The sequence below is a fragment of the Tamandua tetradactyla genome, chromosome 21 (assembly GCF_023851605.1).
Source record: "Tamandua tetradactyla isolate mTamTet1 chromosome 21, mTamTet1.pri, whole genome shotgun sequence".
Classification (NCBI taxonomy): Eukaryota; Metazoa; Chordata; class Mammalia; order Pilosa; family Myrmecophagidae; genus Tamandua; species Tamandua tetradactyla.
The window spans coordinates 23,660,497-23,948,854 of record NC_135347.1 but is presented as its reverse complement, the minus strand read 5'-3'; the positions used below and the strand labels follow the sequence as shown (position 1 = coordinate 23,948,854).

Here is a 288,358-nt window from a genome sequence, read left to right as displayed (position 1 = left end):
ATAACCTCCCTCTGCTCTCCCATTATCTGCCACCACTGACTTCTTTCTAATCCTCTAGTTCTCAACGCTCTTTATGTTTGCAGTTTCTTTTTCTTGGAAAATATTATACTGGATGTCAACTTTCAAGGGAATACCTTCTTTGATGACTGTCCAAAATAGCATCTGTCATTCTCCATCCTCTCACCCTACTTTATTTTCCTTTATAGCATGCATCAGTTTATTATATTATGAACTTTTTGTCTAATGTCTTCTTATTTCACTAAAATATAAGTTCCATAGAAGTAACCGCAGGATCTTTCTTGTGATATATTTCTAGTGCTAGAAAAGGTACAATTAATAATCATAAATGCTTATTAAATATTTGCTGGGAGGAAAATTAAAGAAAAATTCCTGATTTTTAAAAATATTTTGGCCAAATGGGTCCATGAGAGAGCAATTGAGAAAGTGAGCAAAAGAGAAAATGAGAAAAAAAGAGAGAAACTTTATTTCACTGCAAGCTTATAAAGCCATTCAACTTGGTATGTTTTAAGCTTAACATGGAAAGAATGATGGGTAGAAAAAAATCTGAGAAAATGGAATCATTTACAACATTTCCCTTTACAGAAACTACAAGATGATATATTTTGTATTTTCTTGATTGATTAATTTATTTATTAAAAAGAGTATCTACTAAACTCTAGGAATTAAACCAGGACCCTGAATCACAAACAAGGAAAGAGACGTAAGTGATAAGTCACAGATCCTCACAGACATGGAATAGACAGAATTCTACTTTTCTAATAAAATTTCAACAAAACTACACAGAAAAGGCTATTAGTATCCTTGGCAAAATCAACCAAAGTCATGTTTTCAATTTTTGAAATTTCTTGCTCTTTATTGTTTGCACCCCCGCCCCATACACACAATGGATAAATTCAATAATCCTCGTTCTATATCAAATCTCTATTGAAATAATCACGACTCTGTAACACTGGCTTGCAACTAAGAGATCCCAAGATACTCATTTTTTTCTCATTGGCTCAGCATATATCTTTATTCAAAGCCTGCACAGAAAGTTTCTGCATTTTTTTTCACATATCAGCTTTTTAAAATGATCACACTCACAGAGCGATTCAGAATACTAAATCTTCCCTAGTTTGGGGTTTTGGAGAGATTGTTCAACAAGAACTGAAGTATTTTCTTTTTCCAATGCTACTATCCTCACAATTCTTATTGGGTATCCTAAAATTTTTCACGTTATACCACCTTAAGACTTTCCTTAACACTCTTCATATAAGGAAGTGATCCTTAATCTGAACTATGGCTTCTCTGTGAATCCCTTGAAATAAAATGACAAATACAGAATAATGTAGTTTTATATTTAAGAACTTTGAAAAGACTTCATTTGGTTTCAGTTTTGTATCACCTGTAGTACCTAACTCAGAAGTGTGGAATATGCATCTAATGATCGAATGACTCTTTGTCATCTTATAGTGTACTCATTTGATCAGACTCTGAAAGCTTATTACATTAAAGTGGATGCTATAATGAGGTTTTACATTCGACTTCAATACTTAATCATTGCATCTCCAGCACTGATGATAATCGAACAGAAAATTCAGTTTCTATAAATTTTCCTTTGAAAGCAACAAACCTTATCTAAAAAAAAAAATGTGTTAACAGTATCTAATCATGTTAAAATTATATAGTCTTTAAATACTTTATAAGATAAAGCAACGAAATGAAATTTTAAAGGCTAATTTCATTTGAACATTTAAAAAATTTTCTCCCCAAATATATCAGATGGAATCACTTACATTATTATGTTAATTGATTTATGAAATACATCTGCTGAGGCATTCAGGGGCTTATGATCTGGAGGTAATAAAACCTTGCTACCTAATTGCATAAAGGAAAAATATCACTTGGCTTTTAGTGATTACTGGAATGCACTAGAAAAAACATGCACTAGACAAGGCATGCTTTCCTCAGCATAGTCATTGAACTTTTGTCTTGCTGTGGGTTTTCCATTCTCTCATGCAGTTAGGTAAATTCTTGTCTGTTGCTTTAAGGATTAATCAGAAAAGTGATTAATAATGATGAGAAATGTTGGGGTTTTGAATATGTGTCCCATTAGATATATGAGACTTTAAATTCTTAAAGGAAGTAAGAGAATAATACTTGACGGACATTCAGTGAGAATTTAAGTGCCATGATCTATTCCCCAGAAAAGTAATGAAAGATGGGTACATAGATTTCTACTAGAAATCTACCAAAACAACTTGAAGTTTTCTACCAAAGCAACTTGAAAGGCCAACCACGAGAGATACCAAGATAATTTAAACAGTTGTAATTCTTGAACACCACTCTCTAGCTAGGATGGTTAGCTCAGTTAATTCCAACCATGTTAAATTAACTCAGGTTTGTATATTCTGTGAATGATTTCCACAATTCCATTGCTTTATTTTTTTTCTCCCTCTGTAAAAACTGGTATATATCTTTAATAGGGAAGAAGTTTTTTTCAGCTGCTTACATTTCAGGGACACTAAAATTGTACAAGAAAATATATCAACCCAACAGACATTTATAAAAAGACATTGGCGGGCAAGGGGGTGTGCAAAGATGGTTCAGTGGTAGAATTCTCGCCTGCCATGTGGGAGACCCAGGTTCGATTCCTGGTCCATGTGCTTTCAAAAAGCAAGCAAACAAACAAAATAAAAATTCAACAAAAAGTGCTGCAATAACGGGATACTGACATGGAAAAAGTATGAAATGTGACCCCGCCATACACCATACAAAAAAAAAAAGGACATTTGGGGAAGCACAACCGGCAAAGAAGGGAACTTTTCAATAGGTAAACTGAGATCATGTAACAAAAGCCAATGATTTTAAAGTAGAATCAGCTTTTTCAGTCATCTTTTGCCTAATCAATCTGAAGTAATGTTTCAAGCCAAAATATTTATATTCTGCATTATTGAGACCCTAATAGTTGTTTATGATTGAAACCTATCTTTTACTCACTGCCTTCCCTACATTAGCTTTTGGTAGTGCTAATCTGTGAGAACTCATAAGAGCACTTTAAGCGCCCTGGGGACAGAATTTTGCAAGAATGCAATTTACCTGGCATGAGGTGGCACTGTATTCTTTGGTCTCACACTTTTCATATTTAACTTAGTGTCACAGACACTTTGCAATAGAAAGAAAATAGTTTCATGTGTGGTTAGACACAAGCTCCTAAAAACAATCCTTCAATATAATTTCAAGTAAGGCAAGAATCCAAATTACTATTTTCCTCACCAAAAATAAATAATAACTGAAGATAAAACTTGAAGTTTGTGCCTTTTTTGCTATTTCTGTTTTCTGCAGAGACAGAATTCAGCTTCAACATCACATTTTTTACTGAGCTTTCTGATTCCTCGATAGCACTTTTAACCTAATCTTATTTAACAAAATTTTTATTGTTATTAATTTTAGAAAATTCTAATTTTATTTAAATATGCTTAAATACAAAACATATTATGGAAGAAATGGCATATTCAGACTGTATATATAGCTGGCATATACATATGCAAACATACCTGAGCAAAATATAAAAACTTCTAAATATAATTTATTTTTTAGCAAAAGAGGATATTGATTAAGCAAAATCATACTCCTGTTGTTCTGGACATGAAAATGAAAAAGAACCTGATTTATTGAGAGGACGGATCACTGATAAATGGCTGGAGAAAGCTAATATACCCACAAAGCAAAAAACATGAAAAGAATTATGAGATAAAAGAAAAGAGCTAATTATATATCGGTAGAGAAGAATCACTGATATGTATTTACAGATATCTTGGAGACTAAGAAAGGTAATCTGAAGGATTTATGCTTCATGTTTTTATATATTTAGTAAAGCTTATATTGCATGTAACATTACAACACATTTTCTTATTAAATATTAATGCAGAAGTGTCTGAATGTTAATCATTTATTATATCCATAGAAGTTTATCTATTTCTTCTTCGTAAATTATTTAAAGTAAAATCTTTTTTTCAAAGAGTTCCTTTTGAAGGACTTTTAGTCAGGTAAAGTCAGAAAATATAGCATGTGGTCAGAGTCTGCAAGGAAAGAATTGTATTTCTCAATAGGGCAGTATCTTCAAAAAATGGCTCACAGAGAAGTTGTGCAAGTTACAAAAAGAAAGAGCAAAAATTAAATTCACTAGTTTCCATAACAGAAGCTTAATCAGAAAATTTTGCCAATGAATGATTACCTGATAATATGTTGTACTAGTTTAGGTAAATCCATTAATTTATGTCTACTTATTATTGTAATTTAAAACCATTTCCCCAAAAGGTTTTAAAAGAACATTAAATCAATAAATGTCAACACTTTATATAAAATGGAGATGATTTATTTCCTTACTTCATCTAAACAAATAATTGCCTAGAATCTAATGGGGAGAAACTGGATTTCAAGGTAACTAGATGAGTCAGTTATAATATTGTGTATGGTTCAAAAGGTAAAAGAAAGTGCAAAAGGCATGCATTTACTGTTGAATCTTGGTACGAATGGAATTGGCTTATAGTTATGATTTATTTTTATTCTTACTACACCTTCACAGAATGGTCTAATCCCTTCTTATTAAACAAACTAGCTTTTCACAGCTAAAGCTGGAGGAAAAACACACAAACAGAACTTCATTTCGCTTACCAGCAAAACTCTTTAAGTTTCAAAAAAACAAAGAACTCAGTCATCTTTTTTTTAGAATGGAATGAGTAGAATAATATAGATACATGCTTGACCACTTATATCTTTATGAATTAAATATTATCCTTTGTTAAACATCTATTTCCAGCCTTTTTTTTAAATCAATCTTTTTGCAAATTAGAAAGCTAAGGCTCAGAAAATTGAAATTACTCATCAAAATGTACAGACAGATCTCTTACTTCCAAGCTCAAACAAAGTATTCAAGATGGACATCAGTAGTGTTGACTAATGTAAGAGTTCTGAGTTAAAACATACGTATGTCAAATTCAGTTCAGAATGGATATAGAATAAAACCAACAGATAACTACTAGTAACATAATTCCTATTTATTTAGATGGATAGGCTAAGTGGTTGCAAATTAAATATTTGGTTCCTTTCAAAACGATAATTTGATCCGTCTAACACAGGTGGAAAAGATAAGACTCAAAGGAAGAGGTCAGCTCTCATTCAGTGTTACAATTTTGGGCCAGAGGCACATTGCAGGCTTTTACCTTCAAATTTTTATGTTTGCAAATTAACAGCAAGGGCTGCACTAAAGCCTCCTATGGATCTTTGGAAATGAGAAAAGAATGATCTTGCTGGTGATGAATTAATCTTCATGTATTCTGCCAGATCCTTCCATTTCATAGGTAACTCTTAGAGAATACATGGAGCTTAGCAAGGCAGAGATGTCTTGTTGTGGTTTTAATACTCTGTAATTGTCATTTAGCAAATAGTGCCCTAAATACCTTGAAGACAGAATTATAAATCTACAAATCTGCCTGGCTGGAGTCTTCTATTTCAACTTTTGAACTATATAGGTCATGAAACTAGGATGGCTTGATACTGTTCAAGAGTTTGATTAATTCCTACATTTCTTATCATGTTTTTCATCTTTTGGTGCATTTTCACGCTGTTATCTATCGGTTTCCTGAAAAGCCAGGGTTCTTTCTGAGCTCTTTCCACGAGTCATGTATACAAGCCAAATCACGTTTCTGCTGAATCCTCATTGCAGTGAAGAGAGGCAGAGCAGTGAATCTGTGGATCTTGCTCCCACTGGTACCCGTGCGATATCTTGCCAACAGTGCGGTAATCAGACAGGAGATGGTGCTTATCTTTTACAGGGTCTTCTGAGACAAGCAGAATTTCCCCTTAGTCCATAACTTCTCATCCTTTAAGGCTCCTAAGTGTCTCATTTCTAATGCTTACATGACATTGATCTTTGAAGTTTTATTTCTCTGCCTGAAAGAAAGCAAGGATGGGAGGGAGGAAGGAAGGAAAGAGGGAAAAGGAGGGAGAGGGAAAGAAGGACAAAGAAAGAAACAGGGTGGAAGCACACTTTATAATCATTTTCTTTGAAGGAAGCTTTGAAGCTTATTTGTTTCTTTAAGTAAAAAACCCATCTTAAAACTTTCTTCCAGATGATCATGTATAAAAAATTATAGTCTCTTTTATTTGTCATAAGCCTTTCATAAGCCTTGATGAATTCCTACAAAAGCTCTACAATGCAAAATATTAGACTAGAATTCTCCCACTATTACAGTGAAAATTTTTACTCTTTAGTAGTGTATGTTCTTTTTTTTTTCCTCAGAATCAAAATTTGTTACAATATGTTATCTAAAATGTAGTCTTCCACAAAACTTCATGTGATAGGTAAAGGAACAGATAAGTGTAACCCATACTCAGGGAAAACCAAAACAGCCAACTGAAATGGTCTTGGAGCGTCCCCAGAGGTTGTTTCGCAAAGACTTCAAAGCCGCTGTTATGTGTTCAAAGAACCAAAGAAAGCCATATATAAAGAATTAAAGGAAAACATGACAATGCTGCATCCACAAAGAGATTCACAGTATGAATATAAAATTTTTAGAAAAAGAACCAAATGGAAATTCTGGAATCAAAGGGAACAATAACTGAAGTGAAAAATTCATTAGAGTGGATGATGTTTAGTCTTATGCATCAACTTGACTAGGCTATAGTACCCAGTTTTTGTTTTATTTTCTTTTAGTTGTATGTTCTTTTAAGATGAAAGCTCTTTAAATGAACAGCCCAGATTAAAATAATGATATACAACTTTGCTATGGCTTGTCACATCCAAATTAGCAATTATCTTGCTGTTTGTGTTAATAACAGATGTGTGGTTACATAAAAAAATTACTCCCATGGAAGTAAACTTTTGAGGTTTTATGAAAATCTAAATGTAATAGTTGTCATTTAAAACAGCAATTTATATAAAATGCTGATTATCTTTGCCAGTAAATTCTGATGGCTCTTATAAAATGAGTATTTTTTTTAATTTTTGAATATTTATTCCCTTTGTTTTTAATATGAGTTTATATAATTTAATTGTAAGTTTATATAATGTAATTTTTAATAATGGCTGTGCTTAACAATGGCATGCAAAATTCCTGAAAATCTGTCATTTAGCTTTCATGACCCGGAGCAAGCTGTGTAAGTGGCCTCAGCACACCAATGAGTTTATTGAGCTAGTGCACTAGTGATACACAAGTGCACTCTTTCCAGCTTTTGGCTATTATCAATAAAATTGCCACAAACATTTCCACATAAGCCTTCGCATGGACATATGCTTTTGTTTCTGTTTTTAACGCAACTTTATTAAGGTATATTCACATACCATACAAACATCCAAAGTGTACAATCAGTGGTTCACAGCATCATCATATAGTTGTGCATTTATCACCTCAATGAATTTTTGAACATTTTCATGACTCCAAAAAACAAAAATAGAAATAAAAATAAAAAAGAACACCCAGAACGTACCCTACCCATTATTCCCCTCTATTATTTATTTATTTATTTTGCCTTATCTTCTTACTCATCTGCCCATACATTGGGATAATGGAAGTGTCATTACACGATTTTCACAATCACACAGTCACAGTGCAAAAGCTATATAGTTATACAATCCTCTTCAAGAATCAAGGCTACTAGATTACAATTCGTTTCAGGTATTTCCTTTTAACCATTCTAGTACACTAAAAACTAAAAAGAGACACCTATATAATGCATGAGATAACCTCCAGAATAGCCCCTCAACTCTATTTGAAATCCCTCAACCACTGAAACTTTATTTTGTCTCATTTTTCTTCCCCCTTTTGGTCAAGAAGGCTTTCTCAATCCCATGATATCAGGTCCAGGCTCATTCCTGGGAGTCATGTCCCATGTTGCCAGGGAGATTTATACACTTGGGAGTTATACCCCATGTAAGGGAGAGGGCATTGAGTTCAACTGCAGAGTTGACTTAGAGAGAGAGGCCACATCTGAGCAATAAAAAGGTTCTCTGGAAGTGACACTTGGGCATAATCATAAATAGCTTAACTCCTTCTTTGTAAGAGTAAGGGCAAGCCCCAAGATCGAGGCATCAGCCTCTTAAATTGATAGTCTTCAATGCTTGAAAGAATATAAGGACTTCCCCAAGTGGGGAAGCTTAATGTTTCCACATTTTTCCCCAGGCCATCAAGGGGACTTTGCAAATACTTTTCCTTCTTTGCTCAAATTACTCTGGGATGCATCAGGACGTCATACTAACCTGCACAAACCATCAAGATCTCACTTCTCATTCAAGACTTCATATAATTATGATATTTAAATAAGCTGACCATACAAGTTAAATTAAATAGTGTACTACAGAAATATAAATTTTGCACCTAATAAATATCTCTTTCTTTGGTCTCACACAGAAGTTGAAGTTTAATATACAGTCAAAATAATCCTTTACCTTTTATTCTGATTTACCTTAGCCCTACCAGATCAGTTTCATTCATATCTCTAAATGACCTTTTTTTAAACTGTTTTAACAGTTGCTATATGGGCTAATGCTGACTTTCAAAGCTATAGAACTCTCACTCTGAGTCTCATGTGTCACACAGATAACTGAAGTTCCAGTGAATGACAAGGTCATATACAAAGACCTCAGCATCTCAGAATCTAGAAATAACCATTGCAACTCAGGAATATATGTGACTGCTGTTAGAGCTTACAGTCTAGGAACCTTTACAATAAGCCTCCCCCTGATAGCCTATACTTTTTAATTCAATTCTCAGCATTACACATTATAGTTAATGCATATTAGTGAGGCATTATAATATTTGTCTTTTTGTTTCTGGCTTATCTCACTCAAAATACTGTCCTCAAGATTATTCAACTAGTTGCATGCCTCACAACTTCATTCTTTCTTGCAGCTGCTCAATATTCCATTGTTTATATACACCACATTTCCCACTTTGGTTCATCAGTCGATGTACCCTAAGACCACCTCCATCCATTGCAAATTGTGAATACTGCCACCGTAAACATCAGTGTGCAAATGTCCATTCACGTCTCTGCTTTCAGCTCTTCCAAGTACATACCTAGTAAAGTAGCTGCTGGATCATATGGCAACCCTATACTTTGCCTCCTGTGGAACACCACCCTGCACTCCAGAGGGACTGCACCATTCTATTTCTTTTCCAGTGGTGAATCTTTCCACATTTTCTCCAGCACTTGCATTTTTCATTAAGCAGCTTCATTCACACATCCATGCAATTCATCCTAAGTAAACAGTCAATGGTTCCTGGCATAATCAGATAGTTACACATTCACCACCAGAATCTGTATGAGAGCACTTCCATTTCTCCTACAAAGAAAGATGAAGAGGGAAAAAAAAGAATAAAAAATAAAATAAAATAAAAAGGAGAAACACCACCACCACCACCAAGAAACCCATACCCCTTCCTTATATCCCCCTTTTATTGATATTTAACTTTGGTATATCAACTTTATCACATTTAATGGAAGCATATTACACTACTACTGTTAAATGTAGACTATGGTTTTCATTGATTTTATTTTTTCCATATACCATCCCACAAAATGAATATTTTAATTAGATTTTAATACCAAAGTTTCTACATGAAAACCATTACCTCAACACTTTTTTCAAAACTGTTTTGTTTTTAAACTACATGCACAGGACACATGCAAAAACTTTTTTTTTGTTTAATTATAAAAAAAGAAAAAGTAGACAGAATGAATCCCCAACTCTAAAAGCAGGCAAACAAGAAAGCAGTTTTCGTATGGATCCACGCCAGCCTATTCCAGCCTTTAACAAATCAGGAGGCACTTGTGGGCTTGCTCAATAGTAGGAAGTAGCCGGAGAATAAGGATATGAGTAAGCAAATTAGTCTCATTGGGAGGAGAAACCTGATTTCTCCCTTAAAATAAACATTTGGGATGTATCTCCTTTGGTTCGTTTGTTTCAGCAGCTTTTTGAGGATGTCTGCTAAATACAGATTTCTAAATGGAATAGAGCACATAATTGGTACAGCCTGGCTTAGCTATACAAAGACTGTTGAATTCAGAAACACCCTCTTTCTAAGCTGATTGATTTATGCATTCATTCATTGTTTATTGAGCACCTGAGCTGTCTGTATATAAACTATGAAATGAATAACACACATCATCTGGACTATAGGAGTTTTCTGTTTATGAAGAAAATTGATATATCATCAATTAAGAAAATTGAAGGCAGGAGACTAAGAAATAGTAATGATTATCATCATTAATATTTTTTGTTTTATTGTAGCAACCATATTCAGCAGCTAGTATATGATAGCTATTTTACATACATTTAATGAGATGTATTGATCTCATTTAATAAAATAATTAATGGATGTGAAATCCATGATCAAGGATCTGGTTCAAAGCAAGAAATTCAATGTGTGGTAGCAAATATAATTATTAATAGCAGGTACTATTAATTTTATTATTTCCTATCTTGGGGTGAAAGAGATTTCTATCATACAAAGGTTAAGCACAGAAGCAGGTGGTAGAGACAGGATTAGAACTTAGCTCTATCTGAATGGAAAGAGTCATGTGTTTAGTCTTTATGATGCACGCACTAATTGCCTATGAAAAAACTATGCAGACATGGATGATTATTGTGTGCATATGATTCAATGAAATTGGCATTTACTTTTTTTTTTCCCTACTAGTTTGCTTGTTTGTGCCTAGAGAGTTATATGGTCATTTTAAGGACTTTATGAACAATTACATAATTAAGAAACAGTTCTGAGTGTAAAGAATGCTCAAGCCTAATGTCAAGATATGAGATGATATCTGTGCTGATTTGAAAGGATTTATGAACCCTAGAAAAGCCATGTTTTAATCCCAATCAATCTTGTGGGAGCAATAGTTTCTTCTAATCCCTATTCAGTACTATAGATTGGGAACTTGATCATGTTATCTCCATGGAGATGTGAATCAGTCAATTGTGGGTATTAAGCTTGATTAGATGAAGAAGTGTCTCCACCCATTCTGCCTGGATCTTGATTAGCTTACTGGGATCCTATAAAAGAAGAGACATTTTGGAGAGAGTTCCTTTTAGAGAATGAGGAGAGAGCCACAGAACCACAACAGAATGATGAGAGAATCACAAAGTCAACCAGCAAGTGACCCTTGAAGATGAAGAAGGAGAACGTGCCCGGGGGAACCTCATGAAACAAGAAGCCTGAAGAGAAAGCTAGCAGACTGTTGCCATGTTCACCATGAGCCTTCCCAGTTGAGAGAAAAATTCTGAACTCATCAGCCTTTCTTGAGTGAAGGTAACCTCTTGATGATGGCTTGGTTTGGACATTTTTATAGACTTGCTTTAATTTGGAGATTTTCTTGGCCTTAGAACTGTAAACTTGTCACTTATTAAATTACCCTTTTTAAAAGCCACTCCACTTCTGGCATACTGCGTTCTGGCAGCTAGCAAACTAGAACAATCCCAGACTTAGAATGAAGCTTCAGATGCCCTGTTTTTGATTAGTCATTAAAATGAGTACCTATTTGTCCAAGGCATAAAGAAATGGTGATACTGGACCTCCTGAGCTGGGAATATGGCCATCTCACTTCTAGGTTTCCTGGACTGTGTAAATGAAGGGAATCGCCGATAAGATGCCTAATTGTTAAATCTCAGTTTATGGCTACATGAGGGAGAGGATGCTGTTATCTAGAGTTGTGCTGTCCAAAATGCTAGCCACAAGCCACATGTTGCTATTAAATACTAAGTGCGGCTAGAACGAACAGCGATATCCTATAAGACTAAAAATACATACCAGGTTTCACAGCCATAGTAAGAAAAAAAAAGAATGTAAGATACTCATTCATGAATTTTTAGTGCTGATTTTGTGTTAAAATAATGAGAGCTTGGATATAAGGTTAAATAAAATCTAGATTACTTTTCCACCTATCTTTTACTATTTCTGTTGATGTGGCTACCAGAAGATTTTTAAAAATTCTTGTCTTGAATTATAGTTCTCTCAGATGACACTGATCTAGAATGTCATGTGGAGTTTTGATTATCTTGTGAGAAGATGATGGTCGGGAAGGTAGGAAGCTGCACCAAAAAAAAATTGCGTCGGTGAAACCAGACAAGACCACACAGAGATGAGGAACCGTTTCACCGGAATGTGGGGGAGAGGTCTTTCCAAAGCAGGGAGGCAGCATTGGAATCACAGCCTTTCCTCCAGCAACTCATTACAACACTTGAGTGGCCTGAGTAGCCCCAGAATAAAAATCACCATCTTCCCTTTCCTTCTCTTCATCTTCCAGTGAAATCTCCAACTTCACTTGACGAATAGTCATTGTGCTTGTTTGGAAGTGCCGTGTACACCTGAAAAGTCATGACCTTTAATCCTATTTCAATATTGTAGATTGTTTGATTAGATTGTTTGCATGAAGATTGACCCACTCAGTTGTGGATGTGGCCTTTTGATTAGATGGCTGTGCAGACGTTTGTAGATGCTCTGAGTGCTGACTAGAGAGCAGGCACCTAGACACAGACATTTGGAGAGGCAGAGTGCTGTAGACATCGCCATGTGCCTTCCCATGAGATTCTAAGCAAGCCAGAACCCAGAGTTGTGTCTCAGAGGTGAATGCCCACAGATGCTTAGAAAGGAAACCACTGGCATGAGAAGCAGGAGCGATGGGACCAGGAACAAGGACCAGCAGATGCCAGCCACATGCCTTCCCCTGTGAAAGATATTGGCCTTTCTTGAGTCAAGGTATCCTTCCCTGGCGGCCTCAGGTTCGACATTTTTATGGCCTTAGAACTGAGAATTTGTAACTTAGTAAATTCCCTTTTTAAAAGCCATTCCATCTCTGGTATATTGCATTCCAGCAGCAATTAACAAACCAGTACCCTCATGGAACAGTAGGATTGAATACTTTGTCACCCCCTGTATATTGTTAGCTGATTTCCCCTTTCTAATACATCTTGCCAGAACACTTGCAATTTGGCACCTTGGCACTATTTTACTGGGTGTTAGCTTTAGTGATGCCTTTTTTAAATTAAGGTTTTTGAATTAGGGCTCTAACGTGGGAAATGCAATACTGCTACAGGAACTTTGGACCGTCATTCTACAGAAATATTGGCTTTCATGGTTAAATATATAATATGTAATAATGGTCCTTTTCATTTCTGATAAATTAGACCTCTAATAACATCAATATCATCCATTACTCCTGGAAAAAAGATGACAGGAAAGAAAAGATATGGTAAAAGAAAGAATTTTTAGGTAAATGATAAGATACTGTTTCTAAGCAGCTTTTAGTGAAATGAGTGGTCATGTTTTCAGATGACTCATCACAACCCAGTCTCTGGTACTTACAAAAGGTGACTATGAAGAGGACTGGCAGGAAAACTGGGAATTTAAATCACTCAGATATTAGATCCCATCAAGACTGTTATCCTTTACTGCAAGCTCCAGGTGGAAATTTAAGGAGGAAAGAAGAGAGGGGTCCAATTAGGAGAGCTGAGGATTAATTTTCTTTAAGATGTGTAGTGGCTCAGCTGTTTGACATTAAATTCTTTCAGTAATGAAGCCACATCTGTCACCACTTATCTTCTCTGAATAATGGTCCATGTGAACAGAGCAGGTATTAGACTGCAAAATTTTCTAAGTAAAAAGCTGTTCTTTTGTTTTATCTCTTCCCATAAATTATTTGCCATATTCTGTCTTCCTATTTATTCTACTTCCCATTTATTACCAAAAAAAAAAATTGTGTTTCCCTTATATTAAAGTGTCCTTGGTGCCTGTCTCTCCAACGCAAGGAATTACTGAAAGAGAGAAATTCTTCTCGGTAAGGGGAAAATTGTATTTCTAAATCTGTTCAGCTTATGTTCATAGTCCTGTACATGGTTTTCTATGACTATTTTATATGTAGCCTATAAGAAATCACTCAATGTTTCTGGACAAAACAGATTTGTCATCCTGATACTGGTGAAGTTAATACATTCATTGAACCATTTGTTTGGATTGCAAACAGCAGACGAACATTATTTTTGGAGCTATCCAGAAGCTAAAACTTCATGTGACTAGAGATCTTTTCTTCTATCTTCCCAGTGTTTCCCGTGTAGACTGTCAGAACCAACAAGAAAGATGAAAAGAACTGTGAATTACAATCTTAGGTAAAAACTGGATAGCCCATACTTTCCTACTTTCAGAAGTAGTCCTTTTATTAATCTCTTTCCTGATTCTAATAAAAAGACAGCACAAAGACTTCTAGAATTCTTTTCAGGTATAGGGTTGGCACTGTCAAGCAATGTCTGGGATTAGCTGAGAAAGTGTATTTGCACGCTGAACAAACATATCCTGATGACTACTTATCACCTCCAAGCGTACCAGGCCCTGAATTGTCCCCTTGTTATCTCTTCCTACTCTTGATGTTTGGCTGCTTTAAGTAATGTTTTTTTTTTTTAAGAACAAATTATTTTCTTAAAATCTGGATATTTATGTCATTAAAGGAATATTAATTTTTAAATGGGCTAATATATTATGATTATGTTTCTAAAGGTCCATATTTACAGATGAAATTTTTAAAAAAGAATTCAATTCATTTTAATCTCCATCTACTGGAGATTAAAAGTTAAACAAAATCCTGAAAATTGACAGGTAAATCTTGAGGCTTGATCAGATTTATGGTCTGAAGCTTCATACATGATAGAGCACAATTTTGTTAAGCTAACATATGGAGACCTTGGGAAACATACTGTTGTCAATAATGATTACATTAATGATTAAAGATGATACCCTGAGTGCTGATGAGTTTCTTTCCTGAAGGGAATCACTGCAAATTACCCTGCAGCAGAAAACTCAGGGAGCACAGAAACTTCTTCTCTCTCAGGGACTAGTATTGTTGGGGTAAGGCTAAGGGTGAAGAGATGAGCCTCACACTGGGGAGACTAGAGCAGAATTTTAACAATTGAGACCTGTTGGCCAATGCATCCGAATTTGCTGCGCTACTCCTTATATTGTGTCTTGGCAATTCTTAGTCCTTGAGTAAAATTTGTTTTATCTTGTCCCTTGATAAGCTTTCATAAAATAAAGACAAACCTTTATCAACGGTGAAACAAAGTGATACTGGGCATTCCTTCTTTCCTCCATGTCTATTGCTTAAGCATTTTAATAAGCCAGATACTCTGTGAGGATCAGAAGATATGCGGATTAGTAAAAACAAACCTGGCCTCTGTATTCTCAGCATTTATGGTCAGATGAGGAAAACTTATTTTAATCAAATAATTCTCCTATTAATCTATAAGTGCTAATCGACAGAGTGATATTATATTCTATAATAATATCAATTTCAATTATTGTTTGCTTAAGACATGTAATTTCTAGATTGAGATATACACTGCTTGCTAATTCTACATAATTGTTTGAGATGAAAATTGAATTCATGGAGATATGATGTTGAAAATTATAGTTGACCTTAAAGGCCTTTGAAAATTGTTTTTGTATTGAAGTATAGCCCTCCTTTACAGAGACTTACAGTTAAACCAGAGATTTATATGAACGCTTCTTTGTAAGAATATAGTAGTTGAAATAGAAATTAATTATCTTGGTTTTAGTAACAATTTTGCATAATATAGAAGAAAATGAATTCTTTACCTGATCATACTTTTCTGTGAAGTAGTTAGAAAATATATGTTTTTATGTGTTGTCTCTTAATGTCAAATGTGATCAAATGAGAGGAGCAAGTACTGTGATACTGTGATTCGGTGTCATAGGAAACATTTTAAACTAGTATATTTTCTCTCTCATTCTTTTTTTTTTTTGAATGACTTTTACCCATGGAATTCCAGGTTTTTCTAAAATTGAGACTATTTCCAGTTAGTCTTTACCTATTGGTGTTAACAGTATTAAGATGAAAAGATATGACTTTCAAAGGAACTCACTTTGAGGCTTTTTGTTATTATATTTATAAAACCAACAATAATTATTGGAATGGTGTTTCTGAAGTGTGTTCTGAAGGTGGGCTGATTTTTGCATAACATTTCTCTTGTTCCAAGAAGAAATAAAAATAATTAAAGCTCTACAGGGCAGCAGTTAAGCAGGAAACAGTTTCTAGCTTCACAGTAAAATATTGCTCAATGAAAAGTGGTTGTAGCAGCTGGTGATAGTATTGATAAGCTATTGAATCTTTGGAATCTTAGTCCAGGAAGCAGCTTTGGACATAATGAGGTCCTTCAACCCCTATAAATTCTAAAATGATGTAACTGAATGCCACACAAATAGTAGTAACAGAGCAGGGAATGGAATTCTGAGTTCTCTAAATTTTCAACTTTATCCATTCAGAAGAATCTATATGTATAACATAACATAACATAGCATAACATAATACTCATCCCTAAGGGAGTAATAGAAAATTCACTTGACTATACTCCAGAGAAAAAAAATGAGCAAAACACATGGAAACATATGCACACAAATAAAAATCCTTTAATATCAGAACTGAAAGAGATATTAGAAGTCAAATGAATATTTAGAATATTGTTGCTCTGGATGGTTATTTATAAAAGGCACATCCTAAGAACTAGTTACAAAGGTGCTAGCTTTTCTAAAGAACGTGATGCTCTAGTTAAAAAAACAAAAACAAAAACAAAACTCTCATAAGACATTTCTGCAGAAATCAAAGTCTCTTGAATGTAAACTATTGAGATTATTTTCTAGAGGTTAAAAAGCAGGCAACTTTGATGCAAATTAGCCTTATGAGTTGTACAGGACAGGTCTTAAGTGCATCCATCATACGCTGGAATCAAGCTGTAAATGAAGTGTGAATTGAAGGCAGCTTGAAGTAGTATTAAGAGAAGGGGACTAAACTTCAGGTCACCTGGGCTCCAGGCATGCTTATTTAGCCCAGAGGATCTTTACACAACAGTCTCTCACCTGTGTAATGATCCCTCTATGAATCCCATACATTACTTGTATAAGAATATTAATTACATATGGAGAAGATACACAGTTAGTGCTCTCAAAATTTTAAAAACTTAACCTGTGGACTCTATTAAATGTTTACTTACATATTTCTATGTTTAATCCCTCAGATTGTGAGGGCTGCAAACATATGAAAAATTTCATAAATCCCATGTGAGTAATTTGTGATCAATATCTGACATCTGGCATAATAAGAAACATTCACCAAGCTTCTTTTTATGTATAATTATACTTTTAAAAAATTGAGAACTGGGCAGGCCATGGTGGCTCAGCAGGCAGAGTTCCTGCCTGCCATGCTGGAGTCCCGGGTTCGATACCCGGTGCCTGCCCATGGAAAAAAGAAAATAAAAATTGAAAACGAATGATGCAATAGGGGACATCATCCAGAAAAAGTTGCTCTTTGATGATAGGACACATTTCATTAACCCTTTTGGTTAAGTTGTGTCACTCCTTTCATAATTTCATTCTTTTGATTAGTAAACTTTAGTTTCCATGTTTTAAATTTTTATTAAATATAGATTTGTTTATTCATACAATATCAGCATGGGGCATTGCTCTCAAATCACTAATAACTGATATAGTATTTGATGCAAGTTTATATGTGTTTAATGGCAATTTTAAAATTGACTTCTATGGACACTAAACATAGAAAAACATTAGCCTGTTGTTTGAGCCAACCTATTGAGTCGTACTTGTTTTAGCAGCTGGGAAAATAACATAGTAATACTCAATTTGAGGAATATGCCACAGACAACTCATCTATTCTAATGATGGTCAGTAATTAGGTTGTTTACAGTTTTTGTTTCTATGAATAAAGCTGCTAGGTCATTCATAGATGGAATTGCTAGGTCATAAAGTTTGCAAATGATCAATTTCACTTTTCCAAAGTGGTTATGCCAATCGACACTCTTACTTTTCCAATATAGGTGAGAATCCAGGTGTGCTGGTTTGAATCTGTGGTGGGTCCCAGAAAAGTCACGTCCTTTATTCTTCATTCAATATTGCTGGCTAGGAGCCTTTTTGATTGTTCCCATGGAGATGTGGCTCACTCAATGGTGGATGATAACTTTTTTTTTAAACTTTTTTTTATTAATTAAAAAAAATTAACAACAAAAAACATCATTTAAATATCATTCCATTCTACATATACAATCAGTAATTCTTAATATCATCACATAGTTGCATATTCATCATTTCTTAGTACATTTGCATCGATTTAGAAAAAGAAACAAAAAGACAACAGAAAAAGAAATAAAATGATAATAGAGAAAAAAAAACTATATGTACCATACCCCTTACCCCTCACTTTCATTTACCACTATTTCAAACTGAATTTATTTTAACATTTGTTCCCCCTATTATTTATTTTTATTCCATATGTTCTACTCTTCTGTTGATATAGTAGCTAAAAAGAGCATCAGACATAAGGTTTTCACATTCACAGAGTCTCATTGTGAAAGCTATATCATTGTTCAATCATCATCAAGAAACATGGCTACTGGAATGCAGCAGTACATTTTCAGGCAATTCCCTCCAGCCTCTCCACTACATCTTGAACAACAAGGTGATATCTACTTAATGCATAAGAATAACCTCCAGGATAACCTCTTGACTCTGTTTGGAATCTCTCAGTCATTGACACTTAGTCTCATTTCACTCTTTCCCCTTAGGTCGAGAAGGTTTTCTCAATCCCTTGATGTTAATTCTCAGCTCATTCTAGGGTTTTTCTCAGTCCCTTGATGCTGAGTCTCAGCTCATTCCAGGATCTTTGTCCCACATTGCCAGTAAGGTCCACACCCCTGGGAGTCATGTCCCACGCAGAGAGGGGGAGGGTGTTGAGGCTGCTCATCATATTGGCTGGAGAAAGAGGCCACATCTGAGCAACAAAAGAGGCTCTCTTGGGGGTGACTCTTAGGCCTAAATTTTAAGTAGACTTGACCTATCCTTCGTGGGGTTAAGTTTCATGTGAACAAACCCCAAGACTGGGGGCTCAGCCTATAGCTTTGGTTGTCCACACTGCTTGTGAGAATATCAAGAATTCAACTTGGGGAAGTTGAATTTCTCCCTACTCTCACCATTCCCCAAAGGGGGCTTGCAAATACTTTTCCAGTCACTGATCAAATCATTCTGGGATTCATCGGGGGATCACTCTGGACAAACCAACAAAGTCTCATGTGCTACCTGAGATTCCAAGTGGTGGGTGGTAACTTTCGATTGGCTGGCTTCCATGGAGTTGGGACTCCACCCATTCCAGGTTGCTCTGCATTAGTTTACTGAAATCCTTTAAAAGAGGAAGCATTTTGCAGAGAGTCCCTTTTAGAGCCACGAGAGCCACAGATCCACAAGAGCCCAGGCTGTCAGAAGCCTTCAGAGATGAAGAAGGAAAATGCCCCTAGGGAAGCTTCATGAAACAAGAAGACTGGAGAGAAAACTAACAGGCATTATCATGTCAGCCATGTGCTTTCCAGTTGAGAGAGAAACCCTGAACTTCATCGACCTGTTTTGAGTGAAGATAACCTCTTGTTAGAGCCTTAATTTGGACCTTCTTATATGCTTGCTTTAATTGGGACATTTTCATGGCCTTAGAACAGTAAACTAGCAACTTACTAAATTCCCCTTTTTAAAAGCCATTTCATTTCTGGTATATCACATTCCGACAGCTAGCAAACTAGAATACCAGGTATTCCATATTTCATACTGTTACTTTTATTTTCTTTTAATTTAAACTATTCTTGGGGGTTTGTAATGGTATCACATTGTAGCGTATATTGATATTCCCTTGGTATAAATAACACTGAAGATTTGTTCATGTGAATATTGGTCATTGCATAGCCTGTTCAAGTTTTTTCTTTTTTTTTTTTTTGGCCCATTTTAGTCTTGTGTTTCCTAAATTTTCTATATATTTATTTATTTATAGGGATATTTTATACATTCTGATGTGACTCCCTCATCAGTTATATGTTCTGCGAATACCTTCCTTCACTCTGTGACTTTTTTTCATGCTCATATCTTTTAATGAACGTAATTTTTAAATTTTTAAGTACCCCAATTCATCAACAATCTTTTCTTTTTAGAGAAAGCTTTTTGAATGCTGATTAAGAAATGTTTACCTTCCCCAACTTCATAGAAATATTTTCCTATTTATCTTCTAGAAGTTTTATTGTATCAAGATTTACATTTAGATATATGTTCTGCCTGAATTTTATTTTTAATATTAGATGAGGTAGGAGAAAGTGACCAATTTTTTCCCTATAAATATCCAATTGACCATCAGTATTTATTGAGAAGATAGTTCCTTTCCCTCTGTTTTACAATGTTGTCTTTATTATAACTCAGGAGTCCATAAATATGCGCCTGTTTCTGGAATATATGCCATTATTTTATCTGTCTATTCTTGCACTGATACCACAGTCTTACTTTCAATTTATTTATAATAATTGTTAATATTCTATAGCATAAATCCTTTTATGTATCTGTCTTTCTAGAAAAATTAAAGCTTGGAAAACTAAGATATCTAGAAGTATATAGGTTTCTTAATATGTTTGGAGAAATGTTATCACTTTAATTTAATTATAATACGACCCATTGTTTCATAGGCCTTGTTTACTGGGCCTCAAAGATTGATTTTTTTTTTCCCATGGAAGAAAAATCCAAATAGCCACTGGGCTAAAAATGTGTGAGTGCAATTCTGTATGCTCTTCACTTTTACTTTTGTAAATGTTACCTTATATACTTAAATAACATAACAATCCTTGAAAGATGCAAATAAATGTAAAACTGCAAATATTTGCGGATCTGTAAATTCCCCCAGGACAAAGTTCCAAGACAAAATTTCCACGTATACATGTCATTTTCCTAGCAGCGGTTCTCAAAATGTGATTCCTGGACAGTAGCATAGTCATCTAGAAACTTGTTAGAAATGCAGTTTCTCGGGCCCTACACAGATTTAGTGAATGAGAATCTCTTGGGAAAAGTGCCTGTGATCTGTGTTGTCAGAACAGCCACCAGTTGATTCTGACACATAGTGAGTTTTGGAATTTCTGATCTATGTAGTTTAGATAAATAAATTAATCATCTGAAATAAAAATCTAATATTCCAAGTTCTAATTCTCTTTTGATTGTCATGAATTTTGCAGAAATATGAACTTCAAAAACAGCAAGAAAAATTGAATTTTGTATATCTCAAGCCTGATTCATAGTTCAAGGGAACTCCTAGCTTTATTCTTCGTGCCTGAAATACTATGTACTAGACAATTTTGGAATACGATTTTACTTATCTCACAGTCTCTGACATTAAGATCAGGAGAACATTTACCTTTCCAATTATCTCAATGCCATCCCTCATTTATACACATGTATATGCAAATGTAGAGGAGAAATTTAAAATTTTCCCTTCTTGCCATTTGGAGCTCAAATGAGAACTGAGGTCAGAGAGAGAACAGACAGAAAAGATTTTATTTTTTGACTTTCATGTGTATAATCATGTCCATTAAAAATTAAAGGATATAAATTTATGGTTATTTTACATCACAAGAAGAAGCAATGTAATGGATTTGTTCTTTTTAATTTTGCTGTAATTTTTTCAGAAGGGGGAAGTCTTACACATACTGGTCTGCAGCTCTTATGTATTATAATAACTTTTAATTTTCTGTTTTTGAGTCAAAATTTGCAAATTTGTCAAAGACTTCATCAAATTTAATCTTCTTTACATATTTATGGCCAATAGACAATATAGCCAGCATGTAACTCCATTTTTGGTCATAGTTGATTGAAGAACACTTTTTTTTTAAACTTTTTTATTAATTAAAAAAAATTAACAAACAAAACATTTAGAAATCATTCTATTCTACATATATAATCAGTAATTCTTAATATAATCACATAGTTGCATATTCATCATTTCTTAGTACATTTGCATCGATTTGGAAAAAGAAATAAAAAGACAACAGAAAAAGAAATAAAATGATAATAGAGAAAAAAAAAGACTATACATACCATACCCCTTACCCCTCGCTTTCATTTACCACTATTTCAAACTGAATTTATTTTAACATTTGTTCCCCCTATTATTTATTTTTATTCCATATGTTCCACTCTTCTGTTGATATAGTAGCTATAAAGAGCATCAGACATAAGGTTTTCACATTCACAGAGTCTCATTGTGAAAGCTCTATCATTGAGAAGAACACTTTTTTATTTTATTTTCCAAAAGTTTTCTTTCACATGATACAACTGATATACACAGTAAAAAATGTCTAAAATATAAGAATAAGTTGGTCAGAAAGTGATAAAAATTCCAGTAAGTATATTTCCCCTATGTCTTCATTTCTATAGGATCACTTATACCAGCTTTTAAACACAATAAAATAAATACTTCAGTGGTCACATGTTAAGGGCAGACTTGAAGCAATTGAAGTCTTCTTTCATTTTCCAATTGCTGGGTCATCATTGCTTATTTCTATCCTGCTTAAAATGAGGTCATGAACTCGACTGAAGAGAACTCAAATAATTCCAAATCTTATGAACTTGCAGTGGAAACAAATGGCACATACAGCCAAGGCTGTATCCGGCAGGAACCAACTATACACCTGAGAGTGAAATTAAATTCCATATAAAGTACTATGTTTACTAAAGGATACGTTATTTAAAAGTGCTAATTTGAAGATTACATATATATTACTAAAACTCAATATCAACTGTTGTAATTGTTTAGAATTTAAAACAAAGATTTTTTTCTCTCAAAGGAAAAAAATTATCACCAACTCAAGGCCCAGTCTTAATAAAAAGCAGACCAACTTTCAGTTGAGTTTTATAATTGCTTTTATATTCTCTATGGACAGTGAGCCCTTTAATTGCCTGTACCATGGATAGACTATTCGTACTACCCTACCCTTGACATGCCTCACCAAACACTATGATTTTCTAAGATTAAGAATAATATAAATTTTAAGCTTACTACTTTCTTTAATGGGAGTGTAGTGTGAGAGGATCATTTCTGTTTGACATGTAAAAATACTAATTTTTTTCTTCTTGAATATCCTATTGAGGGCATTAATTGGTATGAAACTTGCCTCTTGGGAAGCAGATGTGTAGTGCTTATGTCAAGATTTATGGCATGGTAGAGCCATGGTAGTTTACTCATTTTTTGTTTTTATAACCTTTTATTTGAATTTATAGCTTCTTGATGTTTATCATAGTATCATAAGATGTTCATTTTCCTCACTCAGAGTCTTCAACAAGGGTTCTGGTATTAAGAAAAATAATAATACTTTACATTTCCATGGAAACTTTATAACTTACACAAACTACAAAATGTTTTTATATACACACACATAAACACATGACACATCCACAGTTTCCTTTTATCCTCACAGTGCACTTTTTCCATTTCTCAACTGAGAAATCTATGATTCAGAAAGTTTTAACAATTTCTCTGACCTCATGCATTTATTCATTCAACAAACATTTATTTATTTCTTATTCCATGCCAAGCAATATGTGAGGAACTGGGAATACAAGGACTATGGCAAAACTCTTACTCTCAAAGAATTTCCAGAAAATGTAATTGCTAAGCTTGAACTTGACCTAAGATTTCCAGCTCTTGGCCCATTTATTGTTCTTTTCACTCCATGCTACCCCAGGCCCGTGAATCCCAATGAACAAAGGAAGCAATGTTGACAAACCCCTTCAACAGTGTGTTCAAAGCAAAGAAAGTTACTGAGATTACATGCTTTATATTTTAGCAGTCTCATGCCTCTGCCTTTTCAGTATTATACTATTGACAACAGGCTGAATACAGTACACTATATCTTCTTATCGGTCGACACAAAAGATCAGTGGGGAAAGCAAGATATAACTTTGTAAATACAGAGTATAAGAATACTTTCTAAAGTGTGCTAAGGGCTGCAGCTTGATTTCTCTTGCAAGAACCCAAAGTAAAAGGGAAAATTTTCTTTAATGGCTGTAACTATACTGCTTTTTATTTTTTTATCATTGTTGTCAGAGAACATGTAAAGCTTTTTTTTCTTAAGAAAATTCTATTCACCGTGAAATGATAGTTATATTCTACTAGCTTTTTAGAGGGAAAGAATCAGAATACAGTATTATATTTCTTATTGTAAAAAGAAAACAATGGAGTCATATTGGAGTATAATGAAATGAAAAAGAAAGTGGACACAGTATCCTTATTATATATAAGGCATTAAGAGTAAGTGGGATGTAAATGGATTTTTTGTTTGTTTGTTTTTGCTTGGTCAAAGTATTTTTCAGAGCATCTGCAAAAGCAGCTAAGGTTTATACTGTAAAGGAATTTTTTTAAAAAAAAAAAGGTAAAGGAACAAGTTTTGTAGTGTTAAGGGGATATGCCTTATAATATGAGAAAAGAAAATTTAATTAGAAAATAATGAAGAGTATAACTAATCAAGATATCACTGTTTACCAGTATTTCTCTATTAGGAAATCATGAGGTAGACGAATAATGACATTTCCAAATGACTTTATTTTTTCTTTCAAATTCTATGCTTTTTAAAGCAGATTTATTTGTCTTCTGAAATTGCTATTTATATACATTTCTTGGTATCATTAAGGATTAGTGGTACTGTAAAAAATAATATTGTGGTGTAGCAGGAACTGAATTAGATAATTTATCTAAAATTTGAGAAATTTTCCTAGCCATAAAGTCTTATTTATTGAATGGACAGTGATTCCTATCCAGTCTACTTCACAGAAACATTGGGGGAAAATACAACGTATTGAAAAACATCAGGAAAACATTGGCAAAAACCCTATCACCAACACTTTCTACATGTGCAATGGCAATACAGAATACAGTATCAATGTCTCAGGGTCTTATAGTTTTTTCTGAAAAATTTCTGCAAGCTTGTAAATACTTGGGCAATGACATTTATTGTTGTAACCAATATTATTATAAGTTCCAAGTGTGTGATGCATATGAAATAATATACACAAGTTTATTTATGTGTAATTTAGCATTGTTATTGAAAGGTACAATGTATTATATTTTTTCAATAATTTGAAGATAATCTCAATTTACTTTCTTAGCTAAGAGTAATAGAGAGGATCTCAGAGTTAGGACACAGAAATGCAAGTGCCCCAAAGTTAACATGCTAATTTAGATTCTCCAAATTCCCACAATTTTATGCTATTTGAATTTAGAGCAAATCTAGCGAAAGAATGATAATATTGCTAAAATTAAATATAGTGACAGATAATTCTGAAATGTAAAAGGACTTCAGAAAATTTACATTGATAGGTAACTATTTTAAAGGATTAAAAAAGAAATACAAATATAAAAATATTGTAGAAAGTGTACACTTGTTTCAACAGATGAACAAAAAAGAAATTTTACTAATTACTATATGTATTAAAATAATGCATTGACCTAACAACTTTCCATAAGAAGAATTCTTTTTTAACTTGGAAAAATGAAGAAATACATTTTTAAGATTTATAGGAAGAAGCTGAGGACCCTCATAGAGAAGACTGTTTTCTTTACGGGCTAACAGAATCAAGGATACTCTGCTGTCAATCAATAATCAATCAAAATCAACCAGAATCAATACTTGGATGCCAATTTTGAACATCAACCAGAATCAATACTTGGATGCCAATTTTGAACATCTCTGAAAGGTTTTTGCCACTTTCTAAGAAACATTGTGTATCCTGGGTCAGCTGATTTTTTTCTGGAGAGGTCCAGAGAAAGAATATTTTAGGTTTTTTTTTTTTTTTTTAATATTTCAGACTTTTGAGGCCATAGTTTCTGTCACAACTACTCAAATCTCTGCTGCTGTAGTACAAGACCAGCTGCAGAAAACACGTAAACAAATGGAGTGCCTGTGTTGCAATAAAACTTTATTTACCAAAACAACTGGACAGCCTGCTGTTGTTTACAGCCCTCTTCAATACCAAGAATAGAAGGCCTGAGTTTATCGATTTAACTTGCCACTGGAGCCATAGTGATGCAATGCTTGAATGAGTATTCAGTTGAGCTAAGTTATTTTTAAAAGACTAAGTTAATAACAGTTATTTTAATTAATAATAGCATCTTTCCATTATGGGTTGTCTATCTTCAAAGCATTCGAAATGATTTCTAGGCTCTACATTAGGGAAGACCAATTGTAAAGTTGCCCTGTGTTTAGCATTGCCACGCACTGGAAATCCTTGGTTCTACAAAACATTTATTGGAATCAAAATTCACTTTCTAAACCCATGTAAGGAAGAAACTCTACTGATTCAACTCCTAGTAAATGGGAAGCATAATGATTAGTGAGCAAAAACAATCTTATAATGTTCAGACAGAGAGAGAGAACAAACATTGATAGCTCAGCTGAATGACTCAAATTCCTACTGGAATCATCAAATGCTCCTTTCCTAACTAATTTCATTAATACCTTCAGATTTGCATTACCACGCTGTTGACGATGTTCCATATTTCGTGCAGTTATAAATCATACAAAGAGACCTAAGGTGGGGGTGGGGGAGGGAGTGGCAAACTAATTCAATTGGTTTAAGTTTTAAACTTCTGTAATGAGTGAAAAAATACGAAAACCAAAAAAGCAAAGACTGGATGAAGTTGGTAGAATCATTTAATATTGATATTAAACACCCAATATACCTGAAATAGTTATTAAATCATTGTCAGTTAAAAGACTGACTAAATAAACAAAGCTTTTATTTCAGCATGTCACACCAAGAAAATGTGTGTGTCTTCCTCCTCCTAAAACAATTGAAATGATAATAAAGAAATAGAAAGGAAATAAACCCTTCGCTAGAAAGAGGACCATAAGCAGTCAAAATATTTAAAGAAATTTCTAAATGATGGACAAAGAATCAAAGGATATGAAAAGAGCAGAAAGAGAAAATTTAAAATATGCAAAGGAAGGGCCCAAAGTAGAATAATGAGTTTGCTGTGGAGACTCTAAAGAGATTGATACAGATACATTGCATGAAATCTTAGTAAAAAGTGTATAAAATTTTTACAAACCAGAAATTTCGTTTGCACACCTAAAATATCTGGAGATGTCACTTATCCTATTTGCTATATTTCATCACTGAATTATGTTTCAATAGTTATTAGTAAACTTCACTTTAATTGAAATTGGAGAATTTATGACACAATTTAAACACTGCTTAATAACAAGGTTTTTTTTGGATTCAGGGTATTAAGATATAGAATGTTGTAGAACACTGTACAGGAGTATAGATTCTGGAGTGTGGTGGACATCGACACAAATCGAGCCTCTTTAATAGCTGAGGCTCGCAAAGCAGATTACAGCATTGGAAAGCTTCGGTTTCTTTTATCTATAAGGTAGAGATGAGGACAGTGCCTACTTGTGGTGCAAGTTGCCTTATGGTGCATTGTGGGAACACAGGCTCAGCCATAACAGACTTTAGGTAAAGGATGCTTTATTACTTAGACAGAACAAAGGATCCAAAAGAGCAAGGGGAGGACATCTCATCGTGGCCAGTCCTGCAGAGAGGCCACTTGATCAGGTGACTGGCAGGTCTGCATGCCCCACTTCACTTCCAGAGGGAAGAGATGCCTTTACTGCTTGAGGGTGGATATTGATACCCAAAGAGGAAGGTTTCTTTCCTACCACTGATCAAAAACCTTGTATCAAGCAAATTTAACTATCAACCTTTGTGCAGCTAAGACTGCTTGCTCCAGGTTTGGGGTTCACTGTAAATTGAGGCAATTCCATTAGAGCTAAATTCTCTCCCGGGCTGTGAAAGGGAAAGGTATTGAAACATTTGCATACAAAGGAAAGGAGGAGTGGGTGAAGGCTGGGAGATAGCTGTTAATTGTGTCCCTGACTTCTCCAGCACTACTTCATCCAGACCGTCAAATATAAAGAAATAACAAATGTAAGCCTTCTCTTAGAACAACGCCTAGCACATAATGAACACTCCAAAAATGTCAGATCTTTTATTATCTATCATTTACCACAGAAATCACCAATGTTGACCATATTTATTACAGAGTGTCAACATTTGTTTCTTTCTGCCTTCCTTGTTAGCTAATTCAGTGATGTAGATAGGTTTGATCCTCCGCATTCAGGTAGAACAGAATGTCTCTCTCTCAGCAATAGATAGAAGAAACATTTTCCACATCCTAGCTGCACATTTGTACTTTTATTCCTACTTCATCATATAATGTCTTCATAGAAAACAAGAAAAGGATTGTCAAAAGTCAAGACAATTTATGTGGGAACTGTGGGCAGCAACCAGAATTTTATACAGCAAAGGAAGTTCAGAATCCCAGATTCGATCCTCTCTTGACAAAGGGAAAGAATAAAATGCGGATTATATGTTCCATACCACTGTTTTGTTATGCAAGGAAAGTCCAATGAAAGCACAATGGGTAGAATGTTTCTTTTTTCCTTTTCTTGCTTTTTTTTTTCCTTTATTCCATTTCTTATAGGCCAATGTTATGCCTTATAGATGTGGTCTCAATGTTTCAATTTGGAGAAATCATTATTGTGAGGCAATGTCACTTTGCTATTTCACTCAGGTTGAAGATAATACTTTACGAGAAGATTATGTAAATGAAATTTCTCTACAAAATAGGAAATTGAGGTCTCTTTAGGGGAAATTTTGATTTATTCAAAGCAAGTTCATAATGGTCGCTTTGGAAAGACTCAAATCTAAGATTTTGTTAAAAGCAGCTTCCATATTTTGAAATTAATCATCTTTTTGTCATTCAAATTATTCCTTTCCATCATGTAAGATGCATATTATGTTTTATGATGAACATTTAAGTTTAGTTTGATATGCAAAAATATAGTGAATACACTTATATTTCACATTTTAAAATCCCCATATTTATTTAATATAACATTAGAGGCCAAAATACTTATGATACATAGCATTGAAGGCTACTTGCTTTAAAAAAAGGTTGTTAAAGTGAGAGGAACAAATAAGGGACTGGAAATGCAGACCATGATTGCTAAAAATTCCTTAAGTTGCCCTCCCTGGAATAAAAAGCCAGTAAATACTGTTAAAACAGGAAAGAAGAGAGGAGAAGAAAAAGGGAGAGAGCTCAGCGCAGTAGGGGTAGAAAGGTATGTGGGATTCTGCTGAAGACATGTGAAAATACAAGCACTGTGTGGCAATGAAGAATAAAAATTAAACCCATGCCTGTTCCATCCATCAAAGAAAATGGACTTTTACAAGTTCAACTCTAAGTAGCAGGTCATGCTATTTTATACAATCTTGTGACTTTTTAGAAGTACTAAAAATAAGTGAAAACATTTCAAACCATTCTCTATGTTGGCGTTAATGTTTTTACTACCTTTTTGAGTTTGCACATCTTTCTTTCTTACAGCTAAAAAAAATCACACCACCCTCCTTTATGTTTCTGCTTGATTCAACTCTTGGAAAACTTGTCAAACTGAATCCACCTGGTTCCATTCACTTGGGTTATTCTTGCATCTGTGTGTATCTTGACATGACAATAGTAGGATATACATTTCTCTATCATTTATGTTTGCAGAGATTTATTTGTGTTTAATTAACTTCCGCATTACATTGCCCTCATGGGAGAAATTTATTTTATGCCTTACTTTTAACTCCTTGTGGTATGCTTAATATTGGGCATTAATGGGCTATTAAGTTATATTCTGCTAGATTTTTGCTTAGTGGTATAATACTTGAAGATAATTAAGATTCATAAAACACTTTTAGGACTCTCAGGGAGAAAGATTTATTTCAGAACCCTCCTCATTTATAAGAAAATATAAAAATGTCTCAAAAATATTGCCTGCCTGCTTATGATAAACATAATATCGTATATTACATATTTCCTTAGAGACCCTTCAAAGTGTAGACAGATGGGAGTTGTTGAGATCCACACCAAAACATTTCACACACATTCCTTCCACTGCTATTATTTACAGATTTGTTCAACAAACATTTATTGAGCACCTGTACTGCACTGGGGACTCATTGATGGATAAGTAAAGTTTTCTTTCCTAGAGGGGCTTACAATTCAATAAGGTAGAGAGGGCTGTAAGTAAATAAGGTCAAGAATTCAGTAAAGGCATAGCTATTCCCAGGAAGTTATAGGAATACAGAAGAGAAATACTAAGTCAAGTAAATTCTTCATTTATCATATTTTCTTGAGAACCATATATCTTCAAAAGCCCTGGAATAGATTGGGGGAATTCAATAGTAAATAAACCTTCATGTTGTTTATATATTGGTGAGGGACAAAAACAAGTAAACAGTGATGTGTATGATGCAAAAAGCATGTGTAGTAGTATAGTACAGTATATTCGAACACTCAACCCAGCCTAGCCTGGGCCAAATTCCATCACCCCCACTTGTTAACTGTTGGGCATCGGGTAAATTAATTAACTTCCTTATAGCTCAGTTAGTTCATGTGTATATTATGCTTACCTCACAGCATTTTTGTAAGGATTAAAAAAATCTAGTATTTGTAAAGTACTTAGAAGAGTGTCTGCCCATGTTAAATACTGATATGTGTTTAATAGTGTTATTGTTCTATGAGATCATTTTAGAGGAATCAAATGAAGACTTCCATACTCAGAAACACTTCTATGGTGAAAATGCAACTATCCCAGTTGAATGCTGTTGGGAGGTCAGAGGATGTGGCAGGAGGAGTAGACAGTTGTATTAGCTAGGGTTCTCTAGAGAAACAGAATCAACATGAAATATCATAGATATAAAATTTAGAGAAGTGTCTCACATAACTTTTCAGAAACATAGAGTCCAAAGTCCATAGGGCAGGCTGTGAAACTAATGACTCTGATGAAGGGTCTGGATGAAATCCACAGGACAGTTTTGCCACTGAAGCAAGAAGAAGAGACTGTCTCTTCTGAATCCTTAAAAGCATTCCAGTGATTATATTAAATGTCATTCATTGCAAAAGACACTCCCCTTGGCTGATTCCAAATGCAGCCAGCTGTTTATGCAGCCGATGTGATCATGATTGAATTCTATGAAATGTCCTCATAGTAAGAGATAGGCTGGCATTTGCCCAACCAGACAAATGGGCACCACCGGGCCAAGTTGACACATGAACCTGACCATGATAAGGGGGAAGATCAGATTCAGGAGTGTGTGCAAAGGTCCAGAAGTGGAAAAGATCATGGCACTTTGGGAAACTGAAATTGCCTTAGTATTTCTAGAGTCGTGGTAGTACAGGAACTGGACAAAGCTGGGAGAGTGGAGGAAAATAAAGGTCCAGCCATAAAGTATCTGAAAGAAATGATGTCAAACTAAATTTATAAGAATGGCTAAAAATGAAATGAGTCAATGCAGCAAGCACGGAAGGACAGTCTAGGAAGACAGAGGGTATGGAGAAAGGTAGGAGTTGTGTAACATTGTAGTGTGCTCCACGAGCTCCACATATTTTGGTTTTACCAACATGCAAAGTGTGAGAAAAGGAGGAAAGGGAGATGAAGATGTTTAGTCACATAAGGTTCAGGTCTCAGGTAAAGACCAAATCAGAGACGTCTTCAACTGCGATGAAATGTCCCTTAGGCATTATTATATGGATGATGGATAATTATCCTCTGAGTAATGGAGAACAACTGAAGGATTGTGAGCAGCAGATGTGATAGTTAGTTTTGATTCTAGTCAAGGGGTGGATTTAAGTAAGTTTACCTTCTTTGGGAGCCATTGAAATAATACAGGTCTGAGCTGAACGAAGCCTGAATTTAAAGTGAATATAGCAGATATTAATAAGTAAGAACAATTCAAGAAATATTTAGGATTAACACTGATGATTGAGCTGTGAGTTGCATTATAATTCAACTAACATGATTCGTAGCCTTCTCTTTTGAGTGAGTCAGTGATCATAGAGCTATTTATTTCAATATGAAACACTGGAGAATCATATAAATAGCTTAGGTAAATTTCAGATGTGATGAATTTAGTGGTGGCACATTTAAATAATGTGTTAGGCAGATAGCTTTTATATAAGCCATCAGGAAGGATGTCACAACAGAAATGCCAGTGGTCAGTCATCTTCCTTTTATGTTTTGTAAAACAAACATGAGGATGGTTGAGATCACATTTGGCAAGTATTCAGAGGGAGCAAACACCAGTAAGCCAAGATGAAAATTTTAGTTAACACCGATAGGTCAGAGGTGGATCTACAGAGAAAACCATCAACAAATGGCCATCAATGAATGATCCTAGAATTATTCAGAGACTCAAGAGACAAAATTGATGTGGAATTCAAGGCATTTTTAAGTAGACACTTTGAAGAAGTATAAGCACTAATTAACAGAGTCAAAATAGATAAAAGCTGTTAAAATAAGAACTAGTTAATGCTTAACAATATAGAAATCACTGATAACCTTTGACAGGATAGTTTATTGGAATGATGAGAGAAAAAAACACAATAGAACAATGCACTGAGAATGGAGTTACATGAGTCAGTGAAAGAATGATTGTAGTTATGAGTGACATGAATGAAGCAAGAACTCTTTTTAGTGTAAGAACCAAGCTCATTTTATTTGGCTAAAGGGAACAAGTGAGTAGAGAAAGAGTTTTGAAATTCAATGGTTGCAAAGAAAGGGCGTCCAAATGAAGGAGAAAGATCTCAGATGAGATAGAAGAGAATTGGATCGAGAGCAATTATGGAAGAGCTGACTGAAAAAAGGAAGGAAATTATTTTTCTGACAGTAAAAAGTAGAGAGGCGATGGACAGAAAGCTTTTGCTTTTCTGATAAAAAGGAACAGACATAGCTGGTAAAGTCTCTTTCTGCTTCTCCATTCTTCCTACCTTAATTATAAATGTGAATCCTGGAAAAGGAGTCGCCATCTTGTAGCCATGACTAAAATCCAAGGGCATTACAAAAATGTTGACTATGATGCCAATGAGCTGTTGAAGCAATTTCAGCAGGCTCCTTCCTCCAAGGTGATAAAAACTTTTTTCGAAAGTTTCCATTCAAGTCATTGTATATCAAGTTATATATTACTTTCAACCTAAATACTCCTAGATGTTACATTTTTGAAAAGCCACTGAAAAATAGAAGAGGGAAATTACCTTTATAAATGTGTTGACTTATGCCTTCAAGGTTCACGATGAGTGAAACAAGCCAGACATATAAGGACAAATGTATGACCTCACTAAAATGAAATACTTAGATTATGCAAATCTATAGTCAGAAACTAGAATGCATGTTACCAGGGACCAAGGCAGGAATAGAGAATAGGGAGTTGATGCTTAATTGGTACAGAGTTTCTCTTTAGGGTGATGGAAAAATTTTGGTAATGGATGGTTGTGATGGTGGCACAACACTGTGAATGCAATGAACACCACAGAATTTTATGATAAAAATGGTTAAAACAGGAAATATTAGCTGTATATATGTTAGTAAAAAAGTTTTTTTAAATCCATAGAATAACACAACACAGCGAATACTAATTTAAATAGAATAATAACATTGTTTCATCAATTGTAACATGGTACCACACTAATGAAAAATGTTAATAATAGGGCTGTATGTAGCAATTCTTTACTTTTTGCATAACTTTTATGTAAACCTACAACTTTTCTAATAAAGAAAGGAAATATGTTGAGGTTTTATGATGCTATTATTTAGCAGGTATCTCATAAGAACACTGAGAATAGATTTGGGTTTGATCCAAGGCTAGATTGTTGCATGGTAATTGGGGGGGAAGTTTAGGGGTGCAAGTTGGGTTTCATAGACATGAACAGTGGCTGGCCTAAGGTCCAGGCTGAATCTGTGGAATTAAGTGACAACATGGAGTAAGGTGATGATCATTGGTGTTGAAAAGGTCATATATCTAGTTGGATGAGGTCTTACGTGAATACTGAACTCACCAAACCTGATGACATAAATTGGAGGGTTAAAGGAATATTATGAGCTAGGAATGATTGCAGAGACAGTCAGTAGACAACTTATCTTGTTTCATGGTTCAGATACTATTTATAGGCAGATAACTCCTATTAGTTCCAGTATTCCTTGTGCTTAATTGTCCTCAATTTTCTAGTCGTATGTTAAGCCATCTAGTTGATATCTCCATCTGGCTATCATATGGGCATCTCAGATTTATTATGTTCAAAATACTCTCTCTCCCCAAACCTGTTCCACCTTTTATCTTTTCTATACCAGCAAAAGGCACCTAAATCTACTGATGTTCTTAAGGGGAAGATGTCTCCTTTGCATATCCAATCCCTTAGTTCTCCTTGGGACTTAGTTAAAAAACATAACCAATATTTGTACTCTAGTCTCCATTCCCACTGCTGCAAGCCATCACATTTTTGGTGAGTGTTGATTACTGTAACTGATAAATGGATTCCCTGTCTCCTCTCTCCAGACCCTATAAACCACAAAGGAACTAAAGTGTTAGTGCTATCTCTTCTAAGATCTCTGTAAAACCTTCCAATGGATCCTCCATAAAAGTAGAATGAAATTCAAATTCTTCCTCTGGCTTATAAAATTATATCACATCTGATCCACTTCTTACCATTTTTCCTATCTGCCCTCTCATTAACTAAGCTTAAGTCACACTGTCCTTCTTTATGTTTTTCAAACATACCAAGCTGACTCCAGAAAATTTGCACTAATTATTCTTCTCTGTGTAAGGCTATTCTTTGCAGTTTTCACTTGGCTGGCTCTTTTATGATATTGAAATCTCAGCCTGAATGTTAGCCTTTTCATTTAGTGCCTTCTCCAAACTGCCTTCTCTTCTGCAAACTTAAGTAACCATCCTACCAACTCCTATTACTTCTCCATTTTGATTATCAATATAGTTCTTTCCACAATCTGAAGTTTTTCAGTTGAATTCTTAGTTGATTCAAAGTCTTTTATCCTCCATTTCCCAATTGTCAAAATCTTCTTGAGAAAAGAGGTTTTAAAGCCACATGTGTGGCTGTCTATTCATTGTCTACAACTGTCAGAAGCACTTAGCAGGTGTCATGGTCAGGTTTATATGTCAACTTGGCCAGGTAGTGGTGCCTAGTTGTCTGATCGGTCACCCACTGCCTGTCTGTTGCTATGAGGACATTTCATGGACTTAAATCATGATCACATTGGCTGCAACCACAGCGATTGTGTTTGTAATCAGCTAAGGGGAGTGTCTTCTGCAATAAGTGATGATTAATCTAATCACCAGAAGGCTTTTAAAGAGGATTCAAAAGAGATAGTCGCCCTTCTTGCTTCAACCAGCAAGCCCCTCCTGTGGAGTTCATCCAGACCCTTCATTGGGGTCACCAGCTTCTCAGCCTGCCCTGTGGATTTTAGACTCTTTCATTCCCATGGTTGTCCACCAGCCTCTCTGAGAGCTCACTGAGGACCTTCATCAGAGTTGCTAGCTTGCAGCCTGCACTACAGACCTTGGACTTTACATTCCCACAGTTATGTGAGATACTTTTATAAACTTTATATCTATGGATATCTCCTGCTGATTCTGTTTCTCTAGAGAACCCTAGCTAATATGATAAATAATTATTATACATTTACTGGATAAATGAAAGTAAATTAGAGTTTCAGTAGAGATTGAGAATCATATTTGGGGTTAGAGTTAGAATAGAGCAGATGATTGAAGAAAGTATGAGAGCCATGTGTAGAGGATGGCTCTTATCACACCTGTCCTGAAAACCATTCATATATTACCAGCCATTTACAAAGTTTAGTTTATCTGAATAATTTTTCTCACACAGAAGGAAAATGGAACTTAAATACATTCCAGTGAAGAAGATAAACATTCTTAGGCAGAGAGAGTCTGCTCTAAACAGATGTCATAAGAGGCCAGCCAAGGACAGCCTGAGTACCTGTGCGTCCTGGATTGGGAGAGATGAAAGAAAGAGCACAAAGACAAACTTAGATCCTCACATTGCAGTAGTGGCTGAGCCCCTGACAGTTCTATGCAGATTATCAATGGGGATCATTAAAGTTTTCAAAGTTTTTTTTTTTTTTGGAAGACTTTTTTTTATGTAGACTTCTATTTTTTTGTTTTTAATAAGAGCAACAATTTCAAAAATAACAAAGACAACAAGTTAAAGTAGATATCAGGATTAAAGTACATGTTCTCTGAATGTAAAATTTAGAAAATCAAGGCAATGTTTGGGAGCTAATCTAGATATTATAACCATTTATATTCAAGTTTTGAAGTTTTCAGTACGTTGATACACAAAATCACCAACTAATTATTGCACTACTATATAACTGAATACTTCAAATCATTAAAATAGTACTTGTGGGGAGATTTTATGACTTGGTAAAATGCTTAGGCTAAAATATGAAGCCAAACAAGCAGAATTCAAAGTAATAAACAGAACATATACTATAATAAAAAAGTGGAGAAAAATCATGTATTAACATATCAAAATTTTAACAATTTGTCTATCTGAGTAATAAAGTTATGGATGACTACTTTTTTTTCTCTAAATCTTGACGTATCTTCCAAATTAACTTGTTACAATTGCATTAAGAGAATAATTTTTTAATAAGGAAAATACCCTTGTAAATGGATAAATTATTCACAACGTAGACAAATGAGAAACACACCACTACTTGCTACAGTATTAATTCTCCAGAGATTTGTGGTACACTTTCAGAACTTCTATGTTTTTTAGGGGGAAGAGTTGAAGAGAAATAACTAATTTCCCCATCCCAAAGAGGCTCTAATTTCAAATCTTAATTCATTGACAATCTGGTCAGAACATTTATTATATCATGGTTTGCTGGCCAGAGGCTTCCCTTTGCCAAGGAATTTTGGCAGGCTGACCAGTCTGAGTGAACAACGTACTGCGTTGTGTCTTGAAAAGATGGAAACCACCTTGCTTTTTTGTAGCCAAATGTGAGGTCTTAGAAAAACCTCAGAATGACAAAAATAGTTAATTTTAAGGTTTTCCATCTCTGACAACTGTTTTTTGTCCTTTCCTTCTATTTTAGCATTTGATAAATATGAAGAAAACAAAGAAAATCATTTTGGGCTTTGTCTAAGCACAAGTTTGCGTAGGGAATGGACACTGATTAAAACATTTCAGTAGACATTTTCAGCCTATCCACTGCTGACTGGCCTGGGAGATAAATGTGGAATTATTACTTTCAGATCAATTATTATACTGTCATGGATTTTGCATGGCACTGTACACTTCAGACATTTTATTGATTATATTCAATGCATCTGTGTGCACACAATTAATTATATATTATTTAAATAAATTCAAATTACTTAACAGTCAGTCTAGGCATATGTTAAACAATCCACAACTATATTAAATCTCGAAGAAATTTCTTCAACCAATGCGAAGTAGTTCAGATTTCATTTGATTATACAGCATGTAACATGTCTGAAAATTCAGAGTGCAAATTTTATGTTGTAAATCCAAGATAAAATAAACATAGCATAATTTCTTGCCAGTAATGAAATCTCTCTCCCTTATGATAAACAATGCCAAATAAACAATTTATATTTTAAAAGTTACAGATGATTTATTACTTTCAATAAGACAGTTTTATTCTCAATTATCAGAGATTCTTATAGTGCTTTGGGTCAATACATTTCATGGTTGGAAAATTTTTCATGTTATTTAAAATAAATTTTGTGTTTCCATACTTCACTTTGCTTTTTTCAGCTGAACTAAGCAAGTCACTTATTTCTTATAAGCTGTAGATTTCAAATCATGAATTCTTCAATTTAAAGTACAAAAAGAAAGAGAGATGATCAGTATGTATAAGCCTGTCCTGAATGTTCCACTTTAACTTTACCTAGCAGATTGTGTCCATCTTAAGAACTGACGATAGAAAAGTTTTAAATTAAATAAAATGTGTCTTCCTGGCCTCGTCTTCATCTTTCAGTAATGTTCATACTCACCACAGAGTCTGTGGCCCGATGTCATAGAGCTTCCTTTCTTCTCATGATTATTTCTCTTCCAGCTTGCCCTAAGCTGTTCTCAAGGTATAATCGCTTTAATGCGATGTCACCCAGGGAAAGAGAGATGGCACATACTTGGACTCTTCTTCGACAATCATCATGCTTGGGTAAGTGCTACTATCCTGAGAGTTGGGGTCCTATGGGCCTCAAGTGTTTATATCAGGGGTCAGCAAACAATGGCCTGTGTCCCAAATCCAGCCTGCCTCCTGCTTATGAGGAGCACATAACCTTAGAATATGTTTCACCGTTTAGAAGGTTTAAAAGGAGCAGAATAATATTTCATGACACATAAAAATTACATAGCATTCAATTTTCAGTGTCTAAAAGTAGAGTTTTATTGGAACATAGCGATGATCATTAATGTATATATTGGCTATGACTGCTTTCATGCTATGACAGCAGAAGTGAGTCATTCAAACAGAGATGGGATGGCCTACAAAGGCTGGGATATTTATACCCTGTTCTTTTATGGAAAACTTTGTTGACCCTTGATTTATACCTAAAGTTCTTTCATTACTCACATCTTCACCCCATTGACTGGAGATATTAAGGCTAACTGCGTGAGTCCCATAATGGCACACGAGCTTCAGACAAAGCACTTTAGTATAACTTATGCATGCTAGAGTGATAAATAGAGTTACAGACCCATTAAGAAGGAAACCTGCCCCTAAATATATCTTGGCTCCTTTTAATCCATATGCTGAAAAGGAATAGTTAACATTGGAATGAGTTTTAAAATTTGTAGAAATGTTAGAAAATGATGAAATTTGAAGAACATTCTCCTGAATATATAAAGTGTTGTGAAGATTTAGCTATAAACCCTTCTATAGGATATATCACAAAATAGACAACGCTTTAAATGCATCTTTATTTCTATTTAAGCTTTTAAAGTTAATTCAAGGGTCACCATTAAAAGTAGAATAAAGTAGCAAAGAGAAGTTTGTATCATCAAATGAAAAAAACAAAAACAAAAATACTGCCCTAGGAAAAGTATTTTCATTACTACTTCAGATCCTTTCTCTGAAATCATCAACATTTCCATAAAGGATAATTTTATCATATTTATTAATCATCTTTCTGTCAGGCAGTAATCTAAAATCAAGGGTTATCATCCAATTTCATGACCAAGTTAACAATAACTAGTCGCTTTTCATCAGAGTGTGCTTTCTTGATGCTATACATTTTCCAAGTTTTACAACATGAAAACTAAAATTTCTCTAGGAGAAAATAAACAAGTCTCCCATAATGATGTATAATATCTCCATTGCTTCTGTTTTAGAGGGAAAAAATGAACAAACAAAAATATGAATCTGTTTTAAAAACTAAAACTTCATTTAATAGCTTCATTTGAAGAAATATGCCTATTAATAGCAAGCAAAGGAAAGAATACTTTATAATTCATTCTAAGCAGACTATTTAAGCAGATCTTTAAGAAAAAACAATTAGAAATCTGTTTCACTTTGCTAAAGTTGCTGAAATGCAATCTACTAGAAATGGACTGGCTTTTAACAATGGGGATTTATTAGCTTACAAGTTACAATTCTAAGACCATGTAAATGTCCAAATTAAGGCATTTATAGGAGGTTACCTTCATGGAAGAAAGGCTGCTGGCATCTGGAACACCTCTGTCACATGAGAAGGCATATGATTGGTGTCTGCTGGCCCTTCTCTCCTGGGTTTCATTGCTTTCAGCTTCTGGTTTCAATATTTCTTCTTTCGGCTCCTGCAGAGGCTTTGTCTATATGAGCTTCTCTTAATTTAATCTCTTGCTTCTCTGGACTTTTTCTGTCTTTTATCCTCTCATAAAAGACTCCAGTAAAAGGATTAAAACTCACTTTGAATGAGGTGGGTCATATGTAAATTTAAATAACCTAAGCAAAAGGTCCCACCCACAATAAGTATGCACCCACAGGAATGGATTAAAAGTATATGATCTTCCTGCATTTCCCAAGCAAACAGACAAACAAGCAAACAAAAATTCAACAAATGGTGCAGTAAGGGGTTATTCACATGGAAAAAGAATGAAATAAGATGATTGCCATACAGCATACAAAAAAAAAAGAAAAGAAAATGGCCTTTTCTAGGGTACAAGAGAGCTCCAAATTTTCACAAAGTCTTATAATATCCATTTTTAAACTGCAGTGAGCCTCTGTCCAAAGCTGTGTAATTAGCTTTATAACTATGTTTCACCAAATCCAAATTTTAAAGAATTAACCCCTCTGAATATTTTTAAAGCTATAAACCTAATGATTACACAGATTTATTTTTTAATGATTACATAGATTTATTTTTTAATGTAAGAAATGTGGTTATATTAAACACATCCTGACTAAAGTTGATGTGTAGGTTTTGTTGTTATTTTGCTTTTGTTTGTTTAGCTTAATACAACACAATTTATTTTCTCACAGTTCTGGAGTTCTGGAGGCCAGCAGTCTAAACTAACTATCACTGTACAGTAGGGGCACACTCAAGGTGTGTGTGGCTCTAAAGAGAGGAAGCCACTCCTTACATCTGGTGTCGCAGGATTGCTGTCATCCCTTGGCTTGTAACAGAACTACTCCAATCACTGACTCCATTGTGTCATTGCCTTCTCCTCTTCTGTCTGGGTCAAATCTCTCTATCTCTATCTTCCTCAGAGAAGCTGTGGATTTACAGGAAAATTATGAACAAGGGTTTTAGTTTGTAAAAGCTGCCAGAATGTGATAGCTTTTAAAAGAGGGGTTTTATTAAGTTGCAAGTTTACAGTTCCATGGCTGTGAAAGTGTCCAAATTAAGTCACCAACAAAGATTACCTTCACTCAAGAAAGACCAATGAAGTTTGGGCTTTCTCTCTCAGCTAGGAGGGCACATGGTGACATCTGCTAGCTTTCTTTCCCAGCTTCTTGTTTCATGAAGCTTCCCCAGGGGCACCTTCCTTCATCTCCAGACATCTCTGACTGTGTGGGCTCTGTTGACCCTAAAATCTTTTCCAAAATGGTTGCTTCTTAAAAGGCTCCTGTAAACAACCTTACCTTGATTAGGTGGAGACACATCTTCATGTATACAATCTAATCAAAAGTTACCACCCACAATTCGCTAGGTCATGTCACCACGGAAACAATAAAAAAATTTCATCCAGCAATATTGAATGAGGATTAAATTACATGGCTTTTCTGGAGTACATATTTGCTTCAAGCCAGCACAACAAGATACTATAAAAAACATATGGTTGTTTGAAGCTGAAAAGTACCCCAGAAAAAGATATTCCTAAATTTAATAAATTCCTCTGTGTGTGTGTGTGTATACCTTTTAATGAGGCTACTTCAGTTAAAGTGTGACCCACCTCATTCAGGATATGTCTTAATTCTTTTACTGGAGTCATTTATAAATGGAATAAATACAAAGAGAGAGAGAGGGAAAAAAAGTTATGGAAGCAAGAAACTGAAATTTTAAAAAAAACTTCAGAGAAAGGAGATACCAGCAGATATCACCACGTGCCTTGCCATGTGGCAGAGGAGCCAAGAACAGCCAGCAGCCAGTCTTCTGGAAGAAAGCATTGTCTTGATGATGCCTTGATTTGGATATTTTTCTGGATTCTAGCCATAAGAAAATAAATTCCCATTGCTTAAGCCAAACCATTTCATGTTGCTGCTTTAAGTAGCTTAGGAAATTAAACACCATCCTAAAATGACAACTTGCATTGGTTTGACACATTCGTTAAAATTGGTGAAAGCATATTTTTATAATTGTACTGTTCATTATAGTTTTTGAAGAAATATCCATTCAAGTCTTCTCTCCCTTTCAAAAATTGCATTGTTTGTATTTTTGTTGTTGAGCTGAAAGATTTGTTTTAAATGACCTAGTTATTAAATCTTTATCAGGATATGACTTCTTTCAGGGAGACTGGACTTGAAGGCAAGTAAGTTGGTCATAATGACAAGTGAAGAAATTAATGAAGACGATCCAGTGGAAATTCATGAGTATTTCTCAACATTCAGGAACTCCACGGGTGCTGTGGATGAGGTGCTCACAACCATGACATCTGTTTTTAGAAATGAGTTGTTGCAGAAGTTGGACTCACTTGAACAAGCAAAAGTGGATTTAGTTTCTGCATCCGCATTAAATTCAATGTTTTGGGTTTATTTGGCAACTCAAGAAGTTAATCCTAAGGAACATCCAGTAAAGCAGGAATTGGAAAGAATCAGAGTAATCATGAACAGAGTCAAAGAAATAACAGACAAGACTAAAGCTGGCAAGTTGGACAGAGGTACAGCTTCAAAATTCGTAAAAAATGCCCTCTGGGAATCAAATCCAAAAATGCATCAAAACTTGCCAATAAAGGGAAAAGTAAAAATTAACTTTTTGATTTTGAGGAACGTATATTCAACAGCTTTCTTATTTTTTGTTGTTTTTCACAAACTAGAGGATGACTGTGTGGCAATGCAAGTTTAAGAATATTTCTTTTTGAATTAATATATACAGTTTACATTTTAAATTTCTAATGCTAAATACTTTTCTCCAGAAAGATTAAGTTATCTTTATTGATTTTCCTATAGAGAGTTATGAAGCTTTTAGCATTGTGGTATATTCTATTTTCATAATTTACTTTTTTTTATGAAACATTTTCTTATATAAGTCATTCTTTCAAGTATTATTTTATAAACAACCATGAAATTTTAAGTTTAAAATTCTTTGTAAAACATTTTGTATTATTTTAAATGGTAATGATCTTATGAAATATGCCATCTGAAGGCTGAAGTTATAAGTACATCAGTTATCGCTATAATATTAAGAATGAAATAAACGTCCTTTTTTTCGCAGTGTGGTTATGTCATCACGTTTTCATGATTTTAAAAATTATTGCTTTTTTGTATTCAGAGTGTGAAATTAAAACTGTTAGGTTATACTTTAATTCTTGGCACTTTGCCTCTGTGTTCCATTTAAAATAAAATATATTCTATTCTCATTTTCTTTTAGATAGGAAACTAGGTTGTATGTAGATGGCTCAGTTTTAGCATAATGGCTACACTCTGTTAATAAAGGCTATAAATGTTGTGTAGATAAGCTGTTTATTTTTCTTTTTTGAGTAAATTTGTCCACTAAATTGCAAAGATAGATTTTAGAAGCTGTTACCAATAAAGAAATGCATGAGTTTTTGTACTGGGTACGTATTGCTTTAGAAAACTGCCAGCAAGTCTGTTGGTCTCATTTTTTTTAGTTTTTTAAATCTTATTTCTTAGAGGTTATGTCAAGTATATATAAGTGTTTTGGATGTATCTAATACTATGTAAGTAAGGATTTGGATGTATATAAATTTACATAAGTACAAGGAGAAATCCGAAGGTGACTCCATTGTGTTTGTATTATGATTTATCTTTGGGGAGTATTTGTTATAGAGAATTGTACATATTAAACATTTTTAATGTCTAAAAAGTAAATAAATAAATAAATTCATATCAGATATATGATTTCCAAATATTTTCTATAATTGCATAGGTTGTCATTTTAATTTCAGAATAAAGTACTTTGAGGTGTGAAAATTTTCAATTTTGATGAAGTCTCTGATCCTATTTGTTTATTTCTTTTCTTTTTTCCATTTTTGCTTTGAATATAAAATCTAAGAAGCCATTGACTAACACAAGGCCCTGAAGATGCTTCTCTAAATTTATTTCTGGGAGTTTTATCATTCTGGTCCTTATATTTAGGTTTTTGATTAATAATGAATTGATTTTTGAATATCAAATGAGGCAAGGGTACGCTTTAGCAAATGGAGATCCAATTTTTCCTGCTCTATTTATTGAAGAAACTATTCTTTCCCAATTGATTGGTCTTTACTCTTATAAAAAATCAGTTGGCCATAAATGTGATGAGCTCGCAATTCAATACCATTTGTTTCCATATTTGTTCTTGTCCCAGTTCGATGATGCTGTGATTACTATGAGTTTATAATAAGTTTAAAGCTGGCAAGCATGAGTCCTCCAACTTTCACCTTTTTCAAGAAAGCCTTGATTATTCAGGGATCCTTATTTTTCCTTATTAAATTTGATGATTGGCTTTTCCAGGCCTGCAAAAAACTTGTTGGAATTTTTGGGAGGATTTTATTGAATCTATAAATTGCTTTGGGTAGAATTCACATCTTCACATGTTTTGTCTCCCAATCCATGAATATGGAATGCCCTTCCATTTATATAGGTCATCTTGGATTTTTTTTAGCAATGTTTTGTAGTTTTCTGTGTACAAATCCTTTACATCCTTGCTTCATTTTAACCATAGATGACTGATTCTTTTACTTGCTATTTTAAGTGGAATTTTCTTCTTAATTTATTCTTGAGACTGTTCATTGCTTGTGTATAGAACCACTTTTGAGTTTTGAGTTTTGATTTTCTACTCCACCACTTTACTGAATTAGCATTAGCCCTAAGAGATTTGTTGTCTATTTTTCAGGATTTTCTGTATATAAGGTCATGTCATCTACAAATAGTGAAAAGTTCTACTTCTTCCTTTATAATTTGGGTGCCTTTGTTTCTCTTTCTTGTCCATGTACTCTGTATAGAATTCCCAGTGTAATGGTGAAAAGCAGCAGTGACACTGGGCATCTGAATTTTCAGGAAAAATTTTCAGTCTTCTACCATTAAGTATCATGTGAGCTATATGTTTTTTGTAGATGCCATTAATCATGCTAAGAATGTTTCCTTCTACCTCTAATTTTCTATGTGTATTTATCGGTAAGTGGTGCTGAGCTATTTTTTTTTCAAATTCCTTTTCTGCATCAATTTAGATGACCATGTTTTTTGTTTTGTTTTGTTTTTTCTTTTTTTTCATTCTGTATATGTGTGGTGTTTCATTTATTGATTTTTTAAACATTTCTGTTTAACCACTTTGCATACCTGGGATAAATCCCACTTGAACATGGTGCATAATTCTTTTAATATATTTTTGTATTTGGTTTGTTAGTATGTAGTTGAGAATTTTTGCTTCTGTCTTCCTAGGGATATTGCTCTATACTTCTCTTTTCTTGTGACATCTTTAACTGCCTTTAATATGAGGGCGATGTTGACCTCACAGAAGAAAATAGGAAATGTTCCAACCTCTTCAACTTTTGGAACAGTTGAACAGGCTCAGGGTTGGTTCTTCTTGGAAAGTTTGGTAAAATTATCCAGTGAAGCCATCCAGTCCAGGTCTTTTCTTTTGGGGGAGGTATTTTAGTTTGCTAAAGCTTCCAGAATGCAACACACCAGAGATGGAATGCTGTTGTTTTTTTTTATATTGGCTTTTAATAAGGGAATTTATTTATTTACAAACTTACAGTTCCCCAGAGAAAAAGCAGCTCTTTCATCTTGGTTTTTCTGGGAAGGCACATGGTGACATCTGCTGGGCTTCTCTCCTGGCTTCTGAATTCCAACAGATTTCCCCAGGGCGTGTCCTTTCTGCATTTCCATACATCTAGGTCTGAGCTGCTGAGCTCTATTCTGACTCTCTTTTAATCTTCCAGCTAATTAAACTAAACATCACTCATTGCAGAAGGCACTCCCCCAAGCCAACTGCAGATGCAGTCAGCCATAGATGAATTTCACATGCTGACGATTTAAGTCCACAGCAACAGAACAGCTGGACACCCACAACTGGCCAAGTTGACACCTGAACCTAAATATTATTGGTGGTTTTTGATTACCTATTCAATTTCTTTACTAGATATTGGTTTGTTTAAATCTTCTATTGCTTCTTGAGTCAGTATAGGTAGTTCTTGTGTTTCTATTAATTCATTCATTTTAACTAGGTTATTTAATTTGTGGATATACAGTTATGGTATCCTCTCATAGTCCTTTTATTTGAGTGGCATTGGTAGTAGCATCTTCCTTTTCATTTCTGATTTTTTTACTTGTGTCTCTCTTCTTTACTTTGTCAATCTAAGTAAATATTTGTCAATACTGATGATCTTTTCAGAGAACCAGTTTTTGGTTTTGTTGATTCTTTCTATTGTTTTTGTATTTCTATTTTATCTCTACTCTTATTTTTGCTATTTCCTTCCTTTTGCTTAATTTGAGTTTAATTTGTTCTTTTTTTTCCTAGTTTTCTCAGTTCTGGGTTTAAGTCTCTGATTTGAAATCTTCCTTCTTTTTTAATACAAGAATTCAGAGCTATGAATTTCCCTTTCAGCACAGCCTTTGCTGCATCCCACTATTTTCTGGTATGTTGTCTGTTCATTTTTATTCATTAAGATATTTCCTAATTTTGTTTCTGATTTCCTTTTAACCACCAGTTGTTTGAGAGTATGTTGTTCAATTTCCACATATTTGTGAAGTTTCCATTTCTGCCTAGCTCCATTCCATACTGATCAGAAAAGATACATAATATGATTTCAGTACTTTTCTAATTTATTGAGAATGTTTTTGTGACCTAACATATGATCTATCCTGGAGAATAATCCATGTGCACTCAAGAAAAAATGTGTATTCTATTGCTGTTGGGTGAAGTGTTCTATCTGCATTTATTAGATGGTTGGATTAGATTATCAGCCATATCTTCTGTTTCCTTTTTGATGTGTTGTCTAGACGTTTGTTCCAACCCAACTTAGCTCCAAGACCAAAAACACACCTGGCATGGAGTTACCCACAAGTTTAATTAGGGACTTACAAACAGGAGAAGGGTCTTCCCAATGGTTGCTGGTCAGGAAATGGAAGTCAGTATTTCACATAAAGAAGAGAGAAAGAGGAATGCCATGGGAATCCTTCTAAAGGTTTAGGTCTCTGATTTGAAATAGTCTGACAACAGAGTGTGAAAATGGAGTTTCAGCAGGGTCTCATAAGATCTGATTAGGGGAGGGGAGTTTTAATGTCATTCTTTCTCCCTGAGGAAAAATTTATGTCTGTCCCAGTCATGTAGGTAGCTGCATGCAGTGACTTGTTTTCATAATGGAAGAGGGACAAGGCCTGGGCCCTAAGTCCTCAGAATCCACCCCCACACAGCAGGCTATGTTGGCCACAGGCCAGACATTCCATCCATAGGCCCCACACAGAGATAACAAGCCTACAAAGTGATGAAAACCTGTGATTTCAGCCTTAAATGAGATTCTTTTCCAGGTTTTCCAATATATTGAATTCAGCAAGGTGTTCCAAGCAGCCCAATTTGCAGGGGTCACAGTCCAAAGCAGGCTGGTGGCACCTGACAAGGACACTCCAGTGTACACTCAACATTGAGATTTATTGTGAACATAGCTTACTTGCAGAAAGGTGTTTGCTTGATCCTGAGGTTGAAAAGACAGAAGTTTATGGGGAACAGTGAGAGGCAAATTTGTTGTTACGAGAGAATACAAGCTAAATTTTCATTAGTAGATAGAGTTATTCCTGGAGAAAAATATTAAGAAGTTTAGATACTACACATTTTCCCCTACAATTTCAAGGATACTTCTTGAGTCAAATCCACAGTTAGCCTGAGCATAATAAGCTTCCACAGAGTCAAATATACTGTGTCTTGGGGTATGGGGGTCCTGGGTTTGGTTACATATACAACTTTTGTCACTTTGAGTATAAATTGTGGTCAAATACCTAAATTTTAGGTGACACTTATACACCATAGGCATAGGATTCCCCATCAACACAACTGCATCCACCAGGGCCATTGTCAATTGCCCTTATTCTCCCAATCTCTAGTGCTTGTGGGGCAAGCAAGAACAAGTTATTTTCATTACCTTGTTGTGGATATAGTGTTCCTGGTCCTTTTACCTGAATTTGCAGCACTGGCATGGTCCCTGTCCTTACCAGTTCAACAGAAGAGGGAGCAGGTGCTTGAGCCATGATTTGGGACTGGTGAAAACCAGATACAACTGGCATGTCAACTGCAGCAGAGACTGCATGTCATCTTTTAGCTGTTCTTTTAAAATCTCATTCATCTTTTCAATTAACCACACTATTGTGGGGTTGTAAGGCAAATGAAATGCCCATAAGACACCATGTTCAGTATCTCAAGCTTGGGTTATTTGTCTGGTAAAGGGGGTGCCCCTATCACTGTCTACATGTGTGGAGACCCTCAAGAATTCACCTAGCTTTACTAAGCTACATGTTGTATCTCTTTGGTTAGGTTTACCTATTGAGAAGGCCAGAAATAGTCTGTCTAGTGGCTACATCTATGTCTGTAAAGACACATTTTGTACCTCTGGATAAGGGAAGGGGTCAATAAAATCTACCCACCACCAGGTGACTGGAGTCTGTTCATGACCTATGTGACCAAGTTGATAAGGAAGCATCCTTGGGTGTCACAGTGAATGTGAGGGGCAAGTATCTGCAAAAGCCTTTAGCTGTTGTCTAGTGATGGGCAGCTGATATTGCTGTGCCAGTCTCCACAGAGTTTGACACCCTCCATGTCCTGTTTTCCTATGCAACCATTCAGCAGCCTTGTGCAATGTTGGCTCTAGGCTCTGAATTCTTGCCATAATATCTGCTTCAGTACTGTCAGGTAAACAACAGTATTATGTGTACTTTGGGCACACTTTTTGCTTGTGACAAGGAATCCAGGTGTCTTTTCACATTTTTTTTTCCCACTGAGGGGCAGCCAACAGCAATCCATTGCTCTTGCTTCCACTACCAGAGTGAGGCTTAGTGGCAGTGTCCTATATCCAAACCTGTAAGGGGATTGGCTGTTCTTAATTTCACAGGGCATTTCTGCGCTAGTCCTTCAACTTGCAGTAAGGCATTATAGGCAGCACACAGTTGTTTTTCTAAGGGGGTCTATCAGAGTTCAGATCCTTTCCAAAGCCCAAAAGCCAATGGGAACTTGCTTTGCCTGTTGTCTTTGCTGCAAGCACCACTCAAAGCCAATGTTGGTATTCGCCATGTCTAACTTGCAAGGCACATTTGAGTCCACCCCCTGTAAAGCTTGAACCTGTGCAATAGCCCACTTGGCTATTTCAAAAGCAGCCTGCTATGAAACATCCCATTCCCATGCTTTTTTCTTTTCTAATTGGGGCATTCAAAGGTTTTAGAATCTGCTAAATGGGATATAAATGGTCTCCAATAACTCAACAAACCAAGGAAAGCCATGAGCTGTTTAGGAGTAGGTGGAGTGAGGTAATTTTATACTTTATCAACAACATCAGAGGGAGTAGTCTTAGTCTTACCTGGCCAGCTTACCAACTCCTAAGAATTCGACAGAGCATTCAGGCCATTGTAATTGATCCTGAGTTATTGCCCATCCTTGGTCCTTGAGGTAGGCTCTGCTTTCCAGTTCTGCAAGAGAGTTACTTGTTAACAAAACATCATCTATATAACGAAAAAGACTGACCTCTGCTGGAGTTTTCCACACTTTGAATCTTGAGATACCAAACCATGGCAGATAGTGGGACTATGAAGATATCCTTGTGGTAGCACAATAAATGTTCCACTGTTGTCCTTCCCACATGAAAGCAAGTGCAGGCTGGCTGGAGGGATCTAAAGAAATGCTAAAACAGGCATTAGCAAGATCCAACACAAAATGAAATTGGCCTAATTGAGTACTTATGTCCTATAATAAAGTAGCTATGCTTGGTACAGCTGCAAATAAAAGAGGAGTTGATTGTTAAGTTCTCTGTAATCAACAGTAATCCACTAGGCACCATCAGACTTCTTCACTGGCCAGAGTGGACTATTAAATGGATTGTGAGTGGGGATTAAAACACCACTCTTTCCAATTCCTTAAGGGTAGCAGTAATTTCTGGGTGGCCCCCTGGTAACTTATATTGATACAACCACCATCACGCATCTGGGGGAGGGTAACTTTATCTGTGACCACTTGACATGTCCCCTTTGGATGGTTTTGACCTCCTGGCACCAGAAGCATAATTCACCTATAGTAGTTTGCAAGATGATATTTTGGAAAATATCAATCCCCAATATATATTCTGAAATAAGAGACCCAAACTGCATTAGTAATTATTGTTGTATTGTTTTAATACTTTGGCCCTTGCACCTGGAAATGGCTAATATAGGCCTACTAGGTCAGGACCATTTTTCATATACTAATGTACATTATGCTCCAGGGTCCGTATGTGCCCAAATTATTAGGAGACCAAAAGATTGTAAACTCAATATGTAAACCTCCAATCTTCAGTTTCCCCTTATATAGTTCTTATTTGGGGATCTTGGACAGTCCTCTATGCAAGGGGGAAAGGAGCTTGCCAGATATCCTGAGCAGGAGCAGTGGAGGACTCCATAGACTATAAGGGCTGGGTCTTTATACTCGGCCCAAATTTCTCTCCCCATTTACTGATCTGTTTTCAAGTTTAGTACATCTTTGTTTTTTGAGTAATTTACTCCAGAGCCTGACAACTACTGCATTTTGCTGTCCATCAGTAATTTCGATTTTAATGCTACCGGCTATTAGGTTGGCCCACATCTGTATGTGTGATACATGGCTTGGAATGTCATATCCCCTTGTGGCACGACATCTTACTCTGGCCCCTCTACACCTTGAGAATTCTGATCCCCCTAAATCAGCCACAATTTGTGTGGCCTTTGAAATGGGTTTTCCTACTATCAGGCTAAGAATGGGTTCAGGTTCCTCATATCACTGATTGGGAGCATTGTGCAGGATGATTTCTTTTAGGACTTTTGTGAAAATTTCACTATCTAGTCCAACAAAATTAACAGCATAAATGGCATGCTTCATTCCTAGTCACCACAGTACATCTCATAATTCATCTACCATATTCCAGTGAGGCGCAGTATGTGATATATCTCCCACATTAGGCCAAGTTTCTCTACATTGAATTATAAGTCAATTTAGCAATGAACTGGATTCTGGCCTGGCAGCAGAAGTATATATATGTTGGTGGAGGGAGGGATGCATAGTAATTGAGGCTAATTTGCCTGTTTCTTTTCCTCAAAGTAACACTCCCTCTGCACTAGTTTCCCAAAGATGTAGTAGCCAATTTGACAGGACTTCTTTAGGCTTTTGTCTGTATTGATTCCCAATTTCACATAATTAAGATCTTTTGGTCAGAAAGGGGTGCTGAGCTCTCCTCAGCACCACACTACCCTGCTGGTCGTTGAGGGGGCTAAATATCTTCTGACAGAACATTTTGTTGGACCAGAGGAAAAACAAGCTTCCTTTCATCATTTTCAATATCCCAGGAAGACTGGGGCTCGTCATCATGTGAAGGGATCTCAACTGGATCCCACATTTTAGGGTTGCAGTCAAGATATACCTCACTTACCCCTTGGGCAGTCTATATCCTCTTACGGTAGCATATCAGCATGCGAATATTTCTAAACCCTCACCTACATTGTGTAGCCTTTCATTCGATGCATCCTTCAGTATTCTTGGACTACACACAAGTCCCTTTCTAACTGAAGTTCTTCTTTGAGGTGGTGAACTAAAGCTTTACCACACAGGGCTTCTTCCATGGCCAAACATGCAATTCCTAACAAGGGCCATGTGATGGCCATGGTGGCCTGGTGGCTCTCCCTTTTCTTTATGTAATCCTCACTGTCCTGCAGCCTGCTGCAGGATTATTAACAGTCTAGCTGGGGAGTCTTGGGCATCCCTATATGCCCTCAGTGGTCCCCATATGTCTAGGGTATAGCCGTCCTTCCCTACATAGATGTTGCAGATCATCCTGTGATTTCCCCTGGGGAATCTCCATTCCCAATATTCATGCCTTTTGAGGTCAGCAGTTCCTTGGTCTCCTGGCTGGCTCACCAAATGTTCCAACCCAACTTAGCCCCAAGACCAAAGAACACAGTTGGCATGGAGTTACCCATGAGTTTAATTATGGACTTACAAACAGGAGAAGATTCTTCCTGATGGTGACCAGTCAGGAAATGGACCTCTGTGTTCCATGCAAAAAAAAGAGAGAGGAGTGTCGTGGGAGAAGCTTATAAATGTTTAGGTCGACAGAATGTGACAATGGAGTTTCAGCAGGGTCTCATGAGATTTGATTAGGGGAGGGGAGTTTAATGTCATTCTTTCCCCCTAAGAGACCTTTAAAGTCTGTCCCAGTCATGCAGGCAGCTGCATGCAGTGCCTTGTTCTCATAATGGAAAGAGGGCAGAGCCTGGGCTTTGGGTCCTCACAGTGTTCTATCCATTAACAAGAGACTTTTTAAATCACCTACTATTAATATAGTGCTGTCTTTTTCTCCCTTCAAGTATGTCAATATTTGCTTCATATATTTTGTGGATCTCCTGTTAGGTGCATATGCATTTATAATTGCTAAGGTTTCCTGTTGAATCAACCTCTTTATCATAAATAATGCCTGCATTTATACCTTGTAATTTTTTTTTTTTTTTTTTACTTAAAATCTATTTTTCCTGGTGTTAATATAGCTACTCCAGCTCTTATTTGATTGCCCCTGGCATGGTATATGTTTCCATCTTTTCACTTTCAATCTATTTATATCTTTGAATTTGAGATGCGTGTCTTAAAAACAGTATATGGCTGGGTCAATCTTTTTTATCCACTTTGCCAATCTCTGGAGAGATTGGAAAATTTGACTGGAGAATTCTATCCATTTACATTTAAAATCACTACTGATAATGCAAAACTTTCTTCTTCCATTTTACTATTTAGTCTTCATAATTCATATACTTTATTTTTCCCTCTATTCTTCTGTTAATGCCTACTTTTCATAATTATTTTATTTTTTGAATTATGTGCCATGTCAGGTCCCCTGTTACTTTTATCTGGATACATCTTTTGTGTATTTTTTTCATGGTTACAATTGTGTCAAAATTTAACATCCTGAATATATAACCGTCATTTTTTATTTGATACCAACATGCCCCTCTTTCCTTCCACTTTTCATCGTATGTGCTAAAAATTATATTTTTGTATACTCTATGTCCAAAACCACAGATTTATCAATACTTGCATGCATTTGCATTTTAGAACCTATAGGGAGTAAGAAGTGGATTTACTTATCAAAAATACAACACAACAGTTCTGGCATTTGTAATTAAGAAAGTGTTTACCTTTACCAAAGGTCTTATTCTGTATGGTGCTTTGAACCACAGTCTAGTGTTCTTTCCTTTCAGTCTGAACAACTCCTTTTCACATTGCTTGTAAGACAGACTAGTGGGAGTGAACTCCCTCAGCTTTTGATTATCTGGGAATATCTTACTCTCTCTTTCATTTTTGAAAGAAAGTCTCACCTGATATAAAATTATGGGTTGGCAATTGTTTTCTCTCACCATTTTAAGTATTTCAGCCCACTGCCTTTTTACTTTCATGATTTCTGATGGGAAATTTGAACTTAATGTAATTGTGACTCCTTTGTACATTTTTCTTGAAGCTTTTCTCCCAGCTTTCAGAAGTCTCTGTTTCTTCTTTACATTTGACAGTTTGATCAGTATGTGATGGAGTGCATTTTTCTTCATGTTTGTCTTGTTTGGTGTTCTTTAGGTTTCTAAAGAACAGTGCATTTTCATGCCTGTTGCTAAGTCTGAGAAGTTTTCTGTCTTTATTTCTTTGAATATTCCTTCTGCCGCTTTCTTTCCCCTCCTCCTCCTCTCCCTCCTTCTTCTTCTTCTTCAACGCTGTAATGCATATATAGATATGTTTGATGGCGTCCCAAAGGTCTCTCAGGCTACTTTCACTTTGTATAATTTTATTTACTTTTTGTTCCTAGTCTAACTCATTTCAACTCTGTTATCTTTGAGTTCACTGATTCTTTTGTCTGCCAGCTCCAATCTACTCTTGAAATTCTCCTGGGCATTTTTCATTTCATTAATTGTGGTCTTCAACTCCAGTAGTTCCATTTGATCCTTTAAAAAATTCTATGTGATTATCATTTTGTTCATCCATTGTTTCCCTGATACCCTTTACTTCTTTCTTTGTATTTTTCTTCACCTCCTTGAGCATACTAAAGTTAATTTTGTAAAAATCTTTGTCTGGTATGCCCAATGTCTGATCTTCTTTGTTTTTTTTTTTTTTTCCTGGATTTTAATCCTCTTCCTTTGGATGAGCCATCATTTCCTGTTTCTTTGTCTTATACTCATGTTGCTGTACAATTTAAACATTTTAAAATACTAACTCTGGAAATTATTCCCTGAGATGTCTGTTTCGTGAGTTTGTTATATATATGACAGAGATATTATTGAATATCAAGAACTAGCAAATAGAAAATACAAGCAAAAAACATTTTTCAATATCTTTGCAAACTGCCTTTGTGTTGGCCTGTACTCTCCAATACAGTTCAGCCTTCCTATCAGGAAGGCTATCAGCGTAAGACAAATGCTGTCTTTTCGAGGACTGTGTCTTTCCCTGGGCTTGTGCTTGCGAATGGCCTTAGGAATTCCCATATTTATAAGAGTTTGAATGACCCCTTTACTTCCTACAAAACAGGTTTTCTCCTCCTTGGAACTCTTTCTTGTAGGACTTATAGCAGATAAGCCTTTAACCTAGGCTGTCTGCCGCAGTTGTTTCTTATACTGCTTTCCTTCTCTATAGCTGCTTTTGCCTAGAGGGCGAATTCTGGGAGTCAGACAGGCAGGAGAAGTTTCTCAAGTCAGTCCTTTCCAGCTAGAAAAAGGTCATAAATCCACAAATTAAACATAGGTAGTCTCTGAACTGCCCTGGGAAAGGGGTAAGGGAGGGGCCAAGCAGGGGACCAGGAACTTCTCTCAAAGCTCCCCAAAGCTATGCTTTCTTTAGGCAGCCCCTTCTGAGTCAATGCAGCCCTTCAACTTCCCTCTGAGGGAGAGTATCACCTTTAATTCTCCTCCACCATCTTGGTCCAGAGTGGGTTGGAACATTGGCCACCATCAGAGCTGGGCCCACAGTGGTCTAAAGTAGCTAATCAAAAGTAGTGGTCAACAATCACTCCCTGGACCTGGAGGAAGTGCAAAAAAATTTCTGTCTCTTTCTGGCACCAGCATGCTATGCCAGGGGTTGAACCCCATTGCTGCCTGCGGTAAGAGCGGGGGATGGGAGCTGGTAGCCTTTGCGTGGTTTACTATAATTTACTAGCCTTCTCCTCCCATTCTTCTCTGGATGTGTACGGTGTTCTACTGGACTTTGGAGTTTTGAAATAGTTGATCCAGACAGTTCCTACCTTTTTAATAGTTGTTCTGGGGAAAGGACTGATTTTTGGAGCTTCTTACTCTGCCCTCTTCCCACAATTTCTGTTTCCTTAAGGCATTCGACATTTGCTCTTCTAGATAATTTCTTAGAATTGCTGCTCATCAGAATTACATTGGATGCACCAATCACTGCAAAAGCACATCACTGAATCAGGTTATGAATACATTTTGATATCTTCTTTTAGTAAAATTGAAACCCAAGCTAAGATTTCCCTATTAAATTTATTTCTTGGATGTTTCTTAATCACAAAGAAATAAGCATTGTAAAACAAGATTAAAGTTAAAATTCTTTTCCAATTTATGATTATTTATTCAAAGAATCACCTGAAAGTCTACTAGAAATATGAATTGAGTAATGTTCCATGTATGGAATAAATATAATAGCAATGACTACCCAAAAAAAGGAGAACAAAGTGACTCATTCACAGCAAAATGCAAGATACATATTTAAAATGAGAGCAAATTAACAGAGAATGAATAAAGCTGTGAAACATTACCAATGATGGCAAAGAAGGGAAGAGTTGTCATATATTGAGATGAGAGTCCTTACCAGGTTTGGGACAAAAAGTATGATATTTGGTTTTGATTATATTCAGTTTTTGACATACCCCTTAGACATGCAAATAATGATGCCAAGTTACATTTATATATTAATGTGAAATAGAAGGGAGAGTTCTGGAATGAAGATATATATTTGATATTCTTTTCCATATAGAGGACATTTCTATAGATGATTCTGGATGAAATTATCAAAAAATATTGGAGGTAGTAACAGAAGAAAAAAGATATAAGGGCTGAGCCACAGAAAACTCAAACATTTAGGAGTACTAGAGACGAAAAGAAACAAAGGAGCCTGGAAAAAAGTATTTGGTAATGTCTAAGAAAGGAAGGAGGAGGAATTAAATGAGTCAAATGTTATTTAGATTTACCAAAGTGAACAGGGTTGATGGATGACCTTGAAAGATCAATCAAAGTCTTATTGGAAGATGGCATGAATTGGAAGACAGAAATTAGAGCCACCAAGTTCAGACAACTCTCTTGAGGTGGCTTTTATATTTGTTGAATCAACAGTGTTAGGTCTTAGCAAAATAATAGTAAGAAAAGAAAAGAAAGAAGGAAGGAAGGAAAGAAAACAAAACTAGATCTCTTTTTCACAGAATGTACAAATTAATACTTAGAAAGATTAAGACTTAAACATAAACATATAATCATATTTACATCATATATATATTTATACTTATAATTATATATACAATTACATACAGAGAATGAATGCATTTTTTTTTTTTTAACATGGCCTGGCTCCAGGAGTCGAACCCGGGTCTCCAGCATGGCAGGCAAGAACTCTGCCACTGAGTCACCATTGCCCACCCAAGAATGTATTTTTAATTAAAATACTAATGATAAAAAGAAACACAAGAAATGAACAATTAAATAACAAAAATACAAAACATCTGAATGTTCAGGAGACATAAAATTAAAGTGTAAATGAACAGCATGGGCAAACGGTTTACCAGTTGTGTTTTGGTTCTACATTGGTCATTACCTCACATACACTACTTGGTACTGCTCTACTTGGGCTCTTTAAACTGCTTTTCCTAGACCCCCTAACGAGCTGGCTTTGGATTAAGTTTGCCAGTGGGTGACCATGGATAGGTTAGAAGAAGGGAAGAAGGAAGAAGCATGCTCGTCTGTGCATGGCTCTGAGTGTGGCAGTGATTACTGGCCTTGGCTCTACTGGCGGTGGTGGGGAAATACCGCAGCCTCTAGCAGAGCCACAGCACCAGCCCAGGCAGTGACCTCCCGCGGTGTGAGAGCAGATCTGGAGGCTGAGCTGCTGCAGCGCCCCCTGTGACACGCAGCAGGTGGTGCGGGCTCTTGGCTGCAGCCCTAGGGTATTTGCAGCTTTTTGATCTCAGGGTAACATCCTGTTGTTATTTTTGCTGCTTGATCGTTCCTCTCTCCTTTTTTGTTCCTTCGGAACTTCCAAAACTTTTATACCCTATCCCGTGTATTAAAGTCTGTTTGAAATAAACAATGTGGTTTCTGTTTTCTTGACTGGATAATGACTGATACAGATGGACAATGTTTTCATATCCTTAATATTTAACCACAAATTTTAAAAAAGTACCAGTAGAAAATGGGGAAGTAAATTAACAATTTTCCAAAAAGTAAATACAAATGCCTAGTATACACACAAACACATCTCTATGTGATTTCAAATTCATTAGTAATAAAAAGCTGAAAGCCTGAATGAGATTTAATTTTTACTGATCAACAGAGACAAACTAAAGAAATTATATTTTTGTTATTGTCAAGTGTAAATTAGTGTATAAAAACACTACTGCTAAGACAAACTTTCCAAAGGACAGTTTAGCAATATATTCTAAAACTCTTAACAATGTGCATACATTTGACTCAGTAAATCTTTACAAGAATTTATCCTGAGGAAATAGCATGAATGTTCCATGACGAATTTATGTTTGAAGTACTTTGTTACAATAGTAGCAATGTTGAAAAAAAAATAGGCTGTTTGTCCAAAATACGAAATGTTTTATACAAAATATGGTGTAGTCATAGAAAAGAATAATGTAAAGTTTTTAAAATTTTATGGAAGAAAGATATTTATCTGCATGGGCAAATGGTCATAATATATTTTAAGGAACTAAAGACAAAAAAGTAGATATAAAAACCTTATTTATAAGCACAACTGTTACATACACATGTATCTATGCAACATGATAATATCAAGGGATCATAATACAATTGATGTTGCATGCAAAATGACAAACTAAAAATGCAAATTTTCAAAATAAATGTTTGACGGAGGTGTCACTGTCATGGAATGAAAGACTTTCACCTGAGGACTCTTGACCCAGATGTGAAGCAGAAATAGATCCAGAGAGTGAAAGCAATGTTTTTGTGAACAAAGTTGAGTTTTGCTTTGCTTTCTCTTTTGGACAGTGCTTTTCTTGAGCTGTGACTCCCAACACGCCCCCTGCATGTCCACTGCCTCCAAACAATCACAGGTGCTCCAGGGACCCAGCAGGTAGTAGAGAGGCAACCCCTGGGTTTAAGGGGACACTGAGCTGTTGTTTGGAACATCTGAGGAAGACGCCATGGCTCTTGGCCTCAAGCAGCCGGGTAGAAAGAAGATAGCAACATCTGGGAAGTAAACCTTCCTGGCCCAGGCTCGAGAATGTGAGTTTAGGGGCCACAGAAAAAGTGTCTAAAGATATTGTAAAAATTTCCCAAGGAGATTAACTGGAAGGTTCTGTGAGGTGTGGACTGCAGGAAAAACTAGGCTTGCTGGAGAGTCACCTGGAAGAAAATGTGCCTAAGAGCTCTGCAGGAGCTGCAATGGGAAGGGCAGGTGAGAGGGGCTTCTGAAGTACCCATGAAGGCACCCATGAGAGACACAGGCAGAAATCAAATGCACTCATTTCCACAGAAGAATGGGCCCACCTCCTTAGTTTCGTCTTCCTGAGATTAAATCTGATGGGTCAGAACTACAATCACCGAGCAGTGGGGAGGACATACTCTAAACAGAGAAAGAGAAGAGAGAAGCTGCCCACCTCCAGTGGCCCTCACTGTGGGGAGGGTAGAGGAAACCAATGTTAAAGTAAGTTCACACTTTTAATAATTTTCTGGGACTATATAATTATTTGAACCACTAAACGAGACAGTGTTTACAATACAAAGCGACTGAAAGTTTTTTAATATCTAAGAGTGAGCCGAAAGGATTTGTAGGCTACAAGAGTCCCCAGTTTCATCAAGGGATAAGGGAAAATCTAAGTACAAAAGTTACATTATTATTATATACCACAAGAGAGAATGGTTTTATATGCCATGCATATTAGATTTATATATATGTATCTAATAATACAATATATAGGTAAATGAGTGTGTTCACTGTGATAATTATGACTGCATTATTTTTGTTTTGGTATGTATAAAATACCCCTATAAGGTGCTTATTAAAAGTAGAAACTTGTTAACCACCATTTCATCTAATTCAGCTCACATGAGAAATCCTGCACAGTCAGTGTGAAGTGGTTTAAAAGTTAGAATTTTAGAGAAACAGATTATGTTATCATTCAAGTTTGGTCCAAGTGGATGAATGCTGACATGTAGGAGAATTTCTTTCCAGTAAGCCCAATTTGTTTTGAGAGCGAGAAGTAGTTAAAACATATTTAGGACACACTTCGCACCACAAATACTACCTACAAGCACACAATATATCAAATTCAAGTACACTGGCTGCTCCTGTCAGTTAATACGGTCCTTTGGAAAACCAGCCAGAAGGATAATTGCCTCTGAAAACCCAATTCCCTAATGAGCTCATTCCCTGAGGGATGGAAGCAAAAGCTCAAATCAGTAACAGCTATTTGCTGAATAAAGGCAACCTTTGGTGTTGGCCGAGTTCATCCTGTCTTCTTGCAGTGACTAAAGCTGGGTACTTGGGTATAAAGGGATTAGAAAAAAATTGCCTGTTTGAAAATCTTGGAGGCATAAATTTGCTAATAATAATTACTAACTAAATGGCTAAAAAATAAGATTAGAACCAATTCTTTTTAAAGAAATCAACCTTAATTGTTAATATTTATTTGTTTGCAGAACTGGTATGTGCTTAGGAACAGTTGATCGAGTATTTTGCTATGTGTGCTTCTCTCCAATCCCATTAAGTTGCATATCAACTCAGATACCCTATCTTTTTAGATTTCTTAAATATAATTGGCTCAAACTCCACGCCAACTCCAGTGGAATCCCAGGACCCAGGCAATCTCTCCAGGGATTCTGAAGAATGAGGAATAAGGAGGATGTAATGAGCATTATGGTCCATAATGAGCAAATACAGCTAGCAATGATTATGAAAAATGCTCATTACACCCTCCTTATTTCCTGATTCTGCAGAATCCCTGGAGAGATTGTCTGGGTCCTGGGATTCCACTGCTGTTGGCGTGGAGTTTGAGCATTCTTACATTGCTGACCTAGTGTTCTATCACATTAACCCTGTGGAATTCATCTGCTCTTCCCTGACTCCATCCCAAACATCACCCAAGGCATAGAGGTATGCAACCAAAACACCAATTTAGTGTGAGAGAGGGATTTTGCATCACCATGTGGTTTCACTCTTGCCTCTGCCTCAAGGTCCCTTCCTTCCCTTTCAGGTTTTCCTCCTTATCCTCAGGCAATTTCTAAATCTTTTTGCCATATTCAAAGCCTTTTTAATACCTCTACCAAAAGGAAAGGACCAATAACTCCAAACCCCACAGTTTAGCAAACAGAACAGCAACCTTTCTGTTATCTCTCTCCATCATTTTCCAGGAAAGTGGGAGAAAAAGCAAATAAATTGATTTCCCCTTTAATTTGAATTAGGCGAACTTCTTTTCAAAAGCTGGTTGGCAATAGGGTGGTGCAACAGTGGCTCAGTGGCAGAGTTCTTGCCTGCCATGCCAGACACCTGGGTTCGATTCCCAGAGACCGGGGCGGGGGGGGGGGGGGGGGTGTAGGGGGAGAAAGAAATAGGAAAAAAAAAGTCAATTGGCTGAAGTTAGCTGTGGTTAAAATTTAAAAAATATATTTCTTTTCTTATTTTCACCATATACCTTACTGCATATTGCAGTCTTTTTCGTCACACTGGAATAGGTACAGAACACAATTGCAAGTACATTGGCATACTTGCCAAATATTTCATTTTCTCTCTGTCTTTAGCTCAATCTTGCCTTTATGTGATCCCCCTGTTAATTTTTTTTCCTTTTCCTGATTCATGTTCTTGCATCAACTTCTTTGTGTCTTCTTTGCTTCTTCTTATGCCTTTCTTCTGTCCTCCATCTTCATCTCTATCTCTTACATGTCAAAGTTAAAAAATTTTTATTTGAACACAAGCCGTTCTTAAATTCACTGACCAACTTCTCTATTTTCTCAAACTGACTATACATATGTACTGAAACCAATTACCGTTTCAGCAACTCTTACCATGTATTAAGATGCTTAAATTTATCATTACAGAATTGATATTTTACATGCAATGTTAAATATATTTAAATATTATATTATTGCAATAAGAAATCTCAATTGATTTCTGTTTAGATATATCTGTTTAAAATTTTTATTTAAATAAAAACTCATCCTTATATAGGAAATATTTTGTTTATATTTTATCTCTATAGTCATAATGAAGTGAACTTCTTCATTATTTGATCCATGAATAGATTTATATATTCTCATATTATATTAATAATTCATTTAGCAGGTATCCCAGTGTACTTGCAATGTGTTCTGTACCTATTCTAGTGTGAAGAAAAAGACATTGCAATATAAGAATTAAATAGAGCTATGGGCAAGATATTTAGGAATGATGGAGAAAGAAACAGCTTGCATATAATAATAATGACAATAATTAACATATTAAAGACTTCCAGGAAATTAATATACTATTTATTCTGTTTTATAGATGAGGGGAAAATGTTCTCTGTGGCTTAAATGATTTATGTAGATTTATATATTGAGAATATTGTATAAAAGCAAGATTTGAAAACTTGCCTGACTGCAAAATCCACTAACTTAGAAGCATATTATATTGCGTTTATTTAAAAATTGCACCTTTATATAGAATATGAGAATGTATTCATTTGAATTGCAGGCATAAATCAGTTTAATTCAATAAAAGCAATTACAAAGGAAATATTCACCTGAACAATATATTTCAATCCCTTCTGATTGAAAGAAACCTCTTCTTTGCTTGGTGTATACCACATAATCATTGACAACTTCTGCTTTTGGGTCAGATGAAATTTCTTCTAGACGATTCCTTTTGAAATATATTTGGTGCTTATTTCAATTATGGAATATAAAAATAGAATGCATATCTTCCTTAACTATGAACAACAATGCCATACAGTGGAAGTGCTAAACATACAAACACAGTAGTATTCAAAGGGGGTTTCCAAGCAGTCTAGGATAATATTTAGACAACTCTTTACAAGAGAATTATAGAAAGTCTTAAGTAGACAATTCACTGTCTTTATATCCTGGTTAATTTAAAAATCACTCAGGATACATCACCACTTCTTTACACTTTAGCCCATTCTAGCACTGAACTGGGAAATAGTCATCAATAAATCAATGGGCTATGGATTAAAAATTTATTTTATGTGATTGATGCTTGTTATAAAGTTATTTAATAATTGAAATTGATAACATTTAAAGTTGTTCAACCAGAAACTTACTGTCACTTATTAAGAATTGAACCACCTAAATGTATGATCTAAAAATTTATGTACCTTAGGTAGAGACCATAAAACCAATACTATCGCTTATGTCATGCAAAAGTAACCACACTGAAAGAGGGGAAGTGACATCACCAAGAAGGCAGTGTAAGATATTCTAATAAATGCCACCCTTAAGAAATAGCAAATAAAAGGCAGTGACAATTGTCTTAAAACTCGGAATGACAATGGAATGCTGAATTGAAAAAAAAAAACAAACCTAAAAATGATAGGAAAGTAACAGGACAAATGTACTGGTCTGGATCCTATTCCAGCTCTGATCTATGTGGCAGTTTGAATCAAGGCAGAGATTCCCCAGCCTGGGCACTTTCTAACATAAGTTTCTGATGATGAATCCACTTCCATCCATGACAGGGACTTGGCAGCCTTCAAATATTCAAACACATGTTCCTGAGGCCCCTACGCCAGTGAAATATTTTGACAGTCTGTTCATGTTCACTGCAGTTCCCTGAAGCCAGATTGACCCACACTGGCGCTTTGGTGATACATATTCTCAGACTGGGTCCCAGGATCTGATTAAGCATGGAATTAAACAGAAATAGTGGGTAACATTATACATGGGCTATATCTGGGTCTATGGATGATAGACTCAGGATGCAGATCTGAGACTGCTAACCTAAAAGTTACCAGGGGCAGAAAAACTCTGTAGAAAAGAAGATGGAATCACTGAACAGTAGTACTGGCCCAGGGCTCAACGTTGATGTGAAAAGGTAGATGAGAGAGTGGAACTAGAGCTCAACTGACCACAGCTGCCAGGGAGGAAAAACTGTATCAAAACCAAAAACATATCTCAAGGCTCTGAGAGGAGGAGCTGAGGTGAGGAAATCCTCTTCTGAAGGGGAAACAGGCACACATTGTGGGATTTCTTGAAAGTTACTGTGCGCACCCATGGCAAAATGCAGACTCAGAGAACTCCAAGAAAAATCAAACTGTTAAACATGGGTGGTCTAAAGTTTCTGTATAAATTCACCTATGCATTCAAAAGATCCTTAACACGTAGCCAATCCGCACTAAAACCTTAGGTAAGAGGAAGAAACTGACTTCCATCAAAATTATCAAGTGCCCAGACATAAAAAAAAAGATTACAACTCATACAAAGAAACAAGAAGAACTCAAAGAAGCAAATTAAAACCACAAAAGTAGACAGATATTGGAACAACCAATCAAAGACATTCAGTCAACTTTCCCAAATAAATTTCAGCAAAGTAAAGGAATACATGGACATAGCACTAAAGGAAATCAAGACCACAGTGAATTATCAAAAGATGGACTTAGAAATTTAAATAAAGAACCAAGCAGAATTTCTGGGGATGAGAAATAAAATAACAGATCTTAAAAACAGATCAGAGGAATTCAATAACAGACTTGAACAGGCAAAAGAAAGAATCAGTCAACTAGAAAACAATAAACAAATGAAATCATACAGTCTGAAGAGTAGACAGAGATAAGAATGAAAAATAGCGATCAAAGCCTAACAGATTGGTAGGACTATATGAAGCATTCCAATATATGCATTATGGGAGTCTCAGAAGATGAGAAAAAATAGAGGTCAAAAAGAATATTTGAGAAATAATGGCCAGAAACATTCCAAAATTGATAAAAAAAAAACATAATTATGCACAATCAGGAAGACCAAACTAGATATATTCTAAGACATGTCGTAATCAAAACGTCAAATATCAAAAACCAAGAGAGAATTCTGAAAGCAGCAAGAGAGAAATGATTCATCACATACAAGTAATCCTCAGTAAGATTGTGTTAAGTTTTCATAGGACCATGCAGATTAGAGGTTAGTGGTAAGATATATTTAAGATACTGAAAAAGAAAATTTGCCAGCCAAGAAATCTGGAACTGGCAAAATTGTCCTTCAGTAATGAGAGAGAATGTAAGGCATTCAATTAAGGCCCAGACTTAAGTTTAAGACAGTCACTTCTGGAGTTCATCACCAAGAGATCTGCCATACAAGAAATGATAAAAGAAGTTGTTCAGGCTGAAAGGAAAGGACAGCAGATAGTAGTTTGGAACTGCACAAAGAAATAAAGATCTCCGGTAAAGGTAACTATATGGGTAAATACAAATCCCAGTATTATGTAGTAGTATATGGTATGCAACTCTACTTTTTATTTCATATAAGATTTAGAATACATTGCATAATAAATAATCATATTTCTATATTATGCTGAATTGGAAAAAGTATAAAGAGCTAATGTATGATGGAAACAACATAAAGAAGGGGATTAGAAGGATATAGGAGCAGAGACTGTTTTTGCTACTGAAGTAAAGTTGGCATAATTTCAAACTCAATGTTTATAGATTTAGAATTTTAAATACAAACTTTAAGGTAACCACAAATAAAATATTTAAAATATTTATAGAAATGGCTTTAGTAGGAGGGTGATGTTGGTCTCACAGAATGAATTAGAGAGCATATTCTTCAACTCTGGGGAAGAGTTTGAACAAAATTGAACTTAAGTCTTCTCAGAATGTTTGGTAGAATTCCCCTGTGAAGCCATCTGGTCTTGGGCTTTTCTTTTTTGCGAGGTCCTTTATTAGGAATTCAATCTCTTTATTAGTAATTGCTTTGTTGAGATTTTCTATTCCTTCTTTTTTTTTTTCTTGAGTCTATATTTGTAGTTTGACTGTTTCTAGGAATTTGTCTCTTTCATGTAGTTTATATCTAATGTATTGGCATACAGTTGTTCATAGTGTCCTCTTGTAGTTCTTTTTTTTTTCTTTTGCATGCACAGGCCCAGGAAATCAAACTCTTTTTTTTTTATTATTTGTCAGTACAGCTAAAGGTTTGTCAATTTTATTGATCTTTAGAAAGAATTAGTTATTGGTTTTTGCTGATCCTCTAAATCACATTTTTTTCTCTATTTCATTTATTTCCAACCTAATCTTTGTTATTTCCTTTCTTCTGCTTACTTTGAGTTTAACTTGCTCTTCTTTTTCTAGTTCTTCCAGTTTTGAAGTTAGGTCTCTGATTTGGAGTCCTTATTCTTTTTAACGTATGCATTTAGAGCTATAAATTTCCCTCTCAGCCCTACCTTTGCTGCATCCCATAAATTTTGGTAAAGGTTGTATTTTCTTTTCCATTTGCCTCAAAACATTTCCTAATTTCACTTCTGATAAACTCTTTAATACATTGGTTATTTGACTTCTATGTATTTGTGAATATTCCATTTCTTCCTGTTATAGATTTCCAGCTTCATTCTAATATGGTCAGAGAATATACACTGTATGATTTCCATATTTTTAAATGTATCAGTACTTATTTGGTGACCTAACACATGATCTATCTTGGAGAATGATCCTGGTTGTTCTAGTTTGCTAGTTGCTGGAATGCAATATACCAGAAATGGAATGCCTTTTAAAAAGGGGAATTCAATAATTTGCTAGTTTACAGTTATAAGGCCGAGAAAATGTTCCAATTAAAACAAGTTTATAGAAATGCCCAATCTAAGGCATCCAGGGAAAGGTACCTTGGTTCAAGAAGGCCAATGAAGTTCAGGGTTTCTCTCTCAAGTGGAAGGGCACATGGTGAATACAGTCAGGGTTTCTCTTTCATCTGGAAAGGCATGTGGCAAATATGGCATGATCTGCTAGCTTCCTCGTCTAGCTTCCTATTTCATGAAGCTCCCCAGGAGGCATTTTCCTTCTTCATCTCCAAAGGTCGCTGGCTAGTAGACTCTGCTTCTCGTGGCTATGTCATTCTTCTCTGCTATCTCTGAATCTCTCACATTCTCCAAACTGTTTCCTCTTTTATAAGATTCCAGTAAACTAATCAAGACCCACTCAAGTGGAATCACTCTTGACTGAGTCACATCTCCAGGGAGATGATCTAATTACAGTTTCAAATATACAGTACTGGAGAGGTATTAGAAAAAGCAGCTGCCTTTACAAAATGGGATTAGAATGAAAACATGGCTCTGCTAGGGCACATACATCCTTTCAAACCAGCACATTCCACCCTCTGGACCCTAAAAAAAAAGACACGTTTTCCCCATATACAAAACACATTAATTCCATCACAATATCAGAAATCCTTAAGCCATTTCATTAGCAATGAAAATGAAATACAAAGTTAGATACAGTACAGACTCCTATCAAAGTTAGCTACAGACATGGTCTGTTCTAAGGAAAAAAATATTCACTGGCTCTGGACCTGTAATACTCAAATGAGTTGTTTACTTTAGAAATTGGCAGTCCCAGCCTTTCCAAGGGCCTACACAGAGGCCTGCCTCTCTCTGAGTGCAAACTTGGGGGACATTGGGGAAACCACCTTTTTCTCAGCCCCAACCTCTTCAAACATTGGGGCCACACCCAGGCTCTCTGCCATCTTCGGGGCCCACACTCAACCACACCATATGGTGGCAGCCAGGCTCTCCCCAAACCCCAAGGAATGTGCTTCACCCTCTTCAAGAACTGAGGCAGCATGAATTTTCCACTGCAACAAGGTAGAAGGCCTATTCTCTACCTTTGGGGCAAACTCAATCTCTCCAGTGCTTAGGTGGGTCTCCTGTCCTAGCCCGAGACTTCTTGACTTCAGACCTCAGTCTCCATGGCTTTGCCTCTGAAGTTATTTTCCTCTAAGGTATCCCTCCTCTGAGACCCCAGTACACACTGGCAGCAGCTCTGCTTATACATGTCCCACAGCACTGTCTTTGGCTTTCTATGCAGTAACCTTGGGTCATGCCCATCAGACATAAGCAGTTTCCACAAATCCTTCCTGGACAACTCCATGTCCAATTCTGGCTTCCTCTGAAATGTCTGGCTGGTTCCACATTTGGTCAAACACTCGTGTGGGGCACTATTCTCTGGGGTCTCCCTTACGGAAAGCAAAGAATTTTCCAGAACATCAAGTTTCTGGTTTCTTTTTACCCAAGAGTTCATTTCTCAGCTTATCTCTGCCCTGTCGCATTTCACTATAAGCTATGAGGAGAAACCAGGCTGCACTTTCCACATTTAATTTGGAGATCTCTTCTGCTAAATATCCAAGTTCATGGCTTTTAAAATCTGCCTTCCAGCCAAAGTCATTCGTCAATTTTGCCAGATTATCTGCTATTTTAAAACAAGGATCACCTTCCTTCTAGTTTGCAATAACATGTGCCTCATTTCTGTCTAAGGCCTCATCAGCGATATCTTTAGAGTCCACATTTCTATCAACAGTCTCTTCAAAGCATTCTATGACTTCTCTATCAAGCTCCTCACAACATTTCCAGAATCTTCCTCTTATCCATTTAAAAAGCTGTTCCAACATTTTTGGTATTTGCAAACTACAACAACACCCTATCCTCCAGTACCAAAATCTGTTCTAGTTTGCTAGCTGCTGGAAGGCAATATAGCAGAAATGGAGCGGCTTTTAAAAAGGAGAATTTAGTAAGTTGCAAGTTTACAGTTCTAAGACCAAGAAAATGTCCGAATTAGAACAAGTCTATAGAAACATCCAATCTAAGGCATCCAAGGAAAGATACCTTGGTTCAAGAAGGCTGATGAAGTTCAGGGTTTCTCTCTCAAGTGGAAAGGCACATGGTGAACACAGTCAGAGTTCCTCTCTTATCTGGAAAGGCACATGATGAACACGGTCAGGGTTTCTCTCTCATCTGGAAAGGCACGTGGCAAATATGGCATCATCTGCTAGCTTGCTCTCCTGGCTTCCTACTTTATGAAGCTCCCCGGGAGGCATTTTCCTTCTTCATTTCCAAAGGTTGCTGACTGGTGGACGCTCTGCTTCTCGTGGCTATGTCATTCTTCTTTGCTCTCTCTGAATCTCTCACATTCTCTAAAATGTTTCCTCTTTTATAGGATTCCAGTAAGCTAATCAAGACCTGCCTAAGTGGGTGGAGACACATTTCCACCCAATTCAGCTTAACAACTGCTCTTGATTAAGTCACATTTCCAGGGAGATGATCTAATTACAGTTTCAAATATAAAGTTCTGAATAGGGATTAGAAGAAACAGCTGCTCTTACAAAATGGGATTAGGATTAAAATATGGCTCTTCTAGGGTACATATATCTTTTCAAACTGATTTGCTTTAGCAAATCAGTACATCCCCTGGTACCTGGTATGCAGCTATTGATCTGGCAAATGCTTTTTTCTCAGTAGCTGTTAGCAAGGACCACCAGAAACAGTTTGCTTTCAGCTGGCAAGGTCAGCAATATACTTTCACAATCCTACTTCAGGGGTATATCAATTTTCCACCCTTGTGTCACAATCTTGTCCACAGGGAACTTGATCATTTCTTCCTCCCACAAGACATCACACTGGTCCATTATATTGATGATATCATGTTGAATGGACCTAGTGAGCAAGACGTAGAACTACTCTAGACTTACTGGTAAGGCATTTGCGTGTCAGAGGATGGAAGATAAATCCAACAAAAATACGTGGGCCTTCCACCTTAGTGAAGTTTCTAGATGTCCAACGGTGTGGGGCATGTTGAGATATCCCTTCTAAGGTGAAGAATAAGTTACTGCATCTGGCCCCTCCTACAACCAAAAAAGGGGCACAATGCCTAGTTGGTCTCTTTGGATTTTGGTGACAACATATTCCTTATTTGGGCGTGCTACTCCAGCCCACTTATCAAGTGACCAGAAAAGCTGCTAATTTTGAGTGGGGACCTGAATAAGAGGGAACTCTACAACAGGTCCAGGCTGTTGTACAAGCTGCTCTGCTACTTGGACCACATGTTCCAGAAGATCCAATGATGCGGAAAATGTCAGTAAATGTCAGAGATGCTGTTTGGAGCCTTTGGCAGGCCTCTATAAGAGAATCACAACACAAACCATTAGGGTTTTGGAGCAAAGCCTTACCATCTGCTGCAGATAACTACTCTCCTTTTGAGAAACAGCTTTTGGTCTGCTACTTGGCCTTCGTAGAGACTGAAGGCTAAACCCTGGGCCACCAAGTTACCATGAGACCTGAATTGCCTATTATGAGCTGGGTGTTTTCTGACCCACCAATTCATAAAGTTGGGCATGTGCAGCAGCACTCCATCAAAAAATGGAAATGGTATATACGAGATAGGTTCAGAGCGGGTCCTGAAAGCACAAGTAAGTTGCATGAGGAAGTGGCCCAAATGCCCATGGTCTCAATTCCTGCCACATTACCTTCTGTTTCCCAGACCAGAGCTATGGCCTCTTGTGGAGTTCCTTACAGTGAACTGACTAAGGAAGAGAAAACTCAGACCTGGATTACAGATGGTTCAGCACGATATGCAGGTACTACCTGAAAGTGGATATCTGCAACACTATAACCCCTTTCTGTGGTGTCCTTGAAGGACAGTGGTGAGGGGAAATCCTCCCAGTAGGCAGGACTTTGAGCAGTGCACCTGGTTGTTCATTTTGCTTGGAAGGAGAACTGGCCAATGGTGCATTTGTATACTCACTCATGGGCTCTTGCTAATGGTTTGGCTAGATGGTTGGGGAACTTGGAAAGACCATAATTGGAAAATTGGTAACAAGGAGGTCTGGGAAAGAGGTATGTGGATAAACTTTCTAAGTCAGCTAAAAACACGAAGATATGTGTGTCCCATGTGAATGCGCACCCTAGGCTGCCTTCAGCAGAGGAAGGATTTAATAACTAAGTGGATAAGATGATCTGTTCTGTGGATACCAGTCAGCCTCTTTCCCCAGTAACTCCTGTCATTGTCCAATGGGCACATGAACAAAGTGGTGATGGTGGTAGGGTTGGAGGTTATGCTTGGGCTCAGCAACATGGACTTCCACTCACCAAGGCTGACCTGGGTATAACCACTGCTGAGTGTCCAATTTGCCAGCACAAAAGCCCACACTCAGCCCCCAATATGGCACCATTCCCAGAGGTGACCAGCCGGCTACATGGTGGCAGGTTGATTACATTGGACCACTCCCTTCATGGAATGGGCAGCGATTTGTTCTAACTGGAATAGACACATACTCTGGATATGGGTTTGCTTTCCCTGCATGCAATACTTCTGCCAAAACTACCATTTGTGGGCTTACAGAATGCCTTATAAAATGTCATGGTATTCCACACAGCATTTCTTCTGATCAGAGAACACATTTTACAGCAAATGAAGTGCAGAAATGGGCACTTTCTCATGGACTTCTCTAGTCTTACCATGTTCCCCATCATCCAGAAGCAGCTGGACTGATAGAAAGGTGGAATTGCCTTTTGAAAACTCAATTACAGTGCCAACTAGGTGGCAGTACCTTGAAGGCCTGGGGTAATGTTTTCCAGGAAGCTGTGTATGCTCTGAATCAGTGTCTGCTCTATGGTGTTGTTTCTCCCATAGCCAGGATCCATGAGTCCAGGAACCAAGGGGTGAAAATGGGAGTGGCACCACTAATTATTACCCCTAGTGATCCACTAGGAAAATTTTGCTTCCTGTCCCTGTGACCCTGAGCTCTGCTGGTCTTCAGGTTTTAGTTCCAAAATGGGGAGTACTTCCACCAGGAGAAACAATGATTCCATTGAACTGGAATCTAAGACTGCCACCTAGTCACTTTGGGCTACTCATGACCCTGGATCAACAAGCCAAGAAGGGGATTACATTACTGGTTGGGGTGATTGACCTTCACTATCAGGGGGAAATATGACTACAACTACACAATGGAGGTAAAGAAAAGTTTTCCCGAAGTATAGGAGATCCCCTAGGGCATCTTTTAGTACTACCATGCCCTGTGGTTAAAATCAATGGAAAACTGCAGCAACCCAATCCAGGAAGGGCTACCAATGCTTCTGAAACTTCAGGAATGAAGACTGAGGTCACCCCACTAGGCAAAGAACCATGACCAGCTGAAGTGCTTCCTGAGGGTAAAGGGAACATGGAATGAGTGGTGGAAGAAGGTAATGATAAATATGAACTATGACCACATGATCATTTACAGAAAGGAGGACTACAATGCTGTTTTGTTCACGTTAAACTATTTAAGTTGTAAGATATCAAGTTTAAGAATGAATATTACCCAAGGACTTGCACCCTATTCTGAAGAAATTTAATGTGTTTCTGGTTATATGCAGGACAGTTTAGTATTGTTAGGTGAGGGGAAAAACGTGTCTTTTATTGTTTTCTATTTAGAAATTAGCTATGGTTTAAGGTGATGAGTATAGCTGCCAAGTTGACAAGGGTTGGGCTATCATGGTCAGGTTCATGTGTCAACTTGGCCAGGTGGTGGTACCTGTTTGTCTGGCTGGGCAAGTGCTGGCCTGTCTTTTTCTATGAAGACATTTCATAGAATTAAATTATAATCACGTTGGCTACATCCACAGTTGATTCCATTTGTAATCAGCCAAGGGGAGTGTCTTCTTTAATGAGTGACACTTAATCCAATCACCGGGAGCCTTTTAAGGGGGATTCAGAAGAGACAGGCTGTCTTCCTGCCTTGGCCAGCAAGCCTCTCCTGTGCAGCTTGTCCAAACCCTCTGTTGGAATTATCAATTTCACAGCCTGCCCTACAGATTTAGGACCCAATTTTCCCATGGTTACATGAATAAATTTTATAAATTTTATATTTATGAATGTTTCCTGTTGATCCTGTTTCTCTAGAGAGCTCTAACTAATACCCTGGTGCATGCAAGAAGAATGTGTATTCTCTTTTTCTTGATTGGAGTGTAAAACACATGTTTGTTAGGTCTTGTTGGTTTGGAGGTTCAACCAAATCTTGAATTTTCTTTTTGACCTTCTGAGTAGATGTTCTATCCATTATTGAGAGTGGTGTGTATTAAAGTCTCATGCTCCATTCAAATATGTCAGTATTTGCTTCATATATTTTGGGGTTCTGCTGTTAGGTGTATTTGTGTGCATGGATATATATATAATTGTTACATCTTCTTGTGGAATTATCCCCTTAATCAGTATAGAATGACAAATATTTGTCCCTCATAACTGTTTTTAACTTGAAGTCTATTTTATTCAATGCAGATATAGCTACCCCAGCTCTCTTTTTGTTCCTACTTGCACAATGATAATTTCTACCATTTTTTCACCTTCCAGCTACTTGTGTCTTTTAATTGAAGGAGAGGCTCTTACAGAGAGCATATAGTTGGGGCATGCATTTTTATCCACTCTGACAGCCTCTACTACTTCAGGACTGGTGAATCTAATCATTTATATTAAATCATTACTACTAATAGTAGTAGCCATTTTACTATTTACCTTTTGTGTGTCATAGCTTTTTTTGTCTCTCACTTCCTTTAATGCCTGCTTTTATATTTATTTGAGTTTAGTGTTGTATCATATTGTGTCTTCTCATTTTTCTCTTGATATCTTATCTCCTTTTTTATTACCATAGGATTAAAATCTAGCACCCTAAATATATAACAATCATATTTAGTTTGATGCCAGCTTAACTTCACTAGCAGGTACATATATGTTTCCTATTCCCTGCTGTTCCCCCTTTCTTTTTGTGCTTGTTACCACTTATACCTTTCTACATTGTAAGTAAAAAAACAAACATAGATTTGTAATCACTTTTTATTCATTTGCATTTCAAAACCTGTAGGAAGTAAGAAGTGGAGTGACATACCAAAAGTACCCTACAATAATACTGGCATTTATAATTACCCAAATGGTTACTGTTACCAGGTCTTTTTTGTTTTATGCTGCTTTGGACTGCTGTCTGGAATATTTTCCTTTCAGTCTGAAGAACTCCCTTCACCATTGCTTGTAGGGCAGGTCTAGCAGTGATGAACTCAGCTTTTGTTTATCTGAGAATCTCGTAATCTCCTCCTCCCCTCATTTTTGAAAGAAAGTCTCACTGGATAAAAAATTTTTGGCTTGCAATTGTTTTCTTTCAGCACTTTAAGTATTTGAACCCACTACCTTTTTTGCCTCCCTGGTTTCTACTCTGAACTTAATGTAATTGGGACTCCCTTGTATATTTCGGTTGCAGCCTTTCTCTTTCAGCCTTCAGAACTCTTTCTTTGACCCTTACATTCAATAGTGTGATCAATATATGATTGGGGATACTTTTCTTCATGTTTATCCTGTTTGGTGTTCTCTGGGCTTCTTGGATGTGTATATTCATGCCTTTTGCTAAGTGTGAAGTTTTCTGTCATTATTTCTTTGAATATTCATTCTGCCCTTTCCTTTCTTTTCCTTCTGGGACTCCCATAATGTACACATTGGTACACTTGATGGTGTCCCAGAAGCTTCAGGGTAGTTTTGCTTTTAATATTTCTTTTTTGTTGCTGCTCCTCAGCCTCACTCATTTCAAATCTCTTGTCTTCGAGGGCACTGACTCTTTTTTTTTCTTCCCACTCCAATCTGCTCTTGAAACCCACCTGGCATTTTTCTTTTGACTTATTGTGGTCTTCAACTCCAGAAGTTCTATTTGGTTTCTTTTTAAAATTTGTATCTCTTTACTAAAACTCTCATATTGCTTATTCATTGCTTTCCTGATATCCTTTGCTTCTTTCTCTTTATTTTCCTTCACCTCCTTGAGAATTTTCAAGATCGTTTTTTTGTATGCTGTATGGTGAGGGTTGTATTTTATTCTTTTTCCATGTGAATATCCCATTGTTATAGCACAAATTTGTTGAATTTTGGGGGTGGGGTGGGGTGGGGAGTGCACAAGTTGGCATTGAACCTGGATATCCTGCGTGATAGGTGAGAACTCTACCACTGAACTACCCTTGCACCCCTAAGATCATTTGTTAAAGGCTTTTTCCTGAATATCCACTTTTTCACTTTCTTCACTGGTGTTTTCTGGATTTGTTTCCTGAGATGTCTGTTTCATGATGTTGTGCCAAGCCGGTGATTTGACAGAGATTACCTCACGCTTCAGCCCTCCTGCCACTTGCCCAAGGCAAATGTGATGTGCAGGGTTTGTCCTGTTTTTTTGAGCCTCTATCTTGACCTGGGCTTTTGCCTGTTCTTTGTTTTGGAGTTACCCTGTTATAGAATTTGAGTTATCCCCTCTGTTTCCCACAAGACAAACCTCTCTCCCCTGGGTGTTTGAAGCTGACAGACCTTTACCTCAGACTGTTTGAAATTATAGTTTCTTGTTCTCCTTTTGTTGTCTCAAGCTGCTTTTGCCTGGAAGGTGAATTCTGGGAGGAGGGGCCCACTGGATCGAAATTTCCTGAGTCAGTCTTTCACAGCCCAAACAGGGCCAGGGACCCTCAAAGGAGCACAGACTAGCTCCAAAATGCCCCAGGGAGGGAGATCAGGAAAAGCTCCAAGAACTTCTCCAATGGCTTCCCAAAGCTAAGCTTTCCTTCCTTAATCAGAAAATGTGGCCCTTCAGCTCCCTTCCCCCTCCAGCCTTGAGAAAGCACTTCCTCTTTAAGTCTCCAGCACCACCATCCTTGTCCAAGGTGAATTGAAACAGTGGCTCCCGCTGCCGTAGTCTGGGTGGGTTGAAGCCATGACTGCCCTCAGAGCTAAGTCCCAAGCCAAATTTGGTTAGCATCCAAATTTGCTAACCCAAATCCATGATCAACGATCAGCCATGTCCACCCTTGGTCTTGAGGACAGGGATTTTTACATCCCTTCTGTCTTCAGTGAGTTAGCCAGGGGCTGGGCCCGAAGGAAATGTGCCACAAGATTGGGTGATGGGTGGTGTTAGCTGCCACACAGAGAGAACAATTTATAGTTCTTTACCATAATTGATCAGCCTCTTTCTCTTGTTCTTCCCTGGATACTGTACAATATTCTTCTGGCCTCCCAAATTTCAAAATAGTTGTTTTGTGCAGTTCCTTCCTGTTTAACTGTTGTTTTGGTGGAAGGATTGAGTCCTAGAGCTCTCTACTCTACCATCTTCCCACCATCTTTTCAGCTTATTTTTTTAATCTGGTGTCTGTATGGTATAGTAAAAAGAGAAGCAGCCTAGGGTCTGGCCTGCTGAGTTTCTTTCATGATTCAGTCACTGGATAAATATGAGACTGCAAGCAAGGTACAAAACCTTCTAGACATAATTTCTTTATATGTAGATGGAAAATATTAACATTGATGATCTTTGTGGTATTCCATGAAAATTCTAATTTCTTTAAGAGAAGAGTTTAGCGTTTAATTGGTATTTAAGTCTGTGTCTATTTATTTACTTAAGAAAATTAGATACAAAGAAAGTTCTCAGCTCTACCCATCCATACACTTGGGTAAGTGAAATTAAGTCTCATAGAGCCTATGCTTATAAATGTCTATTAATTACAGCTATAAAGGTCAATGAAGGAGGGCGGGCCATGATGGCTCAGCAGGCAGCATTCTCACTTGCCATGTCAGAGACCTGAGTTCAATTCCTGGTGCCTGCCCATGCAAAAAAAAAAAAGACAATGAAGGAAACAGTGGTACCAAAAAACAGTCCCCTCTGTCAGCTATCATTGACCCAGTAAGAACCTTCAAAGACCAGGCATTTCCTCCAAGAATAGAAGAAACAGATGGTTTTGGAATCTTGGGCCAAAGTTGCCTGATATCAAAACCCAATTTCAGATTCTGTATAGTAAGGTACTTAAGGACCTAAACTTAGATGCCAGATTTCCTGATTCTTGGCCACATACTCACTGTCTGTATAATCGTTGCTTATCATCCTTATGCTTCAGTTTCTTTATTGTTTTATATTAATATTCCTACCTCATATGTTTGCTGTGATGATTTATTTAGTTAACAAAAGCAAAATATTCAGGAACTGGTTGTCCCATTTAATCATTCAATAATATGACAATATTATTTAAGAACATAAACTAAGGATTATAGCTGATTACCAAACTATTGGCCTGTGACCAAAGGATTCTTCCTATAGACCTTTTCCACCTTCTTCTATCATCAGAGGAAGATCCTTTTTATCCGTCTATCTGCAAGGATTGCACTCCAGGTATACTGACTCTTGTGATTTCCCCAAATGTGGAAAACTCTACTGCATAATTTGTGGTGGGGGGTGGGGGGACAGCTACATCAGCATCAAAGCCTGATTTCTTAATTTTCATAATTTCATCTTGAGCTTGAAATATTGGACAAAGAAATCTACTTTCTGATTCTAAAATTGTATTATTGAGGGGTGCAAGGGTAGGTCATGGTAAAATTCTCTACTGCCATGTGGGAGACCTGGTTTTTTTCCCAGTCTGTGCACTTCCCAAAGCAAACAAACAAACAAACAAAAAAACCAAACAAACAAAAATTCAACAAAATGTTACTGCAATAATGGGATACTCACCTGGAAAAAGAATGAAATGTGAACCTTGCCATACAGCATACAAAAAAATTGTCTTTTTAAAAAAATTGTGACAAAGAAATTTTACTCTAAGATTGCCTTAAACATCTGTTCTTATCAGTTCTCTTTTTTTTTTTTTTTTTTTAAGAGAGAGGGAGGAAGGGAAGGAAAGACAGAGAAGGAAGGAAGGATGGAAGAAAGGGAAACATTTTTTTAAACATTTTCTTGTTTTATTATATTTTGTTTGTTTGTTTGTTTTTTACATGGGCTAGGGCCGGGAATCGAACCGGGGTCCTCCGGCACGGCAGGCAAGCACTCTTGCCCGCTGAGCCACCGCGGCCCGCCCTTATCAGTTCTCTTTTACTCAAGATAACACATTCATAGTAATATTCCTCCCACCAAATAAAATTGTGTGACTATTTACATGTGTAAAGGCAATCCAAAATTGTTAGAGTTTCAGATTTGAATCAGATTACTTCTAGAAAGTTTAATAGAGTAAGTGAACTTTGAGAAAATAATCAAGGAAATGATAAAGATAAATGGAGAGATACTTACCTGGCAGGGGTAACCATCATGAAGATGGTTTTCCCAGGGCAAGTCTCACCCATTGCACTCCAGGTATACCGACCCTTGTGATTTCCCCAAATGTGGAAAACTCTACTGCATAATTTGTGGTAGTGAGGGGCAACATTCATGCTGTCCCCTGGGGAAAAAAAGAAAGAAATGGAGAAAGTATTTCAGATGGGATTTATGACTTGATAAAAGACAGAATTAAGAGTGAGTTTGTGAAACAATGCATGAAAACAGTATACAATATTCAGCCCATCTAAATATGGAAACAAATCAATTTTTTTTTGTCTGTTTAATTTCTGGAAACCAATTTTTCTTGCATTGCTTGGAGCAAAACTCTAATCTTGGCAAGCTGATTGATTTCAAATATGGTGGATCTGTAAAAAAAAGATAATCTAGTTGGCAGCACATAAAGAATAGACAGGTAGGTAGTAAAAATCTGCTAGACAAATGGAACTACAAATATTTTTAAGTCGGCCTAAGTTGAGACAAAAGCTAAATTCTCGTAATGAACTGCAATAATTTCAGAGTAATCTGCTACTCAAGAAATAAAACCAACCTGGATCTATCAAAATACAAAGGCAGGCAGTGCAAAAAATAGCCCTCAGCCAAAGTGAAAAATAAACTGAGAAATACCACACCAGGAAGCTTTCTGCAACACCCAGTTTCAAACTCCAGAGAAGAGAAATATTTTTTGGAAAGCTTTTGAGGTGCAATCACTTAAACTTTGTTTATAGTGGCACAATGAAGTCTTTTCTGTTCTTACCTTGCCAAAAGTAAAACCCTAATGGATTAGGAATATCAACAAGCAGCATACAGAAAACGTTAAGGTAGAAGGATGTCAAGAAGTATGGAATGTTTCTAAGTCTATTATTTCCTTCTTTGTGTTAGCAGCTGGACTCTACATTACTTGCTTTCAACTTTGTCCATGTTCCTTTTTTATAAAAGTCACTTCTGTCACTTGATTTCAGGCTTTCCTCTTTGCACTGAATTAATAGTATTATTGATTATGCTGTCAGCAGTTTCTTGCACTTTTATTCTCACTTCCATCGTTTACCTAATGTTCCTAAAATATATAGTATTTAGCATTTTCACTAACAAACTTTATAGTATGGAGCTGCCTTACAAATTTTTTTTTGCATGTTCTCTGCATTAAAATAATTAAGTTTATAATTCTACTTGACATGTAAACATTAACCATGATCTACTTTACATCTTATTTTGAATAGCAAATGGTACGGTTTGGCATGTTCCTATTTCTTCCTGTGAAAATAACCATCATTTCTTATGAACAAACTGTTTCAAATGAGTACACATTTTGTATTGATGTATCTATCTTTGATCAATGCCAAAATACTTAGGTTGGCTGCTTTACTCCTTCTTTTGTATGTCCCTGCTATTAACAAATAATTACATATGACGGTTCTTTGCTCACAAACTGATTTACACATGGTGAAATCTGAATAATGATCCTGGCAGACCCCAGTACTTCACTCAGCTGCTTTTAATGACCATACCATGTTGGCAAACAGCTTTTATTTGTCTCAGAACCTCTCCTTATAAATAACAGTAACTCTTTCAATCCACCTGGTTATCCTAGTACTGCACTATCCTCATTTCTAATCTACAAGCTTAAAATCTCTTTTCCTTAAGAAATGACTCTTATCTGCTCCCTTTCTCATACCTGACCCGACTAAGTGATCTGACTGCATGTGTTTTTTGTTTTGTTTTGTTTTTATTTAATCTCCTCCTATCATCTTAGTTTCCACTCCCTCCACCCAGCTCCTTTTCCTCGAGGTCAGGCCACCCTGGTTTCCCAATTATGAAAATTCCAAATGCCACAGAGGAATCCAAGTTTTACCACTTTAGATCCATATATTTTATTGTTGCATTTTACTAAGCACCAGACATAAAACATCCTGTCATGTAAGCATTCTTGAGCTACTTTCTTAGAAGTGAAATTTAATTATTCTGATCTGGCATTTATAAATATGTGTGACCAAACGTCATTTATCAAAACAGCACATTATTTCACATTGTTGGCTGATTTATAAGCAAAGCATCAAAGCTCAAAAGAAGACAACTAATACTGTCAAAATAGCTGTTTATCAAACTTTATGTTTCTCAAACTTTTAACCCAATTTTTTTGCCCAATAACTTGACAAAAGTGGTACTGTTATTAAGCATTGGCATTCCTCATTACCAAGTAGATTTCATTCCATGTTCTGATGCCTTAAATTATATTATAAATCAAGAATGGGGTCTGAACTAGTCACACATGAATTTTTTATGGTTAAAATAATCCTGACTTAAATTTGAAAATATATTAAGGTATGTATAAAAATACAATTTAATTAATCTCTAATACCGTTGATATCCACAGTAAAGATTTTAATATATTTCCTTCAAATATATTTGTAGTATTCTTTATTGTGAAGAGTAGCATATGCTGAATATAGAACATCAAAAAATATAGAAAATTTGAAAACAATCATAGACTCTCATAATTCTTACACCTGGAAATAACTATGACAATAACTTGATTATACCCTTTCAACCATTATACGAATAGGGGCAATTATATATCTAACAATAAAACATAATAAGGGACATATTTTACACAGCTTTAACTTATTTTTCCTACTAAAAAATATCCGTGAACTCTTATTAAGTATTATTCTGAATAGTGCTATCTAAATGCAGGTTCACAATTTCCCAACCATTCAATACCTGTTACTACTTTCTAGATTTCAGACAACTTGCAATATTATTAATTATTGTTTTGAAGTTACATGTTTTCAGTTTTAATATTCGTATTAGTTAGAGTTTTCTAGAGAAACAGAATCAACAAGGAACACTCACAAATATAAAATTTATAAAGTGTCTCACATGACTGCAGGAACACAGAGTCCAAAATCCGCAGGGCAGGCTGTGAAGCCAAAGATTCCGATAGAGGGTCTGGACGAACAAGACAGGAGAGGCTCGCCAGCCGAAGCAGGAAGAAGAGACTGTCTCTTCTGAATCCTCCTTAAAAGGCTTCCAGTGATTACATTAAGCATCACTCATTGCAGAAGACACTCCCCTTTGGTGATTACAAATCAGCTGTGGATGTAGCTGACATGATCATGATTTAATTCATGTCCTCATTGCAACAGACAAACCAGCACTTGCCCAATCAGACAAACAGGTACCACCACTTGGCCAAGTTGACATATGAACCTAACCATGACAATATTATATTATTCTCATTCAGTTTTAACCTGATTTGAAACATTTATTTTATTTTGCCATTTCTTTTATATTAAAAGTTTTCTATTTGAAAATACTCAATTTACCTTCTTTTTCATTAATTTAGGTTTTTTTTAAATGAACTCAAAAAGTTATATTTTTTGAACAGCCGCATATTTGAATGTCTATTTGTTGACTTGTACATATGTAAAATAAGTTAATTGGGTATAAAATATTAAGTATAAATTTTCATTCTCATAACTTTTCTCTTTTAATTTTATCATTGAAGAGGAAAAGTCTGTTGCCACAGCGGTTGCTTTATTTCATATCCAAATATCTTTCAACATGACTATTTTTAAGATTGTTTTTCTTACGTGTGTGTGTGTGTGTGTGTATGTGTGTGTGATTCAGAACCTCAGCACATATCAAGATGTTTGTCACTTTTAAAAATCAACTTATGCAATCTGTAATCAGAATGAGCAAACCTGGTAATTTTATCACTAGAAAAACTTCTTAAGTTTTATCTTTAATTGCTTTTGAAAACATTTGCTCTGACTTACTGTTATCTTGCATGTTTAAGAGCATATTCTCATAGCTGTAATATTCCCATTTCCCCTCAGAAAGCTGATCATTATCACACATGTTAAAATATGAGAAAGACAGAAAATCTGTTTTCTCTTCCTAATTAACACTGGAATAAATTATTATATATTTATATTTAACATTGGGTAGATGTATGTGGTCATGTATGTAAGAAGATTCCACTTTATCTCATGCTCTAACCCAGATATTAGTAAACTTTTTCTGTAAGAACCCTGTAGTAAATATTCAAGGCTTGGCAGTCTCTACAGTCTCTGCCACAATTACTCAGCTTTTTCATTTCACCAAATACAATATGTAAACAAATAAAAAATAATGTTTATTTACAAAATATTATTTTTAAAAAACAGGCAGCAGGTTGAATTTGGCTGGAGAGGTATTGTTTGCCAACCTCTAATCTAAGCAAATTGCTAGTTGGTCCTCTCCTCTTAACTGTAACTGAAGGACAGCTTGATGTACACAGTTTCCAACATAATTACCTGTCTATAGCAGGCAATGATCACCGAATGCAGGTCTTTTCTTTTAACCCAGGAAGTTCTCTACTTCCAAAGTCTTGCTAAAATATCTGTACTGAAATATGCTTGCAACTCTTCAAACTCTAGCAAATACTGCCATCACAGATCTTCAACTCAGTTTTCTGCCCTGGCAATAGCACCCTACTTGTGGGGACTATTTATCTAACTTGTAGACAAGTAAGGCTGTGCAATTTTCTGTTGCCGACTCTTTTAGTTACCTATGGCTAAATAACAAATTACCCAAAACTTAGCAACTTTAAAAAACACATATTTATTAGATTCCAGTTTCCATGCATCAGAAATCTGGGCATAGATTACCTCTGTCCTCTTCTAAGAACCTTATAAGACAGCCATCAAGGTATCAGCTAAGCTGTCTTCTCACGTGAAACTTAGCTGGGGAAGAATATACTTCCTGTAAAACAGGTCACTGGAAGAATTTATTTTGTTGTGATTGTAGGAATGAGGGCACCTGCTTCTTGCTGCCTATTCATTAGATGCCACCCTCAGCAACTTGAGGCTTCCTGAAATTCCTTGCCATACACACTTCCCCAACTTGATTCTTTTTTTTTTTTTTTTTTCACATGGACAGGCACAGGGAATCGAACCCGGGTCCTCTGGCATCACAGGCAAGCATTCCTGCCTGCTGAGCCACTGTGGCCCACCCACCAACTTGATTCTTATTCCAAGCCAACAGGGATAGTCTTTAGAATTAGTTTTCTAGCAAAAGGGATTCCTATATAAGTTAATTTCATCATGAGAGTGGCATGCTATTTATCACCTTTGTTATATTCTGTTGGTTAATAGAGAATTGGGGATCTCTGAACGCCACCTTAGAATCTGTCTATCACACCATTGAATTTAAGCCTCTAATTTAGGAAGTAAAGAACAAGAAAGGTATAAACTATTTTCTGTCTTTTGAACGTTAGTATGTTTTATGGAAAGCAGATGTACAGCCTAATTGTATATTGAAGAGTTGTAGAGATAATTCCCTGATTTGGTAAACAGGTTGTTTACAAGTAATCCTTTGGGGTATTATGAGTTTTCATATCTTTTCTACTCTCAAAATTATTAGTACTGGAAGTTGTTAAAGATTGCGTCAGAAGCTTTTAAGCCAGGTGGCATTTTAGCGCAGAGAACTCCTGTTGCAGTCAATTCTAAATGTAGTATTTCATTTCCAACGTCTTATGAAAAGGACAGAACTTTCCAGAGTCGGTTTAATAGAAGTAAATTAATTTTAGGCAGCAACTGCTCAAGCATGATAGTTTGAATCCAAAGGTATCATGAAGATCTTGTAACAGAATCGCATGACAAAATGACCTGTGCTTACCAAGGTTTGCCAAAGAATACTCACGTTTAAAAGTTACCTTGGCAAGGAAAGTTCACGTATGCTCATATTTCAGGCTATTGTAGCTCTGATACTTACTAAAAACGCAAAGGACAACAACATAAGTCAGAAGGACTTGGCTGAATTGAGTTCAAGGTTAGGTAACAGGCTGTTATATAAACTTGAATTAGGTCTCTACTGATCTCATGTTCACATTCTTTAAGCTTCCTAGCTTACCAGTCATTGACAAAATAGCAATTTCCTGAAGTATGTTAACATATGCAATTTTTTGCTCCCTCGGTCTAAAAATTTAAAACAGAAAGGTACATGGCATCTGCAGATCCAGATTCACATAACATCCTATTTGTCTTTATATCAGCTTTAATAAAAATAGGTTAAATCTGTAATTATAAATTATATTCCTAAGCTTTCACCCAAATGCGTGTATTCCTTTAGAAATTAGAATAGATTCTCCACAATTGTTATCCTACTATCTTTCTGTATTTATGGTATTATTTTTTAAAAAAAGCTTTTGTTTAAAAATTTGACTTTATCATGCACATATTTTATTCTCAACATCTTCTCTTTTTAAATTTCATTAAATTGGTGAAGTGAGTCTTTCATATAACATGGTTATTCAATACTAAATCTCCTCTTATTTGAATGCTGCTTTTTAAATGTATAATGAAATATATCAGACCCATAAAGATTAAAAAGTCCAATAAAAAAACCTGTGCGCATTTGATCCTGTCTATCCATAAAGTTGAAACTATCTATGTAGCCCTCATATCTCCTTCCCCTTCTTCTTCCACAACATTAACCACTTTTCAAAAATCAGGTGTTGTCATGCCCATCTATTTCTTCACAGTTGTTTCCTACAAAGCCCATATTTACAAAATTTATATATAATATAATTTAACACAAATATCATTTATGAAAGTGTATGCTAATACATGTATCATTTGGCAGCTTTCTTTTTTTCTTCTCAATATTACATTTCTGGGAATCATTTTTATTACCATGCATGAACAATACCTAACTGATTTTCTCTTCTCTGTATAAGTTTGTTCTATGAATAATTTCAGTGTATGTACTCATTCTCCTGTTGTTGGACATGTAAGTTGTTATCACTGTTTTTGACTATTAAAAACAATTCCATGAGGGCCAATGTCTCTCTCCCAGGACAATGGATTGAGATTTTCTCTGCTATATCTCCAGACGGAATTATTGTGACACAGAGTGAGTGCATCTTCCAATTTGGTAAATATTGTGGCGTTGTTCTCCAATATACACCTATTTAGTGAATTTAAACAATTTTTTATGGTCTGTGTTTTGGATTTGGGTTTTGAAATCTTTCTGTTCCAAAACAGTATAAAGATATCCTTAAATAGTTTTTATTAACTCTCAAAGTTTATTGTTTATGATAATGAGTTTGAAATTTTATTGTTTTTATTATGAACAAATCATCAACAAAATGATTTTTTAGCCTAAGACACTATTATCTTATTTACTAGAGCTTTTTAATACAACTCAGTGTTTGGTAAATTAAGCCTCATTAAATTATTCTTTTTCAAAATTTTCTTGGCTGTTCTTGGCTGTTGGATATCCCAGAGAATGGTGAGAATCCACTTGCCAAGTTAAAAAAAGCCAAATAATTTTACTTGGGATTATGAGGAATTTATGGATAAATCTGGGGATAATAAACAATTTTATGATATCAAATTTTTCTCTCATGAATATTTTGCATCTTCCAATTTCATGAATATTTTCATGTATTTCACTTAAGTTTTTTGTATTTTCTATAAACATTATTGCACAGCTGATGATGTTAAAATTATTCTAAGATATATTATAATGATCATTGCTATTATAAACAGTACAGAAATAATTAAAAAGAAACATCTATATTATGTTCAGAAAATTTGCTAATCACTGCTATTAATGACATTACTTTGTTACTAGGGTCTCGTGTTTTTTTTTATTAAAGACCATAATAACTGAATAGTAAAATATTTCCTTAGGTATCCTGTTGTGTTTCAAAATCTAAATATACTTTTCTTTTTCATTGTCCACTATATAGTTCTATAATTACCATATAAAATAGAAATGGTTATAACGGCCTTCTTTTTATTTTTTGAGGGGATTGAAATACATTTACTCTACCTTGTATTTTCAATATTTCTTATCTTCTGGCTGTTTGCCTTTAAATGGCATATGGCCAGATTTTGTATTTATGTAGTCTAAATATTTCTTTTTCATGAGATGCTGACTCTACATTACATTTACATATTGCATATCACATTTGTAATCACTTTTGATGATTAAGTCAATTAGGTCAATGCTGCGTATTTTAGGGACCGTTATAAAAATACCTCACTTACAAATACCAGCTTCTCCCCATATTAGTCAAGTTAAGCTTGTTAAATAGTAGAAACAACTAACCACAATTTCTCACTGACTTAATCAAAAAAGGTTTAATTTGCTCCCAGAAAATTCTCCCACGTCCAAATAACTCTCCAGAAGTGCGCTTCTCCACAAAGTACTTCACCAATCCAGACTGCTTCAATCTTTAGTCTCACCATCTCAACACAAACCCCCCTCCACAATTGTCACAGAAGTGAAAGCAAGACATGGGGAAATAATGCATAAGTTTTTCACTGCCTTAGCCTGGAAGTGACAGGCATAACTTCCCCTCTTATTTCATTGTCCAGAGTGAGTCAATGGTCCAGCCTGCAAGGAGCTGAAAAGGGTAGTCTTCAGTGCACCTAAAGTGTCTGAAGAAGCAGGGCATGGCAAGCTGTAGTATTTTCCAATAGAATCCGGTGTGCATTTTTAGGTGTGATCACACTAAATAGTTAATTTAACCTAGGAAGAATGGGCAAAATTATAATGTTGGAACTTCCTTTCCAAGAAAATAGCTAGTCATTTCATTTGTTCAAGACTTTCTTCATGTTGTTCGGGAAAATTTTTTAATATTTTTTCAAGTATAATGTCAACATTTCTTGCAAGATTTTTTTTTTATCTAATTTATCTTATTTGGGAATATAAATGGGAAATTTTCTTTGACCACATCTCTTCTGTTTTGTTGTTGTTGGACTATATGAACATTATTGATATTTTATGTTATTAATACACCCATATTTTTGTTCCACTACCGTAAATTGTTTTACACTTGTTTCTCTTTAATTTTCCAGATAAAAAGTAAACTCATCTGCAAATAGTAATGACTAACCTCATCCAATGTTTACATCTTTTATATTTATTTTTTCTAATTTTATTGGATCATAGCTAAGAACATTTAAAAAATACTAGAATGAATAGTGGATATCCTTGTCTTTTTCCAGACTTGAGTGGTAATGCTTTTAAACATAATGTTGTGTTTCCATTATGAATAATGATGGCCTTTGTGCTGAGATGAATATATTTTGCCATGCTCAGGAAACTTTTATCATTTCCTATTTTTCATATTTTTTTTTCATATGTGAAAATAAATTTATTGTTTCTAGGATTATTCTTTGAACTTCTATTTTTTTATTAATTAAAGAAAAAAGAAATTAAGATCATGCATCTGTGTGATGATGTTAAGAATTACTGATTGCATATGTAGAATGGAATGATTCTTATTTTTTATATTTTGAGAAGGAATTTTTATAAGCCAAGATATTGAATTTATGACCAGTTGTTTCCATTTCTAGAGAAATGTCTATACGATGTTTTTTTTATTCCAAATCATGGGATAAATTATTTTAATATGCATTTATTACTCTGATAAGTGTTCCTAGATTCTACTTGCTAATATTTCTGTGACAATTGTCACATCAAAATCCTCCATTTATTTCCCATATTTTTGTGTTTTAAGAATTTTTTAATTAAAAATATAGAAGAATTAAAAATTAAAAAAAATAATTTTTAAAACAATTTAAAAATTGAGAAGAATTTAGATGTTTTCTTAATTTTCTATGCTCAGGAGCAGTTTGAATAGAATTTTATTTGCTTTAAATAACTCACAGGATTTTTCTGTGCAACAAGTGAGTTTACAGCTTTTTTAAGAGGAGGAAGGTTATTGCTTTGAAAACTTTTGCTTTTGCTTTAATGGAATTGATCTCTTTAGTTCCTATCCTCCTCAATCGATCTAATCTAATCTATCATTTAAGAAAAAGTGTGCATAAATTCTATTTCCCAAGCGTTGTTCCGTCTGCCCTACTTTTTAATTTAATAAAATAAATTTGAACCAAATAGACTTAATGATTGTTTTAATATCTTTTAATTTATTAATATTTCCTTATCATTTATTATTTCAAATATTTCTGATTTCTCCTTTCTTAAAAAGCTATATTTTGGATTTATATGATTTTCTCTCTTTTTCCTAATCTGTGGTGAGTTTTCTTTTACATTCATTAATTCATATTTAGTTTTCTCAATATTTGTTATTTAACTTTTTCTAAGTTATTATGTTGGATACTGAACAACAATTTTTATCATTTTTCTGTTCATTAAAATGAATCCTATATATTTTATCTTGAAAATATTATTATGAAAAACACTATTAAATTGACCTTGAATATCTAAAATAATTTTGAAAATGAAGAATGAAGTTGAAGGACTGAACTTCCTGATTTTAAACTTTATTACCAAGTGACAGTGATCAAACAGCATTGTACTGACACAAGGATATATAGACTAATGGTATTGAACTGAGAGTTCAGAAATAGACCATCACATCTATGGCCAACAGATTTTTATCAAGGGCACCAAGTTCCTCTTAACTGAGAAAGAATAATCTCTTTAATGAATAGTGATGGGAGAACTGGTTATCCATGTACAAAGTAATGAAAGGGAAACCCTATTCTACAACTTATAAAAAGTAACTCAAAAGGGATTGAATTCCTAAATATAAGAACCAGGACTATAGAACTCCTAGAAAAAAATATAGGGAAGCATCTTTAGGACGTCTTGTTAGACAATGGTCTCTTAGAATTTATACTGAAAGCATACATAGCCAAAAAAATAAATAAATAGGATCTCATCAAAATTAAAACTTTTGTGCATAAAAGGACTTCATCAAGAAAGTGAAAAGACAGCAGACTTGGGCAGGCAACAGTGGATCAGTGGCAAAGTTCTTGCTTGCCATACCAGAGACCCAAATTCGGTTCCCAGCGCCTGCCCATGTTAAAAAAAAAAACCTGTATAAAAAGACAGCAGAGTTAATGGAAGAAAATACTTGGATACTGAATATCTGATGAGGGTTTGATTTTCAGAATGTATAAAGAAATCCTAGAACATGCAAAATGATAAACTACCCAATTAAAAAATAATCAAAAGACTTGAATAGGTATTTGTCCAAAGATAATTAAATGGCCAAAAAACACATGAAAAGATGTTCAACATCATTACCCATCAGGGAAATGTGAACAACAACCACAGTGAGATACCACTCTACACCCACTAGAATGACTACTACGAAAAAAAGGAAACAGAAAAGAACAAGTGATGGAGAGGATGTGGAGAAATGGGAACTTCATTCATCATTGGGAGGGAATATAAGACAGTGCAGACACTATGAAAAACAATTTGTTAGTTCTTCAGAAAGTTAAGTACAGAATTACCTACCATATGACCCAACAATCCCAATTCCAGGTATATGTCCAAAATAATTGAAAGCAGCAACTTAAACAGAAGTTTGCGTACCAATATTAATAACATCATTTTCATAATTGCTAAAAGATGGAAATAGCCCAACTGTCCATCAACAGATGAATGGATAAACAAAATGTGGTATACACACATGGAATATCATGCAGCAATGAAAGGGAATGAGGTGCTGATGCAAGCGACTACATGGATGAAACTTGAAGAGCCCATGTTGAGTGAAATAAGATAAACACAAAAGGACAAATATTATATGATCTCACTGATATGAAACAAAGCATAAGCAAAGCCATAGAGTCAGAAACTAGAATACAGTTTACCAGGGGCTAGGGAAAGGGGAGGTAAAGCTTAATTGGTACAGAACTTCTGTTGCGGATGATAGAAAAATTGAATTAATGATAGTGATAGTTGTACAATATTGTGAGTATAATTAACACTGCTGAATTATATATTTGAATGTGGTTAAAGGGGGAACTTTTGTGAGTATGTTATTAAATAACAACTAAAAATAGTCATAGGTTAAATTTTTAAAAACACAAAACTATTAAATCGTAATTATGGGATATTTGATGATTCCAATAAAGGACAACCTGCTTCCCTCCCAAGTTCACTCAACTCAAACTGAGAACAATGGAGAAAAGCAAATGAGTGATTAAAACATCATTGTTATTGCTACCTCTGAGGTAAGAGTTAATTAGCTCCAGACAAATTTTTAACAAGAAAAGAAATAGGCAGCCACAAGGCCCCATGACAATTAGCTTTAGCCTAGTAGCTAAGGCACTCATTCCTAATCAATCACAAGGCTTTGACCCCAGAAACACTTCCCTGACCCCAACGTGCTGTGGAAAGGATTGGCAATTCTGAGTCATGAACCATGATTTGGTGAATCCTGCCACTACCTTGCCAAGTCACATGGTAGCAATCTAAAGGTTTGGCCTCCAACTTTATACTCTTTTAATACTTTCCCCATCAAAGCCCAGTCACAATTATTGTGCTGCAAGGATAAAGCTGAAGACAAGGTTCTGCGACATTATATTTGCTATTAAATCAAGGGCTGTTATTATAACTAGAAGAGGGGTCCACGTTTCCATAATCATGTAGCTTTAAAAATCTGTGGTGTGAATGACAAGGTCCTTCTTGAAGAATCTGACATCTAGCCCTGCCCTAGTGCTGTGTGCCACCCCATAAACATGCTACTGGTCCAGTCTCTGGGAAATTTTGAAAATGAACACTTTTAAGCAGGTTTGTGGTGTGGTGCTGGGCTATAAAACCTGTATGCATGACTCTGAGAATGTTGATAATGGAGAATGCAGTTGAAATTGGAATGTTCTAAAGAAGCTGATTTACTCATGCATTTGCAGACAACCTGAATCAAAGCATGTAGATCTTCCTAAGGTAAGGGCATGGAAGAGTAGAAAAGAATGATTGATTTCCATATGTGGGCTTGTTCCCAAGAGAAAAAAAGGAAGTATAAATAGCTTGTCCTTTCAAGCCCAATATTTCTTTCTACTATCACTTATCAAGTAGTCTCTAGAGTGCCACTGACAGAAATAAATAAGGGTGTTCGAAGAAGCAAAAAATAAATAAGGTGACAGAGAGGAGCAAAATGTGGAGTACTGTGAGGCAATCTCTGTGTGACAGGAAACATCAGGAGTGAGAAAGAAGCATCTCCACCTCTGCCACTCTCAACAATCTTCTAGATTTAATTCTCTAAATTAAACCATTGTTTAATTAAACCATTGTGATTAACATTAAGATTATGGTCAATTTAAAGATGAGCAGTCCTGCTCCCACCTTCACAAGCTCTCTTCCCTAATTGCTAGCTGCCAACAATCCTTGGGGTTCTTTTTCTAAGATGTTTTTCTCACATCACATGGCAATATTCTCTCCTTTCTCTTCTGGTTCCCTCAATTTCCTGCTTCTGGTTCCACCGATTCACAGACTTTGTGGCATTTTAACTTCCGGGTCTCTCCAGTACTTTCTTTCTCTTTCTCTCCCAGTTTCTTCTGCTTGTAAAGGCCTCCATTAATCTGGATTTAGGCCCACTCTCATCCACTTGGGTCACACCTTAACTAAAACTAACATCTTCAAGAGGTTCTATTTGCAATGGGTTCACACTCACAGAAATGTAAATTAAGAGTAAGAACATGTCTAAATTGAAGTACATTACTCAATCTACTAAATAACAGCACTCTAATATATATCTGAATGTGATCAAAGGGGGAAATGTTATATTTTATGTATGGTAACAGAATAAACATTTAAAAAAAAATCTATGAAGCTATGCTACCTGGGAACCAAAACTCAAACCATGGACAATTGCAAATCGTTATCATAGTGCAATTATAAAATGTTCTAGCAGCAACTGTAACAAATGTTCCACAGCAATGCAAGATATTAATAGGGTGGTATTGGAGTCTTGTATTTTAAGCATGATTGTTCTGTAAAAGCACAACTCCTCTCATAAAGAAACAATAACTGAGGAAAGAGCAGATATTGAGGAGAATGTGGGAGCATATTATCCTTGGTAGGCACCTAAGGGTATGCATTTTGTGAGGCCAACAGGCTTTAGTTCACAAATTTTCTGAGAGAGATTATATAGCTAAAATAGATACAAGGGGCCCAAGCCCCGCAGCAGCCGAGCCGCCCGACCTCCCTCTCCCCTCTCTTTCTCCGCCGGCCCGCCGCGCGGCGCCCAAGCCCCGCAGCAGCCGAGCCGCCCGACCTCCCTCTCCCCTCTCTTTCTCCGCCGGCCCGCCGCGCGGTGCCCAAGCCCCACAGCAGCCGAGCCGCCCGACCTCCCTCTCCCCTCTCTTTCCCCGCCGGCCCGCCGCGCGGCGCCCAAGCCCCGCAGCAGCCGAGCCGCCCGACCTCCTTCTCCCCTCTCTTCCCCCTCCTGCTCCGGCTGCTCTCCAACCACCACGGTGCCCTCTTCCCCTGCCTTCACCGTGCTCCTCCGCCACCAGCCTCGACAGCCTTGCCGCCCTCACCTTTCCTCCTCCAGAACAGCTACTGGGGGAGTGGAGATAATACAGAGCAGCTCCCGGAGCCACGACGGAGATCAAAGGGACAGCGGACCCCATCCTGGAACGGCTGACTATCTGGGAGAACCAGCTCCGGTGAGATCACCAAGGGGCACGGGCTTTCCTGGGTGGGACGGCAAGCGACCGGAGTCCCTCCCTTCCACCTTCCTGGGCCAGTTGGTAGAATTGGACAGGCGGTCCCCTTAGGCCGCGGCGGCTGGTGCCCCCACCACACGAGGCCCCCTGGAACAACTGAGATAGTTGGGTCGGAAACCCCCAGACCGCGGAGAACAGTGACCGGGGGATCCCTTCCAAACACGTGACTCCCCCGTCGGATGGGAACAGTGTACTCTCCCGGGCTGCGACAGCTGGCGCCCTCCCGCCACGCTTGGTGCCCCGCGCCGACTGGCTAATTTGGCCGGACGCTCTCCTGTGCTGCGACGGCCGGCGACCCTCCCCACGTTTGGAACCCCGGGCCGGCTGGCATTCTTCCAAGATGCTTAGGTTGCCGAACCTCCCCTACGGCGAGAGTTTTCCAGAGTTGAGGGACCCACAGCAACTTTCGCTGGTGGAACCCACAGACAGGCGTGTGCCACGAGCGCCACCTACTGGGCAGGATAGGAAGAACAGAACCCAGAGATTGCGCAGAAAAATCTTTCAAGCTGTGGGGTCGAACACCCGGGGAAATCTGACTAAATGCCCAGACGCCAGCAGAAGATAACGGATCACGCTCAGAAAATTGAACATATGGCCCAGTCAAACGAAGAAACCAATAGTTCAAATGAGATACAGGAGCTGAAAAAACTAATGCTGAATATACGAACAGAAATGGAAAACCTCTTCAAAAATGAAATCGATAAATTGAGGGAGGACATGAAGAAGACATGGGCTGAACATAAAGAAGAAATAGAAAAACTGAAAAAACAAATCACAGAACTTATGGAAGTGAAAGATAAAGTAGAAAAGATGGAAAAAACAATGGATACCTACAATGACAGATTTAAAGAAACAGAAGATAGAATTAGTGATTTGGAGGATGAAACATCTGAATTCCAAAAAGAAACAGAAACTATCCGGAAAAGAATGGAAAAATTTGAACAAGGTATCAGGGAACTCAAGGACAATGTGAACCGTACAAATATACGTGTAGTGGGTATCCCAGAAGGAGAAGAGAAGGGAAAAGGAGGAGAAAAACTAATGGAAGAAATTATCACTGAAAATTTCCCAACTCTTATGAAAGACCTAAAATTACAGATCCAAGAAGTGCAGCGCACCCCAAAGAGATTAGACACAAATAGGCGTTCCCCAAGACACTTACTAGTTAGAATGTCAGAGGTCAAAGAGAAAGAGAGGATCTTGAAGGCAGCGAGAGAAAAACAATCCGTCACATATAAGGGAAACCCAATAAGACTATGTGTAGATTTCTCAGCAGAAACCATGGAAGCTAGAAGACAGTGGGATGATATATTTAAGTTACTAAAAGAGAAAAACTGCCAGCCAAGACTCCTATATCCAGCAAAATTGTCCTTCAAAAATGAGGGAGAAATTAAAACATTCTCAGACAAAAAGTCACTAAGAGAATTTGTGACCAAGAGACCAGCTCTGCAAGAAATACTAAAGGAAGCACTAGAGTCAGATACAAAAAGACAGAAGAGAGAGACATGGAGAAAAGTGTAGAAAGAAGGAAAGTCAGATATGATATATATAATACAAAAGGCAAAATGGTAGAGGAAAATATTATCCAAACAGGAATAACTCTAAATGTCAATGGACTGAATTCCCCAATTAAAAGACATAGACTGGCAGAATGGATTAAAAAACAGGATCCTTCTATATGCTGTCTACAGGAAACACATCTTAGACCCAAAGACAAATATAGGTTGAAAGTGAAAGGTTGGGAAAAGATATTTCATGCAAACAACAACCAGAAAAGAGCAGGAGTGGCTATACTAATATCCAACAAATTAGACTTCAAATGTAAAACAGTTAAAAGAGACAAAGAAGGACACTATATACTATTAAAAGGAACAATTAAGCAAGAAGACATAACAATCATAAATATTTACGCACTGAACCAGAATGCCCCAAAATACGTGAGGAATACACTGCAAACACTGAAGAGGGAAATAGACACATATACCATAATAGTTGGAGACTTCAATTCACCACTCTCATCAATGGACAGAACATCTACACAGAGGATCAATAAAGAAATAGAGAACCTGAATATTACTATAAATGAACTTGACTTAACAGACATTTATAGGACATTACATCCCACAACAGCAGGATACACCTTTTTTTCAAGTGCTCATGGATCATTCTCAAAGATAGACCATATGCTGGGTCACAAAGCAAGTCTTAACAAATTTAAAAATATTGAAATCATACACAACACTTTCTCGGATCATAAAGGAATGAAGTTGGAAATCAATAATAGGCGGAGGGCCAGAAAATTCATAAATACATGGAGGCTCAACAACACACTCTTAAACAACAAGTGGGTCAAAAAAGAAATTGCAAGAGAAATTGGTAAATACCTAGAGGCAAATGAAAATGAAGATACAACATATCAAAACTTATGGGACGCAGCAAAGGCAGTGCTAAGAGGGAAATTTATTGCCCTAAATGCCTTTATCAGAAAAGAAGAAAAGGCAAAAATGCAGGAATTAACTGTCCACTTGGAAGAACTGGAGAAAGAACAGCAAACTAATCCCAAAGCAAGCAAAAGGAAAGAAATAACAAAGGTTAGAGCAGAAATAAATGAAATTGAAAACATGAAAACAATAGAGAAAATCAATAAGACCAGAAGTTGGTTCTATGAGAAAATCAACAAGATTGATGGGCCCTTAGCAAGATTGACAAAAAGAAGAAGAGAGAGGATGCAAATAAATAAGATTAGAAATGAAAGAGGAGACATAACTACTGACCTCACAGAAATAAAGGAGGTAATAACAGGATACTATGAACAACTTTACGCTAATAAATACAACAATTTAGAAGAAATGGACAGGTTCCTGGAAAGACATGAACAACCAACTTTGACTCAAGAAGAAATAGACGACCTCAACAAACCAATCACAAGTAAAGAGATTGAATTAGTTATTCAAAAGCTCCCTAAAAAGAAAAGTCCAGGACCAGACGGCTTCACATGTGAATTCTATCAAACATTCCAGAAAGAATTAGTACCTACTCTCCTCAAACTCTTCAACATAATCGAAGCGGAGGGAAAACTACCTAATTCATTCTATGAAGCCAACATCACCCTCATACCAAAACCAGGCAAAGATATTACAAAAAAAGAAAACTACAGACCAATCTCTCTAATGAATACAGATGCAAAAATCCTCAATAAAATTCTAGCAAATCGTATCCAACAACACATTAAAAGAATTATACATCATGACCAAGTAGGATTCATCCCAGGTATGCAAGGATGGTTCAACATAAGAAAATCAATTAATGTAATACACCATATCAACAAATCAAAGCAGAAAAATCACATGATCATCTCAATTGATGCAGAGAAGGCATTTGACAAGATTCAACATCCTTTCCTGCTGAAAACACTTCAAAAGATAGGAATACAAGGGAACTTCCTTAAAATGATAGAGGGAATATATGAAAAACCCACAGCTAATATCATCCTCAATGGGGAAAAATTGAAAACTTTCCCCCTAAGATCAGGAACAAGACAAGGATGTCCACTATCACCACTATTATTCAACATTGTGTTGGAAGTTCTAGCCAGAGCAATTAGGCAAGAAAAAGAAATACAAGGCATCAAAATAGGAAAGGAAGAAGTAAAACTATCACTGTTTGCAGACGATATGATACTATATGTAGAAAACCCAGAAAAATCCACAACAAAACTACTAGAGCTAATAAATGAGTACAGCAAAGTAGCAGGCTACAAGATCAACATTCAAAAATCTGTAGCTTTTCTATACACTAGTAATGAACAAGCTGAGGCGGAAATCAAGAAACGAATCCCATTTACAATCGCAACTAAAAGAATAAAATACCTAGGAATAAATTTAACCAAAGAGACAAAAAACCTATATAAAGAAAACTACAAAAAACTGTTAAAAGAAATCACAGAAGACCTAAATAGATGGAAGGGCATACCGTGTTCATGGATTGGAAGACTAAATATAGTTAAGATGTCAATCCTACCTAAATTGATTTACAGATTCAATGCAATACCAATCAAAATCCCAACAACTTATTTTTCAGAAATAGAAAAACCAATAAGCAAATTTATCTGGAAGGGCAGGGTGCCCCGAATTGCTAAAAACATCTTGAGGAAAAAAAACGAAGCTGGAGGTCTCGCGCTGCCTGACTTTAAGGCATACTATGAAGCCACAGTGGTCAAAACAGCATGGTATTGGCATAAAGATAGATATATCGACCAATGGAATCGAATAGAGTGCTCAGATATAGACCCTCTCATCTATGGACATTTGATCTTTGATAAGGCAGTCAAGCCAACTCACCTGGGACAGAGCAGTCTCTTCAATAAATGGTGCCTAGAGAACTGGATATCCATATGCAAAAGAATGAAAAAAGACCCATCTCTCACACCCTATACAAAAGTTAACTCAAAATGGATCAAAGATCTAAACATTAGGTCTAAGACCATAAAACAGATAGAGGAAAATGTTGGGAGATATCTTATGGATCTTACAACTGGAGGTGGTTTTATGGACCTTAAACCTAAAGCAAGAGCACTGAAGAAGGAAATAAATAAATGGGAGCGCCTCAAAATTAAACACTTTTGTGCATCAGAGAACTTCATCAAGAAAGTAGAAAGACAGCCTACACAATGGGAGACAATATTTGGAAACGACATATCAGATAAAGGTCTAGTATCCAGAATTTATAAAGAGATTATTCAACTCAACAACAAAAAGACAGCCAACCCAATTACAAAATGGGAAAAAGACTTAAACAGACACCTACCAGAAGAAGAAATACGGATGACCAAGAGGCACATGAAGAGATGCTCAATGTCCCTGGCCATTAGAGAAATGCAAATCAAAACCACAATGAGATATCATCTCACACCCACCAGAATGGCCATTATCAACAAAACAGAAAATGACAAGTGCTGGAGAGGATGCGGAGAAAGAGGCACACTTATCCACTGTTGGTGGGAATGTCAAAGGGTGCAACCACTGTGGAAGGCAGTTTGGCGGTTCCTCAAAAAGCTGAATATAGAATTGCCATACAACCCAGCAATACCATTGCTAGGTATCTACTCAAAGGACTTAAGGGCAAAGACACAAACGGACATTTGCACACCAATGTTTATAGCAGCGTTATTTACAATTGCCAAGAGATGGAAACAGCCAAAATCTCCATCAACAGAAGAGTGGCTAAACAAACTGTGGTATATACATACGATGGAATATTATGCAGCTTTAAGACAAGATAAACTTATGAACCATGTAATAACATGGATGGACCTAGAGAATATTATGCTGAGTGAATCCAGCCAAAAACTAAAGGACAAATACTGTATGGTCCCACTGATGTGAACGGACATTCGAGAATAAACTTGAAATATGTCATTGGTAACAGAGTTCAGCAGGAGTTAGAAACAGGGTAAGACAATGGGTAATTGAAGCTGAAGGGATACAGACTGTGCAACAGGACTAGATACAAAAACTCAAAAATGGACAGCACAATAATACCTAATTGTAAAGTAATCATGTTAAAATACTGAATGAAGCTGCATCTGAGCTATAGGTTTTTTTTTTGTTTTTGTTTGCTTGTTGGTTTGTTTGTTGTTGTTGTTTTTTACTATTACTACTACTTTTATTTCTTTTCTTTATATTAACATTTTATATCTTTTTCTGTTGTGTTGGTAGTTCCTCTAAACCGATGCAAATGTACTAAGAAACAATGATCATGCATCTATGTGATGATGTTAAGAATTACTGAGTGCATATGTAGAATGGTATGATTTCTAAATGTTGTGTTAATTTCTTTTTTTTTCCGTTAATAAAAAATAAAAATAAAAAAAATAAAAAAATAAAAAAATAAAAAAATAAAATAGATACAAGGGCAATGGGGGAACTTTCCAAGAAGTGGTATAGCAGATTGAACCATGTACTCCTACTGTCATTGCATCTTTTCCTTGAGCTCTTGTATTTCTACTTTTTTGTTTGATTACTTGGAAATTATTGCTTGTTACTATTAATCATATTAATATGTCAGATAACCAGGACATTACTTACCCGGAACCAATCACACAAAAGTGATTGGGCATTCTCGACCCACACTGGTGGCAAAAAATTAAAGAACATATATGCATGAGAACAAACCATACCCACTTCTTCACCTAGCATATCAGAGACAAATTTTTCCTAGAATAGGAAAGATGAATTCTATTTTGTCAACTCTACACCTCTTTGTTTCAAATATTCATCTTATTGTGGTGAGGATTTTGCTTCGTAACTCCTCAAACATTGGATAAAGTGTAAACTTTTTTTACTAACCATATTAAGAAAAGTTTGATTATAGTTGCCAATCAGCTCACCACTGTGGTTTCCAGCTCCCTGTAGGATTTTCCTCTTTTTTTTTTTTTTTATGTGATCTTAGATATACAATTAAAGAACACTCTTTACTTTGGAACTATCTTTTCTGTGTTAGAAAGTTTTTCATCATATGTCACGTTTCTAGGAATGGAAATCTCCTTTTTTAAAGACATTTCATATTTTTTCATTTAAACATTGCAGATGCAGAGAATATCATTCGTCATATCAACACATTTATAGATAGATATAGGTGCACAGATTGAATTTTATTCAAAAATTTCTAAAATATACCCACCAAGCAACGACTTTCTCTTCCTCCTCCTCTCATACCCTGGTGACCACTAATTTATATTCAATCTCAAAAAATTTCCCATTTCTAGTGTTTCATATAAGTAATATCATCCAGTATTTGTCTTTATATGTCTTACTTATATCACAGCAGATAATATTTTCAAACTCAATCCTTGTTGCAGCATGTCTCAGAACTTCATTCCTTCTTATGGCCAAATAATATTACATTGTGATATGTACGACATTTTGTTTATCCAATCATCCGTTCATGGGCACTTGGGTTGTTTTCACCTTTTGACTACTGCTGTGAATATCAAATATCTGTTTCAGCCCCCTTGTACAATTTCTTTAGGTATATACCTATGAATGGAATTGCTGGGCCATCTTGTAATTCTATCGTTAACCTTCTGAGGAACTGCCCTTCTGGTCTTCAGAGTGATGCATCATTTTATATTTCCACCAGCATGTACAAAGTTCCCAATTTCTCTGCATTTGTCCATCTTTTTAAAAATAATAGCGGTGCGACGGTGGCTCAGTGGCAGAGCTCTCGCCTACCACACCCAAGTTCGATTCCAAAGCCTGTCCATGCCATGAAAATAAAAAATAATAAATTCCCATTCTTGGGTGCACGGACGGTTCAGTCGTGGCATACTCGTCTTCCAAGCGGGAGGCCCCAGTTTGCTTCCCGGACCATGCACTTAAAAAAAATAAATATCTATTCTAGTAGGTGTGAAGCAGCATGTGATTTTAATTTATTTTTCCCTAATGAGGGATGCTAGGGCATCTTTTCTTATTCTTATTGGCATTTGTATATTTTCTTTGGGAAAATGTTTACCCACAGTCTTTGGCCATTTTCTGATAAAGTAGTTTGTCTTTTCACTGTTGAATTATGACTTCTTTATATATTCTGGATGCTATATCTTTATCAAATATATGCTGTGTTACTAGTTTCTCTCATTCTAGATTGCCATTTAATTTTCTTGATAATGTCCTTAAATATGCAAAAATTTCTAATTTTGATGAAGTTGAATTCATCTATTATTTCTTTGTTTACTTCTGCCTTTGGTGTCATACCTAAGAAAAAATTGAATCCTAGGTCATGAAGATTTTCCTCTCTTATAGTGGTTTCAGGTTTTCAAGCCTTATATTGGGTTCTTGGCCTTTTGATTTAATTTCTTATATATGGTGAGAGCTGGGAGCTGAATTTCATCATTTTGCATGTAGAAATCCAGTTTTACCAAGCATCATTTCTTGAAGAGTCTATTTTTTCCCCTTTCTTTTTTTTTTTTTTTTTTTTTTAAAGAGAGAGGAAGGAAGGGAAGGAAGGAAGGATGGAAGGAAGGAAGGGAGGAAGAAAGGGAAACATTTTCTTGTTTTATTATATTTTGTTTGTTTGTTTGTTTTTTACATGGGCTGGGGCCGGGAATCGAACCGAGGTCCTCCGGCATGGCAGGCAAGCACTCTTGCCCGCTGAGCCACCGCGGCCCGCCCCTATTTTTTCCCCTTTGCATGTACTTTGTTGACTTGTCAGAAGACAACTGGCCATAAGTCTCTAGATCTATTTCTGGATTTTCAGTTCTATTCCATTGGTCTATATGTCTATTATTATGCCAGTACTATACTGTTTTGATTACTTTGGCTTTGTAGGAAGTTTGAAACTATAGAGTGTGACTTTTCCAGCTGTTCTTTGATTCTTCGAAAATAGTTTCAGAGTACTGCAAAGTATTCTGCCTTTAATTCATTTGGTCTAATTGTAAAAGAAATGCATACAGAGCCACTTTTTAAAAGAACAAATGAATTATCTAGTGGATAAGCTACATTTTAATGGGCAACTTGACCTAATACTCCAGTGGAATGAATATCTCCTGAATTTTTATATATTTAAATTTGCTTGATTATAGCCTTCATGCTGAGAAGACAGTTTGGTTGGCTGAAGAATCCTAAATTCCTTGGTGCTTACTCCCTGCATTCTGGGGTCAAGTCTAGCTAGGAAGAAGGCTTCTCCTCAGTTGTTTTTTCATTTTATTTTACTTCTATTTTTTTTTAATTGCAGGGAACTTTAAACCAAGTTTTTCTTCATAAAATGTTTCTTTCAATATGGACATTGAATCCTTCTCTAATGTCATGAAAAGTTTATTGAATTATTGTTTTAGATATTCATTTGTTCCATTATTTTGGTTTGATTCTTCAGGGATTTCATTTAACATTTTTTTATTCACTATCTATCATCTATATAATTTCCTCTCTATCTTATATTTATTTCTCTTACTCTACTGACTTTCTGTGATAGCTGTACTTTCTATTCCTGTAATTTAGTCTTTATTTCTGAATGGAATCTCCTGAGCCATGTCTGTTTCTTCCCCTACCACCTCTCCCATGTTCTGCTAGCCTGTGTATGTATGTGTGTGTGTGAGAGAGAGTTAGAGAGAGAGAAATTTCCTGCGCTAGGTGGTGGCATGTTTCTAAAACCATGTTCAAGTTTCCTATTATCTTACAATCAAGCCATCACTTCCTGTTATTTGTCTCTTTCTTGGTCTTCTGCCTTGGGATTTTACTTTATATCCAGATGCTTCACTGAGGTTTTTTTGTTGTTGTTGTTACAATTTTAATCTGCTTTATTATGATGATAATGACATTTTCTTTGTCATTGGCATCATGTCTACAGTAGTTGTAATACATTTTTCATAAACTTTTCTTGTAATATATTCATATGGGAGTTGATTATCTTATGACTTATATTTGAATGATTTGTGTTTTTTCTGGACTAGTAGGAGATTATTGTGGCAGTGATAGTATGGTTGTGGGAGAGTTGTTTTCCAGATTTCTTGCTCAAGACTCCATTTTCTCTGGCTACAATTGTAGACTGTTGTTATAAAACATGGTAGCTGCATAGTTGTGCCTTATAGAACTTGATTTTATTGTAGGGATTTTCCCAGCAATCTTTCATCAATTTCTTTTTCAGACTACCATATCTAGGGATTATAGCACTTACCTTCTTGGGGATGCATTCATTTTGAAGAGGTATTTTGCTGGCACTGTCTGACATATGCCAACTCCAGAGCAATTTTCTTTCTACTAGACTCCTTTACTATTTCAGTATTGCTCAAAATATTTCCTTTTCAGAGTGCCCAGCCCCCACTCATTACAGGTTCTTAACAGGCTTTCTAAACAGTTCCTTTGTTCTTAGATGTATTTGGTGTTCATTTAAGGGCAATTAGAGTTCTGGGTTTTCTCAGACTCTTCATTGCACTGAGAATGTGGTCTATGGGTTTTTATTTTAACTGTTCTGCTTCCTTAGCATTGAGGCTTTTTAATTTAGTATGATCAATAACCTCCGCCCTGAACCAGAAGTTCTATAGGAGTCCTCTTAATGGTGGTGTCTCAAAATCAAAATGTTAATACTAGCTGGATTGAAAAAAAGATGATGACTTGGATTTTCGGGAAAGGTATATTGTAAAAATTGAAATGTAAGAATATTCTTTATTTCTATGAAAACTGCCCTCTGTCCTTTTCCTTAAAATGTGAAACCTCTTTATCATTTTCTGCTTTTCATTGTTCAAGGGGAAAAAAGGCAATACAGCAACCACAGTGTTATACATCAATTAAGACTTGCCTTTGGAGTCCAGGGGAAATTTAGGGGATGGTAAGGATGGTGGACAGAAACTGTGCACTGCTTCTCTATTTAGGTTGACTGTACCAGATATTCAGATGATTGATGAAAACCCGGAAATTTTTATGTGTATGTGAAATCTCCTACGTAAGTTGATGGCATGTTTCTAGAATCATGTTCAAGTCAAGCAAACATATTTGTGAGCTGCATCTGAGCCGCAGACTTCCGTTGTGTGAAGTCTTTCTGAACTCTTAAACTTTAGTGTTGTTACATTAGACATCACCTTGATGGATGTCAGATAGAGATGTCTGAAAGTGGGCACATGAATGGCATATTTCATTTTTGACATTTGTCTCCAAAAATCTCACTGGAAAGTGTGGGCTACATTTTTAAACTGATGGAAAGCACATCTACTTCTCTCTCAGTAAAACCTCCCAGCCGTTGCTCACTAAATTATATATATATTTTTTCTATTCTTTACTTTTGGATCACTTTAGATCTTGACAAATTGGACATTATTATTTTTTCCTATCACATAGTCCACATCCAATGCTTCCCTTATTACATCAACATGAAGGATGGATTAATGATTTTACTGGGGAGACAAGGACGTCCATTTACAGTATCCTCATGGGCATTACAGGACTCTATAGTGCTGTAAATAATTATGAGAACAAAGGACCAAAGGAAGCATCAGCAAATGACAGAGGAAGAACAGTGCCGTTGAATCAGATTTTTTTCATTAAACAGGATGTCTAAACTCATATATGTGTTCAGATGCATTTAGGCTAGGAGAGAGAAATCAGATCAAGAAAAAGAAAAAAAACTTCACATCTTTTGTCTTATTATTTTTTCTTTATTTTCATCCAAGTATGTCTTTCAATAAATAATCAATATATTTTACCTTCCTACCTGCCCCAAAGTGCATACCCAGCCATCTGCAACTTTTCTTTGTTACTTTGAAAACTTGATGAACTAGTTAGTAATATTTTCAATATATTTAATTATAGCCATTACCTACTGCTTATAGTAAGGTACAAAGCAAATATTTGTTGAAATAGTAAATTAATGAATGAACATAATATTATTGATGTTGATTCATTCAATCTAGCCTCATGCTAGAATTGTTACCAGTTGATGGGATGAGTTATCCTAATTTTATGACAAAAGACACCTATATTGAATCTCCACACTTAATTTCTCCATTGCGCTTAATACACTGCACCCTCAACTTGTGCAGACTGACGGAATGGGTAGCATGCAAAGTTAGGTAGCTTAAGAGACTCTTTACAATTCAGTAGCATCTGTCAAAACTTTAAAAACCTCACAGCATTTGGCCTAGTGATTTAACCACTAAAGGATTTTAGAACAGATGTTGCCCCCACTTGGACAATTATTTTTCAGAATACAAGACTTCTGCCTACTTCATATCCACCAGCAGGTGAAATTAGCACATAGTCATATAAAAGTAGAATTTGCAGTGATAAAAAGGTTAGATCTCTACTTGTTTCTATTTGAAAATAATTTTTCAGTATATAGATATATTTATATCACCTACAAATACATGCAAAAATCTATGTTCAAGTATACAAGGACTATCTCACAATTAGTTGTTTTCTCTTGGGGTGGGGTGCTGAGGGACTGGGGTCTGGGCTGAACTGTTGGTCATGGTAATAGTTACAAACATCAACAGCAAAGACAGTGACAGCTAAATATATGCCGTGAAGCTCTATACACTTCATGTAGAATTTTCATTTAAGCCATACAAAAAGGAAGATAAATAAGCCTTAGTAGCAATCCTTTTTTGCAAAACAAGATTAAAAAAAATTATCTAAAATCAATGAACCAATTATTTTTTATTCCAATGTTAACCCAAGCTAACTGACTATAGAACCTGTGTTCTAGAACATTGTATATTCTGTGTGGAGGGTTACTATTTTCAACTAAAGAATGTTTTTCTTAAAGTTGAATGTGCTTCTATTTTGAAGGCCTAAAATAGTTCTATAATGATTACTAAGAAAGACATTAATCCCCAACCCTGTAATTTTTCTCTGCTTTCAATTATTTGCTAATTTAAAAATACATATCTCCAAATCTCTAAACTGGCTTTTCAGTTTTAGGGACTAACTATTAATTTCTCACTATGAAAGATGAGGTTTTAATTCAGTAAATCTCTTCCTTCTCCCTCCCTCAATTCCACAACAAACAAACACATTTCCCTCCCAGCCTACTAATGCAGTTATATCAAAATTCGGATTAGAACATTTTTGCAGCATTTAAAATGCTGACTATGTAAATGCTATTCAATGCTGAGATATTGGAGCAGAGTACACTTTGTTTTCTTTCCTGAACAAATTCTTATATTCTTCCCCATGGATTTTATTTTGTTTCAATGTGCTGGTTTGCTTGCATATTTTCTGCTTATGTGATATAGGCTCATGTATCCAGTCATTTGTCTAAAACTCCTTTAAATGCTTTCACAATTGACAGGTTTACTATCAATTGTGTTCTCATACAATCTCAACCGACTTCTTTTCACTTACTCCAATGTGGGATGTGCCCTCTACTCACAGCAGACAACCATGATGTAGGTTTCTTGCTTCATCATAATCCTGGAGATTCCCTTTGCCTCGCCCCACTGTTAGATCCTCTTTCAATTTTTCTGGCTGCCAAAGCAAATACCGTGCAATTTGTTACTTAAGTAACAGGAATTTATGGGCTTATGGTTTTGAGGTTTGGAGAACTCTAAAATCAAGGCATCATTAAGGTGATCTTTTCTCCCAGGAGACTGTGGCTTTCTAGGGATAAATGGTGGTGATCTGCCATTCTTAACTTTTCCTTCACATGGCAGTGCATATGACCGCCTCTCCTAGCTTCTCAGTTCTGTTAATTTCCAGCCTCTGACTGCTCCCTGCGCTTTTTTTTTTTTTCCTATTTGAATTTCACTCTACTTATAAAGGACTCCAGTAATCTGGGTTGAAGCCTAAGCTTATTCATTTGGGCCTCACTTTAACTGAAATAACATCTTGAAGAGATCTTCTCTACAATGAGTCCATACCCACAGGAATGGATTAAATTTAAGAACGTATTTTTCTAGGGTGCATAGCTCCAAATCATACAGATCCCCTGTTTCCTGGGTCCCATCACATGCCTTCGTCTTTTTTTGTTTGTTAGTCCTTTAGTTTGATTGACGATCTAGTTGTCTTCATAGCTATCTGTCTGTATTTTTTTTTTTTTATAACTCTAACTTCATTCTTGTATGAGAGCTGAACTGGTGTAGAATTCGGAATTGAAAATCATTTTTCTCAATAATTTAAAGGCATTGTTCTTTTGCTTTTAAGTTTCCTTCCTTGGGGTTAAAATGTAAAATCTGTTCTTTTTTCTTAATTCTTTGTATGAGACCCTATTTTCTCTGGGGAAGCTTGTAGGGTTTTCTTGTTAGCCTTATGATTTGAAATGCAATGATGTTGCATCATCATGTGTCTCTGTTTTTATCCATAGTTCTTGATTTCAATGAGCGCTTTCAATCAGGAAACTCATCTTTTGTTCTGGGAATATTATTGAATAATTTTATTAGTGTTTTCCTCCACCCCATTTTTTATGCTGCCTCTTTTTTTAATTAATATTGATAGGTGCTGAACATGCTAGATTTGTACTTCAATATCGTTTTTTTTTGGCTTCCTGTATTTTATTGTTTTATTTTGTTCTACTTTTTGGAAGCAAAACTTAATATACAAAAATTCTGTTGAGGATTTCAATTCAGATTTCATGTTTTCAATTTTCAAGAGCCTTTTGTTTTAGTTTCTGATTTTTCTTAATTAAAAAGTAGCCTTCTCTTCTTGTTTATAGATACAACACGTCACTATGTATATGAGAGAATTAATGATCACAGTGGATTTATAGAGTTAGAAATTTCTATGGTGAAAATACTCCCACTGTGGTACATTTCAAACTAGCAACGTGAAGTCACTGAATGGAGAATTGGGAGGAGATTATTAATAATTGGTTCTTGCCTACAAACTGATAGTTTTCAATACACCACTGAATGATAGTTTAATTAAAGCTATTTTCTGATTGTGATTGTTCTTTGCTCTCCTCAGATATATGGTGAATCTTGGCTAATTGTCTCATCTTTAAGAGTAGAATGCTCAAAAGTCGATTGGAAGTTTCTGAGTATGTGGATGGGACTTATCAGCTGTTTACTTTGCTATAAAGTGATCTAGCAGGAAATCCCCCAAGTCTGTAATATTTTTTTTAGGTTACTTAAGTTTCTCAAAGAAGTATCTTCTAGTATCTTGCCTGAAGAGGAAAATTTTAGCTCTTATTGTTTTCAAAACTGAGGGGGAAACAGTTCGTCCTTGTCCAGAATGTGTTTGCTTTATTAATCCCCCTGTTTTCTATACGACAACCACTTATGATAGGCTTCAATACCCTGTTTTACCCTCTTTGAACATAGGACTTCTACATTTTGTGTTACTCAGAATATGTAGCATGAAAGTCTGAGTGCTTTGGTTGTCAACTGGTACTTAAAATATAGGTAGGATTTTATAAAAGATATGTATTATTTTAACATATATTACTGTTCAGATATGGAAGTGGCAAAATAAATATTTTCATGGTATTTTCTATACTGAGAAAACTCCATATTAGTAAGTTCTCATCAGGACAGATTTTATTTCAATTTGCATATTAGAGTAAAAAAAATTTATTAAAATTTAGCGTGTAGAGAAATTACCTGCCCCTAATTCAAGCTGAAGAATCAAGGACTTCCATATCTAATATAAGCATTGCTTAGTTCTTATGGCGCCTACCTCTAAGCAATGAGCAGGAAAATATCTGCATTTCTTTGTAATTTCATCAGTCGCTGTCATGTAAAACTTGCCAAATCCCCAGGGCAAGTTAAATATTTTTGTGCTGCAGTTTTTCTTACATTCACACATGTTATATACCTTCTTTTGTTTAACAATGTGAAGGCAGGCTTTGGACTATATTTCAACCATGATGAATTCTTCCTATTCAGTCAAGTAATTTGTTGCTTATTTCTATTTTGTTTGAGAAGTCAATATATTCTTATATTGTTTATTTGGGTGTTAAGAACTTTCTGAGAAAACATGCAAATATGTTAAATGTTTTTTAATTTAAATCCTTTTTTGATTTTAATTTACTCAATAACAATTTATATCTCAGTATACACACTTATAGAAACATCATAAATGAATAAAAATATTTTTATATTTCTAATAAAATATCTAATATAATTAGATAATATATATGCAAATGTTTAATATAAATTTAAAAACATTTGTCTAACAATGCAAATACTTTGGCAGAATCAAATGCATTTCTTACATTAATGAGAGGAGATTCCAGAGACTTTTTTTGACCCCAGAAAGAGGTGAAATAAGGTATTACTATTTTCAAATAATTATGGCAACAAAGATCTTTCCACATAGAATAAATTTCTATATCACAAGGGTGTATACATTCTAAATGCACATTTCAATGATGCAGCAGTTCTCCCACAATAAACTGTCAAAATAAATGTGATATTTATTAGTATTTTCCTGCTCCAAAGGCATAATAAAATAATTTTACACTGAATATTGTTTTTTGTTGAATATTTAAACAAAGTTCATCTGAGAAGCAGTTTTAGATAAAAAACTCTGTTACTAAATCATCACTGCATTACAGGTAGTTATGACAATGTTATTGTGAGAAAATTATGCTTCTTTCATTCTAAAGTGGTGCTAATTTTATTGTGTAAATAATCTATGAACAGTGTGATGGGAAGAAAAGATTTTCTATTATTTGAAGAATTTTCTAAGATTTAATTTAATTATAAATTGATACATAGACTACTATGTCCCCAAGTACAAGATAATAAATGCAATTTTTATTTATTTTTTCACTTTTCTGCACTTAAAGAAGTTAAATATTATATGTAGTGATGTTTTATTTCTTTTTTTTGATGCCTTTTTTCTTGAACAAAGTTGTTGCCATCGTTAAGTGTTGTCTGTTTATCATTCTAATGTGAAATCAAGACTTCGTAAATGGAAGCATAGTTTTTTTATCAATAGTCATTAACTAACCATCACTAAATTGCAAGTTGTTAGAAAATGAAGCAAAACAATAAGATAGTTAATGCATAGAGAGAGAGGGCAAGTAGATTTTTAAATGAACATCAGATTATAGATGCAAAAATTAAAGATGGATATTTTCAAATCTAGATATGTTTTTCTCATTTATTTTTTAATACATGAAAAGACCTTTTTGAGCTATGACTGATCTCACCATCAGAAAAGTGTTTGTATTGTATATTACCTTTTCATCTCTGTGCATGTGCATAAACATTTTGGCAGGTGGATTAAGGTTCACATGTATTGTGTAAGCTGCTTTTTTGCTTACAAATTACTAGTTCATGAACATTAGTGTATAGTTCCACATAAATATATGTTCTTATTTGAATGACTTAAAGTTACATTAAATTGATATGCCATAATTTATTTAATCATCTCTTTGTGGAATTTTCATTTAATATTTTCCTGGAAAATGAATATTGCTACTTGTTTTTTTTGGTAGAAATTAGTAATTTTAATTAGTCACTTTAACTGAATGAATCAAATATCAAGTATAGTTAAAACAATGGATAAAGTTACAGAATCCCATAAACTGTGAGTTCTAGTTCTTGCATTGCTGATTAAAATGTTAACTTTATTAACCCTCAAAAGGTGATAAAATACAATTTTGGTAATTGAGCTGAGTATTCTTCAATGTCTACTCCCATATTCAAAATTTTGCTGAATTTTTCTGAATGAAACATTTTTTTTCCTAAAATTCAAGTGTAAATGCATATGTTACTGTTTCTACTATAACTTAATTAATAACTTAATAATAATAGAAACAATATCTATTCTTTTATAGTTAAAAATGACCTATTATTATCAACATATAATTTATTTTACTGATTATCAGCACTATTTCATAAGATTCAGTGAAACTGTTCCCTGAATTCAAAAATAGACAAAAGTGAGTTTTTTATTTAATGTGGGATTTTTCATTCATAAAAAAGTTTACAGTTATAAAAATTAAATCCTGCTACTTAAACTTTTAAGGAATTGCCTTTACTGAATACAATTTCATGCATAAGAATTGTCCCATAAAATCTAAGGATGTCGTTACATTGTGTCTATTGCTATTATTAATACTGTCAGCTTAAAACACATTATTATACAAATTCATACAATCACAGTGATTCAGTCATTATAATAATAGCATTTTATAAATTAGGTAAAAGCTAACATTTTTTAAGCACTTACTGTCAACACTACAGGTATATACAAATTATTTTGTTTAATTTTCCTACTTGAAAATGTAACATATAGTTTTGAATTGAGGAAAATACACATCAGAGACTTTATGGAAGTTGTACAAGAGCGCAGAGCTGGTAAATGGTAAAACTGGATTTTAATCTTAACCAAACATATTCTAGAGCTTGTGTGGTTAGCCACTATACCATATTGACTCCCATAAAATTATAAAGTATTTGGTACATCAGGAAGCTTTACAATGTTTAGTGGTGATATAGCCACATATGTATATATATGTGTAGTATGCATATTTTCCTATATACATAGTTATATGTGTAAATTTTCTACATGTATATTTATTCATGCAAATAATATATTAGCATAAAATATATAAACATAAGTACAGATTCTGATGCTTTTAGCATATATGTATACATAATAGGAATATACTGAAATAAAAAATGAAAGACAACATAGCACCAATGAAAGTTAGTTTAAATAGCCTATGTGTAAAACCAATTGTCAAACAGCTGTTTTAGAGTTTGTGATTTAAAAAATGTAAAATGTAGCTCCTTGGATACATTGGCTATTCCAGCGCAGCTCAACCCTGAGCACAAAGAACACACCAGATGAGAAGCTCCCCATGAGTTTTGTTGGGACTTAGTAACAGGAGACTGCTCTTTTCTGATAGCAGCCAGTTGGGTAAGGGATATCAGTGATCTGCAAAAAACAAGAGGAAGGGGAGTGCCTTTTCTAACAGAGCTTCATGAAACCTGGCCAAAAGAAGTCTCAGCTGAGTCTCCTAGAAGTTGATTACCAATAGTGGTTAGGCTCAGTGACCTCCAATGTCTGTGTTCTGGTCATGTGAGCTGCTGCGTGCTCAAGGCTCCACCCTTTTTCCTAAGGGAGGGGGGTTCCAACCCCTGGGTTGCCACAGTCCACCCCCATGCAGCAGTGTGCATTGACCATAGGCGGATGAGGGCCAGATACAACCAGCATATCTGTCTGTATCTGTCTTGGTCAACAAGAGTCTCCAATGCTTAGGGCAAAACCTAACCTAGTTCACTAATGGCCTTCTCTCTGCAGGATTGACATTGCTCCTGTGACTGTGCAATGATGAGGGATCTGATGAGTTTTAAAATCTATAGGAAAATCAACTTCTGCTCTTTAACCCCAAATACCTGAAACATCAGGGAACAAGAATGGACCAAGGCTTACAACATTTAGATCAAGTCATGGAATCAGATGAGGGTTGTTTGGCTTCAAGTGGGTTGGTTACCATCTGTCATGGTTAGGGACAGGTGTCAACTTGGCCAAGTTGTGGTACCTGTTTATCTGATTAGGCAAGCACTGGCCTGTCTGTTGCAATGAGGACATTTCATAGGATTAGGTCATGATCATGTCAGCTACATCCACAGCTGATTCCATTTGTAATCCGCAAAAGGGGAGTGTCTTCTGCAATTAGTGATGCTAAATGCAATCATGGGAAGCCTTTTAAGGAGGACTCAGAGGAGACAGGTTCCATTCCTGCTTTGGCTGGTGAGCCTCTCCTGTGGAGTTCGTCCAGGCCATCCATTGGAGTCATCGGCTTCGCAACCTGCCCTGTGGATTTTGGACTCTGCGTTCCTACGGTCACGTGGGACACTTTCATAAATTTTATATTTGCAAGTGTTCCCTGTTGATTCTGTTTTTCTAGAGAACCCTAACTAATACACCATCCAAGGTTTCCCATTAGTGGGTAGCCCCAGGCAGGTTTTCTGCCCAACTGTGAGTACAAATGGTTAATGCATCTCCTAGTTCATTAACAATGACCATTCATACAGCCTTTAGTTCAGTTCATTGGCTGCTTTGCATAGTCCCCAATTTTCCACCATGTAGTGTCTGTACTAAGCTTCATGGCTACTGCTTCCACATAGGAAACAATGTTAGTCCTTCAACTTGCAATGCAGTTTGGCTCTTTTCTACAGCTGAGACTAAAAGCTGCTGGAAGCTCTCTTTGCCTGTTGCCTTTGCCACATGCCCCCACCCCAAGCCAGTATCGGTGCTGGCTATATCTAATTCACAAATCTGGATCCATTCCCCAACCCCCTTACTTATTCATAGTAAGTAAGTACTTTAGCCTTTAGGGCTTCCTCTATAAAGCCTGTGACAGTATGATAGTCCATTTGGCTTTTTCAAAAGTATCTTGCTAGGGGGTATCCCATTCTTCATGGATTGATTTTCCTACTCAAAACATAAACAGGTTTTAACACTTGGGCTATGTGAGGAATGAAATGTTTTCAATACCCTAACAATCCCAAGAATTTAACAGGGCAACCAAAGCACTGCAATGTATACTAATCAATTGTCCATCCTAGACTCCCAAGGCAAAACAACAATGAGCGTGAGGCTTGTTTTAGTTCTGAAAAAGAGTTACTGATTAACATAGCAATATAAAGGATTACACTTTTCCACTTATACAAATCCTTTGCTACAAGACTGTGGCAGATGATCAGGCCATAAAAATAGCTTTGTGGCACATGATGAAAATCCTTTCTTCTTCCCAAGTGAAGACAGAAACAGGCTGACTGGCCCTTTTAAAAGAATACTAAAGAATTGAATGCTAATTTCCTGTAGTAAAGAGATAACCTTTAGAATTGCCTTAATAAATCTATGCTACTTGGGCAGCTCATTCCACAGTTCAAATAATATTGCATTTGACTGTCCATCAATATCCTCAGTTTTAGCTACAGCAGCTATTATATTTGTCTATGCGACACCTGGATCGGACCATCATGTCTCCTCAGAAGATGACCTGTGACTCCAGCTCTCCTTTGTCCTAAGCGATCTGTTTCTCCCTGGTGTGCAATCTTTAGGGCAGCCCATGATAAAGGCTTTCATATAAGTAACTGAGAATGGGCACCAAAGTTCCATACCACTGATGGGAGCAGTATGTAAAATTATCTCTTTAATTCCTATGGCATAAATTATACTATCTAGTCCAATGACACCCAGCATGTAAATCACATGCCTCATCCCTAGTCCACATAATACATCTTGTAGTTCATCAAAGGTGTCCCAATAGGGGGTTTGATGGGACAAATAGCCTTTGTTGAGCCACAACTCCTTACACTGAAATATGAGCTAATTAAGTAGCAAATTTTGTTCCATTTAAGGAGCTAATAAATACAAGCATTGACATAGAGAAGGATGGGTGGTAAGAGAAGACAATTTGCCCATCTTATACCCTGAGAACAGTATACCATCTGCACCAGTATTCCACAACTGCAATAGCCAATTTGATTAAAGTTTCTTAGGTTTTTGCTTATACCCAGTCCCAATATCTTGTAATTCAGAGGCAGTAAAGTCTCTCACTGTAACATGCATTTTTTGCTCAATGGGTATGCTAGGACTGGGGTCATTTCAGCAGCAGAATCCTCATCCACCTGGGGGCCCATTGGGGCTAGGATACACTCTGATTTAATCTTACATTGGACCAGAGGGCAAACAAATTTACACTCTTCATCCTCCTTCTCCCAGTCAGACTGAGATTCCACCTTATCTGACAAAATTCACTTGGTCCCAAACCTTGGGATCCCAACCAAGGGGAAGTTGAAATATGTCTTACTTGAACTTTAGGTAACTTCCACCCCCTTACCTTAGTACAATGACATGCTAATGTTTGCAAATTTTCATCTACTTGGCATAGACTTTCATTTAAAGCATCTTTCAACTCTGTCTGGGGTACCTGCTTACTCTTCTGTAGCTTATGTTCCTCCTCTAGGCAGCTAACCACCACTTAAAGCCTTTAGGGCCTCTTCTATAGCTGATACCATGGCCTCCAAAAGCAGTCAGGCTAAGCTGTGGTGGCCTAGCTGCTTTCCTTGTTCTTACAAAATCCCAACTGTCCTGCAGCTTATTGCAGGAGGGCTATTAGTCCAGCTGGGGAGTCATAAGTATCCTTCATACCCCCTCAATGAACCTCATTCATCTAAGAGAGTAGCCACCCCTACCCCCCATGGACATTGCAGGACCTCCTGGGATACCCCCCAGAGAGTCTCCTTTCCCAGTACTCATGCCATTTACTTCCAATGGCTCTTTGGCCTCCTGGCTGGCTCACCAAATCTTTCAACCCAGTTCAACCCCAGAACCAAATAACACACCAAGCAAAAAGTTCTCTATGAGTTTAATTTGGGACTTACTAACAGGAGATGCCAATGATGACTGGTCAGGAAATGGAAATCAGTGATCCACAAAAGACCAAGAGGAAGGGGACTACCTTCTATAGCAGAGCCTCACAAGACCTGGACACAAAGAAATTTCAGTTAATTCTCATGAAAGTTGATTACCAACAGTGATTAGGCTCAGAGATCTTCAAATTCTGAGATTTGGTCACACAGACTGCTATGTACTCAAAGGCTCCAACCTTTTCCCTAAAGGAGGGGGGTTCCAACACCTGGGCTGCCACAGTGGTAAATCAAAAGAAATTTTTGAAAAAAGAAAAATATGAATACTAAAACACTATTGAATTTATAGCTACACTAAGCTATCAATTTGAGAATATAGATCAGTTTTCATTTGCTTAAGTAGATTAATAGTAATCAAGACTAAATGCAAATAGTAGTAAAGTCTGTAGTTTACTGTGATAAATAGGAGAGAAATGGTTTAATAGCAGAAGCCATAATTATCCACAGCTCTCAGTTTACAATTAATTTTCTTTGACAGTTATGGTCATAAATGCCAGCTTTAATCATGTGTTCAGGTTGAATTAGACCCTGCCAGTGTTGGAAGAGATCTAATCCGCTTTCTTTCCTATTCATAATGAAATAATAATGCAAATTCACTACATTGATGGGATGACCCATGTGAATTTATTATGGGCTTGGAGAAGTCTCTTGAAAGGGATAAATTCTTTCTGGTACAGGCTTGAGGTAATTCAAACCAGACAAGGAAAAAAATGGAGCTGTCATCAGAGGCCAGGATATGGAATGGATTTAATTTGTATGAATAGGCTTTTTAATAAGTATAACAGGGCTAAGCTCCAGCTTTAGTAGGGGAATATTACTTCTGTCAGTTTCCAAATCTGGATGCACTAACTTTATTTGGGAAGATAAAGACGACTTCCAAAACTAATTTCTTGTAACAGTGCAGGTCACTATAGCTAAAAACACGCTATGCTGTCTTGTATATGACCATGCCTTTTAGTTGGGGGAGACAAAATTGAGAGGGCAAATCATTTTTCACTAACTGACTAGGGCCAAATGCAGTTGACATATCCAACTGTTGTTTGAAGGTTTATTTTAGGCTATGCATGTCATGTCTATAGAATAGAATGCATTTTTGTAGCCTGTTTTTGAGGAAGAAGCATGTTAATTTAATTTTTTTAAAGATTAAATATTCATTTATTTAAACCAACAGAAGAAAACACCAGCAAAGCACAGTTTGAAAAACAATACTAAAACACAACTCATCACACAGGGAACTGAAGATTGACCATTATAATATTTCAGGCTGATAAAAATTCATGTTACTTGGCTTATATATATTTTTATTACCTCCTAAAGGTATATAACAGATTCAGACTTAAACTATATCAATATCAGTGAAATAGCAATATGGAAATATTATATATTTTGGACAATATTATTAACTAGTTTGGCAAGAAATGCAATAAAAGAAGAAATAAAGAGTATTCGATGCATCAAAGAAAACCAAGAAAAAATTTTAAATGTGATACTCCACGGCAAAAATATCTAGTTGCTTCAATCTATTAGTTGCATCTATTGAATATGTTGTTTTGCCTTGCATTATCCAGAATTGTATTTTATTAAATTTAAGAGCACATAGCCTCTAAGTACACATTTTTCCTGAATTACAAATATTTTCATTTTTATGAATATGATTGTCAAATATTTTTTATCTGAAATTATCGCATTAGCCCTGATGCTGTTTTTTATGCATACATTGAATAATGCGATCTTTCAATAGTGAAACATATCATTCATTTATATAACAATAGAGAATTTACAGGCATTTCATGAACACTAAAAATAAGGTCAAAAAATAGTTACTCAAAGAATAAATTACAGAGAAATTCAATATTCCTGTACAAACTATTTTGATAATGATAATAGTATCAAAAGAAAAAATTTCTATTGCTAATTTACTTCACTCATAGGAGCTGTTTGTTATGAGTTGTTTTGTTTTTCTTAATTTTTTTTTTTTAACCTGGGCAGGCACCAGGAATCGAACCTGGGTCCTCTGACATCGCAGGCAAGCATTCCTGCCTGCTGAGCCACTGTGGCCCACCCATGAGTTGGTTTGTAATGTTTCTCCACTCAGCCAACTTCCAATTCTTGTCTATGCACCTACTATGCTCAATAAGCACATTATACCCAGTGACGGTTACACTGTTCACATTACAATTATAACTGGAGTATTGTAGATAATTGTTGCACCATAAAAGAAAGAATGAATCTACATCACTACTGCAGGTTTTCAAGCAATGGCTCACCTTACAAATGACATAATACATAATACCAGGGGGAAATGTGGGGAAAGCAAAAAGTGAAAGAGAGGGCTTTTGTTCATGCAAAGGTGGCAAGATTTTCATGTTAAATGAACACATGAGTTTGATGAGGAATAGTTAAAAGTACTACATGGTGAAATTTAGTAAACTATACATCTGACAGGTTAAATGTTACTGGATAAAAATCAGTAGTAATGTGGAGGTTATATAAATTTTTTAAAAGTTAAAATGGCTCAGATATTGTTGTTTCATAAGCAACATAAACAATTAGGCTAAAACTTTAATTAGTGCAATGAATTCCTATAGAACTGGTGGGAATGATAAAGCTGAATTATTTGATTCAGGTAGTAAAACAACTGCAAATGTTTTCTAAAAATATGTGTTACAGGAGCAAATGTGACAATCATTCATCAACATGCAGATAGGATATCACATAATTTTTCTATGCTCCATATAAATAGTTGATAGTCATGCTAATATATTCCATTTTACTTGAAGGTAAAGCAGTTATTACTCAATTTCCATATATATTATTTTGAGAAAATAATCAAGATAACTTAAAACTTTGCATTGTGGCTGACATAGTATGTATTTTAGTTGAATTAGTCTAATTAATTAGTTTAATTTATTTAGTAAACACCTAACTATATTATTACTATTATTATAATTACATCTAGCAGTAATAACTGTCATGTGACTTAGAACACTTACAAAGCACCATCATTCCTTAGGGGTGTGGGAGGGTGGTTGAGAATAGAAAAGAAATATTTTACTCAAATCACATTTATAGAACTAATATAAAGCAGATGAACAAAGATTTGCACTGTTTCACATTATGTTAAAGAAAGATGGTCTAATACTAAAGTGAACGAAAATATCAATATTTAGTTCCTGGAGTATGAAAAGTAAAATGCAGTTTAGGTTGCGGTGAGACTGTTTACCTTTGTATGTGCACATAACATTTCAAGGTACTTTTCCTCCACCCATTTCATTTTACTCCCATTATACACCAAAAAGCTGGTAAGCACAAGAATCATGCACCTTATTTTATGCTTCAGGAACTGTGACACAAAGAGAGGTGATGACATACATAAGACGACTTACAAGCTAATTGTTTAATCAGAAAATTATGTTTTAAATGATAAATTTTTAGAATTTTAATAACTTTTTGAGTGTAGCTCTGCATTTGATATAATAATTTCAAAAATTTTAAGTGGTAACATATTTCAAAAATAAAATGGGGGACTATTTTTAACGCTTTTCTAAAATCCACATCTTTGGAACATCTTTTATTTTAATTCTCAGGATATTTATTTTATTACTATTACCTCAGTATTTACAAATGTATATTTCATTTAATCTCTGACAATTTAAAACGATATAAGCATGTAAAGCTCTAAGTATAAAATAAATTTGAAATTCTCATCCCATTAAAATATCCTTAAAAATTGACAAATATTTGTAAAGCACCTACATGGTGCCAGAAAATACTCTAAATGATGGAAATCCAATGATGAATAAGACAGATCACATGGCTTCTTCCCTCAAGGTGAGGGAAACAAAAATAAAGAGATCAAAATAACAAAATTTTTTGAATTTGGTAAATGCTATAAAGGCAATGAACACATAATATCAAGGTAACTGGAGGTAAGGGATTACAAATGAAAACACTCACCATGATAATTTTTTTAATTATCAGAATATTTATTTTAATGTCTGCATTAATTTTAAATAATGTCACATGTTTTGTGATCCTGGAATCAGATGGTGGTTCAAAATCTATGGCACACTGAGTAGGGAAATCATTGTGTGGAATCATTAATGGAAACAATAATACATTATTTTGTGAAGCAGTGAGAATGGGCAGGCTTTATATAATGCCACAATATGGTCTAGGCTCTGATCAAATGTTGACTTTACAGAACAGAGTTTATTGGGAAAAAAAGGTGTCCAAAACAAAAGCAAGTGTTTTATTATTCTTATAATTCCATCTTACTCAGGTGATAACTGTTTAACTGGTAGTTGTTATAATGTGAAATAAAAAAGAGCTTGGGGTATGCAAGGGTAGTTCAGCAGTAGAATTCTCACCTGCCATGCTGGAGACCTGGGTTCGATTCCTGGCCCCTGCACTGCCCCCAAAACAATTAAATGAAGAGCAAGCAAACAAACAAGAAAATTCAACGAATGGTGCTGCAATAACGGAATTTTCACATGGAAAAAGAATGAAATATGACACCTGCCATACAGCCTACAAAAAAAAGAAAGAAAGAACTTGGTAAATATGAGCAAATCTTCTGTAGCCTTTCATATCAGCTGGTACTTTTTTTGTGAAGACATTTTAGGGATTCTTAGAAAATAAGAACTGGAAATCTGAAATAATCATACCATTCCTCATTCGTATAATATGTGTGAAGCGGCTTCAGAACATATGCTCTTACCTGGTACTGTTTAATTCTGATCTAAGTAAGGGAGGCTAAACTGCAAGATGCCAAAATGAGCTCTTAATACAGCCACTTTGAAGGGAAGTGGGAGCAGTACAAGGCAAAGATTTTTCTCCTTCGTATGCTAATTTGATTCACACCTGCCACCACTTCATAAATGGTAACACTGGAACACTGATGCTTATAGTATGGTGGTATATTAGCCAACTTCCTACATATTCGCTGTCAATCACAGTATTGGAGGCCGCTGGGAAAATGCTGTTGCTTGTGAAAAATTACTTGCAGGGAATTCGCTATTGAGGAATTGGTCCTATTAAACCGGACCCCTGAATGTGGCCAGCTCACCCTCCATTTAGTTCCTGGGACAGGATGAAAAATACTTGAAACCTTTTAGAAGTGCTATTTAATAGCACCTAGGATTTTCTACAGTCATCGTTAAGAATAAAATATGCATTGTTGATATTCTTTTTTTTGTCAAGTATTTGCATGCACAAGCATAGCAATTTAAAAAATATAACACTAAATGCAGTAAAGGATTTTTAAAATATACTCATATAACAAGAAGAAAATAATTCTGAGTATAAAATATCAACGTGTAACACCCAAATTCAGATGATGATTTTTGAAGTTGATAAATTAATCTCCATTACTTCCTGATGGAAGAGGATTACAACTATAAAGTATATTTTAATTTAAAGTTAAATACAATGTCCTTAGAAACACAATGAAAAACTGAAGCAATAATCTGGCCAGTTCAAAGGGAAAAAAGTACACAGTTCATATGAAAGTTTCTTTGACTACCATGGCCACTTTATTTTGTATTTCCTATAATACAAAATATTTGCCTAACTTTTATCTAACCATAGTGGGCATAATCAACTTAGACTTTCAATAGGAGTTCTATAATCAATTTTCCCAACTGATATTCATTGGCATCAGTATAAAGAGGAATGCATGATAACTGTGGCCTCATATCCCTACCAACCAGTATAATTATTCCTGAGTTTCCCCATTATATAACAAGGCACAGTTCTTACTAAACATTGTATTTCCCTTTTTAAAAATTTAGACAGAATGATATATTCATCAACCTTTAAGATATTTTCAAAAATCTCATCTCTTACTTGAACACTGTGTGGGCATTCGGGAATAATTGTTATTGAAAATATGAACATAGATTTCTTCATGTACTTTTTCTCCATCACTTTAGTCCTATTTGAAAAAACAAACAAACAAACAAAAAACTGATCCATTATTCCAGATCTTTGAATTGTTGCATTGAGAAAGGTTATGTATCAAATATTTTTCTGCAGTTCCTCTATGGCTTAATTTTTAATGTTAACTTTTTATTGCACAAAGCAGTGCAACATAATTATGAGTGTATCCAAAACCAAAAATAACTTCTACACTTTGGAGGGGGGGGGAGAAGAGAGGGTTGTAAGGAGACCTGGAAGAATGATAACTCCGCTGATTATTAGTTGCATGATCATAAACTTATTTAAATTGTGGTTTTCTCATCTCACATACTTTTCATAGAAAGTCTCTGAAGTGATAATATAAAGTTCACAGAAAACTATCTGATGTATAGCTTGTGCACAATTTTGACAGTCATTCCAAACTTTAATGTCTGCCTACAAACATATTCCTCAGAATTGATCATATTATAATAATGTTCTGTATCCTGAATTTTAAAAATTTACTAATATATTCAGAAAACATTTCCATGTAAATAAACTTTTCTCATCATCTTCAACAACTCTACAGTATTTTATTACACACATCAACCCGCTCCAATAAAGAAAGTGCTACATCTACCCCACTTTAATTGCTTTCATCAGGTCACCAATTACCTCCATCTAACTAATTCAAATGGCTCCTTTTCAAGCCCCATCTTGCTTGGCATCTCTGTATCATCTGACATTACTGAATGCTCACCCAAAACAGTCTCTGATCCTCTTGATTTTTACAACACTGGATGTTCTTTCTTGGGTTAATTATGGTTTCTTCTATTTTACCCCCTTAAATCTTGATTTAAGTCTTCTGATTTCACTCTAAACACTTGGCTAAATTTTCTCATGCATTCCCGTGTTTCGCTCATCACCATTAGATTCACGACTACTATAATGCACGTACAAACAAGGCCAGGAGTGCTACATGTGTTTATCCAAATGTCACCTAGTTTTCTTCAACAGAATGACTTTGCGTCACTTCAAACACAGTATGAGCATAACCAAAATTCTGTTGAATGCATCATTGCTCCCTCACTGATCTAAAACAAAACTGCTTCTCCTCTAGTCCTACATATTTCATAAATGTTACAAATATTCTCATGTGTTCAATTCAAGAACAAGGAAGTCATTCTTTCTTGCACCTCACCTCCAGTTAACAAATCCTTTTGATTCTCCTTAAATGACTATTTCTTTACATATCCAGTACTTCCAACTAGTACAAGCCATCATGTTCCCTCTCTGGAACATTAGAACCATCCCTTAACTGATCTTCCCTCGTAGGGTAGGTTGACCCACATGATATTACTGACATTAAGCATTTTTTATGGAAATTTAATATAGTTCATCTTGATATTAATTCCCTCAAATTCATTTTATACATTACTGCTAATGTTTTAAAAACAATGAAACATGAGTATTGAATGAATATTTATTGAATAGATAAGCATGTGAGGGTATACTGTAGTTTATTTAACTCACCTATCTTTATCATAGTCTGTTTCAAAGATTTCATTGGGATGAAAAATTATGCATTGAATATTTTGCAAGCTAATCCTATTATATAATCCTCTTATATAAACAAATATATTGAGTGGAACTGTTGAATTTTTTTGAATCACTAGCAGACATTGCCAGGTCTCCCCTATGAGAGTTTTTGGTTTATACAAGTAATTCTATGCAAAAACATAGCAGAATTCAGGAGGGCACCCTTCAATAACCCTGGAAATTATTACTTTTTAAGGATCTTCCTAAAGCAAATATATAGGGTCAAATGATGTTCACTGGAGATGATTTTAATTAAAGCAGTTAATTTATGTGTTACCTTCATTTTCCATTTAAAAGTTACTTTATAACAAATGATAACTGGAATAGGGCCAATATGTTGAATTTAATTCAGATTTTAAAATATATTTAAAAATCTGTTGGAAAAATTCATAACCTCACAAATTTACTGTCAAATTATATTTAAGGAAATAGCCCTTCTTTTGCATTTTCTGAAACGTGTAGGTTTTGTTTACAGGTAGCCCTTAATGCTGCATTTTCCTGCAGTGCAATATCACATCTGCTAAAACTCTAGCAGCAGATTACAACCAAAGTCTGTATTATGACTTGCTGCACAAGTCATAATCTTGTTTTACGTGTTACCTTCATTTTTTATTTAAAAGTTACATTATAACAAATGATAACTGGAATAGGGCCAATATGTTGAAATGACAGAAAGTAGGTTAAAAAAAAATATTACTGATAAACAAAAAAATCCTAGAAAGTTTTACTGGCATGGAAATCTTTAAATTCAATACTCTGAGATTTAGGAATGGTATAATTATGCTAAAAAACGAAGTGAGACAGGAAAAATCAAGTACTCAACCTGCCAGTGTGGGATATGATACTCTATAACCACTTCTAGTATTTTAAAATTTATGACTCTGAATAGATAAAGGATTATACTTACTTTCCACCATTAGTTTTAAACTTTTGCCTTCTGTTGAAGGATGAATGCTCAGTTATCTGTGTATAATTTCTTTGATATAATTTCTTTAATGCTCATCTTTGATTATAATTCATCTATAAGCAAACTCTATCTATAGGTATTCTTAAAAACTGAACTAAATATTCTTATGCCAGAACTTGTACATATATTATCAAATCATTTCAACAACTATGTATAATACTATTAATAATAGTTTACAAATAAAGAATCTACTTTTCCATCAGGTATCATAAGAATATGATAAGAAGTGATTTCCAAACTCTGGCCAGATTTTCCTTTAAGGATTTCTCCAAGGCTTAGGTTGGGGGAATAAAGCCAAAGAACCAACCATCAGACAACCTGGCCTAAGAAAACAGGGCTGCTAAAGCAACAGGTCCGCTAGGGGAAAGAATCCCATGGAGGTAAAAGCCATAGAGATGGAGCCAAAATTTTTTTTTAATTCCCTCTACTTGTTGGCTGACACATTTACAGCACATGTGCTAGTTGGGTCCCCCCAAAACCCAGCAGTAATAACAACCAGGACACTAAGGAACTGAGGAAAGATCTGAGCAGCTATGGAATCCCCAGAGACACATTTTGGGGTTAAAATTTTGCCTAAGTGTAGGAAACCTTGTCAACATACTAGACTATTAGACAAAATGCAGAACAGTCTGTGTCCTTGGAGTTTTGGGAATGCCCAAGAAATAATAGTGATGCCATAGGAGTAAGGGCCACATTCTTAGACAAAAGTCAGAACTGAACTGACCAGTCCAAACAATACCTTAAATTAAGTCTCAACTAAATCAAGGTGATCATCAGATTACCAAATGCCTATAAAATAAAATTTTACCTTTTTTGGAAGAAACTATCACCTAGAACTTCCACAGTTTTACAGCAACAATGTTCAGCATCAATTCCAGGTGCATAAGGAGTACTAAAAAAACATACTGACATACTGGAAATCAATATTTAAAGGACCTATCTAAACAGAATCATATATAATTCAGATACTGGAATTATCAAATAGGGACATTGTGATTAACATATGAACTATCACTGATATGTGAAAGAAAAGGTGGAACATATATTAAAAGGTAAATAATTTTAATAAAGAATTTGAAACTAAAACATCTAAAAATAAGCACACATTAAATGATGTTGGGACCCAGGTCAGGTTTCTCATCAAGCAGGCCCCTGACTGACGGCAAGGGCACATCAGAGTAACTTTGGAAGCACTGCCCCTTGGTCTCCAGTGCAATGAGGTCCGGCCTGGGCTATGCCTTATCTAATCTGGCCTTAGTGTGGGAAAGTTCTGCTTCTGCAGTTTCAAGCAAACTAATTAATGTTCACTCTGTTCTCAAGAAATTCTGTATCCCTATTCATTACGTTAAGTACCTTATCATGTACTGCACTGCCTTATCTAGATTTCTGTTGTTAAACAGTATACAATAAACTTGCACTGGCTTCTCAGGGTCATTGTCTTCAGTCAGACAATGAACCACCTAGCCCCTGCTTTCTCTTAAACTCTGTATTGTTATTTCTCAATCTCTCACTACCCCGTATGACCCTGTTTGAACAGTTGCTTGAGCTGAACTCAGCAAAATGAGATTGAACACAGTAAGAAATAGAATTAGAGAACTAGAAATAGAACAATAGAATATATCCAAACTGAATCACTGAAAGAAACAATGATGGGAAAAATAAAGTAAAATAAATAATAGAATAGAATAGAACAGAACACAGTGTATAATATAATATAAAAAGTAAAATAAATAAAATGCAAGAGACATCAACAAAAGTTTTAATGATATGAAATTCAAGTCCCAAGGAGAGAGGGAAAAAAATGAGACAGAATTAATATGTGAAGAGATAGCAGCAAATCATTTTTAAAAACTGGTGAAGTTTTCTCACTGCATCTCATTCAGATGCTAATGTTTCACTGAACTGCATGCAAGGTGAATATAAAGTAAATCATATCCAATAGCATCAGAGCCACATGGTTGAAAACCAAAGATGAAGATAAAATCAGGACAGTAGTGAGAGAAATAAATGATACATTACCTTAAAAGGAAGAATTAACATGTATGGTTATCTTTTCAACAGACAATCAAAGCCAGATGTCAGTTTAATGACATATGTAAATGCTGGAAGATATTTCCAGTTTAGAATCCTATATGGAAAAATATGCTTCGAGTACAGAATGACAGAAAACACACTTACCCTTCCACCATAAACAACTATAAAACTGGGAAGATTATATGAAGCAACTTTTTTCAGACATTTGACAACATCGACCACAAGGTTATTATCTATGAGAGAAGGGAAATATATTGAGTACCCCATTCATGAAGATTTCTTCCTGGGAGAATGTTATAAACCATGGCACATGGAACATACAAGCCCAAGCAGAAATAAGCGATCTACCAGGGAAGAATAAACAGTAATTGCAATATAGGACTCTTAAAGCAAATGGAATTAGGGGAGCAGGATAGAAATGATAAAGGATATGTGCAGAGGAACAGCACCAGACATCTGCTTAAGGTTCCTTGGAGCCTTTGGCTGAGGATTAAATTGTACACGCGCAGGGAGATGTGATATGAGGTCTTGCAGAGAACAACTACTAAGGAACTGTATGCTAACGGGGATTCTAGACTTTACACACTTCTGATACACTTGTCCAGTGAGTGCAGGAAAACCTCACTAATTAATCTAGACATTAAATTGAAATGAATTGCTTGCAAGAACAAGCAATTGCTTGCAAGAACAAACACATAATTCCTTCAAAGAAGCCAACAGAATCCAGACTCTCGATAATGTAAAGTACACAGATGTCAGCACAAATTCGCAAATAATATCCGTGCACAGAAGCGGGAAACTGTGATCTGTAAGTAAAAAGAAACAGAATTCAAGAGAGTTGCCATGATGCCATTTATGTTAAAATTAGAAGACTAATAAATTAAACGATTATTATACATAAGTTCAAAGACAAATTAAAGTATAAGAATCAGGGGGCAAGAGGTAGAAAATCACAATAACAACAACAACAAAGGAAAATATAAAAAAGAGCCAAATGATTCTGCTTCCAACATTAACGGACTAAATGTTACTAGACTACCCTTTCTTTCATATGCAATTGGAAAATACTTTCAGACATTTGACAGTATGGGTCCATTGGTAGAACAGGGCTGTAATGCTGAGAGAAGAGAAATAAACAAAATGAGTCTTATGATTGTCCCACCCTGCTGAATGTCTGGAAGTACTTTCTGGACTCTAGAGTTGTAAAGGAGACAAACAAATAAAAGAAATATTCTGTGTTGAGGAGATAAAGAACAGAGTTTAAGGAAGTAGAGGCAGGTGGAATACAGAATATATAGTAGAGTACCACACTGGAGGGAGCTACACAAAGAAAGCGCTCCAGGAACCTACAGGTTAGCTTTCAGCTGAAGAATAACTTGTATCTTTATCTGATGAAGCTCCACAAGACTGGGCAATGTACAACTAACTTGGATCTGCAAACTGAGAAACTGTTAAAATGCATTTAGGGTAAGAAGGCCTTAGAGTTCAGACCAGGAAGAGAGAGAGATAGTGTTGAACACTGACATCTTTCAATAGAGACCTGTGAAAGGCAGTACATGCATTTCAAGTGGTAATTAACCATTCCTAGAGAAAAAGCTACTTCAGACACATCCTAACAATAATTGAAAAAAGCTTTCAAAGGGTCAAGCTCATCAACAAGTAATTCCATTTCATGTTGGAAAATAAAGCAAAATCCTTTAAAGGAAGGCAACAAAATCCAGACATTAAAAAAACTAACATTTCCAATATCCAGAATTGAAAAATTACTACTCTTATCAGAAAAATGTGATCCATAATCTGATAATTATTTGGAGAAAAAGATCCAGAAATCAATGACTGAAATTGGCAAAGAAAGATTTTTATGCACGTATTATAAAAGTTTTCAAGAATTTAAAGGAAAAATATAAAGATACTGAAAAGAAAAATAGGTACTATCAGGTCAATCAAAACCGGAAATCCCATTGACAGATACACAGTTCACTGGATAAGAATAAATGCAGATTGTACCCTGCAGAAAATACTAACAGTGAATCTGAAGATAGGGCAAGTGAAAACCTCTAAAGAAAAGCACAGAGAGAAAAATAAGTAGAGATACTTATTGACTAATGCAGATGTCAATATCATTTATCCTAACATAACTGTAATTTGAGACCCAGAAGTTGTAGATGGGCAGGAAAAACACGAGTATTAATGACTCCAAATTTTCCAAATTTGATATAAAACTATGCATGTACGAACAAAAGAACCTAAATAAATCCTGAGCAGAATAAAAACATGGTAAACCGCACTAAACCAAATCATAATAAATCATTTTGGTAGACTTGAAAATTACACCTTGTCATTAGATAATATTGCTTACTCTCTGTTTTCCTCCTGAACCTGCTTACTTCATCCTACAACTTTTAAATAAGGAAAACAAATTGATTTACCCAGATTATCTCTATAAATAAGAATTTACAGTGGTCATTTGTCAAAAAATGATTGTACTGCCTTTGACTAAATAATGATTTGTGCTGTACTTATTGGTTTCTTTCTTGCCTTTAGACATAAACAAGAGAATCTGAGTAGTTCCTTCTTTTATATCCTAAAAAACTGTTCATATAAATATACTAATTAATTAGTTCCCCATTAATTGATTCTTTTCATATATTCATTGGACTCACTCAGTGCATATTGTGTCAGATTCTCTGTTAGGCTGGAATCAAAAGAACGTCTTTTTTACAAAATGCAGTAAGAGAAAAATGTAGTAATAATAAAAATGCAGCAGTATTTCAATCTATATCACCTAAAGAGAGATATATGTCAACAAAGTAAAATTCTGAAAAAGGAGCTGTGATTTTTCTCTCTTTTGACGAAAGAATGCTAATGTTATGAACATAATTTTTAAAATAACGAGCACAAATTTCAATTGATTATACATAAATATACAAAAGAACTAAATTTGAAGCTTTATGGCATACACACAGAAAAAACCTAAAGAAATTCTAGGAAGAATGGTGGAATTAGTACATTTTCAAAAAAATCACTGTCATATCACTATCCAATACATCAAAAAAAAAAAAAGAAAAGGAAAAAGTAAACCCCAGAAAATACATGAAGAGTTTATAGAAAGTCGTTCATCTCATCTTAAAAGACAATTTGTATAGTATTAAAAGGGTGTATAATAAGCTGAACCAAACTTTCTGTACCCGGAACAGAATGACCTAATCAAGGTGAATACATTTCTGTCCAATCCAATTAGTATCTAGAAGTTTAGAAAAGAGAGTTCTGAAGAAGGGATGGGCTACAGTAATCCTTTTAGAATCTGTTGGCCTTATAGATAAGCTATAACAGCAGAACCTGGTAGGCTAGGTCATACTGTAATTTCAATTTTTTTTTCAATCTAGCATCCTAGAGCTGCTAGAAGCAAAGTAAACATACAGAGAAATTTGCAATATAAATTCAGTGAGTAGAAGAAGTTTCATCTAAATAAAGTGTGTCCAATGTGGAAACATCCAAATTCTGGCAAGAATAGTCATATAAAACAAATCATCAAAGAGATAAATTTCTAATTTTATGTGGCTGTCCCTGATGCAGGCTTTTTACCACATTTGAAGAAAACTACAGAGACAACACATGAAGTTATCACTGCCCATGGTGCTAGGTCCCCCAAACCAAGTCAGAAAATTGACTAGATGAAGTGATACTTCTTAAAAATAATAAGGAATTAGAATTGATGAATTAATTTCTTCATTTGAATTGGGAGGAATTACTGCTGACTTCTGCACTTTTGTGTTGTTTGTGAAATGCATATTTCAAAAACTATTTCAAAGTAAAAATGTAACTACTTCAAAGAAATATGTCTGTGTAGACACCAGATCATCAGAGACAAGAATACAAAGGAAATATTGATCTTATAAGATAACAACAGAAATAAAGTGAGTGGCAAGAAACATACTTTTTAAAATTGCTTTTCTAGGTGTGTGGGATATGGAATATTTGGATTAATGCTATGCAAAAGAACTTTCTGTGATAATGACTATCAACATACATGTCAGTTGCTACATATGGCTATTGAACATTTGAAGATGGGCTGAAAAGTTATTTTCAAAATTATTGAGTTTTAATTAATTTAATTTAAATAGCCACATGTGGTTATAAGCTACCAAATGCCCCAGCAAAATTATAGGTACAATTAAAAACACTTCCTCAGAGCGCTTGCTCTCTAGAGGCCAAAAAAGCAAAACAAAAGAAATATGTAAGTAAACGCAGAAACTAATAAGGCCATTTCATATCATGGTGAGTGTCGTGAGGAAAATAAACAGGATAATATTTCAGAAAGCAGTGTGCGTGTCTTGGCAAGTACAGGGAAAAGCATGTATAAGGAGCTGGCAGTTGTATTTCTGTCTAGAAGACAAAAATACGAATAATAAACGTGATTTCCCAGTCTCCTTTAGCCCAGGCTTTGATAATAGTCGAGGATCAGATTTTATTTATTTCTCTTGCATGGCCCAAGTTTTGCTGATCTTCTCCTGCTTGTCCTGTACTCATTATTTACAAGTGACATCTGCAACTGAGTGGGTGGCTTTTATGTACCGAGTCCCTTATAATTATCCATAATACATTCGTTCTTCTACCATCTGCAATTTTTTAGTTTGTTCTTAGAGCAGAGATTTGAATGTGGTCTTTTAAGAGTGTTTGCAATTTCTATTAAGTTCTGCTGGCTGTCAGCTGCAGCTTTCAATTTTCCCAGAGCTTCACAGCACTGGCCTTCTATGGTTCTCTGTTTTCTGTGATTGTGCTATCCTCGAAAGCAAAAAAAAAAAAAAGAAAAAATAGGGGGAAAATTTCTTTTAATCCTCAGATATAAAGAAATTTCCCATTCAATTTGGGTGCAAAAATTTTCTTTTTTGCAGAAACTGAATGTGGGAAACCATGAATTATCCCACTGGACTTTAGAGGCAAAGAGATATATTTGTGGGTCATCATTAGATATCCCATACCTTGTAGATGATTTGGTAATGATCATGGAAATATACCCAAGGAAGAACTGTGTAACAGGAAAGCAAGGAGTCTCATTCAACTTCACAGATGCAGCAGTTTTCTCAGAGGAAATAGTTAGGCTCAGATTGAGAAGAGTGCAATAAACAAATTATGTTGTAAACAATGAAAACACCAAAATAAGGTAAAGATTGGGAAACTGAAAATAGTTTGATATAACTTGTACATATAATAAAATTAGAAAAGTCTAGCATAATTACAACTTTATAGTTACTGTAATATTTCATAAAATAGGTGTCTGTAAGTTAAGTATAAACTCTTCATATGCTTATAGAAGAAAAATTCTAAAATATTAGTGTGAAAAATACCTCATTAATTCTGCTGGGGGAAATTCAAAACTGTGCATTGAATTTAGGAAAAATATGTTATTATCTTTAAGGAAATCTGCAGTATAATGAAGATTCTTATTAGTTTTACAGTTTACCTATCTGTTAACAAACCTAATAGTGACAATTTGGTCATTTGGAATTGCTTCCCTGAGATACAAGTCTGTAAATTTTTTAAAAAATAAAAATCAGTTATCTTAGATATTAGAGCTAAAAAAGAATTTAGTTTTTCTTACATTGGTAAAATTGCTTAGTCAATAATTCTATTAAATGGTTATATTCTAGTGAAGGATGAAATTGAATCAGGGCACATCATAAATGAGTATAATTTTTAATGTAATCAAATGTGTAATCAACAGAACAATTGAGTTGTTTAGCTAATCTGTTGTTTGGTAGGTTGGAGATTAACTTTGCAAGTAGTTCTTTAATAATGAATCAACACAGCTGCATTCTTTCACAGGATAGAGACAGAGGGTGTAACACAAAAATCCTTCAATTGTGCTTATTATTAGTAGCTTTATCTACTTTAGCATTTTATTTAATTTTCAAACAGTTAAATAACTAACATTCATACCAAGTAAAATCCCATATTGCCATTTAGCTAGAATACACACTAATTACAAATAAACAGCACATTTAAACAACATATCTAAAGACCTGGAGTATTTATTACTATCACAAAGCCCTTCAAAAAGTATGAGATGGAAAAGAAAAGCTAACTCAGTCCAAGCTCACAAAGAAAAATGCCTAAAATGTTCACATTAAAAAACTTTTACCAATAAAATAGTTTATGTAGTTATTTTAGTTCATTATTTAGTTATCTGGTTAATGTGTTATTAGTCACCTAATTTACCCTTGATTCATAAGACTATCAAATAAGCAAGGGATATTTGAGAAATAAAGCATCATATTCTGCTCTTAAAACACAGTTTCTTATTTCAAGAAAATGTCATCTCAGTTAAATGTCATTGGCCAGAACATTTCTTTACATACCACATAAAATTATTTGATCTAAAGTAGCACCATTTTTTTTATAACATTACACCATTTTACCATTTTGGTGAACTATGGGTTAAAATGTGTAAATATCAAAATTTAAGAAAATATCCAAATTTCAAGAATAATACTTAACAAAGACTTAAAGAAAACATTTAAGTGACAAATTTTTTTAAATGTTTTCTAATTTGTGTAAGCTTCGAAAAATAAGAAGCCTTTGTTAGTAGTGTGAGAAATAGTGTTAATTCAGATGGCAAACTGGGTTCCATATTGTTTTGTGCACTGAAGATGGCAATTAATAATCAATAACGACACTGTATTTATCTCTTAAGACCTAATGATTAATCAAAATGTTAATGGTACTGTATACTAATTTAGGGCCCTTACATGTTCTGGCATTCAGTAGTAGAAACAATATTTGTACTTTATTATCACTTGCTAATTATAAAATTGGAACATGTAGAAAAGCAGAATTGAATCTCTTTATTCTGAAACACTACTCAAAATTGTACTGCAAATTTGATCTAAATTCTATTAATCATGCTGAGAAATCTTGGCAAATATTATTTATCTATATTCAGTATAGTAAATGACAGTTTAATGCTCAATAGACATTTATTTTCTCAACCGTATATTGTATGAAGTGTTTCCCTATCAAATTAAAGAGGAAAGACTAGTTTTAATGATACGAGTAATAAATTTTGATTTCATTATCATTGAACTATTACAGGAAAAAAAGGTTTATTAAATGTGTTGTATTAGTAAATGATTTTCCTTTTTATGTATTTCAATTAAACTATTAGATTTTTAAGTGAGTATGTTTATTGTTTTCATTAGGAATGAAGTGCTATAGGTTGGAATTTAATTATACTATCTCAGCAAGCTATATTTATGGGCACAAATTACATCCCCTTCCTGCCAATTACAACATTGGCACTCTAGAATTGGTATCTGCTTACGTATCTATGCATATCCGTTTAAATTATACCTATTCTTGAGGGAGCATTGAAGGACAATTCTTTGTGTCATCTCTACATGTCCTGTTGACAACTCTTGTCTCAATACTTTTTCAAGTGTTTATGTATAAAAAGACAGCCTTGGAAGACAAGCTGGTGTCTCCCTGCTGGGCAAGGTGTAAATTTGCTCCCAAACCAGTACAAAAAAAGATCATGTATCCCTGCAGGCTAAAATTTGGGCAGATTTGTTAGCAGCCTGCTCATAATATTAAGTGTTTCCTCCATTCAGCATTTCTCAGCTCTAATAGTAGTGAATTCACAGCATCCCCTGGGGCTAACTTCTGTATCATCCCCATGGCACCTGGAGGGCAAGGGAAACTGATGAAAGCACCAAACTCGTGCTTCCTTCTGTGCAATAAATAATAAAGCCTTCTGTCTTTCACCCAGGAGTCAACCTACATCACCGATGAAATGGTGGCAGGCTAGCTTGTTAGCTTGCAGGCAGTGTAAGCTCTTCCTCTATGCGCCTCTTGAAACTAGTACATTAGTTATCTACTGCTGCATAAAATTTACCTCCAAAACTTAGTGACTTTTAAAATAGTAAACATTTAGTATATATCACAATATCTGTGTTAAGCATTTAGGAGTACACTAGCAAGGTGGTTCTAACACAAGTCTTCATATGAAGTAGCTATAAAAATATATAATAAAATGGAAGTTATCTGAAAGAATCACTAGGGCTGGAGAATTTGCTTGCAAGGTGTTACACTCAAATGGCTGGTAAGTTGGATTGATTAAAGATCTTCAGTTTATTCCACAGGAGCCTTCTCACAGGGTCCTCACAACATGGCCACTGGCTTCTCCCAGAAAGAATGATCTGAGAGATAAAGGTGGCAGTCATCCCACTACAATTTTGGTCACCCTCATTCCTATTCAGCCAGAGAGAATTACACAGGTGCATGAATGCTAGATGCCAGAGAATGGGGATGAGAGTGTGGGAGAGGCTGTGGAGACAGACTACTCAGAAGCATCATTAAGATTATCTGTTCACCTACCAAGATGGCCATGGGAAGTTTTGTTAAATAGTATTTTGTGACATCTCAGAATGATGGAGATTCTAGAAGTTTGTCTAGATATTTCTAGGTTATAATCAAGAACAATAACACTATAATTTTAGCTTTATCATTTCCTTTGTTGTGGATTCTGGAAGACCCTGGAAGTTGAACTTAAAATTGTTTTTAAATTGACCTTTAAAAGGAAGATGCCAGAACTGAAGAGTATTAATTAACTTTCAGAGCTGAGTGTAACAAGGTAAAATTTCATATTCCTAGTATAAATTGAAAAATCAATCACACAGACATAACCAACTTTCCTAAAAAATTAGTGAGGAGAAATGTTTAGTAGCAGGTTTCTCAACAGCAGGCAAATATTTAGGAAATATTTTCAGAGTTCTAAGAGTATTGAACATACATCCAAACAAATAAACATAAATGAGCGCAAACATAAAGTCATTTTTGAACATTCACATTGCAAAACACGTTTGTACTTCTGAAAAAGCTTTCTTATTAAGTAACTTTCCAAGTAAAAATTATAAAATAGATCAAAACAAAGGCTTAAGTTTCGACACAATAGTTAATCAATTTTAAATCAAGAAAAGTTAATAATGTAAACAAAAAAGAATTTTGAGGATGTAACAAAGCAATAAGAATAATGATGGAACCAAGATGGGAAGAAAAGTGCCAAGCATATAAATCATATAAATGGATAAATTGAATTACACTATTGAAGGAAAAAGAAACTCTAATCGGATATTCAAAAAAAAAAATCCAAGTTCAAGAAAAGACTCATAGTTCAGTATTTTGTAGACAAGTAATTCCACAGTTTTAACACATTAAAATAAAGTCAATGTGGCAAAAGCCTGTGGCACATCATATATTATTTCTTATAACCATTTCATAAAGAAGAAGAAAACTGTGATGTTTTATAAGCCATTTGGTAAGCTGAGTATATTGTTTACTCAGAACTACCACACAAAACTTAAGACGAGTGTGGTTAATCCTCCTGGTTTATGAGAGATTTACTCATTCAACTGAACAACCCAGGGGGTTCACCTCTCCCTCTTTTTCAGTTGATGTGTTTCCAGAGGAATGTGAGATTTATGCTTAAGCTCCCAGGAGCACTCTGTTCCCTGGACACCATAATTGTACTAGAGATTGGCATGTGATACAAGCGGAGCCAATGGTTGTCAGGAGCAGAAATTTTATTGAGACACTTTAGAAAAAGATACTGTCGTTGATGATATGCATGGATTTGGGTGGAATTGCACCCAGTTTGGCTGACAGTTATTATTCCACCACAAGAAGACAATCTCTCTGAAAATGCAGCCAACGTAGAAAATGTTGAGAAGAAAGGAGAGACCTAATGTCATCTTTTAAACATATGGATGCCTGGATTTAGTTGTGACTAAAGTGAATCCTATCTCTAAATTTCTAGATATATAATTTAATTAATGTTTTCACTTTCTTTGTTGTTACTTAAGCCTGCTCTAATGAGGTGTTCTTATATAAATTATAATAAAAAATCATAGCTTATGGTCGTGATGGTAAACACAACATTATGCGTGTAATTAACAGCACTGAATCACATATGCGAATGTGGTTAAAGGGGGATATTTTAGGTAGTATCTATGCTACAAAAATAATAATTAAAAGAAAAACCATGTGAATGTACAACACAATGAACCCACTGTAAAGGTAATGGACTATAGTTAACAGTAAAATTATAAAAATGCTCTTTCATGAATTAGAACAAATGTACCTCAGTAATGAAAGGTGTAAATAGTAAGATTGTATAAGAAAACTCTACATTTTATGTACCTTTGAATGATATTTCTGTAAACCTACACTTAAAAAAAGAATCATATCTCATATACTAATAAAAAAGAAAAGGCTGAAAGTAAATTACCTTGGCATCAAGATTCACATTGTACAACATGTTCTCTGAATTTTCTAAATCAAACCATCATTACAGGACTTCTGACTTCCAGTTAGACAGTAGAAAGCTAGAAAGTGCCTCAAATAATCCACAGAATCATAGTGTTTAACCTATTTGAGAGCTAAGGTCAGAGGGGAACCAATTATCCAAAAATCTAAGTAAAGACAGCCTCTCCTTCAAGAAGTTTTAAGGCATAAGCACCAGCTTACCATGATGAAGAAGAAGCCAGGAAGAATTCAGCTAAAATGTTTAACAAATTGCTAAATGAAAAATGTGGGCTAGGATGAGAGTATGAAACTCCTGAGAACTGCAGGTACCAGGAAATTTGCACCCACTTGCAAGCTCTTTTCCAAGGACTGCTCAGGGTATCCTGGACAGGGAGGAGAAACCAGAGAGAGAATCCATCATAGTGCAGCCCTGAGGGAGGAGAACAGCCAACACTGCAGGGAAGACATGAGGAAATACCCCAGTCCTTCTCACCAATAGAACAAAAGTCTTATGCAGTTGGAGGAAGACCAGAGTCGCCTGCCATCCCCAGATCACAGGTAAAGATTCCGGGTGGCTATGACTGGGGAAAAGAGTGGGGGGTGGGGAGAAACAATCCTTAGGAGAGGAACAAGAAAAGGATCCCAGGTTCAGACAATCAGAGGTCTACTGCTGGAAGAGGAGCAGCTTCAACTGAGAAAGGGCCGTCTGTGAGACTGAGTGATGCAAGGTCTGCCGGAGACTGAGGCTGAACCAGGACAATGGAGAATGGCCCATCCCCAACCTACTAAAATAACAAGTAGAGCAGTCCAAGAGTGGGGAAGAGGCAAAGCATGGTGACAGACCCTCTCTGAAATGCAGGCTCAAAGCATATATATATATTTTTTTTTCAGCTTGAATTTACAGATACTAATTAAGTAATACATGATTATTGATTGCTGTAGTTATGATAGAATAGTGCTTAATTTTGCTGTTCAGGGAAAGCATTTACAGAAAATAATATGTTGAAGTGGTACATCATAAAATGTAAATGTAGTTACCTTGAAGTATCAATAGCACCACCTTGGGGTGTTCAGTATTTCAGAAACTGTAATGTTTCAATACAAATTGATTATGACAGACACCATTTCCCAGAAATGTAATTAAATCTAAGTATCATGGAAGTTGAAAACAAGTCCTTATATTTTTATCATAGATGCTGCAGCATTGCTTAGAACAGAAAAAAAAAGAATTAAAAACAAATACTAATTAGTATGAGATTTGTAAAATAATTTATGGTGTTAGAGCTGCATTTAGTAGGAGTGAACTTTCTTGTTCCCACAAAGTTTGACATCAACCATGAATGTGAACATACATTATTACCTGGGTCACTTCAGGACTGAAATCTTTAAAGCCAACATCGGTTTTATCACACATGTCTTTCTCTTCGCATTGACACTCAGCAACACTTCAGATGAGACTTCCTTGGTCTTTCTGAGTCCAAGAAAGAGGGAGTCAGGGAGCTGAGCCCACAAGAAACTTTGATGAATATGCATCATGAGAAATATATATTCTTTTTTACTTTGAGCCATAAAGGGTTTGGAATTCTTTATTACTGAATGATTATATATTCTATCTTAAATATATTATATTTAAGTATTTACTGCAATATATTTTGTGCATAAAATTATAATGTCCTCTGTGTATTGACATGAGAAAATATAGGCCATATTTGCCAATTTGAAGAAGTTGGATATAAAATAGCATTACAGATCAATGTATATCCTAGAAATACTGATGGAAAGAGGGAATTCTGTCAGGATAGATAGGTAGATAGATAGGTAAATAGATAAATACAATGATCAAGCTTTATTTTTGTAATAAGAAAAAGCAGGAACATTTTTCTCTCAGTTACTCTAAGTGTTTAAAAATTTCCTGATGTTTCAAACCCTTGATAAAGAGTTGATTTAACTTTGTGCTGGATATTTTTCTTAGTTTTCTAACTAGTTTTGATCAGTTGGACGGGGTGGAAATATTTTAATTGGTATGTGGGAAAAATATTTTTTCGTAGCCAATGTAGAAAAGACGCAAATGACTTGTCTTGTAGTCACATAGCCTGCATTACAGCAAGTATTTAGTAATATAACTTAATATGTTTAAACATAATTTCCAAAATTTCTAACCGAATACTCTGGAAAACTGAATAAATGTTAGGAAAAATTATTCCTTACAATAAGTGGTATCTTTGAATATACACAATTATGGAATGAAGCAAATGTCTGGCATTTCGTATCTTTGAGCTTAAATTTAAAAAGGACATAACTTACTGGTAATCAGCAGCATTTCTTTTCACATTATGCTCAAAATACTATCTTTGAAAGAGCAGACTTAGATTTTTATAAAATTCCATATAACAATTTCTGATGCTCCACTGAGCATTTATACAGCAAAACTATTAGCTTGAAATAATTGTTACATATTTTAAATCTCCTTTCAATAAAAAAATCAATTGCCAATCTTGAAGAAAGATTACTTGGTAAATATATATTTCTAAACATTACTTTTAGAGGCAAAGCAAATTTATACACAATATTTGATACCTTTCTCTCAGGAAATAACCTGTTATCTCACAAAACTATGCATAACACAACATCACAATAAAATAAAAAACCAAAGAATAGCTCCAGCTTTGATCTTTTCTATATTATGCTACTGGGGTTTAATTAACATGCTACAATAAAAGCTCATTTGGAAACATTCAGATTTGTTTTTGTGCCATCTTAAAGCAACTTATAATAGTCTTTTTCACCCCGTGATCAATGCCAACAATAAACATTTATGTCAAATGAGGTATTTCTATACCTAATGCTACATAAGCAAAATGAATCTTTTTTTGGTCAAGTATAAAATCTTCACAGATAAGAAGTAGATGTAATGGGGAAATATTGTCTAGTAGAAAGATGAATGAGATCAAATTTCTTTACTGAAATGCACAAAGCTAAATTGAAAGCCTGGCTGGTCAGCAATTGTTTAACTACAATAAAATTCATGCCCGTCTCTTGTACCCTATTTGGCAACTCCAACATAATTCGAGTATAAGATATTCCATGCTGTAATCCTATAACATCATTTCATTAAAATTGGGTGCTCCATATTTTCATTAAATGTTCATCATTCTGAGAATAAAATTCTTCAAATACACTTTTCAAATAAAGGAAAGTAAAAAGAAATTTGGGTATTAGGAAGGGAAAATCTTACACTGCTAAGAGGAAATACCTCTTAGGTATAGAAAGGAAAATACTCGTGTTTTACCACCAAGTAATGAATTACCACCATGCAGACCCACAAAACATAATGAGAATAATAAAAAGAAGTGCTCATAAAGGGAATCTTCATCAACGTTAGAGCAAATGGCAGCTATGCAAATCTAAGCTTAATATCATATTGGTGGAAATAAAGAAGAAAACTATTACAATGAAGAGTTTTCTATCATGTAGGCCATATAAAAATGAAAATAAAAGTCTATATCATTGTTATGTAGAAAGAAGTAGCCTCTGTCAGGACTTCCAGAATATAGAAAGCAGACAATGGGTCATAGTGCACCTGCTTACCAGGTGGTCATATGACCATCCAGCCCGACATTGGAGGGTGAAGTTGTACTTGCTCCAAATGAGAAGATACAAGGGTAATGCTAAAGACTCCGGCTGGGCCACAGGCATTTATCTATGCACTCATGCATTAATTCAGCACAGTTTATTATGTATCTCCTATATGCGTGACACTGTCCTAGAGAGCAGAAATAAAAAGATGAGTACAACAATGTTCCATTTCCTCAGATGACAAATCTAGAGGAGGCAGATAAGTGAAGAAAGTAATGTCAAAGAGCAGTGGAGGTGGTCTGGTAAAAGTGGTGGAGTTAGTTCTGTCATGAATTTGAATAACTTTTGAAAATTTCTCCTCCAATTAAACAAGACAATCTTTTCTATATCCCTAGGACCCTTGTTAATATCTAAGCAGAGTGGAATTATATCAATAAAATTGCTCAACGAGCACTCCTGAGCACCTAAGCCTATGCTGTGCTTCGAAAGGGCAAGGAATAAGTGCTGCCCTTAAAAGGTGAGTAATTTGTCTTGGGGATGAATACTAATATTTAAATGATCACAATACACATAATTAAATGCCAAATTGTATGCCACATTCTAAAAATCACAAGGAAATTCACAGAAGGAGGGGAATAATGAGGTCTAGAGTAGTAAAATGTCAGAGGCAGTACAAAAGAAAAAATAGAGATGGGAAAAGAAGCTATAGCATATCTGTATCGGTATCTAGCTATCTATCTAGAGAGAGGGAGAGAGATGGCAGGTTTAATTGAAACCAATGTGGTCTGCACCATATCTGCCTCTTATTGGTGTAGATCCAAGGAAGCAGGCAGTATTGATGACTGTCCCCCAGTGCCTGCTAATCACTTACACACCTGTGCTCCCACAGGGGACATTCCCCAGTTTCCTGCCCTGATCACAATTATTCCTAGGAGTACCTGATGGAGAACTGCAGAAAAATGTTTGTGACAGTGTGCACCTTCCCTTATATCTTTGGCTCCTAGCTAATCTGGTGTAACACATTGATCCATGCCAGGGCTTTAAGAGTTGGTTAAAATTTTCATTGAGTTCTCATTATTAGCTTGTGTAGTGATCACCTATACCTCTATCGATCTGCCAAAGTGAAATGGTTGTTGCATCCCATATTTCCTTAGAAGTGTTATCACACTCTTGAATTCAGCTTATTTGGTTACCTTGAAAAATGTGACTTTCTGATGGTTTCAGAAGAAATTAGAGTTTTTGTAAATCATCTGGCTTTTTTGGGGGGAAGGGGGTAGTTGTTATGCTGTGATTCTCTTACTGCTTTTGACATCTTAGCCAGACAAAGAACTCATGTTTCCTGTTATAAACTAATGGTTTAAATTATCTTGATGTTTCCCTAATAAGAAAAAAAAAAATAAAAGAGGATGTGTTTATTGATAATTCCATACTTTACATTTCTTCAAGGTTTTTCTAGCATTTAGTCTTAGTCAAATTTTTCTAATAACACTGGTATTCTAGAAAAAAATACAAAATGTGTACTAATCTATCAGACAAGCAGCAGCCTTGCTGTTCTAGTCTGTTAGCTGCTGAAATGCAACACACCAGAGACAGATTGGCTTTCAAAAAAAAGGGATTTATTTAGTTAACATATTGTTCTTCAGAGGAAAAGCAGCTAACTTTCAGCTGAGGTTCTTTCTTACATGGGAAGGCACAGGGCAATCTTTGCTGGCCTTCTATCCAGGCCTCTGGGTTCCAACAACTTTCCCCGGGGTGATTCCTTTTTGCATCTCCAAAGGCCTGAGCTGAGCTGTGAGTGCTGAGATGAGGTATGCTGAGATGCTTTGGCTGTTCTACATTGAGATCTCTCATTTAAGCACCAGCCAATTAAATCAAACATCATAAATTGCAGCAGGCATGCCTCCTAGCCAACTGCATATGTAATCAGCTGCAGATGAGGTTCACAAGCCATCAGCTTATGTCCCACAGCAATAGAACTAAGCACTTTCACCTAGCCAAGTTGACACCTGAACCTAACTACCACACTTGCTTTATGAATGAATATGATTTTTTCCTTTCTAGCTATGATGGAATAATGCAGTAATGTTTTGTTTGTTTGTTTGTTTTTTACATGGGCAGGCCCTGGGAACTGAACCTAGGTCTCTGGCATGAACTCTGCCTGCTGAGCCACTGTGCGAGAACTCTGCCTGTGGCCCGGAATAATGCAGTAATGTTTTAGCTTTTTTGTTCATGCACATCTTTCTTCTTCTATTTTCTGCTCTGCATTAATACCCCTTACCTCCAAAAGTGGCCCATGATCTGCCTCAGTGTAACCTCAATACTTTGTAATAAAATAAAGGGCCCTCAAACTCTAAACCAGCCCTACTGAACCTGAATTTCTGAAAATAAAGCCCAGGAGTGTATATTGCAACCTGATCTCCATTTGAGTCTATGTTCACTTAGACATCTTTAGGCAGTGTGAAAATCATTAGAAACAACAGAAAATTATCATTTCAATTTGGTTCAGTGTAATTTATTAAAAAGTACTGTATATATAATAGTTTAGGCAATAATAGTCATGCCTTTAATAAAGAATTTCATTAAGCTGCCATAGAAAATTACAACAGAGATCTTCATATTTTTTCTAAATAGTTCTGAGATACTTAAAACATATTTTTAAGTCTAAAATTAATAATTTCTAAATGGAATGGCATAAAATAATAAATGTTTACACAGGAATATGTTGCAATTATTTTTTCCTTTACAAGATACCAGCTCTTTGTCTACACTAGAAAAAGAAAATAAACATGCTTTAAAATAAGCTATAAGAACTCATATCTTTAAAAATGCAATTTTGTAAAACAAATACACAAAGCTCTTGAGGTTTTATAATACCAAAGTCTGGGATTGTATAAAATCTTATCTGAGACGCACTAAGACACATTTAAAGAAGATTAAGAAAAATGATTTAGTATACCACAAACATGGCTTCTGCAAATTTATTATATAATCCTTTATAACTAGTTTTATGTAAAGAAATTGTGATTCCTGGGAGGTCTAAAAGTTCAGGGTGATAAATTTCATGTATTTGAGTTTTTGGAACTGATTACTTTGAAGATTTTATAATAGCAAAGAAACAAGCTCATATTTTTCTTATAGGGTTAGGGAAGCTTCTATTTACTTTAACATAAAATACAATTTCTTTAAAAAACTGTCTGAAAGTAGATTGTTAAATGAGAAATGTGGCCAATCTATTATCTAAATGAGTAAATAATTTTCTTTTTTATGAAGCAGTGCATTGTACTATAAAATACCACAAAGGAAAAGTTATCAACTAAAACAACTATTTTCTTCCCTCTGACTGCTTTGGGATTAGTTTGCTCTTCTTTTTTCTAGTTCTTCCAATTTTGAGGTTAGTTCTATGATTTGAAATATTTCTTCTTTTTTAATGTAATCATTTAGGGCCACAAATTGGAAACAGAAATAAGGAAATATGGATTGGAGCAGAGAAAATGAAATAGAGAACAACAAAAACAACAACAAAATAGAGAATTGGCAAAACCAAAAGGTATTTCTTTAGAAGAATCAATAAAATTATCAAACATTTCTAGGCTGAACAAAAAAAGAGAGAATATAAAAATAATGAAAATCAGAAATGGAAATCAAGGCATTAGTACTGACCCCATTTAAATATAAAGAACTGTAGGAGGAGTATACTATGAACAACTGTTTGCCAATAAATTAGATAACCTATATGAAAAGGGCAAATTCTTAGAAAAAAAATAAATTACCAGCACTGACTCAAGGAGAAATACAAGATCTCAAAAAAACTAATAACTAGTAAGGACAGTGATTCAATAATCGAAGACCTCCCAACATAGAAAAGTCTAGGACCAGATGGCTTCATAGGGGGATTTTATCAAACACTTCTAGAAGACTTAACATTACTTCTGCTCAAGCTCTTTCAAAAAAATGAAGAGGAGTGTTTTAGTTTCATAGGCTGCTTAGGCAAATATTATGAAATGGGTCAGGTTGAACAATGGGAATTTATAGCTCACAATTTTGAAACTAAAAAAAGTTCAAATCTAGGCACCATCAAGGCAATACTTCCTTCCCAAAGACTGGTGTTACAGGGCTGGTTGCCGTGATTCTTGGCCCTTGTCTCCTCTGTCACCTGGCAATGCACACAGTGCCGTCTCCTGGATCTCCATTATTTCTGGGTTCTGATCATTTCAGATTCTGACTGCTCCTTCTGTGGCTTTCTCTCTCTGTCTGAATTTCATTCTCTTCTGAAGGGCTTGTGTAATAAGATTGAGATCCATAATGATTGAAGTGGGGCACACCTTACTGAAGTAACCTCATCAAAAGTTCATAATTATACTGGGTGCATACCCACAGGAATGGATTACATTTAACAACATGTTTTTCTTGGGAACATACAACTCTAACCACCACAAACCACCTGCTGTACCCCCCAAAGCCATGGTCTTTCTACATACAAACACCCATACCATCAAAACATCCCAAAAGCCTTAACTCAATTCAGTAGCAGTACTAAGTACAAAGTCTCACCACAATCTGATTTGGGTGTGATGTCCTCTCTGCGGACCTGCAAAACCTAGAGAACAAGTTATCCACTTCTAATATACAATGGATACAACGGAGGGACAGACATAGAATAAACATTCCAATTCCAATAAGGAGAAATTGGGAGGAAAACAAAGGTCACAGATCCAAAACAATTCCAAAACCCAGTAGGGCAAGCTGCAATAGATTTTAAGGTCTGTGAGTCATCTATAGAATGATATTATATCCTCTGGGCCTGGTGAAGTTTCATCCCTACTTTTTCCAAGTGCTATCTCCAACACTGGGGTAAAGGCTCCCCCCCTCTCCCAACATCAGGTTGGCAGCCAGACTCTCTGCAAACAGGGGCATTAATCCCACCCTCCTCAGGCACTGAGATGGTGGTCAGATTCTCCATAATTGCAGTGGCATAGATCCCACACTTTCCAAATACTGAAGTGGCAGCCAGGCCATCTATGAATGATGGGGCACAGGCCCCCAGATCTCTGAACATTAGGATTGCAGCATTCTTTCTGAATAATGAAGAGGAAGGCCTGCTCTCCACAAGCCCTAGGGTAGACTCAACATTTACACACATATGAATGTGCTACTCTCTTGGCCTGAGGAGGTATCTTTGGACCAGACTTCAGTTTCCATAGGTTTGCCCTTAAAGCCATTCGTCCCTCAATTTGTCCCTTCTCTGTCCACTTTTATCCAAGTTGGCAATGATTCTGCACATACAAATCTAACAGAAAAAAAAACTTGTAATTTTAATGTAGTTAACTAGGGTCCAAATTACCATACAGTAGGACTTTCCACAGATTCTTCCTATATTACTGCATTTCCAATCACAACTTCTGTAGAAATTGCTGACTGGTTCCACGATCTGATAAACCCTCCTACGGCGCTCTATTCTCTGGGAACTCACTTTCCAGAAGCTCAGAAATTTTCAAACCAGCAATTTCTTCTTTCTTTGTGCCCATGAGTTCAGTTCTCAGCCTATAGCTTTTTTCTTGCATTTTACTATACGCTGCAAGGAGAAACCAGGCTGCACTTTCCATACTTACCTTAGAAATCTCCTCAGTTAAATAGTTAAGGTCATCACTCTCAAGTTCTTCCTACCATCTGATATCAGAACTCAGTTTTGCCAAGTTCTCAGTCACTTTAAAACGAGAATTGTCTTTCCTCCAGTTTCCAGTAACACATTTATCAGCTCCATTTAAAGCCTCATAAGAAGGAACTTCAGCATTCAAATTTCTACCAACAATTTCTTCAAAACCATTTAGGCCTTACTATCGAGCACCTCCAAATTCTTCCAGCCTCTACCCATTACAGAACTCCAAAGATTTTTTCACATTTTTTTTTTCCCCATGGGCAAGCACTGGGAATCGAACCCGGGTTCTCGGGCATGGCAGGCAAGCACTCTTACCTGCTGAGCCATCGTGGCCCGCTCTTTTCACATTTTTGGTATCGGCATGGGGGAAGCATCCCACTCTCCTGGTCACAAAATCTGTTTTGGTTTCCTAGCACACTCATGGAAGTTTCATGAAATAGTTAGGATGAAGCAAGGGGAATTTATTAGCTTATGATTTTGAGACTAAGAAAGTTCAATTCAAGATATAAATAATCACAATTTCTTCCTGAAGACTGACGTTCTGGGGCTGGCTGCTGGTGATTCCTGGCTCCCTGCCACATGGCAAAGCACGTAGTGACTTTGCAAGTCTCTTCTCTTCCGGATTTCATTGATGGCAGATTCTTGCTTCCTCTGGCTTCGACTCTCTGCGTCTGAACTTCATTCTGTTTATAAAGGACTCCAGTAATAATATTAAGACCCATTCTGATGGGGCTGGGCCACACCTGAAATGAATTAACCTCATGAAAAGGTCCTGCACACAAGGGGTTCACACCTACAGAATGGATTAAGTTTAAGAATATGTTTTTCTGGGGTATATACAGCTTCAAATTTCCCCAAGGATGGAATATTTCCGAATTTATTCTATGAGTACACTATCACCTTCACACCGAAGCCAGATTAAAAAAAAAAAAAAACACACACACACACAAGAAAGAAAATTATTGGCCAATATATCTTGTGAGTACAGATTCAAAAAATATCCACAAAATACTAGGAAAATGAATCCATGTGCACATTAAAACAATTATAAGCTATGATAAAGTGGCAAAATACAGCCCTCTTTCCTGATAAAAAACACTTAGAAAAGAATGAATAGAAGGAAACTTTCTCAAAATGACAAAGGACATGCATGAAAACTTACAGTTGGCATCACATTCAATGATGAAAGTTTGACAGCTTTCCCTCTAAATCAGGAACAAAACAAGGATAGCCACTGTCACCACTGTTATTCATCAATGAAATAACTGGAAATCTTTGCAAGAGCAAATAGGAAATAAATAGATGGACTGGGCACAGGGGATAAAAAAGAAAAAGAAAAGACGTAAAAGGCATACAAATTGGAAAGAAAGAAATAAAATTTTGACCAGTTGTAGATGACATAATCCTATATAGAGAGAAGCCTGAAATATCCACAACAAACCTCCAAGAGCTAATAATTAAATTCACCAAGGCAGAGGGATAAGATCAATGCCCCCACATCAGTAGTGGTTTTATATACAATGGACAATCAGAAGAAGAAATCGAGAAAAAAAATTCCATTCACAGTAGAAACAAAAAGAATAAATATCTAGGAATAAATTTAACCAAGGATATAAAGAATTTTATGCAGAAAGGAATTGTATGCAGAATATACAAAACTTTGACAAAAGAAATCAAAGAAGACCTAAATGAAAGGAAGGATGTGGTTTGGCTCCTGGTGCCTGCCCATGCCAAAAAAAAAAAAAAAAAAGACAAGAAAGACACGTCATGTTCATGAATTAAAAGAATGAATATTGTTAAGCTGTTAATTCCAGGAAGGATGGTAGAGGTTGGAGAAGGACTCCACAATGCTGAAATGAAGAAAGAAAAAATTAGGTAGGAAACTTCTGTCCCAATCCTGCCATTCCCTTCCCTCCCCCTCACTCAGTACCACACAGCTTGGGAGTTGCTCAAAGGCAAGGACTGGGATTCCTCCCATCTCCTGCCAGGGACACAGACTATACCGCCACTCACAACAGTGAATTACAACCCAATGCATATCCACAGAGATCCTGGGTAGAACACAAGCCATTGAGGAATGCAGTATACAAAAGGGCCCCCAGAGGGGGAAAAACAGGACAGAGAGAGAGAGAGAGTACAGTAAAATGATGGTTACCAAGCGGTGCACTCTGTTCAATCTACTTCTTGTTGACTAGACCACCTAAAGGAAAACAGACTCTTCTGGAGTGACCCACTTTTTGAATAGACCCTATTTGGCTTCCTGGGGCAGCATGCACTAACAGGCAAAAAAAAAAAAAAAAAAAAAAAAGCAGAGACAGAAGAGCCTCATAGAGAAAAGGAAAAAGGAAAGGGTGTTAAACTGAACTGCTGTAAGACAGGTGATTCCCAGTAATGAAAACTGTAAGTAAAAAAATGGGGTACAAAATGAGAGGAAAGAACTTAAACAAATCATAGGAGCTTGGGATAAAATTATGCACAAAAACAAAAAGAAAAGATCAAAATTCCCAGAGAAGGAACACAAGAAATAAAGCTTTATCCTGGAGGTGAAATAATTACAAAAAAAAAGTGCAATCTTAACGATTGTACCATATATTCAGGGAAAGAATCAGATGCAGAAGAGCTATGAAAATCTGATCAGTTAAACTTGGACTTGTATAAAGGCCCAGAATAAATTAGACCAAGTATCAAAGAAGAGCCTTAACACAAAGTCAGTCAACAAAAGATCCTATACAAGAGGGAAAACATGGCCTTTAGAGTTCCACTCATCAAGATAATCAAATGCCTAGACATCAGCAAAAAATGGCAAACTATACTAAGAAACAGGAAAGTATGGCTCAGTCAAGAGAACAATCAAAACTCCTGAGGAGAAAAAGAATTTGGAAAAACAATGTCCAAGCAAACATCCTAGATCAATTCGGGGAGATGAAGGAAAATATGGATAAAGAGACAAAGGATATTAAGAAGACAATGTGTGAACACAAAGAAGAATGTGAAAGTATTAAAAGAAATATAACAGAAATTATGGCAAGGAAAAGCACAACAGTAGAGATTAAAATACACTGGAGGCACAAACAGCTGAATGAAACAGGCAGAGGAATGAATCAGTAAACTAGAAGACAGAACAACAGAAATCATAGAAGAACAGATAGATAGAAGAATAAAAAAAATTGAGTAGTTTCTCAGGGGTTTGAGTGACATTGTGAAGTGCACAACAATATGTCTTGCTGGTACCCCAGGAGGGAAAGAGGAGGGAACATGGGCAGGAAGAATGTTTGAGAAAATAATGGCTGAGGATTTCTCAACTCTTAAAAGAGATATAAATATACATGCCCAAGAAGTACAACATATTCCAAACAGGAAAATACAAATTGATCAACACCAAGACACATACTAATCAGTGTGTCAAATGCCAGAGATAAAAAGAATTCTGAAAGCAGCAAGAGAAAAAGTGATTCGTCATATACAAGAGTTCTTCAAAAAGATTAAGGACCTAGCTCTCATCAGAAACCATGGAAGTGAGGAGGGGGTGGTGTGATATATTTAAGGTACTGAAAGAGAAAAACTGCCAGCCAAAATTCTTTGTCCAGCAAGACTGCCCTTCAAAAATGAGGGAGAATATAAAGTACTCACAGATAAACAGAAACGGAGTTTGTCAGCAAAAACCCTCTATTGAAGAATAACTAGAGTTAGTTCTGCAGGTTGGAAGGAAAAGACAATAGACAATGGCTTAGAGTAGTGTGAAGACATGAAGATTATTAGTAAGGGTAACTAAAAGGGTACATGAAAAACTCAATTGTACTATATCTTGGATTTACAACTCTACTCTTTGATTCCTCTGAGAGTGGGGATACAGTTGAACAAGAAAAAGGCATATTTCCTTGTATTAGTCAGGGTTCTCTGGGGATACAGAACCAACAGGAAACATCCATAAATATTATGAGCTCTTAATACGAATTGTCTCACATGACTATGGGGATGCACAGGTTCAGATTCCATAGGGCAGGCAGCAAGCTGAGAACTCAATGAATTCTCCAGAAGCTGGCTGGCTGAAGTAGTGATGGAAATTCTCTCTTTTGACTGCTGAAATCACATTTCTCCTTGTCGCTTTCATTGTTGAAGGCAATCTCCTCAGGTGATTGTAGGTATCATCATCATGGATCCAATTCAACTTGCAGACAATGTAAGCCTGTGAAATGTCCTCACAGTGCAATCACGCCAGTACTTGCTTAAATAAACAACTGGCCACCATCATCTGGGCCAAGTTGGCACATGAACTAAACTATTACAGTCCATTCCTTGTCAACTTGGTTGTCGTGCATATCACCTTAAACCATAATTGATCTCTGAATACAGAACAATAACAGCCATATTCTTGCCTAACATCACTCAACCATCCTACATACAACTGAAAATGCACTAACTCTCTCAAGAGTACAGTGCAAGTCCTTGGGTAATAATCACTTGTAAATGTAATATCCTATACCTTAAATAATGAGACATGGAATAAGACAGGGAAGAAAACAAAGATACTTGTATGTATATATATATACATACAGCAAACCAAGGAAGAAATATTCCTAATCATTACAGTTCTCATTTCTGAGGTGGCAATGTCTTGTGAGGCTGGAGTAATGTTCTTCAGGTAACTGGTGACCATGTATGCTCAAATTTGAGTACACTCACTATTACCCTTAGTGATATCCTCTGGGAACTTTTTTACTCCTGTTCCTGTAACCTTAAGCTCTGCTGGTCTACAGGTCTTAGTTCCAACAGGAGGAGCGCTTCCATCAGGAGATGCAACAATGGATTTCATTGAACTAGAAGTTAAGACTGCTGCCTAGTCACTTTTGGATCCTCATGTCTCTGAATAAATAGGCAAATAAGGGGTGATTGATCCATTGATCCTGGCAAACAAGGGAAAATAGGTCTGCACCTACACAAAGGAGATAAAGAAGAGTTTGCCTGGAATGCAGATGATAAATTGGACTCTGAAATAATTAATGTCAATATTATGAATCTTCTTTGCACTTTGTGGTATATTTTTATAGGCACTAAATTAGTGTCCTTCCCCCCATATCACTCAGCCTCAAAGCAGGCAAGACCTTCTCAAACAATTTCTATCTGGATAAACAGACTTTCTAAATATGTCTCAACTTCCTTCACTTACTCAAGTGAGGGCTGATTTTCATAGTCCAAGGCATGATCCCATTCCTAGCATGTGCCAAATGGCATGATCCCATTCCTAGCATGTGCCAAATGGATGTGTCTCAGCTGCATTGAGAGGCACTAGTCCTAAAACCTGACATAGTCTCTGACTCAGTAAAGCATACAAAAAGATTTTACTATCCAGCATGCATTGCCACCAAGTGTCTTGCCTCCTCTGGTATAAGAAAGATTCTTTTGTAACTGGCAATGTCTCATTATTAAATACTTGCTCCCAGTGTTCAGCAACTCTCTGTCTTGCTAGTTTCTGGCAGTTTCAAACATTGAAGAGATGTAGAAAGCCACTGATAAATAGAGATCAGTTTTCCAGGCATCCCGAAAACAACACTTGTGACCAAATTTTGTTGTGGAAAGGAACTGGGTCATTAAAACAAGATGCAGATGCTGGACACTGGAATAGACTATCAAGGCTATTCTCTTTAATCAGACAAATTCCTGTATCAATAGGTGAGACCTAGCTTATTTGGGTTCATTTATTTATTGATATGTTTACTAGCTTATGTGATTCATATAAATAGTGCCATTGATTTAATAATTAGGGTTAACTCCTCCCATAATTTGACAATAGTTTAGCTAAAGTGTTTATGCTTAGATTGCTTGATTTCATTTTTTTCTTTCTTTTATGGATTTTAGTGACAAATTGAGGAAAACTAAGCTTGCTACTCAGGATTAATTTTAAGCTATGATTAATTCTAAGCCATGACTAAAATGCATAAAATTCTAAAACTAAAAATTCTTAGTTCTATAATTTGTGAGTTTGTTTACAGAATTCACAGGTAAACAATGAATGTTCATTGGAAATAGAAAAAGGCTTTTAGTTTTTAATTGGAGAGTGGGAAAATGCATATTATAATAATAAATCAACACGAAAGCCAAGCATTCTTTCAAGTCAATCTATCAAAATTTATATTTTTGGTATCTGCCATTGTAAGGAGATTTTAAAAATTGTAAAAATAGGGATTAGAGCCTTAAGGAATTTATACCTTTGCAAAGACGAAGCTAGCAAACTTTGGAATATGAATACTCTATGTGCAAATTAGCCACTTGGGCAGTCCAGGCACTGAAGAAATTCATAAGATGACAAAATCAATGAGAAAACTCTGTCTGAATGAGGGAAACAGTAAGAGAAGAACAAATTCAATTTGAATGAATGAAGGCTAAGAAGTTTAGCTTGCTCTTCCCCAAGACTACTTATTTCACAGTGTAGTAATGAAAAACAAAGCACTTTAAAAACTAAATATTCCCCCCTTATTTGGTTACTTTAGCATCACAGATGCATATTTCCAAGGATTTCATGCAACCCATAGTAACATGGAAAATTAACTCTCTAATTTTGATACAAGAATACAATGAACATGATAATTGACAAATTATTTTTGAAACTCAAATAATCTAGTTGATCTGAATAAATTTCAAAATGGTTATCATTAATAATTAACACCTATATTAATTTGCCACATATGGTTCTGCTCAAAAAAAATTGCAGAGTCTTTAGCCCTTCTCCTAAGAACTCACTGTGATAAGATAAGTCGCTGTTCACTTGGCAGAACTGCTGTCAGACATCTTCCCATATTGGATTCCCTGCTTATAACAACCATTGTTCATATATTTTCTGGTATCAAAAGTAAATATGGGGTGGGCCACAGTAGCTCAGCAGGCAGAGTTCTCGCCTACCATGCCAGAGACCCGGGTTCAATTCCTGGTGCCTGCTCATGCGAAAAAAAAGTAAATATGTGGATGTGGAAAAATCTAGAAAATTATTGAAACAATGACCCCAAATTCTCACATCTAGCAGTAGCTAAAGTGCTTAATTTGGTGTCCTTACCCAGCTTTATTTTCTCCCCTATTTTCCCATGTCATTTGACATTTAACTGAAGATTTATCAAATAAAACTTCCTTTAATAGTATCTCTTAGATTGCAATTTTTAAAATGCATGTGCCATACATTTGATGTCAGTTGTTATTTGGGGCATCCATCTCACAAATATTACAAAATAACTTTTAAAAAATTATAGTACATACATTTAACAAACTGAAAAATACTACAAAATAATCTTACCAACCATAAGACTGACTATCTCAGCACCTATAAAGGAACTTAGAAATTATTGTAACAGTTTCCCTTATATAAACCTGATCAAAATTTTTGCTTCTTCTTAAATGCTACTATTTCCTCTTCCATTCAGTTTCATCTATTTAATATAGCCTCTGAAGATTCTTTAGTTAATGTGTATTTGAAGTTTCATTCTACTCACAATGAACTGTGCTGAAAAGTATCATCAAGCCTTTAGCATTGAAAGAAATCAATCTACTGATGGTAAATGGTCTGTGGTCTCACAGGGATAGACTCATCTGTTAAAACTTTAAAGCCATACAAATCAAATATCCTGTCCTTTTGCAGAGTGCTTTATGTGGTATTAATGTATTTTAACCCACATGACACTACCATTTTCTACTCTTGTATGATGCACACACACACACCCAAAAGCAACATATCTTAAAAGTGCTGTGAAATGACCATTTCAGTTAATTCAGATTTTTCTTTCACTAATCATAATGGCCGAATGCTGAGACACTGATCAAGGACTGAACAGTGATTTCATTGTTTTTGTTTGTTTGTTTGATTGTTTACTTTTGCTATCATGGACACAATTAACTGAATGTGTGCCACAATTCTCAAAATCTTAATAACAGATTTGACAGGGTCTTTAAAACAGCATCTGAAAGTGTCTGCAGTAATTTCAAAAGAAATGAAACGTATCTAAACCTTCTCCATTCCATCTACAATTTTTTAAAGCATACAAATATGTGAATATTATGTGTTTGGGGCTGCAAGTTTACAAAAATTATCTTATTAAAATATTTGCATTTCACAATTGTATTAACAAGGGAGCTATAATGTTCTCACTTTGTAACAAAAATTAGAATTATGGAGACATTTCTAACATCTCCCTACAGATATAAAACACCCAATTTTCATGGAAATTTTACATCAAATTTAACAAATGAATGCATACATTTTAAAAAATAGTAGTTTGTTTCTAATCTCAATATGAATAAACCAGAAATTACCACTAAAGATTTATATTTTCAAAACCATACTTAATCACCAAACCTAATTGCAACTCAATGACTTTTGAGCACTTGTGCCATAAAAGCAACAGAAGCCCAGTGTCACTGAGTAGCTTTTCCATGTGGCCATAAAACAAGTAAAACCCAAAACAAATAGCAGTAACTTTAAAATGTACTGCAAATTAAGTTAGCCAAAGAGATAATCTTTACCAAGCTACTAAGAATAATTATTTTCCTAAGACATATTAATCACCACACCAGATATTAAAGACACATTTATTTAGCTTGTTCCATCACATATTACTTTGAAAAAGAAAAATAAACCAAATATTTTTTGAACTCACCAATTTATGGTGTACTTTGTTTTTAAGAGTTCCCTGAAAGATAAGTAAAATTTGAGTCAGCATAGTTCATAAATTTTCTAGGAAACCATATAATATTGCAGGTGGTCATTGAAGATAAACTCCAGAATTTTTCAGCATTAAAAATCTTTTCAGGTCGGGCCACAGTGGCTCAGCAAGCAGAGTTCTTGCCTGCCATGCCAGAGACCCAGGTTTGATTCTCGGTGCCTGCCTATGTAAAAAAAAAAAAAAAAAAAAAAATCTTTTCAGCAAACCAAAACATGAAAGTCTATACATATTTTCTCCTCCACTTTGAAGCATAATAAATACTGAGAGCTTTCTTGACAATTTATACACACTCATGCACACACACACACTCACACTCACGCAAATTATTCCTTTTGCAATAATGTTAATAATGTTAACTATTGTTTTAGCTTAGCTTTGTTTTGTTTTCTCTTTCCAAGTTGTGCTGGTTTGAAAGGATGTATGTACCCTATGAAAAGCCATGTTTTAATCCTAATATCATTTTGTAAAGGCAGCATTTTTTCTAATCCCTATTCATTATTGTATGTTTGAAATTGTAATTAGATCATCTCCCTGGAGACGTGATTTAATCAAGAGTGGTTGTTAAACTGGATTAGGTAGAGGCGTGTCTCCACTCATTTGAGTGAGTCTTGATTAGTTTCTGGAGTCCTATAAAAGAGGAAACATCTTGGAAAATGAAAGAGATTCAGAGATAGCAGAGAATGCTGTAGCACCATGAAGCCAGTGCTTTGAAGATGAAGAAGGAAAATGCCTCCCTGGGGATCTTCATGAAGCAGGAAGCCAGGAGAGAAAGCTAGCAGATGATGCTGTGTTCACCATGTGCCCCTCCAGATTAGAGAGAAGCCCTGACTGTGTTCACCATGCGCCTTCTCACTTGAGAGAGAAACCCTGAACTTCATTGGCCTTCTTGAACCAAGGTATCTTTCCCTGGATGCCTTTGATTGGACATTTCTACAGAGTTGTTTTAACTGGGACATTTTCACAGCCTTAGAACAGTAAACTAGCAACCTATTAAATTCCCTTTTTTAAAAGCCGTTCTGTTCCTGGTCTATTGCATTCTGGCAGTTCACAAACTAGAACACAAATTATGCTACAAGGCTTTTGAAGAGTAATGGTCTCTCATTGGGAATCATTTGTACTAAGTAAACCTCTGAAAGTCAAGAAAGACCTGAAAAAAATTAACTCAAATATCAAAAATCTTGGAATTGTGTCCTCTTCCTCACACTGGTTGTTCTGAAGTTACAAATCCAGTTTGTAGCACATCTCTAGGAACTGCACCTTAAATTCATCATTCATGAATGAATTTTTTTGCTCTAATTTAAGGTTGTTCTCACCAATAGAAGCTAATGTGATTTGATCCTGGCTTAGACTGATATGGAGAGTTTACTCAGGTGATACAGGGAAGAATGGCTAAACTCCGTGTGGGTCTGAACTAAGAAACAAGAAGATCCAGTGAGTCCATTAATGAACACTTTGATAATTAATGTTAATTTGTTCCATTATTGTAATATATGAATCTATCCACTTCCTTTCAAATTTTATAGTGAGTATAGATAGTTAATAGATAGGTAGATGAGAGGTGATAAATAGATAAATGTTTATAGATAAGCAATTGAAGTAAAAAGAGAAGAAATGAAACCATAAGTGAGTTATAAAGGAAAATCTGCCTATCAATAATTAAGAAGCATGGTGGTATGTGATGTAGAATAAATAATGTGTGCCACATTTTGTAAAATATAAAATACTTCAGAATGAGGGAGTGGTTATCCAGAGCACAAGACTATGAAGCTAAGATATTCCATGACATCCATATATCATGGATATATGATATATATATATATATATATATATATATATATGCATATATATGTGATCCTTTTTGCATTTCAATATAAAAGCATTTACTGTACAGACATTATTTTTCAGTTTGGGTAATAAAAATGGTGATTTAAAACATTAAACAGCATTTCTAACTGTGCCTTGTAGCTCATGAGGAACATTGAATGAATGCCAGCATGCCAACCAATCACAATGAGCTGAACTTTGAACAGCTCTTAAGAATATATATAATGAATAACAGATTTTAGCTTATTCACGGTTCTAGAATTTTTTCCAAACCTTTCTTTAAAACATGAAAATTGCCTTTAGTCTCCTTATTTTACAACTACAACCATTCCAGCATGGCAATGCTGGAGTATCACTTAGTATGTGGTTGTCCAAACTAAAACAAGCTGCTCAAAAAGAACACAAAGCCACGACTATGGGATATAGTCTCCTCCATGCATTAATCATTAAAAGATTCCCATTCAAAAGAAATTTATTTCTGTCCCAAAGTAAGTTGTTCATTTTTCCAATTGTTTTTTATCTTATAGACTTGTGAATGCCAAGAAAACAAAAATAACTCAGTCTCTCCATCAATATAATCCTTACTGACATTAAAGCAAATGTTTACTTAGAAACCATAAATGTTAGAGCATAAAACAAACAAACAATTAATCAATCCACTAATTCTACAAAGATATTGAACAGCTATAATTGCCAGAATGTATCGTAGGTGTTGAGAACACACAATAAACACATCAGCAAAGTCCCTGTCCTCAGGGCGCAAATAGTTTAGTTTCAGAAATACAAAATAGACACGTTAACCCATAACAATTTTTACTCTCTGAAATGTAGTATCTGATATGAAGAAAAATCAGGGTAAAGGAAAAGAGAAAGAAGGATGGAAAGAAAGAGCTATTTTAGAAAAGCTATTAAAAAAGTTATACCAGAGGTGATATTTGAATGGAAATTGTAATAAAGTAAGCCAGACCAGAAAAGTTGAGCGTGCAGGTAATCAGAAGGAGAATCACAAACACAAACTCTCTGATCCAGTAGTAATCTTGAAAAATTATTCTTAACTTGCATTTTTAAATGCTTAACATGTAAACATAAATCTCTCATTTTTGAACCTTCTAAGGAGGGGATTCATTAACATGCAGCACCATTGTCCCAAAATTAGTATGTGGGATTTTCACTCAGCAGGGAAAAGATAAGATTAATTTGATAGCCCTTGGAAATGTAGAGGAAATTAGCCACTAAACAGAAGAAGAGTGCTTACTCTGTACAAAAATCAAGTAAAATAAACTTTATTTATAATTCACTGCAATATCTAGAAATGTAAATTTACCGGTTAAATTAATAGCATAGCTTGAAGTTATGAACACTAGAAAAGCATAATCTTAATCCATCCCCGTGAGTGTGAACATTGTCATAGGACCTTTTTATGAGATTATTTCAGTTACAATGAGGCCCAACTTAATCAAGATAGGTCTTAATCTCGTTTTGAGAATCTTTTATAAGCAAGATGAAACTCATGCACATAGAGAGAAAGCCATGGGAAGAACCTAAAAGTCAAGAGAATAAATAGAAGCCAAGAGAAGCTACCATATGGATTGCCATGTGACAGGAAAACCAAGGATTTAGTATCACTGACAGCCAGGTCCACCACACGCCAGCCTCCAGGAGACAGCATCACTTTGATGATGCCTTGATTTGGGACACTTCCTAGTCTCAAAACCATTAGTTAGTAAATTCCTGTTTGTCTTAGTCTGGGGCTATGTTCCGCAGAAAAACATTTTCTTAAACATACTCCATTTCTGTTCATGTAAACCCATTGTAAATAAGATCATTTGGTGAGGTTGCTTTAGGTAAAGTGTAGCCCAAATGAATCAGGATGTACCTTGATCCTATTACTGGCATCCTTTACATACAGAAAGAAATTCAGATAGAGAGAAAATTGTGAGAAGCAAGAAGCTGAATATCAAGGAACATGGAATACAAGAGAGAGAACAAGAAATACCTCATTTGTTTTGCCATGTGACAAGTTAGACAGCCCCAGAACACCATTTGGGAAGAAATATGCCTTCCTGATGCCTCAGTTTTGGAATTCTCCCAGCCTTAAACCATTAGCCAATAAATTTCGATTGTTTAAGTCAGCCCATTGCATGGCATTTGCTTGAGCAGCTGAGAAAACGTGAACACCACCGTAAAAGAAGAGAGCAAATGAAACAAGGTTCTTTATTTACTAAGAATTTAATTAGTAGATTTAAATTTTTCATGTATTTGAATCTGATAATTCTCATTCTAGGAAACTAATCTAAAAATATAATAAATAAATAAATCAGGAAATGCTTTATAACAAGTATTATTTTCATAGTCAAATAATTAACACTCACAATGGCTAATATTAGACACATTGGTAAGTAAATTATGGTGAAGCCATGGTAGCAATTATTATGATGCCATTAAATATAGCATTTTCCCACATTATAATTATCTTTAATTAACAATACCACAGCCTTCATCTTAGGTAGCTGAAACATGTTATGAGGGTGACATCATCAAAATGGTGTTGTAAGACATTACCTGAAAAAGCCTCCCCATACATTCAGTGAATTAAAGGACAAATCTCACTTGTTTAGATCTATGGATGGTGGTAGAGACTGAAGAAGGACTCTGCAAGGGCTAAATCAAAAAAAAAAAGAAAACTGTCAGGTAGGAAATTTCCATCCAGACCCACTGGTCCATTCCTCTCCCCCTCGTTTATTCCTTGGGAGCTTGGGAGTCCCTCAGAGGCAGCAGCCCAGGTCCCTACACTGCAGACACTGCACACAGATTATATCATGACTTACATCAGTGAGTTAGAACTCCATGCATGTACAGGCACAGGGATCACAGTTTGCAGATGCCCAAGGCATAACACAAGCTGCTGGGGAGTGCTGCATACAAAAGAACCCCTAGAAAGGGGGAGGGAGAGACCATGGTAGGACTGTTGACAAGAACTATTGTGCTCTCATTCATTCCAGTTTCTTTTGGCAGGACCAAGTGAATGCAAAACAGAATTTTCTGGACTGATCATCTTTCTGGATTGACCCCCTCTAGCTCCCTGAGGTGAGAGACCCTAATGAAGATGAAACCAGAGACCAAAAAAGAAAACCTCCCAGAAATTTAAAAAAGGAGGAAGGGAGGGTTAATCTAAACTTCATAAGATAGGACAGATCCTAATAATTAAAAGACTAAAGAAACAGATTTGGTACCAAAGAAGTGGGATGCTGCTGCAGTTTGCAAACACCAGACATGTTGGACCAGGTTTCTGGATGGATAAGGGGAAAATTTTGGAGGAACTGTGATGAGAATGATGGAGAAGTCCTGAAGTGCTTGAAGAGACTGTTGGTATAAATGGTACCACTGCCAATCTGGACAAAGGGGGCCACAAAAGGAACAAACTGGAGTTTGCAGAGTGAGAACCATGGAAGCTCCGGTCTGAAGCCAAGAAACCTTGGCCAGGAGAGTGGACCCATCCATATACATGGAGAGGGTGAGTTTGCCCAGAAGGCAGAAGATGAGTCTCCCACCTCATTGCAGTGGAAGAGTTGTGCTGCCTCAGGTCTTGGAAAAGGTACAGCATGTGAGTTGGGAACTGGGGAGAGCCTGGCTGCCACCACATGGAGGGGTTGAGCATGTGCCCTGGAAATGGCAGAGAGCCCAGTTGTGGCCCTGATGCCTGGAGAGGGTGGAGCCGAGACAAAGGTGGTCTCCTCAATGTCCCCCAAGGTTGATTCATAAAGAGGCAGGCCACTGCATAGGCCCTTGGAAAGGATGGGACTGCCACTTTCTAAAACTGAAGGATAAATGACATTTGGCATTTGAAATTCAATGGTGTTTGCCCTGCAGGTTTTCAAAATTGTTTGGGTCTTGTGATTCCTGTATTCCTTCCAATTTCTCCTTATGGAAATGAAAACCTGTATCCTGTGAATGTCCTTCTTTGCATATTGTCACCAGATAACTTGTTTTGAGATTCATAGGTCCACAGCTAGAAGATAATTTTTACACTTTAATATTGTTTAAGGTGATGCATGTAGTTGCCAAGTTGACAAGGACATGTTGTAGTTAGATTCAGGTGTCAACTTGGCTAGGTGAAGGTGTCTAGTTCTATCGCTATGGACAGGAGCCAATGGCATGTGAACCTCATCTGTTGCTGATTGCATCTGCAGTTGGCTAGGAGGCATGCCTGCTGCAATGAAAGATATCTGATTTAATTGGCTGGTGCTTAAATGAGAAAGGTCAATGTAGCACAGCCCAAGCAGCTCAGCATACCTTATCTCAGCACTCACAGCTCAGCCCAGGCCTTTGGAGATGCAGAAAGGAATCACCCCAGGGAAAGTTGTTGTAACCTAGTGGCCTGGAGAGAAGGCCAGCAGAGATCGCCCTGTGCTTTCCCATGTAAGAAAGAACCTCAGTTGAAAGTTAACCTCCTTTCCTCTGAAGAACTATACATTAACTAAATAAATTGAAGACCAATTCATCTCTGGTGTGTTGCATTCTGGCAGCTAACAAACTAGAACACCAGTCAAAATTCCAGCAGCTTATTTTTGAAAATGGAAAACCCAATTATCAAATTTATTTTGAAGAGCAAGTGGCCCCAAATAGTCAAAACTATATTTAAAATGAAGAATTAAATTGGAAGATCCACTTCCTGGCTTTAAAGCTTATTACACAGCTACAGAGGCCAAACCTATGGTGCTGGCCCAAGGATTAACATTAAAACTAATGGAATAGAATTAAAGAGTTCAGAAATAGACCCTCACATCTTTGGCCAATTGATTTTTGACAAGGCTGCCAAGTCAACCCAATTGGGAAAGAATAGTTTCCTCAACAAGTGGTTCTGGGAGAACCGGCCATCCATATGCAAAAGAGCGAAGGAGGAGTGTGTAAGTGTAGTTCAGTGGTAGAATTCTTATCTGCCATGCAGGAGACCCAGATTCGATTTCCAGCCCATGCACTTCCCAAAAACAAACAAGCAAATGAAAGAGAGACCAAACAAAAATTCAACAAATGGTGTTACAATAATGGGATACTCATATGCAAAAAGAATGAAACGTGACCCCCACCATACAGCATACAAAAGAAAAAAAAGTGAAGGAGGACGTCTACCTGATACCAAGTATAAAAATTAAGAATGGTTCAAACATCTACATATGAGAACCAGTACTATAAAACTCTGAGAAGAAAATCTAGGGAAGTGTTTTCAAAATATTTTGCTAGACAACAGCTTCTTAACTTTATGACCAGAGAACAAGCAATAAAAGAAAAAAATCAATAAATGGGTCTTCTTCAAAACTTAAAACCTTTGTTTATCAAAGGACTCTGTCACAGAAGTGTAAAGATAACCTACTCAATGTGAGAAAATATCTGTAAGTCACATATCTGATATGAGTTTACTATACAATATATATAAAGAAATCCTATAAATCAACAGTGAAAAGACAACCCAATTTAAAAACCGACAAAAGAATTGAATAGACATTGCACCAAAAAAGAAATACAAATAGCTAAAAAGCACATGAAAAGATGCTCAACATCACTGGACATTAGGGAAATGCAAATCAAAACCAAAATGAGCTATCATTTCACCCCTGCTAGAATGACTCTATAAAATAAAAGTACAAGTGTTGGATATGATGTGGAGAATTTGGAACACTCATTCATTAGAGGGAATGTAAAGTGGTGTACCTGCTGTGGAAGACAGTTTATCAATTTTCGATGAAGCTAGGTATATAATTACCATATGACCTGGCAATCTGGCTACTAGGTCTATATATCCAGAAGAATTGAAGGCAGGGACTCAAGTATTTGCATACTGATGTTCATAGTGACATTATTCACAAGTGCCAGAAAATGAAGTTATCCTGAGTATCCATCAACCAATGAATGAATAAACAAAATGTGTTATATATATATACAATGGAAAATTATTCAGCCATAAAAAGGAATGAAGTCCTGATGCATGCCACAACATGCACTAACTTTGAAAACATTATACTGATTGAAAGAAGTCATACATAAAAGAACAAGCATTGTATGATCTTGCTGATATGAACTAACTATAATAAACAAACTCATATTGTCAGAATCTAGAATATGGGTTACAAGGGGGTAGATTGGGAGCAGAGAATGGGGAGCTGATGCTTAATTTATACAGAATTTCTATGTAAGTTGATTCTAAGTGTTTGGAAATGGATGGTGGTAATGGTCACCCATTATTGTGAGTGTAATTATTGGTGTTGAATTATGTATGTAGATATGGTTGGAGGGGAAAGTTTTGAGTCATATGTATTACTAGAATGAATATTAGAAGATAATAAAACATGGGACTGGATAACACGGTGAGCCCTGCTTTGGATGATGGACTGGGTTTAATAGTATAAGAATGTTCTTTCCTGAATTATAAAAAATGTATGACACATACAAGGTGATAATAATAAGGTGGGTGGTTTAATGGAAAAAATAAATATAATGTAAACTATGGATGATAGTTAATAGCACTATTTTTTTCCACATGGGCAGGCACTGGGAAATGAATTCATAGTACTATTTTAATAATTTTTCATCAATTGTAATAAAGATATCACACTAATGCAAAGTGACAACAACTGATGTATATATGGGAACGTTGTATTTTTTACATGAGTTTTCTGTAAACCTACATCTTCTCTAATTATAACAATAGTAGGATATATTTCACAGGCCTTTGTATTGGGTGTTTTAAACGAGGTATTCTGTGTAAGTTGCTTCACATGTGCCTAGAACATAGAATCTCTCAATAGATGATGACTACAACTGTTAAAAAAATAGTACAATTATGCCAAAATGCTATCATCAGTTGTAACAAATGTTCCATACCAATGCAAAGTGTTGATGGTGAGATGGTGTAAGGGACTCTTATATTTTATGCATGAATGTTCTGCAAATCCATACTTTCTTTAATAATTTTTTTTTTAATTCCCAAGTGAGGGACATTTTACAAAATAACTGACCAGTATTTCTCAGAATTGTCAAAAGCAAGGAAAGCTTGAGAAACTGTCATGCCTAGAAAAGTGAGCCCAAGTATACCTGATGACTACATGCATTGTGGTATTCTGAATGAGACCCTGGAGCAGAAAAGAGATGGTAGAGAAAAAATAAGGTACTCTGAATGACAGATAGACTTTTTAGCTATCTGTCACATTGATCATATACCAAAAGTGCATTAATAATGTATCAATATTGGTTTATTGATTGTAACAAGTATAGCATACTAATGCAAGTTGTGAGTAATAAAGGAAACAAAGGTATTACTTTTATAACAAAACTAATAAAGTTATGGGGTTAAAAACATGTTACAAATGGTATGTAATATCTGATTTCTATTTTCTAATAAAAATGATGCCTGGATAAATCATATCACCTAAAATAGATAAACTGTTTTAATCATAATATACAAAAATGCTCTTACAAATTGATAAAGGCAGCTAATATAATAAACTAAATGAACAAACCAAATGAAATGAAATTAAAGAACATAATCTAAATGAAATAAATAAAATAAATGAACAAACAATTCTAAAACAGAAATGAAAATTAAACAAAGAAAAATCTGCTTCTTTACGGTTTAGTATAAAAGTAGAGCAAACATGACATGCTCATTTTCATTAGACTTCAAAAAAATTTAATAACGTGAGAAGGAATGCAGAGAAAAGGGCCCTCTCACATATTGTTGGTGAGATTTAAAAAAAATATTTAGTAATATGCTTTCGATGCACTTACATTTTTATTTCATCATCCCACTTTTGAAACTCTGTCACATTGAAATAAATATATCAGCATATCTGTACAATGACATTTATTACAACATTGTCTGATTGGTCATAAATAAGGAAAGGATAAAATACATTAAGGATAGCATACGTACTATTTAATATCCTGCACCAATATAAAGTACTTTAGAGCCGCATGTGTATCAATATAGATGTAAGCCTTTGGTGCATTATTACAACAAAAAAATGCAGATAAATATATAATCCATGTTCATAATAAATAAAGAAAAATATTTGAAAAACTCAAGGTGCAAAGTGTAGCAGAATGATAATACATATTATTGCTTTAACTGGAAATGCAAAATATAAATTTCTAATAATGGCAGTATTTTAAATGTGTAAGAATTATATATATTCACAGATAATGTAACAGGCATAAAGTAAAATATTACTATGATAGGACTCTAGGAAAATTTTATTTTTGATTTGTTAATCCTTCAATTATATTCTGAAATAAAATCACGTTGCTATTAAACAAGCAGGACAAATGAAAGAAGAAAGTGACTCTTTGTTGAAGCACCTATGCCATTATTTTCCAGATAATTGATATGAATTCTTTTAATTTTTATTTATATATTTATCTATTCTTCAAACTTTCTGTAATTAACATATTATATTCATAGTTATAAAGAAATTACTAAGTTTTAAATTTATAAAAAGAAAAAATATTCATTTTGTTTTAAAGTTGGCAGTAACACAGAAATAATTGTCAAGACACTGAAAAGAAAGTTCTCCAAGTGAGACTTCCAAGCTGCAAAAATCCCAAGTCTGTATATTTAGAAATCATTCCAGTGAAAAAAAAAGTGAAGTTCTTACTGGGATTACATATAAAAAATGTGGAAAATGTCACATATCCAAGCATGAGATTGTTAAATATTATGGGACCATCCCTATGCAAATGACCAAAGGGCCAAGTATTGGAGCACTCTCTTCTTCCTCTAAACAAATAAAGGGAAAATCTGAATGAATACTAGAAATAAAGCAAGATTGTTGCATTTATATGCCATGAACTTCAACAAGGAGCCTAGAGTGAAGGATAACAGCACAGATTTCAGGTAAGTAGAGAAATCATAATCAGAGCATCACTTGCAACCTACAATTTACAGAAAGAAGACTTAAAGGCAAGGACAGAACTGCGAATAGATGGAGACCATATTATGGTAAACATTTTTTTTTTCATCTAAAAAGCAACATGCTCAAAAATAGATTCAAAAGAAGTCCCAGATATGTGCAGAAGTTGCAATAAACAGAAAGCTGAGAGTCAACAGGGCCTCTTGTTGGCACAGATGAATACACCTGATTCAAGGAAGCAACTCATATTGTTAGAAAACAAAAAGTGGGGGTGATTGAATCAAATTAACTAAGCAGAAAAGGCAATCTTCCTCAGAGAGGAGCTTTATGTTACGGGCAAAATTGTAGCAGAAATCAGGCCAGAGTTCCAAGTTGCTTGCAAATTCTAGGAGCTCTCATTCCTAGATAACCAGCTATTGATTCACCTTACACAGAAACAGGGTCCTTCCATTGATCACAATCACTGCCACCATAAGTCATAGACAGGTCAATAAAGAATCTCAAAATTACATAGAAGATCCCACCATGAGAAAAACCACACAGCATTTGAGGCAAAACAACACTAAGTGAAATATGATTGAACCAAGACCAAATGGATCAGAGTTAGTGGTGAAACAAGAAGGCAATTTAGAAGGCACTACAGTTAATATTTCAGAACAATTAGAGAGAACAAAGCTTCCATTAAACAAAAGTAGACTGTTAAAAACAAAAGAAAAAATTCAGAAATAGAAGGTAAAAACAAACACTAAAAAGCGTGGAAGACCAATATTTTGGAAGACTGAGCCAACATTTCCCCAATCTTTCCCTTGAGTTAATGACCCCAACATCTCCCCAGTTGCTAAGCATAAATCCCAGGAACCAGGCTTTGTTCTTTTGTTAACCTCATAGTCCACATCTGGTCATTAAAAACTGTTACTGGCTCCACCACCAAAACATATCCAGAATCCGGCCAAATATCACCATCAATGTTAACATAAAGATGTCCAAGACATTACCATCTCTTGCCTTGTTTGCTACATGAACTTACTGTCATTCTCCCAGTTTCTGCCCTTGGCTACTACAGTCGGTTGTCCACACAACAGTAAAGGTGATTGTTTTTCAAAGATGCAATCAAATCTTAACACCCCAGCTTTGTACACTCAAATTGCATCCCCCTGCTCTTCAGTTATTGCGGTGTCTATATAATATGAGCCTTGCCTACCTCTCTACCTTTTTCCCTTTCCCTCGCCCCAGCATTCACTGTTTACCAGTCACATTGACCTTATGTCTGTCACTTGTCTGAAAGCCTTTGCAAATACTTTCCTCTTCCTGTACTTTACTTTCCTTGGATTTCCATGTATTTGCATCCTTCACAGCACTGAGATATTAGCTGAATTACTTCTCAAAGAGGCCTTTTTAAACAGAGCAAAAACTCAGCCACTCTCTATCACATTGTGACTTCTTAATAGCTCTTATCATTATAAATTTATAGAATATATGCTTTTGTTCAGTTCTCTCAGCCTTGAATTATAACTTGAACTTTAGTAAGCAAAAATATGCCTTTATTCCATATCAGTGAACCCCAAATCCCTAGACTAAAACCTGGTATAAAAAATACAATACAAAGCTTCTTGATAAATGATAGAAAGGAATGAATTTTGGGCAACTTTATAAGTACAAAATAACAGCATTATATTTTGCATTTCTTTGATTTTATAGTAATCAAAACACTGATTTACTTTTTATTGGGTAAGTGATTATTATTTGCCTATTTTCAAAATGTTAATGCTCTTTCACCTCTTTTTTAAAGAATTGAATTTCTATAAAATAACATTTTATTTTTTATAGTTTGGGCTCTGAAGTAAGGCAGCCTTTGTATCCTAGCTGTATCATTCATCTACCATGTAATCCAAGTGAATTTATCTCCAATTCCCTTATCAGAAAATAGGAATAATAATTATGGCAGTGAATTCCTAGTGTTATTGTGAAGATCAAAGGATACAGTATAAATAAAGCACTTACTGTAATGTCTGGCACAAATTAGTGTTCAATTATTGTTAGCATTTCCTCTAAGATGCATATATATTCTTGCATTGATATCTCACTCTTTTAATTAATTTACCTTTATATTTTCATAACCTAATAAAATTGCCTTTATACTACTTATTTTTACATTATATTGCCCTTTCTTATACAATTTTTTTCAATTTAATTCTTGCCAATTTATTTGCTCATATGAACATCTAAGCATTTTATCAAATTCCAAAATGCCATCAGCTAAAGTATTTAAAACAATGATGATAATGCATTCTTCATAAAAATGAAACAACTCATAGTGAAAATTAAACCGATACTGAAGTTTATGATTAATAAATTAAAATGATAATGCCCAATATCCCACCAACTAAAATCAGCTTTTATTAATAGTAGATAAACATGATTTCATCCATCTTTATATGAATATAGAGAACACAGAGGAATATAAATAAAATGGAAAAATGGACATTAGATAAATAAAAATAGGCAAATATTTTTATAAAATGTGTGTCCTACATTGCATTTTATTTTAATAAAAATTGCTAAATATTATCTTCATTGCATTAAACAGTAGAAAAAGAAATGGAAAATTTCAGAGGTTTGCACATTTTTTTCACTATATGAAATATTACATCCTAAATTATCTTTCTACTCTTATGAAAATTCAATTATTCAAAATAATAGATTAGTGAAGACAATATTCTATTCCTTATTAAACTTCTTTTCACTTGTGAAATATCCTTCAAAGCAAGAATAAGCCTATTTAAAAAGCCATTGAAACAAAAAGGACTCCACAAGAATACTGAGGGAAAAATTGTAATTTTGATATTTGAAAAGGGAAAAGAACTACCTTTTGAAAATTAAAGACTGTTATATCAATCCCAGGCAAAAAACCCTGAGTCGAGAGTTTCAAGCATGGGTTACAAGCAACTAGAAAAAAAGTGGTAATCATTACCACGGGTTGACTAAGAACAAGTCTTTTTAGATTAAATGCAATTTTCTTTTTTGAAAGATTTACTAGGCTGGAAGGTCAGAAAAAAAGCAGTAGACAAAATATATCCAGATTTCTGTAAGATATGTAAAAGTTTCTTGTGTTATCTTTAAGAATGAAATGGAGAAATATGAGCTGAATTATTACACAAGTAGGTAAATTCATAATTGGCTGAACAACTTTACCCAGAGGTTTCTGATTATTAGATCACACTGATCTTGAGAATTCTCTTTCATCCTGTGCCTTAAGGTGACAATTTACCCAATGAATTCAATGAGTATCAGTAATGCATATTGATCAAATTTCTGAATGATACAAAGCTAGTATAGAAGGGAAAATTAAATCATATTATAAAGGAAATTAATCCAAATAGCTGTCAAAACAGCCAATATGATCTTAGCTTACACAAATAGAAACAAAATATATACAATATTTATAATGAAAGCTTTGATATTTCTGAATTCTGTTTAGTTCTGGGAAGTAAAATATAATGAAACATGAAAAATAAACAAATACTTCTAATAATTGCGATAACAATGATAATAAACTAATTCAGAAGACACTACCAAGTTCTTATAGGTAAATAAATAGCATTTCATACAATGAAGGTCTCCATGCTGTCAGAGAGGAAACTCTGAAAAATCATCTTAGTTGTTTCACATGTTGGAAGATTTTCTTTTTCTTTCTTTCTTTCTTTCTTTTTTTTTAACATCGGGAGGCACCGGAAATCGAACCCAGGTCTCTGGCATGGCAGGCGAAACCTCTGCCACTGAGCCACCATTGCCTGCCCATGTTTGAAGGTTTTTAATGGGAAAAGATAAGAACCGTTTTTAAAGCCAAGTAAGACTAGAGCCAGCTGACAAAAGTATCAGTGGAAGACATTCTGGACTGACTTTCCCCCACAGAATCTTTGACAAATTAGCAAAAACCAGCAGAGCCATCTTTGTCAGAACACCAGAAAACAGTTAAAGGGTTGCAGTAACTGAGTGAGTGCCAAATTAAGAAATTGCAGCCTTAAAAACTGTAGGAGGAGCTTGTTAGCTTGTGGTGCACTTACTGGTGCCTCCTTCTCCCACTCCCCGCAGCAGGGTGGAGCCATCCTGCACTCCCATTAGGGTTCTCTGACCTTTTCCAGAGGAACTGAGTAAGCCCTAAATTCATACTGCAGTGCCTGTATGTCAGTGCTAACTTATCATGTGGAAACATGAAAGACTGAACCAGAAAACTTGTCTTGGGCTCACCCTCCTAGAACTTGTTTTGCAGGCAGAGCAGTTTGCAGACAGCAAAAATCATGTAGGAAAGAAATTAAGACAAAGCAATCTGAGAAAAAAGATGATTTGTTTTAAATAATACAATAGAGCATATGAGAGGGGGACAAGTGTATTTCCTAAGGAGTAGAGATGGCATTAAAATTCCAGTAGGGGAAGTTCCTAGGGCCACAAAGCAAGCAAAAACCCAGGACAATATGCAAGCTCAGAGAAGATGGAGAGAACTCTGCACTTCACATTCACCTCAGACTGATCTTCTTAATAAGAAGGCTAAACTCTGAAGGAGGATACCAGCCAACACAGAGCTGATTTGCAAAGACTTTGAAAGGTTTTTTATATATATATTTTTGTTTGTTTGTTTGTTTTTGTCAGATCCCAGCATTTAAGGAAATCTCTGTCATATCACTATACAAACTTAAAGGAAAGACGGTGCAGGGACTAAGTTCTAGATACATACTTAAAAATAGTAAAGTATAACGGTGTGCAAGCAAACATTACAACACAAAATACAGGAAATAATGATCCATCCAAAGGGACAAGACAAAAATAAAGAAACCATCAACAGAGAAGACAAGATTTGGTTATATACCAGACAAACATTATAAAATATGATCCTCAATATACTCAAGTTAAAGGAATACACAGAGAAAAATACTAAGAACTAAAGGATAGCAAGAAGAAAGTGAATGTATGATATGAGAATCTCAATAACCAGAGAAAATTTTTGGAAGAGCTAAACAGAAATAATTGACCACAATAACTAAAATGAAAATTTCCTAGATGGTCTCAAAAGCATATTGAAGATAGTGGGGAAAATGTCATGAGCTCAAAGACAAGATAACTGAGATGATCCAGGCTATAAGTAAAATGAGAAAAAGAATGGTTAAATGAACACTATCCAAGATGGCACCTCCAGGAGCTGGGTACAGGTGGCCAGCAGTGAAGGGCAGCCTGGGTTGGCCTTCTGGTTTCAGGGTCTGGGGACCATTTGGCCAAATTCTCCCCACTCATGGCTCCCCTACAATGCGTACAAGAAACCAGAGCAGTGGCTTCTGAGAATAGTGGGCAGTTTTGGAAGACGAGCACCAACCTGCTGGGGTACATCCAACCGGTGAAGAGAGCACAGCACCCTCCACTCACCAAAATTTCATTAAAGAATGGTCAAAAGTCATTGTTCCTCTGAAGTATAAGAAAGCCTTCAGTTTTCATGAGTTTTCCCAGAATACCACTGGTGCTTGGAACATCGATGGTAAGAAACAGGACTTTTCCTCACTTCCTTTCCAAATTTTGAACTCTGCTTTGGCAACGGCAGCCCAGGTGCTGGAAAACCAGAGTAAGCTGAGGATGAAACCAGAATGGTCCGAGTCAACAACACCTGAAGTTCCTAACAACTACAAGGTCATAAATCTAGCCATGATGCTCAGCTGTCCAGAAACTCCAGTGATACATACTGGCTCTACAAATAGCAGTCACTTCCTCTCCAACCTATCATTCCCATTTTCTCTTGGATCTCAGACAAGAATGTTTCTGGGGTTCCCCCTGAGTGTCTAGGATAAAAATCCACCCAGAAAAATTTCATTAGCTTCTCTCCAACTGCAATAATGACTCAGATGAATCGAGGAAGTGCAGCTGGTCAGGATTTACAGGGAGGTTTGTCCTTAACCTTGACACTCTGGGCAGGCTATCTCCCAGCAAACACTGAGAGAAGAAAATTCACTCTGCAATGGAAGCAGGAGGATTGCAGGAGGAATATTTCGGCTTTATTGAGCAGTGTCGTGACTTGAAATAAGGAGCTTCACCAGGATACCTGCAGACAGATTCACATTGATCTTCCAAGGATGAGTGCGCTCATTCCACTGTTCCAGCAACCACTTGCACAGGATAGCTTCAAAATAATTATATTTATTTGGGTCATGTGATACTTTGCCAGTAAATATATCCAGAGAATTAATGACCTGGTCACTCCAATCTTTGCTATGTTTCTCTAAGAATATGTGGAAGAGATATAAAGAACCTTGATATGCCCAACTTGTCTCGACATGTGAAGTATTGAAGCTGACAGCTTTTCAAATCCAGGATAACTATACCTTTGCACAACCAAGGATCCAAGAGAAGGACAAGGCATGAGAGGAATTAGTCGGCTGGGGTCACGAGCATTTACATTATCACTTCAGGAGGTATGAAGTTGAATATCTACAGTTTGCCTTTCATTGAATGAACTGCTTATGCAGGAGTATTCACTTCACTGCAACACCTGCCTGTAAGACACATACAGTTTGAACCAGGATTCTCCCATTTCTTTCTCTAGTGTGTGCAGCCTTCCGTGATCAAGTAGAGGAAAGGGATCCTGGATGAGGATGACTTTCAGATTAAGTTCATGCATTTAGAGCAATAATATCTCAGAAATGATATGCCCTTCTCAGTGCATCCTATCCTGAGGGTCTATTCATGCTGCTACAGACTCTACCTATCATACTTTGGGACAATGGAAAGATTGGGCTGCTTCTCCTTAAAATATACAGGCTCTAATACATAGTTACCAATGACCTTAATCATAATCACTAATAGGTGCTGTCTCCCACTGGGACCCAGGTTGCCCCATGTCTCGTGGCAGTCTGATCACATGCTATGTGAGCAGTGGACCCTGGTCAGGAATTATTCCTGCTATAAAAAAGCTCACATCCGCCACCCAGGTCTTAACTTTCTGGGGTGCCTGTCCATCACTCCATGTCTCTGGGTATATCTCCTAAACCAGTCAGTATTCTATGCCACGTGGATGGGCCCAGCTCTGGGAGATGACAGAAAAAGAGGGACAGGGTTGTCTACCCTTTAAAAGAAACTGGACAAAAGAAGGGGAAAAGTAAAATGTCTCAACTCACATTGTCCCTACATGGCCTGGCTATCTCACCTCCCTATGCCAACTGATACTATTGCACTAGAGCTTCCTGACATAGTTTGATTTGATCACAGGTCAAAATGCCTTATATTTAAAACTCTTGAACCCTCCCCTCTCTCCCAAGTCTTAGTTCTTTTTCTTTTGCCCTAGACTGAGCCAGTGAGGGCCAGCTTTTCAAGACCATTGTTCTCAGATGGGGGAGGCACTGATGCTTTTAATTCTGGGAAGATAACTACATCTAAGGGCTAGGATTTTTTTTTCCTTCACTCACCAGATGTTTCTTTATGTGTAAGAGACAGTGTGTGTGAATGCATACATGCCCACTAACATTTAGGTATATGTCTGAATTTCTGTCTCTACACTAGTCCCACCAAAACTATCTGGGAAGGGCTCCAGTGACCAGGTATACAAGTGTTCCTGGAGAAGGAACAGGCAGGGGGAAAAGGAAAGACCTTTTAACTTTCCAAATCCTTTTTCCATGATGACCCATTCCATGATATTATGTGTGAATTGCATTATTATGTATATGGGTAAGGATGTAAAATATATGTTCTCTTTGTAGCAGAAATTGTTTTATATTTATAATGGGCATCACCATGTGGAAACAATCTAGATCGCTGGCATATATGAATTTGCCAAGCAAGTGCTTCAGTGATCCAGATTGGTTTGGGGTGACCTCCTCTGAGGGATGTGGAATGGTTGTCTGCTAGAGTGAGTATGACTCAGAAGACGGAACTACTGTTAAAACCAGTGGAAACTACCCAAAGCATCAATGTTTCAGGGTTTTTCTCCCCTCCCCTTTTTTCTCACCCCTCCCTGGGCCTTTCTGCAACAGCTTCCCTGATCCCTTCCCCTCTTCAGTAGAAAAGGATGCGTGGAAAGAGCTCTCTCTACATTTCACCCACAGCATCCACTCAGAGAAGGGACTGCAAAGTTGACCCTTTACATATGATTTAGCTCCTGCCTTTTCCTCAGAATTTAAGGAGGATTTTTGTTCTTACATTTTTAAATCAACATTTTAATCAGCACAGAAGCTAAGACTGACTAGTCAATGCCAAGAAAAGGAATAGGGTTTCCCTAGGGTTAGGGGCTCTTCTCCACTCTATCACCATCATACTTACACAGCTCATCCTGAGATACATGTTAGATTTGGGGGAGTTTTAGTGGGGAAAGTTGGGGGGAGGGTGCGGCAAGCAGCTGTCATCTTCTTGGGAAGCCAAGCAGTGTACCCAGTGGATGATATCTTGAGCTTTATTGCCAAATAAGTCCTGCCAGTATATGTGAAATTTCTTATCTCTGGTTATTTCTCAGGCATTCTTCTTTTCCTTTTCCTCTTTGATGTAACTCAGTAATTTTCTTCACAGAGTGAGAGGGTTTGTGACCTACCCTCAAGTGTACTAATTAAAGAAAGATACTTGTGTACCCTTGTAATGGTTTTATTTTATTTTATTTTTAGTTTTTATGTTTGTACAAGAAATTGTGGATAAAGCAAAAGAATTGTAAACAAAAATATCGTATACTTTTATCCTCAAAAATGTGAAAAGAACCTCAGATACCTATAGGACACCATCAAGTATATATATATATATATATATATATATATATATATATATATATATATATGCATTATGGAAGTCCCAAAAGAAGAAGAAAGAGAGAAAGGTGCAAATCAAATATTTTTTAAATGATGGCATAAAACTTATCAAATTTAATGAAAGATATCAATAGGCATGTTCAAGGCACTCCAAACAGGATAAGCTAAAATAGTACCCTATCCAGACACATAATAGTCAAATTGTCAAATCCCAAGGACAAGGAGACAGTTCTGAAGCTGAAAAAAACCATAATATATTATGTACTAAATGAACCCAAATAATATTAAGTGCTTATTTCCCTTCTAAAATCATGGGGGCAAAAAGGCAGTGAAACAACATATTTAAAGTATTGAAAGAAATAAATTGCCAAACAATATTTTTATATCCAATGAGACTGTCTTTCAAAAAATGAGAGATTAAGATGTTCCCAGATAAACAAAAGCTGGGGAAGTTTGTCACCACTAGATCTGCCCTATAAGCAATGCTAGAGAGGGTTCTTCAGACTGAAAGGGAAGGATGCTAGACAGATATGATAGAGCCCCAAAATACATGATACAAATAAGGACAGACTTAAGGGAAAGAAATAGACTGGTATATATTAGTAGTAGACCTCAATATACCATTTCAACAATGGATAGATTATCTAGACAGAAGATCAGTGAAGAAATAGAAGATTTGAACAATACTATAAACAAGAAAACCTAAAGACATATATAGAACACATCATCCAAAAGCAAAACAATACACTTTCTTCTCCAGTACATATGGATCATTCTGTAAGATAGATCATATGTTAAGTCACAAAACAAGTCTCAATAAATTCCAAGACACTGAAATAGTCCAATATATTTTCTCTGAACATAATGGAATGAAGCTAGAATCAATAAAAGAGAGACTAGAAAATTCCCAAATATGTGAATAAAAGAAGAAATCATAAGAGGAATTTCGAAATGTCTCAAGGCAAATGAAAACACAAGCATAAGACACCAAAACTTATGGGAAGCAACAAGACACTGCTGAGAAAAAAATTAGAGCTATCTAAATCCTTACATTAAAAAAGAAGGATGTCAGATCAGAGACCTAACCTTATAATTGGAGTATGTAGGAAAATCAGGGCTAACTAAACCCAAAGTGAGCGGAAGGAAGAAATAACAAAGGTTAGAAGAAAAATAAATGAAATAGAGATTAAAAAACAAAACCAAAAGTTGGTTCCTTGAAAAGTTCAATAAAATTTACAAACCTTTAGCTAGACTAACAAGTTGAAATAAAAAAAAAGAAAGAAAAGAGGAGGTAAACAACTAAAATCAGAAATGAAAGGATAGAATATTTCTGCTGAACCCCACAGAATTAAAATGGGTTATAAGAGAATACTATGTACAACCTTACGCCAATGAATTAGTTAACTTAAATGAAAAGGAAAAATTCCTAGAAATACTACTTACCCTGACTCAAAGAGAAATAGAAGTTCTCAACAGACCAATAACAAGTGAAGAGATTGAATCAATATTACCACTAACAAAAACTCCCAGCAAAGAAAAGACCAGAAACAGATGGCATCACTGGAGAATTTTATCAAACATTCCAGTAAGAATTAATACAAGCCCTGCTAAAATTCTTCCAAAAAATGAAGAAGAGTCCTTCTTAATTCATTCTATGAGGTCAACATTACCTTAGTACCAAAGTCAGATGAAGATACCATATGAAAAGAACAGTGCAGACAAATATTCCTTATGAATATAGATGCAAAAACAAAAATCTTCCTCCAAATACTAGCAAACCAAATCCAACAGCTCATTAAAAGACTTACACACCATGATCAAGTTGTATTTATCCCATGAGTGCAAGGGAGATTTGATATAAAAAATTCTGTTAATGTAAAACACCACATTAATATAATGAAGGAGAGAACAGCCATCTCAGTTGATGCAGAAAAGGCATTTGACAAACCCAGCAACCTTCTTGATAAAAAAAAATCTTAAAGATCTAGGAATAAAAGAAAATTTTCTCATCATGATAAACGTATATATGAAAAATCCACAACTAACCCACACTCAATGGCAACAATTGGAAGCTTTTCCCTAAGATGACAAATAACACAAGGATGCCTACTGTCACTGCTGCTGTTTCCCATTTTACTTGCAGTTCTAACCAGAGTAAATAAGCAAGAAAAAGAAATAAAAGGCATCCTAATTGGAAAGGAAGAAGTAAAATTTTCCCTACTGGCAGGTGACATGATCCTATAAATAGAAAATCCTGAAAAATATACATCAAAGCTCTAAGAGTTAATAAACAAATTCAGCAAAGTGGCAGGATACAAGATCTACTTGGAAAAATCAATAGAGTTCTATATGTTAGTAATGGACAATTTGAAGGAGAAATCAAGAAAAAATTCAATTTCCAATAGGAACTAAAAGAATTAAATATATAAAGATATATTTAACCAAGGATGTAAAGGACTTCTACACAGAAAACTAAATTTTTATTATTTAAACTAAACATATGCATCATCCTTATGTGCAATTATCCTTAGAAATAGTCATGCTCAAATATTAAGGAATCCTCATTGACCTACTGCTCTCTTATAATGGAAATAGAAAGCAACATTATTAACCAAAGCTAGTGAAAATGTACACATGAATCATCATCATCCTTGCCAAATCCAAAGTATTTAAGGAAGAGGACACAATTTTGTTTCACATTTTGGTGTTTGGTAGAGCTTGAAAGATCATGAAATTTTTTTTTTAATAGTATTCATTTGAAGAATGTGTAAGCTTTCCAGGAAAGAAGTTGAAACCTGATTCATATTTAGCCTCAACATCTTGAAGTGGTGAAGACTAGAAATGAAAAATCAAAACAAAATTAATAGGTTGAGGTCATAAAAAATTACCAAAAGATTTCACTCTGATAATGGAAAAATTGAAGCTTGGTTAGTTAGCTTATGAATCATGCTGCTAGCCAAATGTGAAATGCTCATAGTAGTAATTGTAATATAATAGTGATTCTCTTGGCCTTTTGTTTATTTTTTCATAGCTTGGATTCTTTCTGTTCATTAAAATCCAGTTTGTAATCATTGCCCATAGTTCGGTTTATAGATATATAATTGTTCATAAAGACGCTTGCTCAAAATGCCCATACTTTATTCCTTTTGCTAAACAATCCAGATAAAATCTTTCAGTATTGTTATTTCATTTTATTCTAAATAACACAGAGGCATCCCCTATTTTCCTGATGATCTCATATGGCTATTTTTATTTTATTATTTTTTTTTTTTTTAGGTGCGTGGTCCAGGAATCGAACCCGGTTCTCCCGCATGGAAAGCAAGCATTTTACCATTGAGCCACCCATACACTCCTCATACATCTATTTTTATTCTTCTAGTTTGTTTCTGATAATGACATATAGGACAATTATCAAAAATAATTTTAATGCTTTGATCATGCCTACTGGCAGTAATTTATAATGGTAAATTGAATATAATTAGAAGTATATTTACATATAGTGTATACAGATAATTTAACCTACTTCCAAGGCAATAATATCAATGAGGAAATTTACAATCTTCTAAGCTATGCAAGAGATATCAGGACAGTAACCCAGATAATTATTTATATGGAATTCAGAGTAAGAGTTAATGCTTGTTGCTGATAAACTATCAACTTTATTTCCTTTTTTGCTATCCCTCTATGAAGACTGATATGTATGTATTTTAAGGACTTCTGATGACCTCATGCCAGCTCTCTCCATAGTGGCACACATCTGGTCCATGGGGAATATACTTTCATCCCTTGCTCAGGCTAATTTTGGAATTTCAAAAGACCGCAACACAGCAGTACTCTCCTGGTTTTGCCAGTAAAACCTTTCCGAGGACTTATTTCTTAGTTCTCTGAGTGTTCCCTTTGAACACCTAACTAAAGGTTTGTACATGGACATAAGCCTTGTGGGTTTGACCAAGTCCTCAGAGAAACAGTTGCTAAGATGGTATTTCCTTAAGGGAATTGTGCATGGGGAAATGGAGAGGGTGCTGTGTATCCTGGAAGAGGCTTCAGCCTTGATGCCATTCTGAGCAAAGGAGAGGAGAAAAAAATGAGTGGAATAGTTATAGACTACCCATAGTCTAAGAAAGTTTTGCTAAAGCCATAAAGGAACCCTCAAGCCACAGGCCATGAGAGGAGTCCTGTATCTCCTAGGAATGGGTCTATCAGTATCCCTGTCCAGTTCAGTCACTAACATTCACACAAACCAAAGGGTGGCCAATTATATTTCTTTCATTTGGAGGTCTTCAAGGCACACTCTCATGTCTGCCACATCTCCTTTGTTCTCCAAAATGAACTCAGAACATGGAAAGAATTCTTCTGCAATAAATCTCTTCGCTATCATTCTCTACAATATTCTCTCTCTTTATCCATACTCTTACTCTTCATTAATTCGAAGTGTATAAAGGGATTCAAGAGTCATGGAACAGGATTTTTCCATTCCTTTGGAGAATCTCTATATGATTGCTTGCTGTTGATATTCTATATCCATTTTTATCTGGAGATCTCCATTTGATTTCAATTTAACATACTATATCATATCTATTCCTGAATCTTCTGAAAATAGAAACTGGTTAGTTTTTTTCTTCAGCATTGAAACTTATAATAAAATAAATATTATTCAAAAATTATTATGATGAGAACACATATTAGGGTACTCAGAGAGCAAATAATGGTATTCAATATACTTATTAATTAAAGACTTAGGAGGACAATACATGAACACTTCTGTTTGTTTGCTTGTTTGTTTTATATTATAGAACTCTTGTATCAGTAAGAATTATAAATTCAAAGGGAGTACTGGAAGAGTGGGTTTACATCTTATCAATGCATTCTTTCTCCTTCAAATGAATATTTTGGAAGAAGCCGTTTCTTCATTGCTTTTTTTGCTCTCACCTATGAAAAATATTGATTTTTATGCAATTTTGCAAATGCAAATATATTCAATTCAGAAACTAGATGAGAAAGCAATTGAAAATAACTTATTTTAAATGTTAAGAAGCTAATGTGTAACACATGAGCTCCTTGTAATCTGAACTAAAATAAATGATTGGTTTTGCAAAAAAAATCCAAGTTTGTCAATTTTCAAAAGCTAGCCCAGGTTACAGTAAATTGACAGAAAGAAAATAAAACCAAAAAATGAATTATTTTTGAACTCTGTCATCTTAATATCTAGGGAGACTTAATACCTCATTACAAAGTTATTGATTTTGGTGCACAGAGCACAGAAATTGTATATTACTTTACCAAGGTAATGACATGTTTTGAACGGAATCTGTATTTAAGCTAAGCAGGTTTATTTGAGTGCATAGAACATGAAACAACTTCCTAAATTACTGAACGATTTCTAATAATTCCAAAGTAGAAAGCATGACACTTTTCCAGCATTAAGCTTTACATTTAGGTTGAAGTCAAATTTAATAAAGTGTTGTTGGATTATTTCTAAACTCTAATCCAAAAACAGATTCTGGTCAAGTGAATCAGTGTAATTTGCTATCTGATCATAATGACTGACATTTCAGGGGCTCATCGGGCTGCATTCCTTTATTCCTTAGGACAATTCTATAAGTAACCTTCTAAAAATGAATTACAACTCAAATATTTAATAATGAAATTTGACAGAGCTGAATTTCCAGGTAGTTATAAAAAATTGAAGATGTTCATCTTTGTAAATTTAAATATCAATAAGGAAAAAGCTCATTGCAAAAACAAGCAAATGGATAACAAGCAAAAGAAGTGAAATTTTCCATGTGGATAGGGAGATAATCTCAGAAATGGGGAATGAGGGGAAAAAAGTGTTTTCTCTTTCTGAAGAGAATGGAATAGCTTCTTGTAAACCAAGCTTCTAGTGCGAACAACAAGAAAAACTGGATAAAAATGTAAAAATCTTCTGTTTAAGAGCATCAGAAAGCTGCTGAGGCAATAAGAACTAAAAAACAAGTTCTGAAGAAGAGAGGTTCAGTTTGGTGATTTTCTGCATTTCCCTAGAATAATTTGCTGATGCTAGTTATGAGACATGAGTTGAAGAGCCCAAGATTTGGCTGGATGGAGGGCAACTTCAGTGGAACAGGAGAGACCAATAGAATTTTTGCCATCTGGTCACCGAGCAGGGACAAAGTTGGAGAAGTGATGGGCCAAGATCTTGGTGAGGAAGGATGAGTAGAGAACTGAACCAGAAACAGTCAGGCTAACCCTCAAATTATTTATTCAATTCTGATGCTTAATCTGAAAAGTGAACCCAAAAGTTTTCTGCTTCTTAAGCACTCCTCAACTTGAGTTTAGGACTTACAAGAGGGAGTATCTCTGATGAACAAACCAAGTTTTCAGTTGAAATTCTTGGAAGTTTTCACCTTAGAAATGAATGAGTACCAGAGGTACAAGAGCCTTAGGGAAATGACTACTCAGTCTCAACTCAGCTCAGCTGCCATGTTATCTGCCCAGCAAAGGGAAAAGTGAATAATTCCTAGAGGAATTAACATTGTAGTTTATTTTAAATATACCGTGTTGAGTATTCAATTAATGATTAGGCAAAAACCTAGGAGATGGTTGATAAAAATATTAGTGAAAATATTTTAAAATAGCTAAGAATAATAGGTCAAATAAAATAGACATGGATAAAAAGATGGAGAATTTCACCTAGAGAAATAGTATTTATAAAACAGATTTAAATGGAAATTCTAGAACTGAAATTGAAATATCTAAAATTAAGCATTTAATAGGTGACTTTGACAGCAGATAAGACATAAACAGAAAAAAAATGTGTGAACTGAAACACATATCAATAGGAAAGTTCCAAACTGAAACGTAGGAGAAAATAATGAAAAATACCAAAAAGATCATGAAAAGGTATAATACACATGCAGAATTCAAGTTCCAATAAGAGAAAAGAGAGAAGATTGGGACAAAATCTATTATTGAAAAATATGTCTGCAATTTTCCAAAACTGGTGGAATACTTCAAGATATAGATTTTAGTTTCACAATGAACTTTAAGCAAAATAAATACAAAGTAAACCACACATAGGCATATGAGGTGGTTTGAAACTCTATGAACCCCAGAAAAACATGTTCTTCAATCTAATTCATTCCTATAGGTATAAACCCATTGGAAGCAGGGTCTTTTTTTTTTTTTAAGGGAGGAAGGGAAGGAAAGACAGAGAGAAGGAAGGAAGGATGGAAGAAAGGGAAACATCTTTAAACATTTTCTTGTTTTATTATATTTTGTTTGTTTGTTTGTTTTTTTACATGGGCTGGGGCCGGGAATCGAACCGGGGTCCTCCGGCATAGCAGGCAAGCACTCTTGCCCGCTGAGCCACCGCGGCCCGCCCGGAAGCAGGGTCTTTTGATGAGGCAACTTCAGTAAAGGCGTGACCCGCCTCATTCAGGTTGTGATTTAATAGCATTGCTGGAGTCCTTTATCAGTGGAATGAAGAGAGAGACCAGGAGTTGCAACTACCTAACTTGCCATGTGATAAAGGAGCCAAGCATTCATAGCAGTCAGTCTTTGGGAAGGAAGAATTGTCTTGATGCCTTGATTTGGACATATTCCAGCCTCAACCATTAGAAAATGAATTCCCACTTTTTTTTTTAACCAGACCCATTTCCTGATATTTGCTTCAAGCAGCCTAGGAATCTAAAATAGCATATAATAAAATCGTTGAAAATTACAGACAAAGCGAAAATCTTAAAAGTAGTGAAAAGAGGATAAACATGTTACTTTTGATGAAGCAAAAAATAATTGACACCTAAATTCTTAAAAAAAATGAAAATGAGTGAAAAGACAATGGAAATACTTCTTTAGAGTCTCAAAAGGAAAATTATTATCAACCAGGATTTCTCTACCCAGCAAAGATATTCTTAAAAATAATGATCAATTAAATATATGTTCATGCAGGCAAAAACAAACAGAATTTTTTTTGCCAACAAAACTGAACTAAAAAAAAGAAAGAAAGGAATTCATTAGTCATAAAGGAAATGATTCCAGGAAATGTAAGTACAAGAAGGAGTAACCAGTAAAGGAAAAGTTGAGGTAGATGAGTATTGATAAGATAAGATAATGATGATGATGATGATGATGGTTTATATAGTTGTAAACATATGTAGTTAAAATTCATGAAAATAATGATGTAAAATGTGAGCAGTTGTATATGCAGTTTAAGTGTTTTATGCCTCTATCATTATAGAGGAAGTACTAAAAGTAATCATTTGAATTAGATTGTAATGTTTCAAGGAAAATTTAAGGGGGAAAAATATAATTATAAAAAAAGCAGCCCCTAAAAGCAGATTAATCCCAAAATAGGCAATAAAAGAGATAATGAAAACATAAAACAAGTTGATCAAAAAGAAGATAAATGGTAAGCTGGCATATATGAAGCCAAATGGGTCAGTAATTAAGTTTAATGTAGATGAACAAAATACTCAAGCAAAGAATAAGCGTATTAGACAAGATGTAAAACAAAAAATAAAAGCAGCTCAACTGTCCTAAAGAGAAATGTCTTAACATAAGCATATGAAGAGATTAAAATTCAAAGGATGGACTAAAAGGCATATGAAGCCAACACAAAGTAAATGAAAATTTAAGTGGCCATATTAATTTCAGAAAAAGGCAACTTTAAGGAAAAAGCATTCCTAGAGATAAAGAGTGAAGTTTCATACTGATAAAGGGCTGCATCAATGGGGAAAATATGACCATTCTAAATCTCTATGCAATCAGTACATAGGTTCCAATATATATGTTCCCATTCACAAACTTCAAGAGCTGCTAAAAGTCGCAACCAAAAATAAGATCAGGAAAGATATAGAAAATCTGAACGACGCAATTAATATAATTGACCTAATTGTGTCGTTGTGTACTATACACTAAATGAAAAAATTCAAATTCTTTTCAGGTGCACATGAAACATTTGCTGAAATGATAGGAAATGATCTTTGTCACATCAAATTTTACAATCTTACCAAGTGTTTCATGCTCAATCTGCCAGGTACTCTAGCAGAACTTCTATTAATTTAGGAGTACATCTTGGGCAAGAAAAATGCATAAAATTCTATGACATTTTTCCATCCAATAAGCTAATGTTGCTCATGCAATTAAAGAGGACTGAAGACTTAATGATAATTGTTTCATATGCTGCTCTTTTTACTAGTGAAGGTCGATGCTATTTCTCTTACTTTAAAAAGAATATCTGCACATAAGGATGAAGTAAAAATATGTTTTCTTTTAAACGTGTAAAGTTTACTTCCAAGTACTTATATTGCTGGCCGCATCTTTTAGCTTCATATATATAATTTATATCACCTCAAACAGAAATTCTTCTTAATGTTGACAGTAGAATTAATGTGCTTCTCCGGCAGTTAGCCCAACTCACCATTAATAATGTCAAGTTCATGGGGTCTACTATTCATTGGCCAATGCGTGTTTTATCATGCTATGCCTATAATAAGCCTCTAAGCTTAGCTGAGCATTTATAAAACGTGTGTGGCGAAAATGTAAAATGTAGATGGCTCAGCACAAACAATTAGAAAAGACTGCCCAAAGAGCGTGCCCTCTGAATCAATAGCATCATCTTTGTTTAATAAGTACAGCCCCTTGATTTATCTGAAAAGACTCAGATGCATCCCTCATTAAGGGAAGACTGTGCTGCAGGCTTTGTTTACTTAGAAAACCAAATTGGAGGAAATGTTGCTAGGCTGCACTTGTATGCGGTCCTAATAATTGCAAGGAGCAAAAAATGACTGCAATCCTTGACAAAACTAGGAATTATTGCGTATGAAATAAATTATATATAAAAAAATCAAACCAGCTCAATTTTAAGAAAACTTCATAATTACTCTGTCTTAAAATAATAGTCTGAAGGATGGCATTAATACAAGATTCACTGAAAATGAGTACAAAGCCGCAGTATTATTGCTTTAGGACATTCCAGGAGCAAAAGTGTCGTCAATGATGAGGAATTCAGTGTATTAAAATGTCAGGTTTTACAGAGTTTTAAGAACCTGGTAAAATGGCAAAATCAGACATGTTAGTCTGAATGAAGGTATATTTGATATATAAGGCTGATAATTAGGCATAATATATAATTCACACATTGTCCCGAGAATTAAGTTCACATATTCATCTCTGGAAATGCATGGATTTAACTACAGCCCGTTTTGAATTTTATGGTTCTAGTTCTTACGTGTCTTTGGCTGGTGCACAGAGATGTGGGTAAGACTTGACATTTAATTTTTAATTAGTTACTTTGCTAAGTATCTTGCCTAAATGTACTATAGAAAAAGGAAGTAAATGCTTCTTTTACTAAAATGTCATTATTTTTCACAAACTATACCAAAGGCCAGCTTAATGGGCTACAGTTTCACAAATAATTAGACTAAATTATAAAATGTCAAAATAAATGAACAGGCATGCCCTTTGATGTATCTGCTTTATTTAAAACCTTGCTAATTTGCATATAGGCCAATTTGCCAAATTGGCAACATTTAGCTGTGTTTGCTAGCATTCACGTGAATCATCTTGTTTCATCCATTTAGGTGTTTTTTTCCAATTTATAACATTGCTGTAATTAGGCTAAGATCCTGGTAGTTTTTCTTCTGCTGAAGGGAAATTTATATCCTCTGAGTAATTCCTCACTGCATAGTAAAGACAATCTTTTCTATACGACATGATTTAAACAGGACTGTCACAACTTACCTAACCAAAATCAGTTTCCCCCCAGCTTGGTATTTTCTCCATTAATCACTAAAGGTTTAAATGCCAAAATGTATATGTGGAGATCTATTTTCTGCGTTATGTATTCAAATTGAGATTATGTTATCTCTCACCCTTTTACCATTGACTTCTTACATTTAGTTGTCATTAGGTTTACTTATTCAAATATTTGCAATTCTTCCAGTGACCAACTTCTCACCGACCTCAGTTCATTCTATTTTATCTGTCAAGCCATTGATACCTGACTTATGGCCCTTCAGCTTAGAGTCACTTATTTAGCTGAAGTCATCTTTGTCCTTCTCTATCAGTCAGTTCTTGATTCTTGCAAACAAAATCTCAGTGGCATACAACAATGTACATTATTTTTTACCTACATCTCTGATTCTGATGGGATGGCTCTTGGTTGGGCTGAGTGAGCAGCTTTAAGTGCAGGTTGAGTCCATGTCTGTTCCACGAATCTCTTATTGACTTGCACCAGAGAGCTATCTTGGGTATTTTGTTCTCATAGTGATGACAGAAGCGCAGGTGATCAAGAAAGTTCTCTTTAAGTCTTTCAGCTTGGAGCTGGGCACGCTCACATGATTGGTCAAAGTAAATCATATGGCTGAGTCCTAAGTTAGGGGGTTTGGGAACACAAGCTGCCTTTTGTGTCAGGAATGGCAAAGTTACATAGTAAATAGCATCAGTGCAGGTAAGGTTGAAGAATCGGGCCAATAATACCTGTGATCACACAACCTAGTAGCCCCAGGATGATTTCTTCTAAGATATTCTTTTAGATTATGAGATACCAGAATGTGATATATCAGAAATGGAATGACGTTTAAGAAGAATTTAATAAGTTACAAGTTTACAGTTCTAAGGAAGTGAAAGTGTCCAAATTAAGGCACCAACAAGAGATTACCTTCACTCAAGAAAGACCAAGGAGTCTGGAACACCTCTGTCAGCTGGAAGGTCACATGGCTGGAATCTGCTTGTCCCTTGCTCCTGGGCTCCATTGCTTTCAGCCTCTGTTCTTGTGAGGTTAGGGTTAGGGTTAGGGTTAGGGTTAGGGTTAGGGTTAGGGTTAGGGTTAGGGTTAGGGTTAGGGTTCCTCACTTTTCTTCCCTGGAGCTGGCTTTCATCTCTAGATTTCTCTTGGCTGTCTTCAGGTTCTGGCTTTTGCTTAATATCTCATGGTGATGTGAAGTGCCTGTTCTCCAAACATCTACATTTGCTCTCTCTGTTGGCTTTGAAGCTTCTGTCATTTCTGTCAGCTCTGCTCCCTCCGAAATGGCTCCTCTTTTAAAGGACTCCAATTAAACTAATCAAGACCCACCTGGAATGGATGGAGTCACATCTCCATCTAATCAAAGTGTTACTCTCACAGTTGGGTATGTCACCTCCCCACAGAGATAATTTAATCAAAAGTTTCTGACCTACACTGTTGAATCAAGATTACAAGAAATGGCTGACCCCATAAGAGTGAATCAGGATTAAAACATAGCTTTTCTGGCTTTTTTTTTGAAACACAATGCTTTCAAATCAGCACAGATATCTTCCTTCTATGCACACTTTGGGATTCATTGATTTCCTAATCTCAATTATATCCTGTTTTTCCTACACTTGTATTCTTTCATCTTACTTCCCAAATGTTGGGATTTCATAGTGCCCCCTTTTCAAATGCTTCCTTTCTCTCCTCATTCCCCATACCAGCTCCCTTGAGTAGTTTCTTATAGGGCTTCTATTATCACTTATATTCTAAAAATATTAAATCTATAATTTTAGCTCTCTTCTCTTACTGGAATTTCAAGCTCAGTTTTCTAATCTGTAGCAGATGTAACGTTAAAAGGCATCAACAACCTCAACCTTAGTATGTCCACAACAAAATTATTGTACCATATTCCAATTGTCAAACTTGCTATTTTTATTTTCTTTGAATTTCTTAATGACATCATCTTGTATTTAGACATTGAAGCTTGTACTCTGAGAAACAAACATAGCAAATTTCTCTTCCAATCCCTTCCAATTTAATTAGTTGCAAATCTTGTTGAGTATACCAAATTCCTCTCCTAATATTTCCACAGCCTTTGCGCTAATTTATTTGACAAATTTTATTATACCAATTGTGGTTCAAGGTATTGTGTTAAACCATGTTAAATGCCCAGAAAGAACTTAATCTCATATAGGATGCAAATATTAAGATATAAAGTGCTAAATAGTTCCCAGAGATTGGAGGGATTGTTTTTAGCAGAATCAATCGAGGACATTGTAATGTTCTAACTAGCTTTTGAGTTATGTCTTAAAATACGGGTAGGGTTTAGATATATTAAGAATGTAAGATGGCAGGAAAGTGCTCACTTCGGCAGTACATATACTAAAATTTAAAGGAAACAGAGACAATTAGCAAGGTCCCTGCACAAGGATGACACGCAAATTTGTGAAGCGTTCCATATTAAAAAAAGAGAGAGAGAGAGAGAGAGAGAGGATGGCAGGGAAGAAGAGTATTCAAGATGGGGGAAATTAGTGAGTATAACTACAAAAAAAATGGAATATTTAAAAATTAAACCCCAGGAAGTTTTAATGTAGCCAATTGTTGGTCTTCCTTCCATTGGGTGGTCAAATTATTAAAGTATGGCAGACAGATTTCTCCTACTTCTTCACCCTAGGAGCAAGGGCACAGTTTTCACTGACAGTGTCATGGTTTAGAGTCCATGTCCAGTGGTAAGGAAATGCCTAGTTCTGGCTGTGGCAGTAGTGGAGAGGTTTTAGCATGTGTACTAATTTATGTAATCTGTAGAATTATAAACTTCATTGCATGGCATCACTTGTATTGTTGGCTTTCCTGTCATTTTGTTTCCTTTCAGTTTTGCATACCAGCTTCCACACTTCCCAGCAGTTTCATGAGCTGCTTGCTATGCCTCCAATGCATCGTTTTTTTTGATTAAGCTAACCAATAAGTAATCAATAACTGTTTTATATGCTTTCAACAAGAGCCCTGTCATTGGTGGTCATGTTACTCAGAAGCAAACCCTGAGATGAGGATTTCTGTGCTGGAGATTTATTGAGGAATAGCTTCCAGAGTTAAGGAATATGAGAAACAGGATAGAGATTAGGAAGACTAAGTATGAATACAATTTCAGTCAAAGTTCTGTGGAGCATAGCTTCAACCTCTTCCTGGAAAGGAACTGGGGACTGTAAATCACGCCTCAGAAATTGTCTGTTTGAAAGTTGGACTTCATACTAAGGTATAATCAGTATTTTTGAAAGCCTATCTTTTCCTGTGATATGTATCCCCCCAGGCACTTCTAGCTCTCTGCTTATTTAGACAAAACAGCCCCAAAGTTCAATGATAGTCCTCCAAAGAGAGTTGTAGATAGAGGCTATAAGCAAAAGCAGAGAGATTCCAAAGGAGCAGGGAAGGGAACCACAGAAATGGTAAGAGAGAAAATAGAGCACCGACAGTACCTTCTACAGGTTACAGCTGTTAAAAACATTTTTAATAACATATTGTTATGGAAAAGGGGGTAAATCTCCAATTGATTATCTGTCCTACCTAGGGATACAGGCATTGAAAATGGTATTAGTATTCAGGAACAAGTAGTATTCAGGAATTGTCATCTGGAGAGGGGGCTTCCAGTGAGAAGAGAGCAAAGAATAATGGTTAAAAGCATAGACTATGAAACCTAACTGCCCTTGTCAAATCTCTGCTCCTTCCCTTTCTAGAAAGTGGCTTTTGGTAAATTACATACTCTCTCTGTGTTTCAGTTCCTTCATGGGTAAAATCAGGTTTTAGCATAGCACCTACTTCATGAAGTTTTTGTGAGCTTTAGATGAGTTAACATTTCTCAGGTACTCAGAACTGTGCCTGGTTCTTTATAGTAGAAGACAGTGTTTACAGTGGTGGGATAGCTACTTAAATCATCATCTGCAATTTCCTAAACATTTCCCTGCAAAGAATATTGCAAATGTTATGGATCCAAAAATGGTGCATTTAAATGATGGAAGCTAAAATTTTTGGCCATATAGAAATAAATGATTGTTTTTTTTTGGCAAACTGGCATTAAATTATTTTCCCACTTGAAGATAAACTTTGCCTCCTTATTCCTTCTTCCTGAGAGGAAAGGGATAGATATATTAGCCAGGCTCACTAATCAGATACTTCCCTCCCAGGACTTTGAATCCTACGGGAGTAACTTAAGCTACTGGGGCAAGTTAAACACATTCTTGAAGGCAATGATGTTGTCAAGGGCAGGGGAGAACAGCAACAATGCCTTGAGAATGCCCTTGGCATCCAGTTTCCCTTGGTAACTGCTCATTTTCTGAGCCTAGTTCTCCATTCTTCCCAAGTAGTATGATTTGCCAAAGATTCTGCAAATGTTACTTTCATGTGTTCATTACCCAGATTTGATTCTATTGCTGCAGACAATCAAGGACCCAAATGGTCCACAAGCCTCTATTTGGAGCAGTATTTGGAGTGGGAAAGCACATGAAATGAAATGTGTAAAAGTTATTTAATGAAATTACCTTGTCTTTGCCAGAGATATACGTATGTACATTCTTAGAATTGGTTCTTAGAATTTCTAAATTGATTCTTTACTCTTCAGATTCTTTTTCATAATTGCTCAGTTCTCCTATTCAAATTGCCAGCTACCAAGACAGGTCTTGGGAAACTGTGTGTAGTAAATTCAGTTTTTCTTGGATCATTACAAAGGAACTACTAGAATGTATGGCTCACCTCATTTTCTTTTCTAATAATAACTTGACTTTGGTGTCATTATACTTTCAATCATTAGCAAATAGAGTCATAGATTCTTGGGCCAGGTGCCTGGATTTAAAGTCTGGTTATGCCATTTACTATTTCATTAATTTCACTGAACCTCAGATTATTTATAAACAGGGAATTAACAAGTCTATGTTCTTCCTAGGGTTGTTGGAAAGTTTAAGTGAATTACTATATGTGCAGAGCTTAGAATGAGGCCTGATTCATAGTGCTACAGAAGAAGTAATTATGATTATTATTCATCTCTAGCTAACTTGTATTAGTATAAATAAATCCTAAATTTCTCATAATTTTACCAAAAAAAATCTTATTTTGCTTTGTAATGTACAAGCCAGAGAGCTGATTAATTTGCTGTATATTTAACATTGTCTCCTCTGCCTTTATATGTTTTCTTTAATAAATCTAATGCTCTACATGCAATAATTAATATGTAGAAAGTGGATCATACAACTTAGGGTTAGAAGTTGGCTACAAATATATCCATCCTGTATTTTTTTGTTTGTTTTGAGCTTCTTATTTTTTTTCACTTGGTCAGGCACTGGGAATCAAACCCCGGTCTCCGGCATGGCAGGAGAGAACTCTGCCTGTAAGCCACCATCGTACTGCCCCACCCTGAATTTTTTGTACTTAAATCTGAAGCCTCTTTTATAAGATGCTTAAAAATATGCTTACAGCAATTAATGTCTAGGAATAAAATTCAAAAATGATTTGTATAATTAAATGAAATAAATCATTTTTATTCTAGAAGTATTATATGTTGCATTTTTAAGTAATAAAACTTTGAGATATGTTTTTAAGAAATTACAATGTGTTTCTTTTTAAAATCCTGAATGTCAGGTTAACGTTCTAATGTGATATAGTCAATGTAGAAAACTGTTTTGACTAAGGTTGTGCTATGCCAACAAGACAGAGAGCTCCATGTGGAATAAGCTAAGTACCAAATCCACTGGCAAGAAAATGTACAGGAAAAACTTCAAGGTCATGATTTACACTATTTTCTGCTTCTACCTGTCAAGTAGCATTTTGAAAACATACTCAACACATTTTATCTGCAAGGAAACACAAATCTTAATGAGGAAAATATTTTCAATTCACATTTCTCCTGTCTCAGCTTCCAGCGCGAAGTATCATAACATGTGGAAGCTTCAGGAGATTCAACAAAATGAAACAAGAGTTGTACTTCAGAATTACAGGCAAGATATTGTTGTTCACAAATATATTCTGTACCTGAAATACCCAGAGAGGTCCACTCTTCATGTACTCGGTCACTGTTATATGAACATGAGGTTTTCCATTTTTTTCCTGGTGGTAGTGCCAGGCTGAATTGTATCATACAAACCAAATTCAGTTTATTTATTTACTAATGCATGCTGAGTATAAGAGTACAGAAGGTGGTGGGCAGCTGTACGAAGAAATTGAGACATGGTTCCTATCTCTGATCTATCTTAATATTTTCTATTTTAGTAGTTTCTTTCGATGCTTCTTTGAAGTTTAGAGCACAGGAAAAGGCAGATCAAGGGCCAGGTTGAATCAACTGATACAGAAGGTTCCCAAGTCATATAGGTTTTGTTAGAAGCACTTTCCTAACAGCTGTATAAAAACTAAATAATAATTAATATATTACTATCCACATCATGCCTCTCTAAAGTGCTGATGATCAAAATTAAAACAGATTCTAATCAGATTATACTGTTTATTGTGGTGATAGCAGATGTAATTATGCAGACTTGAGCTCAAATTCCACCTACACCTTTTGTTAGCTGAACAAATTTATGCATGATATTCAACTGCTCTAATCCATAAAAATGACTATGGAAATACTGTTTTATTATGTACAAGTAATGTAATTAAACCTCCACAATAATAGCTATATACTAGGTCCACAATAATTTCTAACTGCTTTTACTATTACTGTTATAGAAGGATATCTGAAGATCCTTTTGGTGTTTTATTGATATGCATATCTGGTGCTTGTTTGTCTTGTTCAAAAGTAGATAAAAGGAGGTGTGATGGTGGCTAAGTGGTGGAATTCTTGCTTGCTGTGCTGGAGACCCAGGTTGGATTCCCAGTGCCTGACCATGATTTTTTTTTTAAAAAAAGTGCATGAAATAAATTTTACTATTATAAAATTATTAGCTTTAAAATTAGATTAGAGAGAATTTCCTTAGCTTCAAGAAGGAATTTAGAATAAGCAATATAGTCAATGGTGATACAGCAAAAAGGATCCCCATTAGGTTAGGAAAAGATAAAAATCCTCACTAAGAATTGATATTTAACATTCTTCTGAGGCTTCTGATCAATAAATTAACTCACCAAAGTGAATTAAAAGAAAGGAGCAAGAAGCAAAATTGTTAATACTTTTGGCAATATTATTTGTGATGGAAATTATTTGGTATTATTTCTATCCAGGAACCAAAGACAGTTTACTGACAACTATTAGAACTTGAGTTTTACTAGTCCTCAAAGAGTTTACTGGGTGTAAGGATTGGCAAAAACAGCAACTTGGCCTAGAATTAATACTGTTTGATATAAATGAATGAGCAAATAAAACTCCTTAGTTTGTCACAGAGGAAATATACCCCAAAAATAATATTTAGAAAGTGCAATGAAACAAATATTGCTTCATTAGAACAATAAAAATTATAGACTAGGAAAACCCCCTTTTTTTTTTTTTTTTTTTTAAGGAAAGACAGAGAGAAGGAAGGAAGGAAGGAAGAAAGGGAAACATCTTTAAACACCCTCTTGTTTTATTGTATTTTGTTTTTCCGTTTTTTGTTACATGGGCTGGGGCCGGGAATCGAACCGAGGCCCTCCGGCATAGCAGGCAAGCACCTTGCCCGCTGAGCCACCGCGGCCCGCCCAACCCCCTTTTTTAAAACGTGCAAATCTATTTTGTGTTTTACAAAATGAAACACTAGAGACGATCCACACAGAGAACCATGTAAAGGAATTTACTATAAATGTGACATCAGTGGAGAAAACCTGAACCATTCAATAGATAATTGTGTGATTACTTCTGCATTAGAAAAATAACTCATCCCTATTTCATGACAATCATAAACTAGTTTTCAATCTGAAAATAAAAAGGAAGACCATGAAATATTAGAAAGGACTATAATAAATGTTTGTGATTTGGGGAATAAGGAAAATCCTTTAAACAGCACAAGAAACAAAAGCCTAAAAGAATCTAGAGATAATTAAGACACACCAAAATTAGAAACATTTTTACCAGAAACATCGTAAATGAAATTAAAAGATAAGTGATTGACTGGAAACAAAAATATTAAAAAAAAAACAATCACCAACATTTTCAAAAATCAATAAGGAATAGTTTAATACTCTGATAGATGAGGGAAGATGATATGACTGAGCTATTAACTAAAAAGGAAATATAAGTGACCAATAAACATAAGAAAGGATGCTCAATTTTGCTAGTTTAACTAAGGACAAACAAATAAATACAAATGAGATGTCAATCTTTTCACACATCAGAATAGTAAAAATCACATTTGGACGATGTAAAGATATATCAAAGAAGTGGTAAAATGAATATTCTGAGGCTTGATAGTTTGCCTGAACAAATGATGCAGTAATAATGTAAGGTAACTCCTTTTTTTTTTTTTTTTTGCATGGGCAGGTAGAGGGAATCTGGGTCTCTGGCATGGGAGGTGAGAATCCTGCCACTGAGCCACCGCGGTACTGCCCCAACATTCTCTTTTAACCGGAAAGGTACATGCATTCTATTACCGAGCGATTCTATTCCTAAAGATCTACTATTTAAAAATAATCACAAATTTCGGTAAGATGGATATTCATTACAACATAGTTTCCCTGAGAGTGATGTTCATGGAAAAAATGGGAACAACTTTAAAAACATCAGTATAGGAATGACTAAGTAAATTGTGGTTGATCCATTCTAGGATTACTAATTCGGAAGAATATCAAATGTGTTGATTTCCTCAAGCAATGATACAACATCTGGAATGACAGCTGCAACTGGACCACCACCTGATTAAATTTATGATAATCCACTGTCAACCTCAAAGACCCATCTCATTCCAGCACAGGCCAAACAGGAAAGTTCAATGGGGATGTGGTGGGAATCACCACTCGTGCATCCTTCAAGTCCTTCATGGTGGCACTAATCTCCACGGTCCTCCTTCCAAGAATATAGTATTGCTTTTTAAAATTTTATATTTAAATTGTACATAGTAAATGTCAGTCTTTAGTCATGCTATTGTGTGAGTTTTGACAACCATATACACTCATGTCACTAACAAAACAATCAAAATCTAGAACAGTCACCTCACCCAAATTATTTCACCCAGAGCCTCTCTCAACCCAAGCCCCTGGTAATAATCTCTGCTCTGCTTTCTGTCGCTGTAGCCTTTATTTTTTAGAGAAGTTGTGATTTACAAAACAATCATGTATAAAATACAGGAATTTCCATTCAATATCCAATCACCACCATTTGTTACTATTAATGACAGACGTGTTTTTATAATTATATAATTGTACTATTCTTTTAAACAGTAGTTTGTCTTGTTACAATTGATGAAAGATTATTAAAGTAGTTCTATCATTCATTATTTACAGTAGTTGTATTTTCCACATATACCACTCTATCATTACCACCTTGTGTTAATATTATGTATTTGTTATAATCCATGAAAAAAACATACTTGCTTTGTACTATTAACTATAGTCCATTGTCTACAATAGGGTTCACTACGCTATACAGTCCTATGTTTCACCTTTTAATTATTATACTAGTTATATATATACACATATCCTAAAGTTTCCTTTTGAAAGCGTATTCACCTATAGAGTACAGTGCTGTTGATTGCATTCACAATGATGTGCTACCAACACCACCATCCATTTCCAAATCTTTATCATCAGCCTAAATGAAATTCTGAACAAGCATCAACATCCAATTCTGTAAAAGAAATCTATCTCCTGGTAACTTAAGTTCTAGATTCTAACTTTATGAGTTTGCTTATTATAATTAGCTCACAACAGTGAGATCATACAATATTCATCCTTTGTGTCTGTTTTATTTCACTCAGCATAATGTCCTTAAGTTCATGCATGTTGTTGCATGCATCAAGACTTCATTCCTTCTTATAGGAATATTCTATCATATGTATATATGACTTTTTTTAATACATTCATTGACTGATGGACACTTGAGCTGCTTCCATCTTTTGGCAATTGTGAATAATGCCACTGCGAACATGTGCAATTGTCTGCTACAGTCCCTGTGCCAGTTGTTCTAGGTATATGATTAGTAGGATGATTGCTGGATCATTTGGCAGTTCTATGCCTAGCTACCTGAGGAACTGCCAAGCTGTCTTTTACAGTGGCTCAGTACCACCAACAATGAATGAGTGCTCTTGTTTCTCCACATCCTCTCCAGCACTTATAATTTTCTGTTTTTTTAACAGTGGCTTTCTATTAGGTGTGAAATTATATCTCGTTGTGGTTTTGATTTACATATTCCTAATAGCTAGTGGTGTTGATCTTTTTACATACTTTTTAGCAATATGTGTCTTGCCTTTGGCAAAATATCTATTCAAATCCTTTGTCTATTTTTTATTGAATTGTGTTTTTTTATTGTTGACTTAGCGTTTATTTTATATATTCTGGATATTAAACCCTTTTTGGATATTCAATTTCTAAATTTTTTCTCACATTAAGTAAGTTGCCTTTTCACTTTTTTGACAAAGTCCTTTGAAGCACAAAAGCATTTAATTTTGAAGGGATCCCATTTACCTATTTCTTCTTTCATTGCTTGTGCTTTGGGTGTAAAGTCCAAGATATCATTGCTTATCACGAAATTTTGATGTTGCTTATCTACATTTTCTTCTAGGAGTTTTATAGTACTGGTTCTTATATGTATATCTTTGATATATTCTGAGTTAATTTTTGCATATGGATATAAAATTCTCCTGGTACCATTTGTTGAAGAGACTTTTATTTCCTAGTTGTGTAGACTTGGCAGTCTTGTCAAATATCAATTGGGCATAGATGTGAAGACCTGTTTCTGGACTTTTAAATCGACTCCATTGGCCAATATATCTATCTTTATGCTTCTACCATGCTGTTTGACCACTCTAGCTTTGTGATACACTTTAAAGTCAGGATTATGAGTCCCCCAGCTTCATTCCTTTTCAAGATGTTTCTAGGTAGTTGGGACTCCTCTACATTCATTAATAAATTCATCTGAAATGTTATCATTGGTAGCATCTTTATCTGGTTTTGGTATTAGGGTGATGTTCGTCTCATAGAAAGAATTAAGTGGTCTTCCCTCCTCTCCAATTTTTGAAAGATTTTGAGAAGGGTCGTTATTAATTCTTCTTGGAATGATTGGTTGAATTCACCTGTGAAGCCATTTGTACCTAGGCTTTTCTCTGTTGGGGGTAATTGATGACTGACTCCATCATGTTACTTTTAATTGGTTTATTGAGGTCTTCTATTTCTTCTAGAATCAGTATAGGATTTTTGTCACTTTCTGGGAATTTGCCCCTTTCATCTAGGTTGTCTAATTCATTGGCATAAGTTGTTCATAATATCATCATCTGATCCCTTTAGCTACTGAGGGATCAGTTGTAATGTCCACTCTCTCATTACTGATTTTATTTATTTGTGTTTTCTTTCATTTTTCCTTTTTTCAGTCTACCTAAAGGTTTGTTAATTTTGTTGAACTCAATGAAGCAACTTTTCCTTTTTTATAATTCTGTCTATTGATATTTTATTCTCAATTTCATTTATTTCTGCTGTAATCTTTTTTTTTTTCCTTCCTCTTGTTTTGGAATTACTTTGCTGTTCTTTTTATAGTTCCTCCAAGTGTGGAATTAGGTATTTGATTTTTAGCCCTTTCTTCTCTTTTAATGGAAGCATTTAGGGCTATAAATTTCCTTCTCAGCACTGTTTTTGCTGTATCCCATAAGTTTTGATATGTTGTGTTCTCATTTTCATTCATCTCAAGATATTTACTGATTTCTCTGGCACTATTTCTTTGATCCACTGATTAAAAGTGTGTTATTTAATTTTCATATATTTATTATTTTCCAGTTATCAGCCTTTTCCAGTTTCATAACATTACACTTTAGAGAAAGTGCTTTGCATAATTTCAATCCTTTTAATTTTTGAAAACTTAGTCTGTGACTCAATATGTGGCCTGTCTTGGAGAATGCTCCATGAGCATTTGAGAATGACTATTCTACGATGTTAGGATGCAATCTCTGTTTATGTCTGTCATGTCTCGCTCATTTATAATATTATTTCAGTTCTCTGTTTCCGTATTGATTCTCTGTATATATGTTCTGTCTGTGATGAGAGTGATGTATTGCAGTCTCCAACATTTATTGAGAAGTGTCTATTATCCCCTTACTTTTATTCTGCTTTTTTGTTTTTCATGGGCAGGCACTGAGAATCAAACCTGGGTCTCTGTAGACCTCCCCCTCCCCTTACTTTTTTTTTTTTCCTTCATGAGCAGGCACCAGGAAATGAACCTGGGTCTCTGGCATGACAAGAATTCTTCCTGCTGAGCCACTGTGGCCCACCCTCCCCTTACTTTTTAAAGCAGTTTTATTGAGATATATTCACATCTCATGGCATCCATCCGAAGTGTACAATCCATGTCTCACAGTATGTTCACATAGTTGTATATTCATCACCATATTCAATTTTGTAAAGTTTTCATCACTCCAAAGAGAAACACTACATACTCCTTATACCCCCTGTTTTTGACACATGCCATTGGTGTGGTTGTTTAAATTGTTGAAATAATATTAAAATATTACTAAGTATTGGGGTGCATGGGTGGTTCAGTGGTAGAATGCTTGCCTTCCATGAGGCAGACCTGGGTTTGATTCCCAGACCACGCACCCCCCAAAAAAGGAATAGAAGAGTATGGGTGGTGTGATGATGGCTCAGTGGCAGAATTTTTGCCTGACATGTTGGAGACCTGGGTTCGATTCCCAGTGCCTGCCCATCCAAAAAAAGAAAAGGAAAAAGACAATAAAAAAAATTATTGTCTATACTTTTCATTAGGCATATGTTGCCATACACCATCCTACTTTTAACACTGTATAATAGTGATTTACATTTGTTCCAGTTTATGTACAAATACTCCTATACTTTTATTACTAACCATACTCATCATCTACAGCATGGTTCACTATGTTATACACTCCCATGTTTTATTCTCTAGCTTTACTTCTAATGACATATATGACCCTAAACTTCCCCTTTCAATCACATGCACACATAATTCAGCACTGTCAATTACATACACGATAATGTGCTACTGTCACCTCATCCATCTTCAAACACTTACAACCAATCTGATTAAAAATTCTGCACAAATTAAACATGAGCTCTCCATTCTCTACCCTCATTCCATCTCCTCATTACTTATATTCTAGATTTTAACTCTATGAGTTGGTTTATCATAATTAAATAGTGTTAGTGACATCCCAAATATTTGTATTTTTGTGTCTGGCTTATTTCATTCAATGTAATGTCACCAAATTTCATCCATGTTATTGTATGAATCAGCCTCTTATTTTTGAAAATTATTTTTTAATTATTTTTTTAATTATTTTATTATTTGTATAAAACAACATACAAACACAAATATTCTTAAGATACAAACATTCCATACTTGAAATACAATCAATGGCTCACAATATCATCACATAGTTAAATATTCATCAACATGATCATTTCTTAGAACATTTGCATCACTCCACAAAAAGAAATAAAAAGAAAAAAGAAAAAATTCATACATACCATATCCCTTACTCCTCCCTATCATTGACCACTAGTATTTCCATCTACCCAATACGTTTTAAACTTTGTTCCCCTTATTATTTGTTTATTTTTTAATCCATATTTTTTACTCATCTGTCCATACCCTAGATAAACTGAATGTCAGACACAAGGTTTTCACAATCACACAGTCACATTGTAAATGTTATATTTTCATAGAATTATCTTTAAGAAACAAGGCTACTGGAACACAACTCCATAGTTTCAGGTACTTCCCTTAAGCCACTCAAATGCAGCATGAACTGAAAAGGGATATCTATATAATGTGTAAGAATAACCTCCAGGATAAACCTCTTGACTCTGAAATCTCTCAGCCATTGACACTTTATTTTTTATTTCTCTTTCCCCTCTTTTGGCCAAAAAGGTTATCTCAGTCCCTTGATACCAAGTTCCAGCTCATACTGGGATTTCTGTCCTACATTGCCAGGGATATTCATACCGCTGGGAATCATCTCCCACATAGGAAGGGACAGCAGTGGGTTCACTTGCCATGTCAATTTAGAGAGAGAGGCCACATCTGAGCAACAAAAGAGGTTCTCTGGGGGTGACCCTTAGGCCTAATTCTAAGGAGGCTTAGCCTATCCTTTGAGGGAGTAGGTTTCATAGGGGTGAACCCCAAGACCAGGAACTCAGCTTATTGACTGGTTGTTCCCACTTCATCATCCTTTTTATAGGTGAACAATATACTCTCTTCAGTTTTGCCAGTGTTTGCCTCATGTATTTTGGGGCATCATGGTGAGATTCATAAATATTTGTGGTTGTTATTTCTTTTTAGTGGAGTGCCACTTTTATTAATATATAGTGTCCTTCTTTTGCATTTAAAGTCTGTTTTGTCCAATATTAATATAGCTAGATCAGCTCTTTTTTTTTTTTTGGTTATAGTTTGCATGTAATATCTTTTCCAACCTTTCACTTTCAATCTACTTATGTCTTTGGGTTTAAGGTGATTCTCTTGTAGACAGCATATAGTTGGACCATACTTTTTTTAATCCATTCTTCCTATCTGTGTCTTTTGTTTGGGTAGTTTTATCCATTAATATTCAGTGTTATTACTGTAAAGGCAGTACTTAACTTCAACCATTTTATTCTTTGGTTTTTATCTGTCACATCTTATTTTTGACTTTTTTTAGCCTTTTATATATTGTACCCTGAAAATCTTTATTTTGACACTCTACTCCAAGCCTCTGTCTGGTCTTTTCCTTCCAGCCTGCAGAACTCCCTTTTGTAGTTCTTATAGTACAGGTCTCTTGTTTAACAACTCTTTCAGTTCTGCTTCAATGTGAATATTTTAAACTGTTTCTCATTTTTGAAGGACAATTTTGCCAGATCAAGAATTCTTGGCTGGCAGTTTTTCTCTCCCAGTACCTTAAATACATCATACTAATGTCTTCTCATCTCCAAGGCTTATGATGAGAAATCAGGACCTCATTTTATCGCAGTTCTCCCATATGTGATGAATCACTTTTCTCTTGCTGCTTTCAGGATTCTTTCTTTGTCTTTGCCATTTGAAATTCTGATTAACATGTGTCCTGGAATAGGTCTATTAGGATTTAGTCTATTTGGAGTACACTGCACTTCTTGGCCATGTGTATTTATGTCTTTCATAAGAGCTGGGAAAATTCTTACCATTATTTTCTTAAATTCTTCTGACTGTTTTCTTGTCTCTTCTCCTTCTAGAACATCTATGACATATATTCATGTGCTTCATGCTGTCATTCAAATCCCTGAGCCCCTTCTCAGGTTTTTTTCCTATTTTTTTCTTTATCTCTTCTGTCTATAAGATTTTGATCATCTAGTCTTCTAGTTTGCTGATTCTCTCCTCTGCCTGTTCAAATCTGCTGGTATATGCCTCTCCTGTATTTTTAATCTCTTCTATTGTGCATGCCATTCCCATAGTTACTGTTATGTTTCTTGTTATAAAATTCAAATTCTTCTTTATGCTCACACTGTGTCTTCTTAATATCCGTTATCTCTTTTTGCTTATTTTCATCCATGTCCTTGAATTGAGTTAGAAAATTTGTTTGAACATCTTTGATTAGTTGTTCCAAATTTTGTGTCTCCTCTAGTATATATATATATATATATATATATATATATATATATATATACCTTTCTTTCAAAGAAGACAATTGACTAATTGAAATCACTTTAAGTATTTCAACCCACTGCCTTCTTGTCTCCATGGTTTCTGATGAGAACTCAACATTCAACATAATTGGAACTCCTTTGTACATAATATGTTGCTTTCCTTTTTCAATTTTCAGACCTCCTGTCTCGTCTTTTGCATTTGATACTATGATCAATATATGATGGGGTATATTTTTCTTCATGTTATCTTGTTTGGTATTCTCTGGAATTCTTGGATATACATATTCACATATTTTGCTAAGTTCGTGAAGTTCTCTCTCATTATTTCTATTAATGACATTTTTTCTCTCTTCTCCTTCTGGGATTCCCCAATGCATATATTGTTATATTTGATGATGATGGTGTACTCTTAAGTTACTTTTGCCTTTTTAGATAATTTTTCTTTCTGCTCATCACCCTGACTTATTAGAAATGTTTTGTCTTCAAGCTCAATGATTCTTTCTTCTGCTAGTTCAAATCTGCTCTTGAAACCCTCCTGGTAATTTTTCATTTCAGTAATTATGGTCTTCAACTCCATTAGTTGTTGGGTTCCTTTTTAAAATTTTTAACTTTTTACTAATATTCTCATATTGTTCATTCATTGTTTTCCTGTTGTCCTTTAGTTTTTCTCTGTATTTTCTTTCCTATCCATGAGCATTTTATTTATTTATTTATTTATTTATTTATTTATTTATTTATTTATTTATTCATTATTTTTGCATGGGCAGGCACAAGGAATTGAACCCGGGGTCTCTGGCAAAGCAAATGAGAGCTTTGCCACTGAGCCACCATTGCCTGCCCTCCATGAGCATTTTTAAGATAATATTATCCAAATTTTTTTTTTAATGCCCACATTCTAATCTTCTTCATTGGTGTTTCCTGGATTTTTATCTTCCATTTGAAAGGGTCATTAGTTTTTGTTTCACTATATTGTATTATTTTCTTTGTATACACTGTACATCTTAATATTTTAAAATGTTAACTTGGGATTTATTCCCTGAGATGCCTTTTTCTTGATTTTGTAACTAGCTGGTGATAAGGCAGAGATTTTCTTAGCTTCATTCTTCTTATCAGGAAAGTTTGTGTAAGGTAAGTGCAGTGTACAGGGTTTTCCCTATCTTTCTGTGCCTGCATCTTTTCCTGGGTTTTTGCTTGTTAGTTGTTTTGGAGTTCCCCTGTTTACAGGAGCTTTGTGGTCCCCTTTATTTCCCAGGGCATAAAACTCCTTCTCCCAGGTGCTTGAAACCACTATGCCTTTGTCCAAGATTGCCTGTCTCTATAGTTTCTTACACTCCTTTCATGGGTTCATGCTGCTTTTGCCTAAAGAGAAAATTCCGGGATGGGTGGCAGGCCAGAGAGGACTTTCCCAAGTCTGTCTCTCCAAGCCAAAACATGACCATAGACTCATGAAGAGGATACAAACTGACCCCAAGGTACCTTGGGGAGAGAGCACAAATGGCAACAAGACTTTGTCCTTGGCTCCCCAAAGCTGAGTTTTCTTGGCATCTGCAGCAAATGCAGTTCCTTTATGTTAGGAAGCATACATCTTTACCCTTCCTCTACCACTACTATTGTCTGCGGTGGATTGAAGCAATGGCTGCCACAGCTCATTCTTGAGAAGGGTTAAAGCTATGGCTGCTCTCAAAGCCAGGTTCCCAGTGATCCAAAGTCGCTAACCAAAAGCCATAATTAGTGATCATCTGTGCCCACCCCTGGTCTTGGAGAAAGTATATTTTTAAAGCCTTTTCTCTTATCAGCATGCTAGCCAGGGGCTGGATACCGTGGCATCCTGCTACAAGACTGGGGGATAAGCAGTGATAGCCATCATATGGAGAAAGCAATGTATTGTTCTTTACCATAATTTATCAGTCCTGGATGCTGTTCTCTGTGCTTAAGATGTCAAGGGATTCAAAATAGTTTATTTAGACAAGTCCTGCCTATTTAATAGTTGTTTGAGACTAAGTTCTGGAGGTCCTCACTCCACCATCTTCCTTTTGATGGGTATTGACTTTGAATTCCTATTTGGCTTCCACTTAGTCTTTCCTACCATAATGGCCTTCATTCCATGAGTCAGGGAACCAGTCTGGGGATTCTGCAAGTTGCTGAGTATGTCTCTTCCAATTATGCATTCCAGAACTGGGGAAATAACCACGAAATGGGTATGGGGACCACTGGATCCACTGTGAGATAGATTTTGAATGAAATTCCTTTGATCACCTAACCTCTGTAGGTCCCTACACTAACTGGTGTACCACAGGGACATTTTGGGTCTCCTGGAATTAATCACTTTTAAACTGGTGTCTAAAAATCCCAAAAATGTATGATCATTTTTTTTTTCTTATATACATCGTTACCTTGCAAAAATGCTACACATTTCTTTGGGGAAGGCTGGGAGGAAGATTAACAATAGAAAATTTTGGCAGTGTGGCAGTGTCCTTCCCTAGAGAACCCAGGTTTCTTTTCATTCCGGGAGCTCTGTATCTCTGAATTGTCTCAAATCTGAGAATACATTAGGGGACCATGACTCTCTGTTTTTGTAATTCAAGTTAGACTTTTCACTTGACCTAGAACTCATATGCTTATAAAGATAAACTAAGAATTCAGTAGTTGCCTGTGTATTTTATTTCTAGGTAGCCTATGAGGTACTAGCCATTGCCATAAGTTTTTTCAAGGCAGAGTATGATTATTGCTTTGAGTCTGCTCTCAATTTTGGTAGCCATGCATTCTCTTGTCCTTTATAATAAAGTGCTGCCACATGGCTTCTGTAAACCCATTATCTGATCATCCTCATTGTTTTTCAATGATCAAAATTTAACAACAGCAGTTCCTACAAGTAAGAGCAACCACAGAACTCTTAAGGGACAATGGAGGTAGTCTTATAAATTCATTCATCACAGTCCTGGTGAAAAGGGTGTGTCCTCTGGACATTCCTCGATCGAGTGTGTGTGTCTTGCATGATAAATCCATTCTCACATTCCAATCTCTTTAAGTCATTGGATCCCATCATCTGTACTATACCATAGCAGTTCTGACAGTTTGAGCTCAGACAATGTAGGCTGCAATTTGGTCCATGCCTCAGACAAATACAAGAACAAAATGTTAGAGACCTTTTTAACCCCTCAGGCTATAACAGTGAATCCATAAACTCTGCTTACTGGAATCATATTAATCAACTAAGCTTCTTGATCAAGCTTTATTTTCCTTTGACAACTATCCCACAACTTTAATATTCATTCCCAGTCATATTCCCCTAATTTCTCTTTACATAAATTGGTAAAATCATGCAGGATTTTTAAATTATAGTGTACTTCTCCAGAAGTCACATTCTATACCTACCTTTTGGAGGCTGTTGGGATTTCAATCTAGTCATAGGTTTGTAAAAAATTGAGGTGGTGGGGGTGGGTCATAGAAGAATAAGAATCAAATTGCAGTCCAACTATCTTAAGGCATTCTATTACAATGTCTTCTGATGGAGTAGGATTACTCTCTTCAAACAGAGGAGTGAGGGCTGTTACTTCAGCAGAGGTGGTTACAGGTTTTTCAAGAACAGCACTGGTTAATCTCTTCCAGTGGAGGTTGGCTGGCAGATTCTTAGGGTAGGCTGCTTCATCAAAGCAGACTATTACAGGTTTATCTCACAAAGACTCAGCAGAATCTAGGGTTTCAATCTCCCCACTATCATAATCAACCCATATGTCTCCATTCCAGTTTTCAGGATCCCATCCCTTTCTAATAAATGCCCTCAATTCAACAGCAGATAACATACAAGATTGGACATTTAATTTAAATTCTAATTCAGCCACTCACATAAGGAGACTGTAGGTTTGGTTTTCAGAAATCTCAAGTCTGTGTCTATATGGCATAAGATTTCCTTTTAGAGCACCCATAGAAATTTTCATGTCCATCATATGTCACTTAAGTTGATGATTTAAAATCTTGAGCTCATCCTTTTCTCTTACAACTGTATCCAGCACATTTAAGTGCAACCGTCTAACATCACTATAACTTTTAATGCCACAAAACTGTTATGGTTTCAAAAACACTGCCACCCAGAACTTTGTCTCAAAAAAGCATGCGACTGGCCATTTCCATTGGTAATAGTTTGGGTATCTGTATTGTCAACCCATGCCATGGTCTGTCAGTACCATTATTATTGCTGGAAATAGAGTCATTAGTGCCTTTGAATCTAGAAACAATTCTAAAAAAATCCAGAATCAAGACAGAAACTCATCCTTAAGTTTCTGTGCCTTAAGAACCACACCCAATGCTACATATGTATATATGAATGAATTGTTTCAGATGATTTTTGGAGATGGGCAAGTCAGAATTCCATAGAACAAGCCACAAGTTGGGAATGCCAATGAAGATTTTCAAGTGTTTGCCAGAAGAAGTTGGCTGGCTGAAGTAGTAACAAAAATTCTCTCTTCTGACTGCTGAAATCATCACATCTCCATTTAAAGTCTTCTTCTGATTTAATTAGACTTCTCTAGTTGTTGAAGGCAATCCCTTCATTTGATTGTAGACGTAATCAGCCATAGATACAGTCAGCTTATTGATGACTTAAATCCAAGAAATATCCTCACAGTCACACAGGCCAGTACTTCCTTGACCAAACAACTGAACACCTTAACCTGGCCAAGTTGACAGTAACACTTAACCATCGCAGTCACTGTCATATAATATTGGTTATTCAATCGATATCAACTTTCACTGATGCACAAGTAAACACATAAATGTTTCACTTAAATTTCTAATTCTTTAGGACATTTCTCATTTGACAGAAAATAAGGTAATAGTGATTATCAGGGAAAACATGGATATGGAAATATAGTCGCTATGTCAGTTCTGTTTCCCTGGGTTTGAAAACCTGATCTCTTAATTTGATGAATTACTACTAAATAAAAAGAATTAATTTGGAGAAAGAAAATAGTTCTCTGCATTAGTTGCAGTTTTAAAGTTAAATATTTCTATCTATATTTGGGGCCAGAATTTGATTATTATGAATAATCACCAATGAGTTAGATGTACATTGAGACATCAATTCTTAAATGTTGTCAACTGTAGATGACTAAGTGGTCAAGTTTCAGGTTGTCATCCATCATCGTCTGCTCAATTCGGTGATTCTCAAAATGGACTTCATATTCAAATTACTTGGTGACTTTTTAAATATAAAAACACTGAAGCCAAGGATTCACTTCCCACGAGCTGCCCACCCGCACCTAGATATTCTGACTGGCATTCAGGAAATGGTGGCTGTAAAACATCCTAGCAGATTTTAAAAGGCAGCCAGTGTTGCAAATCATGGCTGGGTAGGAAACCTGCACAATGCTTTGATGATTTTAAACACAGTACACATTTGTTAACCTGGTGTAAAGTCTGTCCTTAATCAGAGCACTTTATTTGCATGGATAGAGCCATTGTTTGCTTTTAGTTGATGATCTCTGTCACTATTAATAAAAATGTCATTCAATTGCCAAATGAGCTGAAGTTTATTTATCAGGATCATTGAATTTCAATATGTCATCATATAAGAAATAAGTTTAATTGAAATTTTGAAAATCAGATAAGCTCTAAATATTTTCTGATTACCCAGCATAAATATAAATATAATGCATGCATATCACTAAAACCGATGGGCAAAGATTTCCATCTCCTAGCATAAAAATATCACTATTTTAGAATGGCAGATTAAAATTTCCATCTTAAGGTACAAATATTTTTAATCAGTAGGCTTATAATTAGTTTAATGGAATCAATTAAATGCATTTGTACAAATGACTATGAGGTATTAGTATGTATTACAGCAAATGAACTTTAAGATAATACTTAAAATAACTATAGTGGAGATATTAAGTTGGAATATTTTAATGCCTTTTTAAGTATAGCAATACACTATAACCACAAAGTGGCTAATATCATCACCATTATTCCTGATTAAAATATAAAGTTAGCTAGAGCCAATAAAATCATACTTAAAGCTAAAAAGATTTCTTCTTAATGTTTTTAAAGTGTGGCAGCAATAAAAGTAAGATTACAGAAAGAGAATACTGACTTGACTTTAAAAGAGGTACGCTATGCTTGTACTTTGATGTTCAAATAATTACCTGAATTAATATATCCTATATAGACAAAATTTGACTTTCCAGTGGCAATATCTTTTAAAGTCCTTGTGATGCTCATGATCAAAGTATTCCTTTCACTATAGCCGTAGTCCTTCTTTAAATGGAATAGATATGCAAATATATACTACCTGTCTACAGTAGAGATAATTTGATAACAAAGCACCTTAAGGGTTTTCAATCCCTGGAACCTGTGCTTATGTTTGCCATCTTCAATGTTTCAGGTTGTTATCCACCATCACTTGTTCAATGCAGTGGTTCTCAAACTGGACTATGCATTAGAATTACTGGATAAATTAAAAAAAAAAAAAAGGACTTTACTGATGTGAATAAGTTAAGGATTTTAAAATGGGAGAATGGGAGGTTTGTCCTAGTGGGCTCAATGTAATTACAAGTTCTTTGTATTAGAGATAAGAAGACAAAATTTGAAGGAGATGGAAAGACAAAAGTTGAGGTTCGAGTTATGGGTCTTGAAGATGGAGGAAGACACCAGGAGCCAAGATTGCAGACGATCTCTAGAAGCCGGACAAGACAAGGAAACTGATTCTTCCCTAGAGCCTCCAGAAGGAATGCAGCACAACCCACACCTTAATTTTAGTTCTGTAAGACTAACTTCAGTCTTCGAACCTCCAGAGCTGGAAGAGAATACATCTATGTCACTTTGAGCCACTAAATTTGTAACAATTTGTTACAGCAGCAACGGGAAAACAAAACAGATTTCCATACACGTTATCTAATTTAATTTTTATCATAATTTTTCAAAATAAGAGGGTAGATGGCAACCCAATAGCAATGCCTCTAAGTAGACTGCTAGTGAGCTAAACGTTTAAAGTAAGTTACATATATTCTAATATCATTTTTCCTTAATTCAACTACTGATTAAAAACCAGAAAATTTCTAAAGTTTAAATTGCATTTCATACTTTAATTTTATTTAATATTATTTTTATCATAAAATTAACCTAATATTGTCAGTAATTTGGAACTAGAAAAAAGTAAAAAATATTCCTAATCAAATCTAATCTAAGAGCTTTAGTGTTTAGAGGTGCTTTCAAGCTTTAAAAAAAAAATTGCTTATAACATTTTTATATGCTTATAATCATGTTGGATATGCAATTTTTCCCACTTTGAATACCACCATGGTTGTTATATAGTATTCATAAGTATCATTTAAAACTCCTACATAATCTATTCTTGAATGATGTAATGAAATTTTCTTAACTATTTTCCTATTCTGGACATTTGTTTCCAGTTTTCAGCTATTATAAGTAATGTCAAATGTATTTTAATACATACCTTTTTGCCTTTAGTTCCTGTCTCTTAAAATAATTTAGACTTCCTACGACTTTTGGTGCACTCAGACATACCAGCCCAAATAAAAATTTAAATACTATAACTTTCCTCATTTGATAAATATTTCTTAATATATATATATATGATTAATATAAAGCATAGTATACCAGACTGTGTGTAAATGCTAGGTACAGAGTGATGAACAAAACAGATGTGTTCCCTGCTTTATGGGAATTTCACATCTGACTGGCCATGTAATAAAAGCACTTAATGGATATTTTAATATTAATTATTACTTAATGTAAATAATTTATATTACCAGATTTCTTACTACTATATAAATCTGAAATATTTTCAAAAACTCTCAGCTATGCCTATAAATGCTTTTATACTGACTATTTCAATGCATCCTCAGTTTGTTAGTTATTATTATATTCATTATTGAAGTCAGGAAGTTTAGGCTCAGAGGTACCAGGAAGTCAAGTAAATTACTTAAGATCATATAGTTTTAGAGTACTTGGTTAGTCAGCCATAGTTAATCCATTCTCTTGCCCTCATGGCTGCCTTGTGCACGAGGATGTAGAGGAAAGGATAAGGCTTAGTGTTAGAAGAATTAGAGAGTTGAAGACTGTTTTTGTCTTTTTTCTCAGGTAAAGAAGGCGGACAAAGATAGGATTTTCAGCAGAGGTGGAGTGGAAGGTAGGGAGAAGGGGAGTTGAGGGGTGGGAATATTTTCATATGTATCTCCTACTCTCATTTCTCTACTTTATGCTTAAGCTAATGAAGCACTATATATTTTTTCCAAATATACTTGCCATGTTTGTTCATATCATGATTATCCTGAGAATTTCATTCTTCCACATTTAAGCCTTTATTTCCTTGCCTTCCATTTTCCACTCAGAGAGGTCCTCACTCTGTGAATCAAATCATTCATATTATAATTTTCTCCATTTGAAGTAATATTTTTCTGATTTGTGCTACCGAAGAACTCTCCGCACATTTCCTTTTAAATTTTCATCTTTGGCCTTGCTTTATGATTGAGTACATGTTTTCTCTGAGAGCATCATCTATGAATGATTACATATATATATATATATATATATATATATATATATATATTTGCTCAGCACTTGTAGGATTGAATTGAGTTAAAATAAGCTCTGGAAAAATATATATTACATGTGCCATTACATATGTGCATGTTACATTTGCCAAATTTGTAGTTATATACTTTTATATCTTCATGTTCAATATAATGTGAAGAAGAAACCAGACTTTGGAATCAGATGGACATAACCTCTCTTGGATAATCTCAGAAGGTAATCAGACAGCCTTGGACTTATTTTTAATTTTTTTTCTTTTTAAAATTTTTAAAACTTGCTAGCCCTATTTTCTCATGAACCAAAAAATATTGAGCCCTGTTGGGCACAAATTTAGTATTAAACAATAAACACATAAAGTCATCTTGTTCTCATCATACATAATATAGGCATAATGAAAGTAAATAAAAATACGCATTTTAGTTTTTTTTAGCTTCAGAAATGTAAATATGAACAGGATGGTTTAACTGTTTTGGATGAGTCATATTAGAATCTTGTCTAGAATCTGCATCAAAGCAGCGAGGCAATTAGCATTTAATTCCTAGGCAAAACAAAATTGAGCACCCATTCAATTTCAAGTAGGTATTGCAGGATAAGAAAATGCAACATTTCATGTGGTATTCACATGCGAATTGCTAGGGTTTGAGGCTAATAGAACTATTTATTCACTAAGTGGAACTTGTAGACAATGAAAGATAAGTGCTTAAAATGGCCAACAAATTCTGGCTTGTATCAATTAATTTCTCAGAAGACATTTTATTTTTCCCCAAACAAAGCATCATGGAGGCACAGCTGCAGAATATGTGAAAAATCGTTTAATTGTATACTCTTCAATCAATGAGGCATTTTTAAAATGCACATAGCATTGTTGTAGCAAATGGTCTGGAGGAAAACTTTTAGAATTTGGACTAATTCCAGTAGTCTCAGAGATTGAAAGAAAATCAGCCATACCTGTGGGAGTTTGTTTACAGACCTTCAAGTAATTAAGAGCAATCTGCCCTATTTTGGGAATCTTTGGGCCACTAAAGGAGAAAGACAAGGTATTCTTTTAGATACATCAATATGCACACTTTGGGCAAAAATCAATCATGATAAATGATGACAATCTTTTTTTTTAGAAATAGTCCACTACTAAGAGATACACAGCAAGCTACGTATCCTTGGAAATACTAATTGTTGATGAATATTCATCTCCTAGAAGAGCTTATATTATGTGGAAATTAAATTCAAAGCATGCTTCTGAGAATCTTGAAAATCTGTAAAAAAAAATTGATAATATGAATTGTAGCATCTGTGGCATTATTATTTTTTGTTTATATTGTTCCTCAAACTACTTTAGCTTTGCAAGTTTTTTAGTCATATTTAATATTCTGTTCTGAGAAGGAAACGCATCTTCAATAAGTAGAGGTTCCCATAACGTCTTGCTTTGCAACCTCCTGCAAATATAGGCTGTCTCTGTCCACAGCACAGAGCGCACAGCATTGGGGAAAAGTACGCTGCTGGGAGTGACAAGTCCCAATTTTGCACTCTGGTTGGGCTCCAGTTCTGACTCCCTTTTGGTAGCTTTCCAACACCTCTGATCCCCATAATTACTTTTTCCCTCTGAGTTTCTTTCCACATCCGTCAACAATAAGAAGAAAAAGTTTACTATGGAGTGCCCATATGACATGCGCTTTAGTTGAGGCTTCAGATAAAAGTTTATGAAAGTTTGGAAAGATATTTGCAGTGCCCTTTGTAGAGCATACAACCTAATGAGTAAAATAATTAAATATAAATTAACCGTAATTGCAACAAAACAGCAAGGGGAGAATTAAATGCTGCTATGGGTGCTTATACAGGTACAGTACTTAACACAAGGTCAGGTGAGAGAGAGGCTGTGAGAGAAGGAGTGTCGTTTAAGCTGGGTCCTGAGATAATACATGTAAAGTCAAATTCAGACATGGAGAATTATTATTATTTGGGAAATTGATTCTACATAAAATGCCAAAAGGACAATGAAATCCACAGGTCTGGTCTTTGGCCTGCATTGTTCACATCAGTGGTTGAAATTGTTTAAATAGATTTGATTTAAAAGGAAACCAGTATTATTGATCAAAGAAGATATTCTCGGTATTCTCACCTGGCATGTGCTTAGATGCCACTCCCACACTCTCTGCAATGTATATAGTGCCATCAATTATTTTATCAAAGCATATATAATATTATTCTTGAGATATGTGAAACCATTGCCAACTGGGAGATTCTTTTTTAAGAAAAAAATAATTTTATTGAAGCTTAATATGCCTGCTTACTTTTATTTTGGTCTTCTCATTTAATATAAAACATCCAGTGTTGTTATCTTGGATTGGTATAAAGCCATTTTATACACTTTAATTTCCAGCAATAATTTCATTGTAAAGCTAACAAATATCTTTCTCCCCTCATTTCCTCTCTTCCCCTACCTTATCAAACAGAGGAAATAATAATAGAGGCTTTCTAGGTGAAAAAAAAAATGCCATAAATTTGTGCCACAGTACTCAACTGAAATGAAAATTCAAGCAGCCATAATGGTTTGAACTAGCAACAAATAAGCAAAGAGAAAAATAAATGCGTAGTGAGGCCCAAGGGCCTGGGCCAGCTCTGTCTTTGAGGGTTCAGGGGAGTGGGGCAGGGCCACCCAGGGAGAGAAAATTCTGAAATGAACATTCCGAGTGTCTTGAATAAGAGTGCGATTAGTTCGGCATTGCTTTCATTTTTCACTTCCCCCTCCCACTATAGACTTCAGTTTTAATAATGATTAAAAAATAATGCCTGAATCCCAGCTGAAGGGATTTTCAGATTTAACTCACTGACTCTATTCATAGCACTGAGCTTGTAAGGAGAACTGAACAGATCTGCACAACTAATCGTGGAATATTACACTGATACTTCCTCTCTCACATCAATACCAATTAAGGCGGCACAGAGAGCATCACATATTATTTTAACGGGATAAGAATTTTTAATCCAGTCAGGTAGTTCTGGCTGAATTTGTTTGTATGGCTGTCATTAAAATTTGGTGGCTGATGCTGCTCAAGACAGACTCATCTTGGATGTTTAAAATTTCACAGATGTTATTTATCCATCAGAATGGAAAATTTCCTGCTCTCTCCTATATAGATTCTGCCTCATTAGCATAAATAAAAAATAAAGCATAACAACAACAATCTTGCTTAATGTGTACACACAGAAATATTGTCATAGGCATCTGGCAATCGGTCGGAGACAGTGAAAACTGCTAAATGAATGAAACCGGCAGAACTAGCAGCAGTACGAGGTTGTTTTCTGGGGAAAAAAAGTTTACTGTTAAAATTTTTTTCCCTTTGTTCTGTTGGTTTTTATTTTCAAGGCTTTGTGATCAGCATGGACATTCAGATCAAAGTCCCTTTAACAAATATTTCAGCTGCTGACATTTCTAAAAAACGATACTTTTCTTAAGCGAGGAGCGAAGAGGGATTTCTCTTCAAATCATTTAGTCAAGCAAAACTTAAAGAATACTAACATTTTAACCGCAGGATCCTGGCATCGCATCTCACAGGCATGTACCTGTGAGATGTTCCTGGCAGGTAAGATGTTCCTATCTGTATCGTAAAAAAATTCTGCTAACAGCCATGTATCTTTTGCTGCATTCAAGAATAACTCATTGCAGAAGTTTGATTATTACTTCTGAAATTCCTTTTTCTGTCCATTGAGAAATACTTCGGGAATTTCTAAACTCTAGAGAATGTCATAATAAGACATATTGGATTTTGACTTGAATGAGAGCTAATGGGAAGTTTCTGTATCAAATCCAACCATTTCCACTATCCTTCTTTAGATAATATTGTCTGTTTTCTGCTTCATGTTAACTCTTACGTCTGCCCTCCCAACTAGCCAAAGCTTTTTTGAGGGCAAGGACCTTTTCTTATTCATCATTGTATGAGACGTCATAGTGATAAAGAGGTAACACTATGTATTTTTCATGAATGAGTAAGTGAAAACTGCATATTTTTCCTGGGGTTATATAAAATTACACTTTTGAGTTAGCAAGAACGAAGAATGAAGAATTAAGATCAGGATACAAAAATCTATAATGAAAGTTATGTTTCAAAAAAGATAATGTTGCATTTTATCTATTTTTTAAAATTAAAATGAATTTTCAATGCAGAAAAAATAAGTTTGAACATCATCCAAATCAAAAATATTAATCCTTCAAGTCTTTCACCAATTTTCACTTTTCCTTTAGTTTATTCTTCAAGTTCTGACTGGAAAAGAAAGTGAACCTTACCCAATATTTCACTCTTGTGTTGCGAAATGTATGTCCAGGCTTTTGTTTTTTTCATACTTTGTTTTAAAAAGGATATAAGGCAGTTACTTCTACAGAATTTTAAGCAGTCACCACATCACGCAGGGATCTGAATGCAAGCAACAGGTACCAGCTCTCGGTAATATAAACTGAAAATGAATTTCTTGAAAGAATGCTGCATGGCTCACAGAATCTCTGAGAGTGTTGGAGAACTGGGCATGGGAGTTATGCAGCCAGAAGCAGGGCGTCTGATGTCATATCGCTGTGGATTTGGTCCTTTGAAAGCACAAGGGCAATTGCCTTGGGCCATGGATACTACAGCCTACATCTCCACCCCCCCAAGTTTAGACACGCAGTGCTGCTAGAACTGCAGCCTTGGTGCCTCTGCAATAGTTACTGTCACTTCTGCCATTTCTGACAGTATTCATTCTGCTCAGCCTCTTCCTTTTTTCCTCATTAGTTTGTGTTTGAGTTCCTGGAGGATTGAGTCCCTGAGATCTGTTTGGTGGAAGCTTAGGCATATACTTATGTTCTGGATGCAAAGGAGCCTGGGAAGGTGACTCTCTTGCATTTTCCATTTTTTTGTGTAGAAAACAGTCATAGCCTATGCACCCAAAAAGAACAAGAAAAATTTACCATACAGTAATACATATACACAGCCAATGAAATAAATATGTTCATGCATTTCTTATCACGATTATATATTAGTACATATTTGTTACTCTTTTTGGTCTCTATGCTTGCTAGATGAACTCTTTTTTAATAATGACATTGATGTTGTGGTTTCATGTTTGTTTTATTTTAATAGCAAGTGATGTGACAGTCTAATGAGGATGCTGTGTCAGTAGGTATAGTATCACCTGGAGGAATGAGAGATGACTGGGAGAAACAGGATTGGGTAACTAGAGCAAGGACGGTGCGATGTTTCTTACTTTAATTAATTAAGTAAGTAAGTTAATGAACTTCTCTGAGAATATATTGAATGCTTGAATCTTGATCCCAGAAAATATACATACTGAAAAATTATGCAAACCACTTTAAAGGAAACTTGGATCAGAGGAACATGAATTTGGCAATTAATTGCATGTGAAAAGCGAGGGAAAAAGAGAGGTGGTAGATTCTTCCATTTCAAACCTGCATGATGAAAATAAGCAATAAAAGGCTGGAGAGGTTTATATGGGTAGGGTGAAAATTTGGTTTAAAATGTTATCTTGAAATCTAAAATCTTCCTATTTTGAAATAGCTAGCTCAATTTGCTACTTATAAGCATAATTGCATCAACTAGTTTATCAGGTCTTTAAGAGCAGCATGCTGTACAGTTGGGAGATGCAGTCTTGGGGCAAGGCATTTTAACTTTGGTTAGGACATCATCTATGTAAAACAGACTTTGGGCAGACATGGCAATGCTCAGGATTGGTTGTTGATCTCCAGTTGAAGAAAATGGAGGGAAAAGCGTATGGAATATGCTGAAGCCTTTCATTACTCAGTCCTAGCTGTATCCAGCTCTGAGTTTCAGTAAAATTGGTACCTTTCTTTTCTTTTTTCACATGAGCAGGCACCAGGAAAAAAATTGGTACCTTTTTGACGTTAAATGAGTTTCAAAATTATTTTCCAATAGTAAATTAAGTACAATGGAAAATTTGCTTCATTTTTTTTCTCCCATGTGGAGCAATAACCTTCTGTTTTGGCTGAAGGAGGTGAATTTACATAGCTCCAGCCATTGCTGAATTTTTGTCATATTTGGTTGCCAAGAAAAGTAATGGAATCAACTTATCTCAAGGTCATTTAAAATAGGATAGGAAGCTATCAATTTAGATAGCTTAGTTGCCAGTCGTATTATAAGTCGAAAGAGACAAGCTGACCTCTCAAGCTACTTAAGATAAATTCTTAAGCTTTTATGAACTAGCAATCCCCAAATCTCATTATCCAGGACAAATGTACTAGTCTTTTTCATTACCTATTAGAACACTGTGGGAAACTAGCCCCCAAATATTATTTTCTTCCTTCTTCTGGGATTAGAATTGGTAAATGACAAAAAAGAAATGAAAAACAAAAATCACAGAATGTCCACTAATAAGGGGCACAGTCATTTGATGGATATCTTTATAATTCTACACCTCCACTTTGATTTATTTTTAGAGTCAAACAGATTGAATTCAAGGCTTGCAATTCTTACAATATATATCCTTGAGAGAGATAAAGATTGTTTATTGTGTTACTTTGCATTCATTTAAAATCTACTGATATTTTATATCATTAGTATGAATTTAGGGAAATGGAACATGAATATCGGTCAAATTTTCTAGCATCTAGCACCTGTTAATTGATGGGAAAATAGACACTTTTCAATTTAATGTTAATTCATATATTTATAGAAGCCATTAGTGATTAACATTGAATTATTCAATTAAAAAGAAAATGAAATGATTATACATATATATGTACTAGTATACACATATGTATATATGCTTGTCTAATACAGCCCAAATATGATCGTATTTACCACAGAGTCTCTAATGTACTTCATTACAAGAAAAATATTAATTTATCAACATATTGAAATATTGAATTCTGGAGCCAAAAAAAGACTGTATGAATTATATAGTAATATCTAACCCTTTTTTTTTTTTGCAAGATGATATCCAGAGAAATTAAGACTTTCCCAATTTCATAAAATTAGTGGCCAGAAGAATTCAAACCTTATTTTCTGGCTCTTAGTTCATTCTCTATCCCAGTGTAGAAGGCAAAGCTTTCTGTTATCTCTCAAGAAGAGAAGGAACATCTGTTGTATTCAATCAAGAAATCTTTGTCCCCTTCAGAGCACTTTAAGTAGAGAGTGTGGTGGGAGTGAACTATATTAACCTAAGGCTCATTAGGGTAGAGTATATATCCACATGGCTTTTGGATGTAAACTACTATTTTTCTAGGCCTGTGTTAAATAAGCATATTAAAAATTTCATTCTGTCCTTTTCTTTCTTTGGGCAAGTTCACTTCAATGGTAAATGTCTTCTCTTAGATCTGATAGGAAGTCTCACGCTCTGCTGGTATTAATTCCATAGCACTGATTTAGATACCCAGGGCACTCCTTCTTTCCACATACTACACCAAAGTTTTGTGATGTGATCTACAAAAGCTGGTAATGGAGGTTTTCTACTTAGCCATACTTATACTTTCACCACCATAATCAGTCACCAAATATCTCACCAGCATCTTGGTTATATCATATTCTTTTTCAATAGCTACCTACCTATTAACATTTCTGGAATTGTGACACAATTATTTGCCATTAACCAATCTCAAGCTCTAAATATATCCTTGTTCAAATAAGCATATCCTTTATATTCCTGATATGGTTATTAAAGTAATTTACTTCTCCTATTCAGTGACCTTTATGGGAGTGAGCAAGTCTGGACAGGACTCTAAGGTGATTAAAAGTTATTCATCACATTGAGTTACTTTCATTTAATAGCTTAGCAGTTTTTCAAAATTGAAATGACTATGTGTATTTATACTAAAAATGAGAAAAAAATTTACTATAAAAAGTCATTTTTCAAAAGACTGAGCCAGAAGATGTTTCTGAGTTGTGCCTACAAGGAAAGGAAAAAGAAAACAAATAATAAATGGCAATTAACATGGATTACTATTTGGAAAAACTGAATAATTAATTTAATTTAGCTCATGCTTCAACACATATTAAAACCTAAAAGTGAGTTGTGAGTTGGATGGAAAATCGAAGTACAAATTAATTGATCCAATTGAGCATTAGAAAAACTTTATTTTCAATTTCTGCCTTGTCTTAAATTTGCACGAGCAACTTCATTTTCAATTTCTGCCTTGTCTTAAATTTGCACGAGCAACTTCATAGTGTTGCTTTGCCTTATTTGTATATAAACTGTTTATACAATTTTAAATGTTTATACATTACAACATAAAATATGTAGAGTATTTATAAAAACAACAGAAGGCCCGATAAAGTTATTTTTTCCAGCTAAGACAGAGAATTATTTTTTACATGCTGAGAAAAGAAATCTTGTTGGAATAGTGATGAGGCAAACATAAACGCATCCACTGTATTTTTCCCCAAGAAATAAAAACTGCTAAAAAGTATTATTTATTTCTTTTCCCCTTCTTCTCTTTTACATTAACTGTTCTCTCCAAAGTCTTGATCTCAAAAAACCTCTAATATTTGTATTCACATGTTTATTAAGGAAAAAAATAAAAATAACAATCTATGGAGTATACATTAAATCATCTTTAAAAGCATCAGAAGTCTTTGAAAAAAATTATTTTTCATCAAGATAGCAGTTTACAGATTAATATTCCAAGATCTGGTACCAGAATGCTTGCATTCTGAAACTTGTCCTCCCACATAAGAGCTGAATGACCTTGAGAAAATTATTATACCTTTTATACCTGTTTCCTCAACATCAATAGGAGAATGAACACAGACCCCATTTCTTAGGTTTGATGTGTAAGTGTTAAATCTGATAAAGCTTTATCGTGTGCAGAACAATACTAATATATAGAAAGCACTCAATAAATATTTCTTCTCTTATAAAGTGGTTTCTAATTCTAGTTTTATGAGAAGCAATCCCTTTGAAGATAGCAATCTTGGGGAGGGAGGGTGTATTTTATATTATTCATGTGTATCTTACATTTTAATATTGAAATCTCCAATGCAAAGGGAGGAAATTTAAATGAAAAAATTTCTATGCAACAAGTATTTTATTTCTGAGGAATCCCTAGGGAAATTACAAGGTCCAGAAATTAATCCTAACCTAAGTCAACTGACTCACTTATTAGAGGGTACATCTCTTCTGCAGCGAATGAGATCCTTTGATCTCTGTAAGAGTTGTTTGTAGAATTGAAGACATGAAATCTATTAAGCATTCCATTATTAACCTCAAATTATCAGTTTGAATCCTCCTGAAATTGCTCTCTCACTCTAGATTTTCTGGAAACTACATTTCTTGGATTGGAGACATGACATTCATTTTTCATTTTGAAGGGAAATTAGAATTAAAATGCAGAATATTGCTTATGTATTTGCATGTCTGGCATATAATTGGTGCCAGGGCACAAAAGAAGTTCTCGTTTTTTGTATATGACTGTTTAAGTTTGCTGGGTTGTTCAGGCAGAGACCATGAAATGGGTTGAGTTAAACAATAGGAATTTATTTACTCACAGTTTGAACCTGGGAAAAAGTTCAAATCAAGGCATCACCAAGGCAATACTTTCTTTTTAAAGACTGTGCTTATTGGGACTGACTGCTGGTGATCCTTGGTCCTTAGTTTGTCACATGGCAATGCAAATGGAAGTGTCTCCTGGTCTCTCCCTTCTCTTCCACATTCTGCTTCTGTTTCCACAGCTACTTGCTTCCTGTGGCTTTCTCTCTCTCTCTCTCTGTCTCTGTCTGAATGTCATTCTTCTTATAAAGGGCTCCAGTGGTAGGACTAAGACCCATCCTGATTAGGCTGAACCACACACCTTAACTGAAGTAATTTATCCAAAGTTCTTACTTACAATGGGTTCACAATCACAGGAATGGGTTAGATTTAAGAACATGTTTTTCTGGGGTACATACATCCTCAAACCACCATAATTTCCTTCTTCAGAATTTGGTCTATCCCTTTCATTTTAAAGAAAAAAACAGCACCAAACTGAATTAAAAGACACAATAGTACCAGTTGCACACACTGGAGGTATGTACAGAAACGTGTTTTGTAAGAGTTATAGTCTTTAATTTAGGTAAAGACTGAGTAAATTGGGAGAGGATTGTGGAAGATGGTGAAGTAGGAAGCTCCAGGACTCAGTCCTTCAATAAGTACAAAAATTTAAAAGACAGGAACTATCTAAAGCAAGCATTTTGAAGATCCAGGGTTCATTAGAACACTGTATAGAACCCAGAGGGAGAAAGAAAAGGCTAGCAAATTACAGAAAAATATAGTAAATTGCTCTGTCACCCAGTGAATATTGGTGCCCATCCTCTATTCTCACCACTATGGGGTTCAGCCCATGGTTAGCTCATTGCTGCCAGTGACATAAAAATCCATTTCCCTGATGTCAGGAGTGGGTGGGTGTGTTGTTTTGAATCTGTAGATCCCAGAAAAGCCATGTCTTTTAATTGCTATTCAGTATTGCTGAGTAGGAGTTTTTTTTAATTATCCATGGAGATGTGACCCACTTAATTGTGGGTGGTAACTTTTGATTAGATTATTTCTATGGAGGTGTGTCTCCACCCATTCAAGGTGGAGTTGCTTACCAGTGCCCTTTAAGAGGTAAACATTTTGGAAAGAGCTACAGAGCCTGTGCAGCCAGAGACCTTTGGAGATGAAGAAGGAAAACACCTCTGGAGGAGCTGTGTGAAATAAGAAGCCAGGAGAGAAAGCTGGAAGATACTGCTGTGATCACCATGTGCCTTTCCAGTTGAGTGAGAAACCCTGAACCACATCCGCCTTCTTGAGCCGAGGTATCTTTTCCTGGATGCCTTAGAGTTGACATTTCTATGGCTTTGCTTTAGTTGGGACATTTTCATGGCCATAGAACTGTGGATTGCAACTTTTAAAGCTGTTCTGTTTCTGGTATATTGCATTCCGGCAGGTAGCAAACTAGAACAGATTTGGTGCTGGAGAAGTGGGGTGCTGCTGGGGTTTGCAAATACCAAACATGTTGGAACAACTTTTTAAATGAATAAGGGGAAGATTCTGGAGGATTTGTGAGATACTTGATAGAGAAGGCCTAAAATGCTTTGAAGAGACTGTTGGTAGAAATGTGGACTCTAAAAGTACCTCTGATGAGGTTCTAGACAGAAATGAGGTGTGTGTTATTCCAAACTTGAAAGAAGCTGGTCCTTGTTTTAAAATGGCAGATAACCTGGCAAAATTGACTGGTGGCTTTGGCTGGAAGGCAAATTTTAAAAGTCATCAACTTGGATATTTAACAGAAGAGATTTCCAGATTAAATGTGGAAAGTGCAGCCTGGTTTCTCCTCACGTCTTATAGTTAAATGTGACAGGGAAAAGATAAACTAAGAACCAAACTCTTGGATACAAAGAAATCAGAAATTGATGTTCTGGAAAATTCCGTGCTTCCAGGAAGGGAGACCCCAGAGAATAGTGCCCCATGTGAGGATTTAACCAAACATATAACCAGTCAGCCATTTCAGAGAAAGCCAGGATTGGAGATGGTGTTATCCAGGAAGGATTTGTGGAAACTCCTGCTGTCTGGTGGGCATGATCCTTGCTTACTACATAGAAAGCCAACAGGAGTGCTGTGGGACCTGTTTAAATGGAGCTGCTGCCAGTCTGGACTAGGGAGCTCAGAAAGGAGACAATGTGAAGGCAAAATAACTTCAGAGGCAGAACTAGGGAAACTAAAGTCCAAAGTCAAGAAACCTCAGGCCAGGAGAGTGGACTTACCCAAGCATGTGGAGAGGGTGAGTTTGCCCCAAAGGCAGAGGAAGGGCCTTCCACCTCGTTGTGGTGGAAGGGTTGTGTTGTCTTAGGCCTTGGAAGGGGCACAGCACATCCCATAAGGATTAGGAAGAGCTTGGCTGCCACCACATGGAGGGTTTGAAAGGGAGCCCTGGAGACAGCAGAAAGCCTGGGTATAGCCCAGATATTTGGAGAGGGTGGAGCTGAGAAAAAAATAGTTTCAGTGTGTCCCCCAAAGTTGCATTTGGAAAGAGGCAAGCCACTGTGTAGGCCCTTGGAAAGGGTGGGACTGCCACTTTCTAAAGCTCCAAAGATAAATTATTCAAAGTCTTTGAAATCTAATGGAGTTTTCCCTGCAGGTTTTAGAAACTGCGTGGGTCCGATGAACCCTATGTTGCTTCCAATTTCTCCCTATGGAAATGGGTATATGTAGCTTATGATTGCTCCTCCATTGCATGTTGGCAGCAAATAACTTGTTCTGAGTTTTACAAGTCAGAGCCAGAGAACAATTTTGCCTTAAGACAGTCCATTCCTAGAGTTGACTTTGATGATATTTTGTATTGTTTCTGACTTTGAATTGCATTTGTATTGCTACTGAAATTGTTTAAGGCTTTCTGATATTGTGATGGAATGAATGTATTTTGCATTTGGAAAGATTATGTCTTTTGGGGGCCCAAAGGGTGGAATGTGCTGGTTTGGATTTGTGAATGCCAGAAAAGCCATGTCCTTAAATGCTCATTCAATATTGCTAGGTGAGAGTTTTTAAATAGTTCATGGAGATATGATCCACCTAATTGTAGGTGGTAACTTCTGATTAGATGATTTCCATGGAGTTATGTCTCCACCCATTCAAGGTGGGGTTGCTTACTGGAGCCCTTTAAGAGTGAACCATTTTGGAAAAAGCTACATAGCCCATGCAGTCAGAGACCTTTGGAGATGAAGAAGGAAAACACCCCTGGGGGAGCTTCATGAAACAAGAAGCCAGGAGAGAAAGGTAGAAGACACTGCCATGTTTCCCATGTGACTTTCCAGTTGAAAGAGAGACCCTGAACATCATTGCCCTTCTTGAACCAAGGTATCTTTCTCTGGATGGCTTAGATTTGACATTTCTATAGCCTTGCTTTAGTTGGGACATTTTCATAACTTTAGAACTGTAGACTTGTGACTTAATAAATTCTTCCTTGTAAAAGCCATTCTGTTTCTGGTATATTGCATTCTAGCAGCTAGCAAACTAGAACAGTGTACATGGCCTATTGATGATCATGGCTTTTGATTAGCAACTGTAGATAGTTGGGGGCCCAACTCTGAGGGTAGCCATTGCTCTAAACAACTTTACACAAAGATGGTTGAGGAGATATAAAGACTCTACACTTCTCAGGGCCACAGGGAGCATTTGAAGGGCTGCATTTGCTGGTGAAGTCAAGAAAGCACAGCACTGGGAAGCCATAGAAGAACTCCCTGGTTTCCTTGCTGATCCTCTCACCAGGACAGTTTGGAGCTGTCCTGTGCCCCATTCATGTACCCTGGCCTTGCTCCAACTAGAAAGACTGACTTGGTACATATCTCCAAAGATAGGACTCAGGATGGAGACAGACTTTTTTTCCTCTATGCCTGGGGGATATCCTTGCAGGGGAAGTCATTGACACACCTAGCACCCAATGCTATCGCCCAGCCCTAGCATTTCCTTTTCTATTGTGTGTTTGTGTGTAGATGTTTCAGCATATTCCCATTCCACTGCCCAAGAGAGATGGTAGGTCTAATGAAAAAACATGACCATACCTTAAACCCAGAAATCTGGAAAGAAGCAGGCCCAGCTGCTTGTCAGAGAGGAAGATAAAGGGGCAGGAGCCCTTCTGAGTTGTATAAAGACCTTGCCCTCAGACAGTATAGGAGTCTCTCCCCTGGGACATGAGATGGGACAGGTAGAGTTGTCATCCACCAACTCTGCCCTGAGCAGTTTGGCCTCACTGGCTGACTAGCATGATGGGATCTGTCCTCTGATCCTTTGAACACTTTGTACTGAGTATGATGCTGAAGGTTTCTATTGTGCTAAAGTTTCTGTTGTGCCTGAGCCTGTGTTCCCATGGCACACCAAGTAGCAATTCATTCCACAATCCTTTTTCTGAAGTGGAAGAGTTATTACAAACTATTACATCTTTGAATTACTATAGGAATGATGCCAGCAAAGTTGGCATCTAGAAACGAGATGCCAGTTTCATCACTTTGAAAGGATTTATGTACCCTAGAAAAGCCATGTTTTAATCCTAATCAATCTTATGGGAGCAACTCTTTCTTCTTATCCCTATTCAGTACTATAAATTGGCAACTTTATTAAGTTATCTCCATGGAGATATGACACCATCAATTGTAACTATTAAACTTGATTATATGGAAATGTGTCTCAACCCAGTCTAAGTGGGTCTTGGTTAGTTTACTGGAGTCCTATAAAAGAGGAGACATTTTGGGGAGAACTCCTTTTGGGAATGAGGAAAGAGCTACAGAATCAAGACAGAAGGATAAGTGAACTACAGAGTCCAACAGCCAGCAACTTTTGGAGACGAAGAAGGAAAATGCCTCCCAAGGAGCTTCATGAAGCAAGAGATCTGGAGAGAAAGCTAGCAGATACTGCCGTGTTCACCCTGTGCCCTTCCAGCTGAGAGAGAAACACTGAACATCATCGGACCTCTTGAAACAAAATATTTTCCTCAGGATGCCTTAAATTGGACATTTCCGTAGACTTGTTTTAATTTGGACAATTTCACATCCTTAGAACTGAAAACAAGCAACTTACTAAATTCCCCTTTTTAAAAGCCATTCTGCTTCTGGTATAGTGCATTCCAACAACTAGCAAACTAGAACACCATGTATCAATGAACATGTAGCAGGTATTTTTATTCATTAACTTCTCTATCTGGGGACATTCCTGAAGAAAGACTTTACAACAAGGGTGAAATCAAGCATCAAAGAAATGAGACTATGCTTACTCTTACAATTTAAACTGAGTTAAAATTAAAAGCATAATGTTGTATGCCATAGTTCCACTTCATAACTCCAGATATTTACCATTTTAAGTTGCTGGATGCATGAAGTAAAAAATGCTTACATTGAAATATTGAAAAAATAAATCTGCTTGAAATATTACTATACTAATTATCCATAGTTTCATGTGACTTGACACCAAAATGATGAGTGTTGAGGAAAATCTTTATATGTTAGATAAAGATCTAAAAATTAAATTACAACACACTTAAGAACCCCATGAATATATAGATAGTTATCTACCTAGGTAATAGCTCATAAATTTTTGTTTAGAACAGTTGTAGGTTTATAGGAAAATCATGCAAGAAATAGAGTTCCTATGTACACCCCACATGCAATTTTCCCTGCTACTTGACCTTCACATTGGTATGGTACCTTTGTTCCTATTGATGAGAGACAATATTATTATAATTATATTAGTAACTTAGTTTATAGTTAACATTTGGGATTACTTATGTTATATAGCTCTATGGTAGTTTTTGCCTCCTTTCTATACTGGTAATGCATACACAACCTAAAATTTCCAATTTTAGCCTCTTTCAAGTACACAATTCAGTAGTGTGAATTACATTCAACGTTGTGCTACCTTGACCATCATTCATTACCAAAATTCTTTCAGCATCTCAAAGTGAAATGCTGCACTAGGTATTCACTCACATTCCCCATCCCTATCCCTGGCCTTGATAACCTGTATTCTAATTTCTGACTCTATGGATTTGCATATCCTAATTATTTCATATAGTTGAGATCATACAATATTTGGCTTTTTGTTTCTGGATGATTTCATTCAACATAAAATCTTCATGATTCATCCATGTATTCACATGTATCAGAATTCCTTTCTGTTTTATGATTGAATGATATTCTATGTATATACCACAGTTTGCTTATCCATTCATCAGTTGATGGACACTTCAGCTGGTCCCATCTATGGCAATTCTGAATTATACTGCTATGAACATCAGCATGCAAATATCTCTTCAAGTCCCTGCTTTCAACTGTATGAGGTATATACCTAGAAGTGGGATTTCTGGGCTATATGGTAACTCTACTTAACTTTCTGTGGAGACACCAAACTGTCTTTCATAGCATGTGTACCATTTCCATATCCACCAGTAATAAATAAGTGTTCCTAGTTCTCTGCAACCTCACAAACACCTGTTATTCCCCCCCCCCCTTTTTATAGCTAATGTTGTTGAGCATCTTTTCATGAGCTTATTGACTACTTGTATATTTTCTTTGGAGAAATGTCTATTAAAGTACTTTGCCCATTTTTCAATTAGGATGTTTGTTGCTTAGTTATAGGAGTTCTCTATATATTTTGGATATTAAACCATTATCAAATAAATGGTTTCCAAATATATTTTCTCCAATTTGGTAGGTTGTCTTTTTACTTTGCTAATAAAGTACTTTGATGTGGATCCTCTTTGAGACAGAGGCTGTGTCCATAGGAGCATAACAATAACTTTGCAAGTAAAATAAACGTATGTGAAAATTTATGCTTTATTCAAAATGTAACAATAAAATCTATATTTTTGTGATTATTTCGAATTTCATATTTACCTATTTTTCCATGATTGTTTTTAAATGAACTAATTTTTGAACAAATTTTGTATATGATTAAGCCGTATCAAAAATACTGGGAATTGTTTTTCAGTTCCTAGAGGAACAAAAATCTGTCAAGAATTGAAATGGGTAAATATTTCTAATGTAGGTAAATATATTTAAGTGGTTCTCCAGTTCTTGGAGGGACATCACACACTTCTATATAGTGAGGCTTTGAATGGGACCCATTCAAGATTGCATGCAGTTAGTGCTTCACTGGAACTAGACTCCAAGTATCTACTCCTAATTTGCTTATGTTCTCACCACCAAAACAATTGCAAGAAAAATTTGTAAATGGTTAGAGGTTTCATATGCTTCAGGTTGGAATATATGAACCTAAACATACGTAACATGACAAGTCTATAATTCCTTTGTTTTTAAAATTGTCGTAATTTTATTTGGTTGTCATGATATGAATATATGTATTCTCAAACATAAAGAGAAATAGAAAAATTCTGAATTGCCAGAATTTTCCACAAAACAGAATGAGAGTTCATCAACATGTAATGACCACTTAATTTTTTCTTCAGATGAAATATTTCGGTCACCTACTCTTCTTTTGACTGAGTGGAAGGATGTAAAACAGTCCATTATATAAGGGTTCATTGTGCATTATTTAGAACTTTTCCATTGTGCAAAGACCTCCATGTTCTATTTAGGTAAATAGTTTAGGAATATATATGTTAATTGGTTTCAATTTCGTATGATATGCTTTTGTTGTTGTTGTTATGTCTGTCTTAATGCCTAAGAAGTAAGTAACCAGCCTATTATTTAATGTTCCTTACAATGGTTATTTATTGAAAATTATAATCTCCTATGTATACGAGAAGTTGTAGCCTTTAAACTCTGGATTGGTGCTTGATATGTGCATTTGTAATTATCATACTAGAGTTCTTAATTCAACAAGTCAGAGACCAAAAAAGAAGCTGTTAATATTGACAGAAACATGTTTGGAAATAGCAAATGAAAAAAAGGAACCTGGTATAAACTGAAGATTGAATTACATTTCCAAATACTTTAATATAAGGAAGTAAGTTCATAGCTTTTTAAAGCATCTGGCTATTTTACTTAATGAAGAATCCATTTACTTTTTATAATATACTAGATTGGACTATTTCTGACTTAACACAAATGAAAACATATGCCAGTACAATGTTTTTTGTTTTTCTTTTCTATTTGAAAGATTTCCTTAGATGTAATAACATTATACTAGGATAGATTTCTGCTGTTCGCTTTTTCAGAAAATATAGGAGTAGGAGATTGAATGTAAATTGAACAGGAAATGGTGAACAATGTGGTTTGCAATGTGAATTCATGCCTTCTGCATCTAAATTTGAAACAAAAGAGACACTGAAGTTTGTACCACTCTTTATTCACATTTTGTTGTTTAAAAGCTTAAATCGAAATGATAGGGCATTCTGTATTGGGACAATATGATATCTGGTAGGTTCCAATTTTCCTTAATTTAATTACACTAATTAATCCCAGTAGTATGATGCTGAGAGCATGGCTTATTATGCAATAAAAAGTCTGTTCCTTACTCCCTCAAATATATAGACTCATTAGCTTGTTGAAAAGACTTTATAAAATATTTTCTTCTTATTAAAACACAGACACAAATTTCTCAGGACAATACTTTACAAGAGGGGCTATCAGGCCACTCTACTTTTGATACCCTGTAGGAAATTCATCAAAGACCTATGGAAAACTGCAGGAAATCTCAATCTTTGATTCCTCAAGCTGTTTTAGTTCAATTGCAAATGCTAAAATGCGAGGCTTTTTAACATCAGCTCAAGAGTCAGGGATATTGTGGCAAATCTATCAGAATATGGTGCAAACTTTATTTTTAAAATCTTCTGGAATTGAATCATTTCTGCATTTATTAAGGATTTGTGTCATATTAGGAAATATTAGCAAATGAAGGTGTCACTTCTAAAAAATACAGACTAATTTGAGAACTAAAGACATAAAAGTATTATGAGAGAACTATGTTTAATCAGATGATGGGTAAGCCAGAGTTTGAGGTGAAAATGAAAAAAAAAAAAAAAAAGAGCTAGATGATTCTTTTCCTATTCCCTTCAAGTTTCATTGCTATTTAACATTTATATTTTGAAGGAAAGAGAATAGTTCTTTGAAGGGCTTTGAATCTGCTTCAATAATAGTATACAGATTTTCATGAACAGAACACCCCCCAAATAACCAAGGAAGAGGCAAATCATTAAACCTTTTCAATGGACTGCAACTGAGCATCTTAAATTTTCATTATCAGGACCTAGCAGGTCCACATGCCATATATTATCACTGCTATGCTTAAAATATTCTAAACCAATGAGAATTCCCAGCAACCTATTTTTACCAACTATTTCCATTATTTCCAAATAAAATGGGTGATGAATAATTAAATGCCACCATTGGAATACTCATGTGCCATCTTAGTGTTAATTAATTATTTCCAAAAAACCTATTGGTTTTGCTATCCCAATCACAGAACTATGCATTTTATGTTTCTGATGGTATGACCATAAAAAGGTGATAGCCCAAAAAAGAACTAACACCAACCCTGCTCAATTTTTTCCAAAAAATCGAAGAAAAAGAAACACTACCTCACTCATTTTATGAAACTAAAAATCATTTCATTACCAAAACCAGGTAAAGATGCTATAAGAAAGGAAAACTACAGGCCAATCTCCCTAATGAACATAAATGCAAAAACTCTCAACAAAATACTAGCAAATCAAATGCAACAACACCTTAAAAGAATTATAAACCATGACCAAGTGGGGTTTATACCAAGAATGCAAGGATGGTTCAATACAAGAAAATCAATTAACATAATGCAGCACATTAACAAATCAAAAGGGAAAAATCACACGATCATCTCTATTGATGGTGAAAAATTCAACATGTTTTTCTAATAAAAACACAAAAGGTAGGAATCAAAGGTAACTCCCTCAACTTCATAAAGAATATATATGAAAAATCCATAGATAGCATCATACTCAATAGTGAAAACTGAAAGGTTTCTGTTAAGATCAGGAATGAAACAAGGATGTGCTCCACGACCACTATTATCCAGCATTGTACTAGAAGTTTTAGCTAAACCAATCAGGTAGGAAAAAAAAAAATAAAAGGCATTCAAATTGGAAAGGAAGAATTAAAACTTTCATTATTTGCAGATGACATGACACTATACTCGGAAAATCCTGAGAAATCTACAACAAGGTTACTTGAGCTAATAAACAAATTCATCAATGTGGTGGAATATAAAATTAATGTGAAAAATCAGTAATGTCTCTATACACAAGCAATGACCTAATTGAGGAGTCAATTAAGGAAAAAATTTCATTCAAAATAGCAACTAAAAGAATCAGGTATCTAGGAATAAACTTAACTAGGGATGTAAAGGACTAGTACATTAAAAACTATGTAACATTGCTAAAATAAATAAAAGAAGACCTAAATAGGTGGAAAGATAGCCCATGCTCATAAATAGGAAGGTTAAATATAGTTAAGATGTAAATTCTACCCAAACTGATTTACAAATTCAACACAGTACCAATCAAAATTTCAACAACCTACTTTGAAGAGCTGGAAAAATTAGTTACCAAATTCATCTGGAAGGAAAAGAGATCTTGAATAGCTAAAAGCATCCTTAAAAAGCAGAACAAAATAGGAGGATTAACACTTCCTCATTTTAAAACTTATTATAAGGCCACAGTGGTCAAAACAGCATGGTACTGGCACAAAGACAGAAGTATTGACTAACAGAATTGAATTGAAGGCACAGAAACAGACCACCAAATCAATGGTCAACTGATGTTCAACAAGGCCCCCTAATCCACTGAACTGGGACAAAATAGTCTTTTCAATAAATGGGTATGGGAGATTGGATATTAATAGCCAAGAGAATGAAAAAGAACCTTTACCTTACACCCTATATAAAAATTAACTCAAGTGTTCACTTAGGTGACACATATACTAAAATTGGAATGATACAGAGAAGGTTAGCATGGTCTCTGTAAAAGGATTATATGCAAACTGGTGAAGTGTTCTATATTTTTGTATGTTACTTTTCACCAAAAAGAAAAAAAAATTTGATTGTGAAAGCAAATGCACAGCTATATGATGATATTGTGAACCATTGATTGTATACTTTGGATGATTACATGGTATGTGAATATATAATATATATCAATAAAAATGAATAAAAGGATGCCAGGAGGCAGAGAAGAAAAAGTGAGTAAGAGCTTAGTGGGGGAAGAGTTTTTGTTTAAGGTGATGAAAAGTAAGATTAATAGATAATGATATTAGTAGAACAGTATTTCAATTGTAATTAATACTACTGAGTTGTACACTTGAAAGTGGTTAAATTTGGAAGTTTTGAGTTGTATATTTGTTACTATAATTAAAAGTTTTAAAAAATTAACTTAGAGTGGATCAAACACCTAAATATAAGAACTAGTATCATAAAGTTTCTAGAAGGAAATATAGGGAAACATCTTCAAGAACTAAGAATAGGAAGTTGCTTCCTAAACTTTGCACTCAAAGCACAAGCAATAAAAGAAAAAATAGATAAATGGGAACTCCTCAAAAGCAAATGCTTTTGAGCCTCAAAAGACTTTGTCAAAAAGGTGACGAAGCAGTCAACTCAGGAGAAATATTTAGAAATCACAATTGGATAATGGTTTGACATCTTGTATATATAAAGAAATGATACATCTCGACAGCAAAAGAACAAACAACTCAATTATAAAATGGGCTAAAGATACGAATAGGCATTTTTCTAAAGAGCAAATACAGATGACTCAAAAGCACAAATGTTCATTTTCATTAGCTGTAAGGGAAATACAGATCAAGACTACAATGAAATACCACCTCACACCTATAAGAATGGCTGCTAATAAACAAACAGGAAACTACAAATGTTGGAGAAGATGTGGAGAAATTGTGACACGTAGGCGCAGTTGATGGGAATGTATAATGCTACAGCCACTACGGAAGACAGTCTGGCAATTTTTCAGAAAATTAAACATGGAGTTGCCTTATGACCCAGCAATGCCACTACTGTATATACGTAGAAGAGCAAACAGACATTTGCACACTGATGTTCATAGCAGTACATTAACAATTGCCAAATATGGAAACAATCCAAGTGCCTATCAACAGACGAGTGAATTAACAAAATATGGTATATACATACGATGGAATATTATGCAGCAATAAAATGAAATGACGCACATAACAAGATGGATGAGCCTTGAGAACATAATGCTGAGTGTAATAAGCTAGACATAAAAGGGTAGATATTGTATGATTCTACTTTTATGACCATAGTAAAGGTAAAATCAAAGGCTTATAATGCAGAATATAGGGGACCTACAGATACGCAGAAGCTAGAAATGGGTAAATGGGTAGCTAATGAGGTTGAACTTAAATGTAAGGGAATAGATAGAAGTGAAGGCAGTTCACTGGTGGGTCTATAGGTAATATTATCATATTGAAGGTGAACATGATTGAAAGGGATTGTATAGATCCATGTGTCACACCAATTGTTAGTTCTTACATGAACTACTGCAAAGGTATGAATCTTATACAAAGAGTGTATAATTTCTCGGTATAGAAGAAAATTGCTACTGCTTGCAATGGGCTGAAAATATCAACAGTACCACAGAAATACCAGAGGTAAATAATGGGAAGGGGACTCAAGAGTTAAGGGGAGATTTGGATGTTCTATTCGGTGAGGGGGTGTTTTGTGGTTGTCTTTCTCTTGGGAACAAGGAAATTATCTAAAATTGGGAAGGTTCATGGACTGTTGACTTTAGACAATATACATGTTGCCTAATGGATGGAGGTGGCCGAAAGATGCACTGACTAAGAAGTAGATTGATGAACGACGGGGTATACATATGATCGAACACTGTGCTGCTACAAAATGGAATAAAATTGTGAGGAATGCCACATTCCGAATGAACCTATGTGACACTTTGTGAGGCAAAAATAAGCCAGAAACAAACAAAAAAAATTGTATGGTCTCATTTAGAAAATACTTGTAAGCTCTTACAGCAGTCATATTTAATCCAAAGTGGCAATTGTTATTTCTGGATTTTCAGAGGCTGTTTTATTCATGTGTAACCTGGTATTTAGAGGTAAGAATGAAGCCGAATAGGTCAGAATTAAGGTAATTCAGAATACAGGAGTTCTAAAATACATTGCATTTTAGACCTTCACCTACTCTTTGAGATCAAAAGAAAAAAAGATTTATTATGTCCAGGACCTAAATTTTCTGTAACACAATCTTACTCAATCTGCCTAGATTGATTTAAAAAATTCAAACACAGGGAGTTTAGAATAAGAAAGAGGGCCTTTAACCCTATATAGTCTAATGTAATGCCTATATCCATCCCAGATGGATTATTTTAGATAAATAATAAAGAAGCATTGGCAAAATCCTTTGAGGACTGGGAGAAAAAAATACAGAACTATTCAACTTTACCACCAAGGAAACCCCTGATACTGTGTCAAACATTAAGGACACCCAAATCAATAGGTCAAGCCCTTGAGCTTGAGGCTTTCTCTTGAGAAGCTTATGTACGTAGCAGAGAAGCTTAGCCTACCTATAGGTATGCTTAAAAGTTACTTCCTGAGGACTTATTTTGTTGCTCAGATGTGGCCTCTCTCTCTCTCTCTCTAAGCCCGACTCTGCAAGTGAAATCACTGCCCTCCCCCATACGTGGGACATGATATCCAGGGGTGAAAGTCTCCCTGGTGGCATGAGAGATGATTCCCAGGAATGAGCCTGGCTCTGGCCAATGCCATCCTGACCAAAATGGGGGAAAGAAGTGTAACACATAAGGTATCAATGGCTGAGAGAGTTCAAATAGGGTCAAGACAAATTCAAAGACTTTCTACTCTGGAAGTCTTTCTTACACAAGCTTCTATTAGATATTACTACCTATCATAGCTTGGCAAACCCCAATCAAAATCATTCCAGCCAATTCTAAAGAACAACTAGAACATTATATTAGATTCTACAAAGATTCCATGCACTAGGGTAACTTTCCAGAAACCTACAACCTCTAGATAGGAGGACCAGGTAAATCCTGAAATGAAGAGAGGCCAGCCTCTCTAGGACATCAACTAATTCCATCCACCTATCCCATATTAACTCCAGCCCTTCCAACATAAAATGGTAGAATGTGCATAGCCCAAATACCCCTAAAGAATGGGAGAAAGATCAAAGGTGATGGTGGTGCAATATAGAGAAGGTAGGGTTTAACAAATGAGTGTGATTACTGAATCGTTATATTGATATTTCTTTTAATCTCCAGTGTCTTGGAGCAGCTAGTAGTAAAAACCTAAACATGTGGAATTTTAACCCATACCAAATTCTGAAATCTGTTCTACAACTAATTGTTGTGATGTGCTTTGAAATTTGTTGCTGTTTGTATATATGTTATTTTTCACAAAAAAGAAATAAAGTCAATTCTGATAATAGATGCACAGCTAATATTGTGAACCATTGACTGCACACTTTGGATGATTACATGGTATGTGAATATATAATATATATCAATAAAAATAAGGAAAGAAATTTAAAGTGATCTCTATCATAATTCACAAATTAAATATTCTCTTCCTGAATGTAATAAGAAAGAGAAACAATCACAAAGTGCCATAAGATTCATATTTGGCTTTGTCATTATTTATGAGAATAGATATTAACTAATGATTTCCTCTGTATCCAAATTTGCATATTTATTTTGATTCAGACCTAAACACACTATCTGCTTGAATTAGGATCATCTCTTAGGTAACCTAAGAGATAGGGTCATTCTCATTTTATTTGTGACCACAATGACAGTTACATAGCTAATTTTAAAATGTACATATCTGTGTATACGTTATAATGTACATGCTATCTATGTTTATATAATCCTATGTCCCATGTCTCAAATATCTATCCATCCATTCCTCTCTCTCTCTCTCTCTCTATATATATATATATATATATCCATCATCTAGCTATACATATGTGTGTAATTCTATGTTCCAAGGCCATGTTATTTATGTATATGATAGTTATTATTACTATCACATGTAACAGTGCCTGAAAAGTGGTAAGGAAAGGAAGCAAATGTAAAGTATACATATGTGACTGTTCTTTCCCCAGTCACCACTAATCTTGGTGCTCTTTAAGCCTTGGGATAAAAAAATTGGCAACATCCTTGATCTCCTAGCCACACAAGTTACGTCCTATAAATGTCTCTATTCTTCTTACTGTGGGTGTACGTTAAAAATGACCATTTGTGAGCAGTGCCCTTGTGGCTCAGTGGAAGAGTTCTCACCTGCCATAACAGAGACCCAGGTTCAATTCCTGCTGCCTCCCCAGGCAAAAAGAAAAAAAAAAATTACTGTTTGCTGGCCCCACTACTCCAGAGCTGCAGCTTTTGCCTTTGTTGATGTTGGTTAAGATTGTTCTGGCAGTTTTGCTTGCTGATACTGTAATCCTCTTTTTCATTTCTCTCAGGAATATTCTGATGTCCTGTGATTCTTGAAATGTGTAAGAACTGGGTCTCGATGGTGCCTTACGTTTGGGTATCTACTTCCCACTACAATGGGATGTCAGCGACATTTTCTCAAACTGAAAGGCAAGTAGCTTTTCAGCTCACTTGTTCCAACAGCCCTATAGAATCAGTATTTATATCTATGATTACCAACATGGTTCAACTTTTAGCAAATTTCTTGCTATTTTTAAAATCTGAAATAGTGTAAATTTGATTCAATATATGGTCATAAGCTAATCGAAAAGTCATATAAAATAGTGGTCTTGAGGCTAATTGGCTGGGTTCAAATTCCAGTGGGACTATTGACCAAAAATTTGACCGTGGAAAAACTACTTAACCTCTACCAGTCATCCTTAGAAAAGAGACATTTATCTCATAGAATTTCTGCGAATTTCCTGATTTAATGAACATAGGTACTTAGCATACTGTCACATAATAAAATTTCAATAAGCATGATACTATAGTCATGCAAAGGAAGGTATCTCAGGGAAAATGAGATGCAAAAGGAGGGTCTAAATCTCATGAATGCAGAGTAATGTATAAGATTGATTATTTGCCTCTTTACGTTCTTCAATTTCAGTTATTCATATGTAAACAATTCAAATTCCTCTTTTATTTTTGTCTAAACAATTAATTTAGAATTTTAAGTATTTTTTTCAGTATTTAAAACAATGTTAGATCACTCTTGAAATTTTCATCTTGATTTCCAAGGGAGAGAGGTCTGAATATATTTATTGTATACTAGTCATTATGAAGATTAAAAATGAAGAGTATAACAAATATCAACTTGTCTCAATTGTATGAAGAATTTTCTTAGGAAATATCCACAGAATCCACTCTCAAGACATACATTGCACTCATTTTCTTTGTTTTTATTCTGTTCTTTATTTTTATTCTTGTAGAACGTTTATAGTCTTCTCGCAATACTTTTTAATGGCTTCAATAGGAGGATACGATGAACTTCCAGTAGCTAATCTTATGTCTTTCTTAGTTTGCAACAAGCATTAGATACCTGCAGGGAGGTGCCAGTGGAAACGTGCTGAGAGAGCAGCTCTGTTCATAGTCCTTTCGAATACATACCAATTCCACTGTGTTGTGTGATTAAAGAAAGAAAAGATAGGTTCACGGTTTGGAAAATTTAGGTAAGGATTCTTTCCTTCTCTGCTTCAAAACGAATAGTAAAGCCCATAAAAATGATTCGGTTTAAAATTCTTTCTCCTTAGAACTCAGTATTATTTGTTCCTGGAGCTAGGAGGGAGACAGAGGTCTTCAGCCTACATAAATCACTGTGCAAATCCACAAATATTACCAGGATGTGTAAGTAAAAAATAAAAATAAATCATTTGGGTTGGTGAGCAAGGTAAAAGTTACTTAAGTAAGAAAAGATATTTCAACAGCAAACTAGTCTGGATAGTTGCATAGCTAGTTTGGGAAGTAATAAAAGAGGAATAGTGTATGGTATGTAACCAGTGAATGGAGGTAGCAGAGAGCCACATTACTCAATGAAATGCGAAAACCATATGAACACTGGGGCTCTTGTGAACATTTGCTAAATTCTGATCTTTTGAAAGGACCTTGGGAAGACTGATGCCCTGTTTATTTAATTAATGTGTAATATGTTGCTGCCAAATGGGTCTCTATTTCTGTTACTTCCCAGTAGTGACCAAATCATACTTTGATCATACAGTAACTTGGATGTGTTTCCTTACTGTTCATCCAAACTGACCAAGAGAGAAAGCAGCAAAGAAAAACACAAAGGCGAGCAAGTGCAGTTCAGGAAAGCAAGCACACTCAAGCACTAATATATCACATGTATTAAATATGCCATTGACCTCTCATTTAAAGGCTAAAAACAAGCACACATGGACTAATGGCTTGATAATTGAATAAAGATAAGGACAGAGTCTTCTCAGCAGGCTCTGTAATAAGGAAAGATGCTGTAGCATTACAAACAAAACAAGATTAAATCCTACCTTCCATTTTATAGTGCATGGGCGAGAATTTCTCATTCAGTAAAATACTGGAAAGATGTATTTATAGGTTTTTATGGGAAAATAGAAATGCTTGAAGATGGATCCCTAATAGTTTACATCTTTATCATAGAGAAAATAGTGCATTCCTACAAAACGTTTGCTGGTACCAATATATACATGGAGTACAGTGATGTGAAATACACACTCTTGACTAAACACTAACTTTTCCTATTGTGGCTATTGGTTGGGAATTTGGAAGGGATAGGAGGGAAATGTGGAAAGGATAGGGTCTGAAAATGAATATTGCTGCTTAAATCTTCTAATTTTGTCAGTTATTGCCTCAAAAACTTTCTTGGACTCCCTACCTTCCTCCTACCCTCTCTTCTTTCTTACTTCCCTCATTTATTTTCTCTCTTCCTTTTGATTAAATCTACTCCATTCAGTTATTTCAACCTGGAATGCCTTAATTAAATTGTGAGCTGGGTTCTACTATAGAAGCACCAAGTTGCTCAGTTGCTCTATAAATGATTAAAGATGACTTGTCCAGAACATGGTTCAGAAGATTGAATCTGAAGAGACTAGCAAACCCTGAGCTTCTCATGTCACTTTCTATCACTGAAGTATGGGCAGTAGATGCTTCATTACTAGCATTCTCTTTATCATTGATGAAGTTGAGCAGCATTAGCCAAGCATGACATATTAGCTCTCTTTAAACAAACACATCAATCTTGTGTTTTCGTGTTCTCAGCTCATTATTGGAGTGATGGAGTGAACTCACAGCTGCTTTGTGGGACTGGGATTCAAACAAGATCAAAAACCTGGATGTGACATTTTGTTGTGGCAATTATTTTTGGAGAATAAACAATAAGAGAAATATGAAGAGCTAGAATTCCTAGTTGAAAACCAAAAAAATGCTGTGCATCTAAATATGGTATAAAATAAAATTTTAATAATTATAACACTAGACATTCAATTGTTACTATCATTTTGTTGCTTCATGTCTTTGTGTTCTTATCTTAATGTTTTTCAAACTTTGAAACAAATACGTTACAACTGAAAAAAAAACAAACCAGGAATTTAGAAAATTCAGAAAAATTGAAGAATAAAATAAAATTACTAATAATTTGATCATTTAGGGATATCTACTCTTACCATTTTCCATGCTTTTTCCTTCTGTGTCTTGTTTTTTATAATAGATATCTTACTGTATTATTGCTTTTATTAAAATTCATCAAACTCCATTTATGCCTTCTTAGTATTTCCAAATAATTAGCTTACCTAATTCTATATTCTTAAGCATTCACTTTATTCCCTTTTAGCTATTATAAAAGCAATGATGACTACCATCAACAATATATCGTTCTGATTGCATCCTTAAATTATGGGCACTTTTAGTTCCTTATACATGCATATTGTCACATTGTTTTCACAAAAAAAAAAGTGAACAAATAACTCTCTAAGAAGCAGTGCTCCTTATGTGGCCCAAATGATTGGATTACAAAGTTGCATTACAAGCAAAGGAAGAAAAGAAAACCTCTATTATATTTTAATATGTATGTTTTGATCTGCATTTATATTTTTACTGATCTTCCTTTTTCCTCTGATTAAGATCTACTTCTTCCTTTTGTTATTTGAATCCATAACGACTTACCTAAATATTGGACTGGGGTTTAGTATTGAAGGATCAAAGATGCAATATACAGCATTGCCATGTTGGGTATGTGTAGGCTCACTGCATGTAAGCTACTGTAAAGCAATATGGGAAATGTAATGGGAATATCTAAAGCACAAAACCACATTTTAAACTTTATTCTCCATGTCATCAAACAGGTAACACAAGAGTTTTCTGTGTGAGTGAGTGTATGGGACTGGCAAAATCATTTCATGAGGTGGACCCTACAAACTGGGCTTTCCCAGATGCCCAATTAGTTCCTTTCATGGTAGACTGAGCGATTCCTCTTAAAACATCTTTAAATAGAATTGTTGTTATAACATCCACTATGAAATTTTGCATAGGCTTCCTAAAGGATACAAATTTTGTTAATATCTGTGAAGTTTGTGTGACCATATCATAAACTTGAAATAAAGTACATATCTAGGAAGTCATGAGAGAGGAATAGGAAACCCAAAGATAAAATACTTAAAATAAAGCTTGTTAAAATAAAATTCACAATTTCATCTTAGGGCACTGTGAGTACATTTAAATAAGATGAGTGAACCACTCTGAGCAGTTTTAGAGGGATATGGAGACTGGGAGAGGTTCCAGAAACTGGGCAATAAACTACATCGAATAGCCAGTAAAAGAGGTTGGACACTGAAAATCACAGACTGGTGAGCTTGATGTAGTATCTGAGAGGAGTTCAGACCACATTTAAAAAAATGATTTTGCATAACATGAAAAATGAATCAGTTGACAACTAGGATCCATGAGAGGGGCTCATTTCTTTTATACAGTTTAAATGCTATTAAACCCAGGAAACGTGGCAAGAAAAATACTGCTCCCACATAAGATGTGCATTTGAGATGATTTCTCATGTTTATGGACAACATGGATAAATAGTAAGTAGATAATTTTAAAAATTAAATAACTATTTGTATAAATTAAGAAACATACTAGATGCATATCTGTTTGAAGGAAATTTATAATAAAGAGCCTTTTGTAAAATTATCATAATGAATAATTTTTAATGACTTAGTCTGTAATGTTTAAGGCAGATACCAAATATTTGTGGAATAAATATTAAAATAATAACACTGGGTTTGGTCATCAATATGCCAATTATGTTCAAGTAGGAAGGATATTCTCTGATTAGCTGAAAAATTATGAAACTAAAAGATAATGATAGGCTAAAGAGTTGATTAACTGTAAAACTATGATTTTTAAATTTTAATTATGTTTCTAGCGGTTAAGCAATAAATACTCATTACTATCTCATAGGCCTAGACTGGCATTACTTGGCTTAAATCATTAAATTAATTTTTTTTTCAAAACTTGCCTTAAGCTAATCTTCTAGAAGCTAATCTCCCAGAATAAAACTAATCGCTTTCTCCACATCACCTTAAGAATCATAGAGGCATAATGGTTCCATTTTTATTTGATTTATAGATTAACTGTGGAGCAATTGACAACTTTGCAATATTTTGCATAGAGCATGTTATATATTTCCATTTATAAAAGTCACTCTTGTGCTTAAGTCCAATTTTGTAGTTCTCTTGATGTGACATTATATTTCTTTTTCAAGTTTCCTGCTAGGATAATTATATTTTCCGTTGGTACCATAAATGAGAATATTCTTACATTATATTTGATAATTAATTTTTATTACAATATGGGAAATTATATTGACTTTTGGCTATTATCCAATTAGCTTATTATCTAATAAGTCCAATATATTTTAAGTTGATTGTCTTAGATTTTTTTAGTTATAATTCTATATACAAGATGAAATTCAACAATTATAAATATAATACCCTACAATTAAATCTAATATAGAGTAGAAGGGAGTTATAGCTAAGGTCTAACAGCAATTATTAATATTACTTTATTACTTTAGTCACTGATTCATTATTATATATTAGGAATTAAAAGTGCTAGGGACTAATCTAGGTGCTGGGGATACAGTAGCGAAAAGTCAAAAATCCGTACACTCATGAAATACATACTACAGAAAAAGCAGAGAAAACACACCCATACTAACCAAGTGAAATGTGGATTATGTCATATTGGGTAAGTGTAAATAATGGACAAAGGAGAAGCAGTGGAGAGACAGAAAGAGTGTCATGAAAGAGTTCAATTATCAAAAGGAGTGTCAATACAATTCTCACTTAGAAAATGGATTTCAATTAAGACTTAAAAGTGAGGAAAGAAGCCAGAGGGATCTCGTGGATTCCACTGGGAGAGGGAATGCTAAGATCACTAAGTGGAAGGGAAACTGCTTCAATGAGGATTTCACACCAATGTGGGGAAAGTGAAGAGAGTTAAGGGATGAGGTAAAATGATAAAATAGGGTGAGACCACACACAGCCTCTTAACCACTGTAAAGAATTTTTATTTTAGTCTGAGTAAGAAGAAAATCCATTTGAACATTTTCAGCAGAGGAGTGACATCGTCTGACTTTCTGATTTTAAGTTTCTCTTCAGCACTGAATGGCCAATAGACTATAGTGGACAAGGTTTGTAACAAAGAGACAAATGAGGACAAAGTGAGGAAATTGTTCCAGTGGTCTAGGAGAGGGGTGACGATGTCTTGAAGCAAAATGAAAGTGTTTGAGTGTCTCACTATTACACCATAGTGAGAAATTTCTAGATTCAAAACTTATTTGAAGGTAGAGCTTATGGAATTTGTTGAGAAAATGGATGTGGGGTGTCAAGAAATGTAATGAAGGGGTTTGTTGTAGATTTGAGAGTCTAATATAAAAGATTGACCTCTTATTGTTTGCATTTTAAGAACATCTGTAAGTTGAGGGTGATGATAACACTGGACTACCATTCATTCTTACTTGTGATATTGCATTAATTTTTGGATATCATAATTTAAAGGGATTAAAGATTAATTGAAACCTGCTCAAAAGAATGTCTGCAAGGTGATGAAGGGCACTGGAATCATATTATGTGATACATACTTTAAGAAGCAACTGGAGGACTTCTGGAAAGATGGCCAACAAGAGCAGTTTGAGATTTGCCCTGCTCCATGGAAAAGTTAGAGAAGGAATAGGAGTGAGACTGAGGAGGCAATTCGGGGATGCGGCTGACCTGGAAGAGCCTTCTGTACCACAAGGGGCAGCCCTGGTTGCAGACGCTGAGGAACTGAGAGGCAGAAAGCTGGAGCCTAGTCTGAAACAGCAGAACCCACGGGAGTGCACAGATGGGGACACGGGAGTAAGAAGTCAGCAGTTCATTTTCTCAGATATGTTACCCTCACCAGCACAGCCCCATGACCAGTGACTCACACCACACCCCTCTCACCTGAACCCCATCACCTGCTCCCATTCCCCATGCTCCAGGTGCCCCCACCCCACCAGCCCCCAGTGCATGAAACCCCACCCCGAGGGCAGCCCAACCCACCTCTTCTGCACCCCTCCTGAGCACTACCTCCCCCTCCCTGTTCTCTACAGGCTGTTACCACCCATAAAGGTTGTGGGCACTAACCTCCATACTTAGGCTACCCTGTCCCCCCTCTTCCACCCATAGTGTTGCACAGCCTCACCCCGACCTCCCTGCGCTCAGCACACTGTTTACGACAGTCCCAGGCCCATGCATGTGTATTGCACATTACAGGAGTCCAAGAACAGTGCATCCACACAGCCCTCAGTCTCACTTCCCAGCTTGAGAAAGTGCCAATCTGCACAGCCGGGTCATATTGACCCCAAATCCACAAAAGAGTAATGCCATCCTGCTGCGACATCTCTACACATGCACACAAACAGCCCTGTGCCTTAAACAAATGCACACCAGAGCTACGTCCCACAGACTGGTGTACCCACGCAGTTACATCCTCCCTGGCTGCTGGGTGCCCACGTTCACAAGCACCAGCATAACATCCCCAACCTGTGCCCACACTTGCCCTGAAACAATCAACATCTAATGCTCTACCCCGTGCCCTGCTCCCTGCTATACAACTATCCAACAAACACATGGTCATAAGACTACTGAAAGAAATCAAATCCCAAAGTAAATCAATCGAGATATCTACATGCGATGAACACAGCAGAAGATCACTAAGCATATCACAATGCACACAGCTATAGCCCTGCCTAATCACCAAATTAAAACACCTGAAGAGACAGACTTTGGAACAGCTAATCAAAAATGTTCAGACAACTCTACTTTATAAAATAAGCAGGATAGCAAATGACATAAAGGAGATCAAGAAGACAGCAGAAGAGCACAAAGAAGAATTTGAAAGAATAAATTTAAAAATAGCAGAAATCACAGAGATTACTTTGTTGACTAAATAAAAAATATATTAGAGGTACACAACACCAGATTTTAAGAAACAGAAGAAAGAATACATGATATAGAAGACACGATATCTGACTTCAAAGACTCAAAACAACAAATGACAAAAAAGATGGAAAAAATTTCAATGGGAACCCAGGGAAATGATAAACAAAACAATGCACACAAATATAAGAATCATTGGTGTCCTGAAGGAGAAGAGAGGAGTAAAGGGCTACAAAGACTAGTTGAGGATATAATGGGGGAAAGCTTCCCAACCCTCATAAAGGGCATAAATATACAAGTCAAAGAAACCCAAAGAACTCTAAACAGAACAAATCCTACCAGGCCTTCCCCAAGGCATATACTAATCAGTCTGTCAAATGTTAAAGAGAAGCAGAAAATCCTGAAAGTACCAAGAGAAAAACAATCTACTGCATACAAGGGAAATCAAATAAGACTGAGTTCAGACTACTCAACTAGCACCCTGGAGGTGAGAAGGCAGTGGTATGATATATTCAAGATCCTGAAAGAGAAAGACTTCCAGCCAAGAATTCTGTATCCAGACAAACTGTCCTTTAAAGCTCAGGGAAAGATTAAAGTTTTCATAAACAAAGAAGTCCTGAAAGAATTTGTCAACAAAAGACAGGCCCTACAAGAAATACTAAAAGGAATTCTGCCAGCTGAAAAAAAAAAAAAAGACCGGAGACAGAAGACTGGAAGAAGATACAGAATTGAAGAGTACCACTAAAGGTAATTTAAGGAATACAAAGAGTAAGAGGGAAAAGTATATATGCATCTGACAAATAAAATAAAAAAGATAAGATGGTGGAATTAATAAACACCTTTTTAGTAATAACTTTGAATGTTAACAGACTAAATTTATCAATTAAAAGATACAGATAGGCAGAATGGATTAAGAAACATAATCCAGCTATATGCTGCTTACAAGAGACTCATCTAAGACACAAGGATACCAATAGATTGAAAGTGAAAGGATGGAAAAAGATCTTCCATGCAAATTGTAACCAAAAGAAAGCAGGAGTAGCTATACTAATATCAGACTAAAGAGATTTTAAATGTAAAGACATCATAAGAGGCAATGAAGGACACTATATACTAATTAAAGGGTCAATTCACCAAGAAGACATAAGAATCATAAATGTTTATGTTCCCAATGAAAGAGCTCCAAAGTACATGAGACAGACATTGGTAAAACTGAAGGAAGTGATAGATGTTTCAACAATAATAGTAGGAGACTTCAATATACCACTCTCCTCTATAGATAAAATGACCAGACAGAAGATCAACAAGGAAACAGAGAAATTAAACAACTTGATAAATGAATTAAACCTAACAGATATATTTAGGTCATTGCACCCCAAAGCACAAGGTTATACATTCTTCTCTACTGCTCATGGAACATTCTCCAAGATAGAGCACATGCTGGGGCACAAAACAGGTCTTTATTAATTTAAAAATATTGAAATTATTCAAAGCACTTTCTCTGGTCACAATGCGATGAGGCTGGATCTAAATAACCACCAAAGAATGAGAACATTCACAAATATATGGAGATTAAATAACACACTCTTTTTTATTAATTTTTAATATTTTTAAATATAATAACAAACAAACATTCTTAACATATGATCACTCTTAACCAGAAGGTCAAAGAAAAATTTGCTAGAGAAATCAGCAGCTATCTGGAGATGAATAAAAATGAGAATACAATTTATCAGAACTTATGGGATGTGGCAAAGACTGTGCTGAGAGGGAAATTTATTGCCTTAAATGCCTACATTAAAAAACAAGAAAGAGCAAAACTTGAGGACTTAACAGCAAACCTGGAGGAACTTGAGAAAGAACAGCAAAGTAATACCAAAGCAAATAGGAGAAGAGAAATAACAAAGATTAAAGCAGAGATAAATGAAAGGGACAACAAAAGAACAATAGAAAGAATCAATAAAACCAAAAATTGGTTCTTTGAGAAAATCAATAAAATTGATGGGCAAAACTGACAAAAAAAAGAGAGAGAGAATGCAAATAAACAAAATCAGAAATGAGAAGGGGTGCATTAGCACAGACCCTGAAGAAATAAAAGAAATCATAAGAGGATACTATGAACAACTATACATCAACAAATTAGACAACTTAGATGAAATAGACAAATTCCTGGAGACACACAAACAGGCTACACTGACTCACGAAGAAATAGAAGATCTCAATAAATCAATCGCAAGTAAAGAGAGTCAATCCATCATCAAAAATCTTCCTACAAAGAAAAGCCCAGGGTCAGATGGCTTCAAGGGGGAATTTTATCAAACATTCCAGAAAGAACTAACACCACTCCTGCTCAAGCTTTTCAAAAAAATTGAGGAAAAAAGGAACTTACCTAACTCATTTTATGAAGCTAATTTTATTTTAATACCAAAACTAGGTAAAGATGCTATAAGAAAGGAAAACTACAGGCCAATCTCCATAATGAACTAGATGCAAAAATTCTCAATAAAATAATAGCAAATCAAATCCAACAACACATTAAAAGAATTATACACCATGACAAAGTGGGGTTTATACCAGGAATGCAAGGATGATTCAACACAAGAAAATCAATTAATGTAATACAACACATTAACAAATCAAAAGGGAAAAATCACATGATCATCTCTATTAATGCTGAAAAAGTATAAAATTCATCACCCTTTTCTGATAAAAACACCTAAAAGGTAGGAATCAAAGGTAACTACCTCAATATGACAAAGGGTATATATGAAAAACCAATAGTCATCATCATACTCAATGGAGAGAGACTGAAAGCCTTCTCCCTAAGATCAGGTACAATACAAGGATGCCCACTGTCACCACTACTATTCAACATTGTGCTAGAAGTTCTAGCTAGAGCAACCAGGCAGGGCAAAGGAATAAAAGGCATCCAAATTGGAAAGGAAGAAGTAAAACTCTCATTATTTGTAGATGATATGATACTATACTGGGAAGATCCTGAGAAACCTACATCAAAGTTACTTGAGCTAATAAACAAATTCATCAAGGTGGTGGGATATAAAATTAATGTGCAAAATCAGTAACATTTCTATACCCAACAATGATCTAGCAACTAAAAGAATCAGATACTTAAGAATGAACTTAACTAGGGACATAAAGGATTTGTACACAGAAAACTACATTATATTGCTAAAAGAAAGCAAAGGAGATCTAAATAGGTGGAAAGACATTCCCTGCTCATGGACAGGAAGGCTAAATATAGTTAAGATGTCAATTCTCCCTAAAATGATCTACAGATTCAACACAGTACCAATCAAATTCCAACAACCTACTTTGAAAATGTGGAAAACCTAACTACCAAATTCATCTGGGTGGGAAGAGACCCCAAATAGCTAAAAGCATCTTTAAAAAGAATGAAGTGGGAGGATTAAAAACTCACTGACTTTAAATCCTATTATAAAGCCACAGCGGCCAAAACAGCCTTGTACTGGCACAAAAACAGAAGCATTGACCAATGGAATCGACCAATGATTCCAAATCCTCTAAATTGGGACAAAATAGTCTTTTCAATATTTGGGCATAGAAGAACTAGACATCAATAGCCAAGAGAATGAAAGAGGACCCCTATCTTACACCCTACACAAAAATTAACTCAAAGTGGATCAAACACCAAAATATAAGAACTAGCACTATAAAGCTTCTAGAAGACAATGAAAAGAAATATCTTCAAGACCTAGTAATAGGAGGTAGCTTCCTAAACTTTACACCCAAAGCACAAGCAACAAAACAAAACATAGATAAATGGGAACTCCTCAAACTCAAATGCTTTTGCACCTCAGAAGACAGTCAAAAGAGGCAGCCAACTCAATGGGAGAAAATATTCGGTAGTTGTATATCAGACAAAGGTTTGATTTCCTGTATATACAAAGAAATCATACAACTCAACAACAAAAGAGCAAACAATCCAATTATAAAATGGGCTAAAGATATGAATAGGCATTTTTCTGAAGAGCAAATACAGATGGTTCAAAAGCACATGAACAGATGCTCATTTTCACTGGCTATAAGGGAAATGCAGATCAAGATTACAATAAAATAAAACATCCCACCTATAAGAATGACTGCTATTAAACAATCAGGGGAATATACATGCTGGAGAGGATGTGGGTAAACTGGGATACTGATGCACTGCTGGTGGGAATGTACAATGGTGCAGCCACTATGGAAGACTGTTTGACGGTTCCTTAGGAAACTAAATATCAAGCTAACCTATGATCCAGCAATAGTACTACTTGGTATATACCCAGAAGAGCTGAAAGCAATGACACAAATCGGCATTTGCACACCAATGTTCATAGCAGCATTGTTCACAATCACCAAAAGATGGAAACAAACCAAATGTCCATCAACAGACGAGTGGATCAACAAAATGTGGTATATACATATGATGGAATATTATGCAGCAGTAAGACAAAATGACGTCCTGAAGTACATGACAAGATGGATGAGCCTTGAGAACATAATGCTGAGTGAAATTAAGCCAGGCACAAAAGGACAGTTACTGTGTGATTCTACTTTTATGATCCCATAAAGGTATAATCAGAGAGACTTATAATACAGAATACAGGGGACTTCAATATACACAGAAGCTAGAGATGAGTGAATCATTAGCTAAGAAGGTTGAACTCCAATGTAAGGGAATAGATAGGAGCAAAGGTGATTCTCTAGTTGTATTACCATATTGAAGATGAACAAGATTGAAAAGGGGTCTATAGACCCATGTGACCATTGACTCAAACTAGAAATATGAATGAGCACTTGTAAGAATTATTTTAAAGATATGATTCTTGCATAATGTAAGGGAAAAGATGGGAGCAAAGGTGATTCTCTAGTGGGTCTAGCAGTTATATTACCATATTGAAGATGAACAAGATTGAAAGGGGTTGTAGAGACCTATGTGTCCCATTGACTCACACTAGAAATATTAATGAGTTCTTATAAGAATTACTTCAAAGATGTGATTCTTGCATAAAGAGTGTAAGTGCAGGATACTAGGGGGAAAACTGCTATTGCATGGTATGAGCTATATTCAAAAGGAAACCATCAGCACTACCACAGCAATGGCAGAGATAAAGAATGGGGTGAGGAACAAGAGTTAAGAGGAGGTTTAGATTTCCTATTGGGTGAGTGTGTATCTATTGGTTTCCTGTCTTTTGGGAACAATGAAATTATCTAAAATTGAGAATGTTGATGGACTGTGGACTATGGGCCATCTACATGATGTATGATAAATGCAGGTGGCTGAAGGATGCACTGATGGAGAAGCAGAATGGCGAACAATGCCATATCCGTATGAACAAAGATTGTGCTGCTACAAAAACGAAAATGTCATGAGGCACGTAATGATGTGAATGAACATGTGGGATATTTGGTGAGACAAAATAAGCCAGAAACAAAAAAAAAAAAACAGCAACAATGGTATGGTCAGTTTTAGAAAATGCTTATAAGAAAACAGGGGCCTAAATTGTAAGTTTTTAGAGCAGACACATTAAGTCTGGAGTGGCGATTGTTATTTCTGGATTTTGAGAGGCTGTTTTATATATATAGCCTGATATTTAGAAATAAGAATGGAGCCAAACAGGTTGGGGTTAAAGTAATTCAGAACATAGGAGTAAGGAAGACAGTGTCAATATTTTAGAAGCACACATACTCTATGAGACCAATGGAAGAAAGATTTATTTGATCTGGAGCTGAAATTTTTGGTAGTCCATAATGTAATTCAACTTATCTATACAGCTCATTTGAACAACTGAAACACAGAGAGCACTGAATGAGAAAGAGGTCCTTTAATCCAAAGGTCTTTTAATCCTGTATAGATTATTGTAATGCCTGGAAACATCCTAGAGTACATTAATCAGATGATCAAAATGTATTGGCAAAGTCCTCTGAGGGAGGGAAGAAAAAATATGAAATTATTAAATCTTATTATCAGGGAATCCTCTGATACTATGTCAAGCTTTAGGGACACCCAAATCAACAGGCCATGCCTTTAATCATGAGGCTTACTCTTGTGAAGCTTATGTAGATAGCATAGAAGCTTAGACTACCTATAGACATGGCTAAGGGTTAATTCTGGAGGACCTCTGTTGCTACTCAGATGTGGCCTCAGTCTCTCTAAGTTCAATTTTGCAACTAAAATCATTGCCCTTGCCCCTACATGGGACATGACATCCAGAGGTGAAAGTCTCCCTGACTTCCAGGGATGAATCCAGATCTGGCACCATGGGATCAACAATTTCATCCTGACCAAATGGGGAAAAGAAGTGCAATTCAAAAAGCATCAGTGGCAGAGAGATTTTAAATAGGGTTGAGGGGCTACTCTGGAGGTTGCTCTTATGCGAGCTTCAGGTAGACCTTGCTACCTATCATAACCTGCCAACCCCCAACCAGGACCATTCCAGCCAATCCTAAAGAACACCTAGGGCAATATATAAGATTTCACAAGGGTTCCAGGCACTAGAGTAACTTGCCAGAAACCTACAACCTCCAGATGGGTCCCTGGTCCAGGTAAGTCCTGAAACTTAACCCAGTCTCTCCAGAACATCAGATAGTTCCATCTCCCTACCCCATATTAGTGATCGACCCTTCTAATATCAAAAATTTAGAATTGCCATAGCCCAAACAACCCCAATGAGAGGTATGGAAAGATCAAAGGTGATGGTGGAATTATACGCAGAAGATAGGACTTAACAAATGAATATGAATGCTGAATCATTCTAATGATATCTCTCTTAGTCTCCAGTATTTTAGAGCACCTAGAAGTAAAACCTAAAATCGTGAAATTGTAACCCATGTCAAAGTCTGAAATATGTTCTACAACTAATTGTGGTGCTGTGCTTGCAAATTTATAGTTTTTTTTTTATATGTTATTTTTCACAAAAAAAGAAGGAAAAAAAAGTTGATTGTGATGATAAAAAAGGTATTTAAACCCTCTAGCCTCCTATATTCTGAAGCAGCTAGATGGAAAAATATGAGAGGATCATATTGTAGCCCATGACAAACTCTGGGATCTATCCTGTAACCACTTTTTTGAGGAGTGCTTTGAAAGCTATTGCTTTTTTATTCTTTGTGTTGCATACATGTTATACTATATAATAAAAAGAGTGTTTTTTTTTTAAAGAAGCAGTTGGTGTCTAACCTAATGACTGCAAGGGTCAGGTGAGAAATAATAGCTTTATCAAATACATTGTGTCATGTCGAAGAAAGATGAAGCTTTTTAAAAATGGACCTCACGAGGCAGGACTAGTATCTGATGAATGGAAGTTAGAGGGACACAGATTTTAGTTCACTGTAGGTCTGAATTGTTAAAGTCAGGGCTGGACTAAAATGTAATGGTCTGTGCTAGGATATGGAATTAATCATTATTCAAGGTATTGAAGCCTATATTTAAGGGCAGTGTCCTAGGGATGTTATAGAAGCCTTCCAATGTCAATTGTGACACTTTCAATCTGAAGATAAAGCTGTAGGTATTCCATAAAACTGTGTTTGATTATTCCATTTTGGTGTCTAGAATACTTTAGGAGGTTATAAGGGAGAAACAGGGATGTTTTGAATGTTCTTCATCTTGACAAACTAAATGTAGTAATCATTTTAAATGACTTGCTTTGTTTTGTTTTGTTTTGCATGAGCAGGTACCAGGAATCGAACCCGGGTCTCTGACAGGGCAGGCAAGAACTCTGCCTGCTGAGCCCGCCCTTAAGTGACATTTTTATTTTTTAAAAATAGTGCTATTGGTAAAATTGCCTCAGGTGATGTTTATTATAACAATGTAGTTTATATACTATTTATATGTGGCAAAAAGTTTCACAAATAAAATTTAAATGTCACTTGCATGAAACTTTCACATACCCTCAATTGATTTTGAAAAGTTAAAAGTTCTTAAAAGGGGTGAGAGGATAGTTCAGTAGTAGAATTCTCACCTTCCGTGTGGGAGACCTGGGTTCGACTCCTGGCCAATGTACTTCCCAAAACAAACAAACAAGCAAAGAAAGAAAGAAAAAACAAATTAACAAAAATTTAACAAATGGTGCTGCAGTAATAGAATACTCACATGGAAAAAAGAATGAAATGTGACCCCCGCCATACAGCATACAAAAAAAAGTTCTTATAAATGTGCATAATATTTTATATTCATAGTATCTTATTACATTAATGAATTATATGAACATTAATGCAATAATTTGATAATTATATTTGGAAAAGCACATGCTTTTATTTTGTACAAGAAGTTAAAAAAGTGTGCGATATAGGAAATTAAAAATATTAGCTGCTTCACTACTATATGGTTCAAATGATTTTAAGGTACTAACTCATTCATTCTCTGCTCCTGAAAATTTGTAATTTGACTATATCCCCTGAAGTTCAGACTTAGCTTAAAAGGTAATTAAGAAGAAGATATACTTAAAGCATTATGGCTTTAAGTACTGATTTTCTTTGCTTTGCCTGGTGCCCCTGCCTGAAACATTACAAGGTTCCCAGGGTTCTAGCCTTAAAGATGTTCTCTCTCTAATCCTATTAATCCAGTTTTTGTTGTTGTTGTTAACAAGCCCTCCTTTGAGACTACAGTGAAGTTTAGACATACCCACTATTTACATTTGCTAAGAGCAATACCAAGCAAAGACTGACGCTAAAGGATGAAAATTTTAATATGCTGAAGAAGGATAGCATAAATTATAGAGGCGTGGCTGTTAATGGCTCTTACCCATTTTCTATTTAGGTTCATTTCAAACTGTAGATGTTTGTCAGCTCTTTATATATGCCAGATACTAGTCCTTGGTTGGATATATCGGTTTTGCAATTATTTTCTCCAACTTTTTCGCTTGTCTTTTTATTATCTTCATATTAAATTTCTCTAAGGAAAAAAATGTTTTTAATTTTATGAGCGTCAATTTTTCGATTTTTCCTTTCATGAATCATGCTTTTGGTGTCAAGTCCATGAACTGATTGCCTAGACATGAATCCTAAAAAGTTTGTTTGTTTGTTTGTTTTTTATTTTTTGTTTTTTTCTCTAAAAAGTTTTTAATATTTTCATTCAGTTTTATATTTTACATCTAGGCCTGTAACCCATTTTTGTTATGTAAGACGTTTAAGTCAAGTTGTGTGTGTGTGTGTGTGTGTGTGTGTGTGTGTGTGTGTGTGTGTGTGCGCGCGCACCTGTGGGTTTCCATCAATTTCCTCCATTTAACCTTTGGAACATGTTTGTGGAGGTCTGTTTCTGAGTTTTCTGTTCTGTTCCACAGATCTGTGTGGCTATTCCAGCATGACTCTGTCTTGATTCCTCTAACAGTAGGAATAAATTATTGAGAAAAATTGTTCCTCCTACTTTATTTTTTTTTCTCTTTCAAGATCATTTACGTGATTCTAGGGCCTGTAACTTCCCATAAAATTATACAGTAAGTTGGTCTATCCGTACAAAATAAAACTTTCTATGATTGTGAAAGGATTGAAATAATCCTAGAGATCAATTTAGGGAGAATTGATACTTTTACTATGTGGAGTCTCCCCATACATGAACATAGCATATCCCTTCAATAACTTAAATCATCTTTGATTTCTTTCATTAACATTTTAGAATTTTAATATACAGATTCCATGCACATTTTGGCAAAAGTATACATTTTTTTTTCATTACCTTTGGAGTGATGTTAAATGGTATTGTGTTTCTAATTTTGGTTTCCACATCCTCAATGTTGGTATATAGAAGATTGACTGATTTTTGCAGATTGATCTTGTATTCTGTGACCTTGCTGAACCCACTTGTTATTTCTGGGAGTTTTTAGTAGATTCCTTGAGATTTTCTATTTCGAAAGTCATGTCATCTGCAAATACAGGTAGCTTTATTTTTTCTTTCCTTTCCTATCTGAATGCCTTCATTTCTTTTTCTTGACTATTACAATAGCTACAACTTTCAGTACTCTATTGAGTGAGAATGTTGAGAGTGGACAACTTGCATTGGTCCCAATATGAGGAATAAAATACGTTCATCATTAAGGATGATGTTAGGTGTAGATTTGGTAGACATTCTTTATCAAGTTGAGATATTCCCTCTATTCCTAAATTGTAGAAAGATTTTATTCTTAATAGGTGTTGGATTTTATCAAATGCTTTTCCTGCATCAAATGATAGAATTTTATGGTATTTCTTATTCAGTTTGTTGATGAACTTTTTGAATAGTGAAATAGCCTTCCCTATACAGAATAAATTTCACTTGGTCCTGGTCCATAATTATTTTTATACATTGTTGGATTCAATTTTGTGATACTTTGTAAGGGTCTTTTTTCCTAAGCTCATAAGAGATATTGATCTGTGTTTTTCTTTTTTTTTGGGGGGGGGGTGAGGGGGGTATTTGGTACTGCTTTTTTCTTGTTTTTGTCTCAAGTAAATGCTATATTTGTAAGTTAGTTTTGAAATGTTCCCTCCTAGATTATTATCTGAAAACACTGTCTAAATTCAGTGCCATTTTTCTAATGTAAACATTTTAATGATAAAAATTTCCCTCTCAATACTGCATTAGCTAAATCCCACTTATTTTGATATGTTGTAGTTTCATTTTCTTTCAGTTCTATTTTTAAAGTTTAATTTGAAACTTCTTTGACTCATAGATTATTTAGAAGTATATTGTTTAAATTTCTACATGTTAGAGATTTTCTTGTTGTCTTTCTATTACTGATTTCTAGTTTGAATCCTTTAAAGTAAGAGAATAGACTTTGCATGAATTCATTATTTTAAGTGTGTTAAGGTTTGTTTTATGGCCCAAGATATGGTCCATCCATCTTGTTGAATGTTTCTTGGAAGCTTGAGAAAGATGTGCATTCTGCTTTTGTTGAATGGGGTTTTCTATATATGTCAAATAAAATCTGTTGAGTTTTTGTGTTGTTCAGATCTTCTATTTACTTGTTGTTTGCTGTCTAGGGGATATTTATTTCTTTGGGTTTTCGTACATGGGATTGTATCAGCTATTTCAATCTGTAAGTCTATCTTTTGCCAGTTTGGAAGTTTCTAACATATTTCCTTGAATAGTCTTTCATTATCTCCACTCTCTCTGCATTCTCTCCTTCTGGGATTCCAAAATATGTATGTTGAATTATTTTACTTTTCTACTAGTATTTCTATTTTGCTTATTTTTATAATTCTACTCCTTTGTTGAGATTTTCTTTCATTTATTTCAAGAAAATTTGTAATTGATTATTGAAGCATTTTTATGATGGATGCTTTAAAATTCTGTCAGGCCCAAAGAAACAAGGGGTTTCTGGGCTGGGCCACTTGATATGGTCTCTTTTGACAGTGCCTTAAACTGCTTTGGCATTTCTCTACAGGGGAACTAAGTCTCAGGGATTATGGGAAGGAAAATGCTTCCCCTGTTTGCCTCCTGTTAGTTGGGTTCATAATAGGTCCCCTTTGTTCCTTTTACCATGCCAACCTGGTGTGTATTAGTGAGGCTTTTTTATTCTTTGGACTGCAGAGAGGAAGGGGCTTACTTGTACTGCCTTATATTGTTAGATTGGAAATCAAGAAATTCTGGGTTTTTTGTTGCCTTCTTCTACTAGATGAAGATTTGTAAGACACCCTGATATTGTGTTTTTCTTCCAATCCTGTGGTTCCAAATTGGTCTATTCTATCTGCCAGTACCATACTGTTTTGATTACTGTGGCTTTGTAATACATTTTAAGATCAGGAAGTGTGAGTCCTCTAACTTCATTCTTCTTTTTCAAGATAGTTTTAGATATTCAGGACCCTCTACTCTCCCTTCCATATAAATTTTATGATTGGCTTTTCCATTTCTGCAAAGATGGGTATTGGAATTATGACTGAGATTGCATTGAATCTATAAATTGCTTTGGGGATTACTGACATCTTAAGGATATTTTGTCTTCCAGCACATGAACACAGAATATTCTTTCATTTATTAAGGTCTTCTTTTAGCAATATTTTATGGTTTTCTGTGTACAGATCCTTTATATCCTTTGTTAGATTTATTCCTAGATATTTGTTTCTTTTAAATACAATTGTGAATGGAATTTTTTCTTGATTTCTTCTTCCGATTATTCATGCTTGTGTATAGACACACAACTGATTTGGGGGTGTTGATCTTGTACCCCACCACTTAGCTGAATGAATTTATTATTTCTAGAATCTTTGCTGCAGACTTTCCAGGATTTTCTGAAAATAAGATCTAGTCATATGCAACTAAGGAATATTTTACTTCTTCCTTTCCAATTTGCATGCCTTTCATTTCCTTTTCTTGTCTAATTGCTCAGGTAAGAAGTTCCAGTACAGTACTGAAGTTTAATCCATTTACATTTAAAATCACTACTGATAATACAGACTTTTTTCTGCTAGTTTGCTAGTTGGACTTTGTAAGTCGTACACCTTCTAGTCCCTGATTTCCATTACTACTTTTTAAATTTATCTGTACTACTTTTATGTTTATGTGCTTTTCTGCATTGCACTATATTTACATACCAAACATCACAATACAATAATACAGGCATTTATAATTACTCCAAGTAATTACCTTTTCCACAGTACTTTATTTCTTTATGCCCCTTTGAACCACTGTCTAGTGTCCTTTCCTTTCAGTCTGAAGAATTCCATTTAGCGTTGCAGCTCGGGCAGACCTAGTGGTGATGAACTCCCTCAGCTTTTGTTTATCTGAGAATGTCTTAGTCTCTTCTTCATTTTTGAAAGAGTTTCACCGGATTTAAAATTCTTGGCTGGCAGTTGTTGCCCTTCAGCTCTTTAAATATTTTAATCCACTGGCTTCTTGCCTGTGTGATTTCTAATGAAAAATTGGCACCAAATCTAAATGGGACTGTCTTGTACATAACACGCTGGTTTTCTCTTGCAGCTTTCAGAATCTATCTTTACCCTTTGCATTCAAGTATAATCAACATATATAGGGTGTGTTTTTCTTCATGTTAATCCTGCTTGGATGTGTATATTCATGTACCTTGCTATGTTTGGGCATTCTCTGTCATTATTTCTTTGAATATTCCTTTTGTCCTTTTTCTCACTTTCTCCTTCTGAGACTCTCATAATGTGTATATCGGTGTGTTTGATGGTGTCCCATAGCTGTCTTGGGATTTCATGATCACTGATTCTTCCTTCTGCCAGCTCCTATCTGCACTTGAAACTCTCCTGGGAATTTTTCCTTTCTGTTATTTTGTACTTCAACATTAGGAGTTCTGTTTGGTTCCATTTGAAAATTTCTATCTCTTTACTTAGACTCTCATATTGTTCATTCATTATTTTCCTGATGTCCTGTAGTTCCTTTACTGTACTTTCTTTCATCTCTTTGAGCTTTGTTAAGCACTTTTTTAAGGCTTTGTTCAATATGTTCATATTCTCATCTTTTTCATTGGTATTTTCTAAATTTTTATCCTCTTCCATTAGATGGACCATCATTTCCTGTTCCTTGTTTGTCTGGTACTATTTTGTTGCACGTTGTACATTTTTAAATGGTAAATATGTGATATACTGCCTGAGATGTCTGTTTCTTGGTTTTGTAACCAGCTGGTGATAAGGCTGAGATTTTCTTGAGAATCAGCCCTATTATCTGGATGATCTATCCAAGGTGAATGCAGAATGCCAGGTTCTCCCTGTCTTTCTGGGCTTATGTCTTGTCCTTGGCTTTTGCTTCTTAGATGATTTGAAGTTCACCTGTTTACAGGAGTTTTGCTGTCCTTCTGTTTCTGGGAATTTGACATTGACAGGCCTATGTCCCAGACTGTCCACCTCTATAGTTTTTACACTTCTTTAGTTGTCTCAATCTGCCTTTGCCTGGATGGCAAATTCTAGGAAGAAGGCACAATGGAGAAGAGTTCCCTAAGTCAATCTTTCCCAGACAAAAGAGGGCCAACGATGTATGAAGGGAGCACATATCATCTCCAAAGCACCCTGGGGTGTGGTTCAAGAAGGTCTCCAAAATTTTTTCAAATGGCTTCCCCAAAGCTGAGGTTTTCGGTCTGCCCAGAAAATGCAGCAGTTCAGCTAACTATCCCTCCAAGTGTCAAGGAATTGCTGCATTTTTAAATCTCCACTGCTTCCACCCATGTCCAAGGGAGATTGAAACAATGGCTGCCACTGCCTTTGCCAGGGCAAGGTTGAAATAAGGGCTGCTGCCACCTTTCTTCTGAGTGGATTGAAATAATAGCTTTCTCAGTTGAATTCACTAATCAAAAGCCATGATCAATGATCATTCATACACACATCTGTTCTCAGGGAAGAGATATTTTTCTGTAATGAGCATCTAACCAGAGACTGAACTGCAGGTGGCCTGCTGTAAGAGTGGGGGATGGGTGCCCAAGGAGGTAGCAATTTACAATTTTTTATGATAATTTCTCTGCATCTTCTTCCTGCTCTTCCCTGGTTGCTATACAGTGTTCTTCTGGCCTCTGGAGTTTCAAAATAGTTGATTCAGTCACTACCTGCCTATTTAATAATTGTTTTGGCAGGAGGACACAGTCCTGAAGTGCCCTGCTCTGCCATCTTTCCCAGAAGTCTTACTTGCCACTTTAAATATAATTTCTAAAATGTGTGATAAACATAAGAGATGACTGGTGAAGAATACTACATATTGCATAACAATCTGATAGATTTCAGCTATCAAGGTTTCAAGATTCACTGTCCATCAGTAAAGCCCCTTCTCCCTGTCTTGACCACAAGGCTCCTGTGCCTGCTCTTGGCATGCCATTGCTTCTGACCTTTAAGGACCCCATGGGAATAACAAAAGGTCAGAGGGAAACTTCCCCAAGCCACAGAAAATATTTTAGGACTACTTTTGTGCACCCTTGATTTATCAATTTCCTGCTAAGCAGAAACATGTATTAATAGCAGTTTTCATTGTAGTACACTACAGGGTAATAAGATGATAGAGATGGGAGGTATAGCCCTCACCTATCTCTGCCTACTGGAGGCTATCAAAGTTTGTCAAAAAAATGTTTGGCTGGGTAATACCATAAGTGAGTTCAGTTAACACATGGTTTTTCAGAGATGGGCATGTGAATTATTTGACATGTAATGAACTACTGCTATAAGTTCTTGTGAAGAGCCAGAGAATGACAAAACATACCTACACATAAGAACAAGTCAAGGTAGATTTTCCCAAGCAACAATTCCCATGCATGAATTGATAACAAAATCTGGACAGAAAGAAGTCTCCTTGACAATAAGATAGACTCTTTTGCAGATCCTCTAGAATCCTAATTAGAAGGTTTAAGCAGCACTGAAAACATCCTGTGTGACTGTTGTGTCTACATCTGTTTTATAGCAAGTAAATCTATGTATAGTCACAATAAAGACTGAGAAGAGGAAGGAAAAAAGGAGACAGATATGCTGAGTGTAAGAATAATCCACTTTACTCCCAACAATCCTAAGGGAAAAGTCAAATTTTGTTTCTTTCTCCCTCTTTTATTCCCATTTCTCTCTTGTTCTTAAAAAGGATATATAAGCCCACGGTGTTCTACAAAAAACATAAAATGTTACGCATTAGATAGGTTTAGACTTTGTGGCTCCTTTTGCAAGAACTGTCTCAACATTGAGCCTAAGAAATTCTCCTTTAGAGTAAGGTAAAGGCCTTTGGTGGAAACCTTGGTCATATCACAGATTTAATATCTATTCATAAGAAATCTAAAAGCAATTAGTCTCATCACTCAACAAATATTTGAGTGCCTATTATATATGACTTAAGAATGAGTGAAACTGAGCCATTATCCAATTCTGAATGGTACCCCTTTAAGTAAAAAGTTTGTTACTATTATTGTATTTTTTAAAAACCCTCTCATTGGGCATTTTAGAAAACTGACTAAGCTGGTTTCTTGAGTAAACTATTTCTATTTACATCACTGTGAATAACCATATGATCTCAGCATATCCTTGAATTTATCTAGTGTCTTCAATTCACTATAATGAACCTGACCAATGACCGTGGTTAAAAGCGAAGTTTGATAGCAAACTCTTAGAATAGAATAATTTACTTAACAACTTCCTTCCACTACTCTATTTCTATCTGGTCTGTGGGCCACATATAGTTCCTGTCTTCTTTCTTTAAATTCTTCATTTTGGATTTTGGAACAAATGCAGTATATTTATATCTTTCCCAGATTGTCAAATTATTTTCAACATTCCAGTTGATAAAGTATTTGTGAATTTGGGGTTTATTTATTTATTTAAAATAATTTTGGTATGCTTCTGTAGCCTGAAGTACTCAGTCTTATCAGCCATTGGGTATAAATGAGGTCACACTAGCATTCATATGAAAATTCCACTGGACTGCTATATTTCACCTGCACAACCACAATATCTCAGTTCCTTAAGTATCTCCTTAAGTATTACTGAGATTCTCTAAAGGGCATTCCACATTTGTTCAGTACTCATATTAGACACCATGAAATTGTTGATTCCTCCTTCATAACTCCACTAGTGAGTGATTGTATCCATATATCTTTTGATTTGCCCCTGATTGTAGTACCTCAATGCAGCTCAAAAACAAACCAGTTTCTCCAAGACATTAAAACACACTTCTTTGTTTTCAGTTATTGATATGATCTTCATGAAGAAATCAAGTTCAAGAGGCTATATCCTGTATGATTCATTTTATTACATGACATTCTAAAAAAATGACAAAATCATAGTAGCAATGAACAGATCAATATTTGCCAAGGTCTGAGGGTGGGAATGAGGGTTGTCAACAGATGACCCTAAAGGAATTTTTTTCATTCTGGAGTAAATCTTGGCTCTAGTTGTGGATACTCAACTCCATGCATCTGTGAAAACTCATACAACTGTATAATAAAAAGGGTGCCTTTTATGGCATGTAAATTATATCTCAATTTAAAAATATCTTTCATGAAAACATTTCTTTTTCATTTTTGTCTACCTCCACAAAAAAGTGTAAATAGTCCCTTTGGCTGAGGTGGATGATGAGACAGGCAAATATAAACTGACCCCTTCTTATCCCTTCAGTCTTACTGAATATATCTCAATCCCCTTCTTTAGCCAAAATCCTAAAGCCTTATTTAAATCTATTATAGCAATAAACTCCTTGTCTCAATTGTTCCAACTCTTAATGAACACACAAGATAAAACCTAAATTTCCCTAAATTCAGTAGGAATCAATTTTAACTTCACTGAGAAAATTGTCCTTTAACAATATTCAACCTCTAATCAATGGGTTGTATATTGGCATGCTTGACAGTGTCCCATAAGTTTCTTATGTTTCTTTAAAAATTCTTTTTTCTTTCTACTCCTCAGCATGAATCATTAAATTGTCTTGCTTTTGAGATCATTGATTCTTTCTTCTGCCAGCTATAATCTGCTATTGAAACACTTTAGGGAATTTTTCACTTCACTTATTGTTCTTCAATCCAGTATTTCTGTTTGGTTCTTTTTTAAAAGTTTGACCTTTTTATTCAGATTCTCAAATTGTTCTTTCATCATTTCCTTGATATCCTCTAGTTCTTTCTCTGTGTTTTTCTTTCTATCAGTGAGCATATTGATGATTTTTTTTCTTAAAGTCTTGGTCCAATATGTCCAAAGTCTGTTCTTCTTTGTTGATGGTTTCTGGATTTTTATCTTGTTCCTTTGAATGAGTCATCATTTCCTGGTTCTTTATCTTGTAATATTTTTTTTGCACACTGCACAATTTAATACTTTAAACTTTCAATTACGTGATTTAGTTACTGAACTATCTGTTCCCTAAACATTTATCCATCTAGTGATATGATGGAGATTTCCACAAATGGGAGCAACTAACAAAGTAACCAATATAAAATCATTCTTTATGGTTTTCACAAATTAACTGCATCCAGATGGTGCTTTCCTTCTGAGTTTAGCCCTCTTCTCATGAATATCAGTATGAAAATGAATTATAAAGCATTCTTCAACTTTTCTGAGCCTGAATCCTGTCTTGGTCTTATGTTTCTCATGACCTTAGGAATTTCTCTTTTACAGAAATTTAAATGCCCCCATGAATTGGACATTCTTCCCTTCCAAGATGCTTTATTGTATGACTCAAAGCAAATAATCCTTTGCCCAAGGACACTTCGTTTAATTATATGTTACACTGCTTTAACTGATTGTAAGCTGTTTCTCCCTGCAAGACAAGTCTGGGAAAGTGAGCCAGAGAGGAGTTTGAGTTCTTGGCTCACTTTTTCAGGCTCCTTCTGGATAGATTGGCACTGACAAACATGCACCCCCATGTGAGCACAAGGAATACTTTGCTCCCTGTGGAACAGGATTAGGGACTTACATGGGAGCTCAGGCTGACGCCACATGATGCCACAAAAGGGATGGGTGAGGGCCCAGGAAAGGTGCTACAGGCTTCTCCTGCCTTTTCTGAAAGCTGCATATTCTTGATTCAGAAATCATCTTGTTAATGTAAACTTATAACTGTTTTTAAAGGTTTTGAGGAAGATGGCTCTTCCACTTTCTGCTAATTGTTCAAAAATTCTGTGGAGGAATGACACCTTAAAGGATCTTATGCTGTCATCTAGGTTAACAGAAACATAAATATGAGATTTGACTCATTTTTAAACTCTGAAGATGTGGCAATATTATATGTTCTCATCTGTTTTTTTCAAAGTCTGAGATCTACCTGATTTTTTCTATAGGTTACTTGCTTCTACTAAGAGCAACCACTCTGTGTAGCTTTGCAAAGATACTCTATGAACATATAAGCATAGCTGTTCAACTATTCTGTTTTTAATTTGTTCAAATGAGGGAAAACAGTAAACACTTTTCTGAAACTTGCTTTATACCCCCCAAAAATATATTTATAATCAACACGCATGAGACCTCCTACTTTTCCACACCTTCGCCAATGCAGTATTTTAAACTTTTTGATCTTAACAAAAATAACAGTTGAAAAAGTGGAACTTAATTGTAGTTTAATTTTTATTTTTATTTAACTGATTATAAGAAGGGTGAGTATTTGTCATGCATTTAAATTAATTTTAACCCAAAATATCTACATAGATCACATGTGTTTGCATATTTTGGTTTTGTTTTTTAGGTTAAGATTATTCCCACATTTTATATGATATACAATTTAAAAGTATGTCAGGAGACAGAACAAAGAGTAAATTTATCCATAATTAATGTGAAATGAAATATAAGCTGTGTAACTTTCTTGATGAGAAGCACTTAGTAGTGCTTTAAAATAGAAGTTAACAGAAACATAGTTATTAAAGCTCTAACGCATCTTTTTTAATCATTAGCTGATTAAGAAATTAAACATAAACAGAAGCTTGGATCATTGTTAGAAGCTAACAAATATGACCTACAAATTTACCTTATTTTCATTTACAAAAATTACACTTGTTCTCTTGTCATCAATCTCCCCACAGTCATGAAGGAATTCTGAAGATAAAAACTCAATAACTAGAACAGCTTTTTTGTTCCCACAGCAGGTATTGTGGTGGAGGATGGAGTATAATAGAAAAGGACCATTATGTGTTAGACAAATTGAGTCAAATGTAGTTCATCAAAGGAAAATCATATCTAGATTACATTTTCTACTTTTGTGTTTAATTTGACTTTTAACAGATAAAGAGGGAGAGCAGCTCCAAAAGCATTTGGAATATTTAGTCCTTTTATTATTTTTTAACTTGTAGATGTTTTAAAAGTAGATCATTTTGAAAATATATTTTAATATTAAAATATAAATGAATTATATATTTTGTGACACAGGCTTATATTACATGATTTTTACTTTCTATTACTTTCTATTCAATAGTTATAATCTGTCCTAGTTTGCCAGCTGCCAGAATGCTGTATACCAGAAATGGAACAGTTTTTATAAAGGGGAATTTAAAAAGTTGCTAGTTTACATTCTAAGGCCGAGAAAATGTAGCAATTAAAACAAGTCTATAGAAATGTCCAATGAAAGGCATCTATGGAAAGCTACCTTGGTTCAAGAAGGCCGATGAAGTTTAGAGTTTCTCTCTGAAGTGAGGAGGCACATGGCAAACATGGTCAGGGTTTCCCTCTCATGTGGAAAGGCAAGTGGTGCACATGGCATCATCTGCCAGCTTTCTCTCCTGGCTTCCTGTTTCATGAAGTTCCCTGGGAGACATTTTCCTTCTTCACCTCCAAAGGTCACTGGCCCATGGACTCTCTGCTTCACATGGCTATGTAGTTTTGCACTCTCAAAATTTCTTGCTTTCTTCAAAATGTTTCCTGTTTTATAGGATTCCAGTAAACTAATCAAGACCCACCTACAATGGGTGGAGACATGTCTCCATCTAATCCAATTTAACAATCGTTCTTGACTGAGTCACATCTCCAGGGAGTTAATCTAATTAAAACATGCAGTACTGAATAGAGATTAGAAGAAACGGCTGCCTTTACAAAGTGGAATTAGGGTTGAAATATGGCTTTTCTAGGGTACATACATCCTTTCAAACTGACACAGAATCTAAAATATTCTTTTAGAATATTTGCCTATTAGTAGTTCATTCATTCAGGAATTATTTATTGAACACATTTATGGCACTAGGGGATGGTTTGTGCTTTGCATGCTTGTCTTTTTACCTCCTTACAACCATTCTCTTAGGTAGTTTCTATTAATATCCCCATTTTACTGTCATGGAATCTAAGGCTGAGTAATGACTATATTGTTGTGATGTATATAATTAAAATTTGGATCAATTTGACTCTGTAAGTCATGCTTTTAGCTTTTATAAAGTACTTTCAAACTGTAATTATAAAAACTTGGCTGTGCATCAGTATCGCTTATAGATTTTTTTTTGAAACTCAGATACCTGATGTACATTTTATACCTAAGTAACTAGAATCTGCAGGGGTAGAGAAAAATATCTGTTCTAAAAATAATAATAATGATAACAGCAAAACACGCACACATAAACATAATGCATATGTATTGCTTATGTCTGTCTAAAGTTGAGACCCCTACTTTTAAAACTATTTAACTGTTTAAGTATTATTGTGGGAGAATGTGCATTTTTCATTAATATCAATAATATTTAGCTTTTTATAGTATTATGTTATTCTGAACAGAATACAAAATTACAATACCAAAAAGTCTAGTATAATTTAAGGAACTTTAGCTGGTTTAATACTTTGTTCCTGACCGTTCTTTTATATTTACAGTTAAGAATTTATAAAGGTTCAGTGTTTTAGTTTAGATTATCACCAGCATCAAACTTTATTAACATTTCAAAGTTCACATCGACAATAGTCCCTTTGCTCCTTTTGCACTTTATCCAGCCCATGACCTTTTGTTGTTATACGGTTGGTTAAGAAGAGACCACAGCATGTGGGGTTAAGGACTAAAGTGCCTCTTTCTTACCTACTTGCCAATCTCTGCCTCATTCTTTAGGCCTGAAAGACTTTCTCCTCTATTTCTGGGGCTTTTGACTCCTGATTTTGGTCACAGCTTTTCTCTGAGGTTCACTAAAATGTTTAGTCTTGGAAAGGAGGGACTTACACAGTCTAAGTTTCTCCTTGTATTAAGACGCACTTAATTTGTTCCCATTAGACTTTATGCTTAGTTTTTCTATCAATACTCAGGCTTATATAGCTCTTACAGCTTCTTCCCCATTTCTGACTATCCTATGCATATTTAATACTCCAGATCTCGAAAGCTAAAGAATAATACTGTCTTGTTTTCTTATAGTTTATAAATAGGTTGATTGAACTGAGTGCTTAAAAATAGCAAGTTCTTAAAGCAAGCAAGAGTATTGGAATTCAATGTACAAAGAAGGAAAAATGCCTACCTGGTCCCCTGGATCTGTCAATCTTGTTAACAATTTCCCAGGTGACTTTCCTTTTCCACAGATTTGCTGGTGATGGGTGTAATGTTAGTGATACCTCTGAGACCCCAGCCTGTATTCTCTTGGACTCCTACTTGAGCTGCTTATTCAGGAACTGCTTTGAGTTAAATATAGTCTCAATAAATCATTAGAAATAGCAGAGTGAGCCATTCATCAGCTCTACCCTGACCATATCTCAATACATTCCTTCTCTAAGAACCAAGAATCAGTGGTAGGTACTGGCACCTGGCCCTAATAAAAGTACACTTCTTTAAAGTACTATATCAGGCATTGAGTCTTTCTTACTGACTTCTAAAAATTTACATACAATGCATAAATATGTTTGACATTTTCTTCCCTTTTTTTTCTGAAGGCAAGGTAATAACAAATAGCACTTTGAGAAATCACTTTTGTGTAAGCTGATTTTCACTTTTGGTCTGTGGCATCAATGGTTTAATTGTTATCATTTAAACAAAATTATGGCTGAAATTTTTTAAGTGATGTCACACTCATTGTACTTATAACAGCGATTAAATCATTTGATGGTTTTTCCAAAGTGTCATTTTTTGACTACACAGCAAATTATGGAAAGTGGACTATAACATCTTAAAATAATCAACACTATGTATAATATGTACAAGTTTCAATCTGGAAATTTGACATGTTACTATTTTTGTCTTCCTTTGTTAGAACTAGTAGACAAAATTAATAAGGCAATACAACATTGCACCTTAGAACCATGTCCATTTATCAGTCATTCTATCTATGAAGATAACTGTATTGTGTTATTGGCAAGATGACTGAGAAGTATCATTTGGTTTCCTACATACTTTTTTAAATCAATCAGTCTTATCATTCCGACCTGAATAAGTCACCTAAACACCAAATAATTTGTCAGTACAGAAGAGAAATTGGAAAGTAGAATAACAAAGCAAAAAGCTATGCATTGCCTTTTCCTATTTGCCATGATGGATAGAAGCAATCTCTGAAATGGGTTTTTCACTAGTGATTCTTTGGGATGACTCTTAGTGATCCTTAAGTTCAACATTCAGAAACAAGTTGTGAGTAAAGCATGTATAACAGTCATGTTTCAACATTGCAGTTTGTTTGATAAAATTTTTAAATTGTGAGATCTTCTATTACCAAAGTTTCTAAAGTTTTTGTGTATGAACTTGGGAACAATTTCAGATATTTTTTTTTCTACTATATGCTTACCAGAAATTGAAGCAAGCCTATGTGGAAACCTGGCTTTGGATGTGAAAACCATTCAAAATCTTTGTAAGGTAGAAACCCAAAGAATATCTCTGTAAGCAGATAGCTGCTTTACAGTACTGATGGCTACTGAGTCAATTACAGGATCAATGAACTACTTCAATAGTGGGAAAATCATGGATTGTGGCAGTAGGCAAACCTGCATTTAAGTTCTGACTTCCCAAATTATTTCCTGAACAAGACTAGGAAAGTTGATTAACTTCCATAGTGGCTCACTTTTTCTCATCTGTGAAATGGATATAAAACTCTTACTCATATTTATTGATTATTTATTCAATGTACAACTATAAACTCAGTGGTTACTATGCGCTACATGACTAAAACCAAATGTCAACTTGTTCGCTAAGATTTTTACATTGTCTCAGTGATTTAGAATTTTTTTTTCCTTATGGTGTGAGCACACTTTTTTTTTTTTTGAGTTGGGTTTAATAAGAATGTGGCATACCTGCAATGTGTGCAGACTTTCTCTTTAATTCCTGGGATTTAGACAATGCTGTTAAAGACAGTCACCATTTCTCACTCTCTTTCTTTGCACTATATTAAATATGTAATACATTGCATATTAGTTTAGATGGAACCCACAGATAGAGATGTAAAAAGAAATTCACCCTATTGTGGCAACTTCATAGCAATTGCACCCTAAGCAGCAGTGTGTCCTACTGTGCATTCATGCCTATATTTTTTTATATGTAGCAGAAACTGAATCCAATGTTTAGGTGCCATGTCCTTTAGTTTCCTGTCCACTGTACGCCTCTCTGTGATTCAAAAGCACAAGGGAATATCTTCTGGCTATTATCGCTGCTGGTTCATGACTCATTCGCTCTGTGCTATCACCTAGAGATTAATTTTCCCTCTAACTGTTTTCCAGGTCTGTCCCCCTCTCTGAATAGCTGCATTAGGTATTTCCTCCCCTTGTGTAATGATGTACATTTTTACAACTCAAATCTCACTTTTATCATTTCCTTATGCACTTCTAATGCCTCTAGGTCCTTTATTAAAATTATTTCCTTGTCCTCCCCTGTGTACGCAACATCATCCCACTTAGTACCATCCACAAATAAAAACAAGTTATTTATTATCTTTTCTTGAGTATTCACAAAAATTTTGACTATAAATGAACTTAAAAATTTGAACTTTGAGGGCGGGCCACGGTGGCTCAGCGGCAAGAACGTCTGCCATGCCAAAGGACCCGGGTTCGATTCCTGGTGCCTGCCCATATAAAAAAAAAAAAAAAAGATTTTGAACTTTGAAACATCCTCATTCATTTCTAAGAATCTAAATGTTCATGTGTATTGTTCTTATTTGTTTAAGCTTATGAAGTCAATTTTAACATATTTAACAAATCATACGGAGGCAAATTGGAATACATTGCATCCAATTTTATTTTATATTGGTATATTGGGTTAAATGCCTAAAGATATAAAAGATTCCTCTGCTGTTCTTTAATCCTTGTATTAGTTACCTAAATGCTACCAGAAGGCAATATATAAGAAATGGAATGGCTTTTAAAAGAGGAATTTAATAAGTTGCACTTACAGTTCTAAACCTATAAAAATGTCAAAAACAAAGGCATCCACGAAAAGATACGTTAATTCAAGAAAGGCGAATACGTCTGGAACACTTCTGTCAACTGAGAAGGCACATTGGTCTCTTGCTGGTCCCCTGTTCCATTGCTTGCAGCCTCTGTCCCTGTGGGATTCCTCACTTTGCTTCTCCAGGACTGGCTTTCATGTCTTGGCTTCCCATGTCTCTCCAGGTTCTGGCTTGCTTCACATCTCATGGCGACATCTGCAGACTCCAAGCATCTACAAACACCTGTCTCTGTTCTCCAATTGTCTGCATCTGTGTCAACGCTCTCTCTTTCTCTGTTGGCTCTGTCATTTCTAACTCTCTCCAAATCATTTCCTATTTTAAAGGACTCCAGTAAACTAATCAAGACCCACCCGGAATGGGTGGAGCCACATCTCCATCTAATCAAAGGTCACACCAGCAATTGGGCATATCACATCTCCCTGGATATAATCTAATCAAAAGTTTCTTCCCTACAGTTAGAATGAAAAGAAACAGCCTCCTCCAGAAGTTGGATCAGGATTAATACGTGGCTTTTCTGGGATATATAACAGGTCCAAACAAGCACAACTCCCTTCTTTTATTCAAAACACAATCTTTTATTAATACATTTTAATTTTTGTTTCAACAGTAAACTTAGATTTAATTTTTTAAAAACCCCTAAATGTTTATATGCTAATATGGCTCATGATATTGACTTTTAATAATTTCACATAACACTTCTCTGAGAAATTTTTAATGAAACCGTGTTCCAGAATAATTTATGTGTAATTCAGTGTTCAGTTGTCATTAGTGATATTTTATCTTTGATAAAATCACAGTTAACTATAAATATACCCAAATAAAAATGCATTGGTTGAAACATCAAAAGAAAATAACATGGGTCATCAATTGCTTTAAATGTGGCAGGTACAACCCAATTATATTGCTTGGGTTTCTAAATATGAGTTTTTGAACCTATATTAATGTCTTTTCCAAAGCTTTGTGGTTCAGACCTAGATCAACTAGAAATCTCTAGAAAGAAATATTGGTACTCTCTGTCCACATCTTTTTATAGCAGTATCTTAATGAAAGACTCATTCAGAAGGTAAACAGTAAATATAACCACGAGGCAAAAATGATTCTGATTCCCCATGTCATAAATAAACACTGTTATCAAGAAAGGTAGGGAGCTAGGACACCAGGTTCTGTCCCCTCAGAAGGAAACATGGTCAGACAGAAATGGATACATAACAGAAAACAGCAAGAATTCATCACTCTCAAGAAGGCTACTCTGAAGGTCAGAAAGGCATAGAAAATTTTTTTTTTCAAAAGGAATATTCCAAGACTTATAAAAATGCTACATCTCCAAGGAGAAAAATGAAATGGATATCCAATCAAGGTCTTATATAATTTAGTTTTCCCGCACAGTAGTATTTCCACCTCTTGGTAATATATCAATATATTGCTATTAATTATCTGCATTTCTATACAGACACCCAAAGCCTTGGAGGTCATTTTAAGTGCAAGTATTAAGCATATATAAAAATACAAATTTAAAATATTTGGTATTAAACAACAATGTACTCTTGAAACTGAAATATCTATAAGCTGTAGCTGGATGAATCTTAACTAATTAAAGATGTTAATTAGCAAAACAGCCTCAATTCTTTTAATTTACCATAGCTAATATTTTTACCAGCTAATCAAGCACTGTTGCTTAAACAGGAGCATCACTGTTGAACCTCAATATTCCCTTAGCATTCCCTGCATTGCACTTTGTTTCAATTTGAATGTCAATCAATTGGTAATTTGAATATGTATTTTTAAAGATTAGCAACATTCTAGATGTGAATTTGTTTATAGAAATATTACTAAGCCACATATTACAACTGCAATATACTAATTCCAATACGTCATTTGCAAATTAAGTTGAACATATTGTGCTTGTGGAGTTAAAAACAGGATTTTTCCCCCTGATTTTGTCAAGATAAGTAAATATTTAATTCAGTAAACCATTTAAGCAACCAATTTGTATAAGGAATTACGATGAACTAAAAGAGGGTCCCTGTCATCAAGGGAGTTGCACAATAGATGGAAAAAGAAATTAATATTCATCTTATTTTTCACTAGCTAGAGAATTATATTAAAATATATCTAAAGTAACTAGATGTCAGCAAATGACTTTAATAAGAACAAAAAAAAGAGGAAACCGTGAATAATAATAATACTATTTTGCCTGAAATCTTTAATTACTTATGTGCTACATAAAGTATGATAATATCTGCATTTGACATTAAAAATGGTATTATATGAGATCTGTACAAGCTATAATGAATTCTTGAAGAGCTAATTCCTGTGTTACTACTTGTATTCGTTTCCCAGGTCTGCTATAGCAGAAGCACCACAAACTCGGTAGCTTAAACAACATAAATTCATTCTCTCATAGCTCTGGAGACGAAATCAAGATGTTAGTGGAGTCATACTTCCCCTGAAGGCTCGAGGGTGCAGTCCTCCCTTGCCTCTTCCTAGCCTCTGGCGGTTGCCCGCAATCCTTGTTGTTTCTTAGCTTGCAGCTGCATCATTGCAATCTCTGCCTCTGCTATCACGTAGCCTTCTGCGCTGTGTGCCTCTTCTGTGTCTCTATGTCCAAATCCCCTTCTCCTTTCTTTTATAAAGACAAAGTCACTGGGTTTAGGGCCCAACTTAATCCAGATTGGCATCATTTTAACCTGATTACATCTGCAAAGACTCTATTTCCAAATAGCATCATATTCACAGGCACTGGCAATTAGGACTTTAATGTTTCTTTTTTGAGGGTGTCCTAGTCCTGTCCTCTGTCTTCACAGGCCCTTCCCATGGTGTCTGTACACGTGTCTTCTCCCCAGTCATATTGGATGGAGGCCCGTCCTACTCCATTATGACTTCGTCTTAACTAATTCACTCTTTATTGACTGTATTTCCAAGTAATGTCACATTCTGAGGTACTTGTGTTTAGCACTTCAATGTATCTTTTTTATGGGACACAATTCAACCCACTACATCATTTATGGAATTCATACTTTTCTCTTTCAGGTGATTTTTTGCTTCTTGTTCCATGGACCCTACTTGAAAACATTTTACTTCCATCCTGATTAGTATTATTTGTTAATATCATTTGTACTATGGTCTTAGTATACTTAGAAAGTGTGTTGGTTTGAAAGGATATATGTACCCTAGAAAAGCCATGTTTTAATCCTAATCCCATTTTGTAAAGGCAGTCATTTCTTCTAATCCCTATTCAGTACTGCATGTTTGAAACTGCAATTAGATCATCTCCCTGGAGATGTGACTCTATCAAGAGTGGTTGTTAAGCTGCATTAAGTGATGACATGTCTCCACCCATTCGGGTGGGTCTTGATTAATTTATGGGAATCCTACAAAAGAAGAAACATTTTGGAGAAAGTGAGAGATTCAGAGAGAGCAGAGAATACTGCAGCAGCACTATGAAGCAGAGAGTCCATCAGCCAGTGACTTTTGAAGATGAAGAAGGAAAATGCCTCTAGGGGTACTTCATGAAACAGGAAGCCAGGAGAGAAAGCTAGCAGATGACACCATGTTTGCCGCATACCCTTTCAACCAAGAGAGAAACCCTGACTGTGTTCACCAAGTGCCTTCGCATTTGAGAGAGAAACCCTGAACCTCATCGGCCTCCTTGAACCCAGGTATCTTTCTCTGGATGCCTTTGATTGGACATTTCTAGAAACTTGGGACAGTTAATTGGGACATTTTCTTGACCTTAGAGCTGTAAACTAGCAACCTATTAAATTCTCCTTTTAAAAAGGCATTCTGTTTCTGGTATATTGCATTCCAGCAGCTAGCGAACTAGAACAGAAAGCATGTGCATACTTTTTTGTACATAAACTAATACAATAATCAAGGTCAGTTACAGCAACAGAGGACTAATTAGAGTTGTAACCAAAGACATGTACAAATTTGAGAAAAATTAGACAAACTGGGTGGAGGAAGAAAGAATCAGTGTGTGTTTGTGTGTGTGGTGTTGGTGTGTGTGTGTGGGGGGGGGGGGGGTTATAAGCTAGAAAATAACTGCCCAGCCCTGTTTCAAAGAGTTCCCTTTTGATAAGAGTTCAGACATTTCTGATTTTACCACTTGGCCCCAACAGCTGCACAACCATGTGCAGTATCAAATCATCTCTCACATACTCTTATCGCACCTTTATTCCTTGAATTGGGCTCATTTTTGGCCTTCTGTATTCAAAAATAATAATAACAATGACACCTGATAAAAATAAATGCATAGGCAGAGATGTGTAGTTCGCCTTCACCCAAACACTGAGGAAGAGGAGGCCTCTTCAGGGTTCCCTCAACCCCATCCTTTACAGGAATGGGGCTATTTAGTCTAAAACTTCTCAAGTCACACCCTTGAATTCAGATTAATAATTGCTCCCTTTACTCCTACACCCAGCAGAAGAATACCTCTTCCTATTGCTGCTTCAGGAAGTTAGATGCTTCTACCTCATTTTTGGTTGGCTTATAGAAAAACTAGCTTCATTTTTACTATGTTCAATTTTAAGAGCATGCTGCAAAATTCTCCCAGATATCCTATTCGATTGCCAATGTATCAGTCTCCCATTTCATATATGTGTGTATATCTATATTTAATACAAGTACATTTTGTCTCCAAGGTACTCAGACAAGTGCACTCAATGAATTACATTAGATTAAATTTTGACCAAATGACTTAGGTAGAACTGTACTGAAATTTATATTAATGAGTATTCCAGACCATCACCCACTAAATAGGTAGTACCATTAACTGGATTTAACTTAGGGATCTAGACTCTAGAGTTCTCTTGCCATAAACTATTTATTTAGATTACACATCCCTCATTTCAATGTAATGCAATATTTATTAAGCATCTACTCTAACCATGACATTATGCAAAAGCTTAATATAATTTTCAAATGCTGAAGGATTCTTTACCATTTATACAAAGTGACAATTATAAATCTTCAGCTTATTTTCTCAGGGTAATTCTCAAAATACAGCTATACTTTTTGTTCAGGGTTGGTAAGATAGTCATGGGAATTGTAGCTGTGGTATAGAAAAACTATTGATTTTTGTGAGAGAAGGGTAGAGGTATATAGAGAAATACTGATGATAGGGAAATTTACAACCCTCTCTAAGGTAAATCAATAAAATAAAAGTCCTTCAACAATCACTGCTAAAGCAAATGTAATCTCCAAGTACAAAAACATAAATACATAACACTTTTTTAAATTCATCTTGAATAAATATACAAAAACTGCTCACTTGATCTGGATGACTCCATTCAAATATGTGTATCTGCTATGTGCAAAGACTTTTGCATTTCTTCTCCAGTCTATCTCTATATCTATTTACTATCAATCTATCTCCGTATAATGGAGCAATACATCCATTTAATATCAAAATTATTGGGGAAGCAAGGGTAGTTTAGTGGTAGAATTCTCGCCTGCCATGCGGGAGACCCGGGTTCAATTTCCCATCTAGGCACCTGCCAAGGGGAAAAAGAAAAAGTTCAGCAAATGGTGCTGCAATAATGGGATAGTCACATGGAAAAAGGATGAAATATGACCCCCACCATACAACATTCAAAAAAAAATTATTGAGGTTTTCCAGAATGCTATTATTTACAATAAGTGCAGATTTAACAATGCCATGACATTTTCTGGGTACAGAGTGATAGACAGATATTGTCTATAAGCTAAGCATTCCCTCATTTTATAAATCACAATAAATTTTAGGAAACTGGAAAGGTTAAAAGCGATTCTTTGGTGTGTCTTGGACTTCCTCATTTCTCAGGAGTATTACCCAACTATTAAATGCCATGAAATATCTACTCTCTCATTGCAGATATAAATACAGACACAAGTTGTCACTCGTGTGCTTTATTAACATATAGTATGGCTTTAAGGGCATAGATATGGCATCAGACAGACTCAAATTCAGATTAGAAATCAGCCTCAACAGTGGGACTATGGTTAAATTAGCTGCTTCACCTCTTCCTATAACACCTTATTTATGTTGGCAACATCTGGAAGGGCTTGCAGTATGAATCTACTTTTAGAAAGAATTTTACTGTTACAGAATTATAAACTCAGGTAGAGGTCAGGGTGCATTTCAAAAGAGGGTTTACCCATTGCCCACGTCTCATTACAGCCATTCGGAGTTCCTACTGGATGGGCTCCTCTTTGTTCTTGTGCTCTTTGAATTCTTGCCCAGTCCCACAGCCCTTCCCCAGGACTCTCTCCTCAACCTCATTTGGGCTGTATCTTGGGGAGATGTCCAGCCTTACAGAGCCCTGTTAGAGGACACTTCAGAGACTTCCAGTAGTGTCTGTTCTGCTGATGCCATGACCATAGCTCAGCACAACTAGGAAGCAGGCTTATTTTGTGAACGATGCCTTTGTCTCTTGACTCTATCAACAAAGTGCCTTTCTTCCAGTGGTGGGAACCTGGAATGGAGGGGAGAAAGAAGCAGGGTGGGGCAAAACAAATCCTGAATTGTTATACTTCAATAATCTGTAAAATAGATGCAATAACTACTTTTTCCAGAGGGTTTTTGTGAAAACTGGTTAAAAAGAATTTGTAAACCAGGTGGTACAGTGGAATAGTGAATAAATTATAGTTATCTTTAATCAGCAACATTACCTCTAAACCAGACTGGAGAAAGTTAGCTAGAGTTTATTCTCTTTTTAGTCTCCTCATTCATTTTTTCTTTTTTTTTTTTTTTTTGCTTATTGGTTTTTTGGTTTTTTTTTTTAGCATGGGCAGGCCCTGGGAATTGAACCCAGGTCTCCGGCATGGCAGGCAAGAATTCTGCCTGCTGAGCCACCGTGGCCCGCCCTCCTCATTCATTTTTAATGCCAATATTATATTTTGAGAAATCTTCATGATCAAGTTAGCACATGACATGCTAACTCTGGCTATAGATATTCATATATATAACACACACAAATGTGCAGACACAAACATTTACACATGCATATTCAGCATAGTTATGTTCCTAAATACTAGCTTGCTAAATAAATCTTTTAACATTAATAACTTGTGTACATTCCCTGACCCATCAAGAACAAGAATCAAAAAAGCTGTTTGAATTCCTTATCCCGTTCCTTTCCCCCACCTTCCTTCTTTCTCAAACCTCAGTTTTCCTGTCAAGCATGTGCACAAAATCAAAGCAAGAGGCAGCAAGGAACACTGGGAAGATAATAAGAGCAGCATTCAAAAATGGCTCCAGAGTAGTCCACTGATAAGAGTAAACTTGAGAGAAAGCATTTTGGACAGGTACAATTGGAAGGGAATTCACATAGGAATATCTCAAAGCCTGTCACCATTGGGGAAAAAAACAACAATAAAAGTGGTAGAGATTTCTCTCCTTGTTACCTTTACATCTACATGCATTACTAGCCCCCCTACAGCACATGACACTGATTAGCTGTTTGTTGGCATAGCAGTTGCAGGCCTGGACACAGGTGGGACACATTAAATCACTTATTAATAGGAATTATTACTTTTAGCTGCCCCAAGTGCTTACAAAGGAAAATCTCCGATATTTTTTCCATGACTTGAGTCTTATGACAAATTCTACATTTGCAAGATGATATTAGCATTTGAAGCTAGTGGAACTTTAAAATCTACTCTGTTCTTCTTTCATAAATTAGACGGCAAACAGGGAGAATAATAACAAGCTTTAAGAAAACCACATGCTATTTTAAGTCAGGTGTTTAACCAAGCAAAGGCAGGTGTTTAGATTTGGCTTTCATTTCTTAGAAAAATGAACTCATATAAGATTTAAATGTAGTCATCTCCATAAGGACCTTTATCCTTTTTCTGGAATAAGCTACTAGTATTGCCAGATTTTAATAGTTCATCATTGACTGTAAAACTTAAAGCAGGTCAAAAGGGAGTGTTACTGTTGGTATAAAGTTTCCTTAGCGAACCATTTAACAATTTGCAGGGACAGTGTTTACCCATCTGTTCTGGCTTTAAAATTCAGCCTGCAAGATCATACTCCAAGAAATGAATAAAATAACAGGAATCCATTTGCAGTCCACAAATTCATAAAATCAGAATGAAATTGCCATCCCTTTCCTAATAGCGGCATGTCGTCTCAGAAAGAGGTTTGGTACGAGCGTATTACTGAAGGGAAAAGAAAATACAGTAACATCCTGTTGTGGATAGGTGCTCAAATAGCACTGGGCTCTTATTACTGGGCTGCTTCTCTACCAAGTTAGGACTGTCAAACCATATGGGGTAGAGTAGATTACTTGACACGGTGTCAAGTGCTTACAGGATTCTGGATGACTAAGCATCTTTATTTAACCACTATGCTACTAACCCCACATGGTAAAGGGCCTGAAAAGGTTAATGTAAACATTGTATGCTGCCTTCAAACCGCACCAGAATACCACATCTGGTGGGTCACGTCACCCTGCAGTCAAAACTCAAAGGACATTTGCTTTGTGAATGTCAGGATAATTTTATGAGAACCAGACAGCAAGCAACTGGCATGCAGTTTGTGGAGAAGGCAGATTGTTGTATGTGAACTGTTTGGTTTATAAAAAAGGGTATGAGTGTGAGGCCAGGACCCACTATAGTAGTCATTGAAGCTTCCAGACAAATTACATCCATGCTACACCTAACATCAAATGGCAGGGAAAACTCTGCAGTAATGAGATTTCAGAGCACAGTGACTCCACATGAACTAAAATCATGGATTAGACAATTCAGTCACATCTGGTTGGTTTGGGATAAGAATAACGAATACCAGGGTGTAGCACAAGACTCACAAACAACAACATAATGTTGCCTTCAATTTTTGCTTAAAATTCCATTGAATGTATATTTTATTTATTGACTCAAATTATATATATTCAGGTTGCTTTCTATCCAGTTTTCCTCTATCACAAATGCTATGGCAGTGAGTATTCTTGAGCATGCCCTCTAATGAACTTGCATCAGAATTTCTTTAGAATCCATCGAGCAATACATAATAAATTATATATATATTATAAAATCACATCAGGAGGTATGTGTATACAAAAATTGCATAAATAGTTCCAGGTTATTTTGCTGAACAGAAGCTGCAAATATTCTACAATGAAAACATATTACTTAGTAATTAGATAAAATAAATATTGTTAAAAACAGAAGAAAGTTTTCTTTCTCCTACTTACTCTTTCCCTTATTTGTGCTGGAGAAGCACCATCATTTATTAAGTTAAGCAAGGAATGAAGCTATCTAATTTTTGGCTTTTACTTGCTTTCCATTCCGATTTCTCAGGGTCACTAAATCCTATAGAATTGATAGTATCTACAGTATAGATATTATTAATAGTAATTGCTATAATTCTCTGTAACCCTCCCCACTAATTCATTAGTATTTCCATTGATCCATTAACATTTTCTTGCCTTAATTTTACTTCATAATGTCTTGACATCTTTCTGCTCTACTCCACCTTGATGGTGTTAAATGTTTTCCTCCCTCAACCTGAAATACATCCCATTTTATAATGATAGCCCAAACAGCCATAAAAATGTAAGGAAATGCCAACTTACCATATTGGTATAGAAACATCGTCTTTTACAATGCTTTTCACAGTTACTGCAATTATCAGTTAATATCCAGTCTCACAAGCCATAAACCCCTCAAAGCAGGAATGATATCTTATTTGTATTTGCATCCCTAGTGCCTGATGAATGGTGACTGTGCCATAAATTGTTTGTTGAATGGGTTTTATTATTATTCCCTCAGGCTCTTATCTACTCTTCAAATTATAGTTAATTATCTGACAAAATAATCCTACATTAATATGTTAATATATAATTATACTCCTTTTAATAAGTTAGAAAAGAAACAAAATCAAACAATATATTTGGTAAGCATTTGTATGTGTCTGAGATGGAAACTAGTGAAGAAAACCAAGGAAATGATGAGCATAAACTTCTGGATAGAAGTTATCTTTGGGTGAGAGATCAAGGGCAGGATGTGGGAAGTGTATAGGTAAATGTAAATTTTTAATAATATTCAAGTTCTTGGATTTCATGATACATGTAGAGATGCCTGCACTGTTACTAATAGATACTTAAATAAAATCAAAGAAGGCCATGTATGGACCAAAATAACAGTAAGTTCAGAGCCACAAAACATGCTTAATGCAATTCTTTAACCTGGGTTAAAAAATGAAGAATAAAAATTTGTATCCTTGTGTGTGTGTGTTTCTGAACTGTGTATTATCTCTCTGTAAGAGCTTGAAATTTATACAGGAGAATTGTAAAGATATAATTTATGAATGCAAAAAATAAATGTGTAATACTTTCAGTGTTGTGTGATCATGAGCAAAATACTTCCTTTCCAGTGCTTCATTTAATAAAATGCCCAATTATAATATTAAGGTATCTCTCGGTAGTAAAGTTTATATTTTCATGAACAGAAGACCTTGTGTGACTTTGGAGCCAAGGATATTTTGAGTGTACTTTAAGTAATGTTACTCTGGCTGTTGCCAGTTGTAGACATACAATACACTGATTGCCTGAGAAGTTATGGAAAAATATGAACTACAATTATTGGAATCCCTTCCAATAATTAAAAGCATGAAACATGAAACTAGTTCATGCTTCACAATATTGACAAGAACACAAATTATGTGTGCCACAGATAGAAGAAGAGGCTGGAACATACATGAAAGAACAGCGATGCCAGGACCTTTCTTGAAATAAACTCAACAACATTATAATTCTTACCAAATTCTCCCACAATTTGAACCTTGCCACACCTTTGTAGATGCTATTTACCAAGCCTGGTGTATCTACCTAGATTCAATTTTCAAATGCATTCTCAGTTTTCAAGGAGCCACCCGAGTACCATTTTTTTAAGCCTTTTCTAATCTCTAAAAACAAGCTGCTTTCCTTCTAAAATCTGAAGTTCCACTTAACTTTCATTTTACTCTAACCGATATTATTGTTAACTTTTGCATATTCTCTCTCCTTTTCATTGAATGTACATGGCATAATTTTGACAAAAAGTTTGTTGAATAAATTACTGATTCTTTAAATAATTGTGCCCACACATGGTCCGCATCATGAAGAATTCAAATCAGGAGAGGACGTAAATGTTCAGGGTTTTAACAAGGCCTGTAGTCAGAGGATGAGTTTCTTATACTCTTTTTTTTGTATGGTGCATAACAGGGGTCACATTTCATTCTTTTTCCATGTAAGTATCCCCGTATTGCAGCACTATTTGTTGAATTTTTGTTTGTTTGGGGTTTTTCCATTTGTTTGTTTGCTTGTTTGTTTGGGAAGTGCATGAGCCCGGAATCAAACCCAGGTCTCCCGCATGGCAGGTGAGAATTCTACCACTGAACTAACCTTGCACCTCTCCTCTTGTACTCTTGATAAATCTTCACAAGCCTCTCTCTCTCTCTCTCTCTCTCTCTCTCTCTCTCTCTCTCTCTCTCTCTCTCTCTCTCTCTCTCTCTCTCTCTCTCTCTCTCTCTCTCTCTCTCTCTCTCTCTCTCTCTCTCTCTCTCTCTCTCTCTCTCTCTCTCTCTCTCTCTCTCTCTCTCTCTCTCTCTCTCTCTCTCTCTCTCTCTCTCTCTCCTTGTCAATCACCATCAGATGATCAGATCTATTTCCTGACTGTAGAAATGTTAAAAAGTCCAAAAGACATGAGAAAATAACTCATCATAGAATGCAACAAAGTACAGGGAAAAGTTCACTCATCGACTGCCTGACATCTGTGGCCAGGGTAATTTATGAATTACCCTGGCCACAGGGTAAGTAAAGAATCTCTGTTTCTTTACTTACAAAATAAAATATTTAACCTGATGATCTTTGAGGTTCTCTCCAGGCTAAACATGCTGTGAGTGTGTACATGAAGAAACTTAATCAGAGAAAAAAAGAGAACAGATTAGCTTCCATTTTTCTGTATTCAGTATAAATGCCTCATCTTTTTTATTTATTTTGAGTATTTTCATGAGTCAGAAACTACAGGAGGAAACCACCAACTACTCATCGTTTAGCAATACAGTGGGCCCATTTCCACAGGTATGAATTAACCTCAAGAACGTAGTTTTCTGGTGTATGTACATCTTCAAACCACCACAGGAACCTATTTTAGACATCAAGGAAGGAAGACTATTTTGATTTTTTTTCTTCATTTTTTATTTTTATTGTGTACAGAAGAGACATATTGAGCACAGAAGAGACTCTGTGCTCTGACATATTTTATGGAAGATGCCCATTGTAAAGTGTTTATAAAATCACCTCTCTGAACACTAGAAGACATTTGGATTTCTGAAATGTAAGATCATCATGGGGCTAATTCCTGATGGCCTTTTGTATTTGGAGCTTTTTCAATATTCTTATGTTGAAAAAGAAAGCCTTTATGATCACGACTTTATGTGCCCTTTGACTAACGAGAGGGAAAAGGAAATATTTCCAAATGCCAGAATCTCTAAACTCATAGCTTTAGAAATTAAAATTTTATATTAAAATTCTACGTGGTCTAAACCGTTGGATATCAAGTGATGTTGATTAGTGTAGATAGAATAATTAGTCAAGGTTAAACACTGTATTATATAATTTCCTATACATAAAATTCCCATTTTAAATTGCCCTAAATCAACAAAGTACAGTAAGATTCAGCCACTAAAAATTCTGTTGGTAATTAATGTATCTACTTATTCAATTATTCTCCTGAGGTGAAGATAAACTGAAAAGATGCCAAGAATTTAATATTAGACACAAGAATAAGGACAGGCTACGTGCTTAGTTCTCACATCTAGCAAACATGTAGAAAAGGTCTTGTTAGGCATAAGGCATTCAAATTACAAGAGCCACTACAATGAGTCTTTGAGAAAGAAAAAGAAAGATCTTTAAAGAAGGTTTATTTTCCCTTTAAAGGAGATTATCTAGCTAAATGCAAACGAGGTAAGACTAGAGACCTGGTATCCAACCAGGGTTTCTGGAAGTAGAAGTCACTTCTCTGGAGATGTATTAGGGATTATTTCCTGACTCACAACTGAAATTTCTCTGGAATATACTGATCCTCCTCAGGGCATTCTATTAAACCATACTGCCTCCTTTATTCTGCTTTGACTGCAATTTCATTCTTTTTTTAATTTTTTTAAAATTTTCTTTAAACATAAAAAAAGAATATTCTTACTGTATGATCATCCCATTCTTGGCATATAATCAATAACTCCCAATATCATCACATAGTTGTATATGTATCACCATGATAATTTCTTAGAACGTTTGCATCAATTCACAAAAAGAAAAAAAGAAAAAACTCATGCATACCTTACCCCTTATCCCTCCCTCTCATTGACTGCTAGTATTTCCATCAACCCAATATGTTTTAGCCTTTGTTTCCTCTATTTTTTCCTAATCTCCTTACCACTCCCTTTCATTGATCACTAGCATTTCAATCTACTCAATTTATTTTAACATTTGTTCCCCCATTATTTATTTATTTTTAATCCATATGTTTTACTCATTTGTCCATACCGTAGATAAAAGGAGCACCAGACACAAGGTTTTCACAATCACACAGTCGCATTGCAAAAGCTATATCATTATACAATCATCTTCAAGAAACATGGCTACTGAACACAGCTCTAAATTTTCAGGCACTTCCCTCCAGCTTCTCCAATATACCTTAACTTAAAAGGGGATATTGATATAATGTGTAAGAATAACCTCCAGGATAACTTCTTGACTCTGTTTGAAATCTCTCAGCCATTGACACTTTATTTTGTCTCATTTCGCTCTTCCCCCTTTTGGTCAAGAAGATTTTCTCAATCCCTTGATGCTGAGTCCCAACTCATTCTAGGATTTCTGCCCCACGTTGCCAGGAAGATTTACATCCCTAGGAGTATAAATCTCATGTAGAGAGGGGGAGGGCAGTGAATTTGCAATTCCGTTTTAAATATTAATTTTAGAGAAGGCTTTACTTGCAATTAACCATTCAATTATATATAATCATATTGAATTCTGTACACTAAAATGAATTTAGCAATTCTGGATCTAAAGAGATAATAAAATTGACACCCATGGAGTTACTGAGTTTACTAAGAGGTCAGACTCCTATCAGCTCCACTAACTTGAAACCCAAACATCAATTGAGAAATAGTTTTAAAAGTTTCCAAAACAAAAGGATAGCTTTAGACTATAGACATAAGAATTCATTAAATTGTACCTATTTATTAAACTAAATAGGTTTTATATCAATTACAGGATTCAAAAGCCTATTCAATCATTCTTAGAATTGATGATCAATATGCAGAAGAGGGTTGTTTGAACTTAACACAGTGAAAAATGCAAGCTGTAGAGAAGAAGCAGTTCTGCTGGCATCTGTCTGTAAACTGCATGGCAAAAGGCAGCAGCACACTTCAATAGGATGCTCAAAAACAAACAAAGAAAAAGAAAGAAAGCATTTGCATTATGAATGATTAGATACCTGTGAAATTTTTAAGCATCTTTGCAACCTTGGAGAATCATGACCTTGATCCCTCAATTTCATAATTGCAAAACTGCGACTCTTCAGAGTTGAGATATTTAGATGAAGAACAGAGAGGCAAACCTTAATGCTTTATCTACTCCATTAGTATATGTGTGGGTATATGTATATCCATGTAAATCCACAAATGCATATACACAAACACATATATACATGTATAATTCCACAAGATACAGCATCCCTTGTGTGGTATAAACACCATTAGTAATAGAGCACCTGTTGAACAGTGGCTAAATTTAAAGTAGTGTTCTGTTTCATTTAATCACTACAATCAACCCTCTGATGCAGTATCATATATATATTTTAGAGGTGAAGAACTTGAAACTCAGGTAAAATTTCAGTAACTTGGACAAAATGAGACAGCGCCTATGTCACAGAAGCAGAACCAAATCCGAATCTCCTAACTCGATCTTTCTAATACGTCATGCTGACAAAGAAATCCATGGATTTTATAAGGTTGTTTTTACTATAAAAGCAATTGTGCAATATATAATGTGTAGCAAATACATAAAATTAAAACTCTTAAATTAAACCCATTTGTTATTTCACACTTTAGCAAAAGATCTTACAAGACTATTTCTCTGGTACTCTAAAACTATTCAAAGCTAGTACACTGAATATAATAGAACATTAATTTCTTTGTATATATTTAATTTCATGTACATTCATAAGTCGATAATAGTGGTTTTGATTGCTATATATTCTTCCTAATAAGGATTTGGATTTTTATACGATAATTTCAAGTATTGTCATTTATTTATGAACACATTGTTTTTTCATATCATGTTTCTTTAACATAAATGTTAAACTTTATACTCACGTACATGAGTCAGTTTTTTAATTTCCCCCTTAAGGACAGATTCTTAACATTGAAATTGCTGCATCAAATCATAGCAGACTTACATAGCGTTTGATATATATTGTCACATTTTTTGCAAACCATCCCTACTCACAACGCCGGTGTTGATACCAAGTATTGTAAATAATGCTATTTTTCATCAAATTTATAGTTTAAACAAAGTTATTTGATTGCCAATTTATATTTTATTGTCTACTAGCAAAGTTAAATCGTTTTCATGTTTGCTTTCCAATTGTTAACTCTTCTGGAATTGGTTAATACATAAGACTTCTTGACTGCAATTATGGTCATATAATTTTTATTGTTATTGATTTTAAAATACTTTCCTCGTTTAAGGATATTGAGTATTTATCTGTTGTAAATATTTTCTATGCTTGTTATTTCCATTTTAATTTTTCTCGAAATATTTTATACAGATTTTTTATATTTAATGGTGTCAAATCTGTAAATCCTTTCACACCATTTCCATTAATTTTTTGCTCAGGCACATCACTTTTCCAAAGATTAGTGAAATAACCATCTATATTTTCTAAGATTTTTTATTTGAAGATAGCACAAAATTAAGATAAGAATGGATATTGGAATTTAGTTAATACATTAGGTTTCCAGAGAGTGAAATTTGCCAACACTTATTAAAAAGCCATCCTTTATTTAATTTTTACATGTATTTTAAGTAAAAAACTAATACATTCTAATGGTCCAAAACTTGAAATATGGGAAGAAATCATAAAGCACACTTTTGTTTCCTAATCTCACACACCTTAATGTAATTTTCCTAAATAAATGTGTTCCAGATAAAACTTATTTTATATGCATTATGTATTACCACACAAAAATACCTTTCATAATGATTTTGAGCTTTTGTACTCAAGTTTGTAGCCATAATCATAACCATTACTCATACTTCACCCATTTAGCTAACTGGTTTCAGTGTCTGCCGTCTGATAATTAATCATATGAACTTATCATTTTTGAATTCTCGATTTTGCTTTACCTCTTGGTTCACTATTAACATCAGGAAGTATTTTACTTGGGAATGGAAACCAAGTAATATTCTGGGAAGGGTAAAGAAATCGTATATTTTCTATTTTTCATGTAATTATAAAAGCGGTTGTATTAGTTAGGGTTCTCTACAGAAACAGAATCAACAGGGAACACTTGCAAATATAAAATTTATAAAACTGTCTCATGTGGAGGGGCCAAGATGGTGGCTTAGCAATGTGCGCATTTTAGGTCGCCCTCCAGAACAACTATTAAATAACCAGAAACAGTGCAGAACAGCTCCCGGAGCTGCGATAGTGACCGGACACACAGCGTACCCCAGTCTGGACCAGCTGGACCGGCTGCAAGTCTCCGGAACCGTGAGTTCCCCAAGCCGCGGCGGCCGGCACCCAGTGCCCCTCCCCCACAGGCGGCTTCCCAGAGGGAAAAGAAAGACACTCTAACAGTAGCAGGGACTGAGTCCAACCAAACACCAATAGTGGCATTAATAAACAAATCTGACTACTAAAAATCGGCCCCCAGCTAAGGTGAAACTGGTCAAGACGAAAGTCACTTATTAGGCTAACTGAAAAAGAGGAAAGGGGATGAAACAGGTTTTTGTGGCTGTTTCTATGGAGGCTTGGCTGCCTCTGGATTCAGCGGTGGAACTACTCAGGCTGTAACTGCCCCAGGAATAGGCAGAAACAGACTGCTTTCAGGGCTGTCTCCCACGTGTGCCTTCCCCAGGGGAGGGGTGAAGCCCAACTTAGGTGGATCCCTCTCTCAAGGAATTCAGACCCCAGGGCTAGGCAATTGAGCCTAAAACCTCTCCTCTGGCTCCACCATGCCCCCAGCAGGGAGAGCCTTCCAAAGTTAAAGGAGCCACAACATCTTTTGCTGGTGGGACCTGCAGACAGACAAGCACCACATACTGGGCAGGATAAGAAAAACAGAGCCCAGAGACTTCACAGGAAAGTCTTTCAACCTGTTGGGTCTCACTTCTCAGGGAAAACTGATGCAGGTGACTCCTTCCCCCTGATAGGAGACCAGTTTAGTCCGGGAAAACCTGGCTGGAGTCTGTAATACCTATGTAGACCCTCCTAAGGGTGGGGAGGGAAAAGGCACCTTACAAGCAGGACAAGAAATAAGAAAACAAGAACTGAAAAATTACCCTCTGTTAAACAAAACTTAAGCTAGAGGCCCAGAAAAAGCTGAAGTGAAGGTCAAAGAACAGATAGACAACAAACTCATCTAGCAAGAAAACCCTAGGTAAGATAAGTGAAAGCAATCTCCAGAATAAACTAATCAAGGTAATTAAATGTCTAGACGCCAGCAAAAAATAACAAATCACACCAGGAAAATTGAAGATATGGCCCAGTCAAAGGAACAAACCAATAGTTCAAATGAGATACAGGAGCTGAAACAACTAATTCAGAATGCACGAACAGAAATGGAAAACCTCATCGAAAACCAAATCAGTGAATTGAGGGAGAACATGAAGAAGGCAAGGAATGAACAAAAAGAAGAAATGGAAAGTCTGAAAAAACAAATCACAGAACCTACAGGAATGAAAGCTACAGTAGAAGAGATGAAAAAAACAATGGAAACTTACAATGGTAGATTTCAAGAGACAGAGTTTAGGATTAGTGAACTGGAGGATGGAACATCTGAAATCCAAAAAGAAACAGAAACTATAGGGAAAATAATGGAAAAATATGAGCAACTCAGGGAATTGAATTATAATATGAAGCACACAAATATACGTGTTGTGTGTGTCCCGGAAGGAGAAGAGAAGGGAAAAGGAGGAGAAAAACTAATGGAAGAAATTATCACTGAAAATTTCCCAACTCTTATGAAAGACCTAAAATTACAGATCCAAGAAGTGCAGCGCACCCGAAAGAGAATAGATCCAAATAGATGTTCTCCAAGAAACTTACTAGTCAGAATGTCAGAGGTCAAAGAGAAAGAGAGGATCTTGAAAGCAGCAAGAGAAAAGCAATCCATCACATACAAGGGAAACCCAATAAGACTATGTGTAGATTTCTCAGCAGAAACCATGGAGGTGAGAAGACAGTGGGATGATATATTTAAATTACTAAAAGAGAAAAACTGCCGACCAAGAATTCTATATCCAGCAAAATTGTCCTTCAAAAATGAGGGAGAAATTAAAACATTTTCAGACAAAAAGTCACTGAGAGAATTTGTGACCAAGAGATCAGCTCTGCAAGAAATACTAAAGGGAGCACTAGAGACAGATATGAAAAGACAGAAGAGAGATGTGTGGAGAAGAGTGTAGAAAGAAGGGAAATTTAGATATGACATATAAAAATACAAAAGGAAAAATGGTAGAGAGAAGTACTACCCAAACAGTAATAACACTAAATGTTAATGGACTGAACTCCCCAATCAAAAGACATAGACTGGCAGAATGGATTAAAAAACAGGATCCTTCTATATGCTGTCTACAGGAAACACATCTTAGACCCAAAGATAAACATAAGTTGAAAGTGAAAAGTTGGGAAAAGATATTTCATGCAAATAACAACCAGAAAAGAGCAGGAGTAGCTATACTAATATCCAACAAATTACACTTCAAATGTAAAACAGTTAAAAGAGACAAAGAAGGATACTATCTACTAATAAAAGGAACAATTCAACAAGAAGACATAACAACCATAAATATTTATGCACTGAACCAGAATGCCCCAAAATACATGAGGCAAACACTGCAAATACTGAAAAGGGAAATAGACACATCTACCATAATAGTTGGAGACTTCAATTCCCCACTCTCATCACTGGACAGAACATCTAGACAGAGAATCAATAAAGAAACAGAGAATTTGAATATTACAATAAATGAGCTAGACTTAACAGACATTTATAGGACATTACACCCCACAACAGCAGGATAAACTTTCTCTCAAGTGCTCATGGATCATTCTCAAAGACAGACTTTATGCTGGGTTATAAAGCAAGTCTCAACAAATTTAAAAAGATTGAAATCATACACAACACTTTCAGATCATAAAGAAATGAAGTTGGAAATCAATAATAGGCAGAGTGCCAGAAAATTCACAAATACATGGAGGCTCAACAACACACTCTTAAACAATCAGTGGGTCAAGGAAGAAATTACAAGAGAAATCAGTAAATATCTCACGGTGAATGAAAGTGAAAACACAACATATCAAAACATATGGGACACAGCAAAGGCAGTGCTAAGAGGGAAATTTATTGCCCTAAATGCCTATATCAAAAAAGAAGAAAGGGCAAAAATTCAGGAATTAACTGTCCACTTGGAAGAACTGGAGAACAAACAGCAAACTAACCCCAAAGCAAGCAAAAGGAAAGAAATAACAAAGATTAGAGCAGAAATAAATGAAATTGAGAACATGAAAACAATAGAGAAAATCAATAAGACCAGAAATTGGTTCTATGAGAAAATCAACAAGATTGATGGGCCCTTAGCAAGACTGACGAAAAGAAGAAGAGAGAGGACGCAAATAAATAAGATCAGAAATGGAAGAGGAGACATAACCGCTGACCTCACAGAAATAAAGGAGGTAATAACAGGATACTATGAACAACTTTATGCTAATAAAGACAACAATGTAGATGAAATGGACAAGTTCCTAGAAAGGCATGAACAAGCAACTTTGACTCAAGAAGAAATAGATGACCTCAACAAACCAATCACAAGTAAAAAAATTGAATCAGTCATTAAAAAGCTTCCCAAAAAGAAAAGTCCAGGACCAGAAGGCTTCACATGTGAATTCTACCAAACATTCCAGAAAGAATTAGTACCAACCCTGCTCAAACTCTTCAAAAAAATTGAAGTGGAGGGAAAGCTACCTAATTCATTCTACGAAGCCAACATCACCCTCATACCAAAACCAGGCAAAGATATTACAAAAAAAGAAAACTACAGGCCAATCTCTCTAATGAATATAGATGCAAAAATCCTCAACAAAATTCTAGCAAATCGAATCCAGCAACACATTAAAAGAATTATACATCATGACCAAGTAAGATTCATCCCAGGTATGCAAGGATGGTTCAACATAAGAAAATCAATTTTTGTAATACACTATATCAACAAATCAAAGCAGAAAAATCACATGATCATCTCAATTGATGCAGAGAAGGCATTTCCTTTTGAAAACACTTCAAAGGATAGGAATACAAGGGAACCTCCTTAAAATGATAGGGGGAATATATGAAAAACCCACAGCTAATATTATCCTCAATGGGGAAAAATTGAAAACATTCCCCTTAAGATCAGGAACAAGACAAGGATGTCCACTATCACCACTGTTATTCAACATCATGTTGGAAGTTCTAGCCAGAGCAATTAGGCAAGAAAAAGAAATACAAGGCATCAAAATTGGAAAGGAAGAAGCAAAACTATCACTGTTTGCAGATGATATGATACTATATGTCGAAAACCCTGAAAAATCCACAACAAAACTACTAGAGCTAATAAATGAGTACAGCGAAGTGGCAGGTTACAAAATCAACATTCAAAAATCTGTAGTGTTTCTATACACTAGTAATGAACAAGCTGAGTGGGAAATCAAGAAATGAATTCCATTTACAATTGCAACTAAAAGAATAAAATACTTAGGAATAAATTTAACTAAAGAGACAAAAGACCTATACAAAGAAAACTACAAGAAACTGTTAAAAGAAATCACAGAAGACCTTAATAGATGGAAGGGCATACCATGTTCATGGATTGGAAGACCAAATATAGTTAAGATGTCAATTCTACCTAAATTGATTTACAGATTCAACACAATGCCAATCAAAATCCCAACAACTTACTTTTCAGAAATAGAAAAACCCATAAGCAAATTTATCTGGAAGGGCAGTGTGCCCCGAATTGCTAAAAGTATCTTGAGAAAAAAAAACAAAGCTGGAGGTCTCACGCTGCCTGACTTTAAGGCATATTGTGAAGCCACAATGGTCAAAACAGCATGGTACTGGCATAGATATATTGACCAATGGAATCGAATAGAGTACTCAGATATAGACCCTCTCATCTACGGGCATTTGATCTTTGATAAGGAAGTCAAGTCAACTCATTTGGGACAGAACAGTCTCTTCAATAAATGGTGCCTACGGAACTGGATATCCATATGCAAAAGAATGAAAGAGGACCCGTATCTCACACCCTATACAAAAGTTAACTCAAAATGGATCAAAGATCTAAACATTAGGTCTAAGACCATAAAGCAGTTAGAGGAAAATGTAGGGAGATATCTTATGAAATTACAATTGGAGGTGGTTTTATGGACCTTAAACCTAAAGCAAGAGCACTGAAGAAAGAAAGAAAGAAAGAAATTGGAGCTCCTCAAAATTAAACACTTTTGTGCATCAAAGAACTTCATCAAGAAAGTAGAAAGACAGCCTACACAATGGGAGACAATATTTGGAACCGACATATCAGATAAAGGTCTAGTATCCAGAATTTATAAAGAGATTGTTCAACTCAACAACAAAAAGACAGCCAACCCAGTTACACAATGGGAAAAAGACTTGAACAGACACCTCTCAGAAGAGGAAATACAAATGACCAAAAGGCACATGAAGAGATGCTCAATGTCCCTGGCCATTAGAGAAATACAAATCAAAACCACAATGAGTTATCATCTCACACCCACCAGAATGGCCATTATCAACAAAACAGAAAGTGACAAGTGCTGGAGAGGATGTGGAGAAAGAGGCACACTTATCCTCTGTTGGTGGGGATGTCAAATGGTGAAATCACTGTGGAAGGCAGTTTGGCAGTTCCTCAAAAAGCTGAATATAGAATTGCCATATGACCCAGCAATACCATTGCTAGGTATCTACTCAGAGGATTTAAGGGCAAAAACAAAAATGGATATTTGCACACCAATGTTTATAGCAGCATTATTTACAATTGCAAGGAGATGGAAACAGCCAAAATGTCCATCAACAGACGAGTGGCTAAACAAACTGTGGTATATACATACGATGGGATATTATGCAGCTCTAAGACAGAATAAACTTATGAAGTATGTAACAACATGGATGGACCTTGAGAACATTATGCTGAGTGAGTCTAGCCAAAAACTAAAGGACAAATACTGTATGGTCTCACTGATATGAACCGACATTAGAGAATAAACTTGGAATATGTCATTGGTAACAGAGACCATCAGGAGATAGAAATAGGGTAAGATAGTGGGTAATTGAAGCTGAAGGGATACAGATTGTGCAACAGGACTCCAGGCAGGCTGGAGGTGGGGCAGTTATGTCCTCAGGGCAGACTATCACAGAGTTATCTAGAGAAGATTCAGCATGATCTAGGGCTTCAACCTCACCCCTGACATCATTATCAATCCATATGTCACCATCCCATTTTTCAGGGTCCCACTCCTTTCCAATCAATGCCCTCACTTTAACAGCAGACACCATGCAAAACTGAGATTTCAGTTTACGTTGTAAAGTTGCTACTCTAACAATAAGAATCTGAGTCTGATTTTCAGAGCTCTCAAGTCTATGGCTACAGGAAATAAGATTTTCCTTCAGGATACTCATAGAAACATCTACATCTTTCAGAAAGCTCTTAAGCTTCTCGTTTGAAGCCTTAAATCCATCCCTTTCACCCCTTAATGTAGACAGTGTATCTAACAACAACCAACCAACATCTCTATAACTCTTATTTCTACAAAACTCTGTAAAGGTGTCAAAAACATTATCCCCCAGAGTCTGGCTTCATACAAGTGAAGCATTAGGTGAATTGAATGATGATATTTTGACTATCTCCGTTGCCAACTCACTGTATGGACTGGGAGTGTCATTCTGATTAGAGGGATCAGAGTCCTTAGTGTCTCTGAGTTCAGTCAGAGTAGAAAACCATTCATAAAAACCCATTTTTAAGATTCTGTTTCTTAAGAACCACTCCTGGTACCAAGATGTATTAGTTAGGGTTCTCTGGAGAAACAGAATCAACAGGGAACACTTGCAAATATAAAATTTATAAAAGTGTCTCACATGACCGCAGGAACATAGTGTCCAAAATCCATAGAGCAGGCTGCGAAGCCGACAACTCCGATGGATGGCCTAGATGAACTCCACAGGAGAGGCTCACCAGCCGAAGCAGGAATGGAACCTGTCTCCTCTGAGTCCTCCTTAAAAGGCTTCCCATGATTAGATTTAGCATCACTAATTGCAGAAGACACTCCCCTTTGGCTGATTACAAATGGAATCAGCAGTGGATGCAGCTGACGTGATCATGACCTAATCCTATGAAATGTCCTCATTGCAATAAACAGGCCAGTGCTTGCCCAATCAGATAAACAGGTACCACAACTTGGCCGAATTGACACGTGTCCCTAACCATGACCGCGGTATTCACATTTGAATAAAGTTTTTTGGAGTATACCATCCTCAAATGATATTAATTTTTATTTAAAATTGTATTAGCTTTACTGATTCATGTTTGAGACAAACAAATGTTATGCCATTCTGATTTTTATTACTTTTTCTGAAACAATTTTTCTGCCACCAGACATTACTGGAGTTTTCATCTTTAATATTTCTTCACCTTAGAAATGTTTGCTTTTCTTGTATATTTGATTATTTCTTCTATATGTAATGAAATTATGTTCCTATTGTACTCCTCAGGTTACAAACTATAAATTATATATTGTATCTGTGGCCTAAAGAAAACATTTGTATTTAATTTGCATTCTTGGATAATTTCTCAAATTTGTCCTCCACATTGCTAAGTAAATTTTTTGCTATAACAAATCTGTTCTATCTACAAAACGCATTTTAATATGATTATTAGGTTTTAGGATTTTTTTTTTTCTGATTCTAGCCAGTTTATCACACATGATGCAGTCATTATAGCTTTTTATTTCTCATCACTTTTGCCCTTGCTCAGTTCTCCAAGAGCTCATGGCATTTTCATCTATTTTCTATAGCCAATCAATTTCAGAAAAACACTCTTCCCTTAATTCTGAGGATTTGGAGGAGCTGAAACACTCACATTACTTTGCTGGGAAT

At 35.5% G+C, this 288,358-nt stretch overlaps 1 long non-coding RNA gene, 3 other non-coding genes and 2 pseudogenes across 11 annotated transcripts; all 6 read left to right on the top strand.

Moving 5' to 3' along the window:
• The first annotated feature begins 37,874 nt into the window (after window positions 1-37,874).
• Window positions 37,875-42,205, top strand: LOC143665307 (nuclear nucleic acid-binding protein C1D-like; annotated as a pseudogene). The gene is made up of 2 exons (XR_013166863.1): window positions 37,875-37,975; window positions 41,746-42,205. The product of XR_013166863.1 is annotated as a nuclear nucleic acid-binding protein C1D-like (transcript).
• Window positions 42,206-59,861: 17,656 nt separating this feature from the next.
• LOC143665306 (uncharacterized) lies at window positions 59,862-234,270 on the top strand. 7 transcript variants are annotated; one of them, XR_013166857.1, is made up of 10 exons: window positions 59,862-59,969; window positions 83,741-83,818; window positions 137,975-138,096; window positions 153,243-153,371; window positions 156,780-156,851; window positions 205,955-206,003; window positions 209,772-209,988; window positions 231,311-231,431; window positions 232,339-232,489; window positions 234,069-234,270. It is a non-coding gene; the product is annotated as an uncharacterized LOC143665306 (long non-coding RNA). The 7 variants fall into 7 exon arrangements; XR_013166860.1 differs by lacking the exon at window positions 209,772-209,988 and having other exon boundaries at window positions 83,741-83,797; XR_013166858.1 differs by lacking the exon at window positions 156,780-156,851.
• Window positions 76,869-77,027, top strand: LOC143665889 (U1 spliceosomal RNA). The gene has a single exon (XR_013167284.1). It is a non-coding gene; the product is annotated as a U1 spliceosomal RNA (small nuclear RNA).
• LOC143665762 (TBC1 domain family member 22B-like) lies at window positions 167,952-169,507 on the top strand (annotated as a pseudogene).
• On the top strand, window positions 184,499-184,605 carry LOC143665888 (U6 spliceosomal RNA). The gene has a single exon (XR_013167283.1). It is a non-coding gene; the product is annotated as a U6 spliceosomal RNA (small nuclear RNA).
• Window positions 226,738-226,844, top strand: LOC143665891 (U6 spliceosomal RNA). The gene has a single exon (XR_013167285.1). It is a non-coding gene; the product is annotated as a U6 spliceosomal RNA (small nuclear RNA).
• Window positions 234,271-288,358: the final 54,088 nt, after the last annotated feature.